Source organism: Crinia signifera, chromosome 19 (genome assembly GCF_055691185.1).
Source record: "Crinia signifera chromosome 19, ASM5569118v1, whole genome shotgun sequence".
In the NCBI taxonomy this organism is placed as follows: domain Eukaryota; kingdom Metazoa; phylum Chordata; class Amphibia; order Anura; family Myobatrachidae; genus Crinia; species Crinia signifera.
In genome coordinates, this window is record NC_139226.1 from 11054249 (window position 1) to 11342606 (window position 288358).

The 288358-nt window shown below is 48.3% G+C and overlaps 4 protein-coding genes and 2 long non-coding RNA genes across 15 annotated transcripts; 2 read left to right on the forward strand and 4 right to left on the reverse strand.

Moving 5' to 3' along the window:
* The first annotated feature begins 3363 nt into the window (after positions 1 to 3363).
* Positions 3364 to 27739, forward strand: LOC146041677 (uncharacterized). Its single transcript, XR_014463539.1, has 7 exons — positions 3364 to 3410; positions 4628 to 4677; positions 5633 to 5734; positions 14875 to 14907; positions 16426 to 16452; positions 21908 to 21967; positions 26698 to 27739. It is a non-coding gene; the product is annotated as an uncharacterized LOC146041677 (long non-coding RNA).
* Positions 27740 to 31193: 3454 nt separating this feature from the next.
* On the reverse strand, positions 31194 to 47509 carry LOC146041679 (uncharacterized). Of its 3 annotated transcripts, none has more exons than XM_083161601.1 (10): positions 47381 to 47509; positions 43293 to 43337; positions 40811 to 40852; positions 40157 to 40216; positions 39417 to 39506; positions 37617 to 37667; positions 36304 to 36345; positions 35649 to 35723; positions 32850 to 32892; positions 31194 to 31272 (listed from the first exon to the last, which is right to left on the reverse strand). In XM_083161601.1, the coding sequence occupies exons 1-10, from the start codon at positions 47391 to 47393 to the stop codon at positions 31218 to 31220; spliced, it is 516 nt and encodes a 171-aa protein (XP_083017727.1). In that variant the 5' UTR covers positions 47394 to 47509; the 3' UTR covers positions 31194 to 31217. The 3 variants fall into 3 exon arrangements, with proteins under 3 accessions (XP_083017727.1, XP_083017728.1, XP_083017729.1); XM_083161602.1 differs by having other exon boundaries at positions 43293 to 43334; positions 47381 to 47460; XM_083161603.1 differs by lacking the exon at positions 37617 to 37667.
* Positions 47510 to 79164: 31655 nt separating this feature from the next.
* On the reverse strand, positions 79165 to 102606 carry LOC146042104 (uncharacterized). 3 transcript variants are annotated; one of them, XM_083162022.1, is made up of 11 exons: positions 102429 to 102603; positions 95428 to 95476; positions 91345 to 91386; positions 88864 to 88905; positions 88124 to 88183; positions 87386 to 87475; positions 85581 to 85631; positions 84268 to 84309; positions 83612 to 83686; positions 80855 to 80897; positions 79165 to 79283 (listed from the first exon to the last, which is right to left on the reverse strand). In XM_083162022.1, exons 1-11 carry the CDS (start codon positions 102459 to 102461, stop codon positions 79229 to 79231), a joined length of 582 nt encoding a protein of 193 aa, XP_083018148.1. In that variant the 5' UTR covers positions 102462 to 102603; the 3' UTR covers positions 79165 to 79228. The 3 variants fall into 3 exon arrangements, with proteins under 3 accessions (XP_083018148.1, XP_083018147.1, XP_083018149.1); XM_083162021.1 differs by having other exon boundaries at positions 91345 to 91389; positions 102429 to 102600; XM_083162023.1 differs by lacking the exon at positions 85581 to 85631 and having other exon boundaries at positions 91345 to 91389; positions 102429 to 102606.
* A 1989-nt stretch (positions 102607 to 104595) lies between these two features.
* LOC146041680 (uncharacterized) lies at positions 104596 to 129139 on the forward strand. Its single transcript, XR_014463541.1, has 3 exons — positions 104596 to 104624; positions 115818 to 115877; positions 128681 to 129139. It is a non-coding gene; the product is annotated as an uncharacterized LOC146041680 (long non-coding RNA).
* Positions 129140 to 134248: 5109 nt separating this feature from the next.
* On the reverse strand, positions 134249 to 233603 carry LOC146042106 (uncharacterized). Of its 6 annotated transcripts, none has more exons than XM_083162024.1 (12): positions 233416 to 233603; positions 231386 to 231434; positions 147664 to 147822; positions 146403 to 146447; positions 145590 to 145631; positions 144906 to 144971; positions 144174 to 144263; positions 142528 to 142578; positions 142080 to 142121; positions 138012 to 138086; positions 136058 to 136100; positions 134249 to 134352 (listed from the first exon to the last, which is right to left on the reverse strand). In XM_083162024.1, exons 1-12 carry the CDS (start codon positions 233446 to 233448, stop codon positions 134298 to 134300), a joined length of 750 nt encoding a protein of 249 aa, XP_083018150.1. In that variant the 5' UTR covers positions 233449 to 233603; the 3' UTR covers positions 134249 to 134297. The 6 variants fall into 6 exon arrangements, with proteins under 6 accessions (XP_083018150.1, XP_083018151.1, XP_083018155.1 ...); XM_083162025.1 differs by lacking the exons at positions 231386 to 231434; positions 233416 to 233603 and adding exons at positions 155453 to 155501; positions 158128 to 158260; XM_083162029.1 differs by lacking the exons at positions 134249 to 134352; positions 136058 to 136100; positions 138012 to 138086; ... (5 more) ...; positions 146403 to 146447; positions 147664 to 147822 and adding exons at positions 214308 to 214415; positions 216127 to 216169; positions 218149 to 218172; ... (4 more) ...; positions 222433 to 222474; positions 225387 to 225431 and having other exon boundaries at positions 233416 to 233591.
* A 23996-nt stretch (positions 233604 to 257599) lies between these two features.
* On the reverse strand, positions 257600 to 279965 carry LOC146042107 (sodium/potassium-transporting ATPase subunit gamma-like). Its single transcript, XM_083162030.1, has 6 exons — positions 279202 to 279965; positions 264681 to 264716; positions 262798 to 262872; positions 260689 to 260722; positions 259455 to 259495; positions 257600 to 258497 (listed from the first exon to the last, which is right to left on the reverse strand). The coding sequence occupies exons 1-6, from the start codon at positions 279230 to 279232 to the stop codon at positions 258478 to 258480; spliced, it is 237 nt and encodes a 78-aa protein (XP_083018156.1). The 5' UTR covers positions 279233 to 279965; the 3' UTR covers positions 257600 to 258477.
* Positions 279966 to 288358: the final 8393 nt, after the last annotated feature.

A 288358-nucleotide genomic window follows, 5' to 3' on the forward strand; every position in this document is an offset into this window, starting at 1 on the left:
AGCATGATGGGATGCAGAAGGGAGGAGCCTGCTTCCAAAGAATTGAAGCATAGGTGCCTGGCTCCTGGCGGACCCCTCTACATCCCAATGTAAAGTTGTGTCACCGGACTGGACGAAAGAGAAATATATATATATTTTTTTTTTTATTAAATATATATTCATGTGCTATAAGCACATGAATAAAAATAGCATGCCCCTTCTCAGAATAAAATTCCTGAGTTTTTGACACCAAATGTAAAAAAACAAAAAACTTTATTTTAAAAGTTCACTTTCCACTTCACCATGAAAAGATGGCGATTTGCTACACGGCGACACACGGAGAAAATCACTTAGAAAGACGGAGAGAAGTGCACGTTGAATAGGGTGACTCACTTTCTGACACAAAAAATCACCTTCTAACGTGAAAATAGCACAAATTCGCTGTGAAACAGGGTTATCCTCATTGAATACTGCCCTTAGGGCTATTTCACACTGTCCAGCTCCTGCCGCAGGGCGAATTCCCGCACAGCTTAAAAGCCGTGCCGTCCCTGCAGTGTGTAAGGGACAGCTATGTGTCCATTCACACCGGGACGGTCACGGCGCAGCTGGCGGATCTTACCACTGCAGTGCCCGGCTGCCGTGCCCTGGCCGTCCTGTCCTCACAGGTCAGTGTGTGCTGAGGGCGATGGGGGCCTTTCACACACACCGGTAATTTGGTATGTGGTTTTAGCTCACCACTGCCACCAACTGACCACTTCAGTTTCCACCCTAAATTTACACAGCACTGGCTCACGGAGCTGGTGCATGTGAAAGAGACAACTGTCAGGCTGGTTTCACACACTCCGGCTCCTGCCGGACGGTGAAATCCCGCACGGCCAGGGAGCCGTGCCGCACACATTAGTTGTGAATGGACACTATTGTGTCCATTCACACGGGACGGCCACGGCCCGGCCGCACGGCTGCAGCCGGATCCCGCCACTGGAAGGGACGGCTGCCGGGCTGTGGCCATCCCCTCCATGATAAACTATTGTGTGCTGCACGGCTACCTGGCCGTACGGGATTTCACCGTCCGGCAGGAGCCGGAGTGTGTGAAACTAGCCTGTGTTTCACTATGCACATGTGTTGTCCATGTACAGTGCAGGAAGAATAAGTGGCCATCTCTGTATGTTCCATTAATAAGACATGAGACCTATCTTGATGATTGTTGATTGGCTTGTTACATTCCATGCACGTATTGGCCGGACTCCTGGCCAATCTGTAAACTACAGTAATTCATCAATTGTAAATATTTGAAATGTGGATTTTTATACTGCTGGTCACGCTAGCCACCAGGCCGGGCCATGCTGGTCACACTAGCCACCAGGCTGGACTGTAATAGTGACCGGCAGCTAGTCTGACATTAGCCGCCGGGCCATGCTGGTCACTCTATCTGCCAAACTTAAATGGGTAAGGTAACAATCCTTAAAGTGTGTAAACATCAGCTGGAATGTTCCTAAATGTGTTTTGTCAGGGGAGGGCTGGCCATAGGGCTCACAGGGAAAATTCCCATTGGGGTGAAGTACCACAGAGGCAGTTCTTTTTGGACGTATGGCTCTGCATTACAGACTGTCTACCACACTTACACTGCATTGTCCTTATTCCTTCTGTTATTCCATATGTGCCGTACAGAAACTCTGCTGTCACTACATTGTATGTTATACCTTTTGATGCTGCCTGTGTTTGGGTCGCGTCTACAAGATTTTCCAGGGCCACTTTCAGTTCCCATCTACCCCTATGATTAATAAGTGAGGGGTATTATTTCACCTGAGTAGTAAGACTGAACAATAAAAATCTTATCAAATATTTAGCAATTACAGAGGTATACGGTGGCTAGAGGTAGGGCAGTCTCTACCGCATTGTAGGCCCTGGGAAAATGGGCCCTTCACGCCCCTGCATGGGAAAAATGTAAACAATCCAGCCCACTGTCTGGCTGTAGGCCGAGAAGCGGGTAGAGAATGCTGGACTTTGATTGGTGGGTGGCTGGAGCTATACACCAATCAGCATGCTGACAGCCCATTCAAGGTCTGGCTGCAGTCTGGGAAGCAGGAAGAGCATGCTGCCCTCTGATTGGTGGGAGGCAGAAGAAATACACCAATCAGCATGCTGAAAGCCATATACTGTCTGGCTGCAGTCTGGGAAGCAGGAAAATAATGCTGGACTCTGGTGGGTGGCTGGATCTATACACCAATCAACCAGCATACCGAAAGCCATTTATTGTCTGGCTGCAGGGTGAGAAGCAGGAAGAGCATGCTGCTTTCTGATTGGTGGGTGGCTCCAACTACTCACCAATCAGCATGCTGACAGCCATTTATTGTCTGGCGGCAGGGTGAGAATGCTGCCTGCTCGTACTGTAAGACCAAGGAGATGAGAATAGATTTCAGGCGAGGTTGTGGTAGGCCAATACTTCCCATTTTTATTGAGAATAAGCCTATTGAGGAGGTGCAGGTTTTTAAATTTTTGGGGCTACTCATTTCAAATGATCTTACGTGGTCTTTAAACTCTACCATGGTGGTTAAGAAGGCTCAGCAACGGCTTTTCTTTTTGAGAAAACTTAAGGCTGTATGCTCCGACATTAACACACTAACTCGATTCTATAGGGGCATTGTGGAGAGTGTCTTAACTTATGGAATCATAGTTTGGTTCGGGAGCTGTACCGTGGCTGAGAGGACCGCGTTAGATCGTGTGATTAAAATTGCAGGCAAAATTATAGGGGTGTCTTTACCATGCGCCCATGATCTATATAAAAATAGATTGCTAAAGAAGGCAAATTGTATTTTAGCAGATCCAAGCCATCCAGAATACAAGGCTTTTGAAGTTTTGCCATCACAAAAACGTTATCGCAGTATTTTGGCACGTACAAAGCGTATGACAAATCGTTTCTTTCCCACTGCTGTTCGTATGCTAAATGCTGTAAAGTGACATGGGAATTGCCCTAAATGTTTTTTCTTTGTGTAGGTCCTTGTGTTTAAGTTTTGTTGACAGTGCATTGTTGTGATGTATTGTTAATAACAATAAAGTATTCTTATCTTATCTTATCTTATCTGTTTGTGTGTGATTCACAAGCCGCATTCTCTGCTTCCTCCCAAGAAGCTCAGGCGTAAGATGACCACAACCCTATTCTCCCCAGCTTGAAGGCCCATAGAATTGGCGGGTCTTTGGGCAGGTGCCCATTGAGCTAATACATTAAGATGGCCCTGGCTAGAGGACGCCCACATACAGGTCTCTTGTATTCAACAAAACTGCATTATGTAGTTTCTTATTCTTTCAATATAGGCTGTAGAGGAAGTGGTAACCCACAGACACTGATCTGCTGACACTAATACTTGCTGACGCATAAATGCTTCTTGCACAGTCGGTGACAGATTTTGCTGTTGATGCTCTTGAAGACACAGGTAAGCCCATCTGCCGCCTGGTCGCATATCCATCCACAACCTGGCTACATAAAGCTTACAGAGACCCTAACGGAACAGAGTGTAGACTTGATCATCAACTTGGTCACTCGTAAACAAGCTGGTAATTTCGGCTGTGCCTTGCATAACTGTGATAATATGGGAACTAGTCTGAGCCACAGATACAGACGGTAATTCTTGCAAAATAGAGCAGGAGCCCAGGTTCTGAAGAAATATAAATTCTACTTTGCGTTGAAGCTTTGTAGAGGACTGATCTCGTATCTGTAGATGTATATTCTTAGTCGCTGTGTGGGAAAAAAAATACAATCAAATTGAGAATTTTAGTAGAACCAGTACAACCAAAACTTTAGTAAAAACAACTTGGATAATGGAGAGCTATTTTCCGTCGACGTTCTTCACACATTTATAATATAACATTATCCATTGAATCTGGTTACCAAAAAAATCAATGAAGAAAATTGTTTTATTTTTTAGGTGGGAATGCCAGTTTGGGTCATAGCGTCCAAAATGACAGAATCCGTGGGACCAAGCAAGTGTTTTATTTACTTGGCCACAATATCAGAGTTTGTTGAGTGCCAAGAAAATAGCTTCAGTGGTCCTACACCAGTGGTAGCCAACTAAGGAAGGTGTCCGAGACTAAAAGACTATTGGGGTGATTCCACGTTGGACACTGTTGCAGTAGCGTTTGCATCTTTTGTTGCATCCGCTGTCTATTTTTTAAGTCTGTGGCTAATCGGCATTCTATTGAGATTGGCCCCGGGCTGTGGCATTCATCTATCAATGTGCGTACACAGATGCGCTATCGGCTGCACCAACGGAAATTGCATCTGCAACAATGGCATATTGCAAAATGTCCACCTGGACATGGCCGCCGGTGGGGGTGCAACTGCATCTGTAGGTGCAGTCACAGACATGGACGCACCAATGTCTAGGATCTAACCTTCCAGTTTGCACCCGCCGGTTGTTCATCGAGCCTGCAGATCTTTTCAGCAGGTGGAAAGATGAATGAAATGTCATGAACAATTTGGCCACATCGATCTGTGTGTGTGGGTATGATCAGGAGTGTTCTAAAATTTCAAGTGAAATTGGATAGACGTTGGGTTGTACATGAAATCTATCCGTGTGTAGGCACCTTGAGTCTTTACCTTTTCGTACAGTGGTATTTTATTTTCTGGTTATTTTGTGTTTTCTATTTAAAGGATGAAGCTTTCCTGGGCCGTCATTCTGCTGTTAGTGCCTGCAGCACTTGGTAAGTTGTGTCCCCTTTATACTATGGATTGGAAACAATAGAACAGTTTTATTATTAGGTGTAATAAAGCTGCCTCTGAAAAAATACTGTGTATCAGTGTTCCCAAGATGGGGGGCACTCTTTACCTGGGCCCAGACCTGCGGGAGGGGCAAAGAGGGGGCAGTGGTCCCATTGCCTCCTGCTAGCGCGTGGCCAAGGAAGGAGAAGGTAACTATTTAGCATAGGTCCATCAATCGTTTCAGCTCCAGGCCTAAGCAGACCTTAATCGGTACCTGCTTATCGGTCAGCACATCGGTACCCTCCGTCAGTGGCTGGGGAAATGTAAATGACCGGTGTGTATACCTGATCTCTGCTTAGGTGGACAGTCACTAGGAAAATCAAAGTTGGGATGGTCACGATGTTGCCAATGCTTCAATGGTTCCGTTGCGATGTATAAAAGAAGAAAAAAATGTTTTCTTTAAAAAAAAATTATAATAATATTAATAACTAAATAATTAAAAATGAACAGTTAAGCAGTTAATTGGAAAATCCTTTCTATAAGTTTTTACCCCTTTGAGTGCAAACAAAGAGAGAGATGTACAAAATAACCGTTAACCATACCAGCGTCCCTCACATTTGTTCTATAAATTAAAATAAAAAAATGTTGCATTAAAAATATTATATTTCCTATATAGGGTAATATTACAGGTCATCATGATGGAAAAAACATGCTTTCTTGGCAATTTTCACACCTATTTTGACAAATTGGCACTTGGCTCTCAAAGGGTTAAGTTCAACCAAAAAAAGAAGTTAAATCGATAAAACCGTGTACATACTTTAAAGCACAGATCGATAATATAAAAAAAAAATAGTGATGATACAGACTATCCCAGTTTAAGGCAGTCCTGTTGGTACGTCGGTTACGCCCCTCATCCAAAAAAAAATAATTCTCATCACATTCCCCTCTCTCTTCCAGTCAAGGCTGTAGAGCAGACCGAAATTACAGAGGATGAAAATCCAATGGAGAACTCAAAGGAGGATTCTAATGACGACAACGATGCAGGGTCTGGAGGTTCCGGTCAGTGATTACAATACAAATGACTGTTTGTGAAAGGGAACGTGCTGTCTTGCTGTTTGGTGTCTCTCCACAAAATATTAGGGTAGCATATATTGGGGCAGATGTACTAAGCCTGTACTTTAGATAAATGTAAGTGTGATAAGGAGAGATAAACGTCCAGGCAATCAGCTCCTTACTGACTCAAGGCACACCAACAGTGCAGGTTTTGTAGATATCCAGGCTTGAGCACAGGTGACTTAATTAGTACCTGAGTGATTCTGATTAAACCATCTGTGCTGAAGCCCGGATACCACTAAAACTTGCACTGTTGGTGTGCCTTGAGGACCGTGGTTGGGAATGCCTGCTTTACACTGTTCGTCAAAAGGGGGTGTGTGGCCCCATTTTGAAGATCCGATGGTTCCAGGGTCTGCGTCATCGATTATAGATGGGAAATTAATAGAAACAAAGGCCATCCAATCAGATGCTAAAATCCCATCATCATTTTGCCTATACGCATTGATTTGCATGTGTCTCAGTATATCGGACATTCCAGTGTTTTGTGGCAAATAAATTTGGTGGCCAGATCCATAAGCAAGTTGGGAATTTTGTGGCCTGACAATCTGGTGGCTTTAGCAAATGAAATAATAAAAAATCTTTGGAAAGTGCACATCAATTGTGTTGTTGTAGTTTTATATTTGCATTTGTTTGTTTTCAGTGCGTTGCAATCTCCTTCCCACTGCACAAGGAGCCATAGATGAGTTTAAAAAGGACTCATTAATTAAGTGGTGGTGTTTCATCATGAAGATGTAGGAATTACAAGAATTCAGATGCACAAATTCCCAAAGATCCATTTTTAGAGCTATATGTTATAGTCACAGCAACGGACTCGGCTGTGATTCACCCCATTTATGAGAAGGGTTGTGGTCTAGTAGGGGCATGGTTCTAGTCAGGAGGTGTGGACTTTGCCGCACACTAATGTCTCTCTGCATCAGTTGGCTGAGATACCCAGCTAGACAATCAGGCCAAACTGGCCCATCGGACAACTGAACCTCTGGCATTAACTAGGAGAGCCAGATGGCCAGCCCAGCCCTGAGATACAGAGTCAGATACAGATATTGTAGCACAGCAGAAGTACGTCTCGGTAGACAATAGGTCAACATTAAAAGGTCAATATGCAAATGTCGACAAAAGGTCGACATGAAAAGGTAAATATGAGGTTTTTTTTAAGTTTTCAATATCCAAACCTGTCGACATTGACCTCCAATACTTGTAGCCTGTAAATGTGCAGCAGCAGACCACACAATGATGGCTGTTATCATTACCGTGTGCATGTCCCCTCGCACCACCTCCTCTGTCCCTGCCCCTCAGATGGGCAAACCCACAAGTGCACATAGAAGAGGCATTAATAAGTCATCTAGTTACCAGTAGTGTGCGCCAAGCGGAGTCTGGTGCCCTCTACAGGCTGCCAACATGCAAGACACTTGAATTCCCCCTGTAGAGGTGAGGATCAGCATTAGCCCTGCCTAATTTATCAGTCTTGGGCCGCACAATTCCTGATGGGGTGCATAGAATTTCCCAAAATAAAGTCCTATGTTATTAATAAAGAACTAGACTGGACTGTAATTAGTACATTAATCTAATGTGGGGTACACACCAGGACGACCACCGTCGTTCACGACCGATAGACGACCATGGAACGTACACACCAGGACGACTAGGGCCCGATCAGCACAATCTAGATCCAATTCCGATCAATCGGATGTAGATTGTGTGCTGATTGGGCCCTTTTCTGACCTGGTGTGGAGCGATTCCGATCCGATGCGCGGTCCCGCGGGTCGGTCGGTCGTTATTGAGATCCTACCTGCTGCAGGTAGGATCTCAATGACGACCATAGAACCGGGTGCGGGTCGCCATCGGATCGGACCCGCTCACGGTGCACATCGTGAGCGGGTCGTGCCCTCCCGCGTCATCGTGAGCGGGTCGGACGAGACACTGACGACCCGCTCACGATGTGCATCGTGAGCGGGTCGTCCTGGTGTGTACCCCGCATTGGACTTCCCGGGAGCTCCCAGGCAGTCCCCAGCAAACGATTAGCAAAAATTGTGTTTTTTTGCGGAACGATCTAGATCCGATCCCGATGCGCCCGCGATGGTCGTTAAGACGGTCGGATCGCTGGTTTTTGTTTTTTTTGCAAGAACACATGCGACCGTCGTCAGATGGGCCTTTGAAATTTGAATGAAGGGGCTGGACTAGCAGAGGGGGAGGACTAGCAGAGGGGGATAGGAATAGCAGCAGCCATTTTAAACCAGTGTATTTCTGCTTTGTTACTAGTGAGGCTTGGTTTATACCTGCTGAACGCTGGACATAGCTATTTACACATTACTTTGTTTTGCCTGCCATTACAAAGTGTCTTTTAACCCTGCACTATGGAGAATGCAGTGATGGGTAGTCACCAGCAACAGTACCTGCTCTATTATGCAGTTTTGAAGCTCAGGCGTCAGAGAGCCCAGCGCAGGAGAGAAAGATCATGCTGGACAAAGCAGTGGCTACTTCAGCGTCAGACTCGTTCGCACATGCCACTGCTCAGGGACATCAGGGAGAATAACCCAGACGATTTCCGTAACTTCTTGAGGATGGATGATGCCACATTCCAGGAATTGCTGCGTCTGGTGACTCCCCACATCGAGAAGCAGGATACCAAGTATCGCATGGCTATCCCTGCTGAGGAACGGCTGGTGGTCACCCTGAGGTTTCTGGCGACAGGACGGTCTCTTGCTGACCTAAAGTTTGGATCCCTCATCTCCCCGCAAGCTTTAGGCCTCATCATCCCGGAGACCTGCAAAGCCATTGTGAAGGTGCTGCAGTACCAGTATTGCAAGGTAAGGATGAAATATACACTGTACACTTTATTGTGCAAACAAAATATTTTTATTTATAATTTAGGCCTAGGACAGAAACAGGTTTTTTAGGCCTTTCATGGTTAAAACATGTAAAATAGTAAATAGATTGTGTCAACAAAAATATATTATAATACCATATATAAAAGATATTGTACAAAAACACACACTATATATAAAGATTTAAGTATGTATGACCCAGTTTAAACTTTCCCAATAAGTACGGGCTACTGTGTGGCAGAGGATGTCTGCCGCAGATAAGTAAAGGCTGCGGCCCACATGGCGCATGGCGCAGATGCAATGGTCCCGGCCACATTGATGTGCGCCATACGCCATGTGAGCAGTGGCCATCACATACCTGCAGCTGAGACCATGTCTGCCGCACAGTACCCCATACTATTGGTAAAGACAAAAGGGCAATAAATGGAGTTTGCTATCCAGATTGAGGAGAATCCTGTTCTCCCTCTGGTAATGCAGGTACAGGTAGCAGCATATAAAAAAACAAAAAACACACTCTGGTAACTTCTGGAACAGGCACTTACAACAGTAGGGATAAGGTACTGTGTGGCAGAGGATGTCTGCTGCAGATATGTAAAGGCTGCGGCCCACATGGCGCATGGCGCAGATGCAATGGCCCCCGCCCCATTGATGTGCGCCATACACCATGTGAGCAGTGGCCATCACATACCTGCAGCTGAGACCATGTCTTCGGCACAGTACCCCATACTATTGGCAAAGAAAAAAGGGCAATAAATGGAGTTTGCTATCCAGATTGAGGAGAATCCTGTTCTCCCTCTGGTAATGCAGGTACAGGTAGCAGCATATATGTAGAAAACCAAGACAAAAGACACTCTGGTAACTTCTGGAACATGCCCTTACAACAGTAGGGATAAGGTACTGTGCGGCAGAGGATGTCTGCTGCAGATATGTAAAGGCTGCGGCCCACATGGCGCATGGCGCAGATGCAATGGCCCCCGCCCCATTGATGTGCGCCATACGCCATGTGAGCAGTGGCCATCACATACCTGCAGCCGAGACCATGTCTGCCGCACAGTACCCCATACTATTGGTAAAGACAAAAGGGCAATAAATGGAGTTTGCTATCCAGATTGAGGAGAATCCTGTTCTCCCTCTGGTAATGCAGGTACAGGTAGCAGCATATAAATAAACAAAAATACACACTGTGGCCCTTGTGTGGCAGAGGATGTCTGCTGCAGATATGTAAAGGCTGCGGCCCACATGGCGCATGGCGCAGATGCAATGGTCCCGGCCCCATTGATGTGCGCCATACGCCATGTGAGCAGTGGCCATCACATACCTGCAGCTGAGACCATGTCGATGGTAAATGATAAAGTAGCCTATTTTTTAAGACAGATCCTCAAAAACAGGACACTCTGGATCTTCTATCAGTAAAGAACTGTAGAATTGACGGTACTGGGGGGGTTGAGAAGGCTGTGTAGGTGTTGACTGGGTATGTGTTGGAATTGTGCTCGACTGGCCTGCTACGGTGGCAGGCGGAGTAGGCACTGGTGATTCTAATGACAGTGGTGTGTCTGGTGCACTACCAATGCCAACTATTTTAGTGCCACTGTTGAGATACCCTAAACTGCCATTATACACCAACTCCATGCATAACTTTTCAAAAGTAAGTTGCTGGTCAGGAGCCATGTTGCGAACACACTCTGCCACATAAGTGAAGTAGTTGTCATGTTTGTCCGGGTTTCTTTGCAGGACTTGATGTGCCCGCATCATAAATTCTTCATGTGCCGCTGCTTCTCCTTTTTTTCCTTTGCCACGCATTTTTTTGGCACGGGGGAGTGGTGGAGTGGGTTCCAGGGTGGGTGGCGGAGTGCGTGCCGGAGTAGGAACTTCGTTAGATGTGCATGCATTATCAGATAGGACAGATAGGTCTGGGGTTGCAGGTGGGTAGTCACCAAGCTGTAAAAAAATTGAACATGTTTACTAATCAATTCTATTTACTTCTAATTTCAGTTCCCTACCAGCGTGAATGAATGGAAAGTCATCGCAGAGGAGTTTGAACAGCGATGGAACTTCCCAAATTGCGGTGGAGCCATTGATGGCAAACATGTCCGCATAGCCCAGCCTATCAATAGTGGTTCCTACTATTTTAATTACAAGGGCTATTTTAGCATTGTACTAATGGCTGTGGTGAATGCCAACTATGAGTTTATCTTCCTGGATGTAGGAAGGAATGGCCGTGCATCGGATGGTGGCACTTTCAAGGACACAAAGTTCTACGAAAGGCTCATAGCGAACACCCTTCACTTGCCGTCTGTCCAGGAAACTAAACAGGGGCTTAACTTTGTTTTTGTGGCTGACGAGGCTTTTGGCCTGCACGAGCATGTCATGAAGCCATATGCGCAAAGGGGCCTGAACCATGACAAAAGGATCTTTAACTACAGGCTATCCAGGGCACGGCGTGTTGTGGAAAATGCTTTTGGCATCCTGGCAAGCCGGTTTCGCATTTTTCACACTGCCATTAACCTGAGGGTGGACAAAATTGACTGGGTTGTCACGGCGTGCTGTGTCCTGCACAATTTGCTCCGCAGAAAAGCCACACAGCAAAGGGCTACAGGCACAGCACTCCAAGAAGACCAAGAACTGCCAGAGGAGGTAGTGCAGATATCCTCCTTGCAAACCCCAACACAACGCTACACAGGGAGTGCACGAGCCAAACAGGTGAGGGAAGAGTACATGGCCTACTTTAATGGGGAGGGCGCTGTGGATTGGCAGGAGGAATCAATTAGATAGCCAAAAAAATAGACTCACCGATGCAGACTGCGAATTCTCCTCCTCCTCCTGCGCCGCGACTTCTTGGTTTTCCTGTTCGACCATAAGGACTACTCCTGTCCTCATCGACTCCTGGCTGAGGGTGAATGTCAACCGGTCATAGTACCAGAGCGATGTTTGATACATCTCGTCGACTCCAGCACCAGACTTCTTTGCAGCCTCCATCTTCTTGTGTTCCTTTAAGAACACCGTGCGCATATTCTGGATGCGTTTCCTCACCCATTCAACATTGGCCTCTGGGTGAAATGGAAGACTGTAGCGTGCCAACTCCTCCAAGGCTTGGTTTCTTTTCATTTTGTTTGAATACTCCTTGGATTTGGTTCTCCACAGGCATTCGTGTGTACGATATTTTTCAATAAACCCTTCCAAAAACTCTTGTTCCTTTGCGTTGGACATTGGGACTGTAAAAAGATAAAACCATTTTAGTTGTTATAGTTATACCCATGTTTTGTTTCATATTTAAATTTTTATAGTTATAGTTACCAGTTTACCTAGTTCTTATGTTTTAAGTATTTAAAATGTTAATAAACTTTTATGAAAACCACTATACATTTTATTGTGCAGATTGCTATTCACACACACAGGTGAATGGGGCCTAGCAGAGAGGAGTGCTTGGAATACTGCAATGGTGGACAATGGTTTATGTATATATATCTATATATACACAAACACACACACACAGGTGAATGGGGCCTAGCAGAGAGGAGTGCTTGGAATACTGCAATGGTGGACAATGGTTTATGTATATATATCTATATATACACAAACACACACACACAGGTGAATGGGGCCTAGCAGAGAGGAGTGCTTGGAATACTGCAATGGTGGACAATGGTTTATGTATATATATCTATATATACACAAACACACACACACAGGTGAATGGGGCCTAGCAGAGAGGAGTGCTTGGAATACTGCAATGGTGGACAATGGTTTATGTATATATATCTATATATACACAAACACACACACACAGGTGAATGGGGCCTAGCAGAGAGGAGTGCTTGGAATACTGCAATGGTGGACAATGGTTTATGTATATATATCTATATATACACAAACACACACACACAGGTGAATGGGGCCTAGCAGAGAGGAGTGCTTGGAATACTGCAATGGTGGACAATGGTTTATGTATATATATCTATATATACACAAACACACACACACAGGTGAATGGGGCCTAGCAGAGAGGAGTGCTTGGAATACTGCAATGGTGGACAATGGTTTATGTATATATATCTATATATACACAAACACACACACACAGGTGAATGGGGCCTAGCAGAGAGGAGTGCTTGGAATACTGCAATGGTGGACAATGGTTTATGTATATATATCTATATATACACAAACACACACACACAGGTGAATGGGGCCTAGCAGAGAGGAGTGCTTGGAATACTGCAATGGTGGACAATGGTTTATGTATATATATCTATATATACACAAACACACACACACAGGTGAATGGGGCCTAGCAGAGAGGAGTGCTTGGAATACTGCAATGGTGGACAATGGTTTATGTATATATATCTATATATACACAAACACACACACACAGGTGAATGGGGCCTAGCAGAGAGGAGTGCTTGGAATACTGCAATGGTGGACAATGGTTTATGTATATATATCTATATATACACAAACACACACACACAGGTGAATGGGGCCTAGCAGAGAGGAGTGCTTGGAATACTGCAATGGTGGACAATGGTTTATGTATATATATCTATATATACACAAACACACACACACAGGTGAATGGGGCCTAGCAGAGAGGAGTGCTTGGAATACTGCAATGGTGGACAATGGTTTATGTATATATATCTATATATACACAAACACACACACACAGGTGAATGGGGCCTAGCAGAGAGGAGTGCTTGGAATACTGCAATGGTGGACAATGGTTTATGTATATATATCTATATATACACAAACACACACACACAGGTGAATGGGGCCTAGCAGAGAGGAGTGCTTGGAATACTGCAATGGTGGACAATGGTTTATGTATATATATCTATATATACACAAACACACACACACAGGTGAATGGGGCCTAGCAGAGAGGAGTGCTTGGAATACTGCAATGGTGGACAATGGTTTATGTATATATATCTATATATACACAAACACACACACACAGGTGAATGGGGCCTAGCAGAGAGGAGTGCTTGGAATACTGCAATGGTGGACATTGGTTATATGTATACACACAGACATGGGGCCCACCCAAAAAAAACAGTGACATGGTCGGGTGCACGGTTGCCAAACCAGTGCTTTATACACACTATATACATTGGTGGCAACAGTGGGCATGCATAGAAGAGCATTGGGAGTGCAAACATACCAGGTTGTTGTTCTGGGAGATGAGACAAGAAGGAGAGTCCAACTGCTGCGCCAGCGCTGTTTGCTATGTGGAAAAACATGGCGCCGGGGGAGTGTTTAGGAAATGCCACTCAAATAGGCTGGATCAAACGACGGACGCACCGACGGACGGACGACGGAGGCGGCAAAAAACACTCACGATCTGCATACGATTGACGGTCGGTCGGCCTGGGATTGACAGATCCTACCTGCAGCACGTAGGACCAAAGATGCGACCAAACGAGCGGCGTGAACGCGCATTTGATCGGAATCGGATCAAATAAATGTCAAAAACACACGATAGTACATACAATCTGCATACAACCGGTCGGAATTGGATCTAAATTGACAGAATCGTGCCCTAGTCGTCCTGGTGTGTACCCAGCATAAGGAGGGATCTAAGTGATACTTGTAGCCTGGATCAGACGTATTGCACTGACATTACTGCAATGACACACGCCGCTGTTATTATCTATGGCAGGAAGTGGCAGTGGTCACATCAGCAGTTCCGTCTATGTCAGGCTGTGATCTGTTGGCGGTCGGCTCAACACACGGGACAGCAATATTAGTAACTGTCTCCAGGAACAACATCCGTGATCTTGTATGCCACTGCTGCCTTGTTTCTATAAATGTTGGCTAAGTTGCTGACACAGCACTGTCAGTGTGCGTTCCTCATAGTTATTTTGAGTACAAATTCCCCATTATTATTTTTCTATGGTCAAACTAGCTCCTATCATGAGTAATGTCAGCCAGGCCGACAAAACGCACCCGAATGGAGCAACAATTGAATTGCTTTGTCAGGCACCATCTAGTGGCTGCTGGTGTGCAGAATGCTTTAATTCCCCCCAAAGAGGTAAGGAGCAGCTTTTATTTTTATTTATTTTTAAAGATAGGATAGGCTGCTGCAATATTCATCATAATGCATGTCAGTGGCTGTTTGCTATCTTAATAAAAGGTCATGCAGAGATATACATTACATTCAGTGCTGGGTGGTACTTGGGGGTTTGTCAGGATGGTAATTGCCAGTGAGATGCTTCACACCACCACAATACACTGATTATTAACTTCTCTCTTTTTCAGGTACTGAACCGAAATCTCAAATAAAAATAACAGGTGAGTTTTACAGTTTATTTAATGCTGTGATTTCATGGCGGGGATGTAATATTATATTTAAGCTGTTTCATGGTGCCATCTAGTGGACATTTAGGAGAAGGCACTTAGCAATAAACTATGAGCATTTTACGTGTTAGAGAAGGGATTTGTCTGCTGTCGCAGCTCTAACTGCAGAGGGTAGTTATGAAAAGCTAGCTGGCCCTTGTGAAAAATTTGCATGCTAATTAAAATATGTATTTTTATAACGAGGGTTGGTGGTTTGTAGAGTAGCCGAGCAAAAGTGATCATCTTAGCCGCGCTGCGTCGATGCATCCAGAGAAAGAACTCTAGGGCCAAAAGTCCATTTTTAACTTTGATTTTTAAACAAACAACCAAATGTGCAATTCTACAAGATCAATTTGTGAGACGCGGAGAACTTAGGGGCCAATTCAGGATCGCCCCAGCCTCGATGGTCAGGGTTTGTGCAATGTCTGCGCATGTGCAAACTCTGTCCAGCCTCTATGGGCTGCTTTTGCAGCGGTCCATAGAAGCATATTCAGATCTGGCGCATGCGCAGCATCGTCCTCATACTGAGCATGCACAGAACCCGGTTTTTATGGGCTGCCACTCAACAGCCAATGTAGCGTACCAGGGGAGGGAACACCTCCCAATGGGACTGCCTTGGTGACTGGCAGGTCGGAATTCCAATAGGAAGTCACTGCCAGTCACAGTGAAGCCAGAGCAGTCTCACGGACTGTATCTGGCTACACACGGTGGTGGATTTTACCTGGGGGGGGGGGCTGCAGCCCTGCAGACCATAGGTAAAAACCACCACTGAGTGTATTCCTGTATTAAAACCAAGCAGGGGTCCCACTGCTGGTCTGGAGATGCAGCAGCCAAATAATGGTGGGTGTAACTGATAGTGAATGACCCCATGTGTATAAACAACTGTGTGGGGCAGGTGTAGGAGGATGCAGAGACGGTCGGCGGTAGTACTGCACAAACATACGCAGACCTCATTACTGTAGGTCACATCGCCAAATTTAGGAAGTTGAGCTATGAATTCTCTCTTGGCGCTGGCATGTAGTGCACCTGTCTATGGCTTGTGTAGGGGTGTAGGGTACCACCGGCAGGAACTCCATCACCTCTTTTACTTTCCTGGGTAATCTGCCAACTCTACATTATAAATATGATAACTAGGTTGGAGGGATGGCCATCGATGGATTATCCTCAAATGGTTACAAATTCGCAGCCCAGTAACCGAGGCTGAATCAGGCCCTGTGTCCCAACACCGTAGAAGAAAAAATCATGTTTCTTTAGCATTGATGTGATTCTCCCCCATTGATGGTAAAAAGTATTCAGCATCGGTCATGGAGCATCAGTGATATTGAAACATCGATGGTCGGTTCATCTTGAATCAGGGTCACAGTCATTTATGAGCCCAAAAATCAAAGGCCTGGAGTAATTCCACAGGCTGTCGGTATATAACACATTGTGATCATGTACAGTGTAACTCTTACCGTCTGCCTTTCTTCATAGGGGATAGTTCTGGACAGCTCGGACCAGGTGAGTTCACAGATGACCAGGCTCGGATCCAGGGTTGGTCTGGGCCACATGGGTACAGTATATGTGTGTGTGTGTGTGTGTGTATCTCTCTCTCTATCTATCTATATAGATAGATAGATAGATAGATAGATAGATAGATAGATTCTAGAGATCCCCGGCACTCTGGCTCCCCCACGGTGTACCTTGCTCTGGTGCCTTCCCTGGATTGTCCGTCCTTAGAGTATAGCAGCTGTGACGGGAGGCACTCGGAGACCAACACCAACCAGCCGGTGTAACGGTAAATGTGCAAAAAACTTTTAACAACGTTTCGAGGCTAACAGCCCATTTATCAGATGGGTGGTTGGTGTTAGTCTCCGAGTGCCGCCCGTCACAGCTGCTATATATATATATATATATCTGTCCCGAGGAGTGCCCTGATAATCTGCTCTATATATATATATATATATATATATATATATATATATATATATATATATATATGAGAGAGGGAGATCTAGGGGCGGAGCACCTGCACTCTGTGATGGTTACAACTGTATGAATATTCATGCACTAATCAATTAAACGTGGGGTTTATTGGAAAGCCAAACCAATGCGGCAGCTGGCCACACCCCCACTGGAGACTGACCACACCCCTAAACATGTGCCTCTATAACTGCATTCTATTGGTGGGCCTTCATACCCCAGGCCTACACTGCTTGGTTCTATAGGCACGGTACCTCATTATGGGCCAGATTCTCTAAGCTTCAAAAGTGATAAAATGGAGAGTGATAAACAGCCAGCCAATCAGCTCCTACCTGCCATGTCACAGACTGTGTTTGAAAAATGTCAGGCAGGAGCTGATTGGCTGGCTGTTTATCACTCTCCATTTTATCACTTTTGAAGCTTAGAGAATCTGGCCCTTTGTGAAGCCCCATCCACTGTGATCTGCAGAGCATCCCAGATTCTGTCTATCATTTCTCCAGTGGAATAACTAGACATTTTGTACCCCCCCCTGCCATAAAAAATTATATATATGTACATTTTTACCAACATGCTTGTTGTCGGGGTTGTTCAGCTGCCAGGGGTTACATGATCCTTACCAGGGGTTTCTATGCTTGTTGCCAGGGTTACATGCTTATTGCCAGGGGGTTACATGGTTGTTACCAGGGGGTTACATGCTCCTTGCCAGGGGTTTTCTATGCTCGTTGTCAGGGGGTTATATGCTCCTTGCCAGGCATTCACATGCTTGTTGCCAGTGGTTACATGCTCACAACACGCCACCGTTCCAAGATCCCGGTAGCATTGTACGCAGGGCCGGTGCAAGGGTGTCCGGCGCCCTCCTGCAAACCATACATTTTGCGCCCTTTCACATTGCCATTGCAACAAGCTGCAGCCCGATTGTGGGAGTGTATGCAACATGCGATCCTATGGAGGATCTCGGGTGCATGTACATGTATGCATACACCATCTCAGTGATGTGTCCGCAAAATGTCGCAGGCACTAAAGGTGCCCATACACTCTGCAAGAATCGCATACGTTATGGGCTAGATTGCATCGCATGGCATGCATGCAATGTGTGTGCGAAGCGTTCCGAAAGCGGTACAAAAAGTATGCGCAGCACTCGTGACTGAGGGGGAAAGGAGGGAAGAGAAGGAGGAGATGGAAGAGGAGGGGAGGAGATAGAGGGGCGGAGTGTTGAGGACTGGCAGCGGCACAGCACATTGAGAAGAGGGAAGGAAGGGGAGGCGGCGCTGCTGCCTGTTCGTCATTTGGTAGACAGCTGACAGGCGCAGGGAGCAATGGGCAGGGGGCGGATCCGGACATGACATGTCATCCAGGCATTCACAGACAGCGCTACATGCCTCAGCGCAAGTGTCCGTGAGGAAGAGGGGGCAGGTCGCAGGAGGAGGACAGTGTGTGCGCGGTGCAGGGAGCTGCTCAGCCTCTCCATACTGCCGCCCGCTGTCAGACAGGCACTGCGGGCGGCGTGCAGGAGGCAGTGACAATGAGGTCTGAGGCAGCTTTAGCAGAGCAGGGAGGGAGACAGCGCCTTTTCAGTATGGCGCCTCCCTGCTTTGCAGGAGCTGCTGAGTGGGTAGCGCCGGCCCTGATTGTACGCACTGCACTCCCCTGATAGACGCTAGTGGTCAGGAAGGAACTCTAGCATCTGTCTCCAACAAGGCGGCGGCCATGTTTGCTGGGTCCCTTGTAGCAGATTCCATGTGAATGGCTAGACCGCATACAATCTGCCACCACCCTGTGCCCACGCGGAGCTAGCTCCATAATGCTGCTGCGGTGTCCTAGCTACTCCGCTGCATTTCTCTGTTGCATCCTAGAAAATGGTACGCTGATTCTGATTGGTTCCTAGCAGTAACATCACCTTCCGAAGGAAGATGACAGAGTTTGTAGAGTAGCAGAAACCGGCCTAGGCTAATGGTGGCAGGTAACGGGTACAGGGGTGTTGCCCGTTCAGCATAGATATGGAGCACCAGTGTGTCTAAATTTGTGGTGCAAAGAAACCATTGTTAGTCGCACGAGAAGGGCCTGATTCATACAGAGCACCAGGTCTAAGGTATTATAATCACCTCTATCTGCATTGAGGTTTCGCTGTTAATAAATAATTACTCCGCTCGCCACTCATCGGAGTACTGTCTGCCTCAGGGACTCTCATTAACGCAAAAATCATTATGGGGTCAGAGGTCGCCAGTCATTAGTGTCCCGCGGCTCAGGGCTGAGTAATGTCACCAGCGAGGGAAGAATGACAAATGTCTCCGCAATGGCTGCTCCTTCCCCCCCGGTCCAGTTACCATTAATCTGAATGGTCGGCAGTGCCAGAACCACACGCCGCACAGTATCATTTCCCAGAGTAGCTGATGTCACACCGAAATGTAACGAAACACGCTAAGGGACAGATCTATCAAGCTTCAAAAAGTGATAAAATGGAGAGTGATAAACAACCAGCCAATCATTTTGACATTTTTCAAACCCCGCCAACATAATTGTTGACAGGGGTTTCTGCTCATTGCCAGGGGTTACCTACTTGTTTCCAGTGTTGATTGCTTATTGCCAGGGGTCACATGCTTGTTGCCAGAGGTTGTTTGCACAATGCCACATGTTGCATGCTTGTTGCCAGGAGGTTACATGCTCATTGCCAGGGGCTTACATGCTTATTGCTAGATGTTTTTTTGCGGTACTTGTTTCCTATCTGGGCGCCCGCTAAGTTAATTGCGCACCATGCTATTTTCCGTATAAAAATCGGATCGCATCGCATCGGATACCACAAATGCACATACACGATATTGAACGATGCGATGCGATGCGATCCGATTTAATTTTTAGTGGACTGATAATGGCAATTTACCGCCCCATTACCAACGACACCACCACTATCCACGTGATCCCGAAGCGTGGCGAGCGCAGCGAGCCCCGCGAGGGGCGGCGGTACGCGTCCTCCGACTTTTTCATACCCCCACTATCCACATCGGCGTGGAGTTGAGAATAGAATAGTGTGGCGAGCGCAGCGAGCCACCGAGCCCGAAGCGTGGCGAGCGGACGCGGATACCTTCACAGGTAAACGCGTCCCCTCGTGGGCTTCACAGGTGTCCGCGTTGCCACGGACACCTGTGAAGCCCGCGAGGGGACGCGTATAACTGTGAAGGTATCCACGTCCCCTCACGGGGCTCGCTGCGCTCGCCACGCTTCGGGCTCGGTGGCTCGCTGCGCTCGCCACACTATTCTATTCTCAACTCCACGCCGACGTGGATAGTGGGGGTATGAAAAAGTCGGAGGACGCGTACCGCCGCCCCTCGCCACGCTTCGGGATCACGTGGATAGTGGTGGTGTCGTTGGTAATGGGGCGGTAAATTGCCATTATCAGTCCACTAAAAATGAAATCGGATCGCATCGCATCGTGCACCGCATGCGATGCAATCCGATTTAAAATGAAATCGGATCGGATCGCATCGTATGCCATCGTACATCATCGAGTACCGAATCCGATGCGATCCGATTTCATTACGGTGCCGTACGTAGAAAACCTGGGCGCCCAGATAGGAAACAAGTACCTTTTTTGCTTGTTGTAAGGTGGTTACATTCTTATTAACAGAGGTTTCTTGCTCAATGTCAGAGGTTACATGCTCATTGCCAGGGGATACATGCTTGTTGCCAGGGGGATACATTCTCATTGCTAGGGGTTTCTTGCTTGTGGCCAGGGGATTACATGCTCATTGCCAGGGGTTACATGCTTGTTGCCAGGGGGATTACATTCTCATTGCTATGGGTTTCTTGCTCATTGCCAGGGGATTACATGCTTGTTGCCAGGGGGTTAAATGTTCATTGCCCAGGGGTACATGTTCACGGCATGCCACTGCTTCCAGAAACCATCACTTGCAGGTAGCGCTGTACCCACTGCACTACCTGACAGTAGGATATTTAGCCCACTGCAAGGTGACGGACATTAGCATATTCCAGACATAGCCTGATCACATGGAATCTGCCGAGACCCTGCGCCCCACTCCACTCTGGCTACTATGGCACTATTGCGCCACTGATTGGGTAACACAATATAATGCTGGCATTACCCCCCAGCTCCAAGTTACAGACCCAGAGCTTGGTACATACCGGAATACGACCAGTAACTCGGTAAGTGGGATTTTCAGAGCTTTGGTCGTATTTTCAGATTAAGAACATCCCAACCTTTCAGTATTATTCTCTGCAGTAACAGAATTTTACACAAGTGTTCCAAGCTATACCCAACATTTCCAACAATGAAGCAGAAAGCAGCTAGGGGCCACAGGTGAGGGTTTGGGAGCTGCATGTGGCCCTGGGGCTGGCTTTTGGTCATCGCTGCTCATTCATTGCCTAGGTCTTACCTAGACATCACCATTATCACTTTAACAAATAAGTGTCTAAAACCTGTAGACCAGGCATGTCCAAACAGTGGCCCTCCAGCTGTTGTGAAACTACACTTCCCAGCATGCCTTGCCATAAGTATAGCATTCCCTAATAGCAAAACTGTGGCAGGGCATGATGGAACTTGTAGTTTCACAACAGCTGGAGGGCCACTGCTTGGACATGCCTGCTGTAGATGAAATGGGTGTGGTATAACACACGAGAGTCGGGATTCCGACAGTCATTAGTCCGATGTCGGAATCCCGCCTGACAGCGGGGTGAGAGCAAAGAAGCTGCGCTTGCCACAATGCTGGCACAGTGTTATTCTATTCTCCCTCTATGGGGGTCCTGGACCCCCACGAGGGAGAATAGCCATCGGTGTCGGAATCCAGACTGACAGTCACACGATGAAACCAGCTTGTGTGTTACATATGGTACATATGGCCTCTATCTTCCAGTGATAATAGATTGTAGCGATATTAGAACAACAAACCATTTGATGTGTAATACAAGGTGGATGTAGAATTACCATGGACTTCCCTACACCTATAAAGTGCTTCATTGTCTCCTTTCTCTTCTGGTGCAGCTTGGGAGGTGATTGTATCCGGGCTGCTGACCCTGGTGCTCTGCGCTGTGACACAGTTTGGTGAGTAAGATATTAGTATTCCCCCATTTTTATGAATTAAATATTCCCTGTTCTTGCTTCAACTCCACTATATAAGACCCACAGGGTGGGGGATAGCTCACAGACAATGGGCTGATTCAGACATGATCGCAGGGCTGCTAATTTGCACAACCTTGCGATTAGGTATACACTTCCTCACCCCATTCAATCCTGCAAATTGCTTAGCATGCCGTGTGATTTGCTGCAAGTCCATTCGCAATCACTCCCCATGTAATGATTCCCCAGTGTGTGCAGTCTGTGTGTAGCCCAAGACTTACTCCGCGGCTGTGATAGAATCAGGCTGATCGGGGGCGGAGCTGACGTCACATGACTTCCCCTCATACACCTGGCCACGCCTGCGTATTACCTGACACTCCCAGATAACAGCCGCTCACCATGTAATGATTCCCCAGTGTGTGCAGTCTGTGTGTAGCCCAAGACTTACTCAGTGGCTGTGATAGAATCAGGCTGATCGGGGGCGGAGCTGACGTCACATGACTTCCCCTCACACACCTGGCAACGCCTGCGTATTACCTGACACTCCCAGATAACAGCCGCTCACCATGTAATGATTCCCCAGTGTGTGCAGTGTGTGCGTAGCCCAAGACTTACTCAGCGGCTGTGATAGAATCAGGCTGATCGGGGCGGAGCTGATGTCACATGACTTCCCATCACACACCAGGCCACACCTGCATTATCCCTGACACTCCCAGATAACAGCCGCTCACCATGTAATGATTCCCCAGTGTGTGCAGTGTGTGCGTAGCCCAGGACTTACTCAGCGGCTGTGATAGAATCAGGCTGATCGGGGGCGGAGCTGACATCACATGACTTCCCCTCACACACCTGGCCACGCCTGCGTATTATCTGACACTCCCAGATAACAGCCGCTCACCATGTAATGATTCCCCAGTGTGCGCAGTCTGTGCATAGCCCAGGACTTACTCAGCGGCTGTGATAGAATCAGGCTGATCGGGGGCGGAGCTGACATCACATGACTTCCCCTCATACACCTGGCCACGCCTGCGTATTACCTGACACTCCCAGATAACAGCCGCTCACCATGTAATGATTCCCCAGTGTGTGCAGTCTGTGTGTAGCCCAAGACTTACTCAGTGGCTGTGATAGAATCAGGCTGATCGCGGGCGGAGCTGACATCACATGACTTCCCCTCACACACCTGGCCATGCCTGCGTATTACCTGACACTCCCAGATAACAGCCGATCACCATGTAATGATTCCCCAGTGTGTGCAGTCTATGTGTAGCCCAAGACTTACTCCGCGGCTGTGATAGAATCAGGCTGATCGGGGGCAGAGCTGATGTCACATGACTTCCCCTCACACACCTGGCAACGCCTGCGTATTACCTGACACTCCCAGATAACAGCCGCTCACCATGTAATGATTCCCCAGTGTGCGCAGTCTGTGCGTAGCCCAAGACTTACTCAGCGGCTGTGATAGAATCAGGCTGATCGGGGCGGAGCTGATGTCACATGACTTCCCATCACACACCAGGCCACACCTGCATTATCCCTGACACTCCCAGATAACAGCCGCTCACCATGTAATGATTCCCCAGTGTGTGCAGTGTGTGTGTAGCCCAGGACTTACTCAGCGGCTGTGATAGAATCAGGCTGATCGGGGGCGGAGCTGACATCACATGACTTCCCCTCACACACCTGGCCACGCCTGCGTATTATCTGACACTCCCAGATAACAGCCGCTCACCATGTAATGATTCCCCAGTGTGCGCAGTCTGTGCATAGCCCAGGACTTACTCAGCGGCTGTGATAGAATCAGGCTGATCGGGGGCGGAGCTGACATCACATGACTTCCCCTCAAACACCTGGCCACACCTGCGTATTACCTGACACTCCCAGATAACAGCCGCTCACCATGTAATGATTCCCCAGTGTGTGCAGTCTGTGCGTAGCCCAGGACTTACTCAGCGGCTGTGATAGAATCAGGCTGATCGGGGGTGGAGCTGATGTCACATGACTTCCCCTCACACACCTGGCCACGCCTGCGTATTCCCTGACACTCCCAGATAACAGCCGCTCACCATGTAATGATTCCCCAGTGTGTGCAGTGTGTGCGTAGCCCAGGACTTACTCAGCGGCTGTGATAGAATCAGGCTGATCAGGGCGGAGCTGACGTCACATGACTTCCCCTCATGCACCTGGCAGCACCTGCGTATTCCCTGACACTCCAAGATAACAGCCACTCACCATGTAATGATTCCCCAGTGTGCGCAGTCTGTGTGTAGCCCAGGACTTACTCAGCGGCTGTGATAGAATCAGGCTGATCGGGGCGGAGCTGACGTCACATGACTTCCCCTCATACACCTGGCCACGCCTGCGTATTACCTGACACTCCCAGATAACAGCTGCTCACCATGTAATGATTTCCCAGTGTGTGCAGTCTGTGTGTAGCCCAGGACTTACTCAGCAGCTGTGATAGAATCAGACTGATCGGGGGCGGAGCTGACGTCACATGACTTCCCCTCACACACCTGGCCACGCCTGCGTATTATCTGACACTCCCAGATAAAAGCCGCTCACCATGTAATGATTCCCCAGTGTGTGCAGTCTGTGCGTAGCCCAAGACTTACTCTGCGGCTGTGATAGAATCAGGCTGATCAGGGGCGGAGCTGATGTCACATGACTTCCCCTCACACACCTGGCCACGCCTGCATTATCCCTGACACTCCCAGATAACAGCCGATCACCATGTAATGATTCCCCAGTGTGTGCAGTGTGTGTGTAGCCCAGGACTTACTCAGCGGCTGTGATAGAATCAGGCTGATCGGGGGCGGAGCTGACATCACATGACTTCCCCTCACACACCTGGCCACGCCTGCGTATTACCTGACACTCCCAGATAACAGCCGCTCACCATGTAATGATTCCCCAGTGTGTGCAGTCTGTGCGTAGCCCAGGACTTACTCAGCGGCTGTGATAGAATCAGGCTGATCGGGGCGGAGCTGACGTCACATGACTTCCCCTCATGCACCTGGCCACACCTGCGTATTCCCTGACACTTCCAGATAACAGCCGCTCACCATGTAATGATTCCCCAGTGTGTGCAGTGTGTGCGTAGCCCAGGACTTACTCAGCGGCTGTGATAGAATCAGGCTGATCGGGGCGGAGCTGACGTCACATGACTTCCCCTCATGCACCTGGCCACACCTGCGTATTCCATGACACTCCCAGATAACAGCCGCTCACCATGTAATGATTCCCCAGTGTGTGCAGTGTGTGCGTAGCCCAGGAGTTACTCAGCGGCTGTGATAGAATCAGGCTGATCAGGGGCGGAGCTGACGTCACATGACTTCACCTAATACACCTGGGCATGCCTGCGCATTCCTTGATACTCCCAGAAAAAAGCCAGTTATGGGATGTTCGCATGTGCAGTCTATCGATAATTGGCCAGTGAATTGACAGCCGTGCGATCTAACCTGAATTAAGCCCCATGTTTAGGTCAACAGCAGAGAGTCATGTTTTTCACCTTTTCGGGGGGAGTCAATGACAACACCTGAGCACCCTACCTCCCCAACTAGTGTACGGTTGCATGGCTCGTTTCCGCTACTGCTGCACTTCAGCACACTATACTGTTCCTGAGGCCCGCCCGGGGCCAGCAATGTCCTGCGGCGGGGGGGGGGGGGGGTCGGCAGTTGGGAGTTCCTGCTGCCACCCGTGGGGAATAGATGGGGCTTGGACTATAATTGTGTGTCATCCCCTGAGGTTACACCCCTGTTTTCACACCGGGGTAACAAAACCCAGAGGCTCACATGCCCCCCAGCAAAAAATTTCAAATGGGGATTAAACATCTAGACAACAACCTCTAACGGGTCCTGTAAAAGGTTGAACTTGATGGACGTATGTCTTCTTTAGACCTAAAGTACGACTATGTTACTATGGTTGCTATGGGCAACGTCCCATCTTCAGTAGAACTCCCATCTTAGTAAATTAACCCTCCACCTTTATCATACACATGCCCCACAAATAGTTACATCTATACCCGCACTATCATGAAGGCGGTCAACGGTTAAACCTGCACATGTTGTTGGAGATTCACATGATTCCTAGGGAATTGTAACACTAGAGGCCAAACCGCTGGAATATATTTTAGCAGGGGGGAGAAAACGTTCTAGCTGCACCATTGATCATCTTCGATCATTTCAAAACCGTAGACCTAGGTAAGATGTGTCACACATGTCATGGCTCAGATAATGCAGCCTATATATAAAAAAGGGTATCCTGAAGACAGATCAACACTGTTGATGTAGTCGACATGCAATTGTCAACCGAATGCATTCCGGCTGTTTGATGTCAACATAATGAAAGTCGACCATAACATTATCAATCTGTTATACCTCACCCATTTAAAAAAAGACCTTCTTTCCCCTCCCCTATGTCCAGGTTACTCAGCATTGAGTTGGGTTCCCTAGGCGGGATGTAAATAACTGATGGTCCCTCACTCCTGGCTATTACTGGGCACCTCCTGGTACTGCTGGCTGGTGAGTGCCAGGGAAACCATTTGCCACTCACTAAAAGTGCCAGAATGAACTGTTGTGGCATACATCGCCGAATGATTACATGTAGTGTTATTGCCCAGCAAGGGATTTTCCTCTCTGAGGCCCAGAATGAATCACGTTGGTATAATCGCCTGACGGTCTCACAATTAGAATGTTGATCTCATTGTGTTCCAGGTCCCCAGGTCTGAGAAACGCTAGAAATGTCCGCTGGAGAAGACGATATCGGCCTTCTACGACATCAGCCTGAACGTCACATGATGTGTACGGAAAATAGAGTCTTTTTGTTGTTTATTTTTAAATTGCAAAAACAAAATTAATCTGATGGTAGGGAACATATTTGGGGCAGAATTGCATAGTGGATCCCGCCACCTATAGTGTAAATACCGCCATTGACGACACTTCTATGTACCTAAAAATGAAATTTAAATAACACAAGATAGCTCTCCTGATCAGAGCGGTCCTTTGCGATACAAGGACTTTGTGGTCCTTGACCCAGGAGTCCTTCCGCGGATGTGTCCTTTGACGAGTGCACTGCAGGGACACTGAGAGGGATCTGATTGGAAGACTCTCGATGCAGAGCACAGAAACAAACCCTTAGGGTTATATTAGACAACACAATCTACAGATGGCGTTGCCTACAGGTTCCAGGTTCTGGATGGTCTCGCATCCAGGAGCTTAGTACATATGGGGCTGTGGGTTAAACCTCGGACAATGGTATTTTCAGAGACTTGGCCGCGTTTTCAGCTTTAGCACTTGGAGCCCGATTCAGGCATGAACGCACAGGTCCGAATCCAGCCGCTTTGTGATGAATTGTTGCTCCGGCCCCCACCAGCGAGATCCCGCCTTGTGAACGGCTGCGCTCGGTTTGTGATTGGATGTGTATGGATGCATATCCATTCGCATCCGTGCGTTTAGGGAAAAATTATTTGTTTTTTCCTCACCATCAAATGTTTTTTCCTCAGGACACCGGTCTTCATAGCTGGCGCATAACCCAGGACTTACTCGGCGGTCGCGTGCATTACAGGCGCTTCTGGGTGGCCGATGACATCATTCTCCCTCCCCGAGCAGATGACGTCATTCTCCCTCCCCTATCAGATGATGTCATTCTCCCTCCCCTAGCAGATGATGTTGTCATTCTCCCTCCCCTAGCAGATGATGTCATTCTCCCTCCCCTATCAGATGATGTCATTCTCCCTCCCCTAGCAGATGATGTCATTCTCCCTCCCCTAGCAGATGATGTCATTCTCCCTCCCCTAGCAGATGATGTCATTCTCCCTCCCCTAGCAGATGATGTCATTCTCCCTCCCCTAGCAGATGATGTTATTCTCCATTCCCTAGCAGATGATGTCATTCTCCCTCCCCTAGCAGATGACGTCATTCTCCGTCCGCTAGCAGATAATGTCATTCTCCGTCCGCTAGCAGATGACGTCATTCTCCGTCCCCTAGCAGATGACGTCATTCTCCGTCCCCTAGCAGATGACGTCATTCTCCGTCCCCTAGCAGATGACGTCATTCTCCCTCCCCTAGCAGATGACGTCATTCTCCGTCCGCTAGCAGATAATGTCATTCTCCGTCCGCTAGCAGATGACGTCATTCTCCGTCCCCTAGCAGATGACGTCATTCTCCCTCCCCTAGCAGATGACGTCATTCTCCGTCCCCTAGCAGATGATGTAATTCTCCGTCCCCTAGCAGATGACGTCATTCTCCCTCCCCTAGCAGATGACGTCATTCTCTGTCCCCTAGCATATGACTTCATTTTCCCTCCCCTAGCAGATGATGTCATTCTCCGTCCCCTAGCAGATGATGTAATTCTCCGTCCCCTAGCATATGACTTCATTCTCCCTCCCCTAGCAGATGATGTAATTCTCCCTCCCCTAGCAGATGATGTAATTCTCCGTCCCCTAGCAGATGACTTCATTCTCCCTCCCCTAGCAGATGATGTCATTCTCCCTCCCCTAGCAGATGATGTCATTCTCCCTCCCCTAGCAGATGATGTCATTCTCCCTCCCCTAGCAGATGATGTAATTCTCCGTCCCCTAGCAGATGACTTCATTCTCCCTCCCCTAGCAGATGATGTCATTCTCCCTCCCCCAGCAGATGACGTAATTCTCCCTCTCCTAGCAAACAATGTCATTCTCCCTCCCCTAGCAGATGATGTCGTCATTCTCCCTCCCCTAGCAGATGACAACGTCATTCTCCCTCCCCTAGCAGATGATGTAATTATCTGTCCCCTAGCAGATGATGTCATTCTCCCTCCCCTAGCAGATGATGTCATTCTCCCTCCCCTAGCAGATGATGTCATTCTCCCTCCCCTAGCAGATGATGTCATTCTCCCTCCCCTAGCAGATGATGTCATTCTCCCTCCCCTAGCAGATGACGTCATTCTCCGTCCCCTAGCAGATGACGTCATTCTCCCTCCCCTAGCAGATGACGTCATTCTCCGTCCCCTAGCAGATGATGTAATTCTCCGTCCCCTAGCAGATGACGTCATTCTCCCTCCCCTAGCAGATGACGTCATTCTCTGTCCCCTAGCATATGACTTCATTTTCCCTCCCCTAGCAGATGATGTCATTCTCCGTCCCCTAGCAGATGATGTAATTCTCCGTCCCCTAGCATATGACTTCATTCTCCCTCCCCTAGCAGATGATGTAATTCTCCCTCCCCTAGCAGATGATGTAATTCTCCGTCCCCTAGCAGATGACTTCATTCTCCCTCCCCTAGCAGATGATGTCATTCTCCCTCCCCTAGCAGATGATGTCATTCTCCCTCCCCTAGCAGATGATGTCATTCTCCCTCCCCTAGCAGATGATGTAATTCTCCGTCCCCTAGCAGATGACTTCATTCTCCCTCCCCTAGCAGATGATGTCATTCTCCCTCCCCCAGCAGATGACGTAATTCTCCCTCTCCTAGCAAACAATGTCATTCTCCCTCCCCTAGCAGATGATGTCGTCATTCTCCCTCCCCTAGCAGATGACAACGTCATTCTCCCTCCCCTAGCAGATGATGTAATTATCTGTCCCCTAGCAGATGATGTCATTCTCCCTCCCCTAGCAGATGATGTCATTCTCCCTCCCCTAGCAGATGATGTCATTCTCCCTCCCCTAGCAGATGATGTCATTCTCCCTCCCCTAGCAGATGATGTCATTCTCCCTCCCCTAGCAGATGATGTCATTCTCCCTCCCCTAGCAGATGATGTCATTCTCCCTCCCCTAGCAGATGATGTCATTCTCCCTCCCCTAGCAGATGATGTCATTCTCCCTCCCCTAGCAGATGATGTCATTCTCCCTCCCCTAGCAGATGATGTAATTCTCCGTCCCCTAGCAGATGACTTCATTCTCCCTCCGCTAGCAGATGATGTCATTCTCCCTCCCCCAGCAGATGACGTAATTCTCCCTCTCCTAGCAAACAATGTCATTCTCCCTCCCCTAGCAGATGATGTCGTCATTCTCCCTCCCCTAGCAGATGACAACGTCATTCTCCCTCCCCTAGCAGATGATGTAATTCTCCCTCCCCTAGCAGATGATGTCATTCTCCCTCCCCTAGCAGATGATGTCATTCTCACCCCCCCTAGCAGATGATGGCATTCTCCCTCCCCTAGCAGATGATGTCATTCTCCCTCCCCTAGCAGGATTAAGCATGCCTGCGTTCCCACTGACACTTAGCGTTTCTATCGATCCACCCCTCGTTTTCCTTGCACCACCTCCACATGCCCACTCCCTGTCGCTCATCCAATGTTCGGCTTGAGAACAGTTTTTTTTGCTGAAGCCCCATGCAGCCAGGTCTCGTGCACTGCTACCAATACGCATGTGGGAACCGGTATGAATCGAACCCTTGGGCTTATTTCTGTTGTATCAGAAGCAAACACAATTCTACAGGATCTACCGCTATAACTAATGCACAATCCCAATGTCAGTATTATAGATACTGTAGTTACTAGTTTAGGGGAGGAAGTAAAGCTTCAAAGAATGTGTTTATTTTATTGTAAAGTGAGATTAAAGTGCATTAATTATAATTCATCTTCATTGCATTGTACTAAAAAAGATGTGATTCACTATTGTTCTGTCTGTGTGGTCCTGAAGTGAAAACAAGCGACCAGAACCTCAGAGATCCATACTCCCAGGTGTACATTAATGCATCTGCAGCTGTGAATGTGCTTTATATACAAACTACTTAAAATCCCATCAGAATGACGGCTTCTGCAATGTACTTTTATTTTGAGCTGTGACAGTTTTTACTTTCACTTTGATCAGTGACAGTTTTTACAAACTCTCCACCCCACCCCCCATCTTCTCCTACCTCCAACCTCTGTCTTCACAGCTCCCTCCCTCCATATCCAGCGTGTTTGAAACAGATCAGTGTCCCTGCAAAAATTGCTTTCACTTTCTGTTATAACATCTATCAGGACCTGCAAAATGTCTTGACAGCCCTGAGCATAGGTGGCGGGGTATTTTTACGAAGATGGAAGTTCTATTGAAGACTACTTACCCTGCGATGAAGGTAGCAGTGAATCACCAGAAAAATGGCCGCCACACACATATGCGCACACATACACACACACGTAAGAACCCACGGTAAAAGGATTTATGTTTTCACCAGCAGGTGGCGTAATAGGATAACACAATAAGTCATATTAAGTTTTCCAGATAAAAAAGTTAATTTATTATAAAACTGTAGAAAATTACATCTGGTTATTCTTACGCAGGAAATTCTTCAGCTGTGTGTAAGCTCTTTGTAACCATATTATATTTCCTGGAATACACAGAAAAAAATGAGAGTTTAGCCTGAATATATTCACCAACCTGTGGGCCTTATTCAGCAGCCCCTGCTTTTGTGTGAAAATGGCTGGAGCGCATATGTGCATTCTGGAAATGCAACCTCAGTCTGATTGACGGCGGGGGGGGGGGGGGGGGGGCTGGATGATGGTGAGGCATGTGTACTCATACATACGGTGTTTGCTAAAGTGACAGGACTTCCAGGTTTAGGTAGGGTCCTGCCCATTACTTCTAATAGCTTAATAATACCAGGAGAACCTGATGTCGCATTTAGGGCTCATTCACACATTTGCGCTGGAAACATGTGTCTCAAAACTCATGGGAATGAATGGACTCGTTGTGGATGTTTCTGAATGGGGATTAAAGCAAAAAAAATCCTGTATCTAGGCACCTTACAAACTACACTGCAAGTGGGGCACATAACGGGTAGAGGCCCCCACTTTACAATCCTTTAAAACAGACTCAAGACTTTCCTGTTTACTCAAGCATTTCCTTAATTTCCCTAAGCATTGTTTATGAATAGCTTTTCTGTACTTTTGTGTACTGTGTATTTATATTATTATTAAGAGGGGTGAGTCCAAACTCAAACCCATGGGTGGATTGGGACTCTAAATCGGCCTTCTGCCTGCCAATTTCTAAGCCCTAACACACCCACATTATCAGTCTGCCACCCTCTACATCCTAATACACCCCACCACCACCCCCCCCCCCATACACACACACACACACACCACCACCACCACCAGAATAGATTCATAGGATAACTGCCAAGACAATTGCGTTATCAGAATGTGGTGTAGAAGGTCCGACAAAGTCTAGTTTAACCCCAAATGCAGTGGCGTAACTACTGTAAAGCAGCCCCAGCAGCTGCTTGGGGGAGCAAGGGGTAGCGGGCGCCAGCACCCGCTCGACGCACTGACATGCTGCTGCCTGCTGGCTGAGCACCAGAGGGGAGTCAGCCATGATAGTGACGACAAATCCACCCACTGTACACAGAGCTGGCTATTGGCTACTGTGTAAAGGATGGGCGTGCTGGGGCGGCCTGGAACGCGTCTGAGCCAGGGGAAGCAGAAGTGTCTGCTGGTCTCTCTGCCTCTCTTCTGTTTCAGCTTCTCCGCTGGGGAAACACGCTGGAGAGGAGCCCAGGGGGCGCCACAAACTTTTTGGCAGGGGGGAGCAAAATTTATAGTTACGCCACTGCCCAAATGGTTGACACTGGACAAAGTTTGATGCATAAAAAGGCCGGCATGGCGGCGTGGACCCCCGATTAGTGCACCTCGTCCGCTTGCTCTGCTTCCACTGCGCTCAGCACACTTTACCGTTCCCAATCGGAGACCACACGGATGGAACAGTAAAACATTGATAAAATTCCCTCAAAAAACTCATGTGGACCTTTTCATGCATCAACCATACCTTGTGTCGAAAAATATGTATGTCGACAATAGGTTGTCAACCTAGACATTTTCTTTCAGGAATCCGGACACCGCTTTACCCAAAGGGGATATTTGACTTCATCATCCTTGTTATACAGCGAGTAACAAATGCACAATTTACCGTCTTTGGCGGCGACGAAAGGAGAGTCCACGGCATTTCCCACCTGTAGAGAAAGACCAGTTCCCATTATAGCCAAGACAATTACGTAGCTGTACTCAATGTCGCTGGTTATGACGTTCAGTGATTTATCTGCTACTTTAGGCCGTTTTAAGAGAGGATGAGGCCTTTAGAAGCTTCCTATGCCCTGACCCCCCTCCTCTTTGCCTATGGTGCAACCAATTGTGGCACCTACTGTATAAGTCCCTATGTCACATGAGGCTAGTCGCTTGGGTCAATCCAAGTATATGCAAAGGATGTGACATTCAATTGCCCCTGAATTTCAATGCCAGCAGCGGAATTAAAACTTGTACCCATCATGGGCTGATTTCTGCCCAATTCCCTCAAAATGACTTGCAGTCCTATGGGGTAGCGGGCACGTCTGTGCAAGTACGGGATGCGGGAAAGTGTGTCTGCTGCCGCAATGAGAACCTCACACTCAATTGGATTGACCCACAATTGTGCACTAACCCAATGCATCCAATCTCTAGTTAGCTTTGATCATTCTGGTGCAAGTAAGGAAATGTACAGAATACTCTGATTGGTTATTACGATTTGTTACTTTGGCCATGTATACACTTGAGGAGAATGTGCTATGCAATGTCAACATTAAAAAATGTAGACACCAGAATGTTAACATGGACATTATTTGAGATATTCAATTAGGTGCAAGGTTTTGGATTTTGTGCTCCCCCAATACCCAGGGTATCCACTTGACTCTTATTATCAAACTTGCACCAATCAGATAACAGCTACATGCTGATTGGTTGTTTTTATCCAGTGCAGATTTTAATCCTGCTGAATATTCTATCTTAGTCAGTGAACCCCGAAATTTCAAATTCACCTATTGACAGGGAGTAAATAAACTCCCAATTCCATGTGTAACCTGTCCCTTGGAATTATATCCATAAGGAGATATTGATGAAAGCTGGTGCAGAAACTGATCAGATTGTACATGTAATGTTTCTGGTACAGCTTAGTTAAGAGTAACGAAATGCCAACACTTGACATGGAGTGAATTAAACATCCACATCTGCATGTCACACTGAGAGGCATGTGACTCGGAGAGCCAATAAGGACATAGGTCTGGCAGTGGTGACTGATTGATAATAGCAGGAAGGGGAGGAGATTTCCTCTTCTTCCTGCAGAATTCCCCGCCCTCCCTTCCCTGTTATTTATCGAGGGTGGTGGGTGTTAATCGAGTTAGCTGATAGGCGGGAAAGAACGGCAGATTTAATCAATTAGCTCACACCACAGGTTTTGTGGGCGTTTTTATGGCTTGTTTGCGGTGCACTCACCTCTTATTGGCTTAGGCCTTTTCGTTGTATCACCCGTGTCGGGGACAGCGTCCCCACCCGGCTGGGTGGGTAGTCAATGTGTGGGTAGAGTTGGATACCGCCTGTATTTTTGAGTTAGGCCAGTTACGTCAGAATTGGGGTGGAGTTACATTTGTGGCCGTTCTTTCTTGGCCACCATTAATTAATTAATAATTAAATCAAATTAATTAATTCAAATTAATTCAAATAAACAAATTAGCTTAAAAGTTGCTACAAATAAATCAGTTAACAATTTCTGCCAAACCTATGTCTCCGAGTCTTTATTTCAGGTTTAGTTATGTTAAGTTCACATATGTTATGACATGCTTAAAGTACACATGAGATGTTGGGATGTTTAATACAATTTGGACACTGCCATTTCAATGGACTATGCATTTCAATGGCAGTCAATCCCATTAAAATGAATTGGCTATTTAAATAATTGTTTCTAACACCGTTGGAAACACCAGCCTTCTTTCTGATCTTTTTTTTTTATTGTAGCAGATAGGACCAATCACTATTACTAAAAACTCCCACTCCTGCTTTAGCATTTGACATGATTTTCCCCCTAAATGCATAAAAATAAAAATTATGTCAATGGAGTTGTAGTATCAAGTGTGGATTTTGAATTGTAGGCAATCTTAAGGGGTGCCGGACAGTTTCCCGAGAGTCGGGATCCCGACAGTTATTACCCCGACATCGGGATCCCGACAGTCAAAACCCCGACGCTCGGGGCCCGACGGCCACAGGCTATTCTCCCTCGTGGGGGTCCACGACCCTCAAGGGTCTTTGTTGTGCTCGCCCCGCTGTCGGAGTCCGGCCAGTCGGGATCCCAATGTCGGGCTAAAGACTGTCGGGATCCCGACTGTCGGGACCATACACCACACCCATCTCAAGATCCATCTAGCTCAGGGCTGGGCAACACCGGCCCTCCAGATGTTAGTGAACTTCACATCCCAGGATGCTTTGCATTAGTTTTGCTATGTGGCCATGCTGAAACTGATGCAAGGCATGCTGGGATGTGTAGTTCACTAACATCTGGAGGGCCGGTGTTGCCCAGCCCTGATCTAGCTGGTGTTTCTGCAGAAGGTGAACAGTGTGTCCGATGCATACATATGTGCAATGCATAAAAAGCTATTTCTCCCTAAGGCAGGCATTCCCTACCACGGTCCTCAAGGCACACTAATAGTGCAGGTTTTGTAGATATCCAGGCTTGAGCACAGGTGAATTAATCAGTACCTTAGTGATTGTGATTAAACCATCTCTGCTGAAGCCTGGATATCACTAAAACCTGCACTGTTGTGTGCCCTGAGGACGTGGTTGGGAATGCCTGCCCTAAGGCATCAGGGATCGGTGATATAGAGGGCTTTTACCGGTTGGTGAGGGCCAAAAAATCTGCCCCCCCCCCTCAATACACCGGCTATTTTGCATCATTATTTACACTTACTAGTCAGCACCAGGAGCCCAATGATGCACAGTATCAGAGCACAGATCAAACCTTGTATTCTCAGTTTTTTATAATCTGCAAATAATAAAAATCATTAAATTGTTATTAGTCTTTTGCTGTTAAAACTATTTTTACCTTCTTTGTACAACCATTTCCCTGCATTGTCTTCGGGATACATACAGATGACCGTGGTAGGGATCTCGACAGGGGGCAAGTAAGTATACTTACCCTCTCCCTGCCCCAACCCACAACCTTATCCCTCCCTTCCAGCAGTCTAACCTCCCCCCCCCCCCCTGAAAACAGACCCTAACCATCTCTACTGGTGCCTTACCCCCACACCCCACCGCCTAAACCTAACCCCATGTAGAGTGTTAAACAGCCCGACAATTTGCTCCCAACTGTCACGCTACAGGGTGCATTTGAAAAATGACAGTTTGGGGCCAAATGGTTGGTTGTTTATCACTCTCCACTTTATCACTTTTTGAAGCTGGATACATCTGGTCCTCAATGGGAGAAAGAAGACCGGCGTAAACAGTGACATAAAGACATGTGATCTCAAAGCTTTGCTACTGTAAGTCCTGATTATATTTTCCTCCTTTCTTGGTCAATGTATTCTGATCTCAATCTGGGTCATATTTGAAGAAGTCTTACTCACCATAGTAGAATATCTGGTCGTGTTGTCCGCCTTTAGCCTTGTCTGTAATATAAAGCAACAGAACATATACACTACGCTGATACTACAAACTCTGTAATCGGCAGTCATCCATACGTAGAGCTATTAAATTGAATGATAATAAAGTGAATGATAATAATAAAGCTTGTTTTTGCTGATAAAACAAACGTTTAGTTTTAAAAGGCTTAGCACGCATTCTACTCTTCAGCCACAAGAGGGCACTGTGGGCGGGATGTATCAACGCTTACCGTCGCGCTGACATCCCGTTTTCGCTTCCGCCGACTGTTCATGTGATGTATGAATAAAGTTTCCGATTCTTGTTCATGAAAAAACTCCGCCGGGTTGAAATATCGCGGAGTTTCCGGCGCGCAAGATCATCCCATAGCAGTGTATTGCAGCTGAAGCGCTGTGTTATGTATTAACACTCGCAGCGCTCAGCTTTTTTTGGACATAATTCGCCTTGTATTGCTGGCGAACTGCAGTTGTGACAGTTCAATTATTAAAGTATAATGTATTTTTACAGTGTGTTATTTACCTTATGAAAACAGGTTGTGCTGTGGGATGTATTTTACTTGTATGGGAGGCAAGATTGGTTCTTTTTTGGAAGGTGTGAGGCACAGATCATCAGGGCTAGGCAAGAGGCAGTGAGGTGTGAGGCACACTGCCTCTTGCCTAGCCCTGATGATCTGTGCCTCACACCTTCCAAAAAAGAACCAATCTTGCCTCCCATACAAGTAAAATACATCCCACAGCACAACCTGTTTTCATAAGGTAAATAACACACTGTAAAAATACACTGTAAAAATATATTATACTTTAATAATTGAACTGTCACAACTGCAGTTCGCCAGCAATACAAGGGATAAGTCAAACAAAAGCTGAGCGCTGCGAGCCGGGGAAACCCAGCCAGCAGCAGGACGCATCTGCGCATGCGCACAAAAAAAAAAAAGAAAAGATTCCGACGGAGGTCTGCATTACCGCAGACCTAAGAAACAAGGGAAAAAAATCATACATAACGCGGAAAACTCCGCAAAAAGCCTGCGAAAACAGCACGAAAAAAAGGACAGAAATGCGAGTATTGATAAATCCCGCCCTAGGTCACGAGAGAATGTCAATTAGAACGCAGAATGCTGTTTTTGGTGCACAGCAGAAAAGTCAATCTCCAGGATCAATCTACTGGGCTGCACCAAGCTGCACAGCAGGTGGGGCAGATGTAACAATGTAAAGGGAGAGGTCCCGCTCTTTTTTTTACCATATTAACCCAATTTGTACCCCAGACGTAATCTGTGTCTCACCTTTGGTGTTTTTGTGGACAACGGATCTTGTGGTCACACTTTTCGAAGGACCTAAAATAACAAATTTGCCAAAGGATAGAGGCGGTTCTACAGCATATATGTACTTCACTTCTGCATATGCGTCTGTTATTCCCATAAAATAGACCCCTAATATAGAGAAGGGCTCTAGAGATGCCGACCTAATGCTTGTGTCGACCTAGACCTATGTCGACCTAGACCCATATCGACCTTTCTGCTTGTCGACCTAATGGTGTCGACCCAATGCTTGTTTACCTAATGACCGTATCCCTAGAAGCCTAAGGCTTTATTTCCGCAGTGCTGTATGAGGGATCCGACACGGATTCTTCCCAGCATGCCCCGCAGCTTGCCGGTCACAGACACAGGAGTCCGGGCACCAGAGCATATCACCAAGAGCAGCCCTGGCACTCTGACCCTGGCACTCTGACCCTGACAACGTAGATTTGTCAGAATAAGTTAAATTCAAACTCGTCTCTAATGAAGATATTTCCTAAGCATTCCTTTCGTCTACCACTAGGGGTGCTGTTTCACTGGGAAAAAAATATCTCAATCATTCCTCTAAACCAGTGGTTCTCAACCTCGGTTCTCAGGACCCCCCAACAGTGCATGTTGTCCAGGTCACCCGGCAGGTGCACAAGTGCACTCATTATTCATTTTACAAGATGGGAGCTAATTATTTATTTCACCTGTGATTCTGTGTGGACACCTGGAATACGTGTACTGTCGGGGGGGGTCCTGAAGACCGAGGTTGAGAAACACTGCTCTAAACTGTCCCATGTCACAATGGGCAATGTTTGGATAGAGATAAAGTGGTAAGAGCAGGGGCGAATTTAGGGGTCAGGCCGCCCCTAGGCACAACATTTTTGTGCCCCCCCCCCCCCAATTTTAATGTAATCATATATGTATATACATTGTTATTTATATATATGTGTCATAAAAATGTAACTGTAGCCCACCTTAATATTTTTTTTAAGCACTCTGGACTGCTCACTGTACGGAGGACTCGGAGGGAGGGAGGGAGGCACTTATTAGTACAGTGATTAGCACAGTGTCTCCATCAGTCTCTCTCTGGCTCACACACTGTGATGAGCACAGGGAGGATCTGCGCGCCGTTCAGCTCAGCTGCTGGATACACAGCAGCCAATAGACTGTGTGTGTGTAGAGTAGCCAATGGGTGGAAGCCGGCAGCAGTGAGCCTGAGCCAGGGGGACCGTTGGACCCAGCCACCAGAGGTGATGTAATGTGCACGGCAGAGTGGGTGGGCAGTGGCGGGTGACTAGTGGCGCTGCCGCCTACATATAATTCATCTATGCGGCGGCGGCGCTCGTCACTCGCCGCTGCCCACCCGGTGTGCCATTTAACAGAATGTCAGCCAGCCTGCCGCCCTTAATTGGTGCCGCCCTGAGGCCGGTGCCTCACGGGCCTAGGCACAAATCCGGCCCTGGGTAAGAGGTAAAGTACGGAACAATCAGCTCCTGGTAGCCATGTATCAAGCTGTGCTTGCAATGTGACAGTCAGTCAGGAGCTGATTGGCTGGTACTTAGTTTCAAGACCTGGTTGATAGGTCTACAATGTACAGGTCGACATCGAGAGGTCTACATGCAATAGTGCGACACTGTCGTAAGGTCGAGGCTCGACTTGTCACTGTCAACCTACTGACTGTCTATCTGGACACTGTCTGTCTAATAATCCCCACCATCGGTGGTATTTGAGTGGCTCATGGGACCTTAATTACATTTCTGTTACCCGAGCAGCACAAGTAAATGCAGCGTCCATTCTCACCCGTTGTTGTGGCCGTAGGAGGAGATTCGGTTGTGCCCAGAACATTCCATCGCGTGGCGCCATCTTGTGACGTAGCGCGGGTAGTGTAATCTGGGTGAGACAAGCATGCACATTACACAGTGCACTAGCGGCATGATGACATGCTTACAATGTACTATACCCAGTGGAGTATCTAGAATGGGTTCAGGGGGGCACAAGCTGCACCTACCGCAGGCGCTGTTACCCCCACGGCCACAGCAGGTGTGTTTGGTACAAGTGCCCCAGCTTCTTAAAAAATATCGCCCAGAAGATGTGTGATCATCGGGGATGCAGCCAATAAATCTACTACAAATTAGTGACATCACTGTTCAGTCATGACATCACTGGCTGCATCATAGTAAATGTGTATCGGTCAATCCCAATGAGGAATATGGACACAGCACTGTCTGTTTGATGCAAAGAACATTGTACTCTAGACACCTGTTGGTTAAAACGAGGATGAGGACAAGATTGAGGCACATAAATTAGTAGGTACAGTATAAAAGTCTGTGATTGGTGCATAATGCAGTAGTAGTACCCTCCCTGAATACAGGGGGCGCTCTTTCTCTTATCCAAGAATTTAGCTTCTGTTGGTTCCATATTGTAGTCATATTAGAAGCAGCCAATCACAGTACAGGGCAGATACTGTCCTTGAGTAACAGAGGCATTGAGAGCGGTGTTCTGCGATTGGTCAGTATATGGGATTTATGGGAACCACTCACCCTCTGTGTCTGCTGATGATGACGTATTCTGGGCAACGGTCTGTGGTATAGTGATGGAACCTAGAAGACATGCCATCTATTCAGTATGGGCTACACTGGGGTTAGGTCTAACGATAGATAGATAGATAGATACATCAGGGTTGCCGACCCTCCCGGAATTTTGGGGAGTCTCCCGAAAATCGGGTCCCCCTTCCGGCCCCCCGGAAGGGTGGGCAACCCTCCCGGATTCAGGGGGGACCCCCGCTGACCCCCGGATCGCGGCATTAAAATGCCGCAATCCTCGGGTCTCAGAGGAGGGGGCGGAGCTAAAATAACACAATCGCGACATTTTAGCCCCGCCCCCTTAACGGAGATCCCTGAATTCGCTGGTTTACCAGCATGGGGGTGGGGCTTAGTGATGTCACGCTTAAGCCCTGCCCCCTGAGCGGCTACTGAAACTCTCCTCTCCAGGCTTCTCCCGGAGAGGAGAATAAGAAAGTCGGCAACCCTGAGATAGATAGATAGATAGATAGATAGATAGACAGAGAGAGAGAGAGAGATGGATAGATAGATAGATAGACAGACAAACAGAGAGAGAGAGAGAGAGAGAAAGAGAGATAGATAGATAGATAGATAGATAGATAGATAGATAGATAGATAGATAGATGGTCTTACCTGGTCCGCTGGTGGCAGAGAAGCTGGAAGGGCTTGGGGAGGCTTAGGAGTAAAAGAAAACAAATTAAGTAGGGTTTAACCCCCATGGTATTATAATGTTTCCTTAACCCGCGTATAACTGAGCCTAAACTGAAATATTTGATTGAAGCGTCCCTAAGTGTACACTGGCGCTGTCTAACCACCTCTGTAGAATGCGGGCCTCCTTATCGATGTGTTCAGGAGGGTGGTGCCTCTCTGTCTTTCATTTATCTTGGACAGGTTCTGCATGAGCAGATTACAGATCACAAGGTATTGCAGTACCACTTGTGGCCACAAGGTGACAACATAAATTGATATAATCCATCTCTTATATATTTGGCTACATCTGTCACTCAAAGTGTGTCTGGAGCTGTAACGCTGGGTTGTGGACTTCCATCTCAATTTATGATTGTCATCACCTGTTTTAAACAGGGTAATTGATAAGAAAGGTGTTTAAGCACAGGTGATGGTAATCCATAAATTAAGAAGGAAGTCCAGAAACAGAGCAATGTGTCCCTCCTGGAGAGGGTCATGTTGGGAGGTATGCACCTCCCCCCCCCCATTCACAGCATCCCCACGATTAAATGGCACATGCAAAACACTGACATGGCTATGGTCGACAATGAAAAAGGTTGACAAGATTTATTTTTCACTTTTTCAATGTTTTCATATTCATTCTCATGTGTCAACATTGACACCAATGAAGTGCCACACTTATGTCAACATTTACATGTGTTGACCTTTCTGTGTTGATTTTTTCTTGTGGCAATTCGCGGCACCCCCCGCGACCCCCCTCCCGCGATTTACAGCACACCCCCCACAATTCGCGGCACCCCCGGTGACAACCCCCCCTCCTGCGATTCGCGGCACCCCGCGCCCCCCCCCCCCTCCCGCGGTTCACGGTGCTCCCACGACCCCCCCTACCGCGATTCCCCACCCCTGACCCCCCTCCTGTCATTGCGGCAACCCCCCGCGACCCTCCCTCCCGCGATTCACTGTAACCCCCCGCGCCCCCCCTCTCCCCTATCATGCCTCATAGCCCAGCCTCCTGCTCTCATGCACCCGAACTCCCACCCAGTAGGAGGAGACACTGACTAATCCTGTACTCCTGTACTGCCACGCTGGCCCCTCATCCACTGGCAGAAGCTGCACAATATCTCCCACCCTCCTCTTTAGTCCCCCTTATGTCCACACACCCCTATCACTACCCAGCCTCCTGTTTTCCTGTGTCATGACCAGGGCTTAAAGTGGTCCTGGAGAGGTGGTGGAACTCCACTCCCCTAACACCGACCCCCCCCCCCCCATTAGGCAGAGCCGAGAACAGTGCTAGGGAATTGTGCCCTACCACCCATAAAGGGATAATGTATCCACCATACATGGTAGCACAATCGTATACACATTACACTGCATGTAGTGCCCTTGATTCATATTAAGTCACATAGTAATTCCCCTTATACACATAATGCCCACAGTTGTTCATCTTAACTTTACATTATGTACGCCGTGCCAGTAGAAGAAGCTGATGGGACAGGTTTTTCTGTTGGAATTACTGTTCAGGGCTGTGGTGGAGGTGGAACTCAGTTCCCCCTACCATTAGAGGTGGTGGAACTCAGTTCCACCCAGTTCCCCCTCACTTTAACCCCTGGTCATGACCTCCGCCAGTGGGGAGCCGCTGACTCAAAAACACCCTACTATACTATTGCACACACACACCTAAACAACACGCACACACAGCCCCCCCCCCCCCACACCCACAAATGTCACTGTACCATCCAAACTATCAATGTACATCTTACTCTGTAACCGCTTTTTAATTAAACAAAACAATACACACCCCCTTCCACATCATATGCTCTCTATTTAACACATTTCACCTATAACTCAAGTTGCAATACAGGCCATCTTTCATACAATTCTAACCATCTTTCTCATATGCAAATGTTCACAAATTAAGGGGGCGCAGCCCCTTACGACGGTGTGAAGAGCGCCCGTAGGGCGCGATGAATCACCTAGTTATTTATAATCCTCATTTGTTAACAGGGGTCAATCCTGCTCAGCGGATGCCAGTCATTGTCGCAGTGGCTGCACTTTACGGCGCCTGCAATTTACACATGGGGCAGCGAACGCTTTAGTGCACAGTGGGGCTTATTTTAGCCCCCGAAGGATGCGGTTTCAGGTGCCATTGCTGCCATTAAAACATTGCGGCAACGGCACATCGCACAATTCAGGATGAATAGGATCGGCCCCTAAAATTTATAATCTCTTATAGTAGAATTAAATGTATGACAATCAAAAGTTGATATTTAAAAAGTGATAAAATGGAGAGTGATAAATGACCAACCAGTCAACCAACAACTTGTAACATGGCAGCTAGGAGTTGATTGGCTACTACTTTATCACTCTCCATGTTATCACTTTTCCAGGCTTAGTACATCTGGCTCCATGGTGCACGATGTTGTCTCACCTGGGTCGCTGCTGGCAGAAGGGCTGCTGGTACTGAGGGAACCTGCTGAAACATTCAATACAGTATTTATTACTATGTAAAGAAGCCTGCAGAGGGCGCTGTGCAGGTCTGAGCTGCATCTGGGTTCTGGTCAAAACAACAAAACTAATACAAGAAATATCTTCATCTACATCCCAACGTGAACACATTTAGAAAAAGTTCTGGAAAAAATCAGGTTTCCATGACTGTCGGGACCGTGACGTCTGCAAAATCAAAGAACACAACACAGCACAATACAAATCAACGCAGCACAATACAACACAACACACATAGGCGTGCACAGCCCATTTTACTAGGGGGGGGGCACCATAGGAAGGGCATGTCTATCATCGCCTACTGGGTGTATCTATGACTGCCTACTGGGCATGTCAATCACCACCTACTGGGCGTATCTATCACTTCCTCCTGGGTATCAATGCAAACTAAATAGTTGGTGACTTAATTATATATAGGGACTTCAGAAATAATCTTCCCCCCCCCCCACACACAGACACACACATACTAGAAAGGGGGCAGGGACCTCTGTAGGCGCGCAGCAAATATTTAAACCGTGATGCCCATTACACAAAATACCACACACCTTAATGCCTATTACATATTATACCAAACACTGTAGTGTCCATTACGCATAATGCCCCACACCATAATGCTCATTAGATATTATGCCACATGCCGTAATGACCATTACAATTTATGCCACACACTGTAATGCCCATTACAAGTTACACCACATACCGTAATGCCCATTACACAAAATGCCACACGCCATAATGCTCATTAGATATTATGCCACATGCCGTAATGCCCGTTACAATTAATGCCACACACCGTAATGCCCAATACAAGTTATACCACATACCGTAATGCCCATTACACATAATGCCACACCATAATGCCCATTACACATAATGCCACACACTGTATTGCCTATTACACATTATACCAAACAATGCAATGCCCATTACACATAATGACACACATCATAATGCTCATTTGATATTATGCCACATGCCGTAATGCTCATTACAATTAATGCCACACGCCGTAATGCCCATTACAATTTATGCCACACACCGTAATGCCCATTACACATTATGCCACACACCGTAATGCCCATAACACATTATGCCACACACCATAATGCCCATTATACATAATGCCATACATTGTAATGCCCATTACATATTATGCCACTCACCGTAAGGCCCATTATAAATTATTATTCGGGTACAAGGTGTCACATACACACATATAAGGGTAACAGGGGTTCAGACACCAGGGAAATTGGGGTAGACGGGGTCACATACACAGAGGAAGGGGGTAGCAGGGGACAAAGTGTCACACACAGGTCAAGGGGGTACAGGAGGGTCAAACACTATGGATGAGGGGTTAGAGGGGGTCACACATACAGGGATAGCAATGTAAAGAAGGTCACATATACAAAAGAAGTGGGGCACACATACAGAAGAGTTGATGGGTACAGCGATCCCTGGGCACTCACCAATATGTGGGGGAGCTGCAAGGTGTCAGGGTGGCCCATTTATCCAGGGTGAGGTCTAAATTCAAGTGGGCTAAGGGACTTTGTCACGTGACAGGGGAGGAGAGGGGGCGAAGAGAGAAGGAGCAAGGTCGGAACAAGGGACCCAACGGACACTCGCGGGTTCTCTTCGCTCGCTGTGCTTCAGGCGCGGGTTATTACAGGCCACCAGTGGTGGCGTGGATAGTGAAGGAGCAAGCCCCCTGGCCTTGCTCCTCCCCCTGTGTATGAAAGGTCCTTTAGCCCACTACAATTTAGCAACTACCATGGATCCAGGGCAAAGGGGAGGCCTGCAGCACCCAGAGAGACTCTGGCTTGAGTAACGTACATGTGAGCCCTGCGAAGGAGGATTTGGAGGAACAGATTTGTTTCCAGATCCTGCACGGGGCAGCTGTGGGGGGAAAGGGGTTGCTTACCCCATGGTGCTACTGATGGGAGAGGAGACAGGGCAGGTCCATGCTAACTCCAGCACGGTATCGCTGCGCTTATCTGACAGACACTAGAGGTCAAGCCAACCTACTGTATAGTGTCTGTCTCCTCCAAAATGGCAGCCATCTTTGGAGTGTGGCGCTATTTCCCTGCTGCTGCCACAGTCTGTGTATGGGGGGGGGGGCTGGTCATTAGGGGGAGCCGGTCATTAGGGGGTGCCTGTGCACCCCCGGCACCCCCGTGCGCCTGCCTATGACAGCACAATACATTTTAGGAAGGCTGATTTTGTAGAAATGGGAAACTCTATAAGGGATTCTTTCGCAGAGTGGAGGAACTTGGAAGAAGTGCAGGAGAAGTGGGGAAAATTAAAAAGTGCAATTCTAAAAGCAACAGAACTTACACAAATGTGTTCTCAAAATGAGCAAAACCATGTGCACTGCAGGTGGGGCAGATGTAACATGTGCAGAGAGAGTTAAATTTGGGTGGGGTGTGTTGAAACTGAAATCTAATTTGCAGTTTTAAAATAAAACAGCCAGTATTTACCCTGCACAGAAACAAAATAACTCACCCAAATCTAATTCTCTCTGCACATGTTACATCTGCCCCCCTGCAGTGCACATGGTTTTGTCCTTCTAAGAAGGAATTTGTCAGAAAGAGTGAACCAAAATAACCCCCTTTGTGTCAAAAGAGTTAGGAAAAACACAAGGAAAAGGAAGCCATTGTGGTTTACAAAAGAAGTAGCAAGTATTGTGAAAGCAAAAAAGTTGGCCTTTAAAAAATGTAAGCAAATGCAGAAGAATGAGGACAAAGTGGTGTATCTTGTTAGACAGAAGGAGGCTAAGAAGGTAATCAGATCTGCAAAAGCACAGGCTGAAGAGAAAATGGCCCAGTCAGTGGGTAAATGGGGGGAGAAACTTGTACATTTACAGAGGAGAAAGTCCTCACAGAACTCTCAAAACTGAAATTGGATAAATCAAAGGGGCCAGATGGGATACATCCAAGGATACTAAAAGAGCTTAAAGGGGAGCTGGTAAAACCAATAACAGAATTATTCAACCAGTCACTAGCTACTGGAGTAATCCCAGAGGACTGGAAAACAGCGAATGTAGTCCCACTGCACAAAAGTGGAAGCAAGGAAGAGGAAAGCAACTATCGACCAGTGAGCCTTACATCAGTAGTATGGAAATTGATGGAAACACTCTTAAAACAAAGAGTTGTAGAATATCTCAAAACCAGCAATTTACAGGATCCAAAACAGCATGGGTTTACTGGGGGAAGATCATGTCAAACAAATCTTATTGACTTTTTTGACTGGGTGACTAAAGTAGATCAAGATGGGGCTGTAGATGTAGCTTATCTAGACTTTAGTAAGGCTTTTGACACTGTCCCACATCGCAGACTGTTAAATAAACTTGAAAGCTTGGGATTGGATTCTAAGATAGTTGAATGGATAAGAGCGTGGTTGCAGGACAGAAAACAGAGAGTTGTAGTAAACGTAAAAGGAGGGAAAGGTTACAAGTGGAGTACCCCAGGGATCTGTACTTGGAACAGTGCTTTTTAATATCTTTATTGGTGATATTGCAAATGGAAGTGAGGGTAAAATGTGCCTTTTTGCAGATGACACAAAGGTATGCAACAGGGTAGACACACCAGGAGGGGTAAAACAAATGATTGATGACCTAGGTAGATTAGAGGAATGGTCAAGAGAATGGCAACTACAGTTTAATGCCAAAAATGCAAAATCATGCACTTGGGTTGCAAAAATCCAAAGACTCAATATAGTATAAATGGCACTATAATGGAAACTACTGAGGAAGAGAGGGATCTAGGTGTCACTATTTCAGGGGACTTAAAGGCAGGTAGGCAATGTAACAAAGCAATGAAGAAGGCAAGTCAGATGCTTGGTTGCATAGGGAGAGGTATCAGCAGTAGAAAGAATTAATCGTGCCCCGTGCCCCCCCCCCCCCCCCCCCCCAACCTCCCGCAATTCACGGAGGGCCCCCCCCCCCTCCCACCTCTCCCTTCCTGCAGTATATCTCTCACCGTCCCGGTAATTGATGTATATAAGATGATATGAACGTACCTGGTGCTACCATCAGGGAGAGCGCCAGAATCAGCAAAGTGGCCACACACTAAGAAGTGATGACAAATGTTACACAGTGATAAATAAAGATTCAACCTTAACACACTTTAATACTGCAGTCATTGCTTGTACACCACAAAGTGACATTTGATTACTTATTTTGAAAATCAGACAGACATTGTGCCCACAAACTCTTTTAATATTCTCTCTCTCGTTCTCTTCCCATCCCCCCCCCCCCCAAGGGGAGACAGAGCCTTACATGTCAGACCTGATCGCACAGCTGCTGATTTTCGGAGCCCTGCAATCAGGTATATACCGCCCCACCAGAGTGAAATCCCACCCCGTGCAAGCCTGCAAATTGCCTAGCAAGGCTTGCGAAAATTACCTAGATTAGGGATTCACTGCAAATCCATTCACAAGCTGCGCACCATGTAATGATTCCCCAGTGTGTGCAGTCTAGTGGGTGCAATAGAATCAGGCTGATCGGGGCGGAGCTGACATCACATGACTTCCCCTCACACACCTGGCCACACCTGCGTATTACCTGACACTCCCAGATAACAGCCGCTCACCATGTAATGATTCCCCAGTGTGTGCAGTCTAGTGGGTGCAATAGAATCAGGCTGATCGGGGGCGGAGCTGACATCACATGACTTCCCCTCACACACCTGGCCACGCCTGCGTATTACCTGACACTCCCAGATAACAGCCGCTCACCATGTAATGATTCCCCAGTGTGTGCAGTCTGTACGTAGCCCGGGACTTACTCAGCGGCTGTGATAGAATCAGGCTGATCGAGGGCGGAGCTGACATCACATGACTTCCCCTCACACACCTGGCCATGCCTGCGTATTACCTGACACTCCCAGATAACAGCCGCTCACCATGTAATGATTCCCCAGTGTGTGCAGTCTGTGCGTAGCCCAGGACTTACTCGGCAGCTGTGATAGACTCAGGCTGTTCGGGGGCGGAGCTGATGTCACATGACTTCCCCTCACACACCTGGCCATGCCTGCGTATTACCTGACACTCCCAGATAACAGCCGCTCACCATGTAATGGTTCCCCAGTGTGTGCAGTGTGTGCGTAGCCCAGGACTTACTCAGCGGCTGTGATAGAATCAGGCTGATCGGGGGCGGAGCTGACATCACATGACTTCCTCTCACACACCTGGCCATGCCTGCGTATTACCTGACACTCCCAGTTAACAGCCACTCCCCATTTAATGATTCCCCAGTGTGTGCAGTCTGTGTGTAGCCCAAGACTTACTCTGCGGCTGTGATAGAATCAGGCTGATCAGGGGCGGAGCTGATGTCACATGACTTCCCCTCACACACCTGGCCACGCCTGCATTATCCCTGACACTCCCAGATAACAGCCGATCACCATGTAATGATTCCCCAGTGTGTGCAGTGTGTGTGTAGCCCAGGACTTACTCAGCGGCTGTGATAGAATCAGGATGATCGGGGGCGAAGCTGACATCACATGACTTCCCCTCACACACCTGGCCACGCCTGCGTATTACCTGACACTTCCAGATAACAGCCGCTCACCATGTAATGATTCCCCAGTGTGTGCAGTGTGTGCGTAGCCCAGGACTTACTCAGCGGCTGTGATAGAATCAGGCTGATCGGGGCGGAGCTGACGTCACATGACTTCCCCTCATGCACCTGGCCACACCTGCGTATTCCATGACACTCCCAGATAACAGCCGCTCACCATGTAATGATTCCCCAGTGTGTGCAGTGTGTGCGTAGCCCAGGACTTACTCAGCGGCTGTGATAGAATCAGGCTGATCAGGGGCGGAGCTGACATCACATGACTTCCCCTCATACACCTGGCCACGCCTGCATATTACCTGACACTCCCAGATAACAGCTGCTCACCATGTAATGATTCCCCAGTGTGTGCAGTGTGTGCGTAGCCCAGGAGTTACTCAGCGGCTGTGATAGAATCAGGCTGATTGGGGGCGGAGCTGACGTCACATGACTTCACCTAATACACCTGGGCATGCCTGCGCATTCCTTGATACTCCCAGAAAAAAGCCAGTTATGGGATGTTCGCATGTGCAGTCTATCGATAATTGGCCAGTGAATTGACAGCCGTGCGATCTAACCTGAATTAAGCCCCATGTTTAGGTCAACAGCAGAGAGTCATGTTTTTCACCTTTTCGGGGGGAGTCAATGACAACACCTGAGCACCCTACCTCCCCAACTAGTGTACGGTTGCATGGCTCGTTTCCGCTACTGCTGCACTTCAGCACACTATACTGTTCCTGAGGCCCGCCCGGGGCCAGCAATGTCCTGCGGCGGGGGGGGGGGGGTCGGCAGTTGGGAGTTCCTGCTGCCACCCGTGGGGAATAGATGGGGCTTGGACTATAATTGTGTGTCATCCCCTGAGGTTACACCCCTGTTTTCACACCGGGGTAACAAAACCCAGAGGCTCACATGCCCCCCGGCAAAAAATTTCAAATGGGGATTAAACATCTAGACAACAACCTCTAACGGGTCCTGTAAAAGGTTGAACTTGATGGACGTATGTCTTCTTTAGACCTAAAGTACGACTATGTTACTATGGTTGCTATGGGCAACGTCCCATCTTCAGTAGAACTCCCATCTTAGTAAATTAACCCTCCACCTTTATCATACACATGCCCCACAAATAGTTACATCTATACCCGCACTATCATGAAGGCGGTCAACGGTTAAACCTGCACATGTTGTTGGAGATTCACATGATTCCTAGGGAATTGTAACACTAGAGGCCAAACCGCTGGAATATATTTTAGCAGGGGGGAGAAAACGTTCTAGCTGCACCATTGATCATCTTCGATCATTTCAAAACCGTAGACCTAGGTAAGATGTGTCACACATGTCATGGCTCAGATAATGCAGCCTATATATAAAAAAGGGTATCCTGATGACAGATCAACACTGTTGATGTAGTCGACATGCAATTGTCAACCGAATGCATTCCGGCTGTTTGATGTCAACATAATGAAAGTCGACCATAACATTATCAATCTGTTATACCTCACCCATTTAAAAAAAGACCTTCTTTCCCCTCCCCTATGTCCAGGTTACTCAGCATTGAGTTGGGTTCCCTAGGCGGGATGTAAATAACTGATGGTCCCTCACTCCTGGCTATTACTGGGCACCTCCTGGTACTGCTGGCTGGTGAGTGCCAGGGAAACCATTTGCCACTCACTAAAAGTGCCAGAATGAACTGTTGTGGCATACATCGCCGAATGATTACATGTAGTGTTATTGCCCAGCAAGGGATTTTCCTCTCTGAGGCCCAGAATGAATCACGGAGGTATAATTGCCTGACGGTCTCACAATTAGAATGTTGATCTCATTGTGTTCCAGGTCCCCAGCTCTGAGAAACGCTAGAAATGTCTGCTGGAGAAGACGATATCGGCCTACTACGACATCAGCCTGAACGTCACAAGATGTGTACGGAAAATAGAGTCTTTTTGTTGTTTATTTTTAAATTGCAAAAACAAAATTAATCTGATGGTAGGGAACATATTTGGGGCAGAATTGCATAGTGGATCCCGCCACCTATAGTGTAAATACCGCCATTGACGACACTTCTATGTACCTAAAAATGAAATTTAAATAACACAAGATAGCTCTCCTGATCAGAGCGGTCCTTTGCGATACAAGGACTTTGTGGTCCTTGACCCAGGAGTCCTTCCGCGGATGTGTCCTTTGACGAGTGCACTGCAGGGACACTGAGAGGGATCTGATTGGAAGACTCTCGATGCAGAGCACAGAAACAAACCCTTAGGGTTATATTAGACAACACAATCTACAGATGGCGTTGCCTACAGGTTCCAGGTTCTGGATGGTCTCGCATCCAGGAGCTTAGTACATATGGGGCTGTGGGTTAAACCTCGGACAATGGTATTTTCAGAGACTTGGCCGCGTTTTCAGCTTTAGCACTTGGAGCCCGATTCAGGCATGAACGCACAGGTCCGAATCCAGCCGCTTTGTGATGAATTGTTGCTCCGGCCCACACCAGCGAGATCCCACCTTGTGAACGGCTGCGCTCGGTTTGTGATTGGATGTGTATGGATGCATATCCATTCGCATCCGTGCGTTTAGGGAAAAATTATTTGTTTTTTCCTCACCATCAAATGTTTTTTCCTCAGGACACCGGTCTTCACAGCTGGCGCATAGCCCAGGACTTACTCGGCGGTCGCGTGCATTACAGGCGCTTCTGGGTGGCCGATGACATCATTCTCCCTCCCCGAGCAGATGACGTCATTCTCCCTCCCCTATCAGATGATGTCATTCTCCCTCCCCTAGCAGATGATGTTGTCATTCTCTCTCCCCTAGCAGATGATGTCATTCTCCCTCCCCTATCAGATGATGTAATTCTCCCTCCCCTAGCAGATGATGTCATTCTCCCTCCCCTAGCAGATGATGTCATTCTCCCTCCCCTAGCAGATGATGTCATTCTCCCTCCCCTAGCAGATGATGTCATTCTCCCTCACCTAGCAGATGATGTCATTCTCCATCCCCTAGCAGATGATGTCATTCTCCCTCCCCTAGCAGATAATGTCATTCTCCCTCCCCTAGCAGATGACGTCATTCTCCCTCCCCTAGCAGATGACGTCATTCTCCCTCCCTCTAGCAGATTACGTCATTCTCCGTCCGCTAGCAGATGACGTCATTCTCCGTCCGCTAGCAGATGATGTCATTCTCCGTCCCCTAGCAGATGACGTCATTCTCCCTCCCCTAGCAGATGACGTCATTCTCCCTCCCCTAGCAGATGATGTAATTCTCCGTCCCCTAGCAGATGACGTCATTCTCCCTCCCCCTAGCAGATGACGTCATTCTCCGTCCGCTAGCAGATGACGTCATTCTCCGTCCGCTAGCAGATGATGTAATTCTCCGTCCCCTAGCATATGACTTCATTCTCCCTCCCCTAGCAGATTATGTCATTCTCCCTCCCCTAGCAGATGATGTAATTCTCTGTCCCCTAGCAGATGACTTCATTCTCCCTCCCCTAGCAGATGATGTCATTCTCCCTCCCCTAGCAGATGATGTAATTCTCCGTCCCCTAGCATATGACTTCATTCTCCCTCCCCTAGCAGATTATGTCATTCTCCCTCCCCTAGCAGATGATGTAATTCTCTGTCCCCTAGCAGATGACTTCATTCTCCCTCCCCTAGCAGATGATGTCATTCTCCCTCCCCTAGCAGATGATGTCATTCTCCCTCCCCTAGCAGATGATGTCATTCTCCCTCCCCTAGCAGATGATGTCATTCTCCCTCCCCTAGCAGATGACGTCGTCATTCTCCCTCCCCTAGCAGATGATGTAATTATCTGTCCCCTAGCAGATGATGTCATTCTCCCTCCCCTAGCAGATGATGTCATTCTCCCTCCCCTAGCAGATGATGTCATTCTCCCTCCCCTAGCAGATGATGTCATTCTCCCTCCCCTAGCAGATGATGTCATTCTCCCTCCCCTAGCAGAAGATGTCATTCTCTGTCCCCTAGCAGGATTAAGCATGCCTGCGTTCCCACTGACACCCAGCGTTTCTATCGACCCACCCCTCGTTTTCCTTGCACCACCTCCACTTGCCCACTCCCTGTCGCTCATCCAATGTTCGGCTTAAGAAGTTTTTTTTGCTGAAGCCCCATGCAGCCAGGTCTCGCGCACTGCTACCAATACGTATGCGGGAACCGGTATGAATAGAATCCTTGGGCTTATTTCTGGTATTTAAACAATGTGGGTCGGGAGTGGCACAGGTAAAGAAATAAGAAATATGATAATGATAACGTACGTTTAACAGATAAGACCAACGTGGGTACCACTAATAAACAAATGTAGAGTGGTGTTTGGTTGGCAGTGCTCCCAAAATGTTCAGCTTGATAACTGACTAGAAAAAGGGGGTCACAAAGTGACAGAAAAAGGAAGAACAAAAGGCTTTTTGGGGCACACTTTACTGAAAATTGGTTATAAATGTTAATACATAACTTTTAATGGGTATTTAGAGCTAAAACAAATGTACTGAGTCAAAAAATTGCACATCATAGATATCGTATAGGCATCAAGACACTTGGTGGCGAAAATAAACAAGGTCAATTTTATGCTCCCTTGATAATCGATCGATACATTGAAAAATACATCATGTCTCAATGGGCATATAGGGCCTTATTCTGATCGGTGCGGCCCGATCAGAAATATGCGGTGATGTCCGTCTTGGCGAATCCCCGCCTTCCATACGGATCGCCACCTCCGTCCGTATGCGGATATGTGGCGGTCCGCATGAATGTGGACGGGGATACGCCTCCTCCATGGTGGGAGCAGCCCCTGCATTCGATGGTCGCCGAACATCGAATGCAGGGCCGCACGCTCCACCAGGTCCCGCAACACAAGACCACACGGACACTTGTCCGTGTGAAATCATGTATGGGGGCCGGCAGCTGACATCCGGCGATGTCAGATGCCCGCCCCGTACCCACGCGTCACGGCCTCATTACCATGCATACGCCCCGCGTTTGCATGGGAACGCCCATGAAACGCGGGGCGTATGCATAGGGTAATGAGGATAAGTAGCCCCTCACGCCCCTCTACGCCCCCTGTGCGGCGTATAAAGAATCCATGCGGCGAAATCGCCTGCACATGCGCAGAGTGACCTCTGCACATGCGCAGACGATAAACATCGGCGGGCCGTACGCAAGCGGGAATATCCGCACCCATCAGAATAAGGGCCATAATGACAGGAGCAGAAAGGGTCAAAGACGCATGACACTTGCCCCCTGCTGTCGATGTTAATATAGTTCCCGGTATAAAGAAAAAATAAAATAAATGTAATGATGGTAAGACAAAAATTGTTTGGAGAAGAATAGAGGACTCCCTTAGTCGGACAAGGGTGTATCTACTGTCCGCGCTTAGTTACAGCAACTGGTATTCCCAAACGGTCTCCCGGAGAGGTACTAGCCAGTCCAATCACTGCTTAGCTGCTGAGTGCGGGATGGAAATCAGGCGGACTTATTTCTGGTATATCAGAAGTAAACACAATTCTACAGGATCTACCGCTATAACTAATGCACAATCCCAATGTCAGTATTATAGATACTGTAGTTACTAGTTTAGGGGAGGAAGTAAAGCTTCAAAGAATGTGTTTATTTTATTGTAAAGTGTAATTAAAGTGCATTAATTATAATTCATCTTCATTGCATTGTACTAAAAAAGATGTGATTCACTATTGTTCTGTCTGTGTGGTCCTGAGGTGAAAACAAGCGACCAGAACCTCAGAGATCCGTACTCCCAGGTGTACATTAATGCATCTGCAGCTGTGAATGTGCTTTATATACAAACTAGTTAAAATCCCATCAGAATGACGGCTTCTGCAATGTACTTTCATTTTGAGCTGTGACAGTTTTTACTTTCACTTTGATCAGTGACCGTTTTTACACACTCTCCACCCCACCCCCCATCTTCTCCTACCTCCAACCTCTGTCTTCACAGCTCCCTCCCTCCATATCCAGCGTGTTTGAAACAGATCAGTGTCCCTGCAAAAATTGCTTTCACTTTCTGTTATAACATCTATCAGGACCTGCAAAATGTCTTGACAGCCCTGAGCATAGGTGGCGGGGTATTTTTACGAAGATGGAAGTTCTATTGAAGAATACTTACCCTGCGATGAAGGTAGCAGTGAATCACCAGAAAAATGGCCGCCACACACATATGCGCACACATACACACACACGTAAGAACCCACGGTAAAAGGATTTATGTTTTCACCAGCAGGTGGCGTAATAGGATAACACAATAAGTCATATTAAGTTTTCCAGATAAAAAAGTTAATTTATTATAAAACTGTAGAAAATTACATCTGGTTATTCTTACGCAGGAAATTCTTCAGCTGTGTGTAAGCTCTTTGTATCCATATTATATTTCCTGGAATACACAGAAAAAAATGAGAGTTTAGCCTGAAAATATTCACCAACCTGTGGGCCTTATTCAGCAGCCCCTGCTTTTGTGCGAAAATGGCTGGAGCGCATATGTGCATTCTGGAAACGCAACTTCAGTCTGGTTGACGGCAGGGGGGGGGCTGGATGATGGTGAGGCATGTGTACTCATACATACGGTGTTTGCTAAAGTGACAGGACTTCCAGGTTTAGGTGGGGTCCTGCCCATCACTTCTAATAGCTTAATAATACCAGGAGAACCTGATGTCGCATTTGGGGCTCATTCACACATTTGCGCTGGAAACATGTGTCTCAAAACTCATGGGAATGAATGGACTCGTTGTGGATGTTTCTGAATTGGGATTAAAGCAAAAAAAATCCTGTATGTAGGCACCTTACAAACTACACTGCAAGTGGGGCACATAACGGGTAGAGGCCCCCACTTTACAATCCTTCAAAACAGACTCAAGACTTTCCTGTTTACTCAAGCATTTCCTTAATTTCCCTAAGCATTGTTTATGAAAAGCTTTTCTGTACTTTTGTGTACTGTGTATTTATATTATTATTAAGAGGGGTGAGTCCAAACTCAAACCCATGGGTGGATTGGGACTCTAAATCGGCCTTCTGCCTGCCAATTTCTAAGCCCTAACACACCCACATTATCAGTCTGCCACCCTCTACATCTTAATACACCCCACCACCACCCCCCCCCCCCCATACACACACACACACACACACCACCACCACCACCAGAACAGATTCATAGGATAACTGCCAAGACAATTGCGTTATCAGAATGTGGTGTAGAAGGTCCGACAAAGTCTAGTCTAACCCCAAATGCAGTGGCGTAACTACTGTAAAGCAGCCCCAGCAGCCGCTTGGGGGAGCAAGGGGTAGCGGGCGCCAGCACCCGCTCGACGCACTGACATGCTGCTGCCTGCTGGCTGAGCACCAGAGGGGAGTCAGCCATGATAGTGACGACAAATCCACCCACTGTACACAGAGCTGGCTATTGGCTACTGTGTAAAGGATGGGCGTGCTGGGGCGGCCTGGAACGTGTCTGAGCCAGGGGAAGCAGAAGTGTCTGCTGGTCTCTCTGCCTCTCTTCTGTTTCAGCTTCTCCGCTGGGGAAACACTCTGGAGAGGAGCCCAGGGGGCGCCACAAACTTTTTGGCAGGGGGGAGCAAAATTTATAGTTACGCCACTGCCCAAATGGTTGACACTGGACAAAGTTTGATGCATAAAAAGGCCGGCATGGCGGCGTGGACCCCCAATTAGTGCACCTCGTCCGCTTGCTCTGCTTCCACTGCGCTCAGCACACTTTACCGTTCCCAATCGGAGACCACACGGATGGAACAGTAAAACATTGATAAAATTCCCTCAAAAAACTCATGTGGACCTTTTCATGCATCAACCATACCTTGTGTCGAAAAATATGTATGTCGACAATAGGTTGTCAACCTAGACATTTTCTTTCAGGAATCCGGACACCGCTTTACCCAAAGGGGATATTTGACTTCATCATCCTTGTTATACAGCGAGTAACAAATGCACAATTTACCGTCTTTGGCGGCGACGAAAGGAGAGTCCACGGCATTTCCCACCTGTAGAGAAAGACCAGTTCCCATTATAGCCAAGACAATTACGTAGCTGTACTCAATGTCGCTGGTTATGACGTTCAGTGATTTATCTGCTACTTTAGGCCGTTTTAAGAGAGGATGAGGCCTTTAGAAGCTTCCTATGCCCTGACCCCCCTCCTCTTTGCCGATGGTGCAACCAATTGTGGCACCTACTGTATAAGTCCCTATGTCACATGAGGCTAGTCGCTTGGGTCAATCCAAGTATATGCAAAGGATGTGACATTCAATTGCCCCTGAATTTCAATGCCAGCAGCGGAATTAAAACTTGTACCCATCATGGGCTGATTTCTGCCCAATTCCCTCAAAATGACTTGCAGTCCTATGGGGTAGCGGGCACGTCTGTGCAAGTACGGGATGCGGGAAAGTGTGTCTGCTGCCGCAATGAGAACCTCACACTCAATTGGATTGACCCACAATTGTGCACTAACCCAATGCATCCAATCTCTAGTTAGCTTTGATCATTCTGGTGCAAGTAAGGAAATGTACAGAATACTCTGATTGGTTATTACGATTTGTTACTTTGGCCATGTATACACTTGAGGAGAATGTGCTATGCAATGTCAACATTAAAAAATGTAGACACCAGAATGTTAACATGGACATTATTTGAGATATTCAATTAGGTGCAAGGTTTTGGATTTTGTGCTCCCCCAATACCCAGGGTATCCACTTGACTCTTATTATCAAACTTGCACCAATCAGATAACAGCTACATGCTGATTGGTTGTTTTTATCCAGTGCAGATTTTAATCCTGCTGAATATTCTATCTTAGTCAGTGAACCCCGAAATTTCAAATTCACCTATTGACAGGGAGTAAATAAACTCCCAATTCCATGTGTAACCTGTCCCTTGGAATTATATCCATAAGGAGATATTGATGAAAGCTGGTGCAGAAACTGATCAGATTGTACATGTAATGTTTCTGGTACAGCTTAGTTAAGAGTAACGAAATGCCAACACTTGACATGGAGTGAATTAAACATCCACATCTGCATGTCACACTGAGAGGCATGTGACTCGGAGAGCCAATAAGGACATAGGTCTGGCAGTGGTGACTGATTGATAATAGCAGGAAGGGGAGGAGATTTCCTCTTCTTCCTGCAGAATTCCCCGCCCTCCCTTCCCTGTTATTTATCGAGGGTGGTGGGTGTTAATCGAGTTAGCTGATAGGCGGGAAAGAACGGCAGATTTAATCAATTAGCTCACACCACAGGTTTTGTGGGCGTTTTTATGGCTTGTTTGCGGTGCACTCACCTCTTATTGGCTTAGGCCTTTTCGTTGTATCACCCGTGTCGGGGACAGCGTCCCCACCCGGCTGGGTGGGTAGTCAATGTGTGGGTAGAGTTGGATACCGCCTGTATTTTTGAGTTAGGCCAGTTACGTCAGAATTGGGGTGGAGTTACATTTGTGGCCGTTCTTTCTTGGCCACCATTAATTAATAATTAAATCAAATTAATTAATTCAAATTAATTCAAATAAACAAATTAGCTTAAAAGTTGCTACAAATAAATCAGTTAACAATTTCTGCCAAACCTATGTCTCCGAGTCTTTATTTCAGGTTTAGTTATGTTAAGTTCACATATGTTATGACATGCTTAAAGTACACATGAGATGTTGGGATGTTTAATAAAATTTGGACACTGCCATTTCAATGGACTATGCATTTCAATGGCAGTCAATCCCATTAAAATGAATTGGCTATTTAAATAATTGTTTCTAACACCGTTGGAAACACCAGCCTTCTTTCTGATCTTTTTTTTTTATTGTAGCAGATAGGACCAATCACTATTACTAAAAACTCCCACTCCTGCTTTAGCATTTGACATGATTTTCCCCCTAAATGCATAAAAATAAAAATTATGTCAATGGAGTTGTAGTATCAAGTGTGGATTTTGAATTGTAGGCAATCTTAAGGGGTGCCGGACAGTTTCCCGAGAGTCGGGATCCCGACAGTTATTACCCCGACATCGGGATCCCGACAGTCAAAACCCCGACGCTCGGGGCCCGACGGCCACGGGCTATTCTCCCTCGTGGGGGTCCACGACCCTCAAGGGTCTTTGTTGTGCTCGCCCCGCTGTCGGAGTCCGGCCAGTCGGGACCATACACCACACCCATCTCAAGATCCATCTAGCTCAGGGCTGGGCAACACCGGCCCTCCAGATGTTAGTGAACTTCACATCCCAGGATGCTTTGCATTAGTTTTGCTATGTGGCCATGCTGAAACTGATGCAAGGCATGCTGGGATGTGTAGTTCACTAACATCTGGAGGGCCGGTGTTGCCCAGCCCTGATCTAGCTGGTGTTTCTGCAGAAGGTGAACAGTGTGTCCGATGCATACATATGTGCAATGCATAAAAAGCTATTTCTCCCTAAGGCAGGCATTCCCTACCACGGTCCTCAAGGCACACTAATAGTGCAGGTTTTGTAGATATCCAGGCTTGAGCACAGGTGAATTAATCAGTACCTTAGTGATTGTGATTAAACCGTCTCTGCTGAAGCCTGGATATCACTAAAACCTGCACTGTTGTGTGCCCTGAGGACGTGGTTGGGAATGCCTGCCCTAAGGCATCAGGGATCGGTGATATAGAGGGCTTTTACCGGTTGGTGAGGGCCAAAAAATCTGCCCCCCCCCCCCTCAATACACCGGCTATTTTGCATCATTATTTACACTTACTAGTCAGCACCAGGAGCCCAATGATGCACAGTATCAGAGCACAGATCAAACCTTGTATTCTCAGTTTTTTATAATCTGCAAATAATAAAAATCATTAAATTGTTATTAGTCTTTTGCTGTTAAAACTATTTTTACCTTCTTTGTACAACCATTTCCCTGCATTGTCTTCGGGATACATACAGATGACCGTGGTAGGGATCTCGACAGGGGGCAAGTAAGTATACTTACCCTCTCCCTGCCCCAACCCACAACCTTATCCCTCCCTTCCAGCAGTCTAACCTCCCCCCCCCCCCTGAAAACAGACCCTAACCATCTCTACTGGTGCCTTACCCCCACACCCCACCGCCTAAACCTAACCCCATGTAGAGTGTTAAACAGCCCGACAATTTGCTCCCAACTGTCACGCTACAGGGTGCATTTGAAAAATGACAGTTTGGGGCCAAATGGTTGGTTGTTTATCACTCTCCACTTTATCACTTTTTGAAGCTGGATACATCTGGTCCTCAATGGGAGAAAGAAGACCGGCGTAAACAGTGACATAAAGACATGTGATCTCAAAGCTTTGCTACTGTAAGTCCTGATTATATTTTCCTCCTTTCTTGGTCAATGTATTCTGATCTCAATCTGGGTCATATTTGAAGAAGTCTTACTCACCATAGTAGAATATCTGGTCGTGTTGTCCGCCTTTAGCCTTGTCTGTAATATAAAGCAACAGAACATATACACTACGCTGATACTACAAACTCTGTAATCGGCAGTCATCCATACGTAGAGCTATTAAATTGAATGATAATAAAGTGAATGATAATAATAAAGCTTGTTTTTGCTGATAAAACAAACGTTTAGTTTTAAAAGGCTTAGCACGCATTCTACTCTTCAGCCACAAGAGGGCACTGTGGGCGGGATGTATCAACGCTTACCGTCGCGCTGACATCCCGTTTTCGCTTCCGCCGACTGTTCATGTGATGTATGAATAAAGTTTCCGATTCTTGTTCATGAAAAAACTCCGCCGGGTTGAAATATCGCGGAGTTTCCGGCGCGCAAGATCATCCCATAGCAGTGTATTGCAGCTGAAGCGCTGTGTTATGTATTAACACTCGCAGCGCTCAGCTTTTTTTGGACATAATTCGCCTTGTATTGCTGGCGAACTGCAGTTGTGACAGTTCAATTATTAAAGTATAATGTATTTTTACAGTGTGTTATTTACCTTATGAAAACAGGTTGTGCTGTGGGATGTATTTTACTTGTATGGGAGGCAAGATTGGTTCTTTTTTGGAAGGTGTGAGGCACAGATCATCAGGGCTAGGCAAGAGGCAGTGAGGTGTGAGGCACACTGCCTCTTGCCTAGCCCTGATGATCTGTGCCTCACACCTTCCAAAAAAGAACCAATCTTGCCTCCCATACAAGTAAAATACATCCCACAGCACAACCTGTTTTCATAAGGTAAATAACACACTGTAAAAATACACTGTAAAAATATATTATACTTTAATAATTGAACTGTCACAACTGCAGTTCGCCAGCAATACAAGGGATAAGTCAAACAAAAGCTGAGCGCTGCGAGCCGGGGAAACCCAGCCAGCAGCAGGACGCATCTGCGCATGCGCACAAAAAAAAAAAAGAAAAGATTCCGACGGAGGTCTGCATTACCGCAGACCTAAGAAACAAGGGAAAAAAATCATACATAACGCGGAAAACTCCGCAAAAAGCCTGCGAAAACAGCACGAAAAAAAGGACAGAAATGCGAGTATTGATAAATCCCGCCCTAGGTCACGAGAGAATGTCAATTAGAACGCAGAATGCTGTTTTTGGTGCACAGCAGAAAAGTCAATCTCCAGGATCAATCTACTGGGCTGCACCAAGCTGCACAGCAGGTGGGGCAGATGTAACAATGTAAAGGGAGAGGTCCCGCTCTTTTTTTTACCATATTAACCCAATTTGTACCCCAGACGTAATCTGTGTCTCACCTTTGGTGTTTTTGTGGACAACGGATCTTGTGGTCACACTTTTCGAAGGACCTAAAATAACAAATTTGCCAAAGGATAGAGGCGGTTCTACAGCATATATGTACTTCACTTCTGCATATGCGTCTGTTATTCCCATAAAATAGACCCCTAATATAGAGAAGGGCTCTAGAGATGCCGACCTAATGCTTGTGTCGACCTAGACCTATGTCGACCTAGACCCATATCGACCTTTCTGCTTGTCGACCTAATGGTGTCGACCCAATGCTTGTTTACCTAATGACCGTATCCCTAGAAGCCTAAGGCTTTATTTCCGCAGTGCTGTATGAGGGATCCGACACGGATTCTTCCCAGCATGCCCCGCAGCTTGCCGGTCACAGACACAGGAGTCCGGGCACCAGAGCATATCACCAAGAGCAGCCCTGGCACTCTGACCCTGGCACTCTGACCCTGACAACGTAGATTTGTCAGAATAAGTTAAATTCAAACTCGTCTCTAATGAAGATATTTCCTAAGCATTCCTTTCGTCTACCACTAGGGGTGCTGTTTCACTGGGAAAAAAATATCTCAATCATTCCTCTAAACCAGTGGTTCTCAACCTCGGTTCTCAGGACCCCCCAACAGTGCATGTTGTCCAGGTCACCCGGCAGGTGCACAAGTGCACTCATTATTCATTTTACAAGATGGGAGCTAATTATTTATTTCACCTGTGATTCTGTGTGGACACCTGGAATACGTGTACTGTCGGGGGGGGTCCTGAAGACCGAGGTTGAGAAACACTGCTCTAAACTGTCCCATGTCACAATGGGCAATGTTTGGATAGAGATAAAGTGGTAAGAGCAGGGGCGAATTTAGGGGTCAGGCCGCCCCTAGGCACAACATTTTTGTGCCCCCCCCCCCCCAATTTTAATGTAATCATATATGTATATACATTGTTATTTATATATATGTGTCATAAAAATGTAACTGTAGCCCACCTTAATATTTTTTTTAAGCACTCTGGACTGCTCACTGTACGGAGGACTCGGAGGGAGGGAGGGAGGCACTTATTAGTACAGTGATTAGCACAGTGTCTCCATCAGTCTCTCTCTGGCTCACACACTGTGATGAGCACAGGGAGGATCTGCGCGCCGTTCAGCTCAGCTGCTGGATACACAGCAGCCAATAGACTGTGTGTGTGTAGAGTAGCCAATGGGTGGAAGCCGGCAGCAGTGAGCCTGAGCCAGGGGGACCGTTGGACCCAGCCACCAGAGGTGATGTAATGTGCACGGCAGAGTGGGTGGGCAGTGGCGGGTGACTAGTGGCGCTGCCGCCTACATATAATTCATCTATGCGGCGGCGGCGCTCGTCACTCGCCGCTGCCCACCCGGTGTGCCATTTAACAGAATGTCAGCCAGCCTGCCGCCCTTAATTGGTGCCGCCCTGAGGCCGGTGCCTCACGGGCCTAGGCACAAATCCGGCCCTGGGTAAAAGGTAAAGTACGGAACAATCAGCTCCTGGTAGCCATGTATCAAGCTGTGCTTGCAATGTGACAGTCAGTCAGGAGCTGATTGGCTGGTACTTAGTTTCAAGACCTGGTTGATAGGTCTACAATGTACAGGTCGACATCGAGAGGTCTACATGCAATAGTGCGACACTGTCGTAAGGTCGAGGCTCGACTTGTCACTGTCAACCTACTGACTGTCTATCTGGACACTGTCTGTCTAATAATCCCCACCATCGGTGGTATTTGAGTGGCTCATGGGACCTTAATTACATTTCTGTTACCCGAGCAGCACAAGTAAATGCAGCGTCCATTCTCACCCGTTGTTGTGGCCGTAGGAGGAGATTCGGTTGTGCCCAGAACATTCCATCGCGTGGCGCCATCTTGTGACGTAGCGCGGGTAGTGTAATCTGGGTGAGACAAGCATGCACATTACACAGTGCACTAGCGGCATGATGACATGCTTACAATGTACTATACCCAGTGGAGTATCTAGAATGGGTTCAGGGGGGCACAAGCTGCACCTACCGCAGGCGCTGTTACCCCCACGGCCACAGCAGGTGTGTTTGGTACAAGTGCCCCAGCTTCTGAAAATATCGCCCAGAAGATGTGTGATCATCGGGGATGCAGCCAATAAATCTACTACAAATTAGTGACATCACTGTTCAGTCATGACATCACTGGCTGCATCATAGTAAATGTGTATCGGTCAATCCCAATGAGGAATATGGACACAGCACTGTCTGTTTGATGCAAAGAACATTGTACTCTAGACACCTGTTGGTTAAAACGAGGATGAGGACAAGATTGAGGCACATAAATTAGTAGGTACAGTATAAAAGTCTGTGATTGGTGCATAATGCAGTAGTAGTACCCTCCCTGAATACAGGGGGCGCTCTTTCTCTTATCCAAGAATTTAGCTTCTGTTGGTTCCATATTGTAGTCATATTAGAAGCAGCCAATCACAGTACAGGGCAGATACTGTCCTTGAGTAACAGAGGCATTGAGAGCGGTGTTCTGCGATTGGTCAGTATATGGGATTTATGGGAACCACTCACCCTCTGTGTCTGCTGATGATGACGTATTCTGGGCAACGGTCTGTGGTATAGTGATGGAACCTAGAAGACATGCCATCTATTCAGTATGGGCTACACTGGGGTTAGGTCTAACGATAGATAGATAGATAGATACATCAGGGTTGCCGACCCTCCCGGAATTTTGGGGAGTCTCCCGAAAATCGGGTCCCCCTTCCGGCCCCCCGGAAGGGTGGGCAACCCTCCCGGATTCAGGGGGGACCCCCGCTGACCCCCGGATCGCGGCATTAAAATGCCGCAATCCTCGGGTCTCAGAGGAGGGGGCGGAGCTAAAATAACACAATCGCGACATTTTAGCCCCGCCCCCTTAACGGAGATCCCTGAATTCGCTGGTTTACCAGCATGGGGGTGGGGCTTAGTGATGTCACGCTTAAGCCCTGCCCCCTGAGCGGCTACTGAAACTCTCCTCTCCAGGCTTCTCCCGGAGAGGAGAATAAGAAAGTCGGCAACCCTGAGATAGATAGATAGATAGATAGATAGATAGACAGAGAGAGAGAGAGAGATGGATAGATAGATAGATAGATAGACAGACAAACAGAGAGAGAGAGAGAGAGAGAGAGAGAGAGAAAGAGAGATAGATAGATAGATAGATAGATAGATAGATAGATAGATAGATAGATAGATGGTCTTACCTGGTCCGCTGGTGGCAGAGAAGCTGGAAGGGCTTGGGGAGGCTTAGGAGTAAAAGAAAACAAATTAAGTAGGGTTTAACCCCCATGGTATTATAATGTTTCCTTAACCCGCGTATAACTGAGCCTAAACTGAAATATTTGATTGAAGCGTCCCTAAGTGTACACTGGCGCTGTCTAACCACCTCTGTAGAATGCGGGCCTCCTTATCGATGTGTTCAGGAGGGTGGTGCCTCTCTGTCTTTCATTTATCTTGGACAGGTTCTGCATGAGCAGATTACAGATCACAAGGTATTGCAGTACCACTTGTGGCCACAAGGTGACAACATAAATTGATATAATCCATCTCTTATATATTTGGCTACATCTGTCACTCAAAGTGTGTCTGGAGCTGTAACGCTGGGTTGTGGACTTCCATCTCAATTTATGATTGTCATCACCTGTTTTAAACAGGGTAATTGATAAGAAAGGTGTTTAAGCACAGGTGATGGTAATCCATAAATTAAGAAGGAAGTCCAGAAACAGAGCAATGTGTCCCTCCTGGAGAGGGTCATGTTGGGAGGTATGCACCTCCCCCCCCCCATTCACAGCATCCCCACGATTAAATGGCACATGCAAAACACTGACATGGCTATGGTCGACAATGAAAAAGGTTGACAAGATTTATTTTTCACTTTTTCAATGTTTTCATATTCATTCTCATGTGTCAACATTGACACCAATGAAGTGCCACACTTATGTCAACATTTACATGTGTTGACCTTTCTGTGTTGATTTTTTCTTGTGGCAATTCGCGGCACCCCCCGCGACCCCCCTCCCGCGATTTACAGCACACCCCCCACAATTCGCGGCACCCCCGGTGACAACCCCCCCTCCTGCGATTCGCGGCACCCCGCGCCCCCCCCCCCCTCCCGCGGTTCACGGTGCTCCCACGACCCCCCCTACCGCGATTCCCCACCCCTGACCCCCCTCCTGTCATTGCGGCAACCCCCCGCGACCCTCCCTCCCGCGATTCACTGTAACCCCCCGCGCCCCCCCTCTCCCCTATCATGCCTCATAGCCCAGCCTCCTGCTCTCATGCACCCGAACTCCCACCCAGTAGGAGGAGACACTGACTAATCCTGTACTCCTGTACTGCCACGCTGGCCCCTCACCCACTGGCAGAAGCTGCACAATATCTCCCACCCTCCTCTTTAGTCCCCCTTATGTCCACACACCCCTATCACTACCCAGCCTCCTGTTTTCCTGTGTCATGACCAGGGCTTAAAGTGGTCCTGGAGAGGTGGTGGAACTCCACTCCCCTAACACCGACCCCCCCCCCCCCCCCATTAGGCAGAGCCGAGAACAGTGCTAGGGAATTGTGCCCTACCACCCATAAAGGGATAATGTATCCACCATACATGGTAGCACAATCGTATACACATTACACTGCATGTAGTGCCCTTGATTCATATTAAGTCACATAGTAATTCCCCTTATACACATAATGCCCACAGTTGTTCATCTTAACTTTACATTATGTACGCCGTGCCAGTAGAAGAAGCTGATGGGACAGGTTTTTCTGTTGGAATTACTGTTCAGGGCTGTGGTGGAGGTGGAACTCAGTTCCCCCTACCATTAGAGGTGGTGGAACTCAGTTCCACCCAGTTCCCCCTCACTTTAACCCCTGGTCATGACCTCCGCCAGTGGGGAGCCGCTGACTCAAAAACACCCTACTATACTATTGCACACACACACCTAAACAACACGCACACACAGCCCCCCCCCCCCACACCCACAAATGTCACTGTACCATCCAAACTATCAATGTACATCTTACTCTGTAACCGCTTTTTAATTAAACAAAACAATACACACCCCCTTCCACATCATATGCTCTCTATTTAACACATTTCACCTATAACTCAAGTTGCAATACAGGCCATCTTTCATACAATTCTAACCATCTTTCTCATATGCAAATGTTCACAAATTAAGGGGGCGCAGCCCCTTACGACGGTGTGAAGAGCGCCCGTAGGGCGCGATGAATCACCTAGTTATTTATAATCCTCATTTGTTAACAGGGGTCAATCCTGCTCAGCGGATGCCAGTCATTGTCGCAGTGGCTGCACTTTACGGCGCCTGCAATTTACACATGGGGCAGCGAACGCTTTAGTGCACAGTGGGGCTTATTTTAGCCCCCGAAGGATGCGGTTTCAGGTGCCATTGCTGCCATTAAAACATTGCGGCAACGGCACATCGCACAATTCAGGATGAATAGGATCGGCCCCTAAAATTTATAATCTCTTATAGTAGAATTAAATGTATGACAATCAAAAGTTGATATTTAAAAAGTGATAAAATGGAGAGTGATAAATGACCAACCAGTCAACCAACAACTTGTAACATGGCAGCTAGGAGTTGATTGGCTACTACTTTATCACTCTCCATGTTATCACTTTTCCAGGCTTAGTACATCTGGCTCCATGGTGCACGATGTTGTCTCACCTGGGTCGCTGCTGGCAGAAGGGCTGCTGGTACTGAGGGAACCTGCTGAAACATTCAATACAGTATTTATTACTATGTAAAGAAGCCTGCAGAGGGCGCTGTGCAGGTCTGAGCTGCATCTGGGTTCTGGTCAAAACAACAAAACTAATACAAGAAATATCTTCATCTACATCCCAACGTGAACACATTTAGAAAAAGTTCTGGAAAAAATCAGGTTTCCATGACTGTCGGGACCGTGACGTCTGCAAAATCAAAGAACACAACACAGCACAATACAAATCAACGCAGCACAATACAACACAACACACATAGGCGTGCACAGCCCATTTTACTAGGGGGGGGGCACCATAGGAAGGGCATGTCTATCATCGCCTACTGGGTGTATCTATGACTGCCTACTGGGCATGTCAATCACCACCTACTGGGCGTATCTATCACTTCCTCCTGGGTATCAATGCAAACTAAATAGTTGGTGACTTAATTATATATAGGGACTTCAGAAATAATCTTCCCCCCCCCCCACACACAGACACACACATACTAGAAAGGGGGCAGGGACCTCTGTAGGCGCGCAGCAAATATTTAAACCGTGATGCCCATTACACAAAATACCACACACCTTAATGCCTATTACATATTATACCAAACACTGTAGTGTCCATTACGCATAATGCCCCACACCATAATGCTCATTAGATATTATGCCACATGCCGTAATGACCATTACAATTTATGCCACACACTGTAATGCCCATTACAAGTTACACCACATACCGTAATGCCCATTACACAAAATGCCACACGCCATAATGCTCATTAGATATTATGCCACATGCCGTAATGCCCGTTACAATTAATGCCACACACCGTAATGCCCAATACAAGTTATACCACATACCGTAATGCCCATTACACATAATGCCACACCATAATGCCCATTACACATAATGCCACACACTGTATTGCCTATTACACATTATACCAAACAATGCAATGCCCATTACACATAATGACACACATCATAATGCTCATTTGATATTATGCCACATGCCGTAATGCTCATTACAATTAATGCCACACGCCGTAATGCCCATTACAATTTATGCCACACACCGTAATGCCCATTACACATTATGCCACACACCGTAATGCCCATAACACATTATGCCACACACCATAATGCCCATTATACATAATGCCATACATTGTAATGCCCATTACATATTATGCCACTCACCGTAAGGCCCATTATAAATTATTATTCGGGTACAAGGTGTCACATACACACATATAAGGGTAACAGGGGTTCAGACACCAGGGAAATTGGGGTAGACGGGGTCACATACACAGAGGAAGGGGGTAGCAGGGGACAAAGTGTCACACACAGGTCAAGGGGGTACAGGAGGGTCAAACACTATGGATGAGGGGTTAGAGGGGGTCACACATACAGGGATAGCAATGTAAAGAAGGTCACATATACAAAAGAAGTGGGGCACACATACAGAAGAGTTGATGGGTACAGCGATCCCTGGGCACTCACCAATATGTGGGGGAGCTGCAAGGTGTCAGGGTGGCCCATTTATCCAGGGTGAGGTCTAAATTCAAGTGGGCTAAGGGACTTTGTCACGTGACAGGGGAGGAGAGGGGGCGAAGAGAGAAGGAGCAAGGTCGGAACAAGGGACCCAACGGACACTCGCGGGTTCTCTTCGCTCGCTGTGCTTCAGGCGCGGGTTATTACAGGCCACCAGTGGTGGCGTGGATAGTGAAGGAGCAAGCCCCCTGGCCTTGCTCCTCCCCCTGTGTATGAAAGGTCCTTTAGCCCACTACAATTTAGCAACTACCATGGATCCAGGGCAAAGGGGAGGCCTGCAGCACCCAGAGAGACTCTGGCTTGAGTAACGTACATGTGAGCCCTGCGAAGGAGGATTTGGAGGAACAGATTTGTTTCCAGATCCTGCACGGGGCAGCTGTGGGGGGAAAGGGGTTGCTTACCCCATGGTGCTACTGATGGGAGAGGAGACAGGGCAGGTCCATGCTAACTCCAGCACGGTATCGCTGCGCTTATCTGACAGACACTAGAGGTCAAGCCAACCTACTGTATAGTGTCTGTCTCCTCCAAAATGGCAGCCATCTTTGGAGTGTGGCGCTATTTCCCTGCTGCTGCCACAGTCTGTGTATGGGGGGGGGGGCTGGTCATTAGGGGGAGCCGGTCATTAGGGGGTGCCTGTGCACCCCCGGCACCCCCGTGCGCCTGCCTATGACAGCACAATACATTTTAGGAAGGCTGATTTTGTAGAAATGGGAAACTCTATAAGGGATTCTTTCGCAGAGTGGAGGAACTTGGAAGAAGTGCAGGAGAAGTGGGGAAAATTAAAAAGTGCAATTCTAAAAGCAACAGAACTTACACAAATGTGTTCTCAAAATGAGCAAAACCATGTGCACTGCAGGTGGGGCAGATGTAACATGTGCAGAGAGAGTTAAATTTGGGTGGGGTGTGTTGAAACTGAAATCTAATTTGCAGTTTTAAAATAAAACAGCCAGTATTTACCCTGCACAGAAACAAAATAACTCACCCAAATCTAATTCTCTCTGCACATGTTACATCTGCCCCCCTGCAGTGCACATGGTTTTGTCCTTCTAAGAAGGAATTTGTCAGAAAGAGTGAACCAAAATAACCCCCTTTGTGTCAAAAGAGTTAGGAAAAACACAAGGAAAAGGAAGCCATTGTGGTTTACAAAAGAAGTAGCAAGTATTGTGAAAGCAAAAAAGTTGGCCTTTAAAAAATGTAAGCAAATGCAGAAGAATGAGGACAAAGTGGTGTATCTTGTTAGACAGAAGGAGGCTAAGAAGGTAATCAGATCTGCAAAAGCACAGGCTGAAGAGAAAATGGCCCAGTCAGTGGGTAAATGGGGGGAGAAACTTGTACATTTACAGAGGAGAAAGTCCTCACAGAACTCTCAAAACTGAAATTGGATAAATCAAAGGGGCCAGATGGGATACATCCAAGGATACTAAAAGAGCTTAAAGGGGAGCTGGTAAAACCAATAACAGAATTATTCAACCAGTCACTAGCTACTGGAGTAATCCCAGAGGACTGGAAAACAGCGAATGTAGTCCCACTGCACAAAAGTGGAAGCAAGGAAGAGGAAAGCAACTATCGACCAGTGAGCCTTACATCAGTAGTATGGAAATTGATGGAAACACTCTTAAAACAAAGAGTTGTAGAATATCTCAAAACCAGCAATTTACAGGATCCAAAACAGCATGGGTTTACTGGGGGAAGATCATGTCAAACAAATCTTATTGACTTTTTTGACTGGGTGACTAAAGTAGATCAAGATGGGGCTGTAGATGTAGCTTATCTAGACTTTAGTAAGGCTTTTGACACTGTCCCACATCGCAGACTGTTAAATAAACTTGAAAGCTTGGGATTGGATTCTAAGATAGTTGAATGGATAAGAGCGTGGTTGCAGGACAGAAAACAGAGAGTTGTAGTAAACGTAAAAGGAGGGAAAGGTTACAAGTGGAGTACCCCAGGGATCTGTACTTGGAACAGTGCTTTTTAATATCTTTATTGGTGATATTGCAAATGGAAGTGAGGGTAAAATGTGCCTTTTTGCAGATGACACAAAGGTATGCAACAGGGTAGACACACCAGGAGGGGTAAAACAAATGATTGATGACCTAGGTAGATTAGAGGAATGGTCAAGAGAATGGCAACTACAGTTTAATGCCAAAAATGCAAAATCATGCACTTGGGTTGCAAAAATCCAAAGACTCAATATAGTATAAATGGCACTATAATGGAAACTACTGAGGAAGAGAGGGATCTAGGTGTCACTATTTCAGGGGACTTAAAGGCAGGTAGGCAATGTAACAAAGCAATGAAGAAGGCAAGTCAGATGCTTGGTTGCATAGGGAGAGGTATCAGCAGTAGAAAGAATTAATCGTGCCCCGTGCCCCCCCCCCCCCCCCCCCAACCTCCCGCAATTCACGGAGGGCCCCCCCCCCCTCCCACCTCTCCCTTCCTGCAGTATATCTCTCACCGTCCCGGTAATTGATGTATATAAGATGATATGAACGTACCTGGTGCTACCATCAGGGAGAGCGCCAGAATCAGCAAAGTGGCCACACACTAAGAAGTGATGACAAATGTTACACAGTGATAAATAAAGATTCAACCTTAACACACTTTAATACTGCAGTCATTGCTTGTACACCACAAAGTGACATTTGATTACTTATTTTGAAAATCAGACAGACATTGTGCCCACAAACTCTTTTAATATTCTCTCTCTCGTTCTCTTCCCATCCCCCCCCCCCCAAGGGGAGACAGAGCCTTACATGTCAGACCTGATCGCACAGCTGCTGATTTTCGGAGCCCTGCAATCAGGTATATACCGCCCCACCAGAGTGAAATCCCACCCCGTGCAAGCCTGCAAATTGCCTAGCAAGGCTTGCGAAAATTACCTAGATTAGGGATTCACTGCAAATCCATTCACAAGCTGCGCACCATGTAATGATTCCCCAGTGTGTGCAGTCTAGTGGGTGCAATAGAATCAGGCTGATCGGGGCGGAGCTGACATCACATGACTTCCCCTCACACACCTGGCCACACCTGCGTATTACCTGACACTCCCAGATAACAGCCGCTCACCATGTAATGATTCCCCAGTGTGTGCAGTCTAGTGGGTGCAATAGAATCAGGCTGATCGGGGGCGGAGCTGACATCACATGACTTCCCCTCACACACCTGGCCACGCCTGCGTATTACCTGACACTCCCAGATAACAGCCGCTCACCATGTAATGATTCCCCAGTGTGTGCAGTCTGTACGTAGCCCGGGACTTACTCAGCGGCTGTGATAGAATCAGGCTGATCGAGGGCGGAGCTGACATCACATGACTTCCCCTCACACACCTGGCCATGCCTGCGTATTACCTGACACTCCCAGATAACAGCCGCTCACCATGTAATGATTCCCCAGTGTGTGCAGTCTGTGCGTAGCCCAGGACTTACTCGGCAGCTGTGATAGACTCAGGCTGTTCGGGGGCGGAGCTGATGTCACATGACTTCCCCTCACACACCTGGCCATGCCTGCGTATTACCTGACACTCCCAGATAACAGCCGCTCACCATGTAATGGTTCCCCAGTGTGTGCAGTGTGTGCGTAGCCCAGGACTTACTCAGCGGCTGTGATAGAATCAGGCTGATCGGGGGCGGAGCTGACATCACATGACTTCCTCTCACACACCTGGCCATGCCTGCGTATTACCTGACACTCCCAGTTAACAGCCACTCCCCATTTAATGATTCCCCAGTGTGTGCAGTCTGTGTGTAGCCCAAGACTTACTCTGCGGCTGTGATAGAATCAGGCTGATCAGGGGCGGAGCTGATGTCACATGACTTCCCCTCACACACCTGGCCACGCCTGCATTATCCCTGACACTCCCAGATAACAGCCGATCACCATGTAATGATTCCCCAGTGTGTGCAGTGTGTGTGTAGCCCAGGACTTACTCAGCGGCTGTGATAGAATCAGGATGATCGGGGGCGAAGCTGACATCACATGACTTCCCCTCACACACCTGGCCACGCCTGCGTATTACCTGACACTTCCAGATAACAGCCGCTCACCATGTAATGATTCCCCAGTGTGTGCAGTGTGTGCGTAGCCCAGGACTTACTCAGCGGCTGTGATAGAATCAGGCTGATCGGGGCGGAGCTGACGTCACATGACTTCCCCTCATGCACCTGGCCACACCTGCGTATTCCATGACACTCCCAGATAACAGCCGCTCACCATGTAATGATTCCCCAGTGTGTGCAGTGTGTGCGTAGCCCAGGACTTACTCAGCGGCTGTGATAGAATCAGGCTGATCAGGGGCGGAGCTGACATCACATGACTTCCCCTCATACACCTGGCCACGCCTGCATATTACCTGACACTCCCAGATAACAGCTGCTCACCATGTAATGATTCCCCAGTGTGTGCAGTGTGTGCGTAGCCCAGGAGTTACTCAGCGGCTGTGATAGAATCAGGCTGATTGGGGGCGGAGCTGACGTCACATGACTTCACCTAATACACCTGGGCATGCCTGCGCATTCCTTGATACTCCCAGAAAAAAGCCAGTTATGGGATGTTCGCATGTGCAGTCTATCGATAATTGGCCAGTGAATTGACAGCCGTGCGATCTAACCTGAATTAAGCCCCATGTTTAGGTCAACAGCAGAGAGTCATGTTTTTCACCTTTTCGGGGGGAGTCAATGACAACACCTGAGCACCCTACCTCCCCAACTAGTGTACGGTTGCATGGCTCGTTTCCGCTACTGCTGCACTTCAGCACACTATACTGTTCCTGAGGCCCGCCCGGGGCCAGCAATGTCCTGCGGCGGGGGGGGGGGGGTCGGCAGTTGGGAGTTCCTGCTGCCACCCGTGGGGAATAGATGGGGCTTGGACTATAATTGTGTGTCATCCCCTGAGGTTACACCCCTGTTTTCACACCGGGGTAACAAAACCCAGAGGCTCACATGCCCCCCGGCAAAAAATTTCAAATGGGGATTAAACATCTAGACAACAACCTCTAACGGGTCCTGTAAAAGGTTGAACTTGATGGACGTATGTCTTCTTTAGACCTAAAGTACGACTATGTTACTATGGTTGCTATGGGCAACGTCCCATCTTCAGTAGAACTCCCATCTTAGTAAATTAACCCTCCACCTTTATCATACACATGCCCCACAAATAGTTACATCTATACCCGCACTATCATGAAGGCGGTCAACGGTTAAACCTGCACATGTTGTTGGAGATTCACATGATTCCTAGGGAATTGTAACACTAGAGGCCAAACCGCTGGAATATATTTTAGCAGGGGGGAGAAAACGTTCTAGCTGCACCATTGATCATCTTCGATCATTTCAAAACCGTAGACCTAGGTAAGATGTGTCACACATGTCATGGCTCAGATAATGCAGCCTATATATAAAAAAGGGTATCCTGATGACAGATCAACACTGTTGATGTAGTCGACATGCAATTGTCAACCGAATGCATTCCGGCTGTTTGATGTCAACATAATGAAAGTCGACCATAACATTATCAATCTGTTATACCTCACCCATTTAAAAAAAGACCTTCTTTCCCCTCCCCTATGTCCAGGTTACTCAGCATTGAGTTGGGTTCCCTAGGCGGGATGTAAATAACTGATGGTCCCTCACTCCTGGCTATTACTGGGCACCTCCTGGTACTGCTGGCTGGTGAGTGCCAGGGAAACCATTTGCCACTCACTAAAAGTGCCAGAATGAACTGTTGTGGCATACATCGCCGAATGATTACATGTAGTGTTATTGCCCAGCAAGGGATTTTCCTCTCTGAGGCCCAGAATGAATCACGGAGGTATAATTGCCTGACGGTCTCACAATTAGAATGTTGATCTCATTGTGTTCCAGGTCCCCAGCTCTGAGAAACGCTAGAAATGTCTGCTGGAGAAGACGATATCGGCCTACTACGACATCAGCCTGAACGTCACAAGATGTGTACGGAAAATAGAGTCTTTTTGTTGTTTATTTTTAAATTGCAAAAACAAAATTAATCTGATGGTAGGGAACATATTTGGGGCAGAATTGCATAGTGGATCCCGCCACCTATAGTGTAAATACCGCCATTGACGACACTTCTATGTACCTAAAAATGAAATTTAAATAACACAAGATAGCTCTCCTGATCAGAGCGGTCCTTTGCGATACAAGGACTTTGTGGTCCTTGACCCAGGAGTCCTTCCGCGGATGTGTCCTTTGACGAGTGCACTGCAGGGACACTGAGAGGGATCTGATTGGAAGACTCTCGATGCAGAGCACAGAAACAAACCCTTAGGGTTATATTAGACAACACAATCTACAGATGGCGTTGCCTACAGGTTCCAGGTTCTGGATGGTCTTGCATCCAGGAGCTTAGTACATATGGGGCTGTGGGTTAAACCTCGGACAATGGTATTTTCAGAGACTTGGCCGCGTTTTCAGCTTTAGCACTTGGAGCCCGATTCAGGCATGAACGCACAGGTCCGAATCCAGCCGCTTTGTGATGAATTGTTGCTCCGGCCCACACCAGCGAGATCCCACCTTGTGAACGGCTGCGCTCGGTTTGTGATTGGATGTGTATGGATGCATATCCATTCGCATCCGTGCGTTTAGGGAAAAATTATTTGTTTTTTCCTCACCATCAAATGTTTTTTCCTCAGGACACCGGTCTTCACAGCTGGCGCATAGCCCAGGACTTACTCGGCGGTCGCGTGCATTACAGGCGCTTCTGGGTGGCCGATGACATCATTCTCCCTCCCCGAGCAGATGACGTCATTCTCCCTCCCCTATCAGATGATGTCATTCTCCCTCCCCTAGCAGATGATGTTGTCATTCTCTCTCCCCTAGCAGATGATGTCATTCTCCCTCCCCTATCAGATGATGTAATTCTCCCTCCCCTAGCAGATGATGTCATTCTCCCTCCCCTAGCAGATGATGTCATTCTCCCTCCCCTAGCAGATGATGTCATTCTCCCTCCCCTAGCAGATGATGTCATTCTCCCTCACCTAGCAGATGATGTCATTCTCCATCCCCTAGCAGATGATGTCATTCTCCCTCCCCTAGCAGATGATGTCATTCTCCCTCCCCTAGCAGATGACGTCATTCTCCCTCCCCTAGCAGATGACGTCATTCTCCCTCCCCCTAGCAGATTACGTCATTCTCCGTCCGCTAGCAGATGACGTCATTCTCCGTCCGCTAGCAGATGATGTCATTCTCCGTCCCCTAGCAGATGACGTCATTCTCCCTCCCCTAGCAGATGACGTCATTCTCCCTCCCCTAGCAGATGATGTAATTCTCCGTCCCCTAGCAGATGACGTCATTCTCCCTCCCCCTAGCAGATGACGTCATTCTCCGTCCGCTAGCAGATGACGTCATTCTCCGTCCGCTAGCAGATGATGTAATTCTCCGTCCCCTAGCATATGACTTCATTCTCCCTCCCCTAGCAGATTATGTCATTCTCCCTCCCCTAGCAGATGATGTAATTCTCTGTCCCCTAGCAGATGACTTCATTCTCCCTCCCCTAGCAGATGATGTCATTCTCCCTCCCCTAGCAGATGATGTAATTCTCCGTCCCCTAGCATATGACTTCATTCTCCCTCCCCTAGCAGATTATGTCATTCTCCCTCCCCTAGCAGATGATGTAATTCTCTGTCCCCTAGCAGATGACTTCATTCTCCCTCCCCTAGCAGATGATGTCATTCTCCCTCCCCTAGCAGATGATGTCATTCTCCCTCCCCTAGCAGATGATGTCATTCTCCCTCCCCTAGCAGATGATGTCATTCTCCCTCCCCTAGCAGATGACGTCGTCATTCTCCCTCCCCTAGCAGATGATGTAATTATCTGTCCCCTAGCAGATGATGTCATTCTCCCTCCCCTAGCAGATGATGTCATTCTCCCTCCCCTAGCAGATGATGTCATTCTCCCTCCCCTAGCAGATGATGTCATTCTCCCTCCCCTAGCAGATGATGTCATTCTCCCTCCCCTAGCAGAAGATGTCATTCTCTGTCCCCTAGCAGGATTAAGCATGCCTGCGTTCCCACTGACACCCAGCGTTTCTATCGACCCACCCCTCGTTTTCCTTGCACCACCTCCACTTGCCCACTCCCTGTCGCTCATCCAATGTTCGGCTTAAGAAGTTTTTTTTGCTGAAGCCCCATGCAGCCAGGTCTCGCGCACTGCTACCAATACGTATGCGGGAACCGGTATGAATAGAATCCTTGGGCTTATTTCTGGTATTTAAACAATGTGGGTCGGGAGTGGCACAGGTAAAGAAATAAGAAATATGATAATGATAACGTACGTTTAACAGATAAGACCAACGTGGGTACCACTAATAAACAAATGTAGAGTGGTGTTTGGTTGGCAGTGCTCCCAAAATGTTCAGCTTGATAACTGACTAGAAAAAGGGGGTCACAAAGTGACAGAAAAAGGAAGAACAAAAGGCTTTTTGGGGCACACTTTACTGAAAATTGGTTATAAATGTTAATACATAACTTTTAATGGGTATTTAGAGCTAAAACAAATGTACTGAGTCAAAAAATTGCACATCATAGATATCGTATAGGCATCAAGACACTTGGTGGCGAAAATAAACAAGGTCAATTTTATGCTCCCTTGATAATCGATCGATACATTGAAAAATACATCATGTCTCAATGGGCATATAGGGCCTTATTCTGATCGGTGCGGCCCGATCAGAAATATGCGGTGATGTCCGTCTTGGCGAATCCCCGCCTTCCATACGGATCGCCACCTCCGTCCGTATGCGGATATGTGGCGGTCCGCATGAATGTGGACGGGGATACGCCTCCTCCATGGTGGGAGCAGCCCCTGCATTCGATGGTCGCCGAACATCGAATGCAGGGCCGCACGCTCCACCAGGTCCCGCAACACAAGACCACACGGACACTTGTCCGTGTGAAATCATGTATGGGGGCCGGCAGCTGACATCCGGCGATGTCAGATGCCCGCCCCGTACCCACGCGTCACGGCCTCATTACCATGCATACGCCCCGCGTTTGCATGGGAACGCCCATGAAACGCGGGGCGTATGCATAGGGTAATGAGGATAAGTAGCCCCTCACGCCCCTCTACGCCCCCTGTGCGGCGTATAAAGAATCCATGCGGCGAAATCGCCTGCACATGCGCAGAGTGACCTCTGCACATGCGCAGACGATAAACATCGGCGGGCCGTACGCAAGCGGGAATATCCGCACCCATCAGAATAAGGGCCATAATGACAGGAGCAGAAAGGGTCAAAGACGCATGACACTTGCCCCCTGCTGTCGATGTTAATATAGTTCCCGGTATAAAGAAAAAATAAAATAAATGTAATGATGGTAAGACAAAAATTGTTTGGAGAAGAATAGAGGACTCCCTTAGTCGGACAAGGGTGTATCTACTGTCCGCGCTTAGTTACAGCAACTGGTATTCCCAAACGGTCTCCCGGAGAGGTACTAGCCAGTCCAATCACTGCTTAGCTGCTGAGTGCGGGATGGAAATCAGGCGGACTTATTTCTGGTATATCAGAAGTAAACACAATTCTACAGGATCTACCGCTATAACTAATGCACAATCCCAATGTCAGTATTATAGATACTGTAGTTACTAGTTTAGGGGAGGAAGTAAAGCTTCAAAGAATGTGTTTATTTTATTGTAAAGTGTAATTAAAGTGCATTAATTATAATTCATCTTCATTGCATTGTACTAAAAAAGATGTGATTCACTATTGTTCTGTCTGTGTGGTCCTGAGGTGAAAACAAGCGACCAGAACCTCAGAGATCCGTACTCCCAGGTGTACATTAATGCATCTGCAGCTGTGAATGTGCTTTATATACAAACTAGTTAAAATCCCATCAGAATGACGGCTTCTGCAATGTACTTTCATTTTGAGCTGTGACAGTTTTTACTTTCACTTTGATCAGTGACCGTTTTTACACACTCTCCACCCCACCCCCCATCTTCTCCTACCTCCAACCTCTGTCTTCACAGCTCCCTCCCTCCATATCCAGCGTGTTTGAAACAGATCAGTGTCCCTGCAAAAATTGCTTTCACTTTCTGTTATAACATCTATCAGGACCTGCAAAATGTCTTGACAGCCCTGAGCATAGGTGGCGGGGTATTTTTACGAAGATGGAAGTTCTATTGAAGAATACTTACCCTGCGATGAAGGTAGCAGTGAATCACCAGAAAAATGGCCGCCACACACATATGCGCACACATACACACACACGTAAGAACCCACGGTAAAAGGATTTATGTTTTCACCAGCAGGTGGCGTAATAGGATAACACAATAAGTCATATTAAGTTTTCCAGATAAAAAAGTTAATTTATTATAAAACTGTAGAAAATTACATCTGGTTATTCTTACGCAGGAAATTCTTCAGCTGTGTGTAAGCTCTTTGTATCCATATTATATTTCCTGGAATACACAGAAAAAAATGAGAGTTTAGCCTGAAAATATTCACCAACCTGTGGGCCTTATTCAGCAGCCCCTGCTTTTGTGCGAAAATGGCTGGAGCGCATATGTGCATTCTGGAAACGCAACTTCAGTCTGGTTGACGGCAGGGGGGGGGCTGGATGATGGTGAGGCATGTGTACTCATACATACGGTGTTTGCTAAAGTGACAGGACTTCCAGGTTTAGGTGGGGTCCTGCCCATCACTTCTAATAGCTTAATAATACCAGGAGAACCTGATGTCGCATTTGGGGCTCATTCACACATTTGCGCTGGAAACATGTGTCTCAAAACTCATGGGAATGAATGGACTCGTTGTGGATGTTTCTGAATTGGGATTAAAGCAAAAAAAATCCTGTATGTAGGCACCTTACAAACTACACTGCAAGTGGGGCACATAACGGGTAGAGGCCCCCACTTTACAATCCTTCAAAACAGACTCAAGACTTTCCTGTTTACTCAAGCATTTCCTTAATTTCCCTAAGCATTGTTTATGAAAAGCTTTTCTGTACTTTTGTGTACTGTGTATTTATATTATTATTAAGAGGGGTGAGTCCAAACTCAAACCCATGGGTGGATTGGGACTCTAAATCGGCCTTCTGCCTGCCAATTTCTAAGCCCTAACACACCCACATTATCAGTCTGCCACCCTCTACATCTTAATACACCCCACCACCACCCCCCCCCCCCATACACACACACACACACACACCACCACCACCACCAGAACAGATTCATAGGATAACTGCCAAGACAATTGCGTTATCAGAATGTGGTGTAGAAGGTCCGACAAAGTCTAGTCTAACCCCAAATGCAGTGGCGTAACTACTGTAAAGCAGCCCCAGCAGCTGCTTGGGGGAGCAAGGGGTAGCGGGCGCCAGCACCCGCTCGACGCACTGACATGCTGCTGCCTGCTGGCTGAGCACCAGAGGGGAGTCAGCCATGATAGTGACGACAAATCCACCCACTGTACACAGAGCTGGCTATTGGCTACTGTGTAAAGGATGGGCGTGCTGGGGCGGCCTGGAACGTGTCTGAGCCAGGGGAAGCAGAAGTGTCTGCTGGTCTCTCTGCCTCTCTTCTGTTTCAGCTTCTCCGCTGGGGAAACACTCTGGAGAGGAGCCCAGGGGGCGCCACAAACTTTTTGGCAGGGGGGAGCAAAATTTATAGTTACGCCACTGCCCAAATGGTTGACACTGGACAAAGTTTGATGCATAAAAAGGCCGGCATGGCGGCGTGGACCCCCAATTAGTGCACCTCGTCCGCTTGCTCTGCTTCCACTGCGCTCAGCACACTTTACCGTTCCCAATCGGAGACCACACGGATGGAACAGTAAAACATTGATAAAATTCCCTCAAAAAACTCATGTGGACCTTTTCATGCATCAACCATACCTTGTGTCGAAAAATATGTATGTCGACAATAGGTTGTCAACCTAGACATTTTCTTTCAGGAATCCGGACACCGCTTTACCCAAAGGGGATATTTGACTTCATCATCCTTGTTATACAGCGAGTAACAAATGCACAATTTACCGTCTTTGGCGGCGACGAAAGGAGAGTCCACGGCATTTCCCACCTGTAGAGAAAGACCAGTTCCCATTATAGCCAAGACAATTACGTAGCTGTACTCAATGTCGCTGGTTATGACGTTCAGTGATTTATCTGCTACTTTAGGCCGTTTTAAGAGAGGATGAGGCCTTTAGAAGCTTCCTATGCCCTGACCCCCCTCCTCTTTGCCGATGGTGCAACCAATTGTGGCACCTACTGTATAAGTCCCTATGTCACATGAGGCTAGTCGCTTGGGTCAATCCAAGTATATGCAAAGGATGTGACATTCAATTGCCCCTGAATTTCAATGCCAGCAGCGGAATTAAAACTTGTACCCATCATGGGCTGATTTCTGCCCAATTCCCTCAAAATGACTTGCAGTCCTATGGGGTAGCGGGCACGTCTGTGCAAGTACGGGATGCGGGAAAGTGTGTCTGCTGCCGCAATGAGAACCTCACACTCAATTGGATTGACCCACAATTGTGCACTAACCCAATGCATCCAATCTCTAGTTAGCTTTGATCATTCTGGTGCAAGTAAGGAAATGTACAGAATACTCTGATTGGTTATTACGATTTGTTACTTTGGCCATGTATACACTTGAGGAGAATGTGCTATGCAATGTCAACATTAAAAAATGTAGACACCAGAATGTTAACATGGACATTATTTGAGATATTCAATTAGGTGCAAGGTTTTGGATTTTGTGCTCCCCCAATACCCAGGGTATCCACTTGACTCTTATTATCAAACTTGCACCAATCAGATAACAGCTACATGCTGATTGGTTGTTTTTATCCAGTGCAGATTTTAATCCTGCTGAATATTCTATCTTAGTCAGTGAACCCCGAAATTTCAAATTCACCTATTGACAGGGAGTAAATAAACTCCCAATTCCATGTGTAACCTGTCCCTTGGAATTATATCCATAAGGAGATATTGATGAAAGCTGGTGCAGAAACTGATCAGATTGTACATGTAATGTTTCTGGTACAGCTTAGTTAAGAGTAACGAAATGCCAACACTTGACATGGAGTGAATTAAACATCCACATCTGCATGTCACACTGAGAGGCATGTGACTCGGAGAGCCAATAAGGACATAGGTCTGGCAGTGGTGACTGATTGATAATAGCAGGAAGGGGAGGAGATTTCCTCTTCTTCCTGCAGAATTCCCCGCCCTCCCTTCCCTGTTATTTATCGAGGGTGGTGGGTGTTAATCGAGTTAGCTGATAGGCGGGAAAGAACGGCAGATTTAATCAATTAGCTCACACCACAGGTTTTGTGGGCGTTTTTATGGCTTGTTTGCGGTGCACTCACCTCTTATTGGCTTAGGCCTTTTCGTTGTATCACCCGTGTCGGGGACAGCGTCCCCACCCGGCTGGGTGGGTAGTCAATGTGTGGGTAGAGTTGGATACCGCCTGTATTTTTGAGTTAGGCCAGTTACGTCAGAATTGGGGTGGAGTTACATTTGTGGCCGTTCTTTCTTGGCCACCATTAATTAATTAATAATTAAATCAAATTAATTAATTCAAATTAATTCAAATAAACAAATTAGCTTAAAAGTTGCTACAAATAAATCAGTTAACAATTTCTGCCAAACCTATGTCTCCGAGTCTTTATTTCAGGTTTAGTTATGTTAAGTTCACATATGTTATGACATGCTTAAAGTACACATGAGATGTTGGGATGTTTAATAAAATTTGGACACTGCCATTTCAATGGACTATGCATTTCAATGGCAGTCAATCCCATTAAAATGAATTGGCTATTTAAATAATTGTTTCTAACACCGTTGGAAACACCAGCCTTCTTTCTGATCTTTTTTTTTTATTGTAGCAGATAGGACCAATCACTATTACTAAAAACTCCCACTCCTGCTTTAGCATTTGACATGATTTTCCCCCTAAATGCATAAAAATAAAAATTATGTCAATGGAGTTGTAGTATCAAGTGTGGATTTTGAATTGTAGGCAATCTTAAGGGGTGCCGGACAGTTTCCCGAGAGTCGGGATCCCGACAGTTATTACCCCGACATCGGGATCCCGACAGTCAAAACCCCGACGCTCGGGGCCCGACGGCCACGGGCTATTCTCCCTCGTGGGGGTCCACGACCCTCAAGGGTCTTTGTTGTGCTCGCCCCGCTGTCGGAGTCCGGCCAGTCGGGACCATACACCACACCCATCTCAAGATCCATCTAGCTCAGGGCTGGGCAACACCGGCCCTCCAGATGTTAGTGAACTTCACATCCCAGGATGCTTTGCATTAGTTTTGCTATGTGGCCATGCTGAAACTGATGCAAGGCATGCTGGGATGTGTAGTTCACTAACATCTGGAGGGCCGGTGTTGCCCAGCCCTGATCTAGCTGGTGTTTCTGCAGAAGGTGAACAGTGTGTCCGATGCATACATATGTGCAATGCATAAAAAGCTATTTCTCCCTAAGGCAGGCATTCCCTACCACGGTCCTCAAGGCACACTAATAGTGCAGGTTTTGTAGATATCCAGGCTTGAGCACAGGTGAATTAATCAGTACCTTAGTGATTGTGATTAAACCGTCTCTGCTGAAGCCTGGATATCACTAAAACCTGCACTGTTGTGTGCCCTGAGGACGTGGTTGGGAATGCCTGCCCTAAGGCATCAGGGATCGGTGATATAGAGGGCTTTTACCGGTTGGTGAGGGCCAAAAAATCTGCCCCCCCCCCCCTCAATACACCGGCTATTTTGCATCATTATTTACACTTACTAGTCAGCACCAGGAGCCCAATGATGCACAGTATCAGAGCACAGATCAAACCTTGTATTCTCAGTTTTTTATAATCTGCAAATAATAAAAATCATTAAATTGTTATTAGTCTTTTGCTGTTAAAACTATTTTTACCTTCTTTGTACAACCATTTCCCTGCATTGTCTTCGGGATACATACAGATGACCGTGGTAGGGATCTCGACAGGGGGCAAGTAAGTATACTTACCCTCTCCCTGCCCCAACCCACAACCTTATCCCTCCCTTCCAGCAGTCTAACCTCCCCCCCCCCCCCCTGAAAACAGACCCTAACCATCTCTACTGGTGCCTTACCCCCACACCCCACCGCCTAAACCTAACCCCATGTAGAGTGTTAAACAGCCCGACAATTTGCTCCCAACTGTCACGCTACAGGGTGCATTTGAAAAATGACAGTTTGGGGCCAAATGGTTGGTTGTTTATCACTCTCCACTTTATCACTTTTTGAAGCTGGATACATCTGGTCCTCAATGGGAGAAAGAAGACCGGCGTAAACAGTGACATAAAGACATGTGATCTCAAAGCTTTGCTACTGTAAGTCCTGATTATATTTTCCTCCTTTCTTGGTCAATGTATTCTGATCTCAATCTGGGTCATATTTGAAGAAGTCTTACTCACCATAGTAGAATATCTGGTCGTGTTGTCCGCCTTTAGCCTTGTCTGTAATATAAAGCAACAGAACATATACACTACGCTGATACTACAAACTCTGTAATCGGCAGTCATCCATACGTAGAGCTATTAAATTGAATGATAATAAAGTGAATGATAATAATAAAGCTTGTTTTTGCTGATAAAACAAACGTTTAGTTTTAAAAGGCTTAGCACGCATTCTACTCTTCAGCCACAAGAGGGCACTGTGGGCGGGATGTATCAACGCTTACCGTCGCGCTGACATCCCGTTTTCGCTTCCGCCGACTGTTCATGTGATGTATGAATAAAGTTTCCGATTCTTGTTCATGAAAAAACTCCGCCGGGTTGAAATATCGCGGAGTTTCCGGCGCGCAAGATCATCCCATAGCAGTGTATTGCAGCTGAAGCGCTGTGTTATGTATTAACACTCGCAGCGCTCAGCTTTTTTTGGACATAATTCGCCTTGTATTGCTGGCGAACTGCAGTTGTGACAGTTCAATTATTAAAGTATAATGTATTTTTACAGTGTGTTATTTACCTTATGAAAACAGGTTGTGCTGTGGGATGTATTTTACTTGTATGGGAGGCAAGATTGGTTCTTTTTTGGAAGGTGTGAGGCACAGATCATCAGGGCTAGGCAAGAGGCAGTGAGGTGTGAGGCACACTGCCTCTTGCCTAGCCCTGATGATCTGTGCCTCACACCTTCCAAAAAAGAACCAATCTTGCCTCCCATACAAGTAAAATACATCCCACAGCACAACCTGTTTTCATAAGGTAAATAACACACTGTAAAAATACACTGTAAAAATACATTATACTTTAATAATTGAACTGTCACAACTGCAGTTCGCCAGCAATACAAGGGATAAGTCAAACAAAAGCTGAGCGCTGCGAGCCGGGGAAACCCAGCCAGCAGCAGGACGCATCTGCGCATGCGCACAAAAAAAAAAAAGAAAAGATTCCGACGGAGGTCTGCATTACCGCAGACCTAAGAAACAAGGGAAAAAAATCATACATAACGCGGAAAACTCAGCAAAAAGCCTGCGAAAACAGCACGAAAAAAAGGACAGAAATGCGAGTATTGATAAATCCCGCCCTAGGTCACGAGAGAATGTCAATTAGAACGCAGAATGCTGTTTTTGGTGCACAGCAGAAAAGTCAATCTCCAGCATCAATCTACTGGGCTGCACCAAGCTGCACAGCAGGTGGGGCAGATGTAACAATGTACAGGGAGAGGTCCCGCTCTTTTTTTTACCATATTAACCCAATTTGTACCCCAGACGTAATCTGTGTCTCACCTTTGGTGTTTTTGTGGACAACGGATCTTGTGGTCACACTTTTCGAAGGACCTAAAATAACAAATTTGCCAAAGGATAGAGGCGGTTCTACAGCATATATGTACTTCACTTCTGCATATGCGTCTGTTATTCCCATAAAATAGACCCCTAATATAGAGAAGGGCTCTAGAGATGCCGACCTAATGCTTGTGTCGACCTAGACCTATGTCGACCTAGACCCATATCGACCTTTCTGCTTGTCGACCTAATGGTGTCGACCCAATGCTTGTTTACCTAATGACCGTATCCCTAGAAGCCTAAGGCTTTATTTCCGCAGTGCTGTATGAGGGATCCGACACGGATTCTTCCCAGCATGCCCCGCAGCTTGCCGGTCACAGACACAGGAGTCCGGGCACCAGAGCATATCACCAAGAGCAGCCCTGGCACTCTGACCCTGGCACTCTGACCCTGACAACGTAGATTTGTCAGAATAAGTTAAATTCAAACTCGTCTCTAATGAAGATATTTCCTAAGCATTCCTTTCGTCTACCACTAGGGGTGCTGTTTCACTGGGAAAAAAATATCTCAATCATTCCTCTAAACCAGTGGTTCTCAACCTCGGTTCTCAGGACCCCCCAACAGTGCATGTTGTCCAGGTCACCCGGCAGGTGCACAAGTGCACTCATTATTCATTTTACAAGATGGGAGCTAATTATTTATTTCACCTGTGATTCTGTGTGGACACCTGGAATACGTGTACTGTCGGGGGGGGTCCTGAAGACCGAGGTTGAGAAACACTGCTCTAAACTGTCCCATGTCACAATGGGCAATGTTTGGATAGAGATAAAGTGGTAAGAGCAGGGGCGAATTTAGGGGTCAGGCCGCCCCTAGGCACAACATTTTTGTGCCCCCCCCCCCCCCCCCCAATTTTAATGTAATCATATATGTATATACATTGTTATTTATATATATGTGTCATAAAAATGTAACTGTAGCCCACCTTAATATTTTTTTTAAGCACTCTGGACTGCTCACTGTACGGAGGACTCGGAGGGAGGGAGGGAGGCACTTATTAGTACAGTGATTAGCACAGTGTCTCCATCAGTCTCTCTCTGGCTCACACACTGTGATGAGCACAGGGAGGATCTGCGCGCCGTTCAGCTCAGCTGCTGGATACACAGCAGCCAATAGACTGTGTGTGTGTAGAGTAGCCAATGGGTGGAAGCCGGCAGCAGTGAGCCTGAGCCAGGGGGACCGTTGGACCCAGCCACCAGAGGTGATGTAATGTGCACGGCAGAGTGGGTGGGCAGTGGCGGGTGACTAGTGGCGCTGCCGCCTACATATAATTCATCTATGCGGCGGCGGCGCTCGTCACTCGCCGCTGCCCACCCGGTGTGCCATTTAACAGAATGTCAGCCAGCCTGCCGCCCTTAATTGGTGCCGCCCTGAGGCCGGTGCCTCACGGGCCTAGGCACAAATCCGGCCCTGGGTAAGAGGTAAAGTACGGAACAATCAGCTCCTGGTAGCCATGTATCAAGCTGTGCTTGCAATGTGACAGTCAGTCAGGAGCTGATTGGCTGGTACTTAGTTTCAAGACCTGGTTGATAGGTCTACAATGTACAGGTCGACATCGAGAGGTCTACATGCAATAGTGCGACACTGTCGTAAGGTCGAGGCTCGACTTGTCACTGTCAACCTACTGACTGTCTATCTGGACACTGTCTGTCTAATAATCCACACCATCGGTGGTATTTGAGTGGCTCATGGGACCTTAATTACATTTCTGTTACCCGAGCAGCACAAGTAAATGCAGCGTCCATTCTCACCCGTTGTTGTGGCCGTAGGAGGAGATTCGGTTGTGCCCAGAACATTCCATCGCGTGGCGCCATCTTGTGACGTAGCGCGGGTAGTGTAATCTGGGTGAGACAAGCATGCACATTACACAGTGCACTAGCGGCATGATGACATGCTTACAATGTACTATACCCAGTGGAGTATCTAGAATGGGTTCAGGGGGGCACAAGCTGCACCTACCGCAGGCGCTGTTACCCCCACGGCCACAGCAGGTGTGTTTGGTACAAGTGGCCCAGCTTCTGAAAATATCGCCCAGAAGATGTGTGATCATCGGGGATGCAGCCAATAAATCTACTACAAATTAGTGACATCACTGTTCAGTCATGACATCACTGGCTGCATCATAGTAAATGTGTATCGGTCAATCCCAATGAGGAATATGGACACAGCACTGTCTGTTTGATGCAAAGAACATTGTACTCTAGACACCTGTTGGTTAAAACGAGGATGAGGACAAGATTGAGGCACATAAATTAGTAGGTACAGTATAAAAGTCTGTGATTGGTGCATAATGCAGTAGTAGTACCCTCCCTGAATACAGGGGGCGCTCTTTCTCTTATCCAAGAATTTAGCTTCTGTTGGTTCCATATTGTAGTCATATTAGAAGCAGCCAATCACAGTACAGGGCAGATACTGTCCTTGAGTAACAGAGGCATTGAGAGCGGTGTTCTGCGATTGGTCAGTATATGGGATTTATGGGAACCACTCACCCTCTGTGTCTGCTGATGATGACGTATTCTGGGCAACGGTCTGTGGTATAGTGATGGAACCTAGAAGACATGCCATCTATTCAGTATGGGCTACACTGGGGTTAGGTCTAACGATAGATAGATAGATAGATACATCAGGGTTGCCGACCCTCCCGGAATTTTGGGGAGTCTCCCGAAAATCGGGTCCCCCTTCCGGCCCCCCGGAAGGGTGGGCAACCCTCCCGGATTCAGGGGGGACCCCCGCTGACCCCCGGATCGCGGCATTAAAATGCCGCAATCCTCGGGTCTCAGAGGAGGGGGCGGAGCTAAAATAACACAATCGCGACATTTTAGCCCCGCCCCCTTAACGGAGATCCCTGAATTCGCTGGTTTACCAGCATGGGGGTGGGGCTTAGTGATGTCACGCTTAAGCCCTGCCCCCTGAGCGGCTACTGAAACTCTCCTCTCCAGGCTTCTCCCGGAGAGGAGAATAAGAAAGTCGGCAACCCTGAGATAGATAGATAGATAGATAGATAGATAGATAGATAGATAGATAGATAGATAGATAGATAGATAGATAGATAGATAGATAGATAGATAGATAGACAGAGAGAGAGAGAGAGATGGATAGATAGATAGATAGACAGACAAACAGAGAGAGAGAGAGAGAGAGAGAGAGAGAGAAAGAGAGATAGATAGATAGATAGATAGATAGATAGATAGATAGATAGATAGATAGATAGATAGATAGATGGTCTTACCTGGTCCGCTGGTGGCAGAGAAGCTGGAAGGGCTTGGGGAGGCTTAGGAGTAAAAGAAAACAAATTAAGTAGGGTTTAACCCCCATGGTATTATAATGTTTCCTTAACCCGCGTATAACTGAGCCTAAACTGAAATATTTGATTGAAGCGTCCCTAAGTGTACACTGGCGCTGTCTAACCACCTCTGTAGAATGCGGGCCTCCTTATCGATGTGTTCAGGAGGGTGGTGCCTCTCTGTCTTTCATTTATCTTGGACAGGTTCTGCATGAGCAGATTACAGATCACAAGGTATTGCAGTACCACTTGTGGCCACAAGGTGACAACATAAATTGATATAATCCATCTCTTATATATTTGGCTACATCTGTCACTCAAAGTGTGTCTGGAGCTGTAACGCTGGGTTGTGGACTTCCATCTCAATTTATGATTGTCATCACCTGTTTTAAACAGGGTAATTGATAAGAAAGGTGTTTAAGCACAGGTGATGGTAATCCATAAATTAAGAAGGAAGTCCAGAAACAGAGCAATGTGTCCCTCCTGGAGAGGGTCATGTTGGGAGGTATGCACCTCCCCCCCCCCATTCACAGCATCCCCACGATTAAATGGCACATGCAAAACACTGACATGGCTATGGTCGACAATGAAAAAGGTTGACAAGATTTATTTTTCACTTTTTCAATGTTTTCATATTCATTCTCATGTGTCAACATTGACACCAATGAAGTGCCACACTTATGTCAACATTTACATGTGTTGACCTTTCTGTGTTGATTTTTTCTTGTGGCAATTCGCGGCACCCCCCGCGACCCCCCTCCCGCGATTTACAGCACACCCCCCACAATTCGCGGCACCCCCGGTGACAACCCCCCCTCCTGCGATTCGCGGCACCCCGCGCCCCCCCCCCCTCCCGCGGTTCACGGTGCTCCCACGACCCCCCCTACCGCGATTCCCCACCCCTGACCCCCCTCCTGTCATTGCGGCAACCCCCCGCGACCCTCCCTCCCGCGATTCACTGTAACCCCCCGCGCCCCCCCTCTCCCCTATCATGCCTCATAGCCCAGCCTCCTGCTCTCATGCACCCGAACTCCCACCCAGTAGGAGGAGACACTGACTAATCCTGTACTCCTGTACTGCCACGCTGGCCCCTCACCCACTGGCAGAAGCTGCACAATATCTCCCACCCTCCTCTTTAGTCCCCCTTATGTCCACACACCCCTATCACTACCCAGCCTCCTGTTTTCCTGTGTCATGACCAGGGCTTAAAGTGGTCCTGGAGAGGTGGTGGAACTCCACTCCCCTAACACCGACCCCCCCCCCCCCCATTAGGCAGAGCCGAGAACAGTGCTAGGGAATTGTGCCCTACCACCCATAAAGGGATAATGTATCCACCATACATGGTAGCACAATCGTATACACATTACACTGCATGTAGTGCCCTTGATTCATATTAAGTCACATAGTAATTCCCCTTATACACATAATGCCCACAGTTGTTCATCTTAACTTTACATTATGTACGCCGTGCCAGTAGAAGAAGCTGATGGGACAGGTTTTTCTGTTGGAATTACTGTTCAGGGCTGTGGTGGAGGTGGAACTCAGTTCCCCCTACCATTAGAGGTGGTGGAACTCAGTTCCACCCAGTTCCCCCTCACTTTAACCCCTGGTCATGACCTCCGCCAGTGGGGAGCCGCTGACTCAAAAACACCCTACTATACTATTGCACACACACACCTAAACAACACGCACACACAGCCCCCCCCCCCCACACCCACAAATGTCACTGTACCATCCAAACTATCAATGTACATCTTACTCTGTAACCGCTTTTTAATTAAACAAAACAATACACACCCCCTTCCACATCATATGCTCTCTATTTAACACATTTCACCTATAACTCAAGTTGCAATACAGGCCATCTTTCATACAATTCTAACCATCTTTCTCATATGCAAATGTTCACAAATTAAGGGGGCGCAGCCCCTTACGACGGTGTGAAGAGCGCCCGTAGGGCGCGATGAATCACCTAGTTATTTATAATCCTCATTTGTTAACAGGGGTCAATCCTGCTCAGCGGATGCCAGTCATTGTCGCAGTGGCTGCACTTTACGGCGCCTGCAATTTACACATGGGGCAGCGAACGCTTTAGTGCACAGTGGGGCTTATTTTAGCCCCCGAAGGATGCGGTTTCAGGTGCCATTGCTGCCATTAAAACATTGCGGCAACGGCACATCGCACAATTCAGGATGAATAGGATCGGCCCCTAAAATTTATAATCTCTTATAGTAGAATTAAATGTATGACAATCAAAAGTTGATATTTAAAAAGTGATAAAATGGAGAGTGATAAATGACCAACCAGTCAACCAACAACTTGTAACATGGCAGCTAGGAGTTGATTGGCTACTACTTTATCACTCTCCATGTTATCACTTTTCCAGGCTTAGTACATCTGGCTCCATGGTGCACGATGTTGTCTCACCTGGGTCGCTGCTGGCAGAAGGGCTGCTGGTACTGAGGGAACCTGCTGAAACATTCAATACAGTATTTATTACTATGTAAAGAAGCCTGCAGAGGGCGCTGTGCAGGTCTGAGCTGCATCTGGGTTCTGGTCAAAACAACAAAACTAATACAAGAAATATCTTCATCTACATCCCAACGTGAACACATTTAGAAAAAGTTCTGGAAAAAATCAGGTTTCCATGACTGTCGGGACCGTGACGTCTGCAAAATCAAAGAACACAACACAGCACAATACAAATCAACGCAGCACAATACAACACAACACACATAGGCGTGCACAGCCCATTTTACTAGGGGGGGGGCACCATAGGAAGGGCATGTCTATCATCGCCTACTGGGTGTATCTATGACTGCCTACTGGGCATGTCAATCACCACCTACTGGGCGTATCTATCACTTCCTCCTGGGTATCAATGCAAACTAAATAGTTGGTGACTTAATTATATATAGGGACTTCAGAAATAATCTTTCCCCCCCCCCACACACAGACACACACATACTAGAAAGGGGGCAGGGACCTCTGTAGGCGCGCAGCAAATATTTAAACCGTGATGCCCATTACACAAAATACCACACACCTTAATGCCTATTACATATTATACCAAACACTGTAGTGTCCATTACGCATAATGCCCCACACCATAATGCTCATTAGATATTATGCCACATGCCGTAATGACCATTACAATTTATGCCACACACTGTAATGCCCATTACAAGTTACACCACATACCGTAATGCCCATTACACAAAATGCCACACGCCATAATGCTCATTAGATATTATGCCACATGCCGTAATGCCCGTTACAATTAATGCCACACACCGTAATGCCCAATACAAGTTATACCACATACCGTAATGCCCATTACACATAATGCCACACCATAATGCCCATTACACATAATGCCACACACTGTATTGCCTATTACACATTATACCAAACAATGCAATGCCCATTACACATAATGACACACATCATAATGCTCATTTGATATTATGCCACATGCCGTAATGCTCATTACAATTAATGCCACACGCCGTAATGCCCATTACAATTTATGCCACACACCGTAATGCCCATTACACATTATGCCACACACCGTAATGCCCATAACACATTATGCCACACACCATAATGCCCATTATACATAATGCCATACATTGTAATGCCCATTACATATTATGCCACTCACCGTAAGGCCCATTATAAATTATTATTCGGGTACAAGGTGTCACATACACACATATAAGGGTAACAGGGGTTCAGACACCAGGGAAATTGGGGTAGACGGGGTCACATACACAGAGGAAGGGGGTAGCAGGGGACAAAGTGTCACACACAGGTCAAGGGGGTACAGGAGGGTCAAACACTATGGATGAGGGGTTAGAGGGGGTCACACATACAGGGATAGCAATGTAAAGAAGGTCACATATACAAAAGAAGTGGGGCACACATACAGAAGAGTTGATGGGTACAGCGATCCCTGGGCACTCACCAATATGTGGGGGAGCTGCAAGGTGTCAGGGTGGCCCATTTATCCAGGGTGAGGTCTAAATTCAAGTGGGCTAAGGGACTTTGTCACGTGACAGGGGAGGAGAGGGGGCGAAGAGAGAAGGAGCAAGGTCGGAACAAGGGACCCAACGGACACTCGCGGGTTCTCTTCGCTCGCTGTGCTTCAGGCGCGGGTTATTACAGGCCACCAGTGGTGGCGTGGATAGTGAAGGAGCAAGCCCCCTGGCCTTGCTCCTCCCCCTGTGTATGAAAGGTCCTTTAGCCCACTACAATTTAGCAACTACCATGGATCCAGGGCAAAGGGGAGGCCTGCAGCACCCAGAGAGACTCTGGCTTGAGTAACGTACATGTGAGCCCTGCGAAGGAGGATTTGAAAGAACAGATTTGTTTCCAGATCCTGCACGGGGCAGCTGTGGGGGGAAAGGGGTTGCTTACCCCATGGTGCTACTGATGGGAGAGGAGACAGGGCAGGTCCATGCTAACTCCAGCACGGTATCGCTGCGCTTATCTGACAGACACTAGAGGTCAAGCCAACCTACTGTATAGTGTCTGTCTCCTCCAAAATGGCAGCCATCTTTGGAGTGTGGCGCTATTTCCCTGCTGCTGCCACAGTCTGTGTATGGGGGGGGGGCTGGTCATTAGGGGGAGCCGGTCATTAGGGGGTGCCTGTGCACCCCCGGCACCCCCGTGCGCCTGCCTATGACAGCACAATACATTTTAGGAAGGCTGATTTTGTAGAAATGGGAAACTCTATAAGGGATTCTTTCGCAGAGTGGAGGAACTTGGAAGAAGTGCAGGAGAAGTGGGGAAAATTAAAAAGTGCAATTCTAAAAGCAACAGAACTTACACAAATGTGTTCTCAAAATGAGCAAAACCATGTGCACTGCAGGTGGGGCAGATGTAACATGTGCAGAGAGAGTTAAATTTGGGTGGGGTGTGTTGAAACTGAAATCTAATTTGCAGTTTTAAAATAAAACAGCCAGTATTTACCCTGCACAGAAACAAAATAACTCACCCAAATCTAATTCTCTCTGCACATGTTACATCTGCCCCCCTGCAGTGCACATGGTTTTGTCCTTCTAAGAAGGAATTTGTCAGAAAGAGTGAACCAAAATAACCCCCTTTGTGTCAAAAGAGTTAGGAAAAACACAAGGAAAAGGAAGCCATTGTGGTTTACAAAAGAAGTAGCAAGTATTGTGAAAGCAAAAAAGTTGGCCTTTAAAAAATGTAAGCAAATGCAGAAGAATGAGGACAAAGTGGTGTATCTTGTTAGACAGAAGGAGGCTAAGAAGGTAATCAGATCTGCAAAAGCACAGGCTGAAGAGAAAATGGCCCAGTCAGTGGGTAAATGGGGGGAGAAACTTGTACATTTACAGAGGAGAAAGTCCTCACAGAACTCTCAAAACTGAAATTGGATAAATCAAAGGGGCCAGATGGGATACATCCAAGGATACTAAAAGAGCTTAAAGGGGAGCTGGTAAAACCAATAACAGAATTATTCAACCAGTCACTAGCTACTGGAGTAATCCCAGAGGACTGGAAAACAGCGAATGTAGTCCCACTGCACAAAAGTGGAAGCAAGGAAGAGGAAAGCAACTATCGACCAGTGAGCCTTACATCAGTAGTATGGAAATTGATGGAAACACTCTTAAAACAAAGAGTTGTAGAATATCTCAAAACCAGCAATTTACAGGATCCAAAACAGCATGGGTTTACTGGGGGAAGATCATGTCAAACAAATCTTATTGACTTTTTTGACTGGGTGACTAAAGTAGATCAAGATGGGGCTGTAGATGTAGCTTATCTAGACTTTAGTAAGGCTTTTGACACTGTCCCACATCGCAGACTGTTAAATAAACTTGAAAGCTTGGGATTGGATTCTAAGATAGTTGAATGGATAAGAGCGTGGTTGCAGGACAGAAAACAGAGAGTTGTAGTAAACGTAAAAGGAGGGAAAGGTTACAAGTGGAGTACCCCAGGGATCTGTACTTGGAACAGTGCTTTTTAATATCTTTATTGGTGATATTGCAAATGGAAGTGAGGGTAAAATGTGCCTTTTTGCAGATGACACAAAGGTATGCAACAGGGTAGACACACCAGGAGGGGTAAAACAAATGATTGATGACCTAGGTAGATTAGAGGAATGGTCAAGAGAATGGCAACTACAGTTTAATGCCAAAAATGCAAAATCATGCACTTGGGTTGCAAAAATCCAAAGACTCAATATAGTATAAATGGCACTATAATGGAAACTACTGAGGAAGAGAGGGATCTAGGTGTCACTATTTCAGGGGACTTAAAGGCAGGTAGGCAATGTAACAAAGCAATGAAGAAGGCAAGTCAGATGCTTGGTTGCATAGGGAGAGGTATCAGCAGTAGAAAGAATTAATCGTGCCCCGTGCCCCCCCCCCCCCCCCAACCTCCCGCAATTCACGGAGGGCCCCCCCCCCCCTCCCACCTCTCCCTTCCTGCAGTATATCTCTCACCGTCCCGGTAATTGATGTATATAAGATGATATAAACGTACCTGGTGCTACCATCAGGGAGAGCGCCAGAATCAGCAAAGTGGCCACACACTAAGAAGTGATGACAAATGTTACACAGTGATAAATAAAGATTCAACCTTAACACACTTTAATACTGCAGTCATTGCTTGTACACCACAAAGTGACATTTGATTACTTATTTTGAAAATCAGACAGACATTGTGCCCACAAACTCTTTTAATATTCTCTCTCTCGTTCTCTTCCCATCCCCCCCCCCCCAAGGGGAGACAGAGCCTTACATGTCAGACCTGATCGCACAGCTGCTGATTTTCGGAGCCCTGCAATCAGGTATATACCGCCCCACCAGAGTGAAATCCCACCCCGTGCAAGCCTGCAAATTGCCTAGCAAGGCTTGCGAAAATTACCTAGATTAGGGATTCACTGCAAATCCATTCACAAGCTGCGCACCATGTAATGATTCCCCAGTGTGTGCAGTCTAGTGGGTGCAATAGAATCAGGCTGATCGGGGCGGAGCTGACATGACTTCCCCTCACACACCTGGCCACGCCTGCGTATTACCTGACACTCCCAGATAACAGCCGCTCACCATGTAATGATTCCCCAGTGTGTGCAGTCTGTACGTAGCCCGGGACTTACTCAGCGGCTGTGATAGAATCAGGCTGATCGAGGGCGGAGCTGATGTCACATGACTTCCCCTCACACACCTGGCCACGCCTGCGTATTACCTGACACTTCCAGATAACAGCCGCTCACCATGTAATGATTCCCCAGTGTGTGCAGTCTGTGCGTAGCCCAGGACTTACTCGGCAGCTGTGATAGACTCAGGCTGTTCGGGGGCGGAGCTGATGTCACATGACTTCCCCTCACACACCTGGCCATGCCTGCGTATTACCTGACACTCCCAGATAACAGCCGCTCACCATGTAATGATTCCCCAGTGTGTGCAGTGTGTGCGTAGCCCAGGACTTACTCAGCGGCTGTGATAGAATCAGGCTGATCGGGGGCGGAGCTGACATCACATGACTTCCTCTCACACACCTGGCCATGCCTGCGTATTACCTGACACTCCCAGTTAACAGCCACTCCCCATTTAATGATTCCCCAGTGTGTGCAGTGTGTGCGTAGCCCAGGACTCAGTGGCTATGATAGAATCAGGCTCAGAATCATTATATAGAGATGGGTTCCATGGTGCAGTACATCCTTTATCCACTAGGGGCTCTGTTTCATTATAAGTCTGGAAGTTTGTCTAGACCAGTGGTCTCCAACCTTTTTTGGGTCGGGAGCTACTCGCGACAAAATAAACCGCCCGAAGAGCTACTAAAGTAAAAAATGTTAAAAAATCTGCATAATATAAAAAACACACACTGCAATGCCCCAGACATAATATGCCACACACTGTAATGTCCAATATGTCACAAACATACCTCCCAACACTGGAGGCAGAGGAGAAGAGACATCTACGCGTGCCGAAGGCACGCGCCAAAAATTATAGGGTTCAGCTACTACCGTGGAACTCCTGCAAGGCTACATCCCCCATTTTTTCCGCTATGGGGGCATGGTCAGCTCTCTAAGAGCTGTAGCCACATGGGGTGCGGCCATGGAAAATGGGGGTGTGATACACATATGCCCTCAATAGTGCAGTGCCAGATACACATGACCCCAATAGTGCAGTCCGTGATACCCATTATAAATATGCCCCGCACCGTGATGCTCCATTATACAAATGCCCCACACCGTGATGCACCATTATACATATGCCACACACCGTGATGCACCATTATACATATGCCACACACCGTGATGCTCATTATACATATGTCACACACCGTGATGCACCATTATACATATGCCACACACCGTGATACTCCATTATACATATGCCACACCATGATGCTCCATTATGCATATGCCACAATGTAAAGCTCCATTATACAAATGACCCCACAGTGTGATGCTCCATTATACATATGCCACACACACACAATGCCCATTATACATATGCCCCACACCGTGATGCACCATTATACATATGCCACACACCGTGATGCACCATTATACATATGCCACACACCGTGATGCTCCATTATACATATGCCACACACCGTGATACTCCATTATACATATGCCACACCGTGATGCTCCATTATATATATGCCACACACCGTGATGCTCCATTATACATATGCCACACACCGTGACGCTCCATTATACATATGACACACACCGTGATGCACCATTATACATATGCCACACCGTGATGCTCCATTATACATATGCCACACCGTGATGCTCCATTATACATATGCCACACCGTGATGCTCCATTATACATATGCCACACCGTGATGCTCCATTATACATATGCCACACCGTGATGCTCCATTATATATATGCCACACACCGTGATGCTCCATTATACATATGCCACACACCGTGACGCTCCATTATACATATGACACACACCGTGATGCACCATTATACATATGCCACACCGTGATGCTCCATTATACATATGCCACACCGTGATGCTCCATTATACATATGCCACACCGTGATGCTCCATTATACATATGCCACACCGTGATGCTCCATTATACATATGCCACACCGTGATGCTCCATTATACATATGCCACAATGTGAAGCTCCATTATACAAATGCCCCACAGTGTGATGCTCCATTATACATATGCCACACACACAATGCCCATTATACATATGCCCAACAACGTGATGCTCCATTATACATATGCCACACCGTGATGCTCCATTATACATATGCCCCACACCGTGATGCTCCATTATACATATGCCCCACACCGTGATGCTCCATTATACATATGCCGCACACACTGTGATGCACCATTACACATTTGCCACACACCATGATGCCCATTATACATATGCCACACACCGTAATGCTCCATTATACATATGCCACACACCATGATGCCCATTACACATATGCCACACACCGTGAGGCACCATTATACATATGCCACACAACACGCACCGTGATGACGATTATGCCTATGACCCACAAAGTGAAGCTCCTTTATACATATGCCCCACACATTGATGCTTATTAAACATATGCCCCACAAATGATGCCCATTAAACATATGCCCCACACATTGCTGCTCATTAAACATATGCCCCACAAATGATGCCCATTAAACATATGCCCCACAAATGATGCCCATTAAACATATGCCCCCCAAATGATGCCCATTAAACATATGCCCCCCAAATGATGCCCATTAAACATATGCCCCACACATTGCTGCTCATTAAACATATGCCACACACATGATGCCCATTAAACATATGCCCCACACCCAAGGTGTGGGGCATATGTTTAATGGGCATCATGTGTGTGGCATATGTTTAATGATCAAACATATGCCACACACATTATGCCCATTATACCTCGAGGCTCAAGCAGTGGCAACCGAATTTTTACCTAAACCAGTGCTGTGATGCAGGACTCGATCAGAGGCTGTGGCGCAGGACTGTGTTATTTTGCAGAGGCGCTGCTGTGGCGTCTCCAGCAAGCCCGCGAAATCATACGCTGGGGACGTGCTCGGGACGTCATTAGGTCACGCGGCATAAGACCTGCCGCAAAGCGAGGAGGGGGTCACAGCCGCAAAGTCGCGGCTACACAAAGCGGATTGAAAGCGCCTTTAAAGCAGTGTCTGACCTCCTGCCGCCAAACAAGGAGCCTCATCGCGGCAGGAGGTCAGCAGAAAGGCAAACGAGCTACTGTAAAACAGCAGGCGAGCTACCCGTCGCTCGCGAGCGACGGGTTGGCGAACCCTGGTCTAGACAGACTAAGCTGTGTGGCAGCTATCACTCTTGTAAACACATATATAGACAATAAACGGTACTTGTTTCCTAGCACGGCGCCCATCGTGGGTCATCGCATACCTTAAGTTAAGGTATACGATGGACGCGACCGATGCGATTTTTGGGCTATTTTTAGCCTTTTTCCTGACAATTAAAAATCTGCGTCCATCGCATACCTTAACTTAATGTTCAATTTTAAATTCCTATGTAAAATCGGGTCCATTGTATGCCATTATAATGGCATACAATGCGACCGATGCGATGGACCCGATTTTACATAGGGAACAATGTTAAATGGCCCAATGGACCCGATTTTTGATTGTATACCTACCCTGATGGGTAATTTGTATGTCAAATGCCCCCCCCCTGCTGATTTTCGGAGCCCTGCAATCAGGTATATACCGCCCCACCAGAGTGAAATCCCACCCCGTGCAAGCCTGCAAATTGCCTAGCAAGGCTTGCGAAAATTACCTAGATTAGGGATTCACTGCAAATCCATTCACAAGCTGCGCACCATGTAATGATTCCCCAGTGTGTGCAGTCTAGTGGGTGCAATAGAATCAGGCTGATCGGGGCGGAGCTGACATCACATGACTTCCCCTCACACACCTGGCCACACCTGCGTATTACCTGACACTCCCAGATAACAGCCGCTCACCATGTAATGATTCCCCAGTGTGTGCAGTCTAGTGGGTGCAATAGAATCAGGCTGATCGGGGGCGGAGCTGACATCACATGACTTCCCCTCACACACCTGGCCACGCCTGCGTATTACCTGACACTCCCAGATAACAGCCGCTCACCATGTAATGATTCCCCAGTGTGTGCAGTCTGTACGTAGCCCGGGACTTACTCAGCGGCTGTGATAGAATCAGGCTGATCGAGGGCGGAGCTGACATCACATGACTTCCCCTCACACACCTGGCCATGCCTGCGTATTACCTGACACTCCCAGATAACAGCCGCTCACCATGTAATGATTCCCCAGTGTGTGCAGTCTGTGCGTAGCCCAGGACTTACTCGGCAGCTGTGATAGACTCAGGCTGTTCGGGGGCGGAGCTGATGTCACATGACTTCCCCTCACACACCTGGCCATGCCTGCGTATTACCTGACACTCCCAGATAACAGCCGCTCACCATGTAATGATTCCCCAGTGTGTGCAGTGTGTGCGTAGCCCAGGACTTACTCAGCGGCTGTGATAGAATCAGGCTGATCGGGGGCGGAGCTGACATCACATGACTTCCTCTCACACACCTGGCCATGCCTGCGTATTACCTGACACTCCCAGTTAACAGCCACTCCCCATTTAATGATTCCCCAGTGTGTGCAGTGTGTGCGTAGCCCAGGACTCAGTGGCTATGATAGAATCAGGCTCAGAATCATTATATAGAGATGGGTTCCATGGTGCAGTACATCCTTTATCCACTAGGGGCTCTGTTTCATTATAAGTCTGGAAGTTTGTCTAGACAGACTAAGCTGTGTGGCAGCTATCACTCTTGTAAACACATATATAGACAATAAACGGTACTTGTTTCCTAGCACGGCGCCCATCGTGGGTCATCGCATACCTTAAGTTAAGGTATACGATGGACGCGACCGATGCGATTTTTGGGCTATTTTTAGCCTTTTTCCTGACAATTAAAAATCTGCGTCCATCGCATACCTTAACTTAATGTTCAATTTTAAATTCCTATGTAAAATCGGGTCCATTGTATGCCATTATAATGGCATACAATGCGACCGATGCGATGGACCCGATTTTACATAGGGAACAATGTTAAATGGCCCAATGGACCCGATTTTTGATTGTATACCTACCCTGATGGGTAATTTGTATGTCAAATGCCCCCCCCCCCCCCCATTGTTAACGCCACCCCACGATGAACGCCAACCCGAAGGGTGACGAGCACAGTGAGCCCGCGAGGGGTAGGCGGTACGCGTCCTCCGACCTTTACATACCCACACTATCCACATCGGCGTGGAGTTGACGTTATATAGTGTGGCGAGCGCAGCGAGCCACCGAGCCCGAAGAGTGGTGAGCGCAGCGAGCCCCGCGAGGGGATGCGTAATACCTGTGAAGTAATGTGCGTCCCCTCGCGGGGCTAGCTGCGGTCGCCACGCTTCGGGCTTGGTGGCTCACTGCACTCGCCACACTATATAAAATCAACTCCACGCCGACGTTCATACTGGGGGTATAAAAAAAAAGGTCGGAGGACGCTTCGGGTTGGGGTTCATTGTGGGGTGGCGTTAGCAATGGGGGGGGCATTTGACCCATCAGGGTAGGGATACAATGAAAATTGGGGTCTGGGTGGCATTTAACATTGGGGCCAATGTAAAATCGGGTCTCGGGGAACATTTTACATTGGTTCCAATGTAAAAATCGCGCTGATCGCATTGCATGCGATTTGGTTGCATGCGATGCGATCAACGCGATTTTTTAGGACCCGATGGATACAATTTTTATTGCTGGCGCCGTGCTAGGAAACAAGTACCCAATAAACATTTAAAATGATATGGACTTTCTTCTGTTTGCTAGAGTAAATTAACTTAAGGCGTGATCAATCTAATTGTGAAGATCAACACAAGTGGCGCCAACTTACTATTGTACTCCATATCTCCCCCCATCCCTTATGCAACAGGGGATCTTGCAAGCTAGGCGGCCCCCCACACAGTTATCCTAATTTCTGTGGTGCGACACAAGGGTCCGTTCTCTACATATATAGACAAATTAATGAGTAATATTTGCTTCTTTTACATATAATGTGTTTCTCATTGAACTGACATTTTTACCCTTTGAGTGCCAACATTGCTGTGAGTCATCCTTAAAAACTAAAATTGCCAGCGCCGCTCACAGCGACTGTTCTTTCAGTATAAATAAATACAAATGCAGCCAAGTCAATTAATTGAAGTTTAGTTAAATATTGCACCCAAAAAAAGAACAGTCCCCGTGCGCGGTGCTGGCATTTTTAACGGATATTTTGAGGATCCCTCACAGCGACATTGGCCCTCAGAAGGTTTCATATAAAGGTTTGCTTGGTAATTTTCACACCTAATTTGACACATTTCCTTGGCAAAGGGTTAATAAACATTATAGAGAAGATGCTAAGAGCTGTATACCCTTCACAGACTGCATCCTGGGCACAGACAGACAGCAGCACGCATCCATCGCCTCTTACCTTACTGATGGGAGACTGCTTGCAGGAAATCATGGCGCCTTGGGTCAGATGGGCCTAGTACCTGGAGAGCTGCTGTTTTAGTGGGGTGAAAGGTGTCGGAGGGACTGTGATGGGTGGATGGGAAACCCTGCACATTTATATTGTGTGTGTAGAGAGGAAGTAACCACATTGTGTAATTTCCTCCAGCTAGAACTCTACATCCTTCTAATGACTAACAATGAGGGAGGTGTTCAGACACAGATGTCGCTGCTGGGTACAGTGCCCGGGCTGCGACTTGTACCCCCCCCCCACCTTGGCAGCGCACTCTAACTATCCCATGGTCCTATAGCTCCTTAATCAGAATGAGGCAAAACAACACATCTGGTATACTGTAATAAACATAGAAACATAGAAACATAATGACTTATAACGGAGTTTTACACTGTCAGTTCTTGAGCGCGACCTCCTTCCATCTTTCAGCTGGTGATCCCCTGCTTCTCAGCCATCCGATTATATCATCAGGCCGATGTTACATTTGCTGACCTTGGATAGGACAGTCTGGATACAACTGTATAGGGTGCATCCGAGCTGCATTGCATCTTGGGTAATCAGAGCAGACACCTGTGCCTGATGATACGCACACAGGACTGAAATGCACAGAAAGAAGCTATACATGAATCAGAAGGGCAATTACAAGACCTGTTACAGTTATTATTGCAGCAGACATGGGCCGGCTCTCTGGCTGCACACGTGAGTGTGATCATCACTAGCGGGTATGCGCATCATCATTCGTCATTCGTCGCGAACGTACTGAAAGATATTTTGACCAATTTCATTCAGAATGGCCGAAATGAAAAAAATTGGACAAAAAAAGTTGGTCAAAAAGATTGTACAGTGTGTATGCACCTTTAGTCCTCGCCGCGGGGCCGGCACATGCGCAGTAGCCTCTTTGGTACTGTGTATACGCTGGCCCCCAGCCTCTATGGGTTGCTTTTGCAGCGGCCCATAGAAGCATATTCAGAAAGCCGGTTTTAATGGGCTGCTGCTCCGGCGTTCCAGAGGGAAGGAACACCTCCCAATAGGACTGCCTTGGTGACTGGCAGGTCGGACTTCCAATAGGAAATCACTGCCAGTCACAGTGAAACCAGTGCAGTCTCACAGACAACAGAAAACAGTGGTGAATCTTACCTGGGGGGGCTCCAGCCCTGCAGCCCATAGACAAAAACCACCACTGAGTGTATCCCTGTATTAAAACCAAGTAGGGTCCAATTACACTAAGACATTGCGGGTCTGGAGATGCAGCAGCCAAAGAATGGTGGGTGAAACTGATAGTGAATGATCCCATGTGTATAAACAACTGTGTGGGGCAGGTGTAAGAGGATGCAGAGTCAACTGAAGGCCGGCGGTAGTACTGTACAAACATCAGGGCTGGCGACCCGGCCACTAGTCAGCTCTAGGCATTTGCCTAGGGCGCCGGCACCTGGAGGGCGGCAGTTCGCCCCTCACCCCCAGCATGGAGGGTTAGCGAACTGTGTAAAAAACTTGCGGCGCCTGCGTCCCTGCAGTGCTGGAGCGGGCAGGGGTGTCCGTGCCGCGGGGGAACCTGCGGCGCTGTCATTGTGTATAAAGCTGCCGGCGGCCGGCGGGGTCCCTGCAGTGAATAGAAAATAACTAGCGCAATGCGCGCGGCGGCGCGGGAAGCGCTAGTTTTCTATTCACTGCAGGGACCCGGCCGCCGCCAGCTTTATACACAATGACAGCACCGCAGGTTCCCCCGCGGCACGGACACCCCTGCCCGCTCCAACACTGCAGGGACGCCGGGGACGCAAGTTTTTTACAAAAAAAACATGTTTCGTTAGCATTGATGTGATTCTCCTCCATTGATGGTAAAAATATTCAACATCGGTCATAGAGCATCAGTGATATTGAATCATCGATGGTCAATGACCTTCCGTACCCAAGGGTCTATGAGCATCATATGTTATGTTACCTATTACAGATGCACGTATGGAGCCGATCCACAAAATTCAATCCAGTTCCACTTGAGAGCGTCCACATCAGGGTCACAGTCATTTATGAGCCCAAAGATCAAAGTATTGAAGTAATCCCCGGTCTATCGGTATATAACACATTGTGATAATGTACAGAAATATAATCCGTGTAACTCTTACCGTCTGCCTCTCTTCATAGGGGATAGTTCTGGACAGCTCGGACCAGGTGAGTTCACAGATGACCAAGCTCGGATCCAGGGAGGATAGCATAGAATAGAATAGATAGATTAAGGGGCGGAGCACATGCACTGTCAAATGGTTACAACTGTATGAATACTCTGCGCTAATCAATTAAAGTTGGGCTCTAATGGCTAGCCAAACCAATGCGCAGCTGGCCACACCCCCACTGGAGACTGACCACACCCCTAAACATGAGCCCCTACACCTGCATTCTATTGGTGGGCCTTCATACCCCAGGTACCTTCATTATGCGAAGCCCCATCCCCTGTGATACGCAGAGCATCCCAGACTCTGTCTATCATTTCTCCAGTGGCATAACTACACATTTTGCACCCCCCTGCCCCCCAAAAATATTTAATTATATATATTTTACCAACATGCTTGTTGTCTGGGGTGTCTGGCTCTTTACCAGGGGTTTCTGTGCTTGTTGCCAGGGTTACATGCTTATTGGTTGCTACCAGGGCATTACATGCTCCTTGCCAGGGGATTTCTATGCTCGTTGCCAGGGGGTTATATGCTCCTTGCCAGGGCTTCACATGCTTATTGCCAGGAGGATACATACTTGTTGCCAGTGGTTTTCTATGCTCGTTGCCAGGGGGTTATATTCTCGTTGCCAGGGGTTACATGCTCACAGCATGCTACCATTCCCAGAACCAGGCCCTTCCAGGTAGCATTGTACGCACTGCACTCCCCTGACAGATGCTAGATATCCAGTAGGACCTTTAGCATCTGTCTCCAACAAGGCGGCGGCCATGTTTGCTGGGTCCCTTGTAGCAGATTCCATGTGAATGGCTAGACCGCATACAATCTGCCACCACCCTGTGCCCACGCGGAGCTAGCTCCATAATGCTGCTGCAGTGTCCTAGCTACTCCGCTGCATTTCTCTGTTGCATCCTAGAAAATGGTACGCTGATTCTGATTGGTTCCTAGCAGTAACATCACCTTCCGAAGGAAGATGACAGAGTTTGTAGAGTAGCAGAAACCGGCCTAGGCTAATGGTGGCAGGTAACTGGTACAGGGGTGTTGCCCGTTCAGCATTGACATGGCGCGCCAGTGTGTCTAAATTTGTGGTGCAAAGAAACCATTGTTAGTCACACGAGAAGGGCCTGATTCATACAGAGCACCACTCATCGGATTAACACCAAAATCATTATGGGGTCAGAGGTCGCCAGTCATTAGTGTCCCGCGACTCAGGGCTGAGTAATGTCACCAGCGAGGGAAGAATGACAAATGTCTCCGCAATGGCTGCTTCCCCCCGATCCTGTTACCATTAATCTCCACGGTTGGCAGTCACAGAACCACACGCTGCACAGTATCATTTCCCAGCGCAGATTATGTCACACTGAAATGTAACGAAACACGCTGAGGGCCAGATGTATCAAGCTTCAAAAAGTGATAAAATTGAGAGTGATAAACAACTAGCTTGGTATATACCGGAATACAACCAGTAACTCGGTAAGTGGTTTTGGTTGTATTTTCGGATTTAGAACATCCCAACCTTTCAGCATTGTCCTTATTCAGGGAAAGACTCAGCTGTCTGCAGTAACATCGTCCAGCATTTTACACAAGTGTTCCAAGCTACAGTATAAATGAAGCAGCTAGAGTAGACAGTGGAGACTGACTGTCACCGCCACCCGCCCCAGCACTGATCTGGTAACGCGCTGCTGCGCCCCGCTGCTTCCTCCCCAGCCGCCCGCCCCCACTGCTCCTCACCGCTACGGCGCTGGACAGTGGAGAGAGACTGACTGTCCAGCGCCGACTGATCTTATTAAACATCGTATGTCCCGCCGGTCCGACCCCTGGGACCGGGTCCGATACGCACGGGACCACGCATCGGACCCGACCCCATGTCATGAAGAACCGATTTGGTCTGATTTATCAGGCCGATTGATCGCAATCGGCCTAAATCGGTCCAAATCGGCTCGATGTATGCCCACCTTAAGGTATAAATACAGTCATAGCCACATGGAGACAGCTAGGGATATAGAACAAGACTGAGCTAGCAATTTACACTGAACTACATACATGGAGTCCTGAAGGAGAGTGACAAACGTCCCCTGCAGTTACATATTCTGTTACAAAGTATGACGGAGAGTACCCCATGCTTACCCCATGCTTACCACAAGTCAGCACTATTGCACAAGTCAGACTGTTTTACCGCAGTGTATCATTGAAAACCCGGGCAACAAAATGTCAGAGACCTCTTATTTTTACTAAGCTAAATGTGCACGCACTCTTACGTAGTTGGGGAACATAGAAAGCTACATGCATTTTATTAGTAATGTCCTATTTTTGTATATAATTATTTTGTGTGTACGGTTAATGCAAATTGACATTGTAATTCTATGTTCTTATTGTATGTTTTGTTTCAATTGTATTTGCTGAGAATATGTACAAGATTTACTTCCGTGCCTTACTTAATAAATGTAATATTCTTTTAACCCCTTCCCGCCGCAGCCAGTTTTTGCCTTCCTGACAGAGCACTTTTTTTCAAATCTGACATGTATCACTTAAGTGGGGATAACTTTTTTTTGCTTTCACTTATCCCAGTGATTTTGAGATTGTTTTCTCTTGACACATTGTACTTCAAATTAGTGGTAAATTTGGGTCGATACAGTCTGTGTTTTTTTGTAAAAAATACCAAAATGTCGTAAAAAAATGGAAAATTTAGCAATTTTCAAAATGTCACATTTTCTGCTTATGAGACAAATAAACATACCACTCAAAATAGTTAATAACTAACATAGACCATATGTCTACTTTATGTTTCCATCATTATTTCAACCTCCTTTTAATTTTTTTGGACACTAGGAGGCTTAAAATATGAATAGCAAATTCTCAAATTTTCAAGAAAATTTCAAACACTGATTTTATTTAGGGACCAGTTCAGTTCTGATGTGACTTTGAGGGACTTGTATGTGAGACACCCCCATAAATGATGCCATTTCAAAAACTGCACCCCTCACAGTATTCAAAACAGCATTTTGGAAGTTTTTTAACCCTTTAGGTGTTTCACAGGAATTAAAACAAAGTGTAGGTGAAATTTCAAAATTTCATTTTTTTTGCAGATTTTAAAATTTAATACATTTTTCTAAGGAACACAGTAGATTTTACTAGAGAAATGTGACTAAAAATTGATTCCCCCAATTCTTTTGTTTTCATAAATATCCTATATGTGGCCCTAGTGTGCACGATGACCAAACCACAGTCTTCATAATAGAAGGAGCACCTACTTGATTTTGGAGCCTCCTTTTTATGAGATTATTTTTTAGGCACCATGTAGGTTTCTAGCCACCATAAGATGCTAAAAGTTAGGAACCCCCCCACAAGTGACCCCATTTTGCAAACTACACCCCTCAGGGAATTCATCTAGTGGTATAGTGTACATTTCAAACCCCCAGGGGTTTCACCAATTGTGGTACAACTGGGCAGTGAAAATGAAAAATTAAATTTTTTACACAAAAATGCAGTTCTGGCTCAAAATTTTTCATTTTCACAAGGAATGAAAGAGACAAAGCACCCCAAAATCTGTGCCCCAATTTCTCCCGAGTACGGCAATGCCTCACATGTGACCAAAAAATACCATTTTGGTGCATGGCAGGACTCAGAAGGGAAGGAGTGATTTTTGGATTTTGCAGCTCAGATTCTGGTGGAATGTTGGTGGGTGCTATGTCGCATTAGCAAGACCCCCGAAGCACCAATACAGTGGAACCCCCCCACAAGTGACCCCATTTTGCAAACTACACCCCTCAGGGAATTCAACTAGGGGTATAGTGTACATTTCAAAACCCCAGGGGTTTCACCAATTGTGGTACAACTGGGCAGTGAAAATGAAAAATTAATTTTTTTACACAAAAATGCAGTTCTGGCTCAAAATTTGTCATTTTCACAAGGAATGAAGGAGACAAAGCACCCCAAAATCTGTGCCCCAATTTCTCCCGAGTACGGCAATGCCTCACATGTGACCAAAAAATACCATTTGGGTGCATGGCAGGACTCAGAAGGGAAGGAGTGATTTTTGGATTTTGCAGCTCAGATTCTGGTGGAATGTTGGTGGGTGCTATGTCGCATTAGCAAGACCCCCGAAGCACCAATACAGTGGAACCCCCCACAAGTGACCCCATTTTGCAAACTACACCCCTCAGGGAATTCATCTAGGGGTATAGTGTACATTTCAAACCCCCAGGGGTTTCACCAATTGTGGTACAACTGGGCAGTGAAAATGAAAAATTAATTTTTTTACACAAAAATGTAGTTCTGGTTCATAATTTTTCATTTTCACAAGGAATGAAGGAGACAAAGCACCCCAAAATCTGTGCCCCAATTTCTCCCGAGTACGGCAATGCCTCACATGTGACCAAAAAATACCATTTGGGTGCATGGCAGGACTCAGAAGGGAAGGAGTGTTTTTTGGATTTTGCAGCTCAGATTCTGGTGGAATGTTGGTGGGTGCTATGTCGCATTAGCAAGACCCCCGAAGCACCAATACAGTGGAACCCCCCCACAAGTGACCCCATTTTGCAAACTACACCCCTCATTGAATTCATCTAGGGGTATAGTGTACATTTCAAACCCCCAGGGGTTTCACCAATTGTGGTACAACTGGGCAGTGAAAATGCAAAATTAAATTTTTTACACAAAAATGTAGTTCTGGTTCAAAATTTTTCATTTTCACAAGGAATGAAGGAGACAAAGCACCCCAAAATCTGTGCCCCAATTTCTCCCGAGTACGGCAATGCCTCACATGTGACCAAAAAATACCATTTGGGTGCATGGCAGGACTCAGAAGGGAAGGAGTGTTTTTTGGATTTTGCAGCTCAGATTCTGGTGGAATGTTGGTGGGTGCTATGTCGCATTAGCAAGACCCCCGAAGCACCAATACAGTGGAACCCCCCCACAAGTGACCCCATTTTGCAAACTACACCCCTCATTGAATTCATCTAGGGGTATAGTGTACATTTCAAACCCCCAGGGGTTTCACCAATTGTGGTACAACTGGGCAGTGAAAATGCAAAATTAAATTTTTTACACAAAAATGTAGTTCTGGTTCAAAATTTTTCATTTTCACAAGGAATGAAGGAGACAAAGCACCCCAAAATCTGTGCCCCAATTTCTCCCGAGTACGGCAATGCCTCACATGTGACCAAAAAATACCATTTGGGTGCATGGCAGGACTCAGAAGGGAAGGAGTGATTTTTGGATTTTGCAGCTCAGATTCTGGTGGAATGTTGGTGGGTGCTATGTCGCATTAGCAAGACCCCCGAAGCACCAATACAGTGGAACCCCCCGACAAGTGACCCCATTTTGCAAACTACACCCCTCAGGGAATTCATCTAGGGGTATAGTGTACATTTCAAGCCCCCAGGGGTTTCACCAATTGTGGTACAACTGGGCAGTGAAAATTAAAAATTAAATTTTTTACACAAAAATGTAGTTCTGGTTCAAAATTTTTCATTTTCACAAGGAATGAAGGAGACAAAGCACCCCAAAATCTGTGCCCCAATTTCTCCCGAGTACGGCAATGCCTCACATGTGACCAAAAAATACCATTTGGGTGCATGGCAGGACTCAGAAGGGAAGGAGTGATTTTTGGATTTTGCAGCTCAGATTCTGGTGGAATGTTGGTGGGTGCTATGTCGCATTAGCAAGACCCCCGAAGCACCAATACAGTGGAACCCCCCCACAAGTGACCCCATTTTGCAAACTACACCCCTCAGGGAATTCATCTAGGGGTATAGTGTACATTTCAAACCCCCAGGGGTTTCACCAATTTTGATACAACTGGGCTGTGCAAATGAAAAATTACATTTTGTTGCACAAAAATGCAGTTCTGGCTCAAAATTTTTCATTTTCACAAGGAATGAATGAGACAAAGCACCCCAAAATCTGTGCCCCAATTTCTCCCGAGTACGGCAATGCCTCATGTGTGACCAAAAAATGGCAGGACTCAGAAGGGAAGGAGTGATATTTGGATTTTGCAGCACAGATTCTGGTGGAATGTTGTTGGGTGCTATGTCGCATTAGCAAGACCCCCAAAGCACCAATACAGTGGAACCCCCCACAAGTGACCCCATTTTGCAAACTACACCCCTCAGGGAATTCATCTAGGGGTATAGTGTACATTTCAAACCCCCAGGGGTTTCACCAATTTTGATACAACTGGGCTGTGCAAATGAAAAATTAAATTTTTTTACACAAAAATGCAGTTCTGGCTCAAAATTTTTCATTTTCACAAGGAATGAAGGAGACAAAGCACCCCAAAATCTGTGCCCCAATTTCTCCCGAGTACGGCAATGCCTCATGTGTGACCAAAAAATGGCAGGACTCAGAAGGGAAGGAGTGATATTTGGATTTTGCAGCACAGATTCTGGTGGAATGTTGGTGGGTGCTATGTCGCATTAGCAAGACCCCCAAAGCACCAATACAGTGGAAACCCCCCACAAGTGACCCCATTTTGCAAACTACACCCCTCAGGGAATTCATCTAGGGGTATAGTGTACATTTCAAACCCCCAGGGGTTTCACCAATTTTGATACAACTGGGCTGTGCAAATGAAAAATTAAATTTTTTTACACAAAAATGCAGTTCTGGCTCAAAATTTTTCATTTTCATAAGGTATGAAGGAGAAAAAGCACCCCAAAATCTGTGCCCCAATTTCTCCCGAGTATGGCAATGCCTCATTTGTGACCAAAAAATACCAGTTGGGTGCATGGCAGGACTCAGAAGGGAAGGAGTGATTTTTGGATTTTGCAGCTCAGATTCTGGTGGAATGAATGGTGGGTGCTATGTGGCATTAGCAAGACCCCCGAAGCACGGTGAAATGATGAACCTAATAATCCATAGATGTGTGGTATATTTTAAAACACTCCTTTATACATAGGCCGGGTTTGTCGGGGCAAGTTTCACAGTGGAAAATAGTATCCTTTCTTATTCCCTGTTTATAGCAAACTTAGCACCTTTTTTGTGTCCTGCCCTTTTTTGCAGTGGAGGGGATTTTATTAGGAAAATGCTGCCCTGGTACAATACGGGGGCCAGTACTAGAAGTACTGGGGCCCTCTGCCTGCTGGTTCCCAAATATTAGGCCCTTTATGACTTCCTCTTGAAAGTGCATAAATGTCCCCCTCTGGCTGGTAGAACGGAATAGCACGTAAGCATTATACAGTGCCATCTGGATGATATACACGGCCAGCTTCTTGTACCAGATTTTTGTTTTCCGCAGGGCACTGTACGGCTTCAGTACCTGATCTGAAAGATCCACTCTGCCCATGTACTTATTGTAATCTAGGATACAATTAGGTTTTGAGGTGTGGGTACTGGTACCTCGTACAGGGACGGAGGTGGTACTGTCTCCATGAATTGTTGTCAGTATAAGGACATCCCTCTTGTCCTTATATTTGACCAACAACATATTTTCGGTGAATTGTGCCCTGCTTTCACCCCTTCTCAGTACTTGGGCAATGTGCGTTTTTGGGAGGCCTCTTTGGTTCTTGCGCACAGTACCGCAAGCTGCTGTACCTCTTGAACCAAGGGCCTTAAACAGGGGGATGCTAGTGTAAAAGTTATCCACATAGAGGTGATAACCTTTATCCAGGAAGGGGTGCACTAAATCCCAGACAATTTTTCCACTAACACCTACGAGGGAGGGGGGGCATTCTGGCGGTTCAATTGTTGAATCCTTCCCTTCATATACCCTAAACCTGTGGGTGTACCCTGAGGTGCTTTCACACAGCTTATACATTTTTATGCCATACCTTGCCCTCTTATTGGGAAGGTACTGGCAGAATTTAACCCTTCCTTTAAAATGTATAAGGGACTCGTCGATACAAATAAATTTTTCAGGGATGTACATCTCTGCAAATTTGGCACTGAAATGATCAATGACCGGCCTGACTTTGAATAGCCGGTCAAAGGTGGGATCATCTCTGGGTGGGCACTGTGCATTATCGGTGTAATGTAAAAATTTAAGGATTGTCTCAAAACGAGTCCGAGTCATGGCCATACGGTAAAATGGGGTGCTGTACAGAACATCTGTACTCCAATATTGCCTAATTTCTGGCTTTTTTACTATGCCCATATGTAACACCAGACCCCAAAACGTCATCATCTCTACTGCATCTACAGGGGTCCACCTAGCAAATGATGACGTGGGGTTTTGAGCAATAAACTGCTGGGCATATAAATTACTTTGGTCCACCATTAAATTTATAAAATCATCAGAGAAAAATAATTTGAAAAAGTCAATTTCTCTGAGACCTGTTGAATCAAATTGGATTCCTGGGATGGCCAAAAACTCAGGAACCTGGGGCTCAAAATTGTCTGGTGGTGGGGTCCATACGGGATCAATCATTTGGGGGGGGGTCTCAGCTGCTCTACGGGGGCGTCTTTGAGGGGGTCCCTCATCACCAGAGGAGGAAGAGGAGCTTAAGACAAATCCTTCAAATTCCCCGCTTGCATCACTGGCTGTGTCAGAGTCAGAGGCAAGCATGGCATATGCCTCCTCCGCTGAATACATTCTTCTGGATGACTGGGATGACATTTGGGATGACATTTGGGATGCCATTTTTATTTTTGTGTTTCTGTAAGTGTAATGTTTCAACACGTGTATAGTGTAGGGGGGGTACAAACTTTATTTCAACACGGGGGGTATGTAGTGTGTAGTGTGTATGTAGTGCAGAAAAAAAATACTTTATACAGGAATTTGATCCCAATAAAAAAAAAAAAATTGAAGGGGTTAAAAAAAAAAAAAAAAAGGTCCTGCGCCAAAAATTTAGCACAGATGTTGGTCAGTAACGTCCGTCACTGAACAGCGCTCAAAGGCAACAGGACACCCACAAAAGCAACGTGGGTGTAAAAACAATTTAAAAAAAATAAACCACAGCACTCTCCAAAAAAAAAACAATTTAAAAAAACTGCAGAAAAAAAATTATATCAACCCTGTGCCAAAAATACTGTTCAGTGATGTACGTCACTGATCAGCGGCCACAGGACACCCACAAAAGCAACGTGGGTGTAAAAACAATTTAAAAAAATAAACCACAGCACTCTCCAAAAAAAAAACAATTTAAAAAAACTGCTGAAAAAAAATTATATCAAGCCTGTGCCAAAAATGCTGTTCAGTGATTGTACGTCACTGATCAGCGCTCAGCGGCCACAGGACACCCACAAAAGCAACGTGGGTGTAAAAACAAAACCCCACTGCACTCTCCCAAAAAAAAAACTGCAGATCAGTGATGCAGTGATGCAACACTGATTAGCAGTGAGGGGCAGCAGGCACACAACTGTGGGTGCAACCTGACAGGGTATATATATATAAAAAAAACCTGGACCCCCAAAAAGTTGCTGATCAGTTAATTTATTTAAACTGATCAGCACAAAAGGGGGGGGGGGGGGCAGCAGTCAGTTGCACAGGCAGCACAACCTTTGGTGCAACTGACAGGTATATATATATAAAAAAAAAAAACTGGACCCCCAAAAAGTTGCTGATCAGTTAATTAATTTAAACTGATCAGCACAAAAGGGGGGGCAGCAGGGGGGGGCAGCAGTCAGTTGCACAGGCAGCACAACCTTTGGTGCAACTGACAGGTATATATATATAAAAAAAAACCTCTGCACCCTCAAAAAGTTGCTGATCAGCACAGATATAGTGATCAGCACAAAAGGGGGTGCAGCAGACACAAAATATAGCACTCTCTATCACTCTCTATCACTCTCTGTCACTATCTCTCACTATCTCTCACTATCTATCACTATCTGTGACTCTATGACACTGCAGCAGCAGCACAAAGGAAGTCACAAGATCCAGGAAGCATCCAGCTGCTGGCAGCACGCTACCAGCGGTGATCAGCGGTGATCAGGTAAGTATCAGGCAAGGTTCAGGTCAGTATATCACGACAGATTGGCGCGGTGACCGCTCTGCACGCAATTCCAGACCGGAATTGCGTCTGCAGCGCAGTCACCATTAGTTTAAATGACGCGCCATGGCTGTGATTGGTCCGTCGGTCCGACGGACCAATCACAGCCTTGGGGGCAGGTGGGGTGAGGTGTCGTCATCACCGGTGACCCCCTCATGCCCCCTCACACCCGGCGGTGATTGATACCTGTGTTACCGAGCGTCTGATTCGCCGGTAACACAGGAAAATGCTGTGAATGGCTGTTCACATTGAACAGCCAATCACAGCGATCGCCGACGGGGGGCGGCATCGCAGCCACCCCTGGGCATGCAGGGACATGTCTGCTGTCAGGGACAGCAGACATGTTTAAACTGTCACCGCGTCTATAGACGCGGGGAGAGTTTAAAGTCATGACGTATATATACGTCATGTCTCGGGAAGTACATCCCGGCCATGACGTATATATACGTCAAATGTCGGGAAGGGGTTAATATGTGTGCACGGTATACACCAACTGGAAAAGAAAAAAGATTACCACCATCAGCTGTATTATTAGACTCCCTAATATTTTTCTGTAAATTGTAACCTTTGGCATGATTCATAGCCTGGGTGTTACACGGGGGCTGGCTTTTGGTCATCGCTGCGCATTCATTGCCTAGGTCCTACCTAGAGATCACCATTATCACTTTAACAAATAAGTGTCTGAAACCTGTAGACCAGGCTTGTCCAAACAGTGGCCCTCCAGCTGTTGTGAAACTATACTTCCCAGCATGCCTTGCCATAAGTATAGCATTCCCTAATAGCAAAACTGTGGCAGGGCATGATGGAACTTGTAGTTTCACAACAGCTGGAGGGCCACTGCTTGGACATGCCTGCTGTAGATGAAACGGGTGTGGTATAACACACGAGAGTCGGGATTCCGACAGTCATTAGTCCGATGTCGGAATCCCGCCTGACAGCGGGGTGAGAGCAATGAAGCTGCGCTTGCCACAATGCTGGCACAGTGTTATTCTATTCTCCCTCTATGGGGGTCGTGGACCCCCACGAGGGAGAATAGCCATCGGTGTTGGAATCCAGACTGACAGTCACACGATGAAACCAGGCCATTTATCCAGCTTGTGTGTTACATATGGTACATATGGCCTCTATCTTCCAGTGATAATAGATCAGATTGTAGCGATATTAGAACAACAAACCATTTGATGTGTAATACAAGGTGGATGTAGAATTACCATGGACTTCATTACACCTATAAAGTGCTTCATTGTCTCCTTTCTCTTCTGGTGCAGCTTGGGAGGTGATTGTATCCGGGCTGCTGACCCTGGTGCTCTGCGCTGTGACGCTGTTTGGTGAGTAAGATATTAGTATTCCCCCATTTTTATGAATTAAATATTTCCTGTTCTTGCTTAAACTCTACTATATAAGACCCACAGGGTGGGATGTAGCTCACAGACAATGGGCTGATTCAGACATGATCGCAGGGCTGCTAATTTGCACAACCTTGCGATTAGGTATACACTTCCTCACCCCATTCAATCCTGCAAATTGCTTAGCATGCCGTGTGATTTGCTGCAAGTCCATTCGCAATCACTCCCCATGTAATGATTCCCCAGTGTGTGCAGTGTGTGCGTAGCCCAGGACTTACTCAGTGGCTGTGATAGATTCAGGCTGATCGGGGGCGGAGCTGACATCACATGACTTCCCCTCACACACCTGGCCACGCCTGCGTATTACCTGACACTCCCAGATAACAGCCGCTCACCATGTAATGATTCCCCAGTGTGTGCAGTCTGTGTGTAGCCCAGGACTTACTCAGCGGCTGTGATAGAATCAGGCTGATCGGGGGCGGAGCTGATGTCACATGACTTCCCCTCATACACCTGGCCACGCCTGCGTATTACCTGACACTCCCAGATAACAGCCGCTCACCATGTAATGATTCCCCAGTGTGTGCAGTGTGTACGTAGCCCAGGACTTACTCAGCGGCTGTGATAGAATCAGGCTGATCGGGGGCGGAGCTGACATCACATGACTTCCCCTCACACACCTGGCCACGCCTGCTTATTCCCTGACACTCCCAGATAACAGCCGCTCACCATGTAATGATCCCCCAGTGGGTGCAGTGTGTGCGTAGCCCAGGACTTACTCAGCGGCTGTGATAGAATCAGGCTGATCGGGGGCAAAGCTGACGTCACATGACTTCCCCTCACACACCTGGCCACGCCTGCGTATTACCTGACACTCCCAGATAACAGCCACTCACCATGTAATGATTCCCCAGTGTGTGCAGTGTGTGCGTAGCCCAGGACTTACTCAGCGGCTGTGATAGAATCAGGCTGGTCGGGGGCGGAGCTGATGTCACATGACTTCCCCTCACACACCTGGCCACGCCTGCGTATTCCCTGACACTCCCAGATAACAGCCGCTCACCATGTAGTGATTCCCCAGTGTGTGCAGTCTGTGTGTAGCCCAAGACTTACTCGGCGGCTGTGATAGAATCAGGCTGATCGGGGGCAGAGCTGACGTCACATGACTTCCCCTCACACACCTGGCCACGCCTGCGTATTACCTGACACTCCCAGATAACAGCCGCTCACCATGTAATGATTCCCCAGTGTGTGCAGTCTGTGTGTAGCCCAAGACTTACTCTGCGGCTGTGATAGAATCAGGCTGATCGGGGGCAGAGCTGACGTCACATGACTTCCCCTCACACACCTGGCCACGCCTGCGTATTACCTGACACTCCCAGATAACAGCCGCTCACCATGTAATGATTCCCCAGTGTGTGCAGTGTGTGCGTAGCCCAGGACTTACTCAGCGGCTGTGATAGAATCAGGCTGGTCGGGGGCGGAGCTGATGTCACATGACTTCCCCTCACACACCTGGCCACGCCTGCGTATTCCCTGACACTCCCAGATAACAGCCGCTCACCATGTAATGATTCCCCAGTGTGTGCAGTCTGTGTGTAGCCCAAGACTTACTCCGCGGCTGTGATAGAATCAGGCTGATCGGGGGCGGATCTGACGTCACATGACTTCCCCTCACACACCTGGCCACGCCTGCGTATTACCTGACACTCCCAGATAACAGCCGCTCACCATGTAATGATTCCCCAGTGTGTGCAGTGTGTGCGTAGCCCAAGACTTACTCAGCGGCCGTGATAGAATCAGGCTGATCGGGGCGGAGCTGATGTCACATGACTTCCCATCACACACGAGGCCACACCTGCATTATTCTTGACACTCCCAGATAACAGCCGCTCACCATGTAATGATTCCCCAGTGTGTGCAGTGTGTGCAGTGTGTGTGTAGCCCAGGACTTACTCAGCGGCTGTGATAGAATCAGGCTGATCGGGGGGGAGCTGACATCACATGACTTCCCCTCACACACCTGGCCACGCCTGCGTATTACCTGACACTCCCAGATAACAGCCGCTCACCATGTAATGATTCCCCAGTGTGCGCAGTCTGTGCGTAACCCAGGACTTACTCAGCGGCTGTGATAGAATCAGGCTGATCGGGGGCGGAGCTGACATCACATGACTTCCCCTCAAACACCTGGCCACGCTTGCGTATTACCTGACACTCCCAGATAACAGCCGCTCACCATGTAATGATTCCCCAGTGTGTGCAGTCTGTGCGTAGCCCAGGACTTACTCAGCGGCTGTGATAGAATCAGACTGATCGGGGGCAGAGCTGATGTCACATGACTTCCCCTCACACACCTGGCCAAGACTGCGTATCACCTGACACTCCCAGATAACAGCCGCTCACCATGTAATGATTCCCCAGTGTGTGCAGTGTGTGCGTAGCCCAGGACTTACTCAGCGGCTGTGATAGAATCAGGCTGATCGGGGGCGGAGCTGACATCACATGACTTCCCCTAACACACCTGGCCACGCCTGTGTATTACCTGACACTCCCAGATAACAGCCGCTCACCATGTAATGATTCCCCAGTGTGTGCAGTGTGTGCGTAGCCCAGGACTTACTCAGCGGCTGTGATAGAATCAGGCTGATCGGGGGCGGAGCTGACATCACATGACTTCCCCTAACACACCTGGCCACGCCTGTGTATTACCTGACACTCCCAGATAACAGCCGCTCACCATGTAATGATTCCCCAGTGTGTGCAGTCTGTGCGTAGCCCAGGACTTACTCAGCGGCTGTGATAGAATCAGGCTGATCGGGGCGGAGCTGACGTCACATGACTTCCCCTCATGCACCTGGCAGCACCTGCGTATTCCCTGACACTCCCAGATAACAGCCGCTCACCATGTAATGATTCCCCAGTGTGTGCAGTGTGTGCGTAGCCCAGGACTTACTCAGCAGCTGTGATAGAATCAGGCTGATCGGGGCGGAGCTGACGTCACATGACTTCCCCTCACACACCTGGCCACGCCTGTGTATTACCTGACACTCCCAGATAAAAGCCGCTCACCATGTAATGATTCCCCAGTGTGTGCAGTCGGTGTGTAGCCCAAGACTTACTCTGCGGCTGTGATAGAATCAGGCTGATCGGGGGCAAAGCTGACGTCACATGACTTCCCCTCACACACCTGGCCACGCCTGCGTATTACCTGACACTCCCAGATAACAGCCGCTCACCATGTAATGATTCCCCAGTGTGTGCAGTGTGTGCGTAGCCCAGGACTTACTCAGCGGCTGTGATAGAATCAGGCTGGTCGGGGGCGGAGCTGATGTCACATGACTTCCCCTCACACACCTGGCCACGCCTGCGTATTCCCTGACACTCCCAGATAACAGCCGCTCACCATGTAGTGATTCCCCAGTGTGTGCAGTCTGTGTGTAGCCCAGTACTTACTCAGCGGCTGTGATAGAATCAGGCTGATTGGGGGCGGAGCTGACGTCACATGACTTCCCCTCACACACCTGATCTCGCCTGTGTATTCCCTGACACTCCCAGATAACAGCCGATCACCATGTAATGATTCCCCAGTGTGTGCAGTGTGTGTGTAGCCCTGGACTTACTCAGTGGCTGTGATAGAATCAGGCTGATCGGGGGCGGAGCTGACATCACATGACTTCCCCTCACACACCTGGCCACGCCTGCGTATTACCTGACACTCCCAGATAACAGCCGCTCACCATGTAATGATTCCCCAGTGTGTGCAGTGTGTGTGTAGCCCAGGACTTACTCAGTGGCTGTGATAGATTCAGGCTGATCGGAGGCGGAGCTGACGTCACAAGACTTCCCCTCACACACCTGGCCACGCCTGCGTATTACCTGACACTCCCAGATAACAGCCTCTCACCATGTAATGATTCCCCAGTGTGTGCAGTCTGTGTGTAGCCCAGGACTTACTCAGCGGCTGTGATAGAATCAGGCTGATCGGGGGCGGAGCTGACATCACATGACTTCCCCTCACACACCTGGCCACGCCTGCGTATTACCTGACACTCCCAGATAACAGCCACTCACCATGTAATGATTCCCCAGTGTGTGCAGTCTGTGCGTAGCCCAGGACTTACTCAGCGGCTGTGATAGAATCAGGCTGATCGGGGCGGAGCTGACGTCACATGACTTCCCATGACACACCAGGCCACACCTGCATTATCCCTGACACTCCCAGATAACAGCCGCTCACCATGTAATGATTCCCCAGTGTGTGCAGTCTGTGTGTAGCCCAGGACTTACTCAGCGGCTGTGATAGAATCAGGCTGATCGGGGGCGGAGCTGACATCACATGACTTCCCCTCACACACCTGGCCACGCCTGCGTATTACCTGACACTCCCAGATAACAGCCACTCACCATGTAATGATTCCCCAGTGTGTGCAGTGTGTGCGTAGCCCAAGACTTACTCAGCGGCTGTGATAGAATCAGGCTGATCGGGGGCAGAGCTGATGTCACATGACTTCCCCTCACACACCTGGCCACGACTGCGTATTCCCTGACACTCCCAGATAACAGCCGCTCACCATGTAATGATTCCCCAGTGTGTGCAGTCTGTGCGTAGCCCAGGACTTACTCAGCGGCTGTGATAGAATCAGGCTGATCGGGGCGGAGCTGACGTCACATGACTTCCCCTCATGCACCTGGCAGCACCTGCGTATTCCCTGACACTCCTAGATAACAGCCGCTCACCATGTAATGATTCCCCAGTGTGTGCAGTGTGTGCGTAGACCAGGACTTACTCAGCAGCTGTGATAGAATCAGGCTGATCGGGGCGGAGCTGACGTCACATGACTTCCCCTCACACACCTGGCCACGCCTGTGTATTACCTGACACTCCCAGATAAAAGCCGCTCACCATGTAATGATTCCCCAGTGTGTGCAGTCGGTGTGTAGCCCAAGACTTACTCTGCGGCTGTGATAGAATCAGGCTGATCGGGGGCAAAGCTGACGTCACATGACTTCCCCTCACACACCTGGCCACGCCTGCGTATTACCTGACACTCCCAGATAACAGCCGCTCACCATGTAATGATTCCCCAGTGTGTGCAGTGTGTGCGTAGCCCAGGACTTACTCAGCGGCTGTGATAGAATCAGGCTGGTCGGGGGCGGAGCTGATGTCACATGACTTCCCCTCACACACCTGGCCACGCCTGCGTATTCCCTGACACTCCCAGATAACAGCCGCTCACCATGTAGTGATTCCCCAGTGTGTGCAGTCTGTGTGTAGCCCAGTACTTACTCAGCGGCTGTGATAGAATCAGGCTGATTGGGGGCGGAGCTGACGTCACATGACTTCCCCTCACACACCTGATCTCGCCTGTGTATTCCCTGACACTCCCAGATAACAGCCGATCACCATGTAATGATTCCCCAGTGTGTGCAGTGTGTGTGTAGCCCTGGACTTACTCAGTGGCTGTGATAGAATCAGGCTGATCGGGGGCGGAGCTGACATCACATGACTTCCCCTCACACACCTGGCCACGCCTGCGTATTACCTGACACTCCCAGATAACAGCCGCTCACCATGTAATGATTCCCCAGTGTGTGCAGTGTGTGTGTAGCCCAGGACTTACTCAGTGGCTGTGATAGATTCAGGCTGATCGGAGGCGGAGCTGACGTCACAAGACTTCCCCTCACACACCTGGCCACGCCTGCGTATTACCTGACACTCCCAGATAACAGCCGCTCACCATGTAATGATTCCCCAGTGTGTGCAGTGTGTGCGTAGCCCAGGACTTACTCAGCGGCTGTGATAGAATCAGGCTGGTCGGGGGCGGAGCTGATGTCACATGACTTCCCCTCACACACCTGGCCACGCCTGCGTATTCCCTGACACTCCCAGATAACAGCCGCTCACCATGTAGTGATTCCCCAGTGTGTGCAGTCTGTGTGTAGCCCAGTACTTACTCAGCGGCTGTGATAGAATCAGGCTGATCGGGGGCGGAGCTGACGTCACATGACTTCCCCTCACACACCTGATCTCAGCTGTGTATTCCCTGACACTCCCAGATAACAGCCGATCACCATGTAATGATTCCCCAGTGTGTGCAGTCTGTGTGTAGCCCAGGACTTACTCAGCGGCTGTGATAGAATCAGGCTGATCGGGGGCGGAGCTGACATCACATGACTTCCCCTCACACACCTGGCCACGCCTGCGTATTACCTGACACTCCCAGATAACAGCCACTCACCATGTAATGATTCCCCAGTGTGTGCAGTCTGTGCGTAGCCCAGGACTTACTCAGCGGCTGTGATAGAATCAGGCTGATCGGGGGGTGGAGCTGATGTCACATGACTTCCCCTCACACACCTGGCCACGCCTGCGTATTACCTGACACTCCCAGATAACAGCCGCTCACCATGTAATGATTCCCCAGTGTGTGCAGTGTGTGTGTAGCCCAGGACTTACTCAGCGGCTGTGATAGAATCAGGCTGATCGGGGCGGAGCTGACGTCACATGACTTCCCATCATGCACCTGGCCACGCCTGCGTATTCCCTGACACTCCCAGATAACAGCCGCTCACCATGTAATGATTCCCCAGTGTGTGCAGTGTGTGCGTAGCCCAGGACTTACTCAGCGGCTGTGATAGAATCAGGCTGATCGGGGGGTGGAGCTGATGTCACATGACTTCCCCTCACACACCTGGCCACGCCTGCGTATTACCTGACACTCCCAGATAACAGCCGCTCACCATGTAATGATTCCCCAGTGTGTGCAGTGTGTGTGTAGCCGAGGACTTACTCAGCGGCTGTGATAGAATCAGGCTGATCGAGGCGGAGCTGACGTCACATGACTTCCCCTCATACACCTGGCCACACCTGCGTATTACCTGACACTCCCAGATAACAGCTGCTCACCATGTAATTGTGGCAATCCACTCTGAGTGCCCCTGTGCCCTCAAAAAGGTTTAATGGCAGCCAATGCTGCTATTAGGAAAGACTGCAGCTTCATAGACACTGCAGGGATGTGAGGGGTTAACAGACCCAGCTCACATCCACGTGCAGAGAACCTGACACCCCCCTGATTAGCTGGCTGAGGGAGCGTGAAGAGGAGGTCAGAGGTCAGCTGTGCAGGAACTGATGAGAGAGAGAAGTCTGCAGCAGCGTGAGAGGAGAGATACACATGCTGCCAGAGAGGAGACACTGTGTAGTGTGTGTCCAGTAGCCAGAGCTGGGCAGCGTGAAGTGCAGCAGCCAGGAGAGACTAAAAGAGGAGCTGCAGCACACAGCCACAGACCCAAGGCAGTGATTGATAGCCGGTGCCCGGCTGGAAGGGGAAGAGAGAGAGAGAGAGACAAGCATCAAAGCAGAGCAGTGACCCCACAGACCCTGGATGCTAGAGACAGCTGCTGAGAGGAAGCAATCGTTACTGGCTGGAGCCAGCATCAGCAGCAGTAATCACAGGTACCCAGTCCCCCTTGGCTGACCCACCCATGTGCCAACCTGCGTAGAACCCAGCTGAGGCCCAGTTCCAGGGACACCCCTACCCAGCACCTGGAGAGGAGGCCCCTTGAGAGACTCCCTTGGTGAAAGCTCCCTATTTTGCATAGAGCTTCCAAAGCCTGTTGTTACCTGAGTACAGGAGGTTACCCCAGGAAACGGGAATCTGCCTGCCCCTCTTTCATGGGGATTGTTTTGTGAGTTACCCTGTTGTGGGTCTATGTAGATAAGTGTGCACACTGTTAGGGCCTAATTCAGAGTGAGGATTTGACTTCGTGGGACCTTGTACTCTATCTGGGACTATCGTGTAGTATGCATATATAAGGTGCCTGGCGCCATCTTGTGGACATTCTTTATTACACCGGTAAAGTCATCTTGTTTTGAAATACCAGTCTTTGAAGTAAATCTCTTTACCCTTGTCTTTATTATAATATTTTTGCTGACTGTCATTTTATGTAGAACTGTCATTTATTGCACCAGTGTTTAGTGTTATGGTACCGTAGGTAGGAATGCTCATGACCAGTACAGTCTGACCCTTGAAACGGACTGAGGTGGTCATTGGTTACTAGTTAGTGTTGCAGAGATATTCATTCATTCACCCATTCATACAGTCGTTATTGTAAGTGTGATGTTTACGCAGTTATGTGAGGAAAGAGCAGCAGGATTGCACTACGTATTCTTTAAATAAATTTCAGTTGCTGCTAAATGTTTAGCGTTGTCTTCTGTGGGTCCCTTGGGTTGTGCCATTCCCTGCCACAGGTTCTCCAGCAGAAGCCGCGAAAAATCCAGAAGCCGTCACCAGCTCCAGAGTAAGGTACACCATCTTGCACCACACCGTACAGGGGCACTGTCACACTTGGCGTCTACGAACAGGATTGCAAAGACCCCTGTGAACGACGAGATGTGGCGATCGCAATATGCAGCACCTCAGGAGATGCGGACAACCGCCAGTCCACCACCCCAAGTAGGTCCAGACGCTATCGAGACCATGATAGAACAAATCAAGGAGGCGACTAAGGTAATCCGTGAAATGCGTCGAGAACGGGAGGAAGATGAATATAGAAGATGGCGACGTGAACTTGATAGAAGGTACAGACACCAGCGGAATCCCCGATGGAGGTTGGAGCGACGACCCACCGACCAGGTCACTGTGTGCCCACAGACCACGAGAAGACACGGGAGAGGCGGTCCACCGGCAGTGTTCCAGAATACGACGAGAGCGTCCTGTGGAATGCAGATGACCGATAGGCCGCAAACCGGCCCAAGAAGAATTACAGGTCGTGTCCTATGGTTTGATGTACCACGTGGGTATGGATTCATTAAGCGCACAGACACTGGCCATAGCGTGTATGTCCACTATACCGCCATCCAGCATGCCAACCCCCAAAACAGCTTCCGGAGCCTGAGCAACGGTGAGGCCGTAGAATTCGAATTGACAAGCGGTAAGAAAGGCACCAAGGCCGCCAACGTGACTGGACCGAAAGGAACACCGGTGCTACGTAACAGACGCACCCCAGCACACTATACAAGTCATAGAGAGCCCCAACCGTACTACCAGCAAGAGTACAGCCACAGCGGAAGTAGAGCTGAACTGAGGGAAGTAAATGGCGAGAGTGACCGATTTAATGCCAACCCTCCTCGACCAGGACAGATGCCCCGCCCACCAGAACCTGACATCACGAAGTCAAGCAAGAAACCGGTCGTGCGGAGTGAGGCAGTCCATCAGAACTGGCGAGAAGCAACCAGGCCTCAACTTCCAGAGCCGACGCGGGAGTATGTGCCCAGGATGGACGATGCCAATTACCGAGCGGCGAACCTAGGGCCAAGAAATTTTAGAATGGCTGAACCAGAGAGAAACTCCAAAATTGTGGTCCATATGGCCGTGACAGAGACCGTGGAGCCATCAGAAGTGGAACCAGCTATACCGTTGCCTGAACCCAAGGCCAAGATAGAACCAGCAGAGAGAGATGAAAAGGCCGAGACCTGTTTCATCAATGGGAAGCCTGCAACCTACGGCGAGTACACAACCATCTCTGGAGAAGAATTCGCCTTCAGAATCCAGCAAGCAATACAGAGGTCGAAGAGGCAAGATCGAGAGGCGAGACGTGCCTAAAGCTGAGTGCAAGTCGTGAGAGTGGGCGCCATCCGTTGACAGCAGTGGAGAAGCTGGACCACAGAGGGATGGAGTCCTGTGGCGGAGGGATGGTTGACCCGGGGAGCCCACATTAGATAGGAAGGTAGTGATACTTGTAATGTATAATTGTTCACACCTGTTTTCATTTAGCGTTTAAATACTTTGTCATGGACATTGACAGGACTTTGCCTGGAACTTATTGGTCCTGGTACAGTTGCCTGCGGACAGGCAAATTTCCAGCAGGGAGGTATGTGGCAATCCACTCTGAGTGCCCCTGTGCCCTCAAAAAGGTTTAATGGCAGCCAATGCTGCTATTAGGAAAGACTGCAGCTTCATAGACACTGCAGGGATGTGAGGGGTTAACAGACCCAGCTCACATCCACGTGCAGAGAACCTGACACCCCCCTGATTAGCTGGCTGAGGGAGCGTGAAGAGGAGGTCAGAGGTCAGCTGTGCAGGAACTGATGAGAGAGAGAAGTCTGCAGCAGCGTGAGAGGAGAGATACACATGCTGCCAGAGAGGAGACACTGTGTAGTGTGTGTCCAGTAGCCAGAGCTGGGCAGCGTGAAGTGCAGCAGCCAGGAGAGACTAAAAGAGGAGCTGCAGCACACAGCCACAGACCCAAGGCAGTGATTGATAGCCGGTGCCCGGCTGGAAGGGGAAGAGAGAGAGAGAGAGACAAGCATCAAAGCAGAGCAGTGACCCCACAGACCCTGGATGCTAGAGACAGCTGCTGAGAGGAAGCAATCGTTACTGGCTGGAGCCAGCATCAGCAGCAGTAATCACAGGTACCCAGTCCCCCTTGGCTGACCCACCCATGTGCCAACCTGCGTAGAACCCAGCTGAGGCCCAGTTCCAGGGACACCCCTACCCAGCACCTGGAGAGGAGGCCCCTTGAGAGACTCCCTTGGCGAAAGCTCCCTATTTTGCATAGAGCTTCCAAAGCCTGTTGTTACCTGAGTACAGGAGGTTACCCCAGGAAACGGGAATCTGCCTGCCCCTCTTTCATGGGGATTGTTTTGTGAGTTACCCTGTTGTGGGTCTATGTAGATAAGTGTGCACACTGTTAGGGCCTAATTCAGAGTGAGGATTTGACTTCGTGGGACCTTGTACTCTATCTGGGACTATCGTGTAGTATGCATATATAAGGTGCCTGGCGCCATCTTGTGGACATTCTTTATTACACCGGTAAAGTCATCTTGTTTTGAAATACCAGTCTTTGAAGTAAATCTCTTTACCCTTGTCTTTATTATAATATTTTTGCTGACTGTCATTTTATGTAGAACTGTCATTTATTGCACCAGTGTTTAGTGTTACGGTACCGTAGGTAGGAATGCTCATGACCAGTACAGTCTGACCCTTGAAACGGACTGAGGTGGTCATTGGTTACTAGTTAGTGTTGCAGAGATATTCATTCATTCACCCATTCATACAGTCGTTATTGTAAGTGTGATGTTTACGCAGTTATGTGAGGAAAGAGCAGCAGGATTGCACTACGTATTCTTTAAATAAATTTCAGTTGCTGCTAAATGTTTAGCGTTGTCTTCTGTGGGTCCCTTGGGTTGTGCCATTCCCTGCCACAGGTTCTCCAGCAGAAGCCGCGAAAAATCCAGAAGCCGTCACCAGCTCCAGAGTAAGGTACACCATCTTGCACCACACCGTACAGGGGCACTGTCACATAATGATTCCCCAGTGTGTGCAGTGTGTGCGTAGCCCAGGAGTTACTCAGCGGCTGTGATAGAATCAGGCTGATTGGGGGCGGAGCTGACGTCACATGACTTCACCTAATACACCTGGGCATGCCTGCGCATTCCTTGATACTCCCAGAAAACAGCCAGTTATGGGATGTTCGCATGTGCAGTCTATCAATAATTGGCGAGTGAATTGACAGCCGTGCGATCTAACCTGAATTAAGCCCCATGTTTAGGTCAACAGCAGAGAGTCATGTTTTTCACCTTTTTGGGGGGAGTCAATGACAACACCTGAGCACCCTACCTCCCCAACTAGTGTACGGTTGCATGGCTCGTCTCCGCTACTGCTGCACTTCAGCACACTATACTGTTCCTGAGGCCCGGGGCCAGCAATGTCCTGCGGCGGGGGGGGGGGGGGGGGGTCGGCAGTTGGGAGTTCCTGCTGCCACCCGCGGGGAATAGATGGGGCTTGGACTATAATTGTGTGTCATCCCCTGAGGCCACACCCCTGTTTTCACACCGGGGGGGACAAAACCCAGAGGCTCACATGCCCCCCAGCAAAAAATTTCAAATGGGGATTAAACATCTAGACAACAACCTCTAACGGGTCCTGTAAAAGGTTGAACTTGATGGACGTATGTCTTCTTTAGACCTAAAGTACGACTATGTTACTATGGTTGCTATGGGCAACGTCCCATCTTCAGTAGAACTCCCATCTTAGTAAATTCACCCTCCACCTTTATCATACACATGCCCCACAAATAGTTACATCTATACCTGCACTATCATGAAGGCGGTCAACGGTTAAACCTGCACATGTTGTTGGAGATTCACATGATTCCTAGGGAATTGTACCGCTAGAGGCCAAACCGCTGGAATATATTTTAGCAGGGGGGAGAAAACGTTCTAGCTGCGCCATTGATCATCTTCGATCATTTCAAAACCGTAGACCTAGGTAATATGTGTCACGCATGTCATGGCTCAGATAATGCAGCCTATATATAAAAAAGGGTATCCTGATGACAGATCAACACTGTTGATGTAGTCGACATGCAATTGTCAACCGAATGCATTCCGGCTGTTTGATGTCAACATAATGAAAGTCGACCATAACATTATCAATCTGTTATACCTCACCCATTTAAAAAAAGACCTTCTTTCCCCTCCCCTATGTCCAGGTTACTCAGCATTGAGTAGGCTTGCCTAGGCGGGATGCAAATAACTGATGGTCCCTCACTCCTGGCTATTACTGGGCACCTCCTGGTACTGCTGGCTGGTGAGTGCCAGGGAAACCATTTGCCACTCACTAAAAGTGCCAGAATGAACTGTTGTGGCATACATCGCCGAATGATTACATGTAGTGTTATTGCCCAGCAAGGGATTTTCCTCTCTGAGGCCCAGAATGAATCACGGAGGTATAATCGCCTGACAGTCTCACAATTAGAATGTTGATCTCATTGTGTTCCAGGTCCCCAGCTCTGAGAAACGCTAGAAATGTCCGCTGGAGAAGACGATATCGGCCTTCTACGACATCAGCCTGAACGTCACAAGATGTGTACGGAAAATAGAGTCTTTTTGTTGTTTATTTTTAAATTGCAAAAACAAAATTAATCTGATGGTAGGGAACATATTTGGGGCAGAATTGCATAGTGGATCCCGCCACCTATAGTGTAAATACCGCCATTGACGACACTTCTATGTACCTAAAAATGAAATTTAAATAACACAAGATAGCTCTCCTGATCAGAGCGGTCCTTTGCGATACAAGGACTTTGTGGTCCTTGACCCAGGAGTCCTTCCGCGGATGTGTCCTTTGACGAGTGCACTGCAGGGACACTGAGAGGGATCTGATTGGAAGACTCTCGATGCAGAGCACAGAAACAAACCCTTAGGGTTATATTAGACAACACAATCTACAGATGGCGTTGCCTACAGGTTCCAGGTTCTGGATGGACTTGCATCCAGGAGCTTAGTACATATGGGGCTGTGGGTTAAACCTCGGACAATGGTATTTTTAGAGACTTGGCCGCGTTTTAAGCTTTAGCACTTGGAGCCCGATTCAGGCATGTACGCACAGGTCCGAATCCAGCCGCTTTGTGATGAATTGTTGCTCCGGCCCGCACCAGCGAGATCCCACCTTGTGAACGGCTGCGCTCGGTTTGTGATTGGATGTGTACGGATGCACATGCATTCACATCCGTGCGTTTAGGGAAAAATTATTTGTTTTTTCCTCACCATCAAATGTTTTTTTCCTCAGGACACCGATCTTCACAGCATATGACTTCATTCTCCCTCCCCTAGCAGATGATGTCATTCTCCCTCCCCTAGCAGATGATGTAATTCTCCGTCCCCTAGCAGATGACTTCATTCTCCCTCCCCTAGCAGATGATGTTGTCATTCTCCCTCCCCTAGCAGATGATGTCGTCATTCTCCCTCCCCTAGCAGATGATGTCATTCTCCCTCCCCTATCAGATGACGTCATTCTCCCTCCCCTATCAGATGATGTCATTCTCCCTCCCCTATCAGATGATGTCGTCATTCTCCCTCCCCTAGCAGATGATGTAATTCTCCCTCCCCTATCAGATGATGTCGTCATTCTCCCTCCCCTATCAGATGACGTCATTCTCCCTCCCCTAGCAGATGATGTCATTCTCCCTCCCCTAGCAGATGATGTTGTCATTCTCCCTCCCCTAGCAGATGATGTCATTCTCCCTCCCCTAGCAGATGATGTCATTCTCCCTCCCCTAGCAGATTATGTCATTCTCCCTCCCCTAGCAGATGATGTCGTCATTCTCCCTCCCCTAGCAGATGATGTCGTCATTCTCCCTCCCCTAGCAGATGATGTTGTCATTCTCCCTCCCCTAGCAGATGATGTCGTCATTCTCCCTCCCCTAGCAGATGATGTCATTCTCCCTCCCCTAGCAGATGATGTCGTCATTCTCCCTCCCCTAGCAGATGATGTCGTCATTCTCCCTCCCCTAGCAGATGATGTCGTCATTCTCCCTCCCCTATCAGATGATGTCATTCTCCCTCCCCTAGCAGATGATGTCATTCTCCCTCCCATATCAGATGATGTCGTCATTCTCCCTCCCCTAGCAGATGATGTAATTCTCCCTCCCCTAGCAGATGATGTCATTCTCCCTCCCCTATCAGATGACGTCATTCTCCCTCCCCTAGCAGATGATGTCATTCTCCCTCCCCTAGCAGATGATGTCGTCATTCTCCCTCCCCTAGCAGATGATGTAATTCTCCCTCCCCTAGCAGATGATGTCATTCTCCCTCCCCTAGCAGATGATGTCGTCATTCTCCCTCCCCTAGCAGATGATGTCGTCATTCTCCCTCCCCTAGCAGATGATGTCGTCATTCTCCCTCCCCTAGCAGATGATGTTGTCATTCTCCCTCCCCTAGCAGATGATGTCGTCATTCTCCCTCCCCTAGCAGATGATGTCGTCATTCTCCCTCCCCTAGCAGATGATGTCGTCATTCTCCCTCCCCTAGCAGATGATGTCATTCTCCCTCCCCTATCAGATGATGTCATTCTCCCTCCCCTAGCAGATGATGTCATTCTCCCTCCCATATCAGATGATGTCATTCTCCCTCCCCTAGCAGATGACGTCATTCTCCCGCCCCCTAGCAGATGACGTCATTCTCCGTCAGCTAGCAGATGACGTCATTCTCCGTCCGCTAGCAGATGATGTCATTCTCCGTCCCCTAGCAGATGACGTCATTCTCCCTTCCCTAGCAGATTATGTCATTCTCCCTCCCCTAGCAGATTATGTCATTCTCCCTCCCCTAGCAGATGATGTCGTCATTCTCCCTCCCCTAGCAGATGATGTCGTCATTCTCCCTCCCCTAGCAGATGATGTCGTCATTCTCCCTCCCCTAGCAGATGATGTCGTCATTCTCCCTCCCCTAGCAGATGATGTCGTCATTCTCCCTCCCCTATCAGATGATGTCATTCTCCCTCCCCTAGCAGATGATGTCATTCTCCCTCCCATATCAGATGATGTCGTCATTCTCCCTCCCCTAGCAGATGATGTAATTCTCCCTCCCCTAGCAGATGACGTCATTCTCCCTCCCCTATCAGATGACGTCATTCTCCCTCCCCTAGCAGATGATGTCATTCTCCCTCCCCTAGCAGATGATGTCGTCATTCTCCCTCCCCTAGCAGATGATGTAATTCTCCCTCCCCTAGCAGATGATGTCATTCTCCCTCCCCTAGCAGATGATGTCGTCATTCTCCCTCCCCTAGCAGATGATGTCGTCATTCTCCCTCCCCTAGCAGATGATGTCGTCATTCTCCCTCCCCTAGCAGATGATGTCGTCATTCTCCCTCCCCTAGCAGATGATGTCGTCATTCTCCCTCCCCTAGCAGATGATGTCGTCATTCTCCCTCCCCTAGCAGATGTTGTTGTCATTCTCCCTCCCCTAGCAGATGATGTCGTCATTCTCCCTCCCCTAGCAGATGATGTCGTCATTCTCCCTCCCCTAGCAGATGATGTCGTCATTCTCCCTCCCCTAGCAGATGATGTCGTCATTCTCCCTCCCCTAGCAGATGATGTCGTCATTCTCCCTCCCCTAGCAGATGATGTTGTCATTCTCCCTCCCCTAGCAGATGATGTCGTCATTCTCCCTCCCCTAGCAGATGATGTCATTCTCCATCCCCTAGCAGATGATGTCATTCTCCATCCCCTAGCAGATGATGTCATTCTCCCTCCCCTAGCAGATGACGTCATTCTCCCTCCCCTAGCAGATGACGTCATTCTCCCTCCCCCTAGCAGATGACGTCATTCTCCGTCCGCTAGCAGATGACGTCATTCTCCGTCCGCTAGCAGATGATGTCATTCTCCGTCCCCTAGCAGATGACCTCATTCTCCCTCCCCTAGCAGATGACATCATTCTCCATCCCCTAGCAGATGATGTAATTCTCCGTCCCCTAGCAGATTATGTCATTCTCCCTCCCCTAGCAGATGATGTCGTCATTCTCCCTCCCCTAGCAGATGATGTCGTCATTCTCCCTCCCCTAGCAGATGATGTTGTCATTCTCCCTCCCCTAGCAGATGATGTCATTCTCCCTCCCCTAGCAGATGATGTCATTCTCCCTCCCCTAGCAGATGATGTCATTCTCCCTCACCTAGCAGATGATGTCATTCTCCATCCCCTAGCAGATGATGTCATTCTCCATCCCCTAGCAGATGATGTCATTCTCCCTCCCCTAGCAGATGACGTCATTCTCCCTCCCCTAGCAGATGACGTCATTCTCCGTCCGCGAGCAGATGACGTCATTCTCCGTCCGCTAGCAGATGACGTCATTCTCCGTCCGCTAGCAGATGATGTCATTCTCCGTCCCCTAGCAGATGATGTCATTCTCCGTCCCCTAGCAGATGATGTCATTCTCCCTCCCCTAGCAGATGACATCATTCTCCAATCCCTAGCAGATGATGTAATTCTCCGTCCCCTAGCAGATGACGTCATTCTCCCTCCCCTAGCAGATGACGTCATTCTCCCTCCCTAGCATATGACTTCATTCTCCCTCCCCTAGCAGATGATGTCATTCTTCGTCCCCTAGCAGATGATGTAAATCTCCGTCCCCTAGCATATGACTTCATTCTCCCTCCCCTAGCAGATGATGTAATTCTCCGTCCCCTAGCAGATGATGTAATTCTCCGTCCCCTAGCAGATGACTTCATTCTCCCTCCCCTAGCAGATGATGTCATTCTCCCTCCCCTGGCAGATGATGTAATTCTCCGTCCCCTAGCAGATGACTTCATTCTCCCTCCCCTAGCAGATGATGTAATTCTCCGTCCCCTAGCAGATGACTTCATTCTCCCTCCCCTAGCAGATGGTGTCATTCTCCCTCCCCTAGCAGATGACAACGTCATTCTCCCTCCCCTAGCAGATGATTTTGTCATTCTCCCTCCCCTAGCAGATGATGTAATTCTCTGTCCCTAGCAGATGATGTCATTCTCCCTCCCCTAGCAGATGATGTCATTCTCCCTCCCCTAGCAGATGATGTCATTCTCTGTCCCCTAGGCAGGATTAAGCATGCCTGCGTTCCCACTGACACCCAGCGTTTCTATCGATCCACCCCTCGTTTTCCGTGCACCACCTCCACATGCCCACTCCCTGTCGCTCATCCAATGTTCGGCTTGAGAACAGTTTTTTTTGCTGAAGCCCCATGCCAGCCAGGTCTCGCGCACTGCTACCAATACGTATGTGGGAACCGGTATGAATAGAATCCTTGGGCTTATTTCTGTTATATCAGAAGCAAACACAATTCTACCGCTATAACTAATGCACAATCCATTGTCAGTATTATAGATACTGTAGTTACTAGTTTAGGGGAGGAAGTGAAGCTTCAAAGAATGTGTTTATTTTATTGTAAAGTGAAATTAAAGTGCATTAATTATAATTCATCTTCATTGCATTGTACTAAAAAAGATGTGATTCACTATTGTTCTGTCTGTGTGGTCCTGAGGTGAAAACAAGCGACCAGAACCTCAGAGATCCATACTCCCTGGTGTACATTAATGCATTGCAGCTGTGAATGTGCTTTATATACAAACCAGTTAAAATCCCATCAGAATGACGGCTTCTGCAATGTACTTTCATTTTGAGCTGTGACAGTTTTTACTTTCACTTTGATCAGTGACCGTTTTTACACACTCTCCACCCAACCCCATCTTCTCCTACCTCCAATCTCTGTCTTCACAGCTCCCTCCCTCCATATCCAGCATGTTTGAAACAGATCAGTGTCCCTGCAAAAATTGCTTTCACTTTCTGTTATAACATCTATCAGGACCTGCAAAATGTCTTGACAGCCCTGAGCATAGGTGGCGGGCTATTTTTACGAAGATGGAAGTTCTATTGAAGTATACTTACCCTGCGATGAAGGTAGCAGTGAATCACCAGAAAAATGGCCGCCACACACATATGCGCACACACACACGTAAGAACCCACGGTAAAAGGATTTATGTTTTCACCAGCTGGTGGCGTAATAGGATAACACAATAAGTCATATTAAGTTTTCCAGATAAAAAAGTTAATTTATTATAAAACTGTAGAAAATTACATCTGGTTATTCTTACGCAGGAGATTCTTCAGCTGTGTGTAAGCTCTTTGTAACCATATTATATTTCCTGGAATACACAGAAAAAAATGAGAGTTTAGCCTGAATATATTCACCAACCTGTGGGCCTTATTCAGCAGCCCCTGCTTTTGTGCGAAAATGGCTGGAGCGCATATGTGCATTCTGGAAATGCAACCTCAGTCTGATTGACAGCAGGGGGGGGGGGGGGGGGGGGCTGGATGATGGTGAGGCATGTGTACTCATACATACGGTGTTTGCTAAAGTGACAGGACTTCCAGGTTTAGGTAGGGTCCTGCCCATTACTTCTAATAGCTTAATAATACCAGGAGAACCTGATGTCGCATTTAGGGCTCATTCACACATTTGCGCTGGAAACATGTGTCTCAAAACTCATGGGAATGAATGGACTCGTTGTGGATGTTTCTGAATGGGGATTAAAGCAAAAAAAATCCTGTATCTAGGCACCTTACAAACTACACTGCAAGTGGGGCACATAATGTGTAGAGGCCCCCACTTTACAATCCTTCAAAACAGACTCAAGACTTTCCTGTTTACTCAAGCATTTCCTTAATTTCCCTAAGCATTGTTCATGAATAGCTTTTCTGTACTTCATTGTTCCTGTACTGTATTACATTCATTCCATCTATTAAACGCCTTGAGTCCTATTGGAAGAAGAGTGCTATATAAATAACATTTATATTATTATTAAGAGGGGTGAGTCCAAACTCAAACCCATGGGTGGATTGGGACTCTAAATCGGCCCTGGAAAAAAATTTGACAAAAGTCTATCTCTTCTGCCTGCCAATTTCTAAGCCCTAACACACCCACATAATCAGTCTGCCACCCTCTACATCCTAATACACCCCACCACCACCCCCCCCCCCATACACACACACACACACACCACCACCACCAGAATAGACTCATAGGATAACTGCCAAGACAATTGCTTTATCAGAATGTGGTGTAGCAGGTCCGACAAAGTCTAGTTTAACCCCAAATGCAGTGGCGTAACTACTGTAAGGCAGCCCCAGCAGCCGCTTGGGGGAGCAAGGGGTAGCGAGGTCTGTGTGGGCGCCAGCACCCGCTCGACGCACTGACATGCTGCTGCCAGCAACTGCCTGCTGGCTGAGTCCCATAGGGGAGTCAGCCATGATAGTGACGACAAATCCACCACTGATTCAATTGACTGTACACAGAGCTGGCTATTGGCTACTGTGTAAGGGATGGGCGTGCTGGGGCGGCCTGGAACGCGTCTGAGCCAGGGGAAGCAGAAGTGTCTGCTGGTCTCTCTGCCTCTCTTCTGTTTCAGCTTCTCCGCTGGGGAAACACGCTGGAGAGGAGCCCAGGGACGCCACAAACTTTTTGCAGGGGGAGCAAAATTTATAGTTACGCCACTGCCCAAATGGTTGACACTGGATAAAGTTTGATGCATGAAAAGGCCGACATGGCGGCGTGGACCCCCGATTAGTGCACCTCGTCCAATTGCTCTGCTTCCACTGCGCTCAGCACACTTTACCGTTTCCAATCGGAGACCACATGGATGGAACAGTAAAACATTGATAAAATTCCCTAAAAAAAATCATGTTGACCTTTTCATGCATCAACCATACCTTGTGTCGAAAAATATGTATGTCGACAATAGGTTGTCAACCTAGACATTTTCTTTCAGGAATCCGGACACCGCTTTATCCAACGGGGATATTTGACTACATCATCCTTGTTATACAGCGAGTAATAAATGCACAACTTACCGTCTTAGGCGGCGACAACAGGAGAGTCCACAGCATTTCTTACCTGTAGAGAAAGACCAGTTCCCATTATAGCCAAGACAATTACGTAGCTGTACTCAATGTCGCTGGTTATGGCGTTCAGGGATTTATCTGCTACTTAAGGCCGTTTTAAGAGAGGACGAGGCTTGTGAGAAGCTTCCTATGGCCTGACCCCCCTCCTCTTTGCCGATGGTGCAACCAATTGTGGCACCTACTGTATAAGTCCCTATGTCACATGAGGCTAGTCGCTTGTGATGTGACATTCAATTGCCGCTGAATTTCAATACCAGCAGCGGAATTAAAACTTGTACCCATCATGGGCTGATTTCTGCCCAATTCCCTCAAAATGACTTGCAATCCTATGGGGTAGCGGGCACGTCTGTGCAAGTACGGGACGCGGGAAAGTGTGTGTCTGCTGCCGCAATGAGAACCTCACACTCAATTGGATTGACCCACAATTGTGCACTAACCCAATGCATCCAATCTCTAGTTAGCTTCGATCATTCTGGTGCAAGTAAGGAAATGTACAGAATACTCTGATTGGTTGTTACGAGTTGTTACTTTGGCCGTGTATATACACTTGAGGAGAATGTGCTATGTAATGTCAACATTAAAAAATGTAGACGCCAGAATGTTAACATGGACATTATTTGAGATATTCAATTAGGTGCAAGGTTTTGGATTTTGTGCTCCCCCAATACCCAGGGTATCCACTTGACTCTTATTATCAAACTTGCACCAATCAGATAACAGCTACATGCTGATTGGTTGTTCTTATCCAGTGCAGATTTTGATCCTGCTGGATATTCTATTTTAGTCAGTGAACCCCAAAATTTCAAATTCACCTATTGGCAGGGAGTAAATAAACTCCCAATTCCATGTGTAACCTGTCCCTTGGAATTATATCCATAAGGAGATATTGATGAAAGCTGGTGCAGAAACTGATCAGATTGTAGATGTAATGTTTCTGGTACAGCTTAGTTAAATAAAATTAGGACACTGCTATTTCAATGGACTATGCATTTCAATGGCAGTCAATCCCATTAAAATGAATTGGCTATTTAAATAATTGTTTCTAACACCGTTGGAAACACCAGCCTTCTTTCTGATCTTTTCTTTTTATTGTAGCGGATAGGACCAATCACTATTACTAAAAACTCCCACTCCTGCTTTAGCGTTTGACATGATTTTCCCCTAAATGCATAAAAATAAAAATTATGTCAATGGAATTGTAGTATGAAGTGTGGATTTTGAATTGTAGGCAATCTTAAGGGGTGCCGGACAGTTTCCCGAGAGTCGGGATCCCGACAGTTATTACCCCGACATCGGGATCCCAACAGCCAAAACCCTGACACTCGGGGTCCCGACGGCCACGGGCTATTCTCCCTCGTGGGGGTCAACGACCCCCACGAGGGAGAACAGAATAGGTGGCGAGCGCAGCGATCCCGCAGGAGGCTTTGTTGCGCTCGCCCCGCTGTCTGAGTCCGGCCAGTCGGGATCCCAACGTCGGGCTATTGACTGTCGGGATCCCGACTGTCTGGACCATACACCACACCCATCTTAAGATCCATCTAGCTGGTGTTTCTGCAGAAGGTGTACAGTGTGTCCGATGCATATATATGTGTAATGCATAAAAAGCTGTTTCTCCCTAAGGCAGGCATTCCCAACCACGGTCCTCAAGGCACACTAGTGCCGGGTTTGTAGATATCCAGGCTTGAGCACAGGTGACTTAATTAGTACCTTAGTGATTCTGATTAAACCATCTGTGCTGAAGTCTGGATATCACTAAAACCTGCACTGTTAGTGTGCCCTGAGGACGTGGTTGGGAATCAGGGATCTGTGATATAGAGGGCTTTTACCGGTTGGTGAGGGCCAAACAATCTGCCCCCCCCCCCCTTCAATAAACCGGCTATTTTGCATCATTATTTACACTTACAAGCCAGCACCAGGAGCCCAATGATGCACAGTATCACAGTACAGATCAAACCTTCTATGCTATATCTTGAATAACCTGCAAATAATAATAAAAATCATTAAATTGTTATTAGTCTTTTGCTGTTAAAACAATTTTTACCTTCTTTGTACAACCATTTCCCTGCATTGTCTTCGGGATACATAAAGATGACCGTGGTGGGAATCTCGACAGGGGGCAAGTAAGTATACTTACCCTCTTCCTGCCCCAACCCACAACCTTATCCCTCCCTTCCAGCAGTCTAACCTCCCCCCCCCCCCTGAAACAGACCCTAACCATCTCTACTGGTGCCTTACCCATACTTGCCTACTTTTGAAAAGCAAAATGAGGGAGATTTAGATGATCGCAAAATGCACTGAGAGCAGCGTCGCGCATCATTATATACATACATATATAGAGATCAGTGGACCGGCACTCTGTTTCTGCTGTCGGGGTCAATATGCTTGCCTGGGTGTCTGCTTCAGTGTAGATGTGTTCAGGTGAGCCAATGTAGATTGCTGTAGAAAGCGTCACTCCAGGGCTTGTGATCAAGTTAACATTTATTGGGTCAACGCCGTTTCGGGCCTCCTGATGACGGGCTGAGGATAAAGTCGGAGTATGGAACAAACCAGAGGACTTAGTTCTGCGCGCGCCGAAGGCGCGCGCGCTCTGCAAAAGGGGGTGTGGCCATGGGAAAAGGGGCGTGTCTTTATGTGAAGTGTACCACACCACATACCACTTATACACCACACTAGTCGGACTCCTTATTCTATCTAGTACTAGTGCCCTTACACATTGTACCACACAGTATGAGACAAAATTCAAGGACAAAGGGACAGGGAGAGTGACATCAGAGAGACAGTGGGAACACAGAGAGAGTGACAGCAGGGACACAGACAGCCACATATGTACTGTATATTGGGCATCATGGTATGTGGCATATGCTCATTATACATATGCCACACACCGTGATGCTCCATTATACATATATGCCACACACCGTGATGGCCATTATACATATGCCACACACCAATGCCCATTATAAATATGCCGCACACCATGATGCTCATTATACATATGCCGCACACCGTGATGCCCATTATAAATATGCCACACACCGTGATGCTCATTATACATATGCCACAGACCGTGAATCCCATTATACATATGCCACACACCCTGATGCCCATTATACATATGCCACACACCGTGATGGCCATTATACATATGCCACACACCGTGATGGCCATTATACATATGCCACACACCGTGATGCCCATTATACATACGCCACACACCGTGATGCCCATTATAAATATGCCGCACACCGTGATGCTCATTATACATATGCCGCATACTGTGATGCCCAATATACATATACCACACACCGTGATGGCCATTATACATATGCCACACACAGTGATGGCCATTATACATATGCCCCACACCGTGATGCCCATTATACATATGCCACACACAGAGATTCCCATTATACATATGCCACACACAGAGATTCCCATTATACATATGCCACAGACCGTGAATCCCATTATACATATATCACACACCCTGATGCCCATTATACATATGCCACACACCGTGATGGCCATTATACATATGCCACACACCGTGATGCCCATTATACATATGTCACACACCCTGATGCCCATTATACATATGTCACACACCGGTGATGCCCATTATACATATGTCACACACCCTGATGCCCATTATATATATGTCACACACCAATGCCCATTATACATATGCCACACACCGTGATGGCCATTATACATATGCCAAACACTGTGATGCCCATTATAAATATGCCACACACCGTGATGCTCCATTATACATATGCCACACACCGTGATGCCCATTACACATATGTCCCACACCGTGATGGCCATTATTCATATGCCAAACACTGTGATGCCCAATACACGTATGCCGCACACCATGATGCCCATTATACATATGCAGAACACCGTGATGCCCATTTATATATATGCCACAGACCGTGATGCCCATTATACATATGCCACACACCTTGATGCCCATTATACATATGCCACACACCGTGATGCTCTATTTTACATATGCCACACACCGTGATACCCATTATACATATGCCACACACCGTGATACCCATTATACATATGCCACACCATGATGCCCATTATATATATATGCCACACACCGTGATGGCCGTTATGCATATATGCCGCACACCGTGATGCCCATTCTAAATATGCCGCACACCGTGATGCTCATTATACATATGCCACACACCGTGATGCCCATTATAAATATGCCGCACACCGTGATGCTCATTATACATATGCCACACACCGTGATGCCCATTATACATATGCCACAGACCGTGAAGCCCATTATACATATGTCACACACCCTGCTGCCCATTATACATATGCCACACACCGTGATGCCCATTATACATATGTCACACACCCTGATGCCCATTTTACATATGCCGCACACCGTGATGCCCATTATACATATGCCACACACCGTGATGCCCATTATACATATGCCACACACCGTGATGCCCATTTTACACATGCCACACACCGTGATGCTTATTAAACATACCAAAATAGACGGCTCCGGTAGTCAACCACATGTTCTTGCCAACAGCTGCCCTACTGATTTGAGAAGTTTAGCGATATAGTGGCTTAGACCGTGCCCGCCCAAAAAGCAGAAATGACAGAATGACTATAGTAAGCTATCCCATGTTCATTATTATTTCACATAACAGTAGTCATGGGAACATGACAAACAGGTGACAAGCTGTATGAAAGCTTGTCAGTGGCACACACTGCAACCTACATACACTTACACCGCATATATATATATATATATATATATATATATATATATATATATATATATATATATATATATATATATATATATATATATATATATATATATATACATATACACATATACATACACACACACACGTATACATATATATATATATATACATATATATATATATACACACTTATACATAATATATATATATATATATACACACACACATATATATATATATATATATATATATATATATATATATATATATATATATATATATATATATATATATATATATATATATATATATATCTTTTAAGTGCCCCTTGTAGGAAGGCAGGCAGCTAGAAAATTAATGGGGCATGACGACAGGAGTAGTGGAGCATGTCTTGGGACGGAAGCCAGTCGGGGACCAGTGGTGGGGGGAGAGGTGATCGATAAGAAGCAGGCTTAGTGAGTGGGGGAGAGGAATGCAGCTTACAGTCAGAAACAGTCAGTTAACTTTAAGCTTTTACTTACTGGCTGCTGCGGCTGCTGCTCCTTACACAGCTGAGACGAGTCTGACACTCTTGTGTGCTCCCGGCTCCCGCTGCCCGACTCACTGTCTGCCAATGCCTCAGTCCACTGCCGCTGCCAGTGCCGCTTCTGCACGCTCAGGCCAGCGCTACCCACACAGCCCCGCGGTGGCCTTCCTAATTACGTCACGGCGTCGCGCATTTAGGCCCCGCCCCTACAATGACGCGTTCGCGCATGCGCATTACGTTTTTATTGGAAAGGGGACAAAAAAGCGGGAGAACCCCAGGGATTTGCGGGGGGCGGGAGAATGATTGTAAAAACGGGAGACTCCCGCTAAATGCGGGAGGGTAGGCAAGTATGGCCTTACCCCCACACCCCACCGCCTAAACCTAACCCCATGTAGAGTGATAAACAGCCCGACAATTTGCTCCCAACTGTCACGCTACAGGGTGCATTTGAAAATGACAGTTTGGGGCCAAATGGTTGGTTGTTTATCACTCTCCACTTTATCACTTTTTGAAGCTTGATACATCTGGTCCTCAATGGGAGAAAGAAGACCGGCGTAAACAGTGACATAAAGACATGATGTGATCTCAAAGCTTTGCTACTGTAAGTCCTGATTATATTGTCCTCCTTTCTTGGTCAATGTATTCTGATCTCAATCTGGGTCATATTTGAAGAAGTCTTACTCACCATAGTAGAATATCTTGTCGTGTTGTCCGCCTTTAGCCTTGTCTGTAATATAAAGCAACAGAACATATACACTACGCTGATACTACAAACTCTGTAATCGGCAGTCATCCATACGTAGAGCTATTATATTGAATGATAATGAAGTGAATGATAATAATTAAGCTTTGTTTTTGCTGATAAACCAAACGCTTAGTTTTAAAAGGCTTAGCACGCATTCTACTCTTCAGCCACAAGAGGGCACTGTGTCACGAGAGAATGTCAATTAGAACGCAGAATGCTGTTTTTGGTGCACAGCAGAAAAGTCCATCTGCAGCATCAATCTACTGCGCAGCACCAAGCTGCACTGCAGGTGGGGCAGATGTAACAATGTACAGGGAGAGGTCCCGCTCTTTTTTTTTTTTTTACCATATTAACCCAATTTGTACCCCAGACGTAATCTGTGTCTCACCTTTGGTGTTTTTGTGGACAACGGATCTTGTGGTCACACTTTTCGAAGGACCTTAAATAACAAATTTGCCAAATGATAGAGGCGGTTCTACAGCATATATGTACTTCACTTCTGCATATGCGTCTGTTATTCCCATAAAATAGACCCCTAATTTAGAGAAGGGCACTAGAGATGTTGACTTAATGCTTGTGTCGACCGAGACCCATGTCGACCTTTCTGCTTGTCAACCTAATGGTGTCGACCCAATGCTTGTTTACCTAATGACCGTATCCCTAGAAGCCTAAGGCTATATTTCCGCAGTGCTGTATGAGGGATCCGACACGGATTCTTCCCAGCATGCCCCGCAGCTTGCCGGTCACAGACACACCAGAGCATATCACCAAGAGCAGCCCTGGCACTCTGACCCTGGCACTCTGACCCTGGCACTCTGACCCTGGCAACGTAGATTTGTCAGAATAAGTTAAATTCAAACTCGTCTCTAATGAAGATATTTCCTAAGCATTCCTTTCGTCTACCACTAGGGGTGCTGTTTCACTGGGAAAAAAATATCTCAATCATTCCTCTAAACCAGTGGTTCTCAACCTCGGTCCACAGGACCCCCCAACAGTGCACGTTGTCCAGGTCACCCGGCAGGTGCACAAGTGCACTCATTATTCACTGACACATTTTACAAGATGGGAGCTAATTATTTATTTCACCTGTGATTCTGTGTGGACACCTGCACTGTCGGGGGGGGGGGGGGGGGGGGGGGGGGTCCTGAAGACCGAGGTTGAGAAACACTGCTCTAAACTGTCCCATGTCACAATGGGCAATGTTTGGATAGAGATAAAGTGGTAAGAGGTAAAGTACGGAATAATCAGCTCCTGGTGACCATGTATCAAGCTGTGCTTGCAATGTGACAGTCAGTCAGGAGCTGATTGGCTGGTACTTAGTTTCAAGACCTGGTTGATAGGTCTACAATGTACAGGTCAACATCGAGAGGTCTACATGCAATAGTGCGGCACTGTCGTAAGGTCGACGCTCGACTTGTCATTGTCAACCTACTGTTTGTCTATCTGGACACTGTCTGTCTAATAATCCCCACCATCGGTGGTATTTGGGTGGCTCATGGGACCTTAATTACATTTCTGTTACCCGAGCAGGACAAGCAGTGTTGCAAGTAAGGGGGTACGGCGTGGTACGGAGTACCTGTAAGAAATATGTTGCAGGTACGCAGTACCACTTACCCCTGATCCACTGTCATTTCTATTTTCATTTTAAGTCTAAATATAATGCATCCGCAGCCCGCCCACCCAGCGTTATGATTGGTGCTTAATGCAGCTATCGGCTACTGCTGATTTAGCCTGTCACACTGACAGGCATCAGCAGCTACGACAGCATGAAGAGCAGGCTCCACTATTGTAAGCACAAGCTGCCTGGCTCTCCCCCAAGCAAGAGCCAACCCACCCCCAGTCATTCCCTGTTTCTCATTCCCTGTCTCCTGTGTCCACGCCTCTATTGTCATTTAGTCCCTCCTCTAGCTTTGTGTGACCACGCCCCCTCATGACACATAGCCACCCCCATTTTTGGTGGAGGCTATCAGTACCACCAAGAAAAAAAATCTACTTGCACCACTGAGCACAAGTAAATGCAGCGTCCATTCTCACCCGTTGTTGTGGCCGTAGGAGGAGATTCGGTTGTGCCCGGAACAGTCCATTGCGTGGCGCCATCTTGTGACGTAGCGCGGGTAGTGTAATCTGGGAGAGACAAGCATGCACATTACACAGTGCACTACCGGCATGATGACATGCTTACAATGTACTATACCCAGTGGAGTATCTACAATGGGTTCAGGGGGGCACATGCTGCCCCTACCGCAGGCGCTGTTACCCCCACAGCAGGTGTGTTTGGTACAAGTGCCCCAGCTTCTGAAAATATTGCCCAGAAGATGTGTGATCATCGGGGATGCAGCCAATAAATCTACTACAAATTAGTGACATCACTGTTCAGTCATGACATCACTGGCTGCATCATAGTAAATGTGTATAGGTCAATCCCAATGAGGAATATGGACACAGAACTGTCTGTTTGATGCAAAGAACATTGTACTCTAGACACCTGTTGGTTAAAACGAGGATGACGACAAGATTGAGGCACATAAATTAGTAGCTACAGTATAAAAGTCTGTGATTGGTGCATAATGCAGCAGTACCCTCCCTGAATACAGGGGGCGCTCTTTCTCTTATTATCCAAGAATTTAGCTTCTGTTGGTTCCATATTGTAGTCATATTAGAAGCAGCCAATCAGAGTATAGGGCAGATACTGTCCTTCAGTAACAGAGGCATTGAGAGCGGTGTTCTGCGATTGGTCAGTATATGGGATTTATGGGAACCACTCACCCTCTGTGTCTGTGTCTGCTGATGATGACGTATTCTGGGCAACGGTCTGTGGTATAGTGATGGAACCTGGAAGACATGCTATCTATTCAGTATGGGCTACACTGGGGTTAGGTCTAACGATAGATAGATAGATAGATAGATAGATAGATAGATAGATAGATAGATAGATAGATCAGGGTTGCCGACCCTCCCGGAATTTCCGGGAGTCTCCCGAAAATCGGGTCCCCCTCCCGGCCCCCCGGAAGGGTGGGCAACCCTCCCGGATTCAGGGGGGACCCCCGCTGACCCCCGGATCGCGGGATTAAAATGCCGTAATCCTCGGGTCTCAGAGGAGGGGGCGGAGCTAAAACTACACAATCGCGTAATTTTAGCCCCACCCCCTTAACGGGGCTTAGTGATGTCACGCTTAAGCCCCGCCCCCTGAGCGGCTACTGAAACTCTCCTCTCCAGGCTTCTCCCGGAGAGGAGAATAAGAAAGTCGGCAACCCTGAGATAGATAGATAGATAGATAGAAAGATAGACAGACAGACAGACAGATAGATAGATAGACAGAGAGAGACAGACAGACATACAGAGACAGACAGACAGACAGAGAGACAGAGAGACAGAGAGACAGAGAGACAGAGAGACAGAGAGATAGAGAGAGAGAGAGAGAGAGAGAGAGAGAGAGAGAGATGGTCTTACCTGGTCCGCTGGTGGCAGAGAAGCTGGAAGGGCTTGAGGAGGCTTAGGAGAAAAAGAAAACAAATTAAGTAGGGTTTAACCCCCATGGTGTAATAATGTTTCCTTAACCCGCGTATAACTGAGCCTAAACTGAAATATTTGAGTGAAGCGTCCCTAAGTGTACACTGGTGCTGTCTAACCACCTCTGTAGAATGCGGATGTCCTTATCGATGTGTTCAGGAGGGTGGTGCCTCTCTGTCTTTCATTTATCTGGGACAGGGTCTGCATGAGCAGATTACTAGATCACAAGGTATTGCAGTACACTTGTGGCCACCAGGTGACAACATAAATTGATACAATCTATTATTTATAATCCTCATTTGTTAACAGGGGTCAATCCTGTTCAGCGGATGCCAGTCATTGTCGCAGTGGCTGCACTTTACGGCGCCTGCAATTTACACATGGGGCAGCGAACGCTTTAGTGCACAGTGGGGCTTATTTTAGTCCCCGAAGGATACGGATTCAGGTGCCATTGCTGCCATTAAAACACTGCGGCAACGGCACATCGCACAATTCAGGATGAATAGGATCGGCCCCTAAAATTTATAATCTCTTATAGTAGAATTAAATGTATGACAATCAAAAGTTGATATTTAAAAAAGTGATAAAATGGAGAGTGATTAAATGACCAACAAGTCAACCAACAACTGTCATTTTTCAAACAACTTGTAACATGGCAGCTAGGAGTTGATTGGCTACTACTTTATCACTCTCCATTTTATCACTTTTCCAGGCTTAGTACATCTGGCTCCATGGTGCACGATGTTGTCTCACCTGGGTCGCTGCTGGCAGAAGGGCTGCTGGTACTGAGGGAACCTGCTGAAACATTCAATACAGTATTTAATACTATGTAAAGAAGCCTGCAGAGGGCGCTGTGCAGATCTGAGCTGCATCTGGGTTACTAGACTTCTGGTCTAAGGCGTCTATACATTTATTTGGCTTGAACCTTAGCATACACTTTATGCTAGCTTAACTAAAGAATAACTGACGCTGACACAATAAAGACACGGACACCAAAGCAATTAGATTTAAAGGGCATAGTATATTTATTATGTGGCATGACCCTTCTTCGTAAAGGGCTGGCAATAAGGCGTCACGGCGCCCAGCTCTAGTCACATCAAAAATGGCGGCGACTTAAACGCCCCAACTGACTGATATTAACATGGGGACGACTGAGACGGCCCCATCCGACTAAGGCACAACCTAACGCTGGGAAGTCTCACCACCCCTTCTCTGGCTGGTGTGGACACTCCGCTGACGAAGTGCCCACAGCGCCCCCCCGCAAAGGCAGGACACCCCGCCGTCTTTCCCGGGGGTAGTGCCTCCCAGCGCCCTCTCATGCCACAAGTGACCGCTGGACCGTGACGCCCTACCGCCACCGCCAGGCTCTTAAGAGATTAACTAGATGAGCTCTAAGAGCCGCCGCATGCCACCCGCGAAGACCTACCTAAGTGTCCGTTATCCTAAACTAAAACTGAACTATACCTCAACAAAACCCCCTATCCTTATTGAAGGGGAGCCTGAAAGAAAAAGTTCCTAACCGTTAGAAATATACATTGCATTGATTAGTACGGCAAGGTAAGTTAGTACAATGGACCCAAGTGAAGTCGAAAACTTGATAAAAACCTCTCGTGTGTCCCGGAAGGGGGAGGTGGGCCAAATTGAAATTAATAAGGACCCACGGAGGTAAAAATGCAAGAAAGTCCTTCACACCCCTGATTCCGGAACACTAGCTGTTCCAAAACCAGCGGGTAAACAGCGTTTTGGGTCAGCGCCACAGGCGCACTACATGCAAATCTTATCTACCTTATATTAAATCCTAATTGCAGCGGACTTCCATCGTCCCCATTGCCTGAACGGAAGAGTCAGGAAGCCTTCTGGCCGCTGCGCAGGGTAGCTGCCCGCACAGGCAGTTTCAGCACTAAATATTGCAGCCGCCGCAATGCTTGCGGCGGCGACGCCAAAAGTGGATCAGCACCAAAAGCCCAGGATAATATCCAGGGCCTTTTTTGAAGAGCTGGCACTGTCTGAATACCTAGAGGAGGAATTCCGCTTCCCCCTGGCCGATGCGTGAGTGAAGCCTGCACGGAAACCAGTTTCTCTCTTGACAGCACGTGGTGGGGGGGCGTCAGGACTGCATCCAACCGGGCTGACGGCAGGGATCCAGAAGACTCCACCGGATCCTGGGTAACACCTCGGAGGAAACAAAAGAAAATGTTAAACCCTGCTAAAGTAACGAACAAGGTTCCCACAAACGGGGGATGCGCGCGACTAATGAAGGGGGGGGGTGTTGCCACAGTAATGTATGCGTGGCACAGCTGGCCAACAACACTATACACTGACAACGAGGGGAGGAACCCCCTGGCCATGAGGACCAACCCAGACCAATATTAAAAAATGCAAGCGCCGGCCCCGCTACCCCCTCATGCTAAGCTAACGCGCCCTCGATCTGAGCTATTTCCAGGAGAGAGGTATAGGCCGGCCGATGGGGCTGTCACCAATATTTTGGGCGTTGCCAAGGCCTGGTGGGGCCCCACATGGATGGTCTTTGAAGTTTGGAAAACATAGATGGTTTATGGCCGATGTCAACTAGTTTGGACACGATGTGGAAGAGCCAGATGGCTTCCCCCCATCGATGTCAAGCATAAAATAGTTTTTTGTACCGGCCTTTGCCTTGGCTGTGGAGGGAAGCTCCGAGCAGGCACCTGTGAAGCCCGCACTGTATTCCGTCTACGTGGCAATGGCCGACCATCGATATGTAACACCCATCGGCTGTCATCCACCATCGATGGTCGGTTGCCATTTCCCCAATGGTGGCAAGGGCGACGGTGGCCTACCCTGCCCTTTTATAGCATGGTCACAGGTGGGAATTGAATGTCCATGTGGGCTGGGGAGGGGAGGGGGGTGGGAGTGGGGAAGCGCGGGAAATTGGACGGGCAAAATAGGTGTCCTGGCCACCGGGAGCGTATGCTGCTGGGAGGGGTAAGGCCGCCAGGAGGACGGGCTGGATTAGGACCAGTCCCCCTGCCCGTATCCCTGGGCCGGGTATGGCCCAGGGGTGTGGCAAAATTGTCAAGCACTGGGACTGGGCGGACACCAGCCTGAGCAATCCGGGAGCCAGAGCCGCAGGGGCCCCGGCCCAGGTATCCCGCGCCAAGCCTGCTGGGGCCTGGCGTGGAGTGGGGGCTGGCACCACGGTTGCCCGGCAGGGGGCCAGGGCGCGGGGTAGGGGGCCGCAAAGTCCGCCACCCCCTGGACCCCGCGGTCCAGTGGTGGAGCGGTCACCGGTGCTCGTACCCCTGCCGAGGCAGGGGGAGGCACCGGTGAGATAAGCGGTCCCCTTTGTGGGAAGGACGGGTGGGGACACCCGACCTCAGGCCCGGGAGGGGCCTGTACCGCAGGGAATTTGCTGCTGGGTGTGAAAGGTGGTGCTGGATGGCTGACCCGGCGGGCCCGGCACGGCCCCAACCAGGCTGAATGAGGCCCCTTATTTTATGGCGGCAGATGGGGGTAGGGGCGGGCCTGGAACGGGGTACCTGCGGGTGACCGTGCACCCGGGAGCCGCCATCTTGCGTGGCGGCGTTAAACGCTGCGCCCCCCTGACCTGGCACCGGGTGGGAGATGTGCGGAGTGCAGTGGGATGGGGTTGGATCGCCCGCCCGGAGGTGCCGGGGTCGGGCATAGACGCGCGGGCGAATGCCGCCCATCGCATCATAGCCCAGTGCTGACCGGCTGTACAGGGGCGCAGCCACACGTGGATGCCGGCGCCCGGCGGGGACGCAGTAGGGGGATGGAGGAAAGTGGCGGGCGGTAAGAGAGGGCCCGCAGGAGGCACAAGGGAAGGGGCGGGGGATGGCGCCGACGCGAGGCAGTAGTGGCTGTGCCGGATCCGGGTGCCCGGATCGGGCCCTGGTAGTATCCAGCAGGGGGGGGGGGGACAGCATGCTGTGGGCTAGGAAAGGGTGCGGATTTGGGGGGAGACGAGACATGCTGTAATGAGGTGGGGGGGAGAGGAGGCACACTATCCCTGGAAGGGAAGGTGGTATCCAGAAAACAGGCAGGGAGGGGGGCCTGAGTGCTGGGGATGGGACACGCTGGATAAAAGCACTGCATGGCCACGGGGATAAATATCAGCTGCACGGGCAGGCACTTAGCATTGAGAGAAGCTGCTGGGCTGTGACTGCATGCTGCTGGGCTGTGACTGCATGCTGCTGGGCTGTGACTGCATGCTGCTGGGCTGTGACTGCATGCTGCTGGGCTGAAGAACTTTTCCAAGAGGAAGCATTTCCTGTAAGGACCTGCCTATATACCCCTCTCCTAAGCTCACGCCCCTAAGCTCACCCATAGGCTAACCACTAAACTGAAACCAACTTTAGACAACTAGCAGGTTGGCATGTATTCAATGCTCCTATGTCGCCGTAAAAAACGGTGAGTGTGCATGTTATTTTGGAGAGTGGTGAACTTTTCTCTCCTATTTTGGCTTCCCTGTATTCAGCTCTGTTGCTTCTCCAAAATATTTTGCGAAGCTAACTCAGTTCACCTTCACTTCTCACCATTTCTGTTCAATGGGGATTTTAGTGTCTCGCTCCAAAAGTGTATTCAATGCACAAATTGCGAGTCCTGCTGGTTTCTCTTTTTACAGCAGTTCTCCATTTTTCCCTCTGCATCTTTTTTAGGTGAACTGTAGGACTATCTTTGTTAAAGTTGTTATTTTTTTGTTTTTTATGGCTTATAAATTTAAAAAAAAATGTACTCTAATGTATTTATTGCAAGTGCCATAATGCTGTACTTCTATATTAATTTATTTGGAATTTAATAAGTTATTTTAATGGTATCCAATAAGAAATCAGTAATGCTCCTAGTAATCAGTAATCAGTAATGCTCCTAGTTAAACCAAGGCAGGGAAGCTCAGGGAGACCCCCCCTAACATAAAACCACAATTTAGGGGTGTATTAAAAAAAAAAAAAACTAAACCAAAGCCCCCAGAAAGGCATTTAAAAACGCTAACAATTACAAAATAAATAAAATAAAAACCCAGGGCACTGAAACCACGGCCAAAGCACAACACAATAATAAGAATAAATGAGGACAAAATACACAGCACCAGTCTGCAGCCACAAACCCAATTAAAATTGTCACACAGCCATGTGTTGTAATAAAAACACTGCACAAAACACAAACCTTAAACCTGTTCAGAAGCCAAGATACACATCCCCCGAACACCCTGCTCAAACACAAGTCTGCACACCTCACATGGGCCCTTATTCTGATTGATGCGGACTTTACCGCGTTCTTACGGATTGCGTCTTTACGGCGTCTGCGCATGCGTAGAGAACGCAACGCGCATGTGCCACGCCTTGACTCGGTACCAGTTCGGACAAAGACCGTCCAGAACTGTTCACCGCTATCATTCGGGAAATAGGGGCGTATTATGGGCGTCATGCGGAATGACACATGGGCGTAGTTTCAAAGTGGGCAAAACGGGGCGGAAACATGGGCGGACACGGGGGAGTACACTTATGTTGGGGGGCGTACATTCGGAAACCACTCCGAATGCACGCGATCAAAAAGGGCAGAAATGTGCGGTGTCCACAAGTGTACTATTGCTTTGCGGACACCACTCGTTCATGCGGTATGCGAACGTACGCCTAATGACTACAACCATTAACACCTGAACCAATAGAATCTACTCCTTTACTCATTACTCACTAATAGGCCGCTTGTCAGTGCTTTAATTGAAACCATTGCTGCTTCAAAGGAAACCTTAGTAATCCCCCACATATGCTGTACTTGTCCCACACTTAAGACCTGAAAGTCTTCTTCTTTAATTTCTAATTTTTATATTTTTTTATTTATGTTTATTGTGTCGTTAATAAATTCTTTATGCAAGTTCACAGTTGTTGGTTTTATTTGCACTTTAATAGTATATGTGTAGATTGTTTATAATCTTTTACACAGGGTGTAATACAAAGCATTGCACTTACATTGCTGTAAGGGTTAATGTGTGCAATGCATGTGTTAGGCATGCTTGTAAGGATATATTGGAATCTAATTGATTCCAATTCCAAATAAGCAGTTTTTTATGAGGATAGGTAATTGAATAAGTGGGTCATGTGATGTATTGCAGAAGATACTTCATAGTGGGTTGTTTGGCGTAAATCCTCCGCTTACGTGCGGTAGCACCGCTTGGCTCCCGTTCGGATGCGGTATTCCCGAGCATACTCTGTAATACTCTGTAATACCGTGCCGAATCGGAGTGTTTCTCCCGCACACGCATGATTTGTATGTCGTCCGTAAACACGCCCTGTTCTTAAAGAGTGAGTCCGTCCGAATGCGGAGGACACGTGGGCGTTCTACGGACGATGGCCGCATGCGGCAAAACACCGTGGCGTGCGGACCGCTCCGTAAGAATGCGGGAATTTCCGCACAGATCAGAATAAGGGCCATGGAGAGCAGGAGAAACCTGATCTCTCCTGCTACAGCTCACCCTTTTCCCCTCGCATAATTATGCAGAGTTCGCAAAAAGGGATGGTGAGCTGCAGAAGCGTTGAATAAGGCGACAGACAGAAAGGAGGAGATGATTAAAAGTGGTGAGTGCTTCAGCGAGGTCACGGTGACATGCACGAGCGAACAGTGAGCCTGACTCGCAAAAAGCATTGAATTACATGCCACAAACTCTTTCCTGCCAACCCAAAAAATGTAATCCTCTTAAGTACGCTCTGGCTTAGGCAGCCCTCGCTTTATCTAAACAACAAAACTAAAACAAGAAATATCTTCATCTACATCCCAACGTGAACACATTTAGGGAAAGTTCTGGGAAAAATCAGGTTTCCGTGACTGTCGAGACCGTGACGTCTGCAAAATCAAAGAACACAACACAGCACAATACAAATCAACGCAGCACAATACAACACACACACATAGGCGTGCACAGCCCATTTTACTAGGGGGGGACCATAGGAAGGGCATGTCTATCATCGCCTACTGGGTGTATCTATCACTGCCTACTGGGCATGTCAATCACCACCTACTGGGCGTGTCTATCACTTCCTCCTGGGTATCATGCTAACTAAATAGTTGGGGACTTAATTATATATAGGGACTTCAGAAATAATCATTTCCCCCCCCCACACACACACATACTAGAAAGGGGGCAGGGACCTCTGTAGGCGCGCAGCAAATATTTAAACCGTGATGCCCATTACACAAAGTACCACACACCTTAATGCCTATTACATATTATACCAAACACTGTAATGTCCATTACGCATAATGCCACACACCATAATGCTCATTAGATATTATGCCACATGCCGTAATGACCATTACGATTTATGCCACACACTGTAATGCCCATTACAAGTTATACCACATACCGTAATGCCCATTACACAAAATGCCACACACCATAATGCTCATTAGATATTATGCCACATGCCGTAATGCCCTTTACAATTAATGCCACACACCGTAATTATACCACATACCGTAATGCCCATTACACATAATGCCACACCATAATGCCCATTACACATAATGCCACACACTGTATTGCCTATTACACATTATACCAAACACTGCAATGCCCATTACACATAATGACACACATCATAATGCTCATTTGATATTATGCCACATGCCGTAATGCTCATTACAATTTATGCCACACACTGTAATGTCCATTACACATTATGCACACACACCATAATGCTCATTAGATATTATGCCACATGCCGTAATGCCCATTACAATTAATGCCACACACCCATTACAAGTTATACCACACACCGTAATGCCCATTACACATTATACCAAACACTAATGTCCATTATACATAATGACACAAACATACCATAATGCTTATGAGATATTATGCAACACGCCGTAATGCCCATAAAATGTATGCCTACACATTATGCCACACACCGTAATGCCCATAACACATTATGCCACACACCATAATGCCCATTATACATAATGGCCATACATTGTAATGCCCATTACATATTATGCCACTCACCGTAAGGCCCATTATAAATTATTATTTGGGTACAATGTGTCACATACACACATATAAGGGTAACAGGGGTTCAGACACCAGGGAAATTGGGGTAGACGGGGTCACATGCACAGAGGAAGGAGGTAGCAGGGGACAAAGTGTCACACACAGGTCAAGGGGGTACAGGAGGGTCAAACACTATGGATGAGGGGGTAGAGGGGGTCACACATACAGGATAGCAATGTAAAGAAGGTCACATATACACAAAAGAAGTGGGGCACACATACAGAAGAGTTGATGGGTACAGCGATCCCTGGGCACTCACCAATATGTGGGGGGAGCTGCAAGGTGTCAGGGTGGCCCATTTATCCAGGGTGAGGTCTTAATTCAAGTGGGCTAAGGGACTTTGTCACGTGATAGGGGAGGAGAGGGGGCGAAGAGAGAAGGAGCAAGGTTCGGAACAAGGGACCCAACGGACACTCGCGGGTTCTCTTCGCTCGCTGTGCTTCAGGCGCGGGTTATTATAGGCCACCAGTGGTGGCGTGGATAGTGAAGGAGCGAGCCCCCCGGCCTTGCTCCTCCCCCTGTGTATGAAAGGTCCTTTAGCCCACTACAATTTAGCAACTACCATGGATCCAGGGCAAAGGGAGGCCTGCAGCACCCAGAGAGACTCTGGCTTGAGGAACGTACATGTGAGCCCTGCGAAGGAGGATTTGGAGGAACAGATTTGTTTCCAGATCCTGCACGGGGCAGCTGTGGGGGGGGGGGGGGGGGGGGGGGGGAAGGGGTTGCTTACCCCATGGTGCTACTGATGGGAGAGGAGACAGGGCAGGTCCATGCTAACTCCAGCACGGTATCACTGCGCTTATCTGACAGACACTAGAGGTCAAGCCAACCTACTGTATAGTGTCTGTCCTCCTCCAAAATGGCAGCCATCTTTAGAGTGGCCGCCGTGGACAGAGACTGCGGCGCTATCTCCCTGCTGCTGCCACTGCCACAGTCTGTGTATGGGGGGGGGGGTCATTAGGGAGAGCCGGTCATTAGGGGTGCCTGTGCACCCCCGGCACCCCCGTGCGCCTGCCTATGACAGCACAATACATTTTAGGAAGGCTGATTTTGTAGAAATGGGAAACTCTATAAGGGATTCTTTCGCAGAGTGGAAGAACTTGGAAGGAGTGCAGGAGAAGTGGGAAAAATTAAAAAGTGCAATTCTAAAAGCAACAGAACTTACACAAATGTGTTCTCAAAATGAGCAAAACCCATGTGCACTGCAGGTGGGGGCAGATGTAACATGTGCAGAGAGAGTTAAATTTGGGTGGGGTGTGTTGAAACTGAAATCTAATTTGCAGTTTTAAAATAAAACAGTCAGTATTTACCCTGCACAGAAACAAAATAACTCACCCAAATCTAATTCTCTCTGCACATGTTACATCTGCCCCCCTGCAGTGCACATGGTTTTGTCCTTCTAAGAAGGAATTTGTCAGAAAGAGTGAACCAAAATAACCCCCTTTGTGTCAAAAGAGTTAGGAAAAACACAAGGAAAAGGAAGCCATTGTGGTTTACAAAAGAAGTAGCAAGTATTGTGAAAGCAAAAAAAGTTGGCCTTGTGTTAGACAGAAGGAGGCTAAGAAGGTAATCAGATCTGCAAAAGCACAGGCATAGGGAGAGGTATCAGCAGTAGAAAGAATTAATCGCGCCCCGTGCCCCCCCCCCCCCCCCCAACCTCCCGCAATTCAGCGACGACACCCCCTCCCCACCTCTCCCTTCCTGCAGTATATCTCTCACCGTCCCGGTAATTGATGTATATAAGATGATGTGAACGTACCTGGTGATACCGTCAGGGAGAGAGCCAGAATCAGCAAAGTGACCACACACTGGGAAGTGATGACAAATGTTACACAGTGATAAATAAGGATTCAACCTTAACATAGTCATTGCTTGTAAATCACAAAGTGACATTTGATTACTTATTTTGAAAATCAGACAGACAGACATTGTGCCCACAAACTCTTTTAATATTCTCTCTCTCGTTCTCTTCCCATCACCCCCCCCCCAAGGGGAGACAGAGCCTTACATGTCAGACCTGATCGCACAGTTGCTGATTTTCGGAGCCCTGCAATCAGGTATATACCGCCCACCAGAGTGAAATTCCCACCCCGGGCAAGCCTGCAAATTGCCTAGCAAGGCTTGCGAAAATTACCTAGATTAGGATTCACTGCAAATCCATTCACAAGCTGCTCCCCATGTAATGATTCCCCAGTGTGCGCAGTCTAGTGGGTGCAATAGAATCAGGCTGATCGGGGGCGGAGCTGATGTCACATGACTTCCCCTCACACACCTGGCCACGCCTGCATTATCCCTGACACTCCCAGATAACAGCCGCTCACCATGTAATGATTCCCCAGTGTGTGCAGTGTGTGTGCGTAGCCCAGGACTTACTCAGCGGCTGTGATAGAATCAGGCTGATCGGGGGCGGAGCTGATGTCACATGACTTCCCTCACACACCTGGCCACACCTGCATTATCCCTGACACTCCCAGATAACAGCCGCTCACCATAGAATGATTCCCCAGTGTGTGCAGTGTGTGTGTAGCCCAGGACTTACTCAGCGGCTGTGATAGATTCAGGCTGATCGGGGGTGGAGCTGACGTCACATGACTTCCCCTCACACACCTGGCCACGCCTGCGTATTACCTGACACTCCAGATAACAGCCGCTCACCATGTAATGATTCCCCAGTGTGTGCAGTGTGTGCGTAGCCCAGGACTCAGTGGCTATGATAGAATCAGGCTCAGAATCATTATATAGAGATGGGTTCCATGGTGCAGTACATCCTTTATCCACTAGGGGCTCTGTTTCATTATAAGTCCGGAAGTTTGTCTAGACAGACTAAGCTGTGTGGCAGCTATCACTCTTGTAAACACATATATAGACAATAAACGGTACTTGTTTCCTAGCACGGCGCCCATCGTGGGTCATCGCATACCTTAAGTTAAGGTATACGATGGACGCGACCGATGCGATTTTTGGGCTATTTTTAGCCTTTTTCCTGACAATTAAAAAACCGCGTCTATCGCATACCTTAACTTAATGTTCAATGTTAAATTCCTATGTAAAATCGGGTCCATTGTATGCCATTATAATGGCATACAATGCGACCGATTCGATGGACCCAATTTTACATAGGGAACAATGTTAAATGGCCCAATGGACCAGATTTTTGATTGCACACCTACCCTGATGGGTAATTTGTATGTCAAATGCCCCCCCCCCATTGTTAACGCCACCCCACGATGAACGCCAACCCGAAGGGTGACAAGCACAGTGAGCCCGCGAGGGGCGGCGGTACGCTCCTCCGACCTTTTCATACCCACACTATCCACATCGGCGTGGAGTTGACCTTATATAGTGTGGCGAGCGCAGCGAGCCACCGAGCCCGAAGAGTGGTGAGCGCAACGAGCCCCGCGAGGAGACGCGTAATACCTGTGAAGTAATGCGCGTCCCCTCGTGGGTCTAGCTGCGGTCGCCACGCTTCGGGCTTGGTGGCTCGCTGCACTCGCCACACTATATAAAATCAACTCCACGCCGACGTTCATAGTGGGGGTATAAAAAAAAAAGGTCGGAGGACGCTTCGGGTTGGGGTTCATCGTGGGGTGGCGTTAGCAATGGGGGGGGGGGGGGGGGCATTTGACCCATCAGGGTGGGGATACAATGAAAATTGGGGTCTGGAGGGCATTTAACATTGGGGCCAATGTAAAATCGGGTCTCAGGGAACATTTTACATTGGTTCCAATGTAAAAATCGCGCTGATCGCATCGCATGCGATTTGGTTGCATGCAATGCGATCAACGCGATTTTTTAGGACCCGATGGATACAATATTTATTGCTGGCACCGTGCTAGGAAACAAGTACCCAATAAACATTTAAAATGATAGGGACTTTCTTCTGTTTGCTAGAGTAAATTAACTTAAGGCATGATCAATCTAATTGTGAAGATCAACACAAGTGGCGCCAACTTACTATTGTACTCCATATCTCCCCCCATCCCTTATGCAACAGGGGATCTTGCAAGCTAGGCGGCCCCCCACACAGTTATCCTAATTTCTGTGGTGCGACACAAGGGTCCGTTCTCTACATATATAGACAAATTAATGAGTAATATTTGCTTCTTTTACATATAATGTGTTTCTCATTGAAATGACATTTTTACCCTTTGAGTGCCAACATTGCTGTGAGTCATCCTTAAAAACTAAAATTGCCAGCGCCGCCCACAGCGACTGTTCTTTCAGTATAAATAAATACAAATGCAGCCAAGTCAATTAATTGAAGTTTAGTTAAATATTGCACCCAAAAAAAGAACAGTCCCCGTGAGCGGCGCGGGCATTTTTAACGGATATTTTGAGGATCCCTCACAGCGACATTGGCCCTCACGCTGTATACCCTTCCCAAACTGCATCCTGGGCACAGACAGACAGCAGCACGCATCCATCGCCGCTTACCTTACTGATGGGAGACTGCTTGCAGGAAATCATGGTGCCTTGGGTCAGATGGGCCTTGTACCTGGAGAGCTGCTGTTGTAGTGGGGTGAAAGGTGTCGGACGGACTGTGATGGGTGGATGGGAATCCCTGCACATTTATATTGTGTGTGTAGAGAGGAAGTAACCACAATTGTGTAATTATCTCCAGCTAGAACTGTACATCCTTCTATTGACTAACAATGAGGGAGGTGTTCAGACCATGGGCGGATTTAAGGATGACGGCGCCCCTAGGCACAACAATAACCCCGCCCCTCACCCCCTGTCTAATTATATTATTTTTATTGATTACTTATAAGCTCTCATTTGATAATAGCCAATATAATGGATTTATTTAAAAAAAAGCCACTAACTGTGACATATTTATTATGAATACATATTTACTAAGTAGGACAGTTACAGGGGCAGTATCTGCATGTCCTATTATTGACACTCTATTTAAGATGGAATATAGTACAGTACAGTGGATATTTTGCAGTTATTGGTACATTTTGGCTGACAGTACTATCACAGGCATCCAAGTGCCGCCCCCAAACATGTGCCGCCCCTAGGCACGTGCCTCACGTGCCTAATGGGAAATTCGGCTCTGGTTCAGACACAGATGCCGCTGCCGGGTACAGTGCCCGGGCTGCGACTTGTACCCCCCCCCCACCCACCTTGGCAGCACACTCTAACTATCCCATGGTCCTATAGCTCCTTAATCAGAATGAGGCAAAACAACACATCTGGTATACTGTAATAAACATAGAAACATAGAAACATAATGACTTATAACGGAGTTTTACACTGTCAGTTCTTGAGCGCGACCTCCTTCCATCTTTCAGCTGGCGATCCCGTGCTTCTCAGCCATCCGATTATATCATATGGCCGATATGTTACTTTTGCTGACCTTGGATAGGACAGTCTGGATACAACTGTATAGGGTGCATCCGAGCTGCATTGCATCTTGGGTAATCAGAGCAGACACCTGTGCCTGATGATAGGCACACAGGACTGAAATGCACAGAAAGAAGCTATACATGAATCAGAAGCTAATAAGAGGGGATTCTGACGTTGGAGACCTGTTACAGTTATTATTGCAGCAGACATGGGCCGGCTCTCTGGCTGCACACGTGAGTCACACGTGTTCTGTTGCACAATGACGGAATGGGGAGCAGAGGTAGCGCACAACCAGTGACTGCTGTAGGATGTTAGATCTGTGCGTCTGTTAGGCTGACGGATGACCGGCCCAGTCAGGATCCCATTGGTCAGCAGGCCGACATCGAAATCATAACTGTGTGACTACTGCCGGACAGTCGGGATCCCGGCCAACAGGGGCTATTCTCCCTTGTGGGGTCCTCACCCCCCATAGAGAGAGAATAGAACCTGTGGCAAGAGCAGCGAGCCATCAAGCCCACAATGGTCTTTTTTGCGTTTGCCCACAGGCCAGAGTACCGGCGGCTGGGATTCCGATGTTAGTATACTGACGGTCGGGATCCCGGACATCAGCTAGTTATACCGCACCCTGTTGTGAAGTCTTGTAGGAATATCCGACGTGTAACAGCTTTGCTAGGTGATAGGCAACCGAGATACATACAGTACATGGGCCCCACTGACCAGTGGCGTTGAGGGAGAGGGGGGAGGGGGGGGAGCGGGTACTTTTTACCTGGGCCTGGGTCTGCTGGAAGTGACTAGGTCCCGCTCCCCACCTACCCTGTTGTAGGGAGCCAGGCAGTGGGAGATAGATGATAGGCTGCCACCGCAGCACAGCCTATCTCCCCAGCTCAGCACAGGCTGCTCAGTGCTGGGAGAGAGACAGCTGCAGCTTGTGTTTATTTCTTTCACTGGGGCATGGCATTGCCCCCTCCCGGAAGCCCCACCCATGCCTGGTGGCCACGGCCACCTCCATTTTATTGGCCGACCTGTGGGTGCCCCCGCCACTGGCCGCCACTTGGCAGACAAATTTACTAAAGCTTTTAAAAATGAAAAGTTCTAATGTTGCCCAAAGTAACCAATCAAATTCTGTCTCTCATTTCTCTATTGCATCCTAGAAAATGAAAGACAGAATCTGAATGGTTGCTATGGGCAACATCCTCTATTTTCATTTTTAGAAGCTTTAGTAAATGTAGCCCTTAATCTCAGTAGCAAGTTTAATAAATGCATTTAATCAGTGGAAGAGGCACCTACTGTATCTGCAAGGACCTATCCGCAGGCCCTGTTTACAAGCTGTGTTACTACGGCAACAAAGTAAGGTGTGTGGATCCCTTGGTCAGAGGTAATTAGGTCAACAGTTGATATTGGTTGGCAGGCAATAGCTTGACACAGGAAAAAAAGGTTGACATGGTCTATGCCGACATATGCAAAAGGCTGATATGATTAAAGTTTCCATATATATATGTCAAGACAGGAAAAGGTTGACACGAGGATTTCAATTTTGTTGGTTTATGTGTCGACATACTGTATGTTGACATGGACACTCGCTGCGCTTGACATGCTTTGGACACATATATTTTTTTATAAATCATTAAAAACTAAATTTTCCGTGTCACGTCAACCTCTCGCTTGTGTCGACCTTTTGTCGTCACCTTAGGAGGCATACACGGTGCATGGCATTCGCATTCACGTCATTGTGGCATGAATCGTGCCATCTAGTCCTATCGCCCCCCACTTCTCCGGGCAGGGTGTTCCCCCGCCACCATCCGTGCACCAATACTGACACCTCCGGTAATAGATTAGAGGTCAGATTCCCCCCAGATTCCGCAGCCCCTAGGCAGCTGACCAAAGCTGTCTGATGGTGGAGCCAGCCCTGGGTGGATGTCCCGTACCTGCGGCACAACGCACTAATATATCTTTAGGGTCACTCCCATGTGACCAACCAGCGTTTCATGGGCGTCCCCATGGCAATGCTGTGCGTTCCCATGGCAATTTGGCCGTGACCCGGGTGCCGGGGGCAGGAAGCTGACAACACCGGATTGGCTTGGTACGGATGATCCCGCCCTCTTCCCATACCAAACCGCAAAATCTGGGTCACCAGAGAGTGACTTAGATTAGCGAGCGCTGTAGAAATCATTTGATGGTCACGATGATGGTCGATGGTCACGATGCCCTGCACGCTAGCCTGCAAAAGGATGTTTTAAGGGGAAAATCTGTGTGCGTGCAGCGGACGTTTGTGTGGGTGACCGGCGGCATTTAGTTGAGTCAACCAGAATGACCCCCTCAGTACAGTGTAGATTGGGCTCAGTGCTTGGACGGTGCAGCATCAGTAGCGCATTACATTGCAGAACCAGAATGACCCCCTCAGTACAGTGTAGATTGGGGTCAGTGCTTGGACGGTGTAGCATCAGTAGCGCATTACATTGCAGAACCAGAATGACCCCCTCAGTACAGTGTAGATTGGGCTCAGTGCTTGCATTACATTGCAGAACCAGAATGACCCCCTCAGTACAGTGTAGATTGGGCTCAGTGCTTGCATTACATTGCAGAACCAGAATGACCCCCTCAGTACAGTGTAGATTGGGCTCAGTGCTTGCATTACATTGCAGAACCAGAATGACCCCCTCAGTACAGTGTAGATTGGGCTCAGTGCTTGCATTACATTGCAGAACCAGAATGACCCCCTCAGTACAGTGTAGATTGGGCTCAGTGCTTGCATTACATTGCAGAACCAGAATGACCCCCTCAGTACAGTGTAGATTGGGCTCAGTGCTTGCATTACATTGCAGAACCAGAATGACCCCCTCAGAACAGTGTAGATTGGGCTCAGTGCTTGCATTACATTGCAGAACCAGAATGACCCCCTCAGTACAGTGTAGATTGGGCTCAGTGCTTGCATTACATTGCAGAACCAGAATGACCCCCTCAGTACAGTGTAGATTGGGCTCAGTGCTTGCATTACATTGCAGAACCAGAATGACCCCCTCAGTACAGTGTAGATTGGGCTCAGTGCTTGCATTACATTGCAGAACCAGAATGACCCCCTCAGTACAGTGTAGATTGGGCTCAGTGCTTGCATTACATTGCAGAACCAGAATGACCCCCTCAGTACAGTGTAGATTGGGCTCAGTGCTTGCATTACATTGCAGAACCAGAATGACCCCCTCAGTACAGTGTAGATTGGGCTCAGTGCTTGCATTACATTGCAGAACCAGAATGACCCCCTCAGTACAGTGTAGATTGGGCTCAGTGCTTGCATTACATTGCAGAACCAGAATGACCCCCTCAGTACAGTGTAGATTGGGCTCAGTGCTTGCATTACATTGCAGAACCAGAATGACCCCCTCAGTACAGTGTAGATTGGGCTCAGTGCTTGCATTACATTGCAGAACCAGAATGACCCCCTCAGTACAGTGTAGATTGGGCTCAGTGCTTGCATTACATTGCAGAACCAGAATGACCCCCTCAGTACAGTGTAGATTGGGCTCAGTGCTTGCATTACATTGCAGAACCAGAATGACCCCCTCAGTACAGTGTAGATTGGGCTCAGTGCTTGCATTACATTGCAGAACCAGAATGACCCCCTCAGTACAGTGTAGATTGGGCTCAGGGCTTGCATTACATTGCAGAACCAGAATGACCCCCTTAGTACAGTGTAGATTGGGCTCAGTGCTTGCATTACATTGCAGAACCAGAATGACCCCCTCAGTACAGTGAAGATTGGGCTCAGTGCTTGCATTACATTGCAGAACCAGAATGACCCCCTCAGTACAGTGTAGACTGGGCTCAGTGCTTGCATTACATTGCAGAACCAGAATGACCCCCTTAGTACAGTGTAGATTGGGCTTAGTGCTTGCATTACATTGCAGAACATTATATACACAGGTCAATCTGGGCTACAATATTCCTGTACACTTCACACTGTAGTTTTTCCATTGGCTGTCTGTAAAATGTCGGCTAATGGGATAACAGTTAATATCGCAGGTCATTGGATGGCTTTTAAACTGGTTATCTGAGAAGTGTAGAATCCTTGGGTTTGGCTTATTTAGGGTTAATACTGATGTGTGTGAGGAGGATTTCTGTTTGGTTTTCTCTAAATTGAAGGAAATCCTCGTTTGTCCCATGCAGGGTTAATACTGCAGCGTATTGTTGCTTTATGATTGGCTGTCTCTAAAGTGTAGGTTCCTACTGCCTGTCTCACTGAGGGACGCAACTGCAATTAATTGAATGGCTTAGGATTGGCTGTCTGTGAAGGGCAGGATCCTTGTGCTTGGCACATGCAGGGTTAATATTGCAGTGCAACGCAGGCTATTGTGTGGCTGTCTGTACAGTGCAGGGAGCTGGTGCTTGGCACATGCAGGGTTAATATTGCAGTGCAACGCTGGCTATTGTGTGGCTGTCTGTACAGCGCGGGGAGCTGGTGCTTGGCACATACAGGGTTAATATTGCAGTGCAACGCAGGCTATTGTGTGGCTGTCTGTACAGTGCAGGGAGCTGGTGCTTGGCACATACAGGGTTAATATTGCAGTGCAACGCAGGCTATTGTGTGGCTGTCTGTCCAGTGCGGGGAGCTGGTGCTTGGCACATGCAGGGTTAATATTGCAGTGCAACGCAGGCTATTGTGTGGCTGTCTGTACAGTGCAGGGAGCTGGTGCTTGGCACATACAGGGTTAATATTGCAGTGCAACGCAGGCTATTGTGTGGCTGTCTGTCCAGTGTGGGGAGCTGGTGCTTGGCACATACAGGGTTAATATTGCAGTGCAACGCAGGCTATTGTGTGGCTGTCTGTCCAGTGCGGGGAGCTGGTGCTTGGCACATGCAGGGTTAATATTGCAGTGCAACGCAGGCTATTGTGTGGCTGTCTGTACAGTGTGGGGAGTTCGTGCTTGGCACATACAGGGTTAATATTGCAGTGCAACACAGGCTATTGTGTGGCTGTCTGTACAATGCGGGGAGCTGGTGCTTGGCACATACAGGGTTAATATTGTAGTGCAACGCAGGCTATTGTGTGGCTGTCTGTCCAGTACGGGGAGCTGGTGTTTGGCACATGCAGGGTTAATATTGCAGTGTAACGCTTGCTATTGTGTAGCTGTCTGTACAGTTCGGGGAGCTGGTGCTTGGCACATACAGGGTTAATATTGCAGTGCAACGCTGGCTATTGTGTGGCTGTCTGTACAGTGCGGGGAGCTGGTGCTTGGCACATGCAGGGTTAATATTGCAGTGCTACTCTGGCTATTGTGTGGCTGTCTGTACAGTGCGGGGAGCTGGTGCTTGGCACATACAGGGTTAATATTGCAGTGCTACTCTGGCTATTGTGTGGCTGTCTGTACAGTGCGGGGAGCTGGTGCTTGGCACATACAGGTTTAATATTGTATTGCAACGCAGGCTATTGTGTGGCTGTCTGTACAGCGCGGGGAGCTGGTGTTTGGCACATACAGGGTTAATATTGCAGTGCAACGCAGGCTATTGTGTGGCTGTCTGTCCAGTACGGGGAGTTGGTGCTTGGCACATGCAGGGTTAATATTGCAGTGCAACGCAGGCTATTGTGTGGCTGACTGTACAGTGCAGGGAGCTGGTGCTTGGCACATACAGGGTTAATATTGCAGTGCTACTCTGGCTATTGTGTGGCTGTCTGTACAGTGCGGGGAGCTGGTGCTTGGCACATACAGGGTTAATATTGTAGTGCAACGCAGGCTATTGTGTGGCTGTCTGTACAGTGCCGGGAGCTGGTGCTTGGCACATACAGGGTTAATATTGTAGTGCAACGCAGGCTATTGTGTGGCTGTCTGTACAGCGCGGGGAGCTGGAGTTTGGCACATACAGGGTTAATATTGCAGTGCAACGCAGGCTATTGTGTGGCTGTCTGTCCAGTACGGGGAGTTGGTGCTTGGCACATGCAGGGTTAATATTGCAGTGCAACGCAGGCTATTGTGTGGCTGACTGTACAGTGCAGGGAGCTGGTGCTTGGCACATACAGGGTTAATATTGCAGTGCTACTCTGGCTATTGTGTGGCTGTCTGTACAGTGAGGGGAGCTGGTGCTTGGCACATACAGGGTTAATATTGCAGTGCAACGCAGGCTATTGTGTGGCTGTCTGTACAGCGCGGGGAGCTGGAGTTTGGCACATACAGGGTTAATATTGCAGTGCAACGCAGGCTATTGTGTGGCTGTCTGTCCAGTACGGGGAGTTGGTGCTTGGCACATGCAGGGTTAATATTGCAGTGCAACGCAGGCTATTGTGTGGCTGACTGTACAGTGCAGGGAGCTGGTGCTTGGCACATACAGGGTTAATATTGCAGTGCTACTCTGGCTATTGTGTGGCTGTCTGTACAGTGCGGGGAGCTGGTGCTTGGCACATACAGGGTTAATATTGTAGTGCAACGCAGGCTATTGTGTGGCTGTCTGTACAGCGCGGGGAGCTGGTGCTTGGCACATACAGGGTTAATATTGTAGTGCAACGCAGGCTATTGTGTGGCTGTCTGTACAGTGCGGGGAGCTGGTGCTTGGCACATACAGGGTTAATATTGTAGTGCAACGCAGGCTATTGTGTGGCTGTCTGTACAGTGCGGGGAGCTGGTGTTTGGCAAATACAGGGTTAATATTGCAGTGCAACGGAGGCTATTGTGTGGCTGTCTGTCCAGTACGGGGAGTTGGTGCTTGGCACATGCAGGGTTAATATTGCAGTGCAACGCAGGCTATTGTGTGGCTGACTGTACAGCGCGGGGAGCTGGTGCTTGGCACATGCAGGGTTAATATTGCAGTGCAACGCAGGCTATTGTGTGGCTGTCTGTACAATGCAGGGAGCTGGTGCTTGGCACATGCAGGGTTAATATTGTAGTGCAACGCAGGCTATTGTGTGGCTGTCTGTACAGCGCGGGGAGCTGGTGTTTGGTACATGCAGGGTTAATATTGCAGTGCAATGCTGGCTATTGTGTGGCTGTCTGTACAGTGCGGGGAGCTGGTGCTTGGCACATACAGGGTTAATATTGCAGTGCTACTCTGGCTATTGTGTGGCTGTCTGTACAGTGCGGGGAGCTGGTGCTTGGCACATACAGGGTTAATATTGTAGTGCAACGCAGGCTATTGTGTGGCTGTCTGTACAGCGCGGGGAGCTGGTGCTTGGCACATACAGGGTTAATATTGCAGTGCAACGCAGGCTATTGTGTGGCTGTCTGTACAGCGCAGGGAGCTGGTGCTTGGCACATGCAGGGTTAATATTGCAGTGCAACGCAGGCTATTGTGTGGCTGTCTGTACAGTGCGGGGAGCTGGTGCTTGGCACATGCAGGGTTAATATTGCAGTCCCATTTTGGCTATTGTGTGGCTGTCTGTCCAGTGCAGGGAGCTGGTGCTTGGCACATGCAGGGTTAATAATGCAGTGCTACTCTGGCTATTGTTTGGCTGTCTGTAGAGTGCGGGGAGCTGGTGCTTGGCACATACAGGGTTAACAGTTATACATTTCATAACAGTTTCTTATAGTGCGTAACATATTGCATTGCGCTATATATATATATATATATATATATATATATATATATATATATATATATGCGGTGGTATAGACTTTTTGTTTGCGCTGTATGTAGCTGCTGCACTCTATAAGACCCCCCTGTTAGTGGAGGACAATGCAGTGGAATAGATGTCCAACGACGACTAATAACCCTGATGAAGTTGTACACGACGAAACGCGTTGGATCTTTTTTTCCAATACTACTGATCGCGCTCTATATCTATTTCTATACAGGTAGGATCTACAGTAACTGCATAAAATACTAAGTACATACATGTGTATTCCTACAACGCAAGTATCTAATCAGTCAATCATATGGCCAAGAGGTTCAGTTGTTGATCCGATCATACAATAGAGTGGAGAAGGTTTAAGTGACATTGACCATGGAATTAATGAACTTTAATCAAAGATGAGGAGGAATAAATGATGCATCTACTGTAGTGAAGAAGCCCCAGTGTGATAGAAAGTGTGTAGAATGAGAATTGTGATGTTTCTTCATTATAATATAATAGTAAACTGCCCGCACATGTGATGCATTCACAGGCAGCAGATCTCTTCCGGCTACTGCTACAGTATCCTCCTCCTCATCCCCTATCTGCACCGGCACTCATCTGCCCATATATATGTGCTTTTCTCAGGCTTATACAGTATGCACCAGTGTTCCATCTGTAGAACCTGTAGAGTCCTTATTATCAGAAGCACAATGGGGCGTGGTCAGTGAGAATGCGGCTAGTTTAGCATTGGCGTAGTAACTGCAACGCTTTTAGTGCAGTGTAATTTGATGGTCAAGTCGACAGTCAAAAGGTTGACACATGAAAAAGGTTGTCATGCATTAGATCGATATGAAAAAGGAATCCAGGAGGATTGCCTACCTTTCCAGGGGCCAGGAGGTGGACTCCCGTCCATTCCGGGAGGGGAGGTAGCCATGACTATTGCATAACTCCCAAAATGACCCTCTCCAGGAGTGACACAATGTTCTGTTTCTGGACTTCCCTCCTAATTTATGATTTCCATCACCTGTGTGGAAATACCTTTCTTAACCATTAACAGGTGATAGTAATCATACATTAAGAGGGAAGTCCAGGAGCAGAGCATTGTGTCCCTCTTGGGTAGGAGGAAGTATGCTATTGGGCCACTTCAGGGCATCACTGTGACACACGTAGGTTCACATTTCATTCCACCTTTTATTTATTCCGTTACAGCGTCTTATATAGCGCAGCAGATTCCGTTACAGTGTCTTATATAGCGCAGAAGATTCCGTTACAGTGTCTTATATAGCGCAGCAGATTCCGTTACAGTGTCTTATATAGCGCAGCAGATTCCGTTACAGCGTCTTATATAGCGCAACAGATTCCGTTACAGGGTCTTATATAGCGCAGCAGATTCCGTTACAGTGTCTTATATAGCGCAGCAGATTCCGTTACAGCGTCTTATATAGCGCAGCAGATTCCGTTACAGTGTCTTATATAGCGCAGCAGATTCCGTTACAGTGTCTTATATATAGCGCAGCAGATTCCGTTACAGCGTCTTATATAGAGCAGCAGATTCCGTTACAGTGTCTTATATAGCGCAGCAGATTCCGTTACAGAGTCTTATATAGCACTGCAGATTCCATTACAGTGTCTTATATAGCACAGCAGATTCTGTTACAGTGTCTTATACGGTGCAGCAGATTCCGTTACAGTGTCTTATATAGCGCAGCAGATTCCGTTACAGCGTCTTATATAGCGCAGCAGATTCCGTTACAGTGTCTTATATAGCGCAGCAGATTCCGTTACAGCGTCTTATATAGCGCAGCAGATTCCGTTACAGTGTCTTATACGGTGCAGCAGATTCCGTTACAGTGTCTTATATAGCGCAGCAGATTCCGTTACAGTGTCTTATATAGCGCAGCAGATTCCGTTACAGCGTCTTATATAGCGCAGCAGAATCCGTTACAGTGTCTTATATAACGCAGCAGATTCCGTTACAGTGTCTTATATAGCGCAGCAGATTCCGTTACAGTGTCTTATATAGCGCAACAGATTCCGTTACAGTGTCTTATATAGCGCAGCAGATTCCGTTACAGTGTCTTATATAGCGCAGCAGATTCCGTTACAGTGTCTTATATAGCGCAGCAGATTCCGTTACAGCGTCTTATATAGCGCAGCAGATTCCGTTACAGCGTCTTATATAGCGCAGCAGATTCCGTTACAGCGTCTTATATAGCGCAGCAGATTCCGTTACAGCGTCTTATATAGCGCAGCAGATTCCGTTACAGCGTCTTATATAGCGCAGCAGATTCCGTTACAGCGTCTTATATAGCGCAGCAGATTCCGTTACAGCGTCTTATATAGCGCAGCAGATTCCGTTACAGCGTCTTATATAGCGCAGCAGATTCCGTTACAGCGTCTTATATAGCGCAGCAGATTCCGTTACAGCGTCTTATATAGCGCAGCAGATTCCGTTACAGCGTCTTATATAGCGCAGCAGATTCCGTTACAGCGTCTTATATAGCGCAGCAGATTCCGTTACAGCGTCTTATATAGCGCAGCAGATTCCGTTACAGCGTCTTATATAGCGCAGCAGATTCCGTTACAGCGTCTCATATAGCGCAGCAGATTCCGTTACAGCGTCTTATATAGCGCAGCAGATTCCGTTACAGCGTCTTATATAGCGCAGCAGATTCCGTTACAGCGTCTTATATAGCGCAGCCGATTCCGTTACAGCGTCTTATATAGCGCAGCAGATTCCGTTACAGCGTCTTATATAGCTCAGCAGATTCCGTTACAGCGTCTTATATAGCTCAGCAGATTCCGTTACAGCGTCTTATATAGCTCAGCAGATTCCGTTACAGCTTATTATATAGCGCAGCAGATTCCGTTACAGCGTCTTATATAGCTCAGCAGATTCCGTTACAGCGTCTTTTATAGCGCAGCAGATTCCGTTACAGCGTCTTATATAGCGCATCAGATTCCGTTACAGTCTTATATAGCGCAGCAGATTCCGTTACAGTGTCTTATATAGCGCAGCAGATTCCGTTACAGTGTCTTATATAGCGCAGCAGATTCAGTTACAGTGTCTTATATAGCGCAGCAGATTCCGTTACAGCATCTTATATAGCGCAGCAGATTCCGTTACAGCGTCTTATATAGTGCAGCAGATTCCGTTACAGTGTCTTATATAGCGCAGCAGATTCAGTTACAGTGTCTTATATAACGCAGCAGATTCCGTTACAGCGTCTTATATAGCGCAGCAGATTCCGTTATAGCGTCTTATATAGCGCAGCAGATTCCGTTACAGCGTCTTATATAGCGCAGCAGATTCCGTTACAGTGTCTTATATGGCGCAGCCGATTCCGTTACAGTGTCTTATATAGCGCAGCAGATTCTGTTACAGCGTCCTATATAGCGCAGCAGATTCAGTTACAGTGTCTTTTATAGCGCGGCAGATTCCGTTACAACATCTTATATAGCACAGCAGATTCTGTTACAGGGTCTCCACTAATCGTTAGAAAATTAACGCTGCTGCTAGGGAGATGCACTTGGGGGGGGAGGGGGGGGGAGTTGGGGTGCCGGTATCCGGGAGGATTGCCCACCTTTCCAGGGGCCAGGAGGTGGACTCCCGTCCATTCCGGGAGGGGAGGTAGCCATGACTATTGCATAACTCCCAAAATGACCCTCTCCAGGAGTGACACAATGTTCTGTTTCTGGACTTCCCTCCTAATTTATGATTTCCATCACCTGTGTGGAAATACCTTTCTTAACCATTAACAGGTGATAGTAATCATACATTAAGAGGGAAGTCCAGGAGCAGAGCATTGTGTCCCTCTTGGGTAGGAGGAAGTATGCTATTGGGCCACTTCAGGGCATCACTGTAACACACGCAAGTTCACATTTCATTCCACCTTTTATTTATTCCGTTACAGCGTCTTAAATAGCGCAGCAGATTCCGTTACAGTGTCTTATATAGCGCAGCAGATTCAGTTACAGCGTCTTATATAGCGCAGCAGATTCCGTTACAGCGTCTTATATAGCGCAGCAGATTCCGTTACAGCGTCTTATATAGCGCAGCAGATTCCGTTACAGCGTCTTATATAGCGCAGCAGATTCCGTTACAGCGTCTTATATAGCGCAGCAGATTCCGTTACAGCGTCTTATATAGCGCAGCAGATTCCGTTACAGCGTCTTATATAGCGCAGCAGATTCCGTTACAGCGTCTTATATAGCGCAGCAGATTCCGTTACAGCGTCTTATATAGCGCAGCAGATTCCGTTACAGCGTCTTATATAGCGCAGCAGATTCAGTTACAGCGTCTTATATAGCGCAGCAGATTCCGTTACAGCGTCTTATATAGCGCAGCAGATTCCGTTACAGCGTCTTATATAGCGCAGCAGATTCCGTTACAGCGTCTTATATAGCGCAGCAGATTCCGTTACAGCGTCTTATATAGCGCAGCAGATTCCGTTACAGCGTCTTATATAGCGCAGCAGATTCCGTTACAGCGTCTTATATAGCGCAGCAGATTCCGTTACAGCGTCTTATATAGCGCAGCAGATTCCGTTACAGCGTCTTATATAGCGCAGCAGATTCCGTTACAGCGTCTTATATAGCGCAGCCGATTCCGTTACAGCGTCTTATATAGCGCAGCCGATTCCGTTACAGCGTCTTATATAGCGCAGCAGATTCCGTTACAGCGTCTTATATAGCGCAGCAGATTCCGTTACAGCGTCTTATATAGCGCAGCCGATTCCGTTACAGCGTCTTATATAGCGCAGCAGATTCCGTTACAGCGTCTTATATAGCTCAGCAGATTCCATTACAGCGTCTTATATAGCTCAGCAGATTCCGTTACAGCGTCTTATATAGCTCAGCAGATTCCGTTACAGCTTATTATATAGCGCAGCAGATTCCGTTACAGCGTCTTATATAGCGCAGCAGATTCCGTTACAGCGTCTTATATAGCGCATCAGATTCCGTAACAGTGTCTTATATAGCGCAGCAGATTCAGTTACAGTGTCTTATATAGCGCAGCAGATTCCGTTACAGCGTCTTATATAGCGCAGCAGATTCCGTTACAGTGTCTTATATTGTGCAGCAGATTCCGTTACAGTGTCTTATATAGCGCAGCAGATTCAGTTACAGTGTCTTATATAACGCAGCAGATTCCGTTACAGCGTCTTATATAGCGCAGCAGATTCCGTTACAGCGTCTTATATAGCGCATCAGATTCCGTAACAGTGTCTTATATAGCGCAGCAGATTCAGTTACAGTGTCTTATATAGCGCAGCAGATTCCGTTACAGCGTATTATATAGCGCAGCAGATTCCGTTACAGTGTCTTATATTGTGCAGCAGATTCCGTTACAGTGTCTTATATAGCGCAGCAGATTCAGTTACAGTGTCTTATATAACGCAGCAGATTCCGTTACAGCGTCTTATATAGCGCAGCAGATTCCGTTATAGCGTCTTATATAGCGCAGCAGATTCCGTTACAGCGTCTTATATAGCGCAGCAGATTCCGTTACAGTGTCTTATATGGTGCAGCAGATTCTGTTACAGCGTCCTATATAGCGCAGCAGATTCAGTTACAGTGTCTTATATGGCGCAGCCGATTCCGTTACAACATCTTATATAGCACAGCAGATTCTGTTACAGGGTCTCCACTAATCGTTAGAAAATTAACGCTGCTGCTAGGGAGATGCACTTGGGGGGGGGAGGGGGGGGAGTTGGGGTGCCGGTATCCGGGAGGATTGCCCACCTTTCCAGGGGCCAGGAGGTGGTCTCCAGTCCATTCCGGGAGGGGAGGTAGCCATGACTATTGCATAACTCCCAAAATGACCCTCTCCAGGAGTGACACAATGTTCTGTTTCTGGACTTCCCTCCTAATTTATGATTTCCATCACCTGTGTGGAAATACCTTTCTTAACCATTAACAGGTGATAGTAATCATACATTAAGAGGGAAGTCCAGGAGCAGAGCATTGTGTCCCTCTTGGGTAGGAGGAAGTATGCTATTGGGCCACTTCAGGGCATCACTGTAACACACGTAAGTTCACATTTCATTCCACCTTTTATTTATTCCGTTACAGCGTCTTATATAGCACAGCAGATTCCGTTACAGTGTCTTATATAGCGCAACAGATTCCGTTACAGTGTCTTATATAGCGCAGCAGATTCCGTTACAGTGTCTTATATAGCGCAGCAGATTCCGTTACAGCGTCTTATATATCGCAGGATATTCCATTACAGCGTCTTATATATCGCAGAAGATTCCGTTACAGTGTCTTATATAGCGCAGCAGATTCCGTTACAGTGTGTTATATAGCGCAGCAGATTCCGTTACAGTGTCTTATATAGCGCAGCAGATTCCATTACAGGGTCTTATATAGTGCAGCAGATTCCGTTACAGTGTCTTATATAGCGCAGCAGATTCCGTTACAGTGTCTTATATAGCGCAGCAGATTCCGTTACAGTGTCTTATATAGCGCAGCAGATTCCGTTACAGTGTCTTATATAGCGCAGCAGATTCCGTTACAGGGTCTTATTTAGCGCAGCAGATTCCGTTACAGGGTCTTATATAGCACAGCAGATTCCGTTACAGTGTCTTATATAGCGCAGCAGATTCCGTTACAGCGTCTTATATAGCGCAGCAGATTCCGTTACAGCGTCTTATATAGCGCAGCAGATTCCGTTACAGCGTCTTATATAGCGCAGCAGATTCCGTTACAGCGTCTTATATAGCGCAGCAGATTCCGTTACAGCGTCTTATATAGCGCAGCAGATTCCGTTACAGCGTCTTATATAGCGCAGCCGATTCCGTTACAGCGTCTTATATAGCGCAGCAGATTCCGTTACAGCGTCTTATATAGCTCAGCAGATTCCGTTACAGCGTCTTATATAGCGCAGCCGATTCCGTTACAGCGTCTTATATAGCGCAGCAGATTCCGTTACAGCGTCTTATATAGCTCAGCAGATTCCGTTACAGCGTCTTATATAGCGCAGAAGATTCCGTTACAGCGTCTTATATAGCGCAGCAGATTCCGTTACAGCGTCTTATATAGCGCAGCCGATTCCGTTACAGCGTCTTATATAGCGCAGCAGATTCCGTTACAGCGTCTTATATAGCTCAGCAGATTCCATCACAGCGTCTTATATAGCTCAGCAGATTCCGTTACAGCGTCTTATATAGCTCAGCAGATTCCGTTACAGCTTATTATATAGCGCAGCAGATTCCGTTACAGCGTCTTATATAGCGTAGCAGATTCCGTTACAGCGTCTTATATAGCGCAGCAGATTCCGTTACAGCGTCTTATATAGCGCATCAGATTCCGTTACAGTCTTATATAGCGCAGCAGATTCCGTTACAGTGTCTTATATAGCGCAGCAGATTCCGTTACAGTGTCTTATATAGCGCAGTAGATTCAGTTACAGTGTCTTATATAGCGCAGCAGATTCCGTTACAGCGTCTTATATAGCGCAGCAGATTCCGTTACAGCGTCTTATATAGTGCAGCAGATTCCGTTACAGTGTCTTATATAGCGCAGCAGATTCAGTTACAGTGTCTTATATAACGCAGCAGATTCCGTTACAGCGTCTTATGTAGCGCAGCAGATTCCGTTATAGCGTCTTATATAGCGCAGCAGATTCCGTTACAGCGTCTTATATAGCGCAGCAGATTCCGTTACAGTGTCTTATATGGCGCAGCCGATTCCGTTACAGTGTCTTATATAGCGCAGCAGATTCTGTTACAGCGTCCTATATAGCGCAGCAGATTCAGTTACAGTGTCTTTTATAGCGCGGCAGATTCCGTTACAACATCTTATATAGCGCAGCAGATTCTGTTACAGGGTCTCCACTAATCGTTAGAAAATTAACGCTGCTGCCAGGGAGATGCACTTGGGGGGGGGAGGGGGGGTTTGTTGGGGTGCCGGTATCCGGGAGGATTGCCCACCTTTCCAGGGGCCAGGAGGTGGACTCCCGTCCATTCCGGGAGGGGAGGTAGCCATGACTATTGCATAACTCCCAAAATGACCCTCTCCAGGAGTGACACAATGTTCGGTTTCTGGACTTCCCTCCTAATTTATGATTTCCATCACCTGTGTGGAAATACCTTTCTTAACGATTAACAGGTGATAGTAATCATACATTAAGAGGGAAGTCCAGGAGCAGAGCATTGTGTCCCTCTTGGGTAGGAGGAAGTATGCTATTGGGCCACTTCAGGGCATCACTGTAACACACGTAAGTTCACATTTCATTCCACCTTTTATTTATTCCGTTACAGCATCTTATATAGCGCAGCAGATTCCGTTACAGCGTCTTATATAGCGCAGCAGAATCCGTTACAGTGTCTTATATAGCGCAACAGATTCCGTTACAGTGTCTTATATAGCGCAGCAGATTCCGTTACAGTGTCTTATATAGCGCAGCAGATTCCGTTACAGCGTCTTATATATCGCAGGATATTCCATTAAAGCGTCTTATATATCGCAGAAGATTCCATTACAGTGTCTTATATAGCGCAGCAGATTCCGTTACAGTGTGTTATATAGCGCAGCAGATTCCGTTACAGTGTCTTATATAGCGCAGCAGATTCCGTTACAGCGACTTATAAAGCGCAGCAGATTCCGTTACAGCGTCTTATATAGCGCAGCAGATTCCGTTACAGTCTCTTATATAGCGCAGCAGATTCCGTTACAGTGTCTTATATAGCGCAGCAGATTCCGTTACAGTGTCTTATATAGCGCAGCAGATTCCGTTACAACGTCTTATATAGCGCAGCAGATTCCTTTACAGTGTCTTATATAGCGCAGCAGATTCCTTTACAGCGTCTTATATAGCGCAACAGATTCCGTTACAGTGTGTCAATCTTTTCATTGTATGTTTTTTTATCTATGTATCTTTTCACCTTGTGGTTGGGCGGGTTTGGGGGTGCCCTGCACCTCAGATATGAACCCCGGCATGATGAAGATTTTTGGCAAAGGGCGACTCTACCTGTAAGAAACATCTGAGTTTAGGACATACACACTGCCAGGGATGTTGGGAGGAATCCGTTTGGATCCCTGAGAGTAAGGCGGCAGCGTTGCAGCCCCCTTGTGAACAGGGCCATCGTTGGAATAGAGTGGGCCCCTAGGCAAAATAATTTGAGGAGCCCCCCTCACAACTCTGCCCCCCTCCGCACAACCCCGCCTCCACCCTCCTCACAATCCACCCCCCTGCCTCCACCCACCTATGTGCGCAGAAGCTGGGGGTAGCATACCTCCCAACTGTCACAATGTCCCGCTGTCCCACCCGCGGCAGGCATTGTCCCGCTGCGGGGGGTGGCAGTTGGGAGACCCCCCAATCTAATAGAATAGACGCTGTGCGCATGCACACAGCGTCTATTCTCATATGAAAATGAGGTTGTGGCTAATTAGCATAAGCCGCGCCCTCATTTGCATACACCCTGCCCCCTTTTCGGGCGCGCGAGTGTCCCTATTTCGTCAACAAAGAAGTTGGGAGGTATGGGGTAGCGAATCAGGGTGCAGGGATCCGGGCAGTGGCGGGGTCAGTCCATGCTGCAGCGACTCAGACCTTGATGTACTGCTATTTACCGCCGGTCAAGCACTTCAGTTTTTGAAACATTGATTGGCTGAGCGTCTGGCCAATCAGCATCCGGCCAGTATCTCACACACCTGGCCACACCTGCGTATTACCTGACACTCCTAGATAACAGCCGCTCACCATGTAATGATTCCCCAGTGTGTGCAGTGTGTGCATAGCCCAGGACTTACTCAGCGGCTGTGATAGAATCAGGCTGATCGGGGGCGGAGCTGATGTCACATGACTTCCCCTCACACACCTGGCCACGCCTGCGTATTACCTGACACTTCCAAATAACAGCCGCTCACCATGTAATGATTCCCCAGTGTGTGCAGTGTGTGCATAGCCCAGGACTTACTCAGCGGCTGGGATAGAATCAGGCTGATCGGGGGTGGAGCTGACATCACATGACTTCCCCAAGCACACCTGGCCATGCCTGTGTATTCCCTGACACTCCCAGATAACAGCCACTTACCATGTAATGATTACTTAGTGTGTGCAGTTTGTGTGCAGCCCAGGATTTACTCAGCAGCTGTGTTAGGATCAGGCTGATCGGGGGTGGAGCTGACATCACATGACTTCCCCTCATACACCTGGGCACACCTGCGTATTACCTTACACTCCCTGATAACAGCCGGTCACCATGTAATAATTCCCCAGTGTGTGCATAGCCCAGGACTTACCCAGCGGCTGTGATAGAATCAGGTTGGTCAGGGGTGGAGCTGATGTCACATGACTTCCCCTCACACACCTGACCACACCTGCATATTACTTGACACTCCCAGATAACAGCCGCTTGCCATGTAATGATTCCCCAGTGTGATCAGCGTGTGCGTAGCCCAGGACTTACTCAGCGGCTGCGACAGAATCAGGCTGATTGGGGGCGGAGCTGACATCACATGGCTTCCCCTCATACACCTGGCCACGCCTGTGTATTACCTGACACTCCCAGATAACAGACGCTCACCATGTAATGATTCCCCAGAGTGTGCAGTCTGTGCGTAGCCCAGGACTTACTCAGCGGCTGCGATAGAATCAGGCTGATCGGGGGCGGAGCTGACATCAGATGACTTCCCCTCACACACCTGGCCACGCCTGCGTATTACCTGACACTCCCAGATAACAGCCGCTCACCATGTAATGATTCCCCAGTGTGTGCAGTCTGTGCGTAGCCCAGGACTTACTCAGCGGCTGTGATAGAATCAGGCTGATCGGGGGCGGAGCTGATGTCACATGACTTCCCCTCACACACCTGGCCATGCCTGCGTATTACCTGACACTCCCAGATAACAGCCGCTCACCATGTAATGATTCCCCAGTGTGTGCAGTCTGTGTGTAGCCCAGGACTTACTCAGCAGCTGCGATAGAATCAGGCTGATCGGGGGCGGAGCTGATGTCACATGACTTCCCCTCACACACCTGGCCACACCTGCGTATTCCCTGACACTCTCAGATAACAGCCGCTCACCATGTAATGATTCCCCAGTGTGTGCAGACTGTGTGTAGCCCAGGACTTACTTAGCGGCTGTGATAGAATCAGGCTGATCGGGGGCGGAGCTGATGTCACATGACTTCCTCTCACACACCTGGCCACGCCTGCGTATTACCTGACACTCCCAGATAACAGCCGCTCACCATGTAATGATTCCCCAATGTGTGCAGTCTGTGCGTAGCCCAGGACTTACTCAGCGGCTGTGATAGAATCAGGCTTATCGGGGGAGGAGCTGACATCACATGACTTCCCCTCACACACCTGGCCACGCCTGCGTATTACCTGACACTCCCAGATAACAGCCGCTCACCATGTAATGATTCCCCAGTGTGTGCAGTGTGTGTGTAGCCCAGGACTTACTCAGCGGCTGTGATAGAATCAGGCTGATCGGGGGCGGAGCTGACATCACATGACTTCCCCTCACACAGCTGGCCACGCCTGCGTATTACCTGACACTCCCAGATAACAGCCGCTCACCATGTAATGATTCCCCAGTGTGTGCAGACTGTGCGTAGCCCAGGACTTACTCAGCGGCTGTGATAGAATCAGGCTGATCGGGGGCGGAGCTGACATCACATGACTTCCCCTCACACAGCTGGCCACGCCTGTGTATTACCTGACACTCCCAGATAACAGCCGCTCACCATGTAATAATTCCCCAGTGTGTGCATAGCCCAGGACTTACTCAGCGGCTGTGATAGAATAAGGTTGGTCGGGGGTGGAGCTGATGTCACATGACTTCCCCTCACACACCTGACCACACCTGCGTATTACTTGACACTCCCAGATAACAGCCGCTTGCCATGTAATGATTCCCCAGTGTGATCAGCGTGTGCGTAGCCCAGGACTTACTCAGCGGCTGCGACAGAATCAGGCTGATTGAGGGCAGAGCTGACATCACATGACTTCCCCTCATACACCTGGCCACGCCTGTGTATTACCTGACACTCCCAGATAACAGCCGCTCACCATGTAATGATTCCCCAGTGTGTGCAGTCTGTGCGTAGCCCAGGACTTACTCAGCGGCTGCGATAGAATAAGGCTGACCGGGGGCGGAGCTGACATCAGATGACTTCCCCTCATACACCTGGCCACGCCTGTGTATTACCTGACACTCCCAGATAACAGCCGCTCACCATGTAATGATTCCCCAGTGTGTGCAGACTGTGTGTAGCCCAGGACTTACTTAGCGGCTGTGATAGAATCAGGCTGATCGGGGGCGGAGCTGATGTCACATGACTTCCTCTCACACACCTGGCCACGCCTGCGTATTACCTGACACTCCCAGATAACAGCCGCTCACCATGTAATGATTCCCCAATGTGTGCAGTCTGTGCGTAGCCCAGGACTTACTCAGCGGCTGTGATAGAATCAGGCTTATCGGGGGAGGAGCTGACATCACATGACTTCCCCTCACACACCTGGCCACGCCTGCGTATTACCTGACACTCCCAGATAACAGCCGCTCACCATGTAATGATTCCCCAGTGTGTGCAGTGTGTGTGTAGCCCAGGACTTACTCAGCGGCTGTGATAGAATCAGGCTGATCGGGGGCGGAGCTGACATCACATGACTTCCCCTCACACAGCTGGCCACGCCTGCGTATTACCTGACACTCCCAGATAACAGCCGCTCACCATGTAATGATTCCCCAGTGTGTGCAGACTGTGCGTAGCCCAGGACTTACTCAGCGGCTGTGATAGAATCAGGCTGATCGGGGGCGGAGCTGACATCACATGACTTCCCCTCACACAGCTGGCCACGCCTGTGTATTACCTGACACTCCCAGATAACAGCCGCTCACCATGTAATAATTCCCCAGTGTGTGCATAGCCCAGGACTTACTCAGCGGCTGTGATAGAATAAGGTTGGTCGGGGGTGGAGCTGATGTCACATGACTTCCCCTCACACACCTGACCACACCTGCGTATTACTTGACACTCCCAGATAACAGCCGCTTGCCATGTAATGATTCCCCAGTGTGATCAGCGTGTGCGTAGCCCAGGACTTACTCAGCGGCTGCGACAGAATCAGGCTGATTGAGGGCAGAGCTGACATCACATGACTTCCCCTCATACACCTGGCCACGCCTGTGTATTACCTGACACTCCCAGATAACAGCCGCTCACCATGTAATGATTCCCCAGTGTGTGCAGTCTGTGCGTAGCCCAGGACTTACTCAGCGGCTGCGATAGAATAAGGCTGACCGGGGGCGGAGCTGACATCAGATGACTTCCCCTCACACACCTGGCCACGCCTGCGTATTACCTGACACTCCCAGATAACAACCGCTCACCATGTAATGATTCCCCACTGTGTGCAGTCTGTGTGTAACCCAGGACTTACTCAGCAGCTGCGATAGAATCAGGCCGATCGGGGGCGGAGCTGACATCACATAACTTCCTTTCACACACCTGGCCACACCTATGTATTCCATGACACTCCCAGATAACAGCCGTTCACCATGTAATGATTCCCCAGTGTGGCAGTCTGTGCGTTGCCCAGGACTTACTCAGCAGCTGCGAAAGAATCAGGCTGATCGGGGGCGGAGCTGATGTCACATGACCCCCTCACACAACTGGCCATGCCTGCGTATTACCTGACACTCCCAGATAACAGCCGCTCACCATGTAATGATTCCCCAATGTGTGCAGTTTGTGTGTAGCCCAGGACATCCTCAGTGGCTTTGATAGAATCAGGCTGATCGGGGGCGGAGTTGATGTCACATAATTTCCTCTCACACACCTGGCCACACCTGCGTATTACCTGACACTCCTAGATAACAGCCGCTCACCATGTAATGATTCCCCAGTGTGTGCAGTGTGTGCATAGCCCAGGACTTACTCAGCGGCTGTGATAGAATCAGGCTGATCGGGGGCGGAGCTGATGTCACATGACTTCCCCTCACACACCTGGCCACGCCTGCGTATTACCTGACACTTCCAAATAACAGCCGCTCACCATGTAATGATTCCCCAGTGTGTGCAGTGTGTGCAGTGTGTGCATAGCCCAGGACTTACTCAGCGGCTGGGATAGAATCAGGCTGATCGGGGGCGGAGCTGACATCACATGACTTCCCAAAGCACACCTGGCCATGCCTGTGTATTCCCTGACACTCCCAGATAACAGCCACTTACCATGTAATGATTACTTAGTGTGTGCAGTTTGTGTGCAGCCCAGGATTTACTCAGCAGCTGTGATAGGATCAGGCTGATCGGGGGTGGAGCTGACATCACATGACTTCCCCTCATACACCTGGGCACACCTGCGTATTACCTTACACTCCCTGATAACAGCCGGTCACCATGTAATAATTCCCCAGTGTGTGGATAGCCCAGGACTTACTCAGCGGCTGTGATAGAATCAGGTTGGTCGGGGGTGGAGCTGATGTCACATGACTTCCCCTCACACACCTGATCACAACTGCATATTACTTGACACTCCCAGATAACAGCCGCTTGCCATGTAATGATTCCCCAGTGTGATCAGCGTGTGCGTAGCCCAGGACTTACTCAGCGGCTGCGACAGAATCAGGCTGATTGGGGGCGGAGCTGACATCACATGACTTCCCCTCATACACCTGGCCACGCCTGTGTATTACCTGACACTCCCAGATAACCGCCGCTCACCATGTAATGATTCCCCAGTGTGTGCAGTCTGTGCGTAGCCCAGGACTTACTCAGAGGCTGCGATAGAATCAGGCTGATCGGGGGCGGAGCTGACATCAGATGACTTCCCCTCACACACCTGGCCACGCCTGCGTATTACCTGACACTCCCAGATAACAGCCGCTCACCATGTAATGATTCCCCAGTGTGTGCAGTCTGTGCATAGCCCAGGACTTACTCAGCGGCTGTGATAGAATCAGGCTGATCGGGGGCGGAGCTGACATCACATGACTTCACCTCACACACCTGGCCACGCCTGCGTATTCCCTGACACTCTCAGATAACAGCCGATCACCATGTAATGATTCCCCAGTGTGTGCAGTGTGTGTGTATCCCAGGACTTACTCAGCGGCTGTGATAGAATCAGGCTGATCGGGGGCGGAGCTGATGTCACATGACTTCCCCTCACACACCTGGCCACACCTGCGTATTCCCTGACACTCTCAGATAACAGCCGCTCACCATGTAATGATTCCCCAGTGTGTGCAGTCTGTGTGTAGCCCAGGACTTACTTAGCGGCTGTGATAGAATCAGGCTGATCGGGGGCGGAGCTGATGTCACATGACTTCCTCTCACACACCTGGCCACGCCTGCGTATTACCTGACACTCCCAGATAACAGCCGCTCACCATGTAATGATTCCCCAGTGTGTGCAGTCTGTGTGTAGCCCAGGACTTACTCAGCGGCTGTGATAGAATCAGGCTGATCGGGGGCGGAGCTGACATCACATGACTTCCCCTCACACACCTGGCCACACCTGCGTATTACCTGACACTCCCAGATAACAGCCGCTCACCATGTAATGATTCCCCAATGTGTGCACTCTGTGCGTAGCCCAGGACTTACTCAGCGGCTGTGATAGAATCAGGCTTATCGGGGGAGGAGCTGACATCACATGACTTCCCTTCACACACCTGGCCACGCCTGCGTATTACCTGACACTCCCAGATAACAGCCGCTCACCATGTAATGATTCCCCAGTGTGTGCAGTGTGTGCGTAGCCCAGGACTTACTCAGCGGCTGTGATAGAATCAGGCTGATCGGGGGCGGAGCTGACATCACATGACTTCCCCTCACACAGCTGGCCACGCCTGCGTATTACCTGACACTCCCAGATAACAGCCGCTCACCATGTAATGATTCCCCAGTGTGTGCAGACTGTGCGTAGCCCAGGACTTACTCAGCGGCTGTGATAGAATCAGGCTGATCGGGGGCGGAGCTGACATCACATGACTTCCCCTCACACAGCTGGCCACGCCTGCGTATTACCTGACACTCCCAGATAACAGCCGCTCACCATGTAATGATTCCCCAGTGTGTGCAGACTGTACGTAGCCCAGGACTTACTCAGCGGCTGTGATAGAATCAGGCTGATCGGGGGCGAAGCTGACGTCACATGACTTCCCCTCACACACCTGGCCACACCTGCATATTCCCTGACACTCCCAGATGACAGCCGCTCACCATGTAATGATTCCCCAGTGTGTGCAGTGTGTGTGTAGCCCAGGACTTACTCAGCGGCATTGATAGAATCAGACTGATCAGGGGCGGAGCTGACATCACATGAATTCCCCTCATACACCTGGCCACGCCTGCGTATTACCGGACACTCCCAGATAACAGCCGCTCACCATGTAATGATTCCCCAGTGTGTGCAGTCTGTGTGTAGCCCAGGACTTACTTAGCGGCTGTGATAGAATCAGGCTGATCGGGGGCGGAGCTGATGTCACATGACTTCCCCTCACACACCTGGCCACGCCTGCGTATTACCTGACACTCCCAGATAACAGCCGCTCACCATGTAATGATTCCCCAGTGTGTGCAGTCTGTGTGTAGCCCAGGACTTACTCAGCGGCTGTGATAGAATCAGGCTGATCGGGGGCGGAGCTGACATCACATGACTTCCCCTCACACACCTGGCCACACCTGCGTATTACCTGACACTCCCAGATAACAGCCGCTCACCATGTAATGTTTCCCCAGTGTGTGCAGTCTGTGCGTAGCCCAGGACTTACTCAGCGGCTGTGATAGAATCAGGCTGATCGGGGGAGGAGCTGACATCACATGACTTCCCCTCACACACCTGGCCACGCCTGCGTATTACCTGACACTCCCAGATAACAGCCGCTCACCATGTAATGATTCCCCAGTGTGTGCGTAGCCCAGGACTTACTCAGCGGCTGTGATAGAATCAGGCTGATCGGGGGTGGAGCTGACATCACATGACTTCCCCTCACACAGCTGGCCACGCCTGCGTATTACCTGACACTCCCAGATAACAGCCGCTCACCATGTAATGATTCCCCAGTGTGTGCAGACTGTGCGTAGCCCAGGACTTACTCAGCGGCTGTGATAAAATCAGGCTGATCGGGGGCGGAGCTGACATCACATGACTTCCCCTCACACACCTGGCCACGCCTGCGTATTACCTGACACTCCCAGATAACAGCTGCTCACCATGTAATGATTCCCCAGTGTGTGCGTAGCCCAGGACTTACTCAGCGGCTGTGATAGAATCAGGCTGATCGGGGGCGGAGCTGACATCACATGACTTCCCCTCACACAGCTGGCCACGCCTGCGTATTACCTGACACTCCCAGATAACAGCCGCTCACCATGTAATGATTCCCCAGTGTGTGCAGACTGTGCGTAGCCCAGGACTTACTCAGCGGCTGTGATAGAATCAGGCTGATCGGGGGCGGAGCTGACATCACATGACTTCCCCTCACACAGCTGGCCACGCCTGCGTATTACCTGACACTCCCAGATAACAGCCGCTCACCATGTAATGATTCCCCAGTGTGTGCAGTGTGTGCGTAGCCCAGGACTTACTCAGCGGCTGTGATAGAATCAGGCTGATCGGGGGCGAAGCTGACATCACATGACTTCCCCTCATACACCTGGCCACGCCTGCGTATTACCTGACACTCCCAGATAACAGCCGCTCCCCATGTAATGATTCCCCAGTGTGTGCAGTGTGTGCGTAGCCCAGGACTTACTCAGCGGCTGTGATAGAATCAGGCTGATCGGGGGCGGAGCTGATGTCACATGACTTCCCCTCACACACCTGGCCACGCCTGCGTATTCCCTGACACTCCCAGATAACAGCCGCTCCCCATGTAATGATTCCCCAGTGTGTGCAGTGTGTGCGTAGCCCAGGACTTACTCAGCGGCTGTGATAGAATCAGGCTGATCGGGGGCGGAGCTGACATCACATGACTTCCCCTCACACACCTGGCCACACCTGCGTATTACCTGACACTCCCAGATAACAGCCGCTCACCATGTAATGATTCCCCAATGTGTGCACTCTGTGCGTAGCCCAGGACTTACTCAGCGGCTGTGATAGAATCAGGCTTATCGGGGGAGGAGCTGACATCACATGACTTCCCTTCACACACCTGGCCACGCCTGCGTATTACCTGACACTCCCAGATAACAGCCGCTCACCATGTAATGATTCCCCAGTGTGTGCGTAGCCCAGGACTTACTCAGCGGCTGTGTTAGAATCAGGCTGATCGGGGGCGGAGCTGACATCACATGACTTCCCCTCACACAGCTGGCCACGCCTGCGTATTACCTGACACTCCCAGATAACAGCCGCTCACCATGTAATGATTCCCCAGTGTGTGCAGACTGTGCGTAGCCCAGGACTTACTCAGCGGCTGTGATAGAATCAGGCTTATCGGGGGCGGAGCTGACATCACATGACTTCCCCTCACACAGCTGGCCACGCCTGCGTATTACCTGACACTCCCAGATAACAGCCGCTCACCATGTAATGATTCCCCAGTGTGTGCAGACTGTACGTAGCCCAGGACTTACTCAGCGGCTGTGATAGAATCAGGCTGATCGGGGGCGAAGCTGACGTCACATGACTTCCCCTCACACACCTGGCCACACCTGCATATTCCCTGACACTCCCAGATGACAGCCGCTCACCATGTAATGATTCCCCAGTGTGTGCAGTGTGTGTGTAGCCCAGGACTTACTCAGCGGCATTGATAGAATCAGACTGATCAGGGGCGGAGCTGACATCACATGAATTCCCCTCATACACCTGGCCACGCCTGCGTATTACCGGACACTCCCAGATAACAGCCGCTCACCATGTAATGATTCCCCAGTGTGTGCAGTCTGTGTGTAGCCCAGGACTTACTTAGCGGCTGTGATAGAATCAGGCTGATCGGGGGCGGAGCTGATGTCACATGACTTCCCCTCACACACCTGGCCACGCCTGCGTATTACCTGACACTCCCAGATAACAGCCGCTCACCATGTAATGATTCCCCAGTGTGTGCAGTCTGTGTGTAGCCCAGGACTTACTCAGCGGCTGTGATAGAATCAGGCTAATCGGGGGCGGAGCTGACATCACATGACTTCCCCTCACACACCTGGCCACACCTGCGTATTACCTGACACTCCCAGATAACAGCCGCTCACCATGTAATGATTCCCCAGTGTGTGCAGTCTGTGCGTAGCCCAGGACTTACTCAGCGGCTGTGATAGAATCAGGCTGATCGGGGGAGGAGCTGACATCACATGACTTCCCCTCACACACCTGGCCACGCCTGCGTATTACCTGACACTCCCAGATAACAGCCGCTCACCATGTAATGATTCCCCAGTGTGTGCGTAGCCCAGGACTTACTCAGCGGCTGTGATAGAATCAGGCTGATCGGGGGTGGAGCTGACATCACATGACTTCCCCTCACACAGCTGGCCACGCCTGCGTATTACCTGACACTCCCAGATAACAGCCGCTCACCATGTAATGATTCCCCAGTGTGTGCAGACTGTGCGTAGCCCAGGACTTACTCAGCGGCTGTGATAAAATCAGGCTGATCGGGGGCGGAGCTGACATCACATGACTTCCCCTCACACACCTGGCCACGCCTGCGTATTACCTGACACTCCCAGATAACAGCTGCTCACCATGTAATTATTCCCCAGTGTGTGCGTAGCCCAGGACTTACTCAGCGGCTGTGATAGAATCAGGCTGATCGGGGGCGGAGCTGACATCACATGACTTCCCCTCACACAGCTGGCCACGCCTGCGTATTACCTGACACTCCCAGATAACAGCCGCTCACCATGTAATGATTCCCCAGTGTGTGCAGACTGTGCGTAGCCCAGGACTTACTCAGCGGCTGTGATAGAATCAGGCTGATCGGGGGCGGAGCTGACATCACATGACTTCCCCTCACACAGCTGGCCACGCCTGCGTATTACCTGACACTCCCAGATAACAGCCGCTCACCATGTAATGATTCCCCAGTGTGTGCAGTGTGTGCGTAGCCCAGGACTTACTCAGCGGCTGTGATAGAATCAGGCTGATCGGGGGCGAAGCTGACATCACATGACTTCCCCTCATACACCTGGCCACGCCTGCGTATTACCTGACACTCCCAGATAACAGCCGCTCCCCATGTAATGATTCCCCAGTGTGTGCAGTGTGTGCGTAGCCCAGGACTTACTCAGCGGCTGTGATAGAATCAGGCTGATCGGGGGCGGAGCTGATGTCACATGACTTCCCCTCACACACCTGGCCACGCCTGCGTATTCCCTGACACTCCCAGATAACAGCCGCTCCCCATGTAATGATTCCCCAGTGTGTGCAGTCTGTGCGTAGCCCAGGACTTACTCAGCGGCTGTGATAGAATCAGGCTGATCGGGGGAGGAGCTGACATCACATGACTTCCCCTCACACACCTGGCCACGCCTGCGTATTACCTGACACTCCCAGATAACAGCCGCTCACCATGTAATGATTCCCCAGTGTGTGCAGTCTGTGCGTAGCCCAAGTCTTACTCAGCGGCTGTGACAGAATCAGGCTGATCGGGGGCGGAGCTGACATCACATGACTTCCCCTCACACAGCTGGCCACGCCTGCGTATTACCTGACACTCCCAGATAACAGCCGCTCACCATGTAATGATTCCCCAGTGTGTGCAGACTGTGCGTAGCCCAGGACTTACTCAGCGGCTGTGATAGAATCAGGCTGATCGGGGGCGGAGCTGACATCACATGACTTCCCCTCACACAGCTGGCCACGCCTGTGTATTACCTGACACTCCCAGATAACAGCCGCTCACCATGTAATAATTCCCCAGTGTGTGCATAGCCCAGGACTTACTCAGCGGCTGTGATAGAATAAGGTTGGTCGGGGGTGGAGCTGATGTCACATGACTTCCCCTCACACACCTGACCACACCTGCGTATTACTTGACACTCCCAGATAACAGCCGCTTGCCATGTAATGATTCCCCAGTGTGATCAGCGTGTGCGTAGCCCAGGACTTACTCAGCGGCTGCGACAGAATCAGGCTGATTGAGGGCAGAGCTGACATCACATGACTTCCCCTCATACACCTGGCCACGCCTGTGTATTACCTGACACTCCCAGATAACAGCCGCTCACCATGTAATGATTCCCCAGTGTGTGCAGTCTGTGCGTAGCCCAGGACTTACTCAGCGGCTGCGATAGAATAAGGCTGACCGGGGGCGGAGCTGACATCAGATGACTTCCCCTCACACACCTGGCCACGCCTGCGTATTACCTGACACTCCCAGATAACAACCGCTCACCATGTAATGATTCCCCACTGTGTGCAGTCTGTGTGTAACCCAGGACTTACTCAGCAGCTGCGATAGAATCAGGCCGATCGGGGGCGGAGCTGACATCACATAACTTCCTTTCACACACCTGGCCACACCTATGTATTCCATGACACTCCCAGATAACAGCCGTTCACCATGTAATGATTCCCCAGTGTGGCAGTCTGTGCGTTGCCCAGGACTTACTCAGCAGCTGCGAAAGAATCAGGCTGATCGGGGGCGGAGCTGATGTCACATGACCCCCTCACACAACTGGCCATGCCTGCGTATTACCTGACACTCCCAGATAACAGCCGCTTACCATGTAATGATTCCCCAATGTGTGCAGTTTGTGTGTAGCCCAGGACATCCTCAGTGGCTGTGATAGAATCAGGCTGATCGGGGGCGGAGTTGATGTCACATAATTTCCTCTCACACACCTGGCCACACCTGCGTATTACCTGACACTCCTAGATAACAGCCGCTCACCATGTAATGATTCCCCAGTGTGTGCAGTGTGTGCATAGCCCAGGACTTACTCAGCGGCTGTGATAGAATCAGGCTGATCGGGGGCGGAGCTGATGTCACATGACTTCCCCTCACACACCTGGCCACGCCTGCGTATTACCTGACACTTCCAAATAACAGCCGCTCACCATGTAATGATTCCCCAGTGTGTGCAGTGTGTGCAGTGTGTGCATAGCCCAGGACTTACTCAGCGGCTGGGATAGAATCAGGCTGATCGGGGGCGGAGCTGACATCACATGACTTCCCAAAGCACACCTGGCCATGCCTGTGTATTCCCTGACACTCCCAGATAACAGCCACTTACCATGTAATGATTACTTAGTGTGTGCAGTTTGTGTGCAGCCCAGGATTTACTCAGCAGCTGTGATAGGATCAGGCTGATCGGGGGTGGAGCTGACATCACATGACTTCCCCTCATACACCTGGGCACACCTGCGTATTACCTTACACTCCCTGATAACAGCCGGTCACCATGTAATAATTCCCCAGTGTGTGGATAGCCCAGGACTTACTCAGCGGCTGTGATAGAATCAGGTTGGTCGGGGGTGGAGCTGATGTCACATGACTTCCCCTCACACACCTGATCACAACTGCATATTACTTGACACTCCCAGATAACAGCCGCTTGCCATGTAATGATTCCCCAGTGTGATCAGCGTGTGCGTAGCCCAGGACTTACTCAGCGACTGCGACAGAATCAGGCTGATTGGGGGCGGAGCTGACATCACATGACTTCCCCTCATACACCTGGCCACGCCTGTGTATTACCTGACACTCCCAGATAACAGCCGCTCACCATGTAATGATTCCCCAGTGTGTGCAGTCTGTGCGTAGCCCAGGACTTACTCAGAGGCTGCGATAGAATCAGGCTGATCGGGGGCGGAGCTGACATCAGATGACTTCCCCTCACACACCTGGCCACGCCTGCGTATTACCTGACACTCCCAGATAACAGCCGCTCACCATGTAATGATTCCCCAGTGTGTGCAGTCTGTGCATAGCCCAGGACTTACTCAGCGGCTGTGATAGAATCAGGCTGATCGGGGGCGGAGCTGACATCACATGACTTCACCTCACACACCTGGCCACGCCTGCGTATTCCCTGACACTCTCAGATAACAGCCGATCACCATGTAATGATTCCCCAGTGTGTGCAGTGTGTGTGTATCCCAGGACTTACTCAGCGGCTGTGATAGAATCAGGCTGATCGGGGGGGGAGCTGATGTCACATGACTTCCCCTCACACACCTGGCCACACCTGCGTATTCCCTGACACTCTCAGATAACAGCCGCTCACCATGTAATGATTCCCCAGTGTGTGCAGTCTGTGTGTAGCCCAGGACTTACTTAGCGGCTGTGATAGAATCAGGCTGATCGGGGGCGGAGCTGATGTCACATGACTTCCTCTCACACACCTGGCCACGCCTGCGTATTACCTGACACTCCCAGATAACAGCCGCTCACCATGTAATGATTCCCCAGTGTGTGCAGTCTGTGTGTAGCCCAGGACTTACTCAGCGGCTGTGATAGAATCAGGCTGATCGGGGGCGGAGCTGACATCACATGACTTCCCCTCACACACCTGGCCACACCTGCGTATTACCTGACACTCCCAGATAACAGCCGCTCACCATGTAATGATTCCCCAATGTGTGCACTCTGTGCGTAGCCCAGGACTTACTCAGCGGCTGTGATAGAATCAGGCTTATCGGGGGAGGAGCTGACATCACATGACTTCCCTTCACACACCTGGCCACGCCTGCGTATTACCTGACACTCCCAGATAACAGCCGCTCACCATGTAATGATTCCCCAGTGTGTGCAGTGTGTGCGTAGCCCAGGACTTACTCAGCGGCTGTGATAGAATCAGGCTGATCGGGGGCGGAGCTGACATCACATGACTTCCCCTCACACAGCTGGCCACGCCTGCGTATTACCTGACACTCCCAGATAACAGCCGCTCACCATGTAATGATTCCCCAGTGTGTGCAGACTGTGCGTAGCCCAGGACTTACTCAGCGGCTGTGATAGAATCAGGCTGATCGGGGGCGGAGCTGACATCACATGACTTCCCCTCACACAGCTGGCCACGCCTGCGTATTACCTGACACTCCCAGATAACAGCCGCTCACCATGTAATGATTCCCCAGTGTGTGCAGACTGTACGTAGCCCAGGACTTACTCAGCGGCTGTGATAGAATCAGGCTGATCGGGGGCGAAGCTGACGTCACATGACTTCCCCTCACACACCTGGCCACACCTGCATATTCCCTGACACTCCCAGATGACAGCCGCTCACCATGTAATGATTCCCCAGTGTGTGCAGTGTGTGTGTAGCCCAGGACTTACTCAGCGGCATTGATAGAATCAGACTGATCAGGGGCGGAGCTGACATCACATGAATTCCCCTCATACACCTGGCCACGCCTGCGTATTACCGGACACTCCCAGATAACAGCCGCTCACCATGTAATGATTCCCCAGTGTGTGCAGTCTGTGTGTAGCCCAGGACTTACTTAGCGGCTGTGATAGAATCAGGCTGATCGGGGGCGGAGCTGACATCACATGACTTCCCCTCACACACCTGGCCACACCTGCGTATTACCTGACACTCCCAGATAACAGCCGCTCACCATGTAATGATTCCCCAGTGTGTGCAGTCTGTGCGTAGCCCAGGACTTACTCAGCGGCTGTGATAGAATCAGGCTGATCGGGGGAGGAGCTGACATCACATGACTTCCCCTCACACACCTGGCCACGCCTGCGTATTACCTGACACTCCCAGATAACAGCCGCTCACCATGTAATGATTCCCCAGTGTGTGCGTAGCCCAGGACTTACTCAGCGGCTGTGATAGAATCAGGCTGATCGGGGGTGGAGCTGACATCACATGACTTCCCCTCACACACCTGGCCACGCCTGCGTATTACCTGACACTCCCAGATAACAGCCGCTCACCATGTAATGATTCCCCAGTGTGTGCAGTCTGTGTGTAGCCCAGGACTTACTCAGCGGCTGTGATAGAATCAGGCTGATCGGGGGCGGAGCTGACATCACATGACTTCCCCTCACACACCTGGCCACACCTGCGTATTACCTGACACTCCCAGATAACAGCCGCTCACCATGTAATGATTCCCCAGTGTGTGCAGTCTGTGCGTAGCCCAGGACTTACTCAGCGGCTGTGATAGAATCAGGCTGATCGGGGGAGGAGCTGACATCACATGACTTCCCCTCACACACCTGGCCACGCCTGCGTATTACCTGACACTCCCAGATAACAGCCGCTCACCATGTAATGATTCCCCAGTGTGTGCGTAGCCCAGGACTTACTCAGCGGCTGTGATAGAATCAGGCTGATCGGGGGTGGAGCTGACATCACATGACTTCCCCTCACACAGCTGGCCACGCCTGCGTATTACCTGACACTCCCAGATAACAGCCGCTCACCATGTAATGATTCCCCAGTGTGTGCAGACTGTGCGTAGCCCAGGACTTACTCAGCGGCTGTGATAAAATCAGGCTGATCGGGGGCGGAGCTGACATCACATGACTTCCCCTCACACACCTGGCCACGCCTGCGTATTACCTGACACTCCCAGATAACAGCTGCTCACCATGTAATGATTCCCCAGTGTGTGCGTAGCCCAGGACTTACTCAGCGGCTGTGATAGAATCAGGCTGATCGGGGGCGGAGCTGACATCACATGACTTCCCCTCACACAGCTGGCCACTCCTGCGTATTACCTGACACTCCCAGATAACAGCCGCTCACCATGTAATGATTCCCCAGTGTGTGCAGACTGTGCGTAGCCCAGGACTTACTCAGCGGCTGTGATAGAATCAGGCTGATCGGGGGCGGAGCTGACATCACATGACTTCCCCTCACACAGCTGGCCACGCCTGCGTATTACCTGACACTCCCAGATAACAGCCGCTCACCATGTAATGATTCCCCAGTGTGTGCAGTGTGTGCGTAGCCCAGGACTTACTCAGCGGCTGTGATAGAATCAGGCTGATCGGGGGCGAAGCTGACATCACATGACTTCCCCTCATACACCTGGCCACGCCTGCGTATTACCTGACACTCCCAGATAACAGCCGCTCCCCATGTAATGATTCCCCAGTGTGTGCAGTGTGTGCGTAGCCCAGGACTTACTCAGCGGCTGTGATAGAATCAGGCTGATCGGGGGCGGAGCTGATGTCACATGACTTCCCCTCACACACCTGGCCACGCCTGCGTATTCCCTGACACTCCCAGATAACAGCCGCTCCCCATGTAATGATTCCCCAGTGTGTGCAGTGTGTGCGTAGCCCAGGACTTACTCAGCGGCTGTGATAGAATCAGGCTGATCGGGGGCGGAGCTGACATCACATGACTTCCCCTCACACACCTGGCCACACCTGCGTATTACCTGACACTCCCAGATAACAGCCGCTCACCATGTAATGATTCCCCAATGTGTGCACTCTGTGCGTAGCCCAGGACTTACTCAGCGGCTGTGATAGAATCAGGCTTATCGGGGGAGGAGCTGACATCACATGACTTCCCTTCACACACCTGGCCACGCCTGCGTATTACCTGACACTCCCAGATAACAGCCGCTCACCATGTAATGATTCCCCAGTGTGTGCAGTGTGTGCGTAGCCCAGGACTTAATCAGCGGCTGTGATAGAATCAGGCTGATCGGGGGCGGAGCTGACATCACATGACTTCCCCTCACACAGCTGGCCACGCCTGCGTATTACCTGACACTCCCAGATAACAGCCGCTCACCATGTAATGATTCCCCAGTGTGTGCAGACTGTGCGTAGCCCAGGACTTACTCAGCGGCTGTGATAGAATCAGGCTGATCGGGGGCGGAGCTGACATCACATGACTTCCCCTCACACAGCTGGCCACGCCTGCGTATTACCTGACACTCCCAGATAACAGCCGCTCACCATGTAATGATTCCCCAGTGTGTGCAGACTGTACGTAGCCCAGGACTTACTCAGCGGCTGTGATAGAATCAGGCTGATCGGGGGCGAAGCTGACGTCACATGACTTCCCCTCACACACCTGGCCACACCTGCATATTCCCTGACACTCCCAGATGACAGCCGCTCACCATGTAATGATTCCCCAGTGTGTGCAGTGTGTGTGTAGCCCAGGACTTACTCAGCGGCATTGATAGAATCAGACTGATCAGGGGCGGAGCTGACATCACATGAATTCCCCTCATACACCTGGCCACGCCTGCGTATTACCGGACACTCCCAGATAACAGCCGCTCACCATGTAATGATTCCCCAGTGTGTGCAGTCTGTGTGTAGCCCAGGACTTACTTAGCGGCTGTGATAGAATCAGGCTGATCGGGGGCGGAGCTGATGTCACATGACTTCCCCTCACACACCTGGCCACGCCTGCGTATTACCTGACACTCCCAGATAACAGCCGCTCACCATGTAATGATTCCCCAGTGTGTGCAGTCTGTGTGTAGCCCAGGACTTACTCAGCGGCTGTGATAGAATCAGGCTGATCGGGGGCGGAGCTGACATCACATGACTTCCCCTCACACACCTGGCCACACCTGCGTATTACCTGACACTCCCAGATAACAGCCGCTCACCATGTAATGATTCCCCAGTGTGTGCAGTCTGTGCGTAGCCCAGGACTTACTCAGCGGCTGTGATAGAATCAGGCTGATCGGGGGAGGAGCTGACATCACATGACTTCCCCTCACACACCTGGCCACGCCTGCGTATTACCTGACACTCCCAGATAACAGCCGCTCACCATGTAATGATTCCCCAGTGTGTGCGTAGCCCAGGACTTACTCAGTGGCTGTGATAGAATCAGGCTGATCGGGGGTGGAGCTGACATCACATGACTTCCCCTCACACAGCTGGCCACGCCTGCGTATTGGCAGAAAAAAGGTTGTTGGTCACAAAAGTGGCCCAAGGGGCGCCTGAGTGGAGTTGTTTTGCTGGAGCTGCGGTCTCTAGATTTGGGAAGTCTAGCCCAAAGGAAATACGTGGAAGAAAAGGGGATTTGAGACCGCGCTCGCTAAAAGAGGTGTGCAACAGGTGTACTTAAAACATTTATTTTGAAAATGGGTACATATAAATATAAAAAAGCAATAAGAATGCAATAAAAAAATTGGGGGGTATCACAAGTAAAATGATAAGAGCAGGGATATTCACCCACAGTCCAGTGTTGGTTATGTCCTGTGTCCGTTCCTATAATACCTCCAGGTGATTATCTTATAGAATGCCAATTGCAATGAGGATAAGGAAGAACTGTTAGTCTCCAAACCAGGGAGCTCCCGATGTTGGGGGGTGCTCTACCCGGTGGGCTTGGTGTTGTTGCCACTTGATTGCCTTGATGGGAGTGATGTAAATCTCCTAACCAGGGAGCTCCGGATGGTAAGTGGTGCTCAACCTGGTGGGCCTGATGGTATTGCCGCTTGATTCAAGGAAGGAGACAGTTCTGGAGGTTGGTCCGGTTTCAGGATGCAGATGAAAAGGGTGTCTGTAAATAAGGGTGTCCCTGCTCCCCTTCACCAACGCGTTTCGCTATGAGCTTTTTCAAGGTGATACCTGTGATGTTCACTGGTGGGGTTTATATACCCTCAATGGGAGGGAAAATCAGTTTACACCTGTTGCACATTAATTAGAACATTCGTGTGTTAAACCATTATACATTTCTTATTAGATGAATCAGAATAGGAGACAAAACCACACCCCCTTGGGTGTCTTTATTAAAAAAACGAGCAGTGCAAAGCATAAAAATTAAACAAAGTACATAACTTACTAGAGAGATCCGTTTCCGGATATCCGGTGCCATCATTTCCGGATTTGTGAACCGCATATGCGCTCCACTAGTATTGAATATAGGCTGTGGATATGTGGGCGGTTTGTGCCCTTATTAAAGATGGCCGCGTCTGTACTTCCGGAATCGCGGCAACGCGAAAGGCTGTTTCCCCGGGTGTTACTTATAATACAGGTCTCTTGTGACCAAAATATTGGTGCCTATGGGGTCAGCGTTCCTGTGGTAAATTGCACTGTGCCATTCAGTAGTTCTTATGCATGGAGCGCATATGCAGTTTTACAATGGCACAAAATGTAAACACACTAGTTGTGTCAGATATGTTAAGTAGATAGAAACTATTCAGTGAGGACATTTCATATGAGTCAGAGCAGAGATATAAAGAAGGGTCATTCAAGCCAGATAGCAATTTATCTGGAAATAAGGGTAAACATTAGATCAATATTTATACATTCTTGAATAATAACAAATACAGTATATAGTGTATCATGAGGCACATTAATTAGGTGATGTTGTAAGGTCCTTAATATATATAAATATATTTCAATTTTTATTTTTTATTATTATCTAGTAGAGAGGTACATACATTTTTATTTTGAGTAGTTTATAAACACATTGCTGTACCCACATCATTGTTCAGATTTTGTGTAGTGACAGCTATGTTAATATGTTATGGAAATATGTATTTTGTCTATTTCCTTTTTATATATTTTTCTTTGGGTGAGGAATGAAATTTCACCAAAATTTATTTGTTCTGAAGGTTTGTCAGAACGGTAGGGGGGGGGGGGGGGGGGTGGGAAGGGGGCGGGGAAAAAGAGGGGGATAATGGGGAAAGGGAAAGAACCAGAGGTTTGATGTACAGCAGGAGATCTATAATTAATTACATAGTATTTTTAATATATATTGGGGCACTATACATACATACTATTCTCCACTGGGGTGCTAGAGGGGAACATTTGTAAGGGGAAAGGGTGCATCTACATGAGGAAGGGTCAATCCACACATTAGTTCTTCATAGCTTGTTCGTACTTCCTATATTACAGTATTTAGTTCTACGGCTTCGTTTAGCCCCCCTGGGTGTATAGAATCCATTCTGTACATCCAGTACACCTCTTGTCGGCACAGAATCTTGTACCTGTCTCCTCCACGTGCAGTTCGTGCAACGTGTTCTAGGCCTACCAATCTGAGGCTCTTGGGGTCTCCTCCATGGACCTCATGGAAGTGACGGGAGACACTGTGTGTCTGTACGTGCTTCATTATATTCCTTCTATGTTCAAGGAAACGGATCTTGGTTTTCCTTGTAGTGCGTCCTATATATGTGAATTGGCATTCGCAGGTTAGCATGTAAATAGTGTAGCTGGTGTTGCAATTAATAAAGCTGTTAATCTTAATTTCCATGCCTGCTTTATCTTTTACGGAGTGGCGAGTTCTGGGTTCTATATGTTGACATGTTATGCATCTTGTGGCACCACACCTGAAGAAACCTTTTGGTTGGCCTCCAAGCCAGGTACTTGGGCCTGTTTCTTCAGGTGGGGTGGTTATCGATTTCAAGAAACTGGGGGCTAGGGAGTTTTTAATTGATTTATTTTTCTTGAAGACAAACAGTGGTTTAGGGGGAATTACATCCACTAACAGATGGTCTTGTTTTAATATTTTGTAGTTTTTTCCTACTATTCTCTTAATTTCGTTTGAGTGGCTATTATAAGTGGATATAAATGTGATGTGATGATTCTTTTCTTGAGACTGTTTAGGTTTGGTTTGGAGTAATGTTTCCCTATCTAGGGACAGTACTTCTTCATAAGCTTTTGTTGTTATCTCTTCCGGGTATCCTCTTTGGGAAAATGAACGGAGCATGTCACCTGCTTGTTTTTCGAAAGTTTCCCTATTTGTACAATTGCGATATAATCGCATTATTTGACCTTTCGGGATCCCCTTTTTCCAAGGTGGGTAGTGGGCGCTATCATAGTGCAGGTAGGCATTAGTGCCCACTTCCTTAATATAATTGGATGTAATTATTCTGGAGCCTTCTGCCTCAATGGTCAGATCCAGGAAGGTAGTCCGTTTCCTGTCTAAGTGATGGGTGAACTGTAAATTATAATTATTAGAATTAAGGTGCTCAACAAATAAAAGTGCAGAGGTGTGATCCCCATCCCAAATAATAAATAGGTCGTCAATGTAACGGCCATAGAGGACCAGGCTCGCCCCGAACTCGCCCCCCCAGATGTACTGCTCTTCTACCTCCCCCATATATAGGTTCGCGTAGCTGGGGGCGAACCTGGTCCCCATGGCCGTTCCCATTGTCTGTAAATAAAAAGTGTCCTGAAAAAGAAAGTAATTGTGACGTAATATGTAAGAAATAGAATCCGTGATAAACCTCTGGTGTCTCTCCCCCAGGTCACCATCCTCGAATAATCTTCTCGCAATCACTTGTATTCCAGTCTCATGCGGAATATTCGAATATAGGCTAGTAACATCTAGCGTAAGAAAAGAATATGTATCTTTCCATTGTATATCCTTTATTAGCTGTAAAAAATGGATAGTGTCCTTTACATGGGACCTGAGGGTAGAGACACGTGGTTGCAGGTGTGAATCAACATAAAATGATAGGTTGGATGAAAGTGACTGAATACCTGAAATTATGGGGCGCCCAGGGGGTGAAGTGAGGGTTTTGTGTATTTTAGGTAAATGATAATAAATGGGTGTGGTGGGGTGTTCATTGTACAGGAAACGGAGTTCCTCCCTGGAAATGACTCCATCTATTTCTGCTTCTTTAAGTAATTTCAGCAGATCGAGGCCAAACTTTAGGGTGGGATTGCCGTCCAGGACAGTGTAGAAGCGCTGATCTTTTAATTGGCGAAATGCCTCCTTCACGTACTCTGACCTGTCCTGGACGACAATCCCGCCCCCTTTGTCCGCCTCTTTGATAACCAAGGAAGTATCCTTGGTAAGTCTTCTCAAGGCTTGTATTTCTTTTTTATTTAGATTGGTTTTCTTTTTGGGGTTTTGCTGTATTGTTTTGCACAAATTTTTAAAGTCATCAAGGGTTGTTTTGTAGAATGTCTCCACACTAGAGCCCTTGGATTTAATGGGGAAAAAGTCAGATCTTGCACGGAATTTATCTCGTGAGATGTCAAAAAGTTTCTTGGGTTGAGGAGTTTCTATTTCAAACTCTTCTAGGAGCTCTGTCAGGGCATTGAGGGCCGGTAGGTCCCCTTGATCTAAAATGATCGCAGCTGCCTCATCCCTATTTTTATAAAGGATCTGTCTGGCGAAATATCTTTTTCGGCAGAGACTCCTAACAAAACGGTTGAGCTCCACAAACAAACTAAATATATTGGGAGTTGAAACGGGTGAGTATTTTAATCCTTTGTTTAAAAGTGACATATCTGAGCTGGATAGTACTTTCGAAGATAAATTATATACTGTTTGTTTTGTTTCTTTCTGATTTATACTTGTAAATTTTCCTAAATTCTTCTGTTTTGTCTTTTTACCCCCTCTTCTTCCTCGGAATCTATACTTCTCCCCCTTTTTGGTGTCTCGTGATTTTTGAGATGATTTATTTTGTATTCCTCCCTTATGTAGGGTCTCCTCTCTAAAAAAACCTCAGTGTGTCTCGACCCCTGGTTCCTATTATTAGTGTGAGTTGATAGATCCCTATCTTTGGGGCGAGCTCCCAGTGATTGCATATTAGGGTTTATCTCTGGTCTCTTGTGGTCTCTAGAGTCCGGTGAGGGGAATCGGTTCTGCTGGGACCTCTGGACTGGTCGGGAATCAGAGTGGATCCTCTGTCTTCCTTGTCGTCCATAGGTATTGTCTCTATTGGACTCCCTCCTCCTAGGTCTCTCTCTATAGTTCTCACTGGTTTTTCTATAATTATTTCTAGTTTTATACTGGGTATTCGTATTGTCATATGTTTCTCTCTCATCTCTAATGTTTTTTTCTTCTTTTTCTCCGTTTCTCTTGATCTTGTTTTTATCCCTGTATGTTCTGACTGTTCCTTTTCTATAATCATCTGAGTCCCTCTGATATTTCTTGCCTTTCATATCTATAACTGATTGTTCAAATTTACAGATTTTCTCATTAACTGCACTATCTCTCTCTTTAAATTCAGACGTATTTCTATGTGTCTCAAGTTTCTGTTTTAGTATCTCTATCTCTGCTTCTGTTTTTTCTGCTTGTATTCTCCTGTATCTGATTACAATTTTCATTAACTCCAATGAACATTTGTCGAGGGTTTCCTCCCATTCTCTTTGGAATTCTGTTTCAGGGGGGAATATAGAGGGCTTGAAGAGCCTTAAACCTCTCGGTATCATCTTTTTATCACAGTATTTCTGTAGGTTAGTGCTGTCAAGCCAGTGTTTGAGTTCTATTTTCAGGAGGTTTTCTAATTGTATGAATTCCTCCTTTAACCCTATCTCTGTTCTATCGGTCTCCATATCGGGATTATCCCAATTGGAGAAATAGTTTTGTCTCCTATTCAATCTATTTTCATAACTAGCAAAACAACTCATCTCGGCAGCCCCGTATGACTTTTGGGTTGGCAGAAAAAAGGTTGTTGGTCACAAAAGTGGCCCAAGGGGCGCCTGAGTGGAGTTGTTTTGCTGGAGCTGCGGTCTCTAGATTTGGGAAGTCTAGCCCAAAGGAAATACGTGGAAGAAAAGGGGATTTGAGACCGCGCTCGCTAAAAGAGGTGTGCAACAGGTGTACTTAAAACATTTATTTTGAAAATGGGTACATATAAATATAAAAAAGCAATAAGAATGCAATAAAAAAATTGGGGGGTATCACAAGTAAAATGATAAGAGCAGGGATATTCACCCACAGTCCAGTGTTGGTTATGTCCTGTGTCCGTTCCTATAATACCTCCAGGTGATTATCTTATAGAATGCCAATTGCAATGAGGATAAGGAAGAACTGTTAGTCTCCAAACCAGGGAGCTCCCGATGTTGGGGGGTGCTCTACCCGGTGGGCTTGGTGTTGTTGCCACTTGATTGCCTTGATGGGAGTGATGTAAATCTCCTAACCAGGGAGCTCCGGATGGTAAGTGGTGCTCAACCTGGTGGGCCTGATGGTATTGCCGCTTGATTCAAGGAAGGAGACAGTTCTGGAGGTTGGTCCGGTTTCAGGATGCAGATGAAAAGGGTGTCTGTAAATAAGGGTGTCCCTGCTCCCCTTCACCAACGCGTTTCGCTATGAGCTTTTTCAAGGTGATACCTGTGATGTTCACTGGTGGGGTTTATATACCCTCAATGGGAGGGAAAATCAGTTTACACCTGTTGCACATTAATTAGAACATTCGTGTGTTAAACCATTATACATTTCTTATTAGATGAATCAGAATAGGAGACAAAACCACACCCCCTTGGGTGTCTTTATTAAAAAAACGAGCAGTGCAAAGCATAAAAATTAAACAAAGTACATAACTTACTAGAGAGATCCGTTTCCGGATATCCGGTGCCATCATTTCCGGATTTGTGAACCGCATATGCGCTCCACTAGTATATATAAGTAACACCCGGGGAAACAGCCTTTCGCGTTGCCGCGATTCCGGAAGTACAGACGCGGCCATCTTTAATAAGGGCACAAACCGCCCACATATCCACAGCCTATATTCAATACTAGTGGAGCGCATATGCGGTTCACAAATCCGGAAATGATGGCACCGGATATCCGGAAACGGATCTCTCTAGTAAGTTATGTACTTTGTTTAATTTTTATGCTTTGCACTGCTCGTTTTTTTAATAAAGACACCCAAGGGGGTGTGGTTTTGTCTCCTATTCTGATTCATCTAATAAGAAATGTATAATGGTTTAACACACGAATGTTCTAATTAATGTGCAACAGGTGTAAACTGATTTTCCCTCCCATTGAGGGTATATAAACCCCACCAGTGAACATCACAGGTATCACCTTGAAAAAGCTCATAGCGAAACGCGTTGGTGAAGGGGAGCAGGGACACCCTTATTTACAGACACCCTTTTCATCTGCATCCTGAAACCGGACCAACCTCCAGAACTGTCTCCTTCCTTGAATCAAGCGGCAATACCATCAGGCCCACCAGGTTGAGCACCACTTACCATCCGGAGCTCCCTGGTTAGGAGATTTACATCACTCCCATCAAGGCAATCAAGTGGCAACAACACCAAGCCCACCGGGTAGAGCACCCCCCAACATCGGGAGCTCCCTGGTTTGGAGACTAACAGTTCTTCCTTATCCTCATTGCAATTGGCATTCTATAAGATAATCACCTGGAGGTATTATAGGAACGGACACAGGACATAACCAACACTGGACTGTGGGTGAATATCCCTGCTCTTATCATTTTACTTGTGATACCCCCCAATTTTTTTATTGCATTCTTATTGCTTTTTTATATTTATATGTACCCATTTTCAAAATAAATGTTTTAAGTACACCTGTTGCACACCTCTTTTAGCGAGCGCGGTCTCAAATCCCCTTTTCTTCCACGCCTGCGTATTACCTGACACTCCCAGATAACAGCCGCTCACCATGTAATGATTCCCCAGTGTGTGCAGACTGTGCGTAGCCCAGGACTTACTCAGCGGCTGTGATAAAATCAGGCTGATCGGGGGCGGAGCTGACATCACATGACTTCCCCTCACACACCTGGCCACGCCTGCGTATTACCTGACACTCCCAGATAACAGCTGCTCACCATGTAATGATTCCCCAGTGTGTGCGTAGCCCAGGACTTACTCAGCGGCTGTGATAGAATCAGGCTGATCGGGGGCGGAGCTGACATCACATGACTTCCCCTCACACAGCTGGCCACGCCTGCGTATTACCTGACACTCCCAGATAACAGCCGCTCACCATGTAATGATTCCCCAGTGTGTGCAGACTGTGCGTAGCCCAGGACTTACTCAGCGGCTGTGATAGAATCAGGCTGATCGGGGGCGGAGCTGACATCACATGACTTCCCCTCACACAGCTGGCCACGCCTGCGTATTACCTGACACTCCCAGATAACAGCCGCTCACCATGTAATGATTCCCCAGTGTGTGCAGTGTGTGCGTAGCCCAGGACTTACTCAGCGGCTGTGATAGAATCAGGCTGATCGGGGGCGAAGCTGACATCACATGACTTCCCTTCATACACCTGGCCACGCCTGCGTATTACCTGACACTCCCAGATAACAGCCGCTCCCCATGTAATGATTCCCCAGTGTGTGCAGTGTGTGCGTAGCCCAGGACTTACTCAGCGGCTGTGATAGAATCAGGCTGATCGGGGGCGGAGCTGATGTCACATGACTTCCCCTCACACACCTGGCCACGCCTGCGTATTCCCTGACACTCCCAGATAACAGCCGCTCACCATGTAATGATTCCCCAGTGTGTGCGTAGCCCAGGACTTACTCAGCGGCTGTGATAGAATCAGGCTGATCGGGGGTGGAGCTGACATCACATGACTTCCCCTCACACAGCTGGCCACGCCTGCGTATTACCTGACACTCCCAGATAACAGCCGCTCACCATGTAATGATTCCCCAGTGTGTGCAGACTGTGCGTAGCCCAGGACTTACTCAGCGGCTGTGATAAAATCAGGCTGATCGGGGGCGGAGCTGACATCACATGACTTCCCCTCACACACCTGGCCACGCCTGCGTATTACCTGACACTCCCAGATAACAGCTGCTCACCATGTAATGATTCCCCAGTGTGTGCGTAGCCCAGGACTTACTCAGCGGCTGTGATAGAATCAGGCTGATCGGGGGCGGAGCTGACATCACATGACTTCCCTTCACACAGCTGGCCTCGCCTGCGTATTACCTGACACTCCCAGATAACAGCCGCTCACCATGTAATGATTCCCCAGTGTGTGCAGACTGTGCGTAGCCCAGGACTTACTCAGCGGCTGTGATAGAATCAGGCTGATCGGGGGCGGAGCTGACATCACATGACTTCCCCTCACACAGCTGGCCACGCCTGCGTATTACCTGACACTCCCAGATAACAGCCGCTCACCATGTAATGATTCCCCAGTGTGTGCAGTGTGTGCGTAGCCCAGGACTTACTCAGCGGCTGTGATAGAATCAGGCTGATCGGGGGCGAAGCTGACATCACATGACTTCCCTTCATACACCTGGCCACGCCTGCGTATTACCTGACACTCCCAGATAACAGCCGCTCCCCATGTAATGATTCCCCAGTGTGTGCAGTGTGTGCGTAGCCCAGGACTTACTCAGCGGCTGTGATAGAATCAGGCTGATCGGGGGCGGAGCTGATGTCACATGACTTCACTTCCCCTCACACACCTGGCCACGCCTGCGTATTCCCTGACACTCCCAGATAACAGCCGCTCACCATGTAATGATTCCCCAGTGTGTGCAGTGTGTGCGTAGCCCAGGACTTACTCAGCGGCTGTGATAGAATCAGGCTGATCGGGGGCGGAGCTGATGTCACATGACTTCCCCTCATACACCTGGCCACGCCTGCGTATTACCTGACACACCCAGATAACAGCCGCTCCCCATGTAATGATTCCCCAGTGTGTGCAGTGTGTGCGTAGCCCAGGACTTACTCAGCGGCTGTGATAGAATCAGGCTGATCGGGGGCGGAGCTGATGTCACATGACTTCCCCTCACACACCTGGCCATGCCTGCGTATTCCCTGACACTCCCAGATAACAGCCGCTCACCATGTAATGATTCCCCAGTGTGTGCAGACTGTGCGTAGCCCAGGACTTACTCAGCGGCTGTGATAAAATCAGGCTGATCGGGGGCGGAGCTGACATCACATGACTTCCCCTCACACACCTGGCCACGCCTGCGTATTACCTGACACTCCCAGATAACAGCTGCTCACCATGTAATGATTCCCCAGTGTGTGCGTAGCCCAGGACTTACTCAGCGGCTGTGATAGAATCAGGCTGATCGGGGGCGGAGCTGACATCACATGACTTCCCTTCACACAGCTGGCCACGCCTGCGTATTACCTGACACTCCCAGATAACAGCCGCTCACCATGTAATGATTCCCCAGTGTGTGCAGACTGTGCGTAGCCCAGGACTTACTCAGCGGCTGTGATAGAATCAGGCTGATCGGGGGCGGAGCTGACATCACATGACTTCCCCTCACACAGCTGGCCACGCCTGCGTATTACCTGACACTCCCAGATAACAGCCGCTCACCATGTAATGATTCCCCAGTGTGTGCAGTGTGTGCGTAGCCCAGGACTTACTCAGCGGCTGTGATAGAATCAGGCTGATCGGGGGCGAAGCTGACATCACATGACTTCCCTTCATACACCTGGCCACGCCTGCGTATTACCTGACACTCCCAGATAACAGCCGCTCCCCATGTAATGATTCCCTAGTGTGTGCAGTGTGTGCGTAGCCCAGGACTTACTCAGCGGCTGTGATAGAATCAGGCTGATCGGGGGCGGAGCTGATGTCTGCCTTTCAAATTTCTGGGCATGCCTGCGTATTCCTTGACACTCCCAGAAAACAGCCAGTTATGGGACATACGCATGTGCAGTCTATCGATAATCGGACAGCCAGTGAATTGACAGCCGTGCGATTCAACTTGAATTAAGCCCCATGTTATATCAACAGCAGAGAGTCATGTTTTTCACCTTTTTTGGGGGAGTCAATGACAACACCTGAGCACCCTACCTCCCCAATTAGTGTACGGTTGCATGGCTCGTTTCCGCTACTGCTGCACTTCAGCACACTATACTGTTCCCGGGGCCCGTCCGTGGCCAGCAATGTCCCGCGGCAGGGGGGGGGGGGGGAGTTGGGAGTTCCTGCTGCCACCCGCGGGGAATAGATGCTCTGCGCATGCGGAAATAGGGGGCACGGCTTTTCGGGAGGTGGGGCGTGGACTATAACTGTGTGTCATCCCCTGAGGCCACACCCCTGTTTTCACACTGGGGCGGCATAACCCAGAGGCTCTGTGAGCCTCTACCCATGCCCCCCAGCAAAAAAATTCGGTACTTGTTTCCTAGCACGGCCACAATCACGGCCATCGGGTGTAATTTTTAGTGGCCTGCGACGCGACCGACGCGATGCCCACGATTTTTCCATTGAAATGCATTGAAAACAGTGAAAATCGCGTCGGTCGGGTCGTATGCGGCCAAAAATGCTTAAATGGTCCACACGCGATGGCCGCGATTTCCCCATAGGGAACAATGTTAAATGGCTAACTTTACCCCCGATGTCCGCGATTTCCCATAGGAAACAATGTTAAATGGGTCAATTTACCCAAATCATCATAGGGAACAATGGTAAATGGGCCAGAAACCCCCCAAAACACCCCTGAACATTGACATGTCCCCCCAAAAGTATTTCACGCCACCCCGCGATCAACGTGAACCCGAAGCGTGGCGAGCGCAGCGGTACGCGTCCTCCGACCTTTTCATACCCCCACTATCCACGTCGGTGTGGAGTCGAGAATAGAATAGTGTGGCGAGCGCAGCGAGCCCCGCGAGGGGACGCGGATACCTTCACAGGTAAACACGTCCCTTCGCGGGCTTCACAGGTATCCGCGTCCCCTCACGGGGCTCGCTGCGCTCGCCACGCTTCGGGCTCGGTGGCTCGCTGCGTTCGCCACACTATTCTATTCTCAACTCCACGCCGACGTGGATAATGGGGGTATGAAAAGGTCGGAGGACGCGTACCGCCGCCCCTCGCGGGCTCGCTGCGCTCGCCACGCTTCGGGTTCACGTTGATCGCGGGGTGGCGTAAACTACTTTTGGGGGGACATTTCAATGTTCAGGGGTGTTTTTGGGCCATTTACCATTGTTCCTATGATAATTTGGTTAAATTGAGCCATTTCACATTATTTCCTATGGAAAATCGTGGTCATCGCGGGTAAATTGAGGCATTTAAAATTGGTCTCTATGGGGAAATCGCGGCCATCGTGTCTGGCCCATCGCACCCGATTTTTTAGTTTATGCGATGCCCCCGATTTTACACCCGATGACCACGATCATGATCGTTGTGGCCGTGCTAGGAAACAAGTACCAAAGATTCAAATGGGGATTTAACATCTAGACAACAACCTCTAACGGGTCCTGTAAAAGGTTGACCTTGATGGACGTAAGTCTTCTTTAGACCTAAAGTACGACTATGTTACTATGGTTGCTATGGGCAACATCCCATCTTCAGTAGAACTCGCATCTTAGTAAATACACCCTCCACTGTCCACTTTTATCATACACATGCCCTACAAATAGTTACATCTATACCCGCACTATCATGAAGGCGGTCAACGGTTAAACCTTCACATTTTGTTGGTGATTTACATGATTCCTAGGGAAATTGTACCGCTAGAGGCCAAACCGCTGGAATATTTTTTGGCAGGGGGGAGAAAACGTTCTAGCTGCGCCATTGATCATCTTCAATCATTTCAAAACTTGAATCCGTAGACCTAGGTAAGATGTGTCACGCATGTCATGGCTCAGATAATGTAGCCTACATTTAAAAAAGGGTATCCTGATGACAGATCAACACTGTTGATGTAATCGACATGCAATTGTCAACTGAATGCATTCCGGCTGTTTGATGTCGACATAATGAAAGTCGACCATAACCTTATCAATCTGTTATACCTCACCCATTTAAAAAAAAGACCTTCTTTCACCTCCCCTATGTCCAGGTTACTCAGCATTGAGTTGGCTTCCCTAGGTGGGATGCAAATAACTGATGGTCCCTCACTCCTGGCTATTACTGGGCACCTCCTGGTACTGCTGGCTGGTGAGTGCCAGGGAAACCATTTGCCACTCACTAAAAGTGCCAGAATGAACTGTTGTGGCATACTCTGGCTTTTACATAAATTCCCCATTTACAGAAATAAAGAAATAATACCCCGTTTACTAGGAATCTCTTATATATTTAGCCAGATCTGTCACTCAACCCCTGTGGAGAACGTTCCTGTGTAGAACAGTTTCACTTTCATGTGTCTAACGTTCCACCCCTTGACATCACCTCCCCCCGCCCAGCCAGGGCTACAGTACACGCCCACCATCCACCATTACTCCACAGCCACCATCCACCATTACTCCTGCACATCCCTAACCTCTGTCAGGACCCCCGCGACCCCCCTCCCGCGATTCGCGGGACCCCCCGCGACCCCCCCCTCCCGCGATTTGCGGGACCCCCCCACGACCCCCCCTCCCGCGATTTGCGGGACCCCCCGCGACCCCCCCTCCCGCGAATCGCGGAACCCCCGCGCCCCCCCCCTCCCGCGAATCGCGGGACCCCCGCGACCCCCCTCCCGCGATTCGCGGGACCCCCGCGACCCCCCCCTCCCGCGATTTGCGGAACCCCCGTGACCTCCCCTCCCGCCATTCGCGGGACCCCGCCATTCGCGGGACCCCGCACCCCCCCTCCCGCGATTCGCGGGACCCCCGCTTTCCACCCTCCCGCGAGTCGCGGGACCCCCGCGACTCCCCCTCCCGTGATTCGCGGGACCCCCGCGAACCCCCCCTCCCGCGATTCGCGGGACCCCCGCGACCCCCCTCCCACGATTCGCGGGACCCCTCGCGACCACCCCGGTATCCGGACTATTGTTAGACAGCTTACATCGACAGCCATTACATCGACACCATTAGTTCGACAGCTCAATAGGTCGACATGGTTTTAGGTCGACATACCATTAGGTCGACATGTCATTATGTCGACAGCTCATTAGGTCGACAGCTCATTAGGTCGACATGTTTTTAGGTCGACACTGCCATTAGGTCGACAGTGTCTATGTCGACAGTCAAAAGGTCGACATGGGTTTTTTCACTGTTTATTGAGCCGACATGTGCCGACAGGCGGTATTTCATGCCCTACTATCCACTAGGGCGTGGTGGGAGAATAAAATAGTGTGCCGAGCGCAGCGAGGCACCGTGCCCGAAGCATAGCGAGCGGCTGCGGTACACTTCAAACTGTGTCCATGTCGACTGTGTCGACATTTAGGCCAAAAAAACAGTGAAAAAACCCATGTCGACCTTTTGACTGTCGACATAGACTCTGTCGACCTAATGGCAGTGTCGACCTAAAAACATGTCAACCTAAGGAGCTGTCGACATAATGACATGTCGACCTAATGGTATGTCGACCTAAAACCATGTCGACCTATTGAGCTGTCGAACTAATGGTGTCGATGTAATGGCTGTCGATGTAAGTGCTGTCTAATATCCGTCCCAGACCCGACCACCCCCTCCCGCGATTCGCTGGACCTCCGCGACCACCCCCTCCCGCGAAACGCGGGACCCCCGCGACCCTCCCGCAAATCGCGGGACCCCAGCGACCTCTCCCTCCCGCGAGCCCCCTCCCGCGATTCGCAGGACCCCTGCATCCTCCCCTCCCGCGATTCGCGGGACCCCTGCGACCCCCCCCTCCCGGCATTAAAAGGGCCCCCCGCGACCCGCCCTCCCGCGATTCACGGCACCCCCCCCCCTACTGTGATTTGCGACCCCCCTCCCGCAATTCGCGCCGCCCCCTCCCGCGATTCACGGAACCCCCCGTAGCGCCCCCCTCCCGTGATTTGCGGGCCCCCTCGGCACTTCTCGCGATTTGCGACCGCCCCCTAATTCACACATTCGGGGACCCCACCTCCCGCAATTCATGCCCCCCTCACGCAAATAACGGCACCCCCACACCCCCCTTCCTGCGATTCGCAACCCCCCACGACCCCCCCTCTCGCGATTCACGAAACCCCCCGTAGCGCCCCCCTCCTGCGATTTGCGGGCCCCCTCGGCACCTCTCGCGATTTGCGACCGCCCCGTAATTCACACATTCGGGGACCCCCCCTCCCGCGATTCATGCCCCCCTCACGCAGTTCACGGCACCCCCCATACCCCCCTTCCTGCGATTCGGAACCCCCCACGACCCCCCCTCCCGCGATTCATGCCCCCTCCCGCGATTCACGGACCCCCGCACCACCCCCCTGCGCCCACCCTCCCTTGATTCACGCCCCTCTCATGCAATTCACGGCAACCCCCCACACCCCCCTCCTGCGATTCGCAGCCCCCCCATGACCCCCCCTCCTGCGATTCATGACCCCTCCCATGATTCACGGACCCCCGCACCACCCCCCCTTGACTCACGGCACCCCACGCGCCCCCGCCCACGATTTGCGGACCCCCGCCCCCTCCCGCTAACCGCGGATCCCCACACACCACCCCCCCTCCCGCAATTTGCAGACCCCCCCAGACCCCCTTCCGGCAATTCCACCCCCCAGCGGACCACCGCGGCCCCCGCTCCCGCATTTCACGTACCCACGTGACAATGGGGGATCCTGTACCACCACAAGCAGGTACCGCCCCTAGGTGGGAAATCCGGCCCTGGCTGCCGCACAGCAGGTTTCCCCACTGCCCTCTGCACCAGCGCCACAACTTTTATCAATGTCTTGCCCACATACCACTATTATACAGCCTCCTGCTCTCATGCACGCTCACTCCCTCCCAGTGGGAGGAGACGCTCACCCACTGCCGGGAGCTGCATACTGTCCCCCACCCTCCTCCAGTTCTAGGGATGCCCATCGACCATCAATGATTTTCAAATAATAGATGGTTTATGGCCGATGTTGAATACTTTTGCCATTAATGTGGGAGGACACTGCCCTGCCTCCTGTTCTCCTGCCCCGTAACTTCCGCCAGTGGAGACCTGCTCACCCTGTGTTGCCCACATTCCCCTATCATGCTTTATCGCCCAGCCTCCTGCTCTCATGCACCCTAACTCCCACCCAGTCGGAGGAGACACTGACTCCTGTATTTCTGTGCTGCCACGCTGGACCCTCACCCACTGGCAGAAGCTGCACAGTGTCCACCACCCTCTTTAGTCCCCCGTATGCCCACACACCCCTATCACTACCCAGCTTCCTGCTCTCCTGAACCGTAACTTCCACCACTGGGTAATCGCTGACGCTGTGTTGCCCACATACCCCTATCATGCCTCATATCCCAGCCTCCTGCTCTCATGTACCCTAACTCCCACCCAGTAGGAGGAGACACTGACTCAGGGCCACCGTCCGGTACTCCTGTGCTGCCACGCTGGACCCTCACCCACTGCCAGAAGCTGCAATACAGGGCATCTTTCATACAATTCTAACCATATTTCTCACAATACAAATGTTCACAAATTAAGGGGCGTAGCCCCTTACGCCGGTGTGAAGAGCGCCCGTAGGGCGCGATGAATCATCTAGTCATCTTATAAACATTGCCGAATGATTACATGTAGTGTTATTGCCCAGCAAGGGATTTTCCTCTCTGAGGCCCAGAATGAATCACGTAGGTATAATCCCCTGACGGTCTCACAATTAGAATGTTGATCTCATTGTGTTCCAGGTCCCCAGCTCTGAGAAATGCTGTACATGTCCGCTGGAGAAGACGATATCGGCCTACTACGACATCAGCCTGAACGTCACAAGATGTGTACGGAAAATAAAGTATTTTTGTTGTTTATTTTTAAATTGCAAAAACAAAATGAATCTGAAAACATCGATTGTAGGGAACATATTTGGGGCAGAATTGCATAGTGGATCCCGACACCTATAGTGTAAATACCGCCATTGACGACACTTCTATGTACCTAAAAATGAAATTTAAATAACACAAGATAGCTCTCCTGATCAGAGCGGTCCTTTGCGATACAAGGACTTTGTGGTCCTTGACCCAGGAGTCCTTCCGCGGATGTGTCCTTTGACGAGTGCACTGCAGGGACACTGGGAGGGATCTGATTGGAAGACTCTTGATGCAGAGCACAGAAATAAACCCTTAGGGGTATATGAAACACAATCTTCAGATGGCGTTGCCTAGAGGTTCCAGGTTCTGGATGGTCTCGCATCCAGGAGCTTAGTACATATGGGGCTGTGGGTTAAACCTCGGACAATGGTATTTTCAGAGACTTGGCCGCGTTTTCAGCTTTACCACTTGGGGCCCAATTCATCCATGTACGCACAGGTCCGAATCCAGCCACTTTGTGATGAATTGTTGCTCCGGCCCGCACCCACAAGATCCCACCTTGTGAACGGCTGCGCTCTGTTTGTGATTGGATGTGTACGGATGCAGATCCATTAGCATCCGTGTGTTTAGGGAAAAAATATTAGTTTTTTCCTCACCATCAAATGTTTTTTCCTCAGGACACTGGTCTTCACAGCTGCCGCATAACCCAGGACTTACTCGGCGGTCGCGTGCATTACAGGCGCTTCTGGGTGGCCAATGACATCATTCTCCCTCCCCGAGCAGATGACGTCATTCTCCCTCCCCTAGCAAATGTTGTCATTCTCCCTCCCCTATCAGATGATGTCATTCTCCCTCCCCTAGCAGATGATGTCATCATTCTCCCTCCCCTAGCAGATGATGTCATTCTCCCTCCCCTAGCAGATGATGTCATTCTCCCTCCCCTAGCAGATGATGTCATTCTCCCTCCCCTAGCAGATGATGTCATTCTCCCTTCCCTAGCAGATGATGTCATTCTCCCTCCCCTAGCAGATGATGTCATTCTCCCTCCTCTAGCAGATGATGTCATTCTCCCTCCCCAAGCAGCTGATGTCATTCTCCCTCCCCTAGCAGATGATGTCATTCTCCCTCCCCTAGCAGATGACGTCATTCTCCGTCCCCTAGCAGATGACGTCATTCTCCCTCCCCTAGCAGATGACGTCATTCTCCCTCCCCTAGCAGATGACGTCATTCTCCCTCCCCTAGCAGATGACGTCATTCTCCATCCCCTAGCATATGACTTCATTCTCCCTCCCCTAGCAGATGATGTCATTCTCCGTCCCCTAGCAGATTACTTCATTCTCCCTCCTCTAGCAGATGATGTCATCCTCCCTCCCCTAGCAGATGATGTCATTCTCCCTCCCCTATCAGATGACGTCATTTTCCGTCCCCTAGCAGAAGTCATTCTCTCTCCCCTAGCAGATGATGTCATTTTCCGTCCCCTAGCAGATGATGTCATTCTCCCTCCCCTAGCAGATGATGTAATTCTCTGTCTCCTAGCATATGACTTCATTCTCCCTCCCCTAGCAGATGATGTCATTCTCCCTCCCCTAGCAGATGATGTCATTCTCTGTCTCCTAGCATATGGCTTAATTCTCCCTCCCTTAGCAGACAATGTCATTCTCCCTCCCCTAGCAGATGCTATCATTCTCCCTCCCCTAGCAGATGATGTCATCATTCTCCCTCCCCTAGCAGATGATGTCATTCTCCCTCCCCTAGCAGATGATGTCATTCTCCCTCCCCTAGCAGATGATGTCATTCTCCCTCCCCTAGCAGATTATGTCATTCTCCCTCCCCTAGCAGATGATGTCATTCTCCCTCCCCTAGCAGATGATGTCATTCTCCCTCCTCTAGCAGATGATGTCATTCTCCCTCCCCTAGCAGCTGATGTCATTCTCCCTCCCCTAGCAGATGATGTCATTCTCCCTCCCCTAGCAGATGACGTCATTCTCCGTCCCCTAGCAGATGACGTCATTCTCCCTCCCCTAGCAGATGACGTCATTCTCCCTCCCCTAGCATATGACGTCATTCTCCCTCCCCTAGCAGATGACGTCATTCTCCATCCCCTAGCATATGACTTCATTCTCCCTCCCCTAGCAGATGATGTCATTCTCCGTCCCCTAGCAGATTACTTCATTCTCCCTCCTCTAGCAGATGATGTTGTCCTCCCTCCCCTAGCAGATGATGTCATTCTCCCTCCCCTAGCAGATGACGTCATTTTCCGTCCCCTAGCAGAAGTCATTCTCTCTCCCCTAGCAGATGATGTCATTTTCCGTCCCCTAGCAGATGATGTCATTCTCTGTCTCCTAGCATATGACTTCATTCTCCCTCCCCTAGCAGACGATGTCATTCTCCCTCCCCTAGCAGATGATATCATTCTCCCTCCCCTAGCAGATGATGTCATTCTCCCTCCCCTAGCAAACAATGTCATTCTCCCTCCCCTAGCAGATGACGTCGTCATTCTCCCTCCCCTAGCAGATGATGTCGTCATTCTCCCTCCCCTAGCAGATGACGTCGTCATTCTCCCTCCCCTAGCAGATGATGTCATTCTCCCTCCCCTAGCAGATGATGTCATTCTCCCTCCCCTAGCAGATGATGTCATTCTCTGTCCCCTAGCAGGATTAAGCATGCCTGCGTTCCCACTGACACCAAGCGTTTCTATCGACCCACCCCTCGTTTTCCTTGCACCACCTCCACATGTCCACTCCCTGTCGGTCATCCAATGTTCGGCTTGAGAACAGTTTTTTTTGCTGAAGCCCCACGCAGCCAGGTCTCGCGCACTGCTACCAATATGCATGCGGGAACCGGTGTGAATCAAATCCTTGGGCTTATTTCTGTTATATCAGAAGTAAACACAATTCTACAGGATCTACCGCTATAACTAATGCACAATCCCAATGTCAGTATTATAGATACTGTAGTTACTAGTTTAGGGGAGGAAGTAAAACTTCAAAGAATGTGTTTATTTTATTGTAAAGTGTAATTAAAGTGCATTAATTATAATTCATCTTCATTGCATTGTACTAAAAAAGATGTGATTCACTATTGTTCTGTCTGTGTGGTCCTGAGGTGAAAATAAGCGACCGGAACCTCAGAGATCCATACTCCCAGGTGTACATTAATGCATCTGCAGCTGTGAATGTGCTTTATATACAAACTACTTAAAATCCCATCAGAATGACGGCTTCTGCAATGTACTTTCATTTTGAGCTGTGACAGTTTTTACTTTCACTTTGATCAGTGACCGTTTTTACACACTCTCCACCTTACCCCATCTTCTCCTACCTCCAATCTCTGTCTTCACAGCTCCCTCCCTCCATATCCAGCATGTTTGAAACAGATCAGTGTCCCTGAAAAAATTGCTTTCACTTTCTGTTATAACATCTATCAGGACCTGCAAAATGTCTTGACAGCCCTGAGCATAGGTGGCGGGCTATTTTTACGAAGATGGAAGTTCTATTGAAGAATACTTACCCTGCGATAAAGGTAGCAGTGAATCACCAGAAAAATGGCCGCCACACACATATGCGCACACACACGTAAGAACCCACGGTAAAAGGATTTATGTTTTCACCAGCAGGTGGCGTAATAGGATAACACAATAAGTCATATTAAGTTTTCCAGATAAAAATGTTAATTTATTATAAAACTGTAGAAAATTACATCTGGTTATTCTTACGCAGGAAATTCTTCAGCTGTGTGTAAGCTCTTTGTAACCATATTATATTTCCTGGAATACACAGAAAAAAATGAGAGTTTAGCCTGAATATATTCACCAACCTGTGGGCCTTATTCAGCAGCCCCTGCTTTTGTGTGAAAATGGCTGGAGCGCATATGTGCATTCTGGAAACGCAACCTCAGTCTGATTGACAGCGGGGGGGGGGGGGGGCTGGATGATGGTGAGGCATGTGTACTCATACATACGGTGTTTGCTAAAGTGACAGGACTTCCAGGTTTAGGTAGGGTCCTGCCCATTACTTCTAATAGCTTAATAATACCAGGAGAACCTGATGTCACATTTAGGGCTCATTCACACATTTGCGCTGGAAACATGTGTTTCAAAACTCATGGGAATGAATGGACTCGTTGTGGATGTTTCTGAATTGGGATTAAAGCAAAAAAATCCTGTATCTAGGCACCTTACAAACTACACTGCAAGTGGGGCACATAACATGTAGAGGCCCCCACTTTACAATCCTTCAAAACAGACTCAAGACTTTCCTGTTTACTCAAGCATTTCCTTAATTTCCCTAAGCATTGTTTATGAAAAGCTTTTCTGTACTTCATTGTTCCTGTACTGTATTACATTCATTCCATCTGTTAAATGCATTGAGTCCTATTGGAAGAAGAGTGCTCTATAAATAATATTTATATTATTATTAAGAGGGGTGAGTCCAAACTCAAACCCATGGGTGGATTGGGACTCTAAATCGGCCCTGGAAAAAAAAAATTGACAAAAAGTCTACCTCTTCTGCCTGCCAATTTCTAAGCCCTAACACACCCACATTATCAGTCTGCCACCCTCTACATCCTAATACACCCCACCACCACCACCACCACCCACCCCCCCCATACACACACACACACACACACTACCAGAATAGACTCATAGGATAACTGCCATGACGATTGCTTTATCAGAATGTGGTGTAGCAGGTCCGACAAAGTCTAGTTTAACCCCAAATGCAGTGGCGTAACTACTGTAAGGCAGCCCCAGCAGCTGCTTGGGGGAGCAAGGGGTAGCGGGGTCTGTGTGGGCGCCAGCACCTGCTCGACGCACTGACATGCTGCTGCCTGCCGCTGCCTGCTGGCTGAGTACCAGAGGGGAGTCAGCCATGATAGTGACGACAAATCCACCCTCTGATTCAATTGACTGTACACAGAGCTGGCTATTGGCTACTGTGTACAGGATGGGCGTGCTGGGGCGGCCTGGAACACGTCTGAGCCAGGGGAAGCAGAAGTGTCGGCTGGTCTCTCTGCCTCTCTTCTGTTTAAGCTTCTCCGCTGGGGAAACACGCTGGAGAGGAGCCCAGGGGGCGCCACAAACTTTTTGGCAGGGGGGGGCAAAATTTATAGTTACGCCACTGCCCAAATGGTTGACACTGGACAAAGTTTGATGCATAAAAAGGCCGGCATGGCGGCGTGGACCCCCGATTTGTGCACCTCGTCCGCTTGCTCTGCTTCCACTGCACTCAGCACACTTTACCGTTCCCAATCGGAGACCACACGGATGGAACAGTAAAACATTGATAAAATTCCCTCAAAAAACTCATGTGGACCTTTTCATGCATCAACCATACCTTGTGTCGAAAAATATGTATGTCGACAATAGGTTGTCAACCTAGACATTTTCTTTCAGGAATCCGGACACCGCTTTATCCAAAGGGGATATTTGACTTCATCATCCTTGTTATACAGCGAGTAACAAATGCACAATTTACCGTCTTTGGCGGCGACGAAAGGAGAGTCCACGGCATTTCCCACCTGTAGAGAAAGACCAGTTCCCATTATAGCCAAGACAATTACGTAGCTGTACTCAATGTCGCTGGTTATGGCGTTCAGTGATTTATCTGCTACTTAAGGCCGTTTTAAGAGAGGACGAGGCCTGTGAGAAGCTTCCTATGCCCTGACCCCCCTCCTCTTTGCCGATGGTGCAACCAATTGTGGCACCTACTGTATAAGTCCCTATGTCAGGGCCGTCTTTCCCATTGGGCACGATGGGCAGTTGCCTAGGGGCCCCCGGCCCAGCCCAATGGGAAAGATGGTGGCCGGGGTCCGGGAATCCGCTCACCCTCGCTGGGGGATCCGGGCAGGGGGATCAGGGCGGTGGCGGTAGCTAGAAGCCTGATTCGGCAAAGCTCTATTTGCCGGCGGGGCGGGAAGCGCTGTTGCATTTGAATAGACTGGCCGGACGCTGATTGGCTGAATTCAGAAAATCAGCATCCGGCCAGTCTTTGAAAAGGCAACAGCGCTTCCCACCCCGCCAGTTAATAGCGCTTTGCCACTTCAGGGCAGGCTCCTAGCTACCGCCGCTGCCCTGATCCCGCTGCCCGGATCCCCCAGCGAAGATGATCGGATCCCCGGCCGCCGGAAGCTGACTGGCTGCCGCACGGAGCCAGAGAGGTGAGGGTTGGGGAGGTGACTGTGGGCTCCTGGGCAAACTAATTGGGGGGGGGGGGGGTCCAGTGAACTAGGTTGCCCAGGGGCCCTTCCTAATGTTAAGACGGCCCTGCCCTATGTCACATGAGGCTAGTCGCTTGGGTCAATCCAAGTATATGCAAAGGATGTGACATTCAATTGCCCCTGAATTTCAATGCCAGCAGCGGAATTAAAACTTGTACCCATCATGGGCTGATTTCTGCCCAATTCCCTCAAAATGACTTGCAGTCCTATGGGGTAGCGGGCACGTCTGTGCAAGTACGGGACGCGGGAAAGTGTGTCTGCTGCCGCAATGAGAACCTCACACTCAATTGGATTGACCCACAATTGTGCACTAACCCAATGCATCCAATCTCTAGTTAGCTTTGATCATTCTGGTGCAAGTAAGGAAATGTACAGAATACTCTGATTGGTTGTTACGAGTTGTTACTTTGGCCGTGTATATACTTGAGGAGAATGTGCTACGTAATGTCAACATTAAAAAATGTAGACACCAGAATGTTGACATGGACATTATTTGAGATATTCAATTAGGTGCAAGGCTTTGGATTTTATGCTCCCCCAATACTAGAGTATCCACTTGGGATCATCGGGATCCCGACAGCCAAAACCCCGACACTCGGGGTCCCGACGGCCACCGGCTATTCTCCCTCGTGGGGGTCCACGACCCCCATAGAGGGAGAATAGAATAGGTGGCGAGTGTAGCGAGCCACCGTGTCTGCAGCTTGGCGAGCGCAGCGATCCCGCAGGGGGCTTTGTTGCGCTCGCCCCGCTGTTTGAGTCCGGCCAGTGGGGATCCCAACGTCGGGCTAATGACTGTCGGGATCCCGACTGTCTGGACCATACACCACACCCATCTTAAGATCCATCTAGCTGGTGTTTCTGCAGAAGGTGTACAGTGTGTCCGATGCATATATATGTGCAATGCATAAAAAGCTGTTTCTCCCTAAGGCAGGCATTCCCAACCACGGTCCTCAAGGCACACTAACAGTGCAGGTTTTGTAGATATCCAGGCTTGAGCACAGGTGACTTAATTAGTACCTTAGTGACTCTGATTAAACCATCTGTGCTGAAGTCTGGATAACACTAAAATCTGCACTGTTAGTGTGCCTTGAGGACCGTGGTTGGGAATGCCTGCCCTAAGGCATCAGGGATCGGTGATATAGAAGGCTTTTACCGGTTGGTGAGGGTCAAAAAACCTGCCCCTCCCCCCTTCAATACACCGGCTATTTTGCATCATTATATACACTTACTAGTCAGCACCAGGAGCCCAATGATGCACAGTATCAGAGCACAGATCAAACCTTGTATTCTCAGTGTTTTATAATCTGCAAATAATAATAAAAATCATTAAATTGTTAGTAGTCTTTTGCTGTTAAAACTATTTTTACCTTCTTTGTACAACCATTTCTCTGCATTGTCTGCAACCATCTCTACTGGTGCCTTACCCCCACACCCCACCGCCTAAACCTAACCCTATGTAGAGTGATAAACAGCCCAACAATTTGCTCCCAACTGTCACGCTACAGGATGCATTTGAAAAATGACAGTTTGGGGCCAAATGGTTGGTTGTTTATCACTCTCCACTTTATCACTTTTTGAAGCTTGATACATCTGGTCCTCAATGGGTGAAAGAAGACCGGCGTAAATAGCGATCTCCATCAATTTTTACTGTTGGAGCTGATCTTGGTAGATGGCTGCAACTTTAAGAATGACATAAGGACATGATGTGATCTCAAAGCTTTGCTACTGTATGTCCTGATTATATTGTCCTCCTTTCTTGGTCAATGTATTCTGATCTCAATCGGGGTCATATTTGAAGAAGTCTTACTCACCATAGTAGAATATCTGGTCGTGTTGTCCGCCTTTAGCCTTGTCTGTAATATAAAGCAACAGAACATATACACTACGCTGATACTACAAACTCTGTAATCGGCAGTCATCCATACGTAGAGCTATTATATTGAATGATAATAAAGTGAATGATAATAATAAAGCTTGTTTTTGCTGATAAACCAAACGTTTAGTTTTAAAAGGCTTAGCACGCATTCTACTCTTCAGCCACAAGAGGGCACTGTGTCACGAGAGAATGTCAATTAGAACGCAGAATGCTGTTTTTGGTGCACAGCAGAAAAGTCAATCTCCAGCATCAATCTACTGCGCAGCACCAAGCTGCACAGCAGGTGGGGCAGATGTAACAATGTACAGGGAGAGGTCCCGCTCTTTATTTTTACCATATTAACCCAATTTGTACCCCAGACGTAATCTGTGTCTCACCTGTGGTGTTTTTGTGGACAACGGATCTTGTGGTCACACTTTTCGAAGGACCTAAAATAACAAATTTGCCAAAGGATAGAGGCGGTTCTACAGTATATATGTACTTCACTTCTGCATATGCGTCTGTTATTCCCATAAAATAGACCCCTAATATAGAGAAGGGCTCTAGAGATGCCGACCTAATGCTTGTGTCGACCTAGACCCATGTCGACCTAGACCCATATCGACCTTTCTGCTTGTCGACCTAATGGTGTCGACCCAATGCTTGTTTACCTAATGACCCTATCCCTAGAAGCCTAAGGCTTTATTTCCGCAGTGCTGTATGAGGGATCCGACACGGATTCCTCCCAGCATGCCCCGCAGCCAGGGGCGAATTTAGAGGTCAGGCCGCCCCTAGGCACAACATTTTTGGCCGCCCCCCCCCCCCCCTATTTTAATATAATCATTATTAAGGTATAAGTCTATCTATCAGTCTGGACTGCTAACTGTATGGAGGACCCGGACGGAGGGAGGGTGAATTAAATTTATGTGCAGTCTCAGTCAGTCTCTCTCACACTGACTGACTGCAGGGAGGTTCGCGCTGCTCAGCCTAGCTGCTTTCCCCGCCTGCGGCAGTGAGCCAGAGCAATTCAGCTCAGCTCACCTAGCGGCGGAGCCGGACGCGCAGGGGGACCATCTGAGATAGCCGGTGATGTACTCTGCATGACAGAGCGGGTGGGCAGCGGTCGGTGACGAGCAGGGGGACCGTCGGAGATAGCCGGTGATGAACTCTGCATGGCAGAGCGGGTGGGCAGCGGTGGGTGACGAGCAGCACTGCCGCTGACATATGATGAATCATGTCGGTGGCGGCGCCGCTTGTCACTTGCCGCTGCCCACCTGCTCTGCCATGCTGCTATTTAAAAGAACGTCAGCCTGCTGTGCCGCCCTTGATTGGTGCCGCCCTGAGGCCGGTGCCTCACGGGCCTAGGCACAAATTCGGCCCTGCCCGCAGCTTGCCGGTCACAGACACAGGAGTCCGGGCACCAGAGCATATCACCAAGAGCACCCCTGGCACTCTGACCCTGGCACTCTGACCCTGGCACTCTGACCCTGGCACTCTGACCCTGGCACTCTGACCCTGGCACACTGCCTCTGGCACTCTGACCCTGACAATGTAGATTTGTTAGAATAAGTTAAATTCAAACTCGTCTCTAATGAAGATATTTCCTAAGCATTCCTTTCGTCTACCACTAGGGGTGCTGTTTCACTGGGAAAAAAATATCTCAATCATTCCTCTAAACCAGTGGTTCTCAACCTCGGTTCTCAGGACCCCCCCAACAGTGCATGTTGTCCAGGTCACCCGGCAGGTGCACAAGTGCACTCATTATTCACTGACACATTTTACAAGATGGGAGCTAATTATTTATTTCACCTGTGATTCTGTGTGGACACCTGGAATACGTGCACTGTCGGGGGGGTCCTGAAGACCGAGGTTGAGAAACACTGCTCTAAACTGTCTCATGTCACAATGGGCAATGTTTGGATAGAGATAAAGAGGTAAAGTACGGAACAATCAGCTCCTGGTCGCCATGTATCAAGCTGTGTTTGCAATGTGACAGTCAGTCAGGAGCTGATTGGCTGGTACTTAGTTTCAAGATCTGGTTGATAGGTCTACAATGTACAGGTCGACATCGAGAGGTCTACATGCAATAGTGCGGCACTGTCGTAAGGTCGACGCTCGACTTGTCATTGTCAACCTACTGACTGTCTATCTGGACACTGTCTGTCTAATCATCCCAACCATCGGTGGTATTTGAGTGGCTCATTGGACCTTAATTACATTTCTGTTACCCGAGCAGCACAAGTAAATGCAGCGTCCATTCTCACCCGTTGTTGTGGCCGTAGGAGGAGATTCGGTTGTGCCCGGAACAGTCCATTGCGTGGCGCCATCTTCTGACGTAGCGCGGGTAGTGTAATCTGGGAGAGACAAGCATGCACATTACACAGTGCGCTACCGGCATGATGACATGCTTACAATGTACTATACCCAGTGGAGTATCTAGAATGGGTTCAGGGGGGCACATGCTGCCCCTACCGCAGGCGCTGTTACCCCCACAGCAGGTCTGTTTGGTACAAGTGGCCCAGCTTCTGAAAATATCGCCCAGAAGATGTGTGATCATCGGGGATGCAGCCAATAAATCTACTACAAATTAGTGACATCACTGTTCAGTCATGACATCACTGGCTGCATCATAGTAAATGTGTATCGGTCAATCCCAATGAGGAATATGGACACAGAACTGTCTGTTTGATGCAAAGAACATTGTACTCTAGACACCTGTTGGTTAAAACGAGGATGAGGACAAGATTGAGGCACATAAATTAGTAGCTACAGTATAAAAGTCTGTGATTGGTGCATAATGCAGTAGTAGTACCCTCCCTGAATACAGGGGGCGCTCTATCTCTTATCCAAGAATTTAGCTTCTGTTGGTTCCATATTGTAGTCATATTAGAAGCAGCCAATCAGAGTATAGGGCAGATACTGTCCTTGAGTAACAGAGGCATTGAGAGCGGTGTTCTGCGATTGGTCAGTATATGGGATTTATGGGAACCACTCACCCTCTGTGTCTGCTGATGACGTATTCTGGGCAACGGTCTGTGGTATAGTGATGGAACCTAGAAGACATGCCATCTATTCAGTATGGGCTACACTGGGGTTAGGTCTAACGATAGATAGATAGATAGATAGATAGATAGATAGATAGATACATCAGGGTTGCCGACCCTCCCGGAATTTCGGGGAGTCTCCCGAAAATCGGGTCCCCCTCCCGGCCCCCCGGAAGGGTGGGCAACCCTCCCGGATTCAGGGGGGACCCCCGCTGACCCCCGGATCGCGGCATTAAAATGCCGCAATCCTCGGGTCTCAGAGGAGGGGGCGGAGCTAAAATAACACAATCGCGACATTTTAGCCCCGCCCCCTTAACGGAGATCCCTGAATTCGCTGGTTTACCAGCATGGGGGTGGGGCTTAGTGATGTCACGCTTAAGCCCTGCCCCCTGAGCGGCTACTGAAACTCTCCTCTCCAGGCTTCTCCCGGAGAGGAGAATAAGAAAGTCGGCAACCCTGAGATAGATATATATAGATAGATAGATAGATAGATAGATAGATAGATAGATAGACAGAGAGAGAGAGAGAGATGGATAGATAGACAGACAGAGAGAGAGAGAGAGAGAGAGAGAGAGAGAGAGAGAGAGAGAGAGAGAGAGAGAGAGAGATAGATAGATAGATAGATAGATAGATAGATAGATAGATAGATGGATAGATGGTCTTACCTGGTCCGCTGGTGGCAGAGAAGCTGGAAGGGCTTGGGGAGGCTTAGGAGTAAAAGAAAACAAATTAAGTAGGGTTTAACCCCCATGGTATTATAATGTTTCCTTAACCCGCGTATAACTGAGCCTAAACTGAAATATTTGAGTGAAGCGTCCCTAAGTGTACACTGGCGCTGTCTAACCACCTCTGTAGAATGCAGACCTCCTTATCGATGTGTTCAGGAGGGTGGTGCCTCTCTGTCTTTAATTTATCTTGGACAGGGTCTGCATGAGCAGATTACTAGATCACAAGGTATTGCAGTACCACTTGTGGCCACCAGGTGACGACATAAATTGATACAATCTATCTCTTATATATTTAGCCAGATCTGTCACTCAACCCCTGTGGAGAACGTTCCTGTGTAGAACAGTTTCACTTTCATGTGTCTGACGTTCCACCCCCTTGACATCACCTCCCCCCGCCCAGCCAGGGCTACAGTACACGCCCACCATCCACCATTACTCCACAGCCACCATCACCCATTACTCCTGCACATCCCTACCCTCTGCCAGGACCCCCGCGACCCCCCTCCCGCGATTCGCGGGACCCCCCACGACCCCCCCCCCTCCCGCGATTTGCGGGACCCACCCGCGACCTCCCCTCCCGCGATTCGCGGGACCCCCCGCGACCCCCCCTCCCGCGAATCGCGGGACCCCCGCGACCCCCCCTCCCGCGATTCGCGGGACCCCGCGACCCCCCCTCCCGCGATTTGCGGGACCCCCGTGACCCCCCCTCCCGCCATTCGCGGGACCCCGCACCCCCCCTCCCGCGATTCGCGGGACCCCCGCTTTCCACCCTCCCGCGAGTCGCGGGACCCCCGCGACCCACCCTCCTGTGATTCGCGAGACCCCCGCGAACCCCCCTCCCGCGATTCGCGGGACCCCCGCGACCCCCCTCCCGTGATTCGCGGGACCCCCGCGACCACCCCGGTATCCGGACTATTGTTAGACAGCACTTACATCGACACCATTAGTTCGACAGCTCAATAGGTCGACATGGTTTTAGGTCGACATACCATTAGGTGGACATGTCATTATGTCGACAGCTCATTAGGTCGACAGCTCATTAGGTCGACAGCTCATTAGGTCGACATGTTTTTAGGTCGACACTGCCATTAGGTCGACAGTGTCTATGTCGACAGTCAAAAGGTCGACATGGGTTTTTTCACTGTTTATTGAGCCGACATGTGCCGACAGGCGGTATTTCATGCCCTACTATCCACTAGGGCGTGGTGGGAGAATAAAATAGTGTGCCGAGCGCAGCGAGGCACCGTGCCCGAAGCATAGCGAGCGGCTGCTGGGATACACTTCAAACTGTGTCCATGTCGACTGTGTCGACATTTCGGCCAAAAAAACAGTAAAAAACCCCATGTCGACCTTTTGACTGTCGACATAGACTCTGTCAACCTAATGGCAGTGTCGACCTAAAAACATGTCGACCTAATGAGCTGTCGACATAATGACATACGGACCTAATGGTATGTCGACCTAAAACCATGTCGACCTATTGAGCTGTCGAACTAATGGTGTCGATGTAATGGCTGTCGATGTAAGTGCTGTCTAATATCCGTCCCAGACCCGACCAACCCCTCCCGCGATTCGCTGGACCTCCGCGACCACCCCCTCCCGCGAAACGCGGGACCCCCGCGACCCTATCGCAAATCGCGGGACCCCAGCGACCCCTCCCTCCCGCGAGCCCCCTCCCGCGATTCGCAGGACCCCTGCATCCTCCCCTCCCGCGATTCGCCGGACCCCTGCGACCCCCCCTCCCGGCATTAAAAGGGCCCCCCGCGACCCCCCCTCCCGCGATTCACGGCACCCCCCCCCCCTACTGTGATTTGCGACCCCCCTCCCGCAATTCGCGCCGCCCCCTCCCGCGATTCACGGAACCCCCCGTAGCGCCCCCCTCCCGCGATTTGCGGGCCCCCTCGGCACTTCTCGCGATTTGCGTCCGCCCCCTAATTCACACATTCGGGGACCCCACCTCCCGCGATTCATGCCCCCCTCACGCAATTCACGGCACCCCCCACACCCCCCTTCCTGCGATTCGCAACCCCCCACGACCCCCCCTCCCGCGATTCACGAAACCCCCCGTAGCGCCCCCCTCCCGCGATTTACGGGCCCCCCCGGCACCTCTCGCGATTTGCAACCGCCCCGTAATTCACACATTCGGGGACCCCCCCTCCCGCGATTCATGCCCCCCTCACGCAATTCACGGCACACCCCATACCCCCCTTCCTGCGATTCGGAACCCCCCACGACCCCCCCTCCCGCGATTCATGCCCCCTCCCGCGATTCACGGACCCCCGCACCACCCCCCTGCGCCCACCCTCCCTTGATTCACGCCGATTCTAACCATATTTCTCACAATACAAATGTTCACAAATTAAGGGGCGTAGCCCCTTACGCCGATGTGAAGAGCGCCCGTAGGGCGCGATGAATCACCTAGTTATTTATAATCCTCATTTGTTAACAGGGGTCAATCCTGCTCAGCGGATGCGAGTCATTGTCGCAGTGGCTGCACTTTACGGCGCCTGCAATTGACACATGGGGCAGCGAACGCTTTAGTGCACAGTGGGGCTTATTTTAGCCCCCGAAGGATGCGGTTTCAGGTGCCATTGCTGCCATTAAAACACTGCGGCAACGGCACATCGCACAATTCAGGATGAATAGTATCGGCCCCTAAAATGTATAATCTCTTATAGTAGAATTAAATGTATGACAATCAAAAGTTGATATTTAAAAAGTGATAGAATGGAGAGTGATAAATGACCAACCAGTCAACCAACAACTGTCATTTTTCAAACAACTTGTAACATAGCAGCTAGGAGTTGATTGGCTACTACTTTATCACTCTCCATTTTATCACTTTTCCAGGCTTAGTACATCTGGCTCCATGGTGCACGATGTTGTCTCACCTGGGTCGCTGCTGGCAGAAGGGCTGCTGGTACTGAGGGAACCTGCTGAAACATTCAATACAGTATTTATTACTATGTAAAGAAGCCTGCAGAGGGTGCTGTGCAGATCTGAGCTGCATCTGGGTTACTAGACTTCTGGTCTAAACAACAAAACTAAAACAAGAAATATCTTCATCTACATCCCAACGTGAACACAGTTAGAAAAAGTTCTGGGAAAAATCAGGTTTCCATGACTGTCGGGACCGTGACGTCTGCAAAATCAAAGAACACAACACAGCATAATACAAATCAACGCAGCACAATACAACACAACACACATAGGCGTGCACAGCCCATTTTAATAGGGGGGGCACCGTAGGAAGGGCATGTCTATCATCGCCTACTGGGTGTATCTATCACTGCCTACTGGGCATGTCAATCACCACCTACTGGGCGTGTCTATCACTTCCTCCTGGGTATCAATGCAAACTAAATAGTTGGTGACTTAATTATATATAGGGACTTCAGAAATAATCATTCCCCCCCCCCCCCCACACACACACACACATACTAGAAAGGGGGCAGGGACCTCTGTAGGAACGCAGGAAATATTTAAACCGTTATGCCCATTACACAAAATACCACACACCTTAATGCCTATTGCATATTATACCAAACACTGTAATGTCCATTACGCATAATGCCACACACCATAATGCTCATTAGATATTATGCCACATGCCGTAATGACCATTACAATTTATGCCACACACTGTAATGCCCATTACAAGTTATACCACATACCGTAATGCCCATTACACAAAATGCCACACACCATAATGCTCATTAGATATTATGCCACATGCCGTAATGCCCTTTACAATTAATGCCACACACCGTAATGCCCATTACAAGTCATACCACATACCGTAATGCCCATTACACATAATGCAACACCATAATGCCTATTACACATAATGCCACACACTGTATTGCCTATTACACATTATACCAAACACTGAAATGCCCATTACACATAATGACACACATCATAATGCTCATTTGATATTATGCCACATGCCGTAATGCTCATTACAATTTATGCCACACACTGTAATGCCCATTACACATTATGCCACACACCATAAAGCTCATTAGATATTATGCCACATGCCGAAATGCCCATTACAATTAATGCCACACACCGTAATGCCCATTACACATTATACCAAACACTAATGTCCATTATACATAATGACACACACATACCATAATGCTTATGAGATATTATGCCACACGCCGTAATGCCCATTACAATTAATGCCATACACCGTAATGCCCATTACACATTATGCCACACACCGTAATGCCCATAACACATTATGCCACACACCATAATGCCCATTATACATAATGCCATACATTGTAATGCCCATTACATATTATGCCACTCACCGTAATGCCCATTATAAATTATTATTTGGGTACAAGGTGTCACATACACACATATAAGGGTAACAGGGGTTCAGACACCAGGGAAATTGGGGTAGACAGGGTCACATACACAGAGGAAGGGGGTAGCAGGGGAAAAAGTGTCACACACAGGTCAAGGGGGTACAGGAGGGTCAAACACTATGGATGAGGGGTTAGAGGGGGTCACACATACAGGGATAGCAATGTAAAGAAGGTCACATATATACAAAAGAAGTGGGGCACACATACAGAAGAGTTGATGGGTACAGCGATCCCTGGGCACTCACCAATATGTGGGGGAGCTGCAAGGTGTCAGGGTGGCCCATTTATCCAGGGTGAGGTCTAAATTCAAGTGGGCTAAGGGACTTTGTCACGTGACAGGGGAGGAGAGGGGGCGAAGAGAGAAGGAGCAAGGTCGGAACAAAGGACCCAAACGGACACTCGCGGGTTCTCTTCGCTCGCTGTGCTTCAGGCGCGGGTTATTATAGGCCACCAGTGGTGGCGTGGATAGTGAAGGAGCAAGCCCCCTGGCCTTGCTCCTCCCCCTGTGTATGAAAGGTCCTTTAGCCCACTACAATTTAGCAACTACCATGGATCCAGGGCAAAGGGGAGGCCTGCAGCACCCAGAGAGACTCTGGCTTGAGGAACGTACATGTGAGCCCTGCGAAGGAGGATTTGGAGGAACAGATTTGTTTCCAGATCCTGCACAGGGCAGCTGTGGGGGGGGAAAGGGGTTGCTTACCCCATGGTGCTACTGATGGGAGAGGAGACAGGGCAGGTCCATGCTAACTCCAGCACGGTATCGCTGCACTTATCTGACAGATAATAGAGGTCAAGCCAACCTACTGTATAGTGTCTGTCTCCTCCAAAATGGCAGCCATCTTTGGAGTAGCCGCCGTGGACAAAGACTGCGGCGCTATCTCCCTGCTGCTGCCGCTGCCACAGTCTGTGCATGGGGGGGGGCTGGTCATTAGGGGGAGCCGGTCATTAGGGGGTGCCTGTGCAACCCCGACACCCCCGTGCGCCTGCCTATGACAGCACAATACATTTTAGGAAGGCTGATTTTGTAGAGATGGGAAACTCTGTAAGGGATTCTTAGGCAGAGTGGAGGAACTTGGAAGGAGTGCAGGAGAAGTGGGAAAAATTAAAAAGTGCAATTCTAAAAGCAACAGAACTTATTCAGATCTAATCACAGTACAAATGTGTTCTCAAAATTAGCAAAACCATGTGCACTGCAGGTGGGGCAGATGTAACATGTGCAAAGAGAGTTAAATTTGGGTGGGGTGTGTTGAAACTGAAATCTAATTTGCAGTTTTAAAATAAAGCAGCCAGTATTTACCCTGCACAGAAACAAAATAACTCACCCAAATCTAATTCTCTCTGCACATGTTACATCTGCCCCCCTGCAGTGCACATGGTTTTGTCCTTCTAAGAAGGAATTTGTCAGAAAGAGTGAACCAAAATAACCCCCTTTGTGTCAAAAGAGTTAGGAAAAACACAAGGAAAAGGAAGCCATTGTGGTTTGCAAAAGAAGTAGCAAGTATTGTGAAAGCAAAAAAGTTGGCCTTTAAAAAATGTAAGCAATTGCAGAGGAATGAGGACAAAGTGGTGTATCTTGTTAGACAGAAGGAGGCTAAGAAGGTAATCAGATGTGCAAAAGCACAGGCTGAAGAGAAAATGGCCCAGTTAGTGGGTAAAGGGGGGGGGGGGGAACGACTTTTTTTAGGTATATAAGTGAAAGGAGAAAAACAAAAAGTGGAATAATAAGATTAAAGACAGAAAGTTTTCTTGAGGGGGACAATGAAATAGCAGATAATATTAATAATTATTTCTGCTCAGTATTCACTGCTAAAAGAGAGGGGAAGGGGCCACAGTTAAGTTGCAAGTATAGTCAGAAAACTGAGGGAGAGACAAGTACATTTACATAGGAGAAAGTCCTCACAGAACTCTCAAAACTGAAATTGGATAAATCAAAGGGGCCAGATGGGATACATCCAAGGATACTAAAAGAGCTTAAAGGGGAGCTGGTAAAACCAATAACAGAATTATTCAACCAGTCACTAGCTACTGGAGTAATCCCAGAGGACTGGAAAACAGCAAATGTAGTCCCACTGCACAAAAGTAGAAGCAAGGAAGAGGAAAGCAACTATCGACCAGTGAGCCTTACATCAGTAGTACGGAAATTGATGGAAACACTCTTAAAACAAAGAGTTGTAGAATATCTCAAAACCAGCAATCTACAGGATCCGAAACAGCATGGGTTTACTGGGGGAAGATCATGTCAAACAAATCTTATTGACTTTTTTGACTGGGTGACTAAAGTAGATCAAGGTGGGGCTGTAGATGTAGCTTATCTAGACTTTAGTAAAGCTTTTGACACTGTCCCACATCGCAGACTGTTAAATAAACTTGAAAGCTTGGGTTTGGATTCTAAGATAGTTGAATGGATAAGAGCGTGGTTGCAGGACAGAAAACAGAGAGTTGTAGTAAACGGAGTACAGTCAAAGGAGGGAAAGGTTACAAGTGGAGTACCCCAGGGATCTGTACATGGACCGGTGCTTTTTAATATCTTTATTGGTGATATTGCAAATGGAATTGAGGGTAAAATGTGCATTTTTGCAGATGACACAAAGGTATGCAACAGGGTAGACACACCAGGAGGGGTAAAACAAATGATTGGTGATCCAGGTAGATTAGAGGAATGGTCAAGAGCATGGCAACTACAGTTTAATGCCCAAAAATGCAAAATCATGCACTTGGGTCTCAGAAATCCAAAGACTCAATATAGTATAAATGGCACTATAATGGAAACTACTGAGGAAGAGAGGGATCTAGGTGTCACTATTTCAGGGGACTTAAAAGCAGGGAGGCAATGTAACAAAGCAATGAAGAAGGCAAGTCAGATGCTTGGTTGCATAGGGAGAGGTATCAGCAGTAGAAAGAAAGAAGTAGTAATGCCACTGTATAGGTCATTGGTACGACCTCATCTAGAGTACTGTGTTCAGTTCTGGAGGCCATATCTCCAGAAGGATATAAATACATTAGAGACTGTACAAAGAAGGTGCATGGCCTACATCACAAAACGTAGCAGGAACGAATAAAAGATCTTAATATGTATAGTTTAGAGCAGAGAAGGGAAAGGGGGGACATGATAGAAACTGTCACATATATCAGGATTATAACAAGGTGCAGGTGGAAGACATTCTTCACAGGAAGAGGAGCAGCAGAACACGAGGACATGCACTGACATTAGGGGGAGGAAGGTACAGGTGGGAGACATTGGTCACAGGAAGAGGAGCAGCAGAACACGAGGACATGCACTGACACTAGAGGGAGGAAGGTACAGGTGGGAGACATTAGTCACAGGAAGAGGAGCAGCAGAACACGAGGACATGCACTGATACTGGGGGGAGGAAGGTACAGGAGGGAGACATTCTTCACAGGAAGAGGAGCAGCAGAACACGAGGACATGCACTGATACTGGGGGGAGGAAGGTACAGGTGGGAGACATTCTTCACAGGAAGAGGAGCAGCAGAACACGAGGACATGCACTGATACTGGGGGGGAGGAAGGTACAGGGGAAATGTGAGGAAGAATTTTTTCACAGAAAGAGTAGTAGATAAGTGGAATAGCCTACCATCAGAGGTGGTAGACGCAAATACAGTAGAACAATGTAAACATGCTTGGGATAGGCATATTGATATCCTTACAAAGAAATAAGGATCAAATATGGTTTGAGGTAACATGTTTAAAAAAGGGGCAGACTAGATGGGCCAAGTGGTTCTTATCTGCCGTCAAATTCTATGTTTCTATATGTTTCTTTATATATATATATATATATATATATATATATATATATATGTGTGTGTGTCTAGTGTCCATGTGACTACAAAACACTGCCATCTGTTGGCAGCGAGAGAAACTACATCTACTAGTTTTAAAAGCATTTGCTTCGAGCTGACTTACACTGCCATCTGTTGCTGCGGATTTAAATAAAGCTTTTCCAGCAGCTTGGTGATTTTGCTATTCAGTTGCGCATGTTACATCTGCCCCATCTGCAGTGCAGCGGGGTTTTGCTCATTTTGAGAACAAATTTGTCCTGCGATAAAGTCTGAATTAGGCTCAAAGGACAGACAGACAGACAGACAGACAGACTTTCTTACTTATTATATCATTTACAAAGTTACACTACATTACAGAATACATTATAAACAATGTTTTGAAAACAATACGATTATTTATTTTTAATTAAATTTTTGCACAAAACGATTAATTGCATGAACGTACTTCTGAACAGTTACCCAAAAGGCTGACGTTGATACCATATCACAAATGCAAAATCTTTCTCAAATGGACAAAACCATGCTGCACTGCAGGCGGGGCAGATGTAACAAGTGCAGAGAGAGTTAGATTTGGGTGGGGTGTATTGTTTCTGTGCAGAGTAAATACCGGCTACTTTACTTTCACACTTTCACCCCCCTCTCCCTTCCTGCAGTATATCTCTCACCATCCCGGTAATTGATGTATATAACATGATATGAACGTACCTGGTGCTACCGTCAGGGAGAGAGCCAGAATCAGCAAAGTGGGCAAACGCTGCGAAGTGATGACAAATGTTACACATAAACTCCAGTGATAAATAAGGATTCAACCTTAACACACTTTAATACTGCAGTCATTGCTTGTTAACCACAAAGTGAAATTTGATTACTTATTTAGAAAATTAGACAGACAGACATTGTGCCCACAATCTCTTTTAATATTCTCTCTCGTTCTCTCCCCCCCCCCCCCAAGGGGAGACAGAGCCTTACATGTCAGACCTGATTGCACAGCTGCTGATTCTTGGAGCCCTGCAATCAGGTATATACCAGGGTTGCCGACCCTCCCGGAATTCCCGGGAGTCTCCCGAAAATCGGGTCCTCCTCCCGGCCCCCCGGAAGGGTGGGCAACCCTCCCGGAATCTGGTGGACCCCCCTGAGCCCCCCGAATCGCGGCATTTAAATGCCGCAATCCGCGGGTCTCAGAGGAGGGGGAGGGGCTAAAATGACACAATCGTGTCATTTTAGCCCCGCCCCCTCCATAGAGATCAGTCATTTTGCCTGTTTCTCGTCATGGGGGCGGGGCTTAATGACGTCACAGTCAGGCCCCGCCCCCCGATCGGGTAAGGAAAGACTCCTCTCCGGGCTTCTCCCGGAGAGGAGCATTTATAAGTCGGCAACCCTGGTATATACCGCCCCACCAGAGTGAAATCCCACCCCGTGCAAGCCTGCAAATTGCCTAGCAAGGCTTGCGAAAATTACCTAGATTAGGGATTCACTGCAAATCCATTCACAAGCTGCGCACCATGTAATGATTCCCCAGTGTGTGCAGTCTGTGTGTAGCCCAGGACTTACTCAGCGGCTGTGATAGAATCAGACTGATCGGGGGCGGAGCTGATGTCACATGACTTCCCCTCATACACCTGGCCACGCCTGCATATTCCCTGACACTCCCAGATAACAGCCGCTCACCATGTAATGATTCCCCAGTGTGTGCAGTCTGTGTGTAGCCCAGGACTTACTCAGCGGCTGTGATAGAATCAGGCTGATCGGGGGCGGAGCTGACATCACATGACTTCCCCTCACACACCTGGCCACGCCTGCGTATTCCCTGACACTCCCAGATAACAGCCGCTCACCATGTAATGATTCCCCAGTGTGTGCAGTGTGTGCGTAGCCCAGGACTTACTCAGCGGCTGTGATAGAATCAGACTGATCGGGGGCGGAGCTGATGTCACATGACTTCCCCTCACACACCTGGCCACACCTGCGTATTCCCTGACACTCCCAGATAACAGCCGCTCACCATGTAATGATTCCCCAGTGTGTGCAGTCTGTGTGTAGCCCAGGACTTACTCAGCGGCTGTGATAGAATCAGGCTGATCGGGGGCGGAGCTGATGTCACATGACTTCCCCTCACACACCTGGCCACGCCTGCGTATTACCTGACACTCCCAGATAACAGCCGCTCACCATGTAATGATTTCCCAGTGTGTGCAGTGTGTGTGTAGCCCAGGACTTACTCAGCAGCTGTGATAGAATCAGGCTGATCGGGGGTGGAGCTATTTGGCCTCTGTGGGCCATTTAACATTGTTTCCTATGGAAAAATCGGGTCAATTGAGGCATTGAACAGGAGAATCGGGTCAATTGAGACATTTAACATTGTTCCCTATGGGAAATCGCGGGCATCGCGTCGGTCGCATCGCACCCGATTTTTTAGTGCATTCAATGCCCGAGATTTTTTACTAACTATGCCCATGATCAAAATCGTGGGCGCCGTTCTAAGTAAAGAGTACCAAGAACAGTCCCCGTGAGCTGCGCTGGCATTTTTAACTGATATTTTGAGGATCCCTCACAGCGACATTGGCCCTCAGAAGGTTTCATATAAAGGTTTGCTTGGTAATTTTCACACCTAATTTGGCACATTTCCTTGGCAAAGGGTTAATAAACATTATAGAGAAGATGCTAAGAGCTTTATACCCTTCCCAGACTGCATCCTAACCACAGACAGACAGCAGCACGCATCCATCGCCTCTTACCTTACTGATGGGAGACTGCTTGCAGGAAATCATGGCGCCTTGGGTCAGATGGGCCTAGTACCTGGAGAGCTGCTGTTTTAGTGGGGTGAAAGGTGTCGGACGGACTGTGATGGGTGGATGGGAAACCCTGCACATTTATATTGTGCGTGTAGAGAGGAAGTAACCACAATGTGTAATTTCCTCCAGCTAGAACTGTACATCCTTCTAATGACTAACAATGAGGGAGGTGTTCAGACACAGATGTCGCTGCTGGGTACAGTGCCCGGGCTGCGACTTGTACCCCCCCACCTTGGCAGCGCACTCTGACTATGCCATGGTCCTATAGCTCCTTAATCAGAATGAGGCATAACAACACCTCTGGTATACTGTAATACTGAAGACTGAACACATAATGACTTATAACGGGGTTTTACACTGTCAGTTCTTGAGCGCGACCTCCTTCCATCTTTCAGCTGGCGATCCCGTGCTTCTCAGCCATCCAATGATATCATCAGGCCGATATGTTACTTTTGCTGACCTTGGATAGGACAGTCTGGATACAACTGTATAGAGTGCATCCGGGCTGCATTGCATCTTGGGTAATCAGAGCAGACACCTGTGCCTGATGATACGCACACAGGACTGAAATGCACAGAAAGAAGCTATACATGAATCAGAAGGGCAATTACAAGCTAATAAGAGGGGATTCTGACGTTGGAGACCTGTTACGGTTATTATTGCAGCAGACATGGGCCGGCTCTATGGCTGCACACGTGAGTGTGATCATCACTAGCACACGTGCTCTGTTGCACAATGACGGAATGGGGAGCAGAGGTAGCGCACAACCAGTGACTGCTGTAGGATGTTAGATCTGTGCGTCTGTTATGGTGCCCACACACGCACCGATTTCAGTGCTATGCGTTTTTGGCTGTACAATGGTTCTTTACAATTTTTCTGCCAGAATTAAGCATGACCCGATGTGATGGTTATTTTGCTGTCTGCGATGCGATGCTGTGCGATTTAAGCACATTTTGTTCACTGGCTTTTTCTGACCTTTATTTTGTTCGTGTTCACATGTTTTGAACCTGCAATAAAGTTGTTGATACCAATTTGTATGTAATTATTTCCCCAAAAAAAAAAAAACCCATCGTATAGCATCGGCTCGTATGCCTGTATAATGCTGAGCCCGATGCTATGCAATAATGTCCAAAAAAGTACCTGCTGCACATACTTTTTTGGACATCTAAAATCGGCCCCCGGGAACGCGCATAGCACAGCATCGCGTCGCACACGCCGCGCTAATACAACACGATAATCGTACGCACGATGCGTTTTGTACTTTAAAAGTACAAAACGCATTCTGAAATCGATGCGTGTGTGGGCTGCATGAGGCTGACGGATGACCGGCCCATTGTCAGGATCCCATTGGTCAGCAGGCCGACATCGAAATCCTAACTGTGTGACTACTGCCGGGCAGTCGGGATCCCGGCCAACAGGGCCTATTCTCCCTTGTGGGATCCTCACCCCCCATAGAGAGAGAATAGAACCTGTGGCAAGAGCAGCGAGCCATCAAGCCCACAAGGGTCTTTTTTGCGCTTGCCCACAGGCCAGAGTACCGGCGGCTGGGATTCCGATGTTAGTATACTGCAGGGTTGCCGACTTTATAATTCTCCTCTCTGGGAGAAGCAGCCGCTCAGGGGGCGGGGCTTAAGTATGACGTCACTAAGCCCCACCCCCACAATGGCAACTTTTTTCCCGGGCCTGGGTCTGCTGGAAGTGACTAGGTCCCGCTCCCCCCTACCCTGTTGTAGGGAGCCAGGCAGTGGGGAGATAGATGATAGGTTGCCACGGCAGCACAGCCTATCTCCCCAGCTCAGCACAGGCTGCTCAGTGCAGAGGAGAGAGAGAGACAGCTGCAGCTTGTGTTTATTTCTTTCACTGGGGCATGGCATTGCCCCATTGCCCCCTCCCGGAGGCCCCACCCATGCCTGGTGGCCACGGCCACCTCCATTTTATTGGCCGACCTGTGGGTGCCCCCGCCACTGGCCGCCACTTGGCAGACAAATTTACTAAAGCTTTTAAATATGAAAAGTTCTAATGTTGCCCAAAGTAACCAATCAAATTCTGTCTCTCATTTCTCTATTGCATCCTAGAAAATAAAAGACAGAGGGCCAGATTCTCTAAGCTTCAAAAGTGATAAAATGGAGAGTGATAAACAGCCAGCCAATCAGCTCCTACCTGCCATGTCACAGACTGTGTTTGAAAAATGTCAGGTAGGAGCTGATTTGTTGGCTGTTTAGCACTCCCCATTTTTGTCATTTTTGAAGCTTAGAGAATCTGGCCCAGAATCTGATTGGTTGCTATGGGCAATATCCTCTATTTTCATTTTTAGAAGCTCTAGTAAATGTAGTCCTTAATCTCAGTAGCAAGTTTAATAAATTCATTTAATCAGTGGAAGAGGCACCTACTGTATCTGCAAGGACCTATCCGCAGGCCCTGTTTACAAGCTGTGTTACTACGGCAACAAAGTAAGGGGTGTGGATCATTTGGTCGAAGGTAATTAGGTCAACAGTTGATATTGGTTGGCAGGCAATAGCTTGACACAGTAAAAAAGGTTACATGGTCTAGGCCGACATATGCAAAAGGCTGATACGAGCAAAGTTTCCATATGTATATGTCAACACAGGAAAAGGTTGACACAAGGATTTCAATTTTGTTGGTTTATGTGTCGACATACTGTATGTTGACATGGACACTCGCTGCGCTTGACATGCTTTGGACACATATATTTTTTATAAATCGTTAAAAACTAAATTTTCCGTATCACGTCAACCTCTCGCTTGTGTCGACCTTTTGTCGTCACCTTAGGAGGCATACAGGGTGCATGGCATTCGCGTTCATGTCATTGTGGCATGAATTGTGCCATCTAGTCCTATCGCCCCCCACTTCTCCGGGCAGGGTGTTCCCCCGCCACCATCCGTGCACCAATACTGACACCACCGGTAATAGAATAGAGGTCAGATTCCCCCCAGATTCCGCAGCCCCTAGGCAGCTGACCAAAGCTGTCTAATGGTAGAGCCAGCCCTGGGTGGATGTCCCGTACCTGCGGCACAACGCACTAATATATCTTTAGGGTCACTCCCATGTGACCAACCAGCGTTTCATGGGCGTCCCCATGCAAATGCTGTGCGTTCCCATGGTAATTTGGCAGTGACCCAGGTCAGGGCCGGATTATAAAGGAGGCACAAGGGGTCAGTGCCCCTGGGCCCCCCTCTAGCTAGGGACCCCCTGTGGTTGGCATGTATTTTTTTAAAAAAAATTTAGCTAAAGGTTTTGTGTATGGCAGTGGGGCAGTGCTGCAGCTTCACCTATCTGCCAATGTGACAATGATTAATGGTGCTGAGCATTGGGAGCCAAGGCACACTGACTGCACAAGTGTGCAATGCATTACTGGGAGTTGACTAAGTCCCATGACACTTTGCACCAGAGGGCAGAGGCTGAGAGGTTTGTGCTGAGCTCATTACATGCTTCTCAGGCCCATGGAGAACAGCAGCAGCGTAGTCATGGGAGGGTTTTTAATCAGAGGCAGCACTAGGACTGTGAGGTCTCCTACAGAGTAAGGTGCAGAGGGACAAACACAGGCTTTTCATGTGAAAATGTATGTGTGTGTGTGTGTGTATGTGTGTATATATATGTATATATATATCCCCTGCAGTTACCCATTGACCAAGTTTATTCTGCTTTTACTCTGTGTTTTGACAGTGTAATATTCTCCCATGCAGTTTGCGGCCAGTAATGAGAAGTGCAAGGGGGCCCCCCTGTCTAAAGTACCCCGGGCCCCCCCGAAGGCTTAATCTGGCACTGACCCGGGTGCCGGGGGCAGGAAGCTGACAACACCGGATTGGCTTGGTACGGATGATCCCGCCCTCTTCCCGTACCAAACCGCAAAATCTGGGTCACCAGAGAGTGACTTAGATTAGCGAGCGCTGTAGAAATCATTTGATGGTCACGACGATGGTCGATGGTCACGATGCCCTGCACGCTAGCCTGCAAAAGGATGTTTACGCAAAGCATCCATTCACATGCGTAAGGGGAAAATCTGTGTGCGTGCAGCGGACGTTTGTGTGGGTAGCAGGCGGCGTTTAGTTTAGTCGACCAGAATGACCCCCTTAGTACAGTGTAGATTGGGCTCAGTGCTTGTAGGGTGTAGCATCATAAGCGCATTACATTGCAGAACCAGAATGACCCCCTCAGTACAGTGTAGATTGGGCTCAGTGCTTGCATTACATTGCAGAACATTATATACGCAGATCAATCTGGGCTACAATACTCCTGTACACTTCACACTGTAGTTTTTCCATTGGTTGTCTGTAAAATGTCGGCTAATGGGATAACAGTTAATATCGCAGGTCATTGGATGGCTTTTAAACTGGTTATCTGAGAAGTGTAGAATCCTTGGGTTTGGCTTATTTAGGGTTAATACTGATGTTTGTGAGGAGGATTTCTATTTGGTTTTCTCTAAATTGAAGGAAATCCCTGTTTGTCTCACGCAGGGTTAATACTGCAGCGTATTGTTGCTTTATGATTGGCTGTCTCTAAAGTGTAGGTTCCTACTGCCTGTCTCACTGAGGGACGCAACTGCAATTAATTGAATGGCTTATGATTGGCTGTCTGTGAAGGGCAGGATCCTTGTGCTTGGCACATGCAGGGTTAATATTGCAGTGCCATGCTGGCTATTGTGTGGCTGTCTGTCCAGTGCCGGGAGCTGGTGCTTGGCACATGCAGGGTTAATATTGCAGTGCAACGCTGGCTATTGTGTGGCTGTCTGTACAGCGCAGGGAGCTGGTGCTTGGCACATGCAGGGTTAATATTGCAGTGCTACTCTGGCTATTGTGTGGCTGTCTGTACAGTGCAGGGAGCTGGTGCTTGGCACATGCAGGGTTAATATTGCAGTGCTACTCTGGCTATTGTGTGGCTGTCTGTACAGTGCGGGGAGCTGGTGCTTGGCACATGCAGGGTTAATATTGCAGTGCAATGCTGGCTATTGTGTGGCTGACTGTACAGTGGGGGGAGCTGGTGCGTGGCACATGCAGGGTTAATATTGCAGTGCAATACTGGCTATTGTGTGGCTGTCTGTACAGTGCAGGGAGCTGGTGCTTGGCACATACAGGGTTAATATTGCAGTGCAATGCTGGCTATTGTGTGGCTGACTGTACAGTGGGGGAAGCTTGTGCGTGGCACATGCAGGGTTAATGGGCACTGCAGGGGGCCTGTGCTGGGGGAGGGGGGCTGTGTCAGGAGAAGTGCGGGGCTCCTCTGTCTGGCAGGTAGTGGGGAGAGTAGTGAAATTCCTGCTAAATAATTTACCGGCTTCTCTCTCCTTAATAATTCACCTTCCGCCGCACAGCCAGGGACAATGCACACCGCATGCAGCAGTCAGTAGAGGCAGGGCAGGGGGTAGAGGAATGGGGCTGTGCATTGTGAATGCGACAGGACTCTCAGCCTGAAGCCGATTATTTGATGAACAATTGGCAGAGAAGCGACGGGCGCTGGTTATAGATTATTGTCAGTTCCTTATGGTGTGCAGCATATTGCATTGCGCTATATATATATATATATATATATATATGCTGTGTAATATACTTTCAGTTTGAGCTGTATGTAGCTGCTGCACTCTATAAGACCCCCCTGTTAGTGGAGGACAATGCAGTGGAATAGATGTCCAACGACGACTAATAACCCTGATGAAGTTGTACACGACGAAACGCGTTGGGTCTCTTTTTTTTCCACTTCTACTGAGCGCGCTCTATATCTATATATATATATATATATATATAGATATATATATATAGATATATATATATATAGATATATCTATATATAGATATAGATATATATAGATATGTATATATATCTATATATATATATAAAAGAAAAAACAAGGAAGCCAGCACATCCAGTCCAAAGGAAAAAAAAGTTTTTATATGAAGCAAAGTGAAAAACGTGGGGACACACCATGGGAGGTATGGGTCAAATGCATAATTACAGTCCAGATACAAAGTTACCACAGTCCAGTAAAACAAGCATGGTGGTCCACTTTCAAGCCACTGATGCCCGACGGCCGTTTCGGTGTGGTCACCGTTGTCAGGAGCATGAATGGCTGTCAGTTAGAGCACATATAAATAGCATGGTCAATCAGTGAAAAAACAGTGCGCCTGTTCGTTTCCAGCACACACCTCACCTGCGTGTATCTATTTTCTAGCTCCGCCGGCCATAACAGTGAATGGTGTGGACGACGTCCGTAACCGGAAGTGACGTCACACGGGTACAGACTAGAAGTCCTTCCCCGTGTCCGTCTCCACGGCAACCAGGCGCGTTTACTGACGAGAACCTTCAGCCTGGATCTACGGCGTCAGACAGGGTACAAACCCAGCACTGGCTTCCGTTACCATGGCGAGGTCTCACTGATGTGCACACATCAAAAACTCTACTTTATGGCAGCGATCCCGGCAAACTGTCGGGGTACGCCGGCAAAGGAGGGAGTATGCATATATATATATATATATATATATCTTATATATTTGGCTACATCTTTCACAGTGTGTGAGTGTGTCTCTAACGCCGGGTGGAGTCTCTGATCCACATGACTGACTCACATGACAGAGAACCAGCCCAGTGCCAGACACCCTCTGCCTCCCCATGCTGCCCAGGAACCTACTCCACAGCCACCAGATGAGCGCCCCCCGCTGCCCCCCCCTCCTGGGATTCGCGGCAAACCCCCCCGCGCGCGCGCGTTTCGTGGCAAACACCCCCCCACACACGACCCCCCCCCTCCCGCGATTCGTGGCAAACCCTGCCCCCCTCCCGCGATTCGCGGTCCCCCCCGTGACCCCCCCTCCCGCGATTCGCGGCAAAACACTCCCCTCCCGTGAACCCCCCGCCATTATGTCAACATTTACATGTGTTGACCTTTCTGTGTTTATTTTTTTCTTGTGGCGATACGCCACATGTGTCGACATGGACACCAATGAAGTGCCACACTTATGTCAACATTTACATGTGTTGACCTTTCTGTGTTTGTTTTTTCTTGTGGCGATTCGCGGCACCCCCCCCCCCCCCCCCCGTGACCCCCCCTCCTGCAATTCGCGGCACAACCCCCCACCCCGTGACCTCCCCCCCCCCCCTCCCGCAATTCACAGAACTTTTACAAATTAAGGGGGCGCAGCCCCTTACGACGGTGTGAAGAGTGCCCCTAGGGCGCGATAAATCACCTATAATATATATATAGTGCAATGCACCAATGGTAGTTCTGCCTCTACCTTATTGTCAGGATGGAGTAAAGCGGAAAGTGTATTTATTCCTCAAATTTCCAATAACTTTTCCTTCCAGTTTAAAGGACTTCCGTTCCCAGTAAATGTCTGGTTTTCTCTGACAATGATCAATTTGCAAGTTCAGACTCTGATTAATGTAGGAATGGACCGGAGCCTTGGTTGCATTTTGTATGGTCAGCTGCAGGTAGCCTGAGTGTAGATCTGCACTCAAAGCAATGCAGCCGAAGCAGCAAATGTTGCATACAGGTAGGTTCTACAGTAACTGCATAACACACTAAGTACATACATGTGTATTCCTACTACGCAAGTATCTAATCAGTCAATCATATGGTCAAGAGGTTCAGTTGTTGATCCAATCATACAATGGAGTGGAGAAGAGATGAGGTTTAAGTGACCATGGAATTAATGAACTTTAATCAAAGATGACAGAGGAATAAATGATGCATCTACTGTAACGAAGAAGCCCCAGTGTGATAGAAAGTGTGTAGAAAGAGAATTGTGGTGTTTCTTCATTATAATATAATAGTAAACTGCCCGCACATGTGATGCAGATCTCTTCCGGCTACTGCTACAGTATCCTCCTCCTCATCCCCTATCTGCACCGGCACTCATCTGCCCATATATATGTGCTTTTCTCAGGCTTATACAGTATGCACCAGTGTTCCATCTGTAGAACCTGTAGAGTCCTTATTATCAGAAGCACAATGGGGCGTGGTCAGTGAGAATGCGGCTAGTTTAGCATTGGCGTAGTAAATGCAACGCTTTTAGTGCAGTGTAATTTGATGGTCAAGTCGACAGTCAAAAGGTTGACACATGAAAAAGGTTGTCATGCATTAGATCGATATGAAAAAGGTATCCAGGAGGATTGCCCACCTTGCCAGGGGGCCAGGAGGTGGACTCCCGTCCATTCCGGGAGGGGAGGTAGCCATGACTATTGCATAACTCCCAAAATGACCCTCTTCAGGAGTGACACAATGTTCTGTTTCTGGACTTCCCTCCTAATTTATGATTTCCATCACCTGTGTGGAAATACCTTTCTTAACCATTAACAGGTGATAGTAATCATACATTAAGAGGGAAGTCCAGGAGCAGAGCATTGTGTCCCTCCTGGGTAGGAGGAAGTATGCTATTGGGCCACTTCAGGGCATCACTGTAACACACGTAAGTTCACATTTCATTCCACCTTTTATTTATTCCGTTACAGCGTCTTATATAGGGCAGCAGATTCCGTTACAGTGTCTTATATAGCGCAGCAGATTCCGTTACAGCGTCTTATATAGCGCAGCAGATTCCGTTACAGTGTCTTATATAGCGCAGCAGATTCCATTACAGCGTCTTATATAGCGCAGCAGATTCCGTTACAGTGTCTTATATAGGGCAGCAGATTCTGTTACAGTGTCTTATATAGCGCAGCAGATTCCGTTACAGTGTCTTATATAGCGCAGCAGATTCCGTTACAGTGTCTTATATAGCGCAGCAGATTCCGTTACAGCGTGTTATATAGCGTAGCAGATCCCGTTACAGCGTCTTATATAGCGCCGCAGATTCCGTTACAGCGTCTTATATAGCGCAGCAGATTCCGTTACAGCGTCTTATATAGCGCAGCAGATTCCGTTACAGTGTCTTATATAGCGCAGCAGATTCTGTTACAGAGTCTTATATAGCGCAGCAGATTCCGTTACAGTGTCTTATATAGCGCAGCAGATTCCGTTACAGTGTGTTATATAGCGCAGCAGATTCCATTACAGGGTCTTATATAGCGCAGCAGATTCCGTTACAGCGTGTTATATAGCGCAGCAGATTCCGTTACAGCGTCTTATATATCGCAGAAGATTCCATTACAGTGTCTTATATAGTGCAGCAGATTCCGTTACAGCGTCTTATATAGCGCAGCAGATTCTGTTACAGCGTCTTATATATCGCAGAAGATTCCATTACAGTGTCTTATATAGCGCAGTAGATTCCGTTACAGTGTCTTATATAGCGCAGCAGATTCCGTTACAGCATCTTATATAGCGCAGCAGATTCCGTTACAGTGTCTTATACAGCGCAGCAGATTCCGTTACAGCGTCTTATATAGCGCAGCAGATTCCGTTACAGTGTCTTATATAGCGCTGCAGATTCTGTTACAGCGTCTTATATATCGCAGAAGATTCCGTTACAGTGTCTTATATAGCGCAACAGATTCCGTTACAGTGTCTTATATAGCGCAGCAGATTCCGTTACAGTGTCTTATATAGCGCAGCAGATTTGGTTACAGCGTCTTATATAGCGCAGCAGATTCCGTTACAGCGTCTTATATAGCGCAGCAGATTCCGTTACAGCGTCTTATATAGTGCAGCAGATTCCATTACAGTGTCTTATATAGCGCAACAGATTCCGTTACAGTGTCTTATATAGCGCAGCAGATGCTGTTACAGTGTCTTATATAGCGCAGCAGATTTGGTTACAGCGTCTTATATAGCGCAGCAGATTCCGTTACAGCGTCTTATATAGCGCAGCAGATTCCGTTACAGCGTCTTATATAGTGCAGCAGATTCCATTACAGTGTCTTATATAGCGCAACAGATTCCGTTACAGTGTCTTATATAGCGCAGCAGATGCTGTTACAGTGTCTTATATAGCGCAGCAGATGCTGTTACAGTGTCTTATATAGCGCAGCAGATTCTGTTACAGTGTCTTATATAGCGCAGCAGATTCCGTTACAGTGTCTTATATAGGGCAGCAGATTCCGTTACAGTGTCTTATATAGCGCAGCAGATTCTGTTACAGTGTCTTATATAGGGCAGCAGATTCCGTTACAGTGTTTTATATAGCGCAGCAGATTCCGTTACAGTGTCTTATATAGCGCAACAGATTCCGTTACAGTGTCTTATATAGCGCAGCAGATTCCGTTACAGCGTCTTATATAGCGCAGCAGATTCCGTTACAGCGTCTTATATAGCAAAGCAGATTCCGTTACAGGGTCTTATATAGCGCAGCAGATTCCGTTACAGTGTCTTATATAGCGCAGCAGATTCCGTTACAGTGTCTTATATAGCGCAGCAGATTCCGTTACAGTGTGTTATATAGCGCAGCAGATTCTGTTACAGTGTCTTATATAGCGCAACAGATTCCGTTACAGTGTGTTATATAGCGCAGCAGATTCTGTTACAGTGTCTTATATAGCGCAGCAGATTCCGTTACAGTGTCTTATATAGCGCAGCAGATTCCGTTACAGCGTCTTATATAGCGCAGCAGATTCCGTTACAGCGTCTTATATAGCGCAGCAGATTCCGTTACAGCGTCTTATATAGCGCAGCAGATTCTGTTACAGTGTCTTATATAGCGCAGCAGATTCCATTACAGCGTCTTATATAGCGCAGCAGATTCCGTTACAGTGTCTTATATAGCGCAGCAGATTCCGTTACAGCGTCTTATATATCGCAGAAGATTCCGTTACAGCGTCTTATATATCGCAGAAGATTCCGTTACAGTGTCTTATATAGCGCAGCAGATTCCGTTACAGCATCTTATATAGCGCAGCAGATTCCGTTACAGTGTCTTATACAGCGCAGCAGATTCCGTTACAGCGTCTTATATAGCGCAGCAGATTCCGTTACAGTGTCTTATATAGCGCTGCAGATTCTGTTACAGCGTCTTATATATCGCAGAAGATTCCGTTACAGTGTCTTATATAGCGCAACAGATTCCGTTACAGTGTCTTATATAGCGCAGCAGATTCCGTTACAGTGTCTTATATAGCTCAGCAGATTCCGTTACAGCGTCTTATATAGCGCAGCAGATTCCGTTACAGCGTCTTATATAGCGCAGCAGATTCCGTTACAGCGTCTTATATAGTGCAGCAGATTCCATTACAGCGTCTTATATAGCGCAGCAGATTCCGTTACAGTGTCTTATATAGCGCAGCAGATTCCGTTACAGCGTCTTATATATCGCAGAAGATTCCGTTACAGCGTCTTATATATCGCAGAAGATTCCGTTACAGTGTCTTATATAGCGCAGCAGATTCCGTTACAGCATCTTATATAGCGCAGCAGATTCCGTTACAGTGTCTTATACAGCGCAGCAGATTCCGTTACAGCGTCTTATATAGCGCAGCAGATTCCGTTACAGTGTCTTATATAGCGCTGCAGATTCTGTTACAGCGTCTTATATATCGCAGAAGATTCCGTTACAGTGTCTTATATAGCGCAACAGATTCCGTTACAGTGTCTTATATAGCGCAGCAGATTCCGTTACAGTGTCTTATATAGCTCAGCAGATTCCGTTACAGCGTCTTATATAGCGCAGCAGATTCCGTTACAGCGTCTTATATAGCGCAGCAGATTCCGTTACAGCGTCTTATATAGTGCAGCAGATTCCATTACAGTGTCTTATATAGCGCAACAGATTCCGTTACAGTGTCTTATATAGCGCAGCATATTCTGTTACAGTGTCTTATATAGCACAGCAGATTCTGTTACAGTGTCTTATATAGCGCAGCAGATTCTGTTACAGTGTCTTATATAGCGCAGCAGATTCCGTTACAGTGTCTTATATAGGGCAGCAGATTCTGTTACAGTGTCTTATATAGCGCAGCAGATTCCATTACAGCGTCTTATATAGCGCAGCAGATTCCGTTACAGTGTCTTATATAGCGCAGCAGATTCAGTTACAGCGTCTTATATATCGCAGAAGATTCCGTTACAGCGTCTTATATATCGCAGAAGATTCCGTTACAGTGTCTTATATAGCGCAGCAGATTCCGTTACAGCATCTTATATAGCGCAGCAGATTCCGTTACAGTGTCTTATACAGCGCAGCAGATTCCGTTACAGCGTCTTATATAGCGCAGCAGATTCCGTTACAGTGTCTTATATAGCGCTGCAGATTCTGTTACAGCGTCTTATATATCGCAGAAGATTCCGTTACAGTGTCTTATATAGCGCAACAGATTCCGTTACAGTGTCTTATATAGCGCAGCAGATTCCGTTACAGTGTCTTATATAGCTCAGCAGATTCCGTTACAGCGTCTTATATAGCGCAGCAGATTCCGTTACAGCGTCTTATATAGCGCAGCAGATTCCGTTACAGCGTCTTATATAGTGCAGCAGATTCCATTACAGTGTCTTATATAGCGCAACAGATTCCGTTACAGTGTCTTATATAGCGCAGCATATTCTGTTACAGTGTCTTATATAGCACAGCAGATTCTGTTACAGTGTCTTATATAGCGCAGCAGATTCTGTTACAGTGTCTTATATAGCGCAGCAGATTCCGTTACAGTGTCTTATATAGGGCAGCAGATTCCGTTACAGTGTCTTATATAGCGCAGCAGATTCTGTTACAGTGTCTTATATAGGGCAGCAGATTCCGTTACAGTGTTTTATATAGCGCAGCAGATTCCGTTACAGTGTCTTATATAGCGCAACAGATTCCGTTACAGTGTCTTATATAGCGCAGCAGATTCCGTTACAGCGTCTTATATAGCGCAGCAGATTCCGTTACAGCGTCTTATATAGCAAAGCAGATTCCGTTACAGGGTCTTATATAGCGCAGCAGATTCCGTTACAGTGTCTTATATAGCGCAGCAGATTCCGTTACAGTGTCTTATATAGCGCAGCAGATTCCGTTACAGTGTGTTATATAGCGCAGCAGATTCTGTTACAGTGTCTTATATAGCGCAACAGATTCCGTTACAGTGTGTTATATAGCGCAGCAGATTCTGTTACAGTGTCTTATATAGCGCGGCAGATTCTGTTACAGTGTCTTATATAGCGCAGCAGATTCCGTTACAGTGTCTTATATAGGGCAACAGATTCCGTTACAGTGTCTTATATAGCGCAGCAGATTCTGTTACAGTGTCTTATATAGGGCAGCAGATTCCGTTACAGTGTTTTATATAGCGCAGCAGATTCCGTTACAGTGTCTTATATAGCGCAACAGATTCCGTTACAGTGTCTTATATAGCGCAGAAAATTCCGTTACAGCGTCTTATATGGCGCAGCAGATTCCGTTACAGCGTCTTATATAGCACAGCAGATTCCGTTACAGGGTCTTATATAGCGCAGCAGATTCCGTTACAGTGTCTTATATAGCGCAGCAGATTCCGTTACAGTGTCTTATATAGCACAGCAGATTCCGTTACAGTGTGTTATATAGCGCAGCAGATTCTGTTACAGTGTCTTATATAGCGCAACAGATTCCGTTACAGTGTGTTATATAGCGCAGCAGATTCTGTTACAGTGTCTTATATAGCGCAGCAGATTCTGTTACAGTGTCTTATATAGCGCAGCAGATTCCGTTACAGTGTCTTATATAGGGCAGCAGATTCCGTTACAGTGTCTTATATAGCGCAGCAGATTCTGTTACAGTGTCTTATATAGGGCAGCAGATTCCGTTACAGTGTTTTATATAGCGCAGCAGATTCCGTTACAGTGTCTTATATAGCGCAACAGATTCCGTTACAGTGTCTTATATAGCGCAGCAGATTCCGTTACAGCGTCTTATATGGCGCAGCAGATTCCGTTACAGCGTCTTATATAGCACAGCAGATTCCGTTACAGTGTCTTATATAGTGCAGCAGATTCCGTTACGGCGTCTTATATAGCGTAGCAGATTCCGTTATAGCGTCTTATATAGCGTAGCAGATTCCGTTATAGCGTCTTATATAGCGCAGCAGATTCAGTTACAGTGTCTTATATAGCGCGGCAGATTCCGTTACAACATCTTATATAGCGCAGCAGATTCTGTTACAGCGTCTCCACTAATCGCGAGAATATTAACGCTGCTGCCAGGGAGATGCACGTGTGTGGGGGGGGGGGAGTTGGGGTGCCGGTATCCGGGAGGATTGCCTACCTTTCCAGGGGGCCAGGAGGTGGACTCCCGTCCATTCCGGGAGGGGAGGTAGCCATGACTATTGCATAACTCCCAAAATGACCCTCTCCAGGAGTGACACAATGTTCTGTTTCTGGACTTCCCTCCTAATTTATGATTTCCATCACCTGTGTGGAAATACCTTTCTTAACAGTTAACAGGTGATAGTAATCATACATTAAGAGGGAAGTCCAGGAGCAGAACATTGTGTCCCTCTTGGGTAGGAGGAAGTATGCTATTGGGCCACTTCAGGGCATCACTGTAACACACGTAAGTTCACATTTCATTCCACCTTTTATTTATTCTGTTACAGCGTCTTATATAGCGCAGCAGATTCCGTTACAGTGTCTTATATAGCGCAGCAGATTCCGTTACAGTGTCTTATATAGCGCAGCAGATTCCGTTACAGTGTCTTATATACATACATAGTTACATAGTAGGTAAGGCTGAAAAAAGACTTGCGTCCATCTAGTTCAACCTGGTATAGATATCCATTGCTGATTTGGTAGGTTCTGGTATTTTACAGACAAATCATATTTCTTATTTGTACCCATGGATGTTTTTCTCCAGTAAATGTTTGTCCAACTTTGCCTTGAACGCATTTAATTAGCCAGCCATTACCACCTCTCTGGGAAGAGAGTTCCAGAGTTTGACTGTTCTGACCGTAAAGAAATTCTTTCTACTAGCTGAATGAAATCTTTTTTCTTCTAATCTATACTCATGCCCTCGCGTCCTAGATTCCTTTCTAGTAGAAAATAGGGTGTGTGACAGTTCCTTATATTGGCCCTTGATATACTTGTACATGTTGAGCATGTCCGCCCTTAAACGTCTCTTTTCTAATGTAAATAGTCCCAAATTGCTTAATCTCTCCCCGTAGCTTAAATTCTCCATTCCCCTAATAAGCTTTGTTGCTCGCCTTTGGACTTTTTCTAATTCTATGATGTCCTTTTTATAGTGTGGGGCCCAGAACTGTACTCCGTACTCTAGGTGAGGTCTCACCAATGCTTTATATAGTGGCATAATTACCCTTGAGTCCCTAGTTTCCATTCCCCTCTTAATACATGCCAGAATTTTGTTGGCCTTTTTTGTAGCTACATTACAATATAGCGCAGCAGATTCCGTTACAGCGTCTTATATAGCGCAGCAGATTCCGTTACAGCGACTTATATAGCATAGCAGATTCCGTTACAGTGTCTTATATAGCGCAGCAGATTCCGTTACAGCGTCTTATATAGCGCAGCAGATTCCGTTACAGCGTCTTATATAGCATAGCAGATTCCGTTACAGGGTCTTATATAGCGCAGCAGATTCCGTTACAGTGTCTTATATAGCGCAGCAGATTCCGTTACAGCGTCTTATATAGCGCAGCAGATTCCGTTACAGCGTCTTATATAGTGCAGCAGATTCCATTACAGTGTCTTATATAGTGCAACAGATTCCGTTACAGTGTCTTATATAGCGCAGCAGATTCTGTTACAGTGTCTTATATAGTGCAGCAGATTCCGTTACAGTGTCTTATATAGCGCAACAGATTCCGTTACAGTGTGTTACATAGCGCAGCAGATTCTGTTACAGTGTCTTATATAGCGCAGCAGATTCTGTTACAGTGTCTTATATAGCGCAACAGATTCCGTTACAGTGTCTTATATAGCGCAGAAAATTCCGTTACAGCGTCTTATATGGCGCAGCAGATTCCGTTACAGCGTCTTATATAGCACAGCAGATTCCGTTACAGGGTCTTATATAGCGCAGCAGATTCCGTTACAGTGTCTTATATAGCGCAGCAGATTCCGTTACAGTGTCTTATATAGCACAGCAGATTCCGTTACAGTGTGTTATATAGCGCAGCAGATTCTGTTACAGTGTCTTATATAGCGCAACAGATTCCGTTACAGTGTGTTATATAGCGCAGCAGATTCTGTTACAGTGTCTTATATAGCGCAGCAGATTCTGTTACAGTGTCTTATATAGCGCAGCAGATTCCGTTACAGTGTCTTATATAGGGCAGCAGATTCCGTTACAGTGTCTTATATAGCGCAGCAGATTCTGTTACAGTGTCTTATATAGGGCAGCAGATTCCGTTACAGTGTTTTATATAGCGCAGCAGATTCCGTTACAGTGTCTTATATAGCGCAACAGATTCCGTTACAGTGTCTTATATAGCGCAGCAGATTCCGTTACAGCGTCTTATATGGCGCAGCAGATTCCGTTACAGCGTCTTATATAGCACAGCAGATTCCGTTACAGTGTCTTATATAGTGCAGCAGATTCCGTTACGGCGTCTTATATAGCGTAGCAGATTCCGTTATAGCGTCTTATATAGCGTAGCAGATTCCGTTATAGCGTCTTATATAGCGCAGCAGATTCAGTTACAGTGTCTTATATAGCGCGGCAGATTCCGTTACAACATCTTATATAGCGCAGCAGATTCTGTTACAGCGTCTCCACTAATCGCGAGAATATTAACGCTGCTGCCAGGGAGATGCACGTGTGTGGGGGGGGGGGGAGTTGGGGTGCCGGTATCCGGGAGGATTGCCTACCTTTCCAGGGGGCCAGGAGGTGGACTCCCGTCCATTCCGGGAGGGGAGGTAGCCATGACTATTGCATAACTCCCAAAATGACCCTCTCCAGGAGTGACACAATGTTCTGTTTCTGGACTTCCCTCCTAATTTATGATTTCCATCACCTGTGTGGAAATACCTTTCTTAACAGTTAACAGGTGATAGTAATCATACATTAAGAGGGAAGTCCAGGAGCAGAGCATTGTGTCCCTCCTGGGTAGGAGGAAGTATGCTATTGGGCCACTTCAGGGCATCACTGTAACACACGTAAGTTCACATTTCATTCCACCTTTTATTTATTCTGTTACAGCGTCTTATATAGCGCAGCAGATTCCGTTACAGTGTCTTATATAGCGCAGCAGATTCCGTTACAGTGTCTTATATAGCGCAGCAGATTCCGTTACAGTGTCTTATATACATACATAGTTACATAGTAGGTAAGGCTGAAAAAAGACTTGCGTCCATCTAGTTCAACCTGGTATAGATATCCATTGCTGATTTGGTAGGTTCTGGTATTTTACAGACAAATCATATTTCTTATTTGTACCCATGGATGTTTTTCTCCAGTAAATGTTTGTCCAACTTTGCCTTGAACGCATTTAATGAGCCAGCCATTACCACCTCTCTGGGAAGAGAGTTCCAGAGTTTGACTGTTCTGACCGTAAAGAAATTCTTTCTACTAGCTGAATGAAATCTTTTTTCTTCTAATCTATACTCATGCCCTCGCGTCCTAGATTCCTTTCTAGTAGAAAATAGGGTGTGTGACAGTTCCTTATATTGGCCCTTGATATACTTGTACATGTTGAGCATGTCCGCCCTTAAACGTCTCTTTTCTAATGTAAATAGTCCCAAATTGCTTAATCTCTCCCCGTAGCTTAAATTCTCCATTCCCCTAATAAGCTTTGTTGCTCGCCTTTGGACTTTTTCTAATTCTATGATGTCCTTTTTATAGTGTGGGGCCCAGAACTGTACTCCGTACTCTAGGTGAGGTCTCACCAATGCTTTATATAGTGGCATAATTACCCTTGAGTCCCTAGTTTCCATTCCCCTCTTAATACATGCCAGAATTTTGTTGGCCTTTTTTGTAGCTACATTACAATATAGCGCAGCAGATTCCGTTACAGCGTCTTATATAGCGCAGCAGATTCCGTTACAGCGACTTATATAGCATAGCAGATTCCGTTACAGTGTCTTATATAGCGCAGCAGATTCCGTTACAGCGTCTTATATAGCGCAGCAGATTCCGTTACAGCGTCTTATATAGCATAGCAGATTCCGTTACAGGGTCTTATATAGCGCAGCAGATTCCGTTACAGTGTCTTATATAGCGCAGCAGATTCCGTTACAGCGTCTTATATAGCGCAGCAGATTCCGTTACAGCGTCTTATATAGCGCAGCAGATTCCGTTACAGCGTCTTATATAGTGCAGCAGATTCCATTACAGTGTCTTATATAGTGCAACAGATTCCGTTACAGTGTCTTATATAGCGCAGCAGATTCTGTTACAGTGTCTTATATAGTGCAGCAGATTCCGTTACAGTGTCTTATATAGCGCAACAGATTCCGTTACAGTGTCTTACATAGCGCAGCAGATTCTGTTACAGTGTCTTATATAGCGCAGCAGATTCTGTTACAGTGTCTTATATAGCGCAGCAGATTCAGTTACAGTGTCTTTTATAGCGCGGCAGATTCCGTTACAACATCTTATATAGCGCAGCAGATTCTGTTACAGTGTCTCCACTAATCGCGAGAAAATTAACGCTGCTGCCAGGGAGATGCACGTGTGGGGGGGGGAGTTGGGGTGCCGGTATCCGGGAGGATTGCCCACCTTTCCAGGGGCCAGGAGGTGGACTCCCGTCCATTCTTGGAGGGGAGGTAGCCATGACTATTGCATAACTCCCAAAATGACCCTCTCCAGGAGTGACACAATGTTCTGTTTCTGGACTTCCCTCCTAATTTATGATTTCCATCACCTGTGTGGAAATACCTTTCTTAACCATTAACAGGTGATAGTAATCATACATTAAGAGGGAAGTCTAGGAGCAGAGCATTGTGTCCCTCTTGGGTAGGAGGAAGTATGCTATTGGGCCACTTCAGGGCATCACTGTAACACACGTAAGTTCACATTTCATTCCACCTTTTATTTATTCCGTTACAGCGTCTTATATAGCGCAGCAGATTCCGTTACAGTGTCTTATATAGCGCAGCAGATTCCGTTACAGTGTCTTATATAGCGCCGCAGATTCCGTTACAGTGTCTTATATAGCGCAACAGATTCCGTTACAGTGTCTTATATAGCGCAGCAGATTCCATTACAGGGTCTTATATAGTGCAGCAGATTCCGTTACAGTGTCTTATATAGCGCATCAGATTCCGTTACAGCGTCTTATATAGCGCAGCAGATTCCGTTACAGCGTCTTATATAGCGCATCAGATTCCGTTACAGCGTCTTATATAGCGCAGCAGATTCCGTTACAGCGTCTTATATAGCGCAGCAGATTCCGTTACAGTGTCTTATATAGCGCAGCAGATTCCGTTACAGTGTCTTATATAGCGCAGCAGATTCTGTTACAGTGTCTTATATAGCGCAGCAGATTCCGTTACAGTGTCTTATATAGCGCAGCAGATTCCGTTACAGCGTCTTATATAGCACAGCAGATTCCGTTACAGCGTCTTATATAGCACAGCAGATTCCGTTACAGCGTCTTATATAGCGCAGCAGATTCCGTTACAGCGTCTTATATAGCGCAGCAGATTCCGTTACAGCGTCTTATATAGCACAGCCGATTCCGTTACAGCGTCTTATATAGCACAGCAGATTCCGTTACAGCGTCTTATATAGCGCAGCAGATTCCGTTACAGCGTCTTATTTAGCGCAGCAGATTCCGTTACAGCGTCTTATATAGCGCAACAGATTCCGATACAGTGTGTTATATAGCGCAGCAGATTCCGTTACAGCGTCTTATATAGCGCAACAGATTCCGATACAGTGTGTTATATAGCGCAGCAGATTCCGTTACAGTGTCTTATATAGCGCAGCAGATTCCGTTACAGTGTCTTATATAGCGCAGCAGATTCCGTTACAGTTTCTTATATAGCGCAGCAGATTCCGTTACAGTGTCTTATATAGCGCAGCAGATTCCGTTACAGTGTCTTATATAGCGCAGCAGATTCCGTTACAGTGTCTTATATAGCGCAGCAGATTCCGTTACAGTTTCTTATATAGCGCAGCAGATTCCGTTACAGTGTCTTATATAGCGCAGCAGATTCCGTTACAGCGTCTTATATAGTGCAGCAGATTCCGTTACAGTGTCTTATATAGCGCAGCAGATTCCGTTACAGCGTCTTATATAGCGCAGCAGATTCCGTTACAGCGTCTTATATAGCGCAGCAGATTCAGTTACAGTGTCTTATATAACGCAGCAGATTCCGTTACAGCGTCTTATATAGCGCAGCAGATTCCGTTATAGCGTCTTTTATAGCGCAGCAGATTCTGTTACAGTGTCTCCACTAATCGTGAGAAAATTAACGCTGCTGCCAGGGAGATGCACGTGTGGGGGGGGGGGGGGAGTTGGGGTGCTGGTATCCGGGAGGATTGCCTACCTTTCCAGGGGCCAGGAGGTGGACTCCCGTCCATTCCGGGAGGGGAGGTAGCCATGACTATTGCATAACTCCCAAAATGACCCTCTCCAGGAGTGACACAATGTTCTGTTTCTGGACTTCCCTCCTAATTTATGATTTCCATCACCTGTGTGGAAATACCTTTCTTAACCATTAACAGGTGATAGTAATCATACATTAAGAGGGAAGTCTAGGAGCAGAGCATTGTGTCCCTCTTGGGTAGGCGGAAGTATGCTATTGGGCCACTTCAGGGCATCACTGTAACACACCTAAGTTCACATTTCATTCCACCTTTTATTTATTCCGTTACAGCGTCTTATATAGCGCAGCAGATTCCGTTACAGTGTCTTATATAGCGCAGCAGATTCCGTTACAGTGTCTTATATAGCGCCGCATATTCCGTTACAGTGTCTTATATAGCGCAACAGATTCCGTTACAGTGTCTTATATAGCGCAGCAGATTCCATTACAGGGTCTTATATAGTGCAGCAGATTCCGTTACAGTGTCTTATATAGCGCATCAGATTCCGTTACAGCGTCTTATATAGCGCAACAGATTCCGTTAGTGTGTTATATAGCGCAGCAGATTCCGTTACAGCGTCTTATATAGCGCAGCAGATTCCGTTACAGCGACTTATATAGCGCAGCAGATTCCGTTACAGCTTCTTATATAGCGCAGCAGATTCCGTTACAGCGTCTTATATGGCGCAGCAGATTCCGTTACAGCGTCTTATATAGCGCAGCAGATTCCGTTAGAGTCTTATATAGTGCAGCAGATTCCGTTACCACGTCTTATATAGTGCAGCAGATTCCGTTACAGTGTCTTATATAGCGCAGCAGATTCCGTTACAACGTCTTATATAGCGCAGCAGATTCCGTTACAGTGTCTTACATAGCGCAGCAGATTCCATTACAGCGTCTTATATAGCGCAACAGATTGTGTGTCAATCTTTTCATTGTATGTTTTTCTATCTATGTATCTTTTCACCTTGTGGTTGGGCGGGTTTGGGGGTGCCCTGCACCTCAGATATGAACCCCGGCATGATGAAGATTTGTGGCAAAGGGCGACTCTACCTGTAAGAAACATCTGAGTTTAGGACATACACACTGCCAGGGATGTGGGGAGGGATCCGTTTGGATCCCTGAGAGTAAGGCGGCAGCGTTGCAGCCCCCTTGTGAACAGGGCCGTCGTTAGAATAGAGTGGGCCCCTGGGCAAAATAATTTGAGGAGCCCCCCTCACAACACTGCCCCCCTCCGCACAACTCCGCCTCCACCCTCCTCACAATTCACCCCCCTGCCTCCACCCACCTATGTGCGCAGAAGCTGGGGGTAGCATACCTCCCAACTGTCACGATTACAGCGGGACAGTCCCGATTTTCGGGTCCTGTCCCGCTGTCCCACCCGCGGCAGGCATTGTCCCGCTGCGGGGGGTGGCAGTTGGGAGAACCCCCAATCTAATAGAATAGACGCTGTGCGCATGCGCACAGCGTCTATTCTCGTATGAAAATGAGGTTGTGGCTAATTAGCATAAACCGCACCCTCATTTGCATACGCCCTGCCCCCTTTTCGGGCGCGCGAGTGTCCCTATTTCGTCAACAAAGAAGTTGGGAGGTATGGGGTAGCGAATCAGGGTGCAGGGATCCGGGCAGTGGCGGGGTCAGTCCATGCTGCAGCGACTCAGACCTTGATGTACTGCTATTTACCGCCGGGCAAGAGCACTTCAGTTTTTGAAACATTGATTGGCTGAGCGTCCGGCCAATCAGCATCCGGCCAGTATTTTCAAAATCAGCAGCGCTTCCCGTTCGGCAAATAGCGCTACATCAAGGTCTGAGCCTGGACGGATGGATGCCGCTGACAGTCACCACCCAGATCGCCTCCACACGCCGCCCGGATCCCCTCCACACGCCGCCCGGATCCCCTCCACACGCCACCCGGATTGCAGCATCAAACTCCTGGCCCTCCCGCTGCCTGGATCCCTGCCGCCCACCGCTGTTCCCCAGGGCAGGGCCGATTTCCCCATTGCGGTGGGCCTCTACAATCCTTGGGCCCCTGGGCAATTGCCCATTTAGCCCAATGGGAAAGACGGCCCTGATTGTCAGACGGAGCATGTTTCATCTTTGGCCGGCGCTCGCCAGACCACTTGCGCCGGCGACAGAGACTGGGACACGCGTGCGTCTCACACGCACGCGCGTCCCAGTCATTCGACGGTGGCGATGCGGGTCCCTGCCCGTCTCCGCTTCAGGGAGACGGCCAGGGTTAGGGGGGCTGGGGGGGCACCGGGGGAGGCGGCAGGGACCCAGGACAAGGTCCGTTGCCACGGGGCCCGCGATCGTCTCGTGAGCGCACCCCTGGCGGGAGCCGGCCGCTGGCGGGGCTGGCGATAGAAACGCCAGACCTGCAAAGTTAAGGCCGGCTCCATCTGTATGTTGGGCTGCCTTTACATAGAACATCTGGCTGATGATGAAATGATAAATTGGCCTCATTAGTGATTTAGATTTTAGCAAGTGCTAAAGTGCTTTCCCCATTGTAATCTCGCAGCAGGGCCCGCCAACCTCTCTCTGTTTTCTTCAGTTTGTTCTTTCAGTGTTGTCAACATTTGTAAAGCGCAACGGAATCTGCTGCGCTATATAAGAAACTAAATAAAAATATTAAATAAAATAAGTGCTGAACTGTCAGAGATGATGGTGTACTGCCACCTGCCTTCTGTAGTTGGTATTGCAGAATCTAATGCCAGTAGGTAAATTGTCAGAGATGATGGTGTACTGCCACCTGCCTTCTGTAGCTGGTATTGCAGAATCTAATGCCAGTATGTAAATTGTCAGAGATGTTGTACTGCCACCTGCCTAATACAGCTGGTATTGCAGAAGATAGAAAACCATTTGACTCCCATCTTGAGTGTTTCTCAATCACCAACTTTACGAACCAAAGTTTACCCATTTAATGCTATTGAATTTCAGAGCTTTATTCTGCTGTGTATGTGTACACCGATGTTATATTTTACATGTACCCCTATATCACATTCTCTCAGTTAAAAATGTAGCCCACCAATCTGCAAGAAGTCACAATCAAAGTTAAGTATTTTTTAATAGAAAAAATAAGCTGGATAATATAGACATTGAGGTTTATATAATGAACAAAGGGTTGGGTACAAAATGCCAGCAGTGGCATCCCAGCGGTCAAAGTATTGACATGCCAGCAAGTATTTATACTCTACTTCCAGTGGCAGCTCCTACCTGTGAGTGTTAGGGGGGCTGCTGCTGGTGCGCTGCAGGGGGTGCATGGGGTGCTGCTGTCTCGGGCCCGACCAATCCGGCAGAGAGGGAAGGGCCCCGGCTGCTCATTCCTCTGCTCTGCTGTCCCCCATAGGCCTGCGGTGAGCACAGTAGACACGCTGCCGCAGTGGCAGAGGTGACCTGGCACACAGGATCCGTCCAAGAGACCCAGCCACAGGAGACACACCGCCATGCGGGACACCTGCCACCAGATCAGACCTATACCCCGTCGTCAGGACATATACATAAGAATTCTTATGTATATGTCCTGACGACGGGGGATAGGCCCCGAAACGTTGACCGATTAGGAATAAATGGTATCTAAGAGTCTGTGCCAATTTATGAAGCATCCTAGATTACATTACTTTATGTGATTGAGCACCCGCCTGTTGGAACCAAAAGTGTGCAAGTTGTGTGCCCCTCAATTCCTAGTGGCAGCCCTGCCTGCGGCCCAGCACACATTGGAATCTAGCACTGTGTGTAATACAGTGACACCATATCCCATATATTGTAATATCGTTAATAAATGTGTTGGCTTATATAAAACACGTACTGCCGACAAATATAGAAATATTGTTTTATTGGTGTATCAGGGGAGGGAGAGCAAAAATAAATAAAGAAAAATAAAGAAAAAAACCTAGGAAAACTAATTTGCATATATTTCCATGCCGCATACCGTATATCATATATAGATTGATCTTTCCTCTTATAGCTATTTATTAATATAGATTTATGTTTGTCACATGCTATATACAAATAATTTAAAAGGGGACAAGTTCCCAGTGTCCAGCCAGTATTAACCCTTTCACTGAGAGACCTGTAGGAGATGGGGGGGTAACAGGGGAGCTACGGGCTGTTGCTAGGCGGATGACACAACTACAGGCCAGTATAGAGGTGACCGGACAAGCGTACTCCCCAATAAATTCATATGTTGGGTGATTTATTATTCAGATCTACAGTAAATGAAGTTTCTGCTCAACTTTTTGTAAACTTTTTGGGTTGAGGATTTTAAATCCTGAATTCAATAATGGTGGGTGGTCTTAATATTCTGTTATATTCCTATTCTACGGACCAAAAAAAAAAAGAAGTGTCATCCTGCAGTTTCTCTGGTTCTGTGCGCCTGGGTGAGGTATAGCACCCCCCCGCCTGCCGGTCTCTCGCTCTCCAATGCTGTGCTCCTGTCTCTGTGTATTGGGGAGGTGGGAAAGACATCTCTCTGCATCAGTGCTTTGGGGTGAGAAATGGAAGCTCTGTGTGTTTGTGGGAGGAGGAGGTCATCACGCAAGGAAGAGCCACGCATGCATTGAACACGCTATCTGGGACATTTATGTGGAGGTGGTGGGGTGGGTATTCCTTTCCATCCGTTCCCCTCGTTAGGTTACGGGGGGGGTCCGGTGACTGGATCCAGCAGCAGAAATCTAGGCCCAGAGAATTGGGAGCTATACACTTCCAGCCGGAGCTGCAACACAGAGGGGGGGGAGAGAGAGAGAAATTAATCACAATGGGTTAAGACAGATGTAAAAAAGTTTGTTTGTAAAAGTTTTGCAGTCAGAGGCAGGATGATTGACATGCTGCAATGTTTGGGGGGCGGAGCTTTGGAACCACCCAATTAGACACCTCCAGCTGCATTTGAATTTTAATGACGCAGAAAAGCACAGCTGCTTCCTTGCAATCATGAATTATGCCCATTCTAAAGATTCAAATTATATTCTAGCCAAGCACTGAACGCTAAGCAATATTTTTAACAATATTGCTCATTTCCCCCCTTCTGAGCGATATTGTTTATGGTAAGCTAAATATCGGCAAGGACATGCGCTCTTGCTCCCACATACTCCAGTCTCCCTGTTTCTCAGGGAGACTTCATGCTCTATCCCAAGATGGCCACTGGGACCTCTACTGAGCATGTGCAGGGGCCATCATAAGCCTGACACTGTGAAAGTCAGACGTTTCCTGCTTAGTTCCTGATTAAAAGCCCCTGATTTGATACCTGCATATGAAGTGTTTCCTGTCCTGCACCGCTATTCTTTTTGCAGTATACACTCAACAAATGGTGAGCTGTATGTAACTCCAATCCAATAAAGCTCCCCTCCAACACCAGGGTGTATGTAACAGTGAGTACAGCTATCTGACAATAAACCAAAAAATATTGGTAAGTAAGTGGGCTTTACATAGTGTGAGCCAACCGCTCAAGTGTGCCTATATAACTTTCCTAATTTCAGGGTGGTCTAAATTAGGGCAAACTTGCCGAAACTCCTCAATTGTCCCAGAATCTCCATGAATAAGGGGCGTTCTCCCGGAGGAGCAGGTCACACCCCCCTAGAAGCGCAACATCAAACCCCACCCAACTCAGTGATTACAGAGGACATAAAGAAATCCTGGATTGTTTCACATGTAAGGGTTAATGTGGACGACTTACTCTGGGTTTGTAGAGGCTGTCTCCCATCAGACTGGGATCCGCTGTGATAAGAGACAGGCAATGTTAGACATTTACCACTGCTGAATGCACATAGACCGCCCACTAGGAACCTCATGTTAACGCCATCTATTCATTGGTATATTGCAAGGTTGCCGACCCTCCCGGAATTTGCGGGAGTCTCCCGAAAATCGGGTCCCCCCTCCCGGCCCCCCGGAATCAGGGGGACCCCCACTGAGCCCCCCCCCCCCCCCCCGATCGCGGCATTTAAATGCCGCAATCCGCGGGTCTCAGAGGAGGGGGCGGAGCTAAAATGGCACAATCGTGTCATTTTAGCCCCGCCCCCTCCATGGAGATCAGTTATTTTGCCAATTTGCCGTAATGGGGGCGGGGCTTAATTACATCACAGTTAAGAGGATTTTATGCAAGTCGGCAACCCTGGTATATTGGCTTCATAGAGTCCAATACGCACATGTGCTGCTGTGATTATTATGCCTTTAGTGCAGGCATGTCCAACCTGCGGCCCTCCAGCTGTTGTGAAACTAAACATCCCAGCATGCCTTGCAAAAGTTTTAGCATTCCCTAATAGCAGAACTGTGGCAGTGCATGATGGGATTTGTAGTTTCACAACAGCTGGAGTGCCACAGGTTGGAAATGCCTGCTTTAGTGTCTCGAAGCGGCGTGCTCCATATATTACCATGCAAATCACCCATTAGTAAAGCCCCAGTCCCATTGGGCTAAATTTGGACTACTTGTATTTAGCTTGTGCCGGGGAGATGAAAGCGCCCAGCACAAAGCGCTTCCATCATTTGCAGACAGAATAATAATTAATAGCATTTCGCCTAGGGGAGTCGGTAATCCCACAAAGATTATGGCTCGCTTATATGAATAACAATTCTATTGGAGCATCTACCCCCGGGGTGTGTTTGTCAGAATGAAAGGAAGGGAAGATTCATTATAAAAGACACCCCCGGCTGGTGCAGGGGCCGCTAAATGCCCAGATCCCACACAGAGAAGACCACTCGCTGGGGGAAGATCGGTAACAACTGCACGCTCACAAAAGCTATAATGGCTGAGTATGGTTGTGAGCGGATATCACACAGGGCCTGTTATTCCGCATTCATCCTGCCCTGCGGGCGATGTATCTGGGTGATAGCGAGAGACTGTTCCCTGGCAGAATTGCTATACAGAGTGGGGGGGGGGGGGGGTGAGGACGGCGACGAGACGGAACGCTTACTTTGCATTCTTCTGTTTGCACTTGCATTTGTTACCTGTGGGAAAGCAAACACACAAACATCATATGTAGTAACACCAATAACATGTTTTGTAAACAGCGTAATGATGTTCAAGTCAATATTGAATGAAAAATATTATTATTTTTTATGATTATTATCAAAATTATTTATCATCTTACTTTTGTAGGCGCTCCAAGGTTATGGCAGCGCCGTAGAAGAGGTAACAATAAACGGCATAAATACAATGAACAATAAGGGGCCGGATTCAGATTGGTTCATAAAGAGCTGAATTCGGTCCACGGACCGATGTAGCGGCTCTGCGCATGCGTTTATGTGAATATATCCATGTGCAGGGCAACTTTGTCAACGCATTTGGCGACCTTCAGAGTCGCCGAGGCGTGCTCACAGATGGGGGGGGGGGCAGTGGGCGGACAGGGGGCTGATGCATGGGGATGCCCAGAACAATGGTGGGTGCACCCAGAAATATGCTGGGTGTCACCATGGGAATGCAGGTGTGCCAAAGCTTGCGCGGGGCAGGCAGCTGGGTACTTGTTTCCTAGCACGGCCACAACGATCATAATCGCGGTCATCGGGTGTAAAATCGTGGGCATCGCGGCCATCGCATGCTCTAAAAAATCGGGTGCGATGGGCCAGACGCGATGCCCGCGATTTCCCCATAGAGAACAATGTTAAATGCCTCAATTTACCCACGATTTCCCATAGGAAACAATGTGAAATGGCTCAATTTAACCAAATTATCATAGGAACAATGGTAAATGGCCCAAAAACACCCCTGAACATTTAAATGTCCCCCCAAAAGTAGTTTACGCCACCCCGCGATCAACGTGAACCCGAAGCGTGGCGAGCGCAGCGAGCCCGCGAGGGGCGGCGGTACGCGTCCTCCGACCTTTTCATACCCCCACTATCCACGTCGGCGTGGAGCTGAGAATAGAATAGTGTGGCGATGCAGCGAGCCACCGAGCCCGAAGCGTGGCGAGCCCCGCGAGGGGACGCGGATACCTGTCAAGGCCGCGAAGGGACGCGTTTACCTGTGAAGGTATCCGCATCCGCTCGCCACGCTTCGGGCTCGGTGGCTCGCCACACTATTCTATTCTTAACTCCACGCCGACGTGGATAGTGGGGGTATGAAAAGGTCGGAGGACGCGTACCGGCGCCCCTCGCGGGCTCGCTGCGCTCGCCACGCTTCGGGTTCACGTTGATCGCGGGGTGGCGTGAAATACTTTTGGGGGGACATGTCAATGTTCAGGGGGTTTTGGGGTTTCTGGGCCATTTACCATTGTTCCCTATGATGATTTGGGTAAATTGACCCATTTAACATTGTTTCCTATGGGAAATCGCGGTCATCGCGGGTAAATTGATGCATTTAACATTGTTCCCTATGGGGAAATCGCGCCATCGCGTGTGGACCATTTAAGCATTTTTGGCCGCATACGACCCGACCGACGTGATTTTCACTGTTTTCAATGCATTTCAATGGAAAAATCAGGGGCATCGCGTCGGCCGCGTCGCAGGCCACTAAAAATTACACCCGATGGCCGCGATTGTGGCCGTGCTAGGAAACAAGTACCGGCAGCTGTTTTGCCATCTCCGGCCCATATAAAAGTCACTTCAGATTTTTCGCCCGAACGCCTGACCAGCAAATGGGGGGCGGGAATTAGCTCGCCCAGTGGGCTGCGTTTTAGCTCTCGGTAGGCAGCCATTTTTGCTGCATACTGAGTCAACCTGAATCACCCCAAAGAGTGAAAAGCTGCAGCTAGAGACAGTAAGTAGTGGTAACTTGCAGGGGAAGGCACAGAAGCCCTCTGTGACCCTGTAACCAGTGTACAGCTGAGCAGTCAGAGTCGCTGCAGCAGAGGAGCCAGGAGCCCAGCAGCATTGGTGGTCACATGACCAGTTGTGTTAGAACAGCATCACTCTAGCTCTCTGTATGTGTACCAGTAGTGGCTGCAGACCCTGGGCAGGGGGGAATCGGAGAGCACATACATACATACATACATGTTACTTATCATGTATGTAATATAAGTGCTGGATTGATTCCCACAAGATTGATAACACAGATTTCACGCAGAATATAAGATATCGATACTCACTAAGAGCGACGACGATCCCCAATACAAACATGATAATTGCCAGGATAAGTCCAGTCATTCTAACCGTGTCATAGTCTACAGCAAAACAGAAACTGTTTTATTATAGGGGCACAGACATATATGGGAGGTTACAGTATGTACAGCAGACTTGCCTACTTTTGAAAACTAGTTTCAGGGAGATAATAGTTGGTAATATAATTTTGCACAGTGGCCCATTGAGGGGGCGTGTCATGCTCCTCCCAAAGGGCGTGTCTAGTTCCATATATGGAGATATTGTGAAAAGAGAATGTGAACGTGGCACCTAGAAGCGTGGGTGTGTACTGCTACATCTGAGAGGAATCTTGTAAAATGACTTCTATCCAAATGTAGATGAGCCCCAAAGCAGTTAGTAAGAGCTACTATACTTGGTAATGTGCTGGGAAATGGCGCTGATGATTCAGTGTAAATGTATCTATCTCTCATTCCTTTTATCCCCCAAAAATTTAACAGTGTAACGTGGGCTAGGTGACATGAGGGAGATTGCTAGACTAATGAGGGAGAGAGGGGGATTGCTGCTATGTCAGGGAGTGTCCTGCAGAATGCAGGATGGGAGGTAACTATGGTGTAACAGTGTAATGTGGGCTAGGTGACATGAGGGAGATTGCTAGACTAAGGAGGGAGAGAGGGAGGTTGCTGCTATTTCAGGGAGTCTCCTGCAGAATGCAGGAGGGGAGGTAACTATGATGTTACAGTGTAATGTGGGCTAGGTGACATGAGGGAGATTGGTAGACTAATGAGGGAGAGAGGGAGATTGCTGCTATTTCAGGGAGTCTCCTGCAGAATGCAGGAGGGGAGATAACTATGATGTAACAGTGTAATGTGGGCTAGGTGACATGAGGGAGATTGCTAGACTAATGAGGGAGAGAGGGAGATTGCTGCTATTTCAGGGAGTTTCCTGCAGAATGCAGGAGAGTAGGCAGCTATGATACAGTATCGGGTCTATGCTAGCTTCCAAGTTCAATTTGCACAATTCTCATTCAACAGACAGTTATATGAAGCAGTAAGTTGGTGTTAGAAGTGGGGCACAATATCCAGAATGCAAAGTAAATTTGGCAACATTGTATACCTATATAAACCTATGTGACTGTGGTAGATATCAGAGATAACTGATGTAGCCCCACAAGAATACATTTGTGCAAAAGTATAACCTGTAACAAACTAAGAAAATGATACAGTCTGGCGGGGAGGGCGCTCCAGTTCAAAATTCAAATAGGGAAGGCACAGCGACTGCCCCCAACTGCCATTAAAAACTGATTCACTGACAGTGGGCGTGGATCCCTTATTTCAATTTTAGACTGTGCTGTGCCTCCCCCCTCTGGATCCGCCACTGCAGTATGGTCAGTTATACGTTGTTTTGCTTCTTTTTTTCTTATTCAGTTTGCAGTTTGAGAGTTTTCCATGATGTCACATAATGTTACCATATACAGGGGTGTTTTAAGAGAGGAGAGGACCCACGTGCAGCATCCGCTGCGGGCCTGCTCCTCCCTGAAGGCGAGTAGACTCTGGGGTTAGGTTACAGTCTACTGCACATGCGCCGGTCTCCAAGAACATGGAGCCCAAGCCTTGTTTCAGGGGACACATCTCCAGTGCGCATGTGCAAATCACTCGGCTATTTTCCAAGTGATTTCTGTCTGCACTGCAGGGACGCCACAGTGGGACTTTGGAGGGGTAGGTATAATATATATGGGTGCAGTGTGAACCCCCATGCACTGCACACACTGCACCCATTATAGAGATGTTTATGCATAAATGACCATTATTTCCTGGGAATGACAAAGTGTAAACGGAACTGTTAGTAAATTGCCTGATTACTTCTTAAAAGAAATCAGAACTTGTTCACTTACCGTAGACAAAGGGGTCTGCATTTCCATATATATTTACTGGAAAGAAAGTGAAATAAAAGGGTGATTAATAACATATAAAAAGAGAATATTTGCAAAAATTCGGTTGTCAACTTGTGGGGCTGATTCAGCATGGACGCAAAAGCCAAATCTTTCTCTAATGGGCAAAACCATGGGCCTAATTCAGACTTGATCGCAGCTCTGCTAAATTGCAGAGCCCTGTGATCAGGTATGCACTGTGCAGACAGAAATAAATCCCACCCCTTGCAAGTCTGCGAGTGGCTCACCATGTAATGATTCCCCAGTGTGTGAAGTGTGTGCGTAGCCCAGGACTTACTCAGCAGCTGTGATAGAATCCGGCTGATCAGGGGCGGAGCTGATGTCACATGACTTCCCCTCACACATCTGGCCACGCCTGCGTATTACCTGACACTCCCAGATAACAGCCGCTCACCATGTAATGATTCCCCAGTGTGCGCAGTCTGTGTGTAGCCCAGGACTTACTCAGCAGCTGTGATAGAATCAGGCTGATCAGGGGCGGAGCTGATGTCACATGACTTCCCCTCACACATCTGGCCACGCCTGCGTATTCCCTGACACTCCCAGATAACAGCCGCTCACCATGTAATGATTCCCCAGTGTGTGCGTAGCCCAGGACTTACTCAGCGGCTGTGATAGAATCAGGCTGATCGGGGGCGGAGCTGATGTCACATGACTTCCCCTCACACACCTGGCCACACCTGCGTATTACCTGACACTCCCAGATGACAGCCGCTCACCATGTAATGATTCCCCAGTGTGTGCAGTGTGTGTGTAGCCCAGGACTTACTCAGCGGCTGTGATAGAATCAGGCTGATCGGGGGCGGAGCTGATGTCACATGACTTCCCCTCACACACCTGGCCACACCTGCGTATTCCCTGACACTCCCAGATAACAGCCGCTCACCATGTAATGATTCCCCAGTGTGTGCAGTATGTGCGTAGCCCAGGACTTACTCAGCGGCTGTGATAGAATCAGGCTGATCGGGGGCGGAGCTGATGTCACATGACTTCCCCTCACACACCTGGCCACACCTGCGTATTACCTGACACTCCCAGATAACAGCCGCTCACCATGTAATGATTCCCCAGTGTGTGCAGTGTGTGTGTAGCCCAGGACTTACTCAGCGGCTGTGATAGAATCAGGCTGATCGGGGGCGGAGCTGATGTCACATTACTTCCCCTCACACACCTGGCCACACCTGCGTATTCCCTGACACTCCCAGATAACAGCCACTCACCATGTAATGATTCCCCAGTGTGTGCGTAGCCCAGGACTTACTCAGTGGCTGTGATAGAATCAGGCTGATCGGGGGCGGAGCTGACATCACATGACTTCCCCTCACACACCTGGCCACGCCTGCATTGTCTCTGACACTCCCAGATAACAGCCGCTCACCATGTAATGATTCCCCAGTGTGTGCAATCTGTGTGTAGCCCAGGACTTACTCAGCGGCTGTGATAGAATCAGGCTGATCGGGGCGGAGCTGACGTCACATGACTTCCCCTCACACACCTGGCCACGCCTGCGTATAACCTGACACTCCCAGATAACAGCCGCTCACCATGTAATGATTCCCCAGTGTGTGCAGTCTGTGTGTAGCCCAGGACTTACTCAGCGGCTGTGATAGAATCAGGCTGATCGGGGCGGAGCTGACGTCACATGACTTCCCCTCACACACCTGGCCACACCTGCGTATTCCCTGACACTCCCAGATAAGAGCCGCTCACCATGTAATGATTCCCCAGTGTGTGCGTAGCCCAGGACTTACTCAGCGGCTGTGATAGAATCAGGCTGATCGGGGGCGGAGCTGATGTCACATGACTTCCCCTCACACACCTGGCCACACCTGCGTATTACCTGACACTCCCAGATAACAGCCGCTCACCATGTAATGATTCCCCAGTGTGTGCAGTGTGTGTGTAGCCCAGGACTTACTCAGCGGCTGTGATAGAATCAGGCTGATCGGGGGCGGAGCTGATGTCACATTACTTCCCCTCACACACCTGGCCACACCTGCGTATTCCCTGACACTCCCAGATAACAGCCACTCACCATGTAATGATTCCCCAGTGTGTGCGTAGCCCAGGACTTACTCAGTGGCTGTGATAGAATCAGGCTGATCGGGGCGGAGCTGACGTCACATGACTTCCCCTCACACATCTGGCCACGCCTGCGTATTCCCTGACACTCCCAGATAACAGCCGCTCACCATGTAATGATTCCCCAGTGTGTGCGTAGCCCAGGACTTACTCAGCGGCTGTGATAGAATCAGGCTGATCGGGGGCGGAGCTGATGTCACATGACTTCCCCTCACACACCTGGCCACACCTGCGTATTACCTGACACTCCCAGATGACAGCCGCTCACCATGTAATGATTCCCCAGTGTGTGCAGTGTGTGTGTAGCCCAGGACTTACTCAGCGGCTGTGATAGAATCAGGCTGATCGGGGGCGGAGCTGATGTCACATGACTTCCCCTCACACACCTGGCCACACCTGCGTATTCCCTGACACTCCCAGATAACAGCCGCTCACCATGTAATGATTCCCCAGTGTGTGCAGTATGTGCGTAGCCCAGGACTTACTCAGCGGCTGTGATAGAATCAGGCTGATCGGGGCGGAGCTGACGTCACATGACTTCCCCTCACACACCTGGCCACGCCTGCGTATAACCTGACACTCCCAGATAACAGCCGCTCACCATGTAATGATTCCCCAGTGTGTGCAGTCTGTGTGTAGCCCAGGACTTACTCAGCGGCTGTGATAGAATCAGGCTGATCGGGGCGGAGCTGACGTCACATGACTTCCCCTCACACACCTGGCCACACCTGCGTATTCCCTGACACTCCCAGATAACAGCCGCTCACCATGTAATGATTCCCCAGTGTGTGCGTAGCCCAGGACTTACTCAGCGGCTGTGATAGAATCAGGCTGATCGGGGGCGGAGCTGATGTCACATGACTTCCCCTCACACACCTGGCCACACCTGCGTATTACCTGACACTCCCAGATAACAGCCGCTCACCATGTAATGATTCCCCAGTGTGTGCAGTGTGTGTGTAGCCCAGGACTTACTCAGCGGCTGTGATAGAATCAGGCTGATCGGGGGCGGAGCTGACATCACATGACTTCCCCTCACACACCTGGCCACGCCTGCATTGTCTCTGACACTCCCAGATAACAGCCGCTCACCATGTAATGATTCCCCAGTGTGTGCGTAGCCCAGGACTTACTCAGCGGCTGTGATAGAATCAGGCTGATCGGGGGCGGAGCTGACATCACATGACTTCCCCTCACACACCTGGCCACGCCTGCATTGTCTCTGACACTCCCAGATAACAGCCGCTCACCATGTAATGATTCCCCAGTGTGTGCAATCTGTGTGTAGCCCAGGACTTACTCAGCGGCTGTGATAGAATCAGGCTGATCGGGGCGGAGCTGACGTCACATGACTTCCCCTCACACACCTGGCCACGCCTGCGTATAACCTGACACTCCCAGATAACAGCCGCTCACCATGTAATGATTAACCAGTGTGTGCAGTCTGTGTGTAGCCCAGGACTTACTCAGCGGCTGTGATAGAATCAGGCTGATCGGGGCGGAGCTGACGTCACATGACTTCCCCTCACACACCTGGCCACGTCTGCGTATAACCTGACACTCCCAGATAACAGCCGCTCACCATGTAATGATTCCCCAGTGTGTGCAGTCTGTGTGTAGCCCAGGACTTACTCAGCGGCTGTGATAGAATCAGGCTGATCGGGGCGGAGCTGACGTCACATGACTTCCCCTCACACACCTGGCCACACCTGCGTATTCCCTGACACTCCCAGATAACAGCCGCTCACCATGTAATGATTCCCCAGTGTGTGCGTAGCCCAGGACTTACTCAGCGGCTGTGATAGAATCAGGCTGATCGGGGGCGGAGCTGATGTCACATGACTTCCCCTCACACACCTGGCCACACCTGCGTATTACCTGACACTCCCAGATAACAGCCGCTCACCATGTAATGATTCCCCAGTGTGTGCAGTGTGTGTGTAGCCCAGGACTTACTCAGCGGCTGTGATAGAATCAGGCTGATCGGGGGCGGAGCTGATGTCACATTACTTCCCCTCACACACCTGGCCACACCTGCGTATTCCCTGACACTCCCAGATAACAGCCACTCACCATGTAATGATTCCCCAGTGTGTGCGTAGCCCAGGACTTACTCAGCGGCTGTGATAGAATCAGGCTGATCGGGGGCGGAGCTGACATCACATGACTTCCCCTCACACACCTGGCCACGCCTGCATTGTCTCTGACACTCCCAGATAACAGCCGCTCACCATGTAATGATTCCCCAGTGTGTGCAATCTGTGTGTAGCCCAGGACTTACTCAGCGGCTGTGATAGAATCAGGCTGATCGGGGCGGAGCTGACATCACATGACTTCCCCTCACACACCTGGCCACGCCTGCGTATAACCTGACACTCCCAGATAACAGCCGCTCACCATGTAATGATTCCCCAGTGTGTGCAGTCTGTGTGTAGCCCAGGACTTACTCAGCGGCTGTGATAGAATCAGGCTGATCGGGGCGGAGCTGACGTCACATGACTTCCCCTCACACACCTGGCCACGCCTGCATATTCCCTGACACTCCCAGATAACAGCCAATAACACTATCTATCTGTAATATCCATCTGGGGTCCAGGTGAAATGATCGGCTTAAAGCTAAAGCTTGTAAAAATGAAGAGGTGATGCTGCCCATGACAACCAATCAGAATCTCTGTATCATTTTTCTAGGATGCAATAGAGATATAATATCCTATTGGTTGCTATTGACAGCATCACCTCTTTTAATTTTAGTCAGTTAGGTTGAAAATGGTTCTACTATAAAGATTGCAGCGTGCACCATGGGTCATTATTAGAATTGCCTCAGAGAACTGTACAAAGGAATAAAACTAAACTGACACTGACCTGGAAGCCCTCATCTGTCAGGACAGCGCCATGTGTCACCGCAGCGCCATGTGTCACCGAAGCGCCATGTGTCACCGAAGCGCCATGTGTCACCGCAGCGCCATGTGTCACCGCAGAGCCATGTGTCACCGCAGCGCCATGTGTCACCGCAGCGCCATGTGTCACCGCAGCGCCATGTGTCACCGCAGCGCCATGTGTCATGTGTCATGAAAAAATTCACTCAAAATGGAACCGGACAATATTGCGAACAGTTGTCACCATCATTTTATGCATATTGATCTCATTCCTACTTTAATTTATTGGCACATTTCATTTGTTTTAACCCCATCCTCCCTGCACTCTTAGGACCTTATTCAGGTCCTTTCGTATGGCTGTGTGCGCTCGCAAGGGGCCTACGTTTCCTCTTTGCGCAAGGGCATCTATGCGCATGTGAATGCGCTGGGCGCGTGCGGCCATGGCGAACAAACTGTTCGCTGGGTGCATATAACCATCCTTGCGAGCAGACGGTGGTCGGCCACCATCGAATGATCTGGGTGTTCCCCCGCAGGCTGTGAATGGATGTTTATGTAAAACAAAACCTGCGCAACGCTGAAGATAAATCGCTCTACTGAAAAGCCCATAGGAAGTAACTGGCTAAGTGTTGATTTGGTGCCGGAGCCTCGGGTACATACTGTGAAGGTATATTACATGCCATGTTAATTTATAGGAAGTTACTAAATACAAACATTGTTAAATGACATTTACAGAATATTTCCTAACTGATTTCTAGGTAATTATCTTTCAGGCTTTCTGGTGAGTTCTTTGTTAAATGGATCCTAGCATTTCCTGTAGGCCGATGAGTCACATATTGTGGATGTGTATAAACTATATGTTGAGGTTTTATAACCCAATGTCACATATTGTTGAGGTATATAAACGATATCAGACGAGATGAAAGTTAATGTTGGCGGATATTTCCGGAAGCCGGAGAATTTTGGTTCTTAAGAGCTTTTTATTCCCGAGCGCCTTTCTGAAGAGTCTAGGATTGATTTTATTTGCAAATGGCTGCGGCTAATTTTAACTTAGTGCAGCGTTTCTAATGGCTAGAAGTTTTCCGCGTATACTTTTATCACTCAGGGGGTTATTTTGGTTCACTCTTTCTGACAAATTCCTTCTTAGATGGACAAAACCATGTGCACTGCAGGTGGGGCAGATGTTACCTGTGCAGAGAGAATTACATTTGGGTGGGGTTTTACTTCAAAGTGAGATCTATATTGCACAGAAACAAAATAACTCTCCCAAATATAATTATCTCTGCACATTTTACATCTGCCCCCCTGCAGTGCACATGGTTTTGTCCATCTAAGAAGGATTTTGTCAGAAAGAGTGAACTAGAATAAGGCCCTCAGATCAGTTGTCTTTCAAGTCAGTTCTCCTGCCAAAATGTGGATTGCTGGTCCTCACTCTAACCACTGGGGGCACTATGGAGCTGAATATGATCAGTGCGGAATATATGTCAATTTATGCAAAACCACTGATGTTAGCAAGAACGTATGACTGCTCCAAATTGCAGGAGTATAGTCGGACATTATAAAGATAAATAATCGTCGGTGCAATTAATTTATTTATTTTAGCGATAGGCCTAACAGAGAAAACATATATGATGTAATTCCCAAGAATATAGATTATGACTATTTATTATTATTATCATGCGTCATTATCATTAGATTGACCACTATTGGTCGATAGGCCATATGTCGACATATGAAAAGGGTCAACCGGGTCAACAGGTCAACGCGAGCAATATGTTGACATGGGAAAACTGCATTTTTATCTGTATGGAATTGTCCTATCGTTTGAAGTTTGAAAATAAAGATACCTTTGTACGAATATAGGGATCACCACTGAGGTAATTATAAAGATACCTTTATGGGAACGTCTTCAAGTAAGATTCGGTGAGCTCCGCACGGTTTTCAATTTAGAAGATAGAGAAGAATTGTCTCGCCCAATATAAGACGTTTTTTACCTTCTATGTTTGGAGATTAGGAACAAGATTTCTACCAATAGAAAGGATCTCTGCATGAATCCTGGGAACAGCACAGTGGAATTGCATTTCTTTTGTGTCAATTTTGACTATGTCGGCCAAGGCATGGCAACCTTATTCATGTGTTGGCCTATGGCCTGTTGACCAATAGTGTTCGACCTGCTGACCAATTTATTGTCGACCTGCTGACTGCATCTAAGGTCGACACCATTAGGTCAACATTCGAAAAGGTCGACATGTGTCAAGGTCAACACAGGAAAGGTCGACAGGTCATTAGTTCGACAGGTCGTTAGTTCGACAGGTCATTAGTTCGACAGTGTCTAAGTCGACAGTCAAAAGGTCGACATGGGGTTTTCACAGGGTTTCTTTTGAGCCAACATATGATGGCAGGCGGTATTTCATGCCCTACCATCCACTAGGGCAGGGCTGGGCAATTGCGGCCCTCCAGATATTGAGGAACTACACATCCCAGCATGCCTTGCATCAGTTTCAGCATGGCCACATAGCAAAACTAAAGCAAAGCATCCTGGGATGTGTAGTTTCTGAACATCTGGAGGGCCGGTGTTGCCCAGCCCTGCACTAGGGCGTGGTGGGAGAATAAAATAGTGTGCCCAACGCATCGCGAGGGGATCTGGTGCACTTTAATCTGTGTCCATGTCGACTGTGTTGAAATTCAGGTAAAAAAAAACAGTGAAAAACCCCATGTCGACATTTTCGAACTAATGACCTGTCGAACTAATAACCTTTTGACCTAGAACCATGTCAACCTTTTCCCATGTCAACCTAGACCCATGTCAAACTTTTCCCATGTTGACCTAATGGTGTCGACCTAATGACTGTCGACTATCATGCTGTAGTCCAAATGATCCCAACCCCCCCTGGACTGGATTAAAGTTTATGAATGTTTTAAAACTCCTTTCCCAATAGTTCTGCCCACATGCATCAGCCTAGAACCACCACCCGGGGCCCAGAGCAGAAGGGGCAGCACCATCACTGCGCCGAGAACACCTGTTCCAACCCCCTGCAGAACCATATAGAGTGCCTGCAGGGTGATGCCAGGACATAGCCCTCTCCTCCCAGCACCACTTCTGTTCTGTGATGTCATACAGATATAGCCACGCTCACTGCCGGGGAGGTAGGGCCAGGGGCTGACGGGAGCGGTTACGTCGCTGGACGTTTTATGGGAGTCCCCACGAAAATGCTGGCCATTCCCATGGGTACCCGGACGGGCCGATGCATGCCGTGGGCGGGCGGATGATGTCACAGGACTGAGCCAACCTGAATAAGGCCCATTATCCATAATAGATGACAGTTTTTGGTAAGTGATTTCTTAGTTCTTTTCAGTTTTTGTAGTGAATAATGAAGTGGTGACCTCATCAGACACTTGTTATAGGGGTATAATACACAGGAGTTTATTCACTAATTTGCATCACTGAGGTATTATTTAGCTATTATTCCTGTATCACCGATGCCACAGACGGGGCATAAACCATGTAGAGAAATTGCGAGCGGCGTAACGAGACCGGCGGCGAGATGGATAAATGGCTCTTTGGAGATATGAGAAGTCAGCAGGGAATCCTCTCTGCATCCTTTGGATCTTCTCTCATTCGCTGCTCTGTGAGAAGTCACTGACTCAGCACATTCACATTTCACCGCTCCTGACATGAGCCGGGGGAAAGCCATCCATTACCGTACGCTTATAGGCAATGCGCCATGGGCACAGACACACTCTATCAGGTTTTGTTTGGGAGACAGACGGTTTCGGAGTTTGTGTCTGCACTGAAATGAAACAGACGTATCTGTCTATAATCTCCACTTCCCGCAGCTGTATAATAACCGCCTTGGTTCTAGTGCGTGTGCAATCTAACTTACACAACCCACTTACGCCATACTCGCAGCACATATATAATTTGCATGTAATTCTAAATGAAAGATCACTGGGACTGATGCAGTTTTGGAGACCTGTCACGCACCGGACTGCAGAGATGCATATAAATCTGAATACAGACAAATGTAGAGGTCTATGTACAAAACTCTGGCGAGAGATAAAGTCCAATCAGCTCCTAATTGCCATGTTACAGGCTGTGTCATTGAAAAAGGACAAATAGGAGCTTGTTGGTTTTAACACCATTTTAACATTATTTTAGAGAACTATTCACAAAATTCCCCCCTTCACATTTTATTAGGAACCATATCACAATTCCCATGCTTGTAGTAGAAAATGGGATGTGCTCAAATTTACAAAAAATAAATAAAATGCAAAAAAAAAAATTTGGAGGGAGCCCTGTGATAATAACGTTATCTCCACATAGCACTAATTAGGCTTCCCTCCAGGTCCCCCAACTCTGGCAGTGCTTCTCACATAGAGGAGTGTAGTAGGTTAGTATAATTAAAAATTCAAATTCTGAACAGGGGGATTGAACCACGACTTTAAATCTTGAGGTGGATTCTGAGGTGGCACAGGGATAGATGGGAGAACACAAACGAGTGTAGCATAGAGATAAATGTGAGGACACCAACGAGTGTAGCATAGGTATAAATGGGAGGACACCAATAAACGTGGCACATGAGTAAAGGGAGGACACTAATGAATGTGGCACAGGGGTAAATTAATAAACGTGGCACATGAGTAAAGGGAGGACACTTATGAATGTGGCACATGGATAAATAGGAGGACACCAATAAACATGGCACATGAGTAAAGGGAGGGCACCAATGAACGTGTCACATGGATAAATGGGAGGACACCAATGAACATAGCACATGAGTAAAGGGAGGGCACCAATGAACGTGTCACATGGATAAATGGGAGGACACCAATGAACGTGGCAGATAGATAAATGGGAGGACACCAATGAACGTGGCACAGGGATAAATAGGAGGACACCAATGGAAGTGTTACTTGGATAAATGGGAGGACACCAATGAACGTGGCAGATAGATTAATAGGAGGACACCAATGAAGGTGTCACATGGATAAATGGGAGGACACCAATGAACGTGGCAGATAAATAAATAGGAGGACACCAATGAACGTGGCACAGGGATAAATAGGAGGACACCAATGGAAGTGTCACATGGATAAATGGGAGGACACCAATGAACGTGGCAGATAGATAAATAGGAGGACACCAATGAATGTGGCACAGGGATAAATAGGAGGACACCAATGAACGTGGCAGATAGATAAATAGGAGGACACCAATGAACGTGTCACATGGATAAATGGGAGGACACCAATGAACGTGGCAGATAAATAAATAGGAGGACACCAATGAACGTGGCACAGGGATAAATGGGAGGACACCAATGAACGTGGCAGATAGATAAGTAGGAGGACACCAATGAATGTGGCACAGGGATAAATAGGAGGACACCAATGAACGTGGCAGATAGATAAATAGGAGGACACCAATGAATGTGTCACATGTATAAATGGGAGGACACCAATGAACGTGGCACAGGGATAAATAGGAGGACACCAATGGAAGTGTCACATGGATAAATGGGAGGACACCAATGAACGTGGCAGATAGATAAATAGGAGGACACCACTGAACGTGGCACAGGGATAAATAGGAGGACACCAATGGAAGTGTCACATGGATAAATGGGAGGACACCAATGAACGTGGCAGATAGATAAATAGGAAAACACCAATGAATGTGGCCCAGAGATAAATGGGAGGACACCAATGAACGTGGCAGATAGATAAATAGGAGGACACCAATGAACGTGGCACAGGGATAAATAGGAGTACACCAATGAACGTGTCACATGGATAAATGGGAGGACACCAATGAACGTGTCACATGGATAAATAGGAGGACACCAATGAATGTGGCAGATAAATAAATAGGAGGACACCACTGAACGTGGCACAGGGAAAAATAGGAGGACACCAATGAACGTGTCACATGGATAAATAGGAGGACACCAATGAACGATTCACATGGATAAATGGGAGGACACCAATGAACATGGCAGATAGATAAATAGGAGGACACCACTGAACGTGGCACAGGGATAAATAGGAGGACACCAATGAACGTGGCAGATAGATAAATAGGAGGACACCACTGAACGTGGCACAGGGATAAATAGGAGGACACCACTGAACGTGGCACAGGGATAAATAGGAGGACACCACTGAACGTGGCACAGGGATAAATAGGAGGACACCACTGAACGTGGCACAGGGATAAATAGGAGGACACTATTAGATGCAATATTGACCTTTGCTCAGCATGAAAGCCGCCAACCCTGAGAATCTAGCATCCAGGTATGGCACATATAATAAGCTACAGGGATCTCTGTATTCTGGGCGGTGTCATCCAGTCCTCAGATGTCCCCAAATACCATGAGAAGGTTCATCCCCACTCATCTGGTACAGGGCCACACTGGCCAGTTTGGGGCCCAACATTGTGATACTATGATGCGGATAATGATACAGTTAGCTTCTCTGGAGTAACGCATGCCGTAATCATGGGCCGAGTGTTATTACTACGTATATACAGCAGATGTGCTTATCTACATACGGAATTAACCAATCATTCACATACAGTGTAGATTACATTCACAAATACCGTGCAGTCTATCTCCCAGCCTTGTGTATTAATCTAGAACGTTCACTAAGTGACCGGGCGAGAGAGGAAGAGAGAAGCCATTGAGGAGCTGGAGCTAATTAATTAAGTGATGCAGCTATTTAACATTAAAGTCATTATTTTTATAGGTCAGTGGACTGTTTGAGTGCTCTCATTACTGCAGGATACCTGCCAGCAGCTGCGCATCCTTAGTCTGCTCCCAATCCAGCACAGCCAGGAGCGCTGGGAATTGGTGCTTTTATGTCAGGCCAACCCATCAGTGCGATGTAGGATATATACTTATACTGTATATATGTGTGTGACATACAGCCATGTATGTCACACATCAGTCATGGAAGTCAAACATCAGCCATGCGGTATATACAATTCTTCTGAACTTAAAGATTTCCCCTCACTCAGTATAAACACCTCTACGGAACCTACACATTTACCCTCACTCAGTATATACACCTCTGCAGAACCTACACATTTCCCCTCACTCATTATATACACCTCTGCAGAACCTACACATTTCCCCTCACTCATTATATACACCTCTGCAAAACCTACACATTTCCCCTAACTCAGTATATACACCTCTGCAGAACCTACACATTTCCCCTCACTCAGTATATACACCGCTGCAGAACCTACACATTTCTCCTCACTCAGTATAAACACCTCTACGGAACCTACACATTTCCCCTCACTCAGTATATACACCTCTGCAGAACCTACACATTTCCCATCACTCAGTATATACACCTCTGCAGAACCTACACATTTCCCATCACTCAGTATGTACACCTCTAAAGAACCTACACATTTCCCATCACTCAGTATATACACCTCTGCAGAACCTACACATTTCCCATCCCAACCTATAGATTAACCCTTTCTCACTATGCATGATACACATATTTCTCTATATTTCCCATCACTCAGTATATACAATTCTACATCCCCCCTCACTCTGCAGTTAGCATGGACCCCTATACATTTCCCCTGATACAGTATATAGACCTCTACAGAACCTACCCCTGACACAGTATATACACCTCTACGGAACCTACACATTTCCCGCCACTCACTCTGCAGTGTATACACCTCTACATTACCACTCACTCTGCAGTGTATGCACCTATACATTACCACACACTCTGCAGTGTATACACCTCTACATTACCACTCACTCTGCAGTGTATGCACCTATACATTACCACTCACTCTGCAGTGTATACACCTCTACATTACCACTCACTCTGCAGTGTATGCACCTATACATTACCACACTCTCTGCAGTGTATACACCAGTGTACACTTCCCTACACTCTGCAGTACAGACCCCCTGTATACTGTACATCCCCCACACACTGCAGTATAGACACTTGTATACATTATCCAACACACTGCATCATATACACCTCTCTACACTCTGCAGTGCAGACCTCTGTATACATCCGCCCACACTCTGCTGTATATACACCTGTATACATCTGCCCACACTTTGCTTTATATACACCTGTATACATCCGCCCACACTCTTCGGTATATACACCTGTATACATCCCCACACTCTTCGGTATATACACCTGTATACATCCGCCCACACTCTGCTGTATATACACCTGTATACATTCCCCCACACTCTGCTGTATATACACCTGTATACATCCGCCCACACTCTTCGGTATATACACCTGTATACTTTCCCCCACACTCTGCTGTATATACACCTGTATACTTTCCCCCACACTCTGCTGTATATACACCTCTATACATCCCCACACTCTGCTGTATATACACCTGTATACATCCGCCCACACTCTGCTGTATATACACCTGTATACATCCCCACACTCTTCGGTATATACACCTGTATACATCCCCACACTCTGCAGTATATACACCAGTATACATCTCCCCTCATGCTGCAGTGCTGACCCCTGTATACACCCTGTCTGTGCACTGTAGACACTGCACTGTTAGCCCCAGGCAGCTCTGCAGTATACAGTAGACACATGTATACACCCCCCACACAGACACTCTGCAGTGCAGAGCCCTATACATGCCCCCATACTCTGCGGTGCAGACCCCTATACATTCCCCCATACTCTGCGGTGCAGACCCCTATACATCCAACCACACTCTGCAGTGCAGACCATATACATACACCCACACTCTGTAGTGCAGAGCCCTATACATTCCCCCACACTCTGCAGTGCAGACACCTATACATACATTCACACTCTGCAGACCACTGTATTTACCCCCCCCCCCCCCCCCAAACACACACACACAAACTATACCTATACAACCCCACACTCTTCAGTACACAGACTCCTATCCCCCACACTCTGCAGCAAATAGACCCCGGTATATATCTCCCCACACTCTGCAGTACACAGACCCCTATACAGTACACCCCCCACACTGCAGTACACAGACCCCTATACAGTACACCCCCCACACTGCAGTACACAGACCCCTATACAGTACACCCCCCACACTGCAGTACACAGACCCCTATACAGTACACCCCCCACACTGCAGTACACAGACCCCTATACAGTACACCCCTCACACTGCAGTACACAGACCCCTATACAGTACACCCCCCACACTGCAGTACACTGTAGCTGCCTGTCTCCCGCACTACCAGCCCCATGCAGCTCTGCAGCGCAGGGTGGGGGAGGATTCCCAGCTGGGACCCTGCAATGCACCTGCAGCAGGGGGGTGGTGGGGTGGGCTTCCTGCAGCCAGACTGCACTACGGGGCACTGAGATTATAGGATGCATTAACCCTTCCAGTGCTGCAGCAATGACACCAGAGGTGGATTATTAATGTTATTAACCCTTCCAGTTCCCCAAATGTTATTAACCCTTACAACCCCCCCCCCCCCCCCCAGTCCTACCTGTTCCGCTCCTCTCGGTGGGGGTTGCCATCCTGTGCTGTACACGATCCGGATGGGAGTAGTTGGTCTGAGTTCGGATGCCCAGGTGAGGTTGTCTGTACTGTGAGCTCGGTCAGTGGTCAGTGCATGGGTGTGCAGGGGCCCGGGGGTCTCTGAGCAACGAGTCCTAGTGGGGGCCAGGGGTCTCAGTGCAAACAATGTGCAGGGGTTTCTGAGCTTGCTGGGGGCCGGGATCTCAATGCAATAAGTTCCCAGGGTCCAGGGGTCTCTATGTAATTACTTTACTGGGGGCCAGGGGTCTAAGTGCAATGAAGATGCTGGGGGCCAGGGGGCTCAGTGCAATGCAGATACTGGGGGCCAGGGGTCTCAGTGCAATGCAGATGCTGGGGGCCAGGGGTCTCAGTGCAGTGCAGATGCTGGGGGCCAGGGGTCTCAGTGCAGTGCAGATGCTGGGGGCCAGGGGTCTCAGTGCAGTGCAGATGCTGGGGGCCAGGGGTCTCAGTGCATGTATGAGGTAGAGCTGCAGGGATGTGCAGCTTGCAGCACACTTTGTGTGTGTGAATAATGTATACAATGCTGCAGAGAAGCCTCACAGCTGGCTAAGGTGGGTCTCTCATCCCCACAGGGACCCTCCCTCATAGCCAATCACCGGCAGCCAGGGACACTGACAGCCCTGTGATTGGCTCCTGAGATATGTTGGCTGCAGCTGATCAGTGCTGAGATGGGATGCTGTTAATTCTTCTCATCTACCTCTGTCCTGTCTATTCTGCACTATCCCAGTGTCCTCCTTATCACCGACCCAACCCCCCTCTCATCTTTTATCCTGCACCAGCCCCAATCTCATTATCCCCATATTTCCCTCCTTTTAACCTTATGTCCTGATATTCCCCTCTGCATGTTATATTTGTCCTGCCACCCCTCTCCTGTACTGACACCTCTCCCTCTTTCCTATACATCAATACATTGTATCCAGCCTCTCATGCTGAAGCATCTCTCAGCCAATCCAGTATCTGTATATAACCCCCCTCCAGCCCCCCTCTCCCTGCTACTTGTCTCAATAAGCTTGTTGTGCACATTCCCTACCATAGGTGCAGGAGGTGCAGCTGCTATGGGGCCCAGAGCTGAGAGGGGCCACCTTCCCTGTCACAGTTACATGTGTTATATACAGGGGTGTAACTAGCATAGGTGCAGGGAGTGCAGCTGCTATGGGGCCCAGAGCTGAGAGGAGCCACCTTCCCTGTCACAGTTACATGTGTTATATACAGGGTGTAGCTACCATAGGTGCAAGGAGGTGCAGCTGCTATGGGGCCCAGAGCTGAGAGGGGCCACCTTCCCTGTCACAGTTACATGTGTTATATACAGGGGTGTAGCTACCATAGGTGCAGGGAGTGCAGCTGCTATGGGGCCAGAGCTGAGAGGGGCCACCTTCCCTGTCACAGTTACATGTGTTATATACAGGGTGTAGCTACCATAGGTGCAGTTAGTGCAGCTGCTATGGGGCCAGAGCTGAGAGGGGCCACCTTCCCTGTCACAGTTACATGTGTTATATACAGGGTATAACTACCATAGGTGCAGTGGGCGCAGCTGCTATGGGGAAAGAGCTGAGAGGGGCCACCTTCCCTGTCACAGTTACATGTGTTATATACAGGGTGTAGCTACCATAGGTGCAGGGAGTGCAGCTGCTATGGGGCCAGAGCTGAGAGGGCCACCTTCCCTGTCACAGTTACATGTGTTATATACAGGGGTGTAGTTACCATAGGTGCAGGAGTGCAGCTGCTATGGGCCCAGAGCTGAGAGGGGCCACCTTCCCTGTCACCGTTACATGTGTTATATATAGGGTGCAGCTACCATAGGTGCAGGGGGTGCAGCTGCTATGGGGCCCAGAGCTGAGAGGGGCCACCTTCCCTGTCACAGTTACATGTGTTATATACAGGGGTGTAGTTACCATAGGTGCAGTGGGCGCAGCTGCTATGGGGAAAGAGCTGAGAGGGGCCACCTTCCCCGTCACAGTTACATGTGTTATATACAGGGTGTAGCTACCATAGTTGCAGGGGCTGCAGCTGCTATGGGGCCAGAGTTGGGAGGGGCCACCTTCCCTGTCACAGTTGCATGTGTACTATACAGGGTGTACCTACCATAGGTGCAGGGAGTGCAGCTGCTATGGGGCACAGAGCTGAGAGGGGCCACCTTCCCTGTCACAGTTACATGTGTTATATACAGGTATAACTACCATAGGTGCAGGGAGTGCAGCTGCTATGGGGCCCCGAGCTGAGAGGGGCCACCTTCCCTGTCACAGTTACATGTGTTATATACAGAGGTGTAACTACCATAGGTGCAGGGAGTGCAGCTGCTATGGGGCCCAGAGCTGAGAGGGGCCACCTTCCCTGTCACAGTTACATGTGTTATATACAGGGGCAGAGCTGGTGCAAGACACCGGAGCACCCCAGGGGGGTGGGCAAGTGGGCAGCGGCGGGACATTTCCGCAGCGTCACTGCACGGGGGGGTGGCTGGTGAGAGAGAGAGGAAGCAGCGTCTTTGCGCTCCAGGGGGGGTGGGGGTGTTGAGATGTGGCAATAGCCGCACCATCGCTCCCCGGGGGGGGGGGGGGGTGGGGGCTGGTAAGAGAGAAAGTGAGAGATTTGGTAAGAACAGGGTTGCCTACCCTCCCGGAATGGCCGGGAGGGTCCCGGAAATCGGGTCCCCCTCCCGGCCCCCCGGAAAGGGGGGCAACCCTCCCGCATTAACCCCAATCCCCCGTGATCCGCCCCTCGGCAGGGGGGTCCGTGAGTAAAATGACGATCGCGTCATTTTAACCCCGCCGTGCAATGCCTGAAATACCGGCATTGCACGACGGGGGGCGTGGCTAAAATGACGCGATCACTGTAGGCACGCCCCCAGCAGGGAAGCCCATCTGTGGCTCCGCCCCCAATCTGTCTCCCGGTGATAGCCCCCCCCCCCCCCCTGTATAACGGAGCTGGCTGCCCTCTCCCGGAAGGCAGCCAGCAAAAGTCGGCAAGTATGGGTAAGAATCTCCAGGTTTTTTTTAAAGCGGTCAATCATTTATACTGCAAAACCACACTGGTCCCGCCCTTATTCCTAGTATTTATATATTTATATGAAGAATGTCTTCCAGTTACTCAGCAAATACTCCTTCCATTTTTGCGAGTCATTGTCTGTTACATTATTAATTACTTACATCCCCCACTATCCACAAATGCTTAAAGTCTATGGTGACTATCATTGCATGCATCTTAGAACCTAATGTAATATTAAAACAATATTTCTATTTACGAAATGTTCAATGAAAAATGCTTTTAGCTTTGATATAAGAGACATCAGCGGCATAAAGAAAATCTGAGTGCCCCCCTGCCAGAAAACTTTGCCCCTCCCTCCACCAGCTCCAACCCCGACTCACCCCAACCCCGACTCACCCTTACATCTGTCGCTGCAGTCCCGGTGCTCCTCCTGCTATCATAAAAAATGTCCCTTGCAAAATGGCTGCCACCAGACTGTTATTAAGTTGACCTTTCTACCCCCTCACGGAAGTCCACGTTTTAGAGGGATGGGAGTGGTCGCACAATTACGTCTTCGTGGCTCTGCCCTCGATTGTACACTGGGGGCCCACCTTTAAAATCTAGGACTGTCCTAAACGTTAGAGTCATTGGGAAACCATGAAATATGTGGGCGTGGTTCAATACATTTACAGTGAAAAGATAGACAGTCAACAGGTGTTGACCATTGTCATTTTGACCTCTTGATTCTGTCGACCCATTGAACCCGTCGAACATAAACATTGTCTACCTTTTATCTGTTGATCTTTTTACAAGAGACCTATGAAGCATACCAAAATATGAGAAGGGTTCGGAGAAGATAGTAAGAGTGTAGCCAAGCTCTATAGCCAATGATGCCCCAAAACTGCTGCTGAGATTGGGTTCAGGGTTTGGGAGAATTAGGGCTGGTATGAGGTGTTTCAACCCTACAGGCAAACCTTCATCTTACTGTTCCCACCAACACCCCACACTCCAATGCCAACTTTCTAGAACCTCAGTTGAACGTGTGGAGGTGGCGTCTTAGAGGTTCAGCACCTGTCGTTTGCATTACGTTTAACAAGGATCCCTCTCTCTGAGTCAGTCATAATAAAGATTAGTCATCCTTAATTTTGGGATAGACTCAGGGGCGCCTCCAGATTCTGTAGCCCCTAGCAGCTGCCTTATGGTAGAGACAGCCCTGGGGAGAACCCAGCACTCATCCTGGATAAATCCTTCATTTTTATGGCACAGACACTTCTGTATCCGAGGCACCTCTTCCCCGTAGACATGACCGATGGTGTTTCTTGATGGAATCTACTCTTGCAGGAAAATGCTGATAGAGCCTTGTCCTCAGCAGAGGTCACGTCCATAAATCACCTCCCAGGACACCGAATCATTTATCGATTTATCTGTGTGCTCAACAACTGTAATCAAATATTTTGGACCAAGATGCCTTCTGATGCAATCAGTTGTATTAGACAACGGAAGACGTGGAGTGTCCAGATCCAACGTATTAAAGGTATTAGGGAATAAAGCCAACAGCCCGAAGACAAGCACATTGGTAATATATTGATAATGTATTGATAACAGAGATGGAAAAGGTTTTACAGATTATCTCCAGTAATGTAATCAGCATGCCACAGACCGGAACTACGCACATGATTCAGACCGCAGTGGTGGTGCAGTGGGGCGAGTTTCATCGGTCTACGCTGCACTGCGCATGTTCCAGGATGAGGTTGCGATGACGGTCGTAGAGAGGATGGATTTGCAAAGTAAATGACAGTAACGGACCATTTGTGGGGGTAACGAGGGAGTAATAAATTTGGGGGTGTTGCAATTAGAGCATATATTATATCTGGCGATTGTGATCCGGTATAGAGTTACAATGGCTTCAGCATCTTTGTGGTATTTGTATATTTTATTACAGTCGCTGTGTACACATCATTAGCGTACATCTCAGTGGGGTTACAATAACTCCAGAGACCCCACGATGGCTTGTAGATGCTAAATGGCTCCTGGGCACTGGGAGTATACGGGGGCCATTGCTCCACTACCCCACCCAAAATGGCCACTGCCGTAGAGGAGAAAGTTGTTATGAAAGTGGCCATTTTGGGAGTGACATTTTTAATGGGGGGGCTGGGAATAGAATCCCTTGACAACAAGTAGAACCCCTAAAAGGGGCAGAACATGGGACAGGCACAATAAGACCCCATGGAGGTGAGGGGGAGGGTTACGAATGAAAGGGTGGACGTGCTTTTCACAACTTAAAAATATATATCTTTTTGGACTTTTGATTATTTTACCATCCACGTGGACTATGAATGGGAACGGTAAAGTGTGTCGATGCAGTACACTAATTGGGGGTCCATTGCTGAGGTGTCGACATTCACACACAAAAAAACAGTGAAAAACTAGTTTTGACCTTTTAATGCGTCAATCTTTTCCATGTCAACCTTTGGCTTGTGACAACCTTTTGGTTGACTTACGAAGTCAACCAAAATCAGGGCCTCTGTGTGTGTGTGTGTGTGTGTGTGTGTGAGACACTTACAAAAATAATGTTTACCCTAAAGAGAGTTTAACACAGTGGTCAGGGAACTCGGTCCTCATTATTACCCCACGCAGTGCATGTTTTGCAGGTCTCCTCACAGAATCCAGTGGCGTAACTATAGCCCCGCAGCCCCCGCGGTGGCGGGGAGGCGCTGAGGGGCTGTGGGCGCTGATCTGCGGGGCTATAGTTACAACTATGTTTAACAACCCCCCCCCCCCTTACCCCTCCGCAAGCCGCAGCCAGCGCCGTTGCATTCAGGGTCCCGACTCCCGGCCGCAGCGCAAATCTTGCTGCAGTACTTCTAATGAAAAATAACTATCAGAAAATGGCTGCCCCCTAATAGCAGACAGTTTTTTGGGATGCTAGAGGAGGCGCGGGCCTCCTCTAGCATCCTTAAAAACTGTCTGCTGTTAGGGGGCAGCCATTTTCTGATGGTCATTATAGAACTGCAGGAGAAGACGGAGACGGAGCCGGCTGCGGGACCCTGAATGCGGCGGCGGCGGCACGCGGAGGGGTAAGGGGGGTTTTAACTTGGGAAGGTGGGTGGGAGGGGTAGGGGGGGGCGGCGCTGCCGATATCGGCGGGGGGGGCGCATAAATTCTAGCTACGCCGCTGACAGAATCACAAGTGAAATAATTAACTCCACCTGCGGACCTTATAAAATGTGTCTGTGAGTAATTAGTACTCCTGTGCACCTGCTGGGTTACCAGCCAAACATGCACTGTGTGGGGTAATGAGGACCAAGTTCCCTGACCACTGCTGTAACGTCTCGTGTCCTGCTAGGAGGAGGAGTCAGCCACAGAAGCGATATCAATGGCTTTCAATTAACTGATTCAATCTCCCAGGGGAGGAGAGGTGCCCCCTTGGGAGCAGGAGCCCGGTGACAGATGACTCCATTGCCTCCCAGTGTTACACCTCTGTCCTGCGGCTGCAGATATATGTCAGTTGAGACTTATATTTGTGAAGGCGGGAGAAATAATTTGATGGTCGGCATGGTTGCGAGGGGATGTGTAATGAAGACATGGTTGCTAGGGGAAATGCCAGCAGGGGGGTCGACAGGCATTTGGGCATCGTTACAAGGCTCTCTAAGTAGCCAATTTCCACTGCTTAGCGAGTCCATCGGAATCACCCCCAATATATGTGGTGCAGGATTTCTTGTGCATGACCCTCCATGGCAGTACAGCACAGACCAGTATCAGAGCTATACCATCATATGCTCTGATCTCTGCAGTCACAGATAATGCTGATTCAGCAGCAGAGACAGGCCAGTCCCTCAGTGTTCCCCTCACTGACAGAAATCTGACTCACTGCTGCCACCGCATGGTCGCTGGCAGCATATCCCCATCTTGCAGTATATTAATATTTAATTGAAAAGAAACCACAAAGCAAATACAGTGTCACAATATTACAAAGTATTGATGCATAAGAGAGAATAATAAATATTGTACTTCTGCTGAAGTATCAGCTGCACTGTGTCCGCCTCAAGTGAATCACACAGTATATAATATATACACACATCGGAGGGTATTCTGGCTGACTCGCAAGGCTGTCAATCCCCAATTTGCATAATCATCCATACGCAGACTCACATCGAATGATTGTGTAAGCGCTCACAACCAGGAGTCCATTCACCTCCTCCCCCAGCTCCGCTGCTGACTGCACAGTACAGCAGACAGCAGCGGAGGCTGTTTGCGCCCTCCACCCAACTTACATCCTGACCGCAGGACGCTTTGGTCCGGAGGTTGAGCTTCCCCCATAAGTGTAAACGGGAGCCGGTTCGGATGACTCAGCATATCGTTTACACTGCCCACTACCCTGGTCAGGACCTGGGTAGAAGTCCAGTGTAAAGGGACACGGGTTATCCCCTGTTACACCGCCACTGACTCGGGTCCACAAGGGAAACACCCGGGTTTTTGTAAAAGAGGTATAACAGTTCTGTAAAATCTCCTCAATTGTGCTATTAGTACATAGGGTAATTCAGACCTGATCACACGGCAAATTAGTGTGTCGGGCGATTATTTATACACTGCACGTGCGTGTGACCCATAATACACATGCGCGATGTCGTGCCACAATGAAATCCTGCTACTATCTTTATACACACGCCACTCGCAAGGTGACTTACAGGAAACTGGCGTCTTGGGGTGGAAACCGGCTGTTTAGTGGGAGTGCCACGAAAAACACTGGCGTGCCCAGGAGAACACTGGGTCAGATGCCACAGAATCATGTGCAAAGTACCAACAATCAGGACCTTACTACTGACGCAGAAACTCCTGCCACATCCGAATGACCTCCTATTGGCGAAGTTGGAGCACGGCGTCTGTTGCGTGCACCTTCCGTGTGGCGTCACCCGTACAAATACTTTGGAACAATGTGTTTATCCCCCGGAGCTGGGATAAAGGGGAATGTCTCTTTGGCGTCCGCTGGACGGATCTCAGAGCTGGGTCTACGCTCTCATTTGTCTCAGCGCCACAGAATAACAATGTGTTTTGCTGCCAGCGAGCTCTGGGTCATGTCAGCTCCAGCTCTGCCACCATCAGGAGCTGAATAATAGAATGACCTATGAACCATTGCTTCATAATAGGAAACATTCACAGCTGCGTAGGGAAAACTTTTGGGTAGTTGGAGCTTGAGAATATTTTGTTACATTTGTTTCCTAGTGAAACAGGTCTCATAGCCGAATGACTTGACAGGGTATTGTCTAATAGCTGTGCCCAATTAATCCCCCCAAAAATGACATAACTCTCTTGTTGGATAAAATTGGCCACAGCAGCCATCTTTATTAAAACAATACAAGTTTAACAATAATAAAAAACATTTCCCACGGAAGGTGGTCCCCGAGGCCCTCAATAAATCTATCCACACCTCTAAGCACTTCCAGGAGTTGTTACCCCCAGCCGATAGCAATTGGCTCGAGGGCACCAATTGTCAACACCCAGTGCTCATTAATTAAACCTCACCCAGGGGAGTCCAGCCCCCTCATGGGGCCCTCCCCGCCGCATAATTAAGCCTCAATGCCACTAACCTCGAGGACCCCCCTCCGCCACCAAGCACGGGGTTAAACCCTTGACCCCGAGCGACCCCCCCACATCCGGAACGCTGTTTCTATCCCCTCTTGTAGTCCCAAAGACCACACATCTATCCCTACAGCGTTCAAGTGCACACCGTCACCTCTCCAAAAAGCACCGGCACCAGACTCGAGTTCCCTGTGCCTCACCACTACCGCGCCGTTTCTAGCCATAAAACGCCCAATTGCCCTGTTAACTTTTATCCTTGCCTTATTGATCTTGTCAGCCGACCTTGCATCCCTCCAATAACGGCGCGGCACAATATCCGACCAAACCGTGATTACCTCCGGAAACATTGCCCATAAACGTAGGAGATCAAACTTGATATCCCGTATCAACTCCCTAAATGGTCTGCTCCCGAGGTCATTCCCTCCCACATGCAACACTAATATGTCGGGAGCCCTATCGAGCCGAACAAAACGGTGAAATTCCTGTAACACTCCACTCCATACCATACCGCGCTTCCCCAGCCAGCGAACCAATGCCTCTTCTCTATCCCAACCTAGCTGGCG

Bases quoted from the DNA above. Each gene is read 5' to 3' on its own strand.
- LOC146041679 (XM_083161601.1), bottom strand. The intron at 40,853-43,292 runs GTGAGACAACAT...TTTACTCCTAAG, and splicing joins TTCTGCCAGCAGCGACCCAG to CCTCCCCAAGCCCTTCCAGC. The intron at 37,668-39,416 runs GTGAGAATGGAC...TTGTTATTTTAG, and splicing joins TCCTACGGCCACAACAACGG to GTCCTTCGAAAAGTGTGACC.
- LOC146042104 (XM_083162021.1), bottom strand. From the start codon at position 102,461: ATGATTTCCTGCAAGCAGTCTCCCATCAGTAAG. The intron at 83,687-84,267 runs GTGAGTAAGACT...TATTATTTGCAG, and splicing joins CGACCAGATATTCTACTATG to ATTATAAAAAACTGAGAATA. The intron at 80,898-83,611 runs GTAAGTGTAAAT...CTTTCTCTACAG, and splicing joins TGGGCTCCTGGTGCTGACTA to GTGGGAAATGCCGTGGACTC.
- LOC146042106 (XM_083162024.1), bottom strand. From the start codon at position 233,448: ATGATTTCCTGCAAGCAGTCTCCCATCAGTAAG. The intron at 147,823-231,385 runs GTACGTTCATAT...GTTTCCTCCGAG, and splicing joins CTCCCTGACGGTAGCACCAG to GTGTTACCCAGGATCCGGTG. The intron at 142,122-142,527 runs GTGAGACACAGA...TTTATATTACAG, and splicing joins TGTCCACAAAAACACCAAAG to ACAAGGCTAAAGGCGGACAA.
- LOC146042107 (XM_083162030.1), bottom strand. From the start codon at position 279,232: ATGGCAACCCCCACCGAGAGGAGCGGAACAG. The intron at 262,873-264,680 runs GTAAGTGAACAA...GTTTTGCTGTAG, and splicing joins TGCAGACCCCTTTGTCTACG to ACTATGACACGGTTAGAATG. The intron at 258,498-259,454 runs GTAAGTCGTCCA...TCTGTGTTGCAG, and splicing joins ACAGCCTCTACAAACCCAGA to CTCCGGCTGGAAGTGTATAG.